We start from the raw sequence: 284,761 nt of genomic DNA, 5'->3' as shown, positions 1-284,761 counted from the left end.
GTAACTTGGGAAACTGACTATTAAGAAACGTCTTTGTGGCGCGAATTTGACATACCACAGTGTCTGTACAGCCCGAGATCACAGTAATGTGAAGAAATTAAAAATAGTATTATATATATATAATATATTGTAACGAGCGGTGGTCTCCGTTTCCTCTCAAACGAACAGACAGCAGACAGGTAGTGAAATCAACCAGATTTTCTTTATTTTGAACAAACTCTAAAGGTCCCTATCGGCTGAGACCCACCCCAATAAAATGAAAACTCTCTGTTTCTTGTATCTCCCTTTCAGTTTCTCTATCTCTCCACGCACACTGCCGCTTCCAGCTCTCTCTCTCTCTCAACCACACACTACTCTTCTCCCCCCCTTGACACACACCCCCGTCATGCACACCAACCAATCCTTGCGCTCTACCAGCCTGCATGCCCTCCTGACCTGGCATAGCGCAACCTAACCTAGGTCTGGCTAACTATACACAAGTCCTGCCCCACCCTGGCATGGGCTCGCCTCACAATACACAGAACACGAACTAGACGCACAACAAACACACATCCCTTCAATTTGGCCAGGTCACTACAATATATATATATATATATATATATATATATATATATATATATATATATATATACAGTGCCTTGCAAAAGTATTCAGACTCCTGACCAATTCTCTCATATTACTGAATACAAATGGTACATTGAAATTTTCTTCTGTTTGATATTTTATTTTAAAACACTGAAACTCAAAATCAATTATTGTAAGGTGACATTGGTTTTATGTTGGGAAATATTTTTAAGAAAAATAAAAAAAACTGAAATATCTTGCTTGCATAAGTATTCAACCCCCACACATTACTATTTGGTAGAGCCTCCTTTCGCTGCAATAACAGCTTTAAGTCTTTTGGGGTAAGTATGTACCAGCTATGCACACAGTGTCAAAGTGATTTTGGCCCATTCTTCTTGGTAGATTTGCTCCAGGTTGTTCAGGTTGGTTGGACGACGCTTGTGGACCGCAATTTTCAAATAGTGCCACTCCAATGTTGCTTTGGCCTTGTGCTTGGGATCATTGTCCTGCTGAAAGATGAATTTCCTCCCAAGCTTCAGTTTTTTAGCGGACTGAAGCAGGTTCTCTTGCAGTATTTCCCTGTATTTTGCTCCATCCATTCTTCGTTCAATTTTAACAAGATGCCCAGTCCCTGCTGATGAGAAGCATCCCCACAGCATGATGCTGCCACCACCATACTTCACTTTAGGGATGGTTTGTCTTGAGGCATGGGCAGTGCTACGTTTGCACCACACATAGCGCTTTGAGTTTTGGCCAAAAATCTCTATCTTGGTCTCATCTGACCACAAAACCAGCCAGCACGGTACTTGTTTAACGTTCGTCCACTTGTTTTGTGTGTTAGTGCGTTTTGTTAATCTATTTATTTTGGCCTCAAGTGCCGTGTCCTGTTTTTGTGTTCTCTTGTTTTGTTTATTAAATGCTGAGCACAACCAAGTGCTCAGCTTCACCAACCTCACTGTCTCTGTCTGTCTGTTTCTTCCGGGCCTGCACGTATTCACCACTTTGCCACATATGGTTGTCAGAAGCGGGATAACAGCGCCCCCCAGACTCAGGCCGGAAAGAAAAATGCATTTTTTTTGGAGGAAAAAAAAATGACAATGGCAGAAGGTGCCAGGAAACTACCGGGACTGGATCCTGGAAAATGCTTGGCTGGATGCCCAGTCTATGCCAGTAGCCATCCGGATCCTGTGGCTGATGGACAGGGAGCGATGGGAGGCCTATGAGAGGGAACACACCCCAAACACCTTGGAGGAAGGTTTGGAGTTGGTCCTCAGCTACCTGGAGGCAGCTATAACCACAACAGCAGCCCAGGTAGCAGGTCCACCAGCAGTGGAGTACCTGCTGTCCCCATCACCACCAGCAGAGGAAGAATGCTTGCTGTCCCCGTCTCCACCAGCAGAGGAAGAATGCCTGCTGGTTTTGCCTCCACAGCCCAAGCGGGAGGAGCCTGAGCGTCCACAGCCCAAGCGGGAGGAGCCTGAGTGTCCACAGTCCAAGTGGGAGGAGCCTGAGCGTCCACAGCCCAAGGGGGAGTAGCCATCGCTGCCGTCCCAAAAGCCAGAAGGGGAGGAGTTACAGGCTCAACCCCCTGAATTTTTCTGGGGGGGAGAAGGGCAGGATGCTGGTGTCCCCCAGCAGCCTCTATTTATGCTGCTGAAGGGAGCACGACGCACACCAGCCCAGCCGCCACAGCAGAGGGAGCCAGCACCGCCACAGCCTCCCTCTGAGTGGCCAGCATCAGCACCATCGCCACTGCCTCCACCACAGTCCCCTGCAAGAGCGGGAGAGCCACACCAGTCCCCTGCAAGAGAGGCAGAGCTGCACCAGTCCCCTGCAACAGTAGGAGACTACACGCTGCTCGCACCTCCATCGCCAGGAGACTACACACTGCTCCCACCTCCACCGCTTCCGCCACTAGGAACAGAGCAGCAGGAGCTGCCTCTGCCTCCGCCACCTCCACCAGCAGAGGGTGAATACCTGCTGGTTCCGACACCACCAGGAGCAGAGCAGCAGGAGCATTTGTGTGTTATATGTTGTATGTTGCGTGTGTTAATGTTGGTGTATAGAGATTGGTACACGGGATATAAACGGGTCTGTGTTTCACGTGTGATTTAAATTGTATAATTATATTTAAGCACGGGATTGCACTATCACTTCACGTGCATTTAAAATGTAATTTGTGAGCACGGGGTTGCACATAATGAATTCACGTGCTGGGATTCAAGTGAATAATTAATTAGTAATTGAATCCCAGCACAACAGTATATATAGAGACACGTAGCACTGAGCTAATAATCATTTTTACAATGTTACAAATAGGCGGACATTTACACATAAATATCAATTTGTCTCTAACATATATTTATATGTGTGCACATAATATATATATATATATATATATATATATATATATATATATATATATATATATATATATATATATATATATATATTATTTAAGATATATATGCATGGTAAAATACTCCATATCAGGGCACACGGACTGCCTATAAAATACTCAACCATGTGCAATGCCATGAAATAAACTAGCAAAGCTGGTTTAATTTTTAATTCTGTTTTTGATTACAACATTAGCTTTATACATGATACAAGAAATACTGTGGCCGGAGCCCCACCAAGGGGAGCTGCCGGCTTTGAAAAAGGGGGAGGAGATCCGGAGACCACCAACGCCAACAGCAGTTTCGCTGCCGGAGATCGTGGGGGAGGTCAGGAGACTTACTCCCACTGCAGCACTTGCGCTGCAGGAAGTACTGTGGCCAGAGCCCCACAAAAGGGAGCTGCCAGCTATGAAGAAGGGGGGAGGTCAGGAGACCACCCCCCCGGCTGAAGGAGTCAGACTGGGAGCTGTCAGCATTGCCAGTAGCAGCAGCCTGGCTACTGGCAACATTGCTGCCGGTGAACCCCTTGAAGTCCCTGTTCTTGGCCCAGGACTTTGAGAGAGACTTTTGGGATTTTAAGGGGGGAGGTGGCCGTTGAGGTCATGTGTGCTGCGCACAAAGGGGGGGGGGGTATATGTGGCAATATACTCCGCCCCTGTGTGTATTTTTGTCTTTTATGTTGTATGTTGCGTGTGTTAATGTTGGTGTATTGTAGTTGGTACACGGGATATAATTGGGTGTGTGCAGCACAAGTTATTTAAAATGTATAATTGCATTTAGGCACGGGGTTTGCACTTCACTTCACGTGCATTTAAAGTATTTAATATATGAGCACGGGGTTGCACATAATTAGTTTACGTGCTGGGATTCAAGTGAATAATTAATTAGTAATTGAATCCCGCACAACAATATATATAGATGCACGTTTTACTCACTCGGGGTTGTGTGTTCAGTGAGTGGAGAACGGGTGTGGAGAGGAGAGAATTTGAAAAACTAAAAACTAAGGAGAAAGTAAATTTAAGTTTCTTTTACTCACCGTGTTTGTTTGTCTGTCCGTCCACTGTTTGTTTAAGGTTTAGTCCGTTTTGTTTGTCTATTTATTTTGGCCTCAAGTGCCGTATCCTGTTTTCTGTTTAAAACCTTTTGTTTGTTTAATAAAACGTGCTGAGCACAGCCATTGCAGCTCAGGTTCAACTCCACTACTGTCTCTCTGTGTATTCTTTTCTGGTCTGACGTCATCACTGCAGCTAGCCTGTCACACCTTCCTACAGATGTCAGGACTGCCATATATATATATATATATATATATATATATATATATATATATATATATATATATATATATATATATATATATATAGTTAAGTATATATATATATATATATAGTTAAGTATATTTAAAAAATCCTGTCAAAAAGTGCACATCATGAAAAAATAACTGTTTGTGACATGTATCTTCAATTAAGGTGTGTAAATGTATGGTGTTGCACTTTCATTAAACATAAGTTATTTATATTCAAAATAATAACATTTTAATTACCTACTCCCTGTTTGTGTGACTGTCAGATGATACGTCCGTACTGCAGTTTGTGTTAAAATGTCTATAATTTATATTAATACTGTGATGAACACAATGACACACCTCTCTCTCTAATTGCCCGCTTAATTGCTTACACATGTACTAAATACGCACAGGAGATTCAGGGTTGCATTTAAGGCAGTCTGACTCTTCTGGGAGAGGATCGAGACTGAATGCTGCTGCGCTGTGAGCGAGAGCCTCAGAATTGTAACAAGCTGAACTAGAGCGAGAAGCTCATGAAATGAAACCAGAGTGAGAGGCTTATGAACTGAAACCAGAGCAAGAGGCTCAAATAAAGCTAAACTGCATGCATCTAGAGCAAGGGGCTCACTTATTCACAGACTGTGCCAAACCAAGAGTAAAGATTGCTGTAATACTTTGATGAACTTAACCGCAACCTGTGGACTGATTGATTGCTGTGCCGGTGTCTGAGAGAGAGAAGAAGAGTCATAAAAGCACGTTAGAGGGCAGGATTGGGGTACGCCTTTGGTTAAGGAAGACTTTGTGATTGAGACTTTGGGGGGAGCTCCCGGCCATCGAACCAAGGGAAGTTTTTAAATGCTTTCAACCTGTATTTAAATAGAATGTATTGCGGGTTTGGATTTTGTACTGTGAGGGTACCTTTTTAATTGCTTCATTAATTAACAACATAAGAACTTAAAGTTTACAAATGATAGGAGGCCATTCGGCCCATCTTGCTCGTTTGGTTGTTAGTAGCTAATTGCTCCCAGAATCTCATCAAGCAGCTTCTTGAAGGATCCCAGGGTGTCGGCTTAAACAACATTACTGGGGAGTTGGTTCCAGACCCTCACAATTCTCTGTGGAAAAAAAGTGCCTCCTATTTTCTGTTCTGAATGCCCCTTTATCTAATCTCCATTTATGACCCCTGGTCCTTGTTTCTTTTTTCAGGTCGAAAAAGCTCCCTGGGTCGACATTGTCAATACCTTTTAGAATTTTGAATAGTTGAATCAGATCGCCGCGTAGTCTTCATTGTTCAAGACTGAATAGATTCAATCTTTTTAGGCTGTCTGCATATGACATGCCTTTTAAACCCAGGATAATTCTGGTTGCTCTTCTTTGCACTCTTTCTAGAGCAGCAATATCCTTTTGTAGCGAGGTGGTCAGAACTGAACACAATATTCTAGGTGAGGTCTTACTAATTCATTGTAAAGTTTTAACATTACTTCCCTTTATTTAAATTCAACACTCCTCACAATATATCCGAGCATCTTGTTGGCCTTTTTTATAGCTTCCCCACATTGTCGAGATGAAGACATTTCTGAGTCAGCGTAAACTCCTAGGTCTTTTTAATATATTCCTTCTTTAATTTTTGTATCTCCCATATGATATTTATAATGCACATTTTTATTGCCTGAGTGCAGTACCTTACACTTTTCTTTATTAAATTTCATTTGCCATGTGTCTGCCCAGTTCTGAATGCTGTCTAGATCATTTTGAATGACCTTTGCTGCTGCAACAGTGTTTGCCACTCCTCCTATTTTTGTATTGTCTGCAAATTTAACAAGTTTGCTTACTATACCAGAATCTAAGTCATTAATGTAGATTAGGAATAGCAGAGGACCTAATACTGATCCCTGTGGTACACCACTGGTTACCTCGCTCCATTTTGAGGTTTCTTCTCTAATCAGTACTTTCTGTTTTCTACTTGTTAACCACTCCCTAATCCATGTGCATGCATTTCCTTGAATCCCTACTGTGTTCAGTTTGAGAATTAATTTTTTATGCAGGACTTTGTCAAAAGCTTTCTGGAAATCTAAGTAAACCATTTCATATGCTTTCCAGTTATCCGTTGTCGATGTTGCATCCTCAAAAAAAATCAAGCAAGTTAGATAGACTTGATCTCCCTTTCCTAAAACCACGCTGACTGTCTCCCAGGATACTGTTAACAAATAGGTAATTTTTCATTTTGGATCTTATTATAGTTTACATATAATATAAGTCAGGCTTATTGGTCTGTAGTTACCTGGTTCGGTTTTGTCTCCCTTTTTGTGGATCGGTATTATGTTTGCAATTCTCCAGTCTGTCGGTACAACCCCTGTGTCGAGAGACGGCATACGGAAAATGTCCATATTTGGTTATGAATATGAACACGCTGTGTTTAATTGCTTGTAGCTTTTAAACGTAAATCAGAAATTAAAACCCAATACACCTACAGAAACGCATTAAGTAGATATTTTCAGTAATGTGGTTTATTTTGTTGTGGGGTGATTTTTTTTTCCATATGAGCTACTCATCATAATTTTTCTTTGAAAAAAAAAATGTACAAATATTTAAAAAAATTGCAAATTTCAACTCCAAAAAAAAAACTTAGAGTATATGGTAGCTGCACTATTTCTCAGGGATTTCAAATCTGAAATCAGAATTTAATTATCTTCTATAGTTGGAGAGCTGGCTAAGGTTTTATAATACCACATATTTTACAAAAAGCAATGGCAAATATGAAATATTAATAAAACCATTTTAAAAACTGCCAATATCAACCTCTTTCCAAAGTCCATATAAAAAAAAAAACTTAGAGGATACTGTAGCTTCACAATTTCTCAAATCTGAAATCAGAATTGAAATATTTTGAACAGTTGCAGAGCTAGATATGGTTTTATAATGTATGAAATTTTAGAAAAAGAAAAAAAAATCAACCTGTGAACTGGCAAATGCCAAAAATTTATTGGAAACATTATTACACTGTTTTGAGATATTATTGTTATTGAAATATTTAACAATATTTAAGTATAAAAATGAAGAAACAACACACACAATTTTATTTATTTATATAAATAGATGCAAAAAATGGTACAATAAACTTAGACAATTAAGATTTTAGATGTTTATTTTCAAAACTACAATAAATAATAAATCAAGACTCAGTCAGGGCCCTCCTCCATCCATCTTCTGGCTTACACACACCTACACAAAACATTAAAATACAAATTAATAATAATAAACAATTCTCCATCTTTTTTTCACACACAGAAAAATTAAGCTGACAACAAAATAAAATATTAAAGTAAACTAATAAAATGCACGGCTGATTAATAATAACTACAACTAAATAATGACTCTCTGTTCTTTGCACAAACAAAATAAAATATTCATGGCTAAATAATACACCAATAAAGTAAATCATGATAAAATACATGGCCAAATAAAAATAACTAACATACAGCTAAATCATGCCTCTCTATCTTCTTTACACACATATACACAAACCAAAAAAAACACCCTAAAAAATACGAAATAATTACCAAAAGTTTAAATCTCTCTCTCTCTCTCTCTCTCTCTCTCTCTCTCTCTCTCTCTCTCTCTCTCTCTCTCTCTCTCTCTCTCTATATATATATATATATAGTACTGTGCAAAAGTTTTAGACAGTTGTGAAAAAATGCTGTAAAGTAAGAATGCTTTAAAAAATAGACATGTTAATAGTTTATATTTATCAATTAACAAAATGCAAAGTGAGTGAACAGAAGAAAAATCTACATCAAATCAATATTTGGTGTGACCACCCTTTGCCTTCAAAACAGCATCAATTCTTCTAGGTACACTTGCACACAGTTTTTGAAGGAACTCGGCAGGTAGGTTGGCCCAAACATCTTGGAGAACTAACCACAGTTCTTCTGTGGATTTAGGTAGCCTCAGTTGCTTCTCTCTCTTCATGTAATCCCAGACAGACTCGATGATGTTGAGATCAGTGCTCTGTGGGGGCCATACCATCACTTCCAGGACTCCTTGTTCTTCTTTACACTGAAGATAGTTCTTAATGACTTTCGCTGTATGTTTGGGGTCATTGTCATGCTGCAGAATAAATTTGGGGCCAATCAGATGCCTCCCTGATGGTATTGCATGATGGATAAGTATCTGCCTGTACTTCTCAGCATTGAGGAGACCATTAATTCTGACCAAATCCCCAACTCCATTTGCAGAAATGCAGCCCCAAACTTGCAAGGAACCTCCAACATGCTTCACTGTTGCTCATTCGTGTACCGCTCTCCAGCCCTTCATGTACTTTCAGTCACACCCCCTTGGTTAGCGAGTGCAGCCGTTTCTCTTCCAATCCGCAGTTGCCACATCGCTTTCCCATTGGGACGATGACTTAATGTACCACAGCTGTGCCCACTTTCTAGATGGCCGACTTCAACCTAACCTGGGAATGAATTGTCAGGCCATCTAGTCCAGGGCCCTCTGTTCCCTTTATACAACACCCTCACAGGTGGGGAGAGAGATTTATAAAAAAGAATCATTCTGCTTCTGTCACACGCTCGATTTAAGTGTGGCTCAATGCCTTCCGGCTGCATCCAAAATGTGACAGACACCATCGGCTGACGTATGCTGTGTTTCACGTATACTGGAAAGCCCTGCGCTGGTGGAGGTAAGCCTCTCATCTACATGAAGGTGTAAGCATGGGAGTGATCCACAACTGTCAGATAGTGATGACAGATGCATTCAACTCAGGGTGGGGAGCGGTCTGGGCAGGCAGAGGAGTCAGCGAATCATGGTCACTGGACATAAATGCGCTGGAACTGTGAAAAGTTCACCTGGCTCTTCAGCATTTCCTTCCTGTGCTCAGAAGAGACATGTCGTTGTCCACACGGACAACATGTAAGTAGTAGCACCAGGGTGGACTTCAGTCCCCGGGGTTACACCACATAGTCTTTCAGCTGTTAATCTGGGCACAGAAGTAATTATTATCCCTCCAGGCTATGGTGAATTGGGCGGCGGACCTCCTCTGCAGGGAGGGTCCTCACCCATCAGAATGGCAACTCCACCCTCAGGTGATGGAGAGCATTTGGGAACGCTTTGGGGAAGCACAAGTCGATCTCTTTGCTACGGCAGAGATGACTCATTGCCCCCTATGGTTCTCCCTCCATCATTAAGTTGACGCTCTAGCCACGAGTGGCCCAGGGCGCTCTTGTATGCATTCCCCCCCAATACCGCTACTCTCCGCCTTCCTTGAGAAGGTCCAGAGACAAGGCAACAGTTCCCCTGGTGGCCCCCAGATATCCCAGGAGAGTCTGTTTTTTGAAACTTTGCCAGCTGCTGTGTGGCCAGCCCTGGAAGATCCCGCTGAAAATGGATCTCCTCAGTCAGGCGAGAGGCACCTTCTGGCAACCAGCACTGGAAAGACTGCAACTGTGGGTCTGGCCCCTGAACGGGACCGTCTTAGGGTTCTCAGACTGAGGGCAGTCATCAGGGCACTGTAGAATGCTAGGGCTTCCTCCACAAGGGCGTTGTATAGCTATAACTGGAAATATAAAAGTGGTCTTGCCCCCATAAATTGCCCTATGGCATTATTGTACAATTTCAGCAAGATTTGCTAGAGGCGGGTAGAACCCCCTCTACGCTGAAAGTGTACCTAGCAGCCATATCTGCATGCCATGTCACCATTGACTCAGTATTCCTGGGCACTCATACTTTAGTGACCCTTTTTCTAAAGGGTGATCGTCGATTACGTCCTCCTAGGAAGGACGTCCTCCCCAAATAGAGTCTAGATGTGGTATTGGAGGCTCTCACCAGGCCCTGTTTGAGCCCATACTTTCCATAGTGTTGAAATATCTCTCTATGAAGACAGCCTAAATATTGGCCATCACCTCCGCAAAAGCAGGTTTGTGAGCTACAGGCGCTGTCAGTGCAGTGATGTCAGAGAACAAATGAATGAATGAAAAACACAAGGCAACTGTGGGGTGAAACTGAGACGGTACAGCACTCAGTGTTTATTAAACACAATAAATAAAGATTTTAAACAAAACAAAACACTTTCAAAACAAAAGGCACATTGGCCAAACAAACACTATAACAAACAAGTATCATGCTGGCTGTTCCAGCACGAATAGCACTTGTTTTCTCTTGCATTCTCATGCATTCTCACAAGGTATTTTACAAAATACAAAACAATAACACATATAGGCAGACTGCACCTCGCTCGTCTTATCAAACAATAATACATAATACCGGGCTTTTCACTGTCATATACAATACATTAAATCATAATAATACAATAAATCATAAAATAGCGCACAAATATACATAGGGGTGGGGGTCCCCATCACATTCCTGTATGTGTGTTTGGGATGACTGAAACAGGGTTTCATTATGTACGAACCCCGCTTTCCTACCTAAGGTGGTTACGGCTTTCCACTTGAACCAGTCAGTGGAAGAAGAGGCTTTCCATCCCCCTCCGTTTTCTTCAGAAGAAGATCGGATATTAAATTCCCTCGGTTCGGGCATTGACAGGTTATATTCTGACTAGCTCTTTGTCTGTCATGATGAAAGGACCCACGGACAAGTCCTCTCGAAGCAGCGACTGTTCCACTGTACTGTGGACACAGTTTCGACTGCATATACTAGTGCCGTCCTACCCCCGTCTAGGAGGGTAGCCGCACTCTCTACCAGAGGAGCTTCATTGATGGATATCTGTACTGCGGCTAGCTGGGCTACTCCACATACATTCACCAGGTTCTGCTGACTTAATGTGGTAGATCCCTCTATGCCTTCATTAGTCACAAGGGTCCTTGACGTTGCACGCTCACACCACCAACACTAGTAGGCGGTAGCGAGAGTCCCTCGTCTGCTGTCTCCACTCACGATCCCTCGCGAATGCTTTGGTATACTTTCCCAATAGTATGGATATTGGTCGTCTTCAAATTGAAAGGGAACAATAGGTTATGGATGTAACCCTGGTTCCCTGAAAGAGAAGATGAACACTAAACCTTGCATGGTCGCATCACTTGCATTCGCGGGTTTGATGCAAAAGAGAATGTGATCTCCGCATAGTGATTACTTAATATCTCGGGGGGCATGACCGAGGACATCACTCCACGGAGGGGCCTATCGGCAGCTTTAATATAAAATGCTCAGTGAATACCTGACCTGTGGCGAGCATATCTCAAAAGTATTGTTATTGTTCATCTTATCATTCACGGAACCAGGGTACATTTGTATCATATCGTTTTGTTTTTTTGTTTAAACTATTTATTGAATCTGTGCAGCAGAGCTCCATTTACTCACAGTACTGAAAATTGGGATGACTGGTATTTCCCAAAGTGTCACATCTTATTTACTAACTAATTAGAAGAATTACAAAAAAATTCTAATTAGCAAACAAACTGTAGGTGGCAACAGGTCTGAAGTTGCAAACAATATTAATTCTATTGACAACAGTTGAAGGATGTTTCTTACAGGTGGCTGCAGGGATAAAATATGAGAGAGAGTGATAAAAGAAAATATGCTTAAATAATTTAGTTTCAATTTAAAATAATATTTTATTATCTACCCGTCCTACAACAATGTGAATATTCCATCCCACAGTTTGTATGATAATTAGAATTTTTCGACCTGTACTTTTGCTTTTAATTAGTTAGTAAATAGGGTGTGACACTCTGAGAAATACCATGCGCAGTCATCTCAGTTTTCCTTCCGCAATTCTGGCGAAATTACTGACACTTAGTAAATGAGGCCCTTAGTCATTTACCAGCCCTTACTACAAACTGACTAAAAAACAAACATGACTTCAGTCAATTTAGTCACATAGGAAAGTAGGGCCCTATGGGTACACATAGGTCCCAGTTGATGAAACTTGGGACCTGTGCGTGTGCCCTGCCTTTTATCCCCTGTCCGTTTTGCAAAGATCTAATCTAAAAGCAGAGAATACCATCTTTATGTTTCCAGTAGGTTAGATCCGACTACTTCACTTGGTCGGCAATTCCATGTATTTCTAACTCTCTGCATAAAAATTGCTTCCTACCTTCTGTTCTAAACTCTACTCAGCTTCCATTCATACCTTCTTGTTCTTCTCTGTGCTGAATTTGAAGATATGTCTTGGGTTAACTTTATATCAGTACAGATTTAAAATTTAAATTTCAACAGGTTACATTAATTGACCCACGCAATTCACATAGCCTGGTGACTAATAGAATTCAGACATTTGCATAGATCACAAACACCTTGTATTTTGATCAGTGGTGTATCTTTTGAACCGAGCAGCTAGACACTAGAAATTGGTTTTGCAGCTTCAGCATTCCTGTACAGCTAACGAGAGCTGGGTGTTCTTGCTTCAAGGAAAAAAAAAATACAGAGGGATTGCACAAGAAAGAAAATAACCCCTCTGTCAATACCTTGCAAAATGTACATGAAAAACAGGCAGGGCACCAGAGAGGCACATGATACAAGAGAGATATGTTACAGAAAGCTTAGTGGTTCAGTTGTTAAAGAAAGGGGTTTGTTACAAGGAGGTTCCAGGTTCAATCCCAGCTGAGCGACTAGTTCACCCCAATAATCTCTGTAAGTTGCTTTGGATAAAAGCGTCTAATAAATGACAAATTAATAAAGGATTCTACACAATTTTATCATTTGCTGACTACATCAATGAAGAAAAAGCCATCTCAAGCTTTATTATTATTTAATCATTTAGCAGACACTTTTATCCAAAGCAACTTACAGTGACTTGGGTGTGAACTATGAATCGTCAATAACTGCTGCAGAGTCACTTACAGTATTACCACGGTTTTACGTCTTATCCAGAGGACGGAGCACAAGTTGGTAAAATGATTTGCTTAGGGTCACACACAGTGAGTAAATGGCTGGTTTGAACCTGGAACCTCCTGGTAACAAGCCATGTTCTTTAACCAATGGACCACAAAGCCTCCTTGAATGTAGAGCATGGCAGAGAGGTGATTGGTTTGCCAATTGGCTAATTAATCAGAGAATCAAGATAAGGCAGATGGACCTGTTAAAAGGGTTGCAATGTGATTGGCAGTAGGGGCAGGCTTGAGAGAAGGCTGTTCAAGCACCAAGCTGAGGGTTACAATGTACAGTACAAGCACTGACCAAGTGCTGTATCACAATCACAGACTTGAGAGGCATGTGAGTGTGGGAGTGTGTGTGTTAGGTGAAAGTGTTTCCATTTTGTATAAAGCAGGAGGTTTAGTGGCTTGTAGAAATATGAAAATAAGTTAATAAAACTGATAAAACCCCTTCGGCAAATGTTTTGTATGTATTGACTAGATCCATTATTTAACCATTAAACAAAGTGATGGTTCAGGTAGAGAACTCACTTTAACCTTAGGTCAAATCATGTAAACATCAAGCTTATTTTAGGTGAATTTTTAAGAAATATGAATTGCATATGATATTTAAAGAGTAAGTAGCAATGTTCCAAACAACATAGCATTACACGTCCCCACATGTAGCTACAACTGTTTAAATAACATACTGTCAGGAAGGTGAGTCATGTGGGGAAAAATAACAAGACCAAGCAAATATAAATTAAAAAAAACTGGCCGGCTTTATTTATGTAATCACCCCCACTACCAACAATGGTTTTTGCGGACAAATGACCGGCGGGTTGCAGTCCAGTAATCAAAATAAAACAAAACAAACAAATATTCCAATACAGACTCTGCATCCCCATAGCGCAGGCAAGGTTTCAATGTAGCAAAAAGTGCAGGTGCGGGTCGTGGTTGTGTGCAGGGGTAAGTGCTCTGGGTGTGTCTGCTAGCTCCCTGGTGTCAGATCAAAACAAACAGCAGTGTTCCAGCTGCATTAGCTTTCAGCATAAGGGGCCATACTCATAGGAAATGAAGCCAAACCAGTATAGGGGTGTGCAGAGCTACAGTGGGGGCAACTACACTCAAACTAAGCCATTTCTGTGCCATGCAATAATCCAACTATGCCAGCTCTGTAAAAAAAAGAGCAACTAAAATGTAATGTTTCCCAATTGTTGCCCTAGTTTAACAGCACAAGTTATTTTATTAGGAAATATCAATGCATGAACCACAAGTAAAGTAGAGGACAAGCAGAATGGAGTGCAGTGTTTTTAGTTATAAGATCAAACATGCTTTTCACATCTACAAAAGAGAGAATATATCACATTGATCCTTTTTTCCCAGGACTTCGTAAAAACAGAGGCATATTAGTTAACATCAGCTACACAAAATAGACACCGTTTTTCACAAGTCAGCATCACAGGTTGTAAAGTATTGAAGGGCAGCTAAGCAGAATAAAACAATCCAGAGTTGGTCAGATTGGTGAATTGGAGGACTCGGTCAACAAGCTCCAACTAAACAAAACAGAACCTAGCAAGTCCTCCAATGGAGTTCAGATACCGAGTATTGGGCACATATTTCATTGGCTAAATATCATAAATTAAGTACTCAAACAAGCATGTCAAATGAAAACAGGATGGTGTCTGTGTTATATATTTAATTTATTTACAAACAGAACAAACAAAAACAAAAGTCTAACTCCTCCCAGGAGCGATAACTGACTTTTATCTATTCTAACAGAACGGCTTGGACACCCCCCTTGGACTTTTCCACATTTGGAAGAAACATGGAAGAAACTAATTAGTTTGAAATATCACTATAATCCAATTATTTATTATCTTTTCTAAGGGGTACCAACAAATGTGTCTAGGCCATTTTAGAATATCTTTGTAGAATAAGCAATAATTCATCTCTTTTCACAGCTTCTTTGCTTTATTCTATGACATACCAAAGGCATGCAAGTATACATGATAAAATGGCTTTTAATTTCATCACTTCTCAGGAGGAATGAAGCATTATTTCAATGAGCTTTAAGGGTACCAACAAATTTGAGCACGTCTATATATATATATATATATATATATATATATACAGTGGCTCTCAAAAGTATTCACCGCCCTTGGACTTTTCCACATACTATTGTGTTAGAACATGGAATCAAAATGGATTTAATTAGGAGTTTTTGCCACTGATCAACACAAAAAAGTCCATAATGTCAAAGTGAAAAATAAAATCTACAAATTGTTCTAAATTAATTACAAATATAAAACAGAAAATAATTGATTTTGTAAGTATTCACCCCCTTTGCTATGACACACCTAAATAAGCTCTGGTGCAACCAATTGTCTTTAGATGTCACATAATTAGTTGAGTGGAGTCCACCTGTGTGCAATTAAGGTGTTTCACATGATTTCAGTATAAATACAAATGTCTATGGGAGGTCCCACAGTTGGTTAATACATTTCCTAACAAAAACTACATCATGAAGACGAAGAAACATTCAATGAAAATCTGGAATAAGTTTCTTCAAAAGCACCAATCCGGGGTAGGATATAAGAACATTTCCAAGGCATTGAATATCCCCAGGAGCACAGTAAAGTCCATTATTAAGAAATGGAGAGAATATATGGCATATGACTGTGAATCTGTCTAGAACAGGCCGTCCTCAAAAACTACTTTCCCGGCGAGAAGGGCACTAGTCAGGGAGGCCATCAAGAGGCCTATGGCAACTCTAATGGAGTTACAGTCTTCCACAGCTGAGCTGGGAGACACTGTGCATACGGCAACAATAGCCCGGGTGCTTCACAAAACTGGTCTTTATGGGAGAGTGGCAAAAAGAAAAAAAACTAACTTCAAATCTCAGCCAGAGATTGCCAGAAGGCATGTGGGAGACTCTGAGACCAAGTGGAAAAAGATTCTATGGTCTGATGAGACCAAAATAGAGCTTTTTAGCCTCAACGCTAAGCACTATGTTTGGCGCATGGTAGTTGCAGCATCATGCTATGGGGATGCTTCTCTGCATCAGGGCCTGGAAAGCTTGTGAAGATAGAGGGCAAAATGGATGCAGCAAAGTACAGAGAAATCCTGGAGGAAAACCTGCTGAAGTCTGCAAGAGACCTGTGATTTGGGAGAAGATTCATCTTCCAGCAGGACAATGACCACAAACATACAGCCAAAGCCACACTGGTGTGGCTTAAAAACAAAAAGGTCAATGTCCTGGAGTGGTCCAGTCAAAGCCCGGACCTCAATCCAATTGAGAATATGTGGAAAGAGTTGAAAATTGCTGTTCACTAAAGGTCCCCATCTAACTTGATGGAGCTTATGCAATTTTGCAAAAAAGAATGGGCAAAAATTGCAGTGTCCAGATGTGCAAAGCTGGTAGAGACTAATCCAAATAGACTCATGGCTGTATTTGCTGCCAAAGGTGCCTCTACCAAATATTGACTAAAGGGGGTGAATACTTATGCAATCAATTATTTTCTGTTTTGTATTTGAAATTAATTTAGAACAATTTGTACATTTTATTTTTCACTTTGATATTATGGACTTTTTTTGTGTTGATCAGTGGCAAAAACTCCTAATTAAATCCATTTTGATTCCATGTTGTAACACAATAAAATGTGTAAAAGTCCAAGGGTGGTGAATACTTTTGAGAGCCACTGTATATATTGACACAGGATTGGGAATAAATACATCTTTCTATGTATTAACCCTTTGCAGTCCATCTATTAAGTGTGCGTCAGGCGTGTCAGGTCCAATTTATTTACACACGCGCAGTTAATTTTAGACGTGCTGTTTAAAAGTATTTTTTTTCTCAGTCAAACGGGTTTAAAAGGCCCTGCATATCAACAAAGCACTCACTAGTCATCTCCAGCCCCGCCCCACCCTTTCGTTCGCTATCGCTTTCACAGATGCTAATAAATAAATAATAATAATAATGTTGTAACACAATAATATGTGGAAAAGTCAAAGGGGGGTGAATGTTTTCGAGAGCCACTGTATATATATATATATATATATATATATATATATATATATATATATATATATATATATATGTAGTAGGGTGTGGGAAGACACAAGATAGACACAAAGTTCAAATATGAAACGCTGGCACAGGCGCACAGATTTATTAGTTTGCTCTCAGTTGGCAGATGTTTTGTTACAGTTCGGGACACTCTACCAACGATGGTATTGTGCCCTGTCTTCATACAACACGCAGGTGTGTAATCTAAAAGAACAATAAAAAAAAGGCGAAAGGAAAAAGGAAAACAAAATGCTTTAAGGAAAAACTACAATATGAAGTGTACAGGTTTTTCTGTGGCTCGTTGCTCCCTCTAGCGGTGGGAGCCCCGAGGAGCAGCACTGCTCTTAACACTCTCGTATACTGTGGGACGGCTTAGTCCCGCTAAACTCGCTACCTAAAAAATAATTTCTATAAATAAACCCGTGTGCCTTGCTTGCACCCCGATTTTGTACGCCTCGTGCTGAAGTGCCACTCCGTCTCTCCAAGTCGCTGCTCCGGAGCCTCTGACTGTTCAGGGTTCGGCCGTGAAGTCATGCTCCACTATGTTTCCTGCATGAGCCAGAGAGGATACAAAACAGCGCCTTTTTATTAATTCATTCACCCCGTGTAGTCCCACCCCCAGCTGATGAAAGAACGTCAGCCGATTTCCTAACAGGTGAGTCCCGTCATAACACATTGCCTGACAGCGTGGGAATACATGGAGAATACATGCAGCCGTTTCTCTTCCAATCCGCAGTTGCCACATCGCTTTCCCATTGGGACGATGACTTAATGTACCACAGCTGTGCCCACTTTCTAGATGGCCGACTTCAACCTAACCTGGGAATGAATTGTCAGGCCATCTAGTCCAGGGCCCTCTGTTCCCTTTATACAACACCCTCACAGGTGGGGAGAGAGATTTATAAAAAAGAATCATTCTGCTTCTGTCACACGCTCGATTTAAGTGTGGCTCAATGCCTTCCGGCTGCATCCAAAATGTGACAGACACCATCGGCTGACGTATGCTGTGTTTCACGTATACTGGAAAGCCCTGCGCTGGTGGAGGTAAGCCTCTCATCTACATGAAGGTGTAAGCATGGGAGTGATCCACAACTGTCAGATAGTGATGACAGATGCATTCAACTCAGGGTGGGGAGCGGTCTGGGCAGGCAGAGGAGTCAGCGAATCATGGTCACTGGACATAAATGCGCTGGAACTGTGAAAAGTTCACCTGGCTCTTCAGCATTTCCTTCCTGTGCTCAGAAGAGACATGTCGTTGTCCACACGGACAACATGTAAGTAGTAGCACCAGGGTGGACTTCAGTCCCCGGGGTTACACCACATAGTCTTTCAGCTGTTAATCTGGGCACAGAAGTAATTATTATCCCTCCAGGCTATGGTGAATTGGGCGGCGGACCTCCTCTGCAGGGAGGGTCCTCACCCATCAGAATGGCAACTCCACCCTCAGGTGATGGAGAGCATTTGGGAACGCTTTGGGGAAGCACAAGTCGATCTCTTTGCTACGGCAGAGATGACTCATTGCCCCCTATGGTTCTCCCTCCATCATTAAGTTGACGCTCTAGCCACGAGTGGCCCAGGGCGCTCTTGTATGCATTCCCCCCCAATACCGCTACTCTCCGCCTTCCTTGAGAAGGTCCAGAGACAAGGCAACAGTTCCCCTGGTGGCCCCCAGATATCCCAGGAGAGTCTGTTTTTTGAAACTTTGCCAGCTGCTGTGTGGCCAGCCCTGGAAGATCCCGCTGAAAATGGATCTCCTCAGTCAGGCGAGAGGCACCTTCTGGCAACCAGCACTGGAAAGACTGCAACTGTGGGTCTGGCCCCTGAACGGGACCGTCTTAGGGTTCTCAGACTGAGGGCAGTCATCAGGGCACTGTAGAATGCTAGGGCTTCCTCCACAAGGGCGTTGTATAGCTATAACTGGAAATATAAAAGTGGTCTTGCCCCCATAAATTGCCCTATGGCATTATTGTACAATTTCAGCAAGATTTGCTAGAGGCGGGTAGAACCCCCTCTACGCTGAAAGTGTACCTAGCAGCCATATCTGCATGCCATGTCACCATTGACTCAGTATTCCTGGGCACTCATACTTTAGTGACCCTTTTTCTAAAGGGTGATCGTCGATTACGTCCTCCTAGGAAGGACGTCCTCCCCAAATAGAGTCTAGATGTGGTATTGGAGGCTCTCACCAGGCCCTGTTTGAGCCCATACTTTCCATAGTGTTGAAATATCTCTCTATGAAGACAGCCTAAATATTGGCCATCACCTCCGCAAAAGCAGGTTTGTGAGCTACAGGCGCTGTCAGTGCAGTGATGTCAGAGAACAAATGAATGAATGAAAAACACAAGGCAACTGTGGGGTGAAACTGAGACGGTACAGCACTCAGTGTTTATTAAACACAATAAATAAAGATTTTAAACAAAACAAAACACTTTCAAAACAAAAGGCACATTGGCCAAACAAACACTATAACAAACAAGTATCATGCTGGCTGTTCCAGCACGAATAGCACTTGTTTTCTCTTGCATTCTCATGCATTCTCACAAGGTATTTTACAAAATACAAAACAATAACACATATAGGCAGACTGCACCTCGCTCGTCTTATCAAACAATAATACATAATACCGGGCTTTTCACTGTCATATACAATACATTAAATCATAATAATACAATAAATCATAAAATAGCGCACAAATATACATAGGGGTGGGGGTCCCCATCACATTCCTGTATGTGTGTTTGGGATGACTGAAACAGGGTTTCATTATGTACGAACCCCGCTTTCCTACCTAAGGTGGTTACGGCTTTCCACTTGAACCAGTCAGTGGAAGAAGAGGCTTTCCATCCCCCTCCGTTTTCTTCAGAAGAAGATCGGATATTAAATTCCCTCGGTTCGGGCATTGACAGGTTATATTCTGACTAGCTCTTTGTCTGTCATGATGAAAGGACCCACGGACAAGTCCTCTCGAAGCAGCGACTGTTCCACTGTACTGTGGACACAGTTTCGACTGCATATACTAGTGCCGTCCTACCCCCGTCTAGGAGGGTAGCCGCACTCTCTACCAGAGGAGCTTCATTGATGGATATCTGTACTGCGGCTAGCTGGGCTACTCCACATACATTCACCAGGTTCTGCTGACTTAATGTGGTAGATCCCTCTATGCCTTCATTAGTCACAAGGGTCCTTGACGTTGCACGCTCACACCACCAACACTAGTAGGCGGTAGCGAGAGTCCCTCGTCTGCTGTCTCCACTCACGATCCCTCGCGAATGCTTTGGTATACTTTCCCAATAGTATGGATATTGGTCGTCTTCAAATTGAAAGGGAACAATAGGTTATGGATGTAACCCTGGTTCCCTGAAAGAGAAGATGAACACTAAACCTTGCATGGTCGCATCACTTGCATTCGCGGGTTTGATGCAAAAGAGAATGTGATCTCCGCATAGTGATTACTTAATATCTCGGGGGGCATGACCGAGGACATCACTCCACGGAGGGGCCTATCGGCAGCTTTAATATAAAATGCTCAGTGAATACCTGACCTGTGGCGAGCATATCTCAAAAGTATTGTTATTGTTCATCTTATCATTCACGGAACCAGGGTACATTTGTATCATATCGTTTTGTTTTTTTGTTTAAACTATTTATTGAATCTGTGCAGCAGAGCTCCATTTACTCACAGTACTGAAAATTGGGATGACTGGTATTTCCCAAAGTGTCACATCTTATTTACTAACTAATTAGAAGAATTACAAAAAAATTCTAATTAGCAAACAAACTGTAGGTGGCAACAGGTCTGAAGTTGCAAACAATATTAATTCTATTGACAACAGTTGAAGGATGTTTCTTACAGGTGGCTGCAGGGATAAAATATGAGAGAGAGTGATAAAAGAAAATATGCTTAAATAATTTAGTTTCAATTTAAAATAATATTTTATTATCTACCCGTCCTACAACAATGTGAATATTCCATCCCACAGTTTGTATGATAATTAGAATTTTTCGACCTGTACTTTTGCTTTTAATTAGTTAGTAAATAGGGTGTGACACTCTGAGAAATACCATGCGCAGTCATCTCAGTTTTCCTTCCGCAATTCTGGCGAAATTACTGACACTTAGTAAATGAGGCCCTTAGTCATTTACCAGCCCTTACTACAAACTGACTAAAAAACAAACATGACTTCAGTCAATTTAGTCACATAGGAAAGTAGGGCCCTATGGGTACACATAGGTCCCAGTTGATGAAACTTGGGACCTGTGCGTGTGCCCTGCCTTTTATCCCCTGTCCGTTTTGCAAAGATCTAATCTAAAAGCAGAGAATACCATCTTTATGTTTCCAGTAGGTTAGATCCGACTACTTCACTTGGTCGGCAATTCCATGTATTTCTAACTCTCTGCATAAAAATTGCTTCCTACCTTCTGTTCTAAACTCTACTCAGCTTCCATTCATACCTTCTTGTTCTTCTCTGTGCTGAATTTGAAGATATGTCTTGGGTTAACTTTATATCAGTACAGATTTAAAATTTAAATTTCAACAGGTTACATTAATTGACCCACGCAATTCACATAGCCTGGTGACTAATAGAATTCAGACATTTGCATAGATCACAAACACCTTGTATTTTGATCAGTGGTGTATCTTTTGAACCGAGCAGCTAGACACTAGAAATTGGTTTTGCAGCTTCAGCATTCCTGTACAGCTAACGAGAGCTGGGTGTTCTTGCTTCAAGGAAAAAAAAAATACAGAGGGATTGCACAAGAAAGAAAATAACCCCTCTGTCAATACCTTGCAAAATGTACATGAAAAACAGGCAGGGCACCAGAGAGGCACATGATACAAGAGAGATATGTTACAGAAAGCTTAGTGGTTCAGTTGTTAAAGAAAGGGGTTTGTTACAAGGAGGTTCCAGGTTCAATCCCAGCTGAGCGACTAGTTCACCCCAATAATCTCTGTAAGTTGCTTTGGATAAAAGCGTCTAATAAATGACAAATTAATAAAGGATTCTACACAATTTTATCATTTGCTGACTACATCAATGAAGAAAAAGCCATCTCAAGCTTTATTATTATTTAATCATTTAGCAGACACTTTTATCCAAAGCAACTTACAGTGACTTGGGTGTGAACTATGAATCGTCAATAACTGCTGCAGAGTCACTTACAGTATTACCACGGTTTTACGTCTTATCCAGAGGACGGAGCACAAGTTGGTAAAATGATTTGCTTAGGGTCACACACAGTGAGTAAATGGCTGGTTTGAACCTGGAACCTCCTGGTAACAAGCCATGTTCTTTAACCAATGGACCACAAAGCCTCCTTGAATGTAGAGCATGGCAGAGAGGTGATTGGTTTGCCAATTGGCTAATTAATCAGAGAATCAAGATAAGGCAGATGGACCTGTTAAAAGGGTTGCAATGTGATTGGCAGTAGGGGCAGGCTTGAGAGAAGGCTGTTCAAGCACCAAGCTGAGGGTTACAATGTACAGTACAAGCACTGACCAAGTGCTGTATCACAATCACAGACTTGAGAGGCATGTGAGTGTGGGAGTGTGTGTGTTAGGTGAAAGTGTTTCCATTTTGTATAAAGCAGGAGGTTTAGTGGCTTGTAGAAATATGAAAATAAGTTAATAAAACTGATAAAACCCCTTCGGCAAATGTTTTGTATGTATTGACTAGATCCATTATTTAACCATTAAACAAAGTGATGGTTCAGGTAGAGAACTCACTTTAACCTTAGGTCAAATCATGTAAACATCAAGCTTATTTTAGGTGAATTTTTAAGAAATATGAATTGCATATGATATTTAAAGAGTAAGTAGCAATGTTCCAAACAACATAGCATTACACGTCCCCACATGTAGCTACAACTGTTTAAATAACATACTGTCAGGAAGGTGAGTCATGTGGGGAAAAATAACAAGACCAAGCAAATATAAATTAAAAAAAACTGGCCGGCTTTATTTATGTAATCACCCCCACTACCAACAATGGTTTTTGCGGACAAATGACCGGCGGGTTGCAGTCCAGTAATCAAAATAAAACAAAACAAACAAATATTCCAATACAGACTCTGCATCCCCATAGCGCAGGCAAGGTTTCAATGTAGCAAAAAGTGCAGGTGCGGGTCGTGGTTGTGTGCAGGGGTAAGTGCTCTGGGTGTGTCTGCTAGCTCCCTGGTGTCAGATCAAAACAAACAGCAGTGTTCCAGCTGCATTAGCTTTCAGCATAAGGGGCCATACTCATAGGAAATGAAGCCAAACCAGTATAGGGGTGTGCAGAGCTACAGTGGGGGCAACTACACTCAAACTAAGCCATTTCTGTGCCATGCAATAATCCAACTATGCCAGCTCTGTAAAAAAAAGAGCAACTAAAATGTAATGTTTCCCAATTGTTGCCCTAGTTTAACAGCACAAGTTATTTTATTAGGAAATATCAATGCATGAACCACAAGTAAAGTAGAGGACAAGCAGAATGGAGTGCAGTGTTTTTAGTTATAAGATCAAACATGCTTTTCACATCTACAAAAGAGAGAATATATCACATTGATCCTTTTTTCCCAGGACTTCGTAAAAACAGAGGCATATTAGTTAACATCAGCTACACAAAATAGACACCGTTTTTCACAAGTCAGCATCACAGGTTGTAAAGTATTGAAGGGCAGCTAAGCAGAATAAAACAATCCAGAGTTGGTCAGATTGGTGAATTGGAGGACTCGGTCAACAAGCTCCAACTAAACAAAACAGAACCTAGCAAGTCCTCCAATGGAGTTCAGATACCGAGTATTGGGCACATATTTCATTGGCTAAATATCATAAATTAAGTACTCAAACAAGCATGTCAAATGAAAACAGGATGGTGTCTGTGTTATATATTTAATTTATTTACAAACAGAACAAACAAAAACAAAAGTCTAACTCCTCCCAGGAGCGATAACTGACTTTTATCTATTCTAACAGAACGGCTTGGACACCCCCCTTGGACTTTTCCACATTTGGAAGAAACATGGAAGAAACTAATTAGTTTGAAATATCACTATAATCCAATTATTTATTATCTTTTCTAAGGGGTACCAACAAATGTGTCTAGGCCATTTTAGAATATCTTTGTAGAATAAGCAATAATTCATCTCTTTTCACAGCTTCTTTGCTTTATTCTATGACATACCAAAGGCATGCAAGTATACATGATAAAATGGCTTTTAATTTCATCACTTCTCAGGAGGAATGAAGCATTATTTCAATGAGCTTTAAGGGTACCAACAAATTTGAGCACGTCTATATATATATATATATATATATATATATACAGTGGCTCTCAAAAGTATTCACCGCCCTTGGACTTTTCCACATACTATTGTGTTAGAACATGGAATCAAAATGGATTTAATTAGGAGTTTTTGCCACTGATCAACACAAAAAAGTCCATAATGTCAAAGTGAAAAATAAAATCTACAAATTGTTCTAAATTAATTACAAATATAAAACAGAAAATAATTGATTTTGTAAGTATTCACCCCCTTTGCTATGACACACCTAAATAAGCTCTGGTGCAACCAATTGTCTTTAGATGTCACATAATTAGTTGAGTGGAGTCCACCTGTGTGCAATTAAGGTGTTTCACATGATTTCAGTATAAATACAAATGTCTATGGGAGGTCCCACAGTTGGTTAATACATTTCCTAACAAAAACTACATCATGAAGACGAAGAAACATTCAAAGAAAATCTGGAATAAGTTTCTTCAAAAGCACCAATCCGGGGTAGGATATAAGAACATTTCCAAGGCATTGAATATCCCCAGGAGCACAGTAAAGTCCATTATTAAGAAATGGAGAGAATATATGGCATATGACTGTGAATCTGTCTAGAACAGGCCGTCCTCAAAAACTACTTTCCCGGCGAGAAGGGCACTAGTCAGGGAGGCCATCAAGAGGCCTATGGCAACTCTAATGGAGTTACAGTCTTCCACAGCTGAGCTGGGAGACACTGTGCATACGGCAACAATAGCCCGGGTGCTTCACAAAACTGGTCTTTATGGGAGAGTGGCAAAAAGAAAAAAAACTAACTTCAAATCTCAGCCAGAGATTGCCAGAAGGCATGTGGGAGACTCTGAGACCAAGTGGAAAAAGATTCTATGGTCTGATGAGACCAAAATAGAGCTTTTTAGCCTCAACGCTAAGCACTATGTTTGGCGCATGGTAGTTGCAGCATCATGCTATGGGGATGCTTCTCTGCATCAGGGCCTGGAAAGCTTGTGAAGATAGAGGGCAAAATGGATGCAGCAAAGTACAGAGAAATCCTGGAGGAAAACCTGCTGAAGTCTGCAAGAGACCTGTGATTTGGGAGAAGATTCATCTTCCAGCAGGACAATGACCACAAACATACAGCCAAAGCCACACTGGTGTGGCTTAAAAACAAAAAGGTCAATGTCCTGGAGTGGTCCAGTCAAAGCCCGGACCTCAATCCAATTGAGAATATGTGGAAAGAGTTGAAAATTGCTGTTCACTAAAGGTCCCCATCTAACTTGATGGAGCTTATGCAATTTTGCAAAAAAGAATGGGCAAAAATTGCAGTGTCCAGATGTGCAAAGCTGGTAGAGACTAATCCAAATAGACTCATGGCTGTATTTGCTGCCAAAGGTGCCTCTACCAAATATTGACTAAAGGGGGTGAATACTTATGCAATCAATTATTTTCTGTTTTGTATTTGAAATTAATTTAGAACAATTTGTACATTTTATTTTTCACTTTGATATTATGGACTTTTTTTGTGTTGATCAGTGGCAAAAACTCCTAATTAAATCCATTTTGATTCCATGTTGTAACACAATAAAATGTGTAAAAGTCCAAGGGTGGTGAATACTTTTGAGAGCCACTGTATATATTGACACAGGATTGGGAATAAATACATCTTTCTATGTATTAACCCTTTGCAGTCCATCTATTAAGTGTGCGTCAGGCGTGTCAGGTCCAATTTATTTTCACACGCGCAGTTAATTTTAGACGTGCTGTTTAAAAGTATTTTTTTTCTCAGTCAAACGGGTTTAAAAGGCCCTGCATATCAACAAAGCACTCACTAGTCATCTCCAGCCCCGCCCCACCCTTTCGTTCGCTATCGCTTTCACAGATGCTAATAAATAAATAATAATAATAATGTTGTAACACAATAATATGTGGAAAAGTCAAAGGGGGGTGAATGTTTTCGAGAGCCACTGTATATATATATATATATATATATATATATATATATATATATATATATATATATATATATGTAGTAGGGTGTGGGAAGACACAAGATAGACACAAAGTTCAAATATGAAACGCTGGCACAGGCGCACAGATTTATTAGTTTGCTCTCAGTTGGCAGATGTTTTGTTACAGTTCGGGACACTCTACCAACGATGGTATTGTGCCCTGTCTTCATACAACACGCAGGTGTGTAATCTAAAAGAACAATAAAAAAAAGGCGAAAGGAAAAAGGAAAACAAAATGCTTTAAGGAAAAACTACAATATGAAGTGTACAGGTTTTTCTGTGGCTCGTTGCTCCCTCTAGCGGTGGGAGCCCCGAGGAGCAGCACTGCTCTTAACACTCTCGTATACTGTGGGACGGCTTAGTCCCGCTAAACTCGCTACCTAAAATATAATTTCTATAAATAAACCCGTGTGCCTTGCTTGCACCCCGATTTTGTACGCCTCGTGCTGAAGTGCCACTCCGTCTCTCCAAGTCGCTGCTCCGGAGCCTCTGACTGTTCAGGGTTCGGCCGTGAAGTCATGCTCCACTATGTTTCCTGCATGAGCCAGAGAGGATACAAAACAGCGCCTTTTTATTAATTCATTCACCCCGTGTAGTCCCACCCCCAGCTGATGAAAGAACGTCAGCCGATTTCCTAACAGGTGAGTCCCGTCATAACACATTGCCTGACAGCGTGGGAATACATGGAGAATACAACCCCCCTCAGGCTCCCGCATGCAGCTGACGGTCAGTCCAAATCACTCCCCTCTCACAATATATATATATATATATATATATATATATATATATATATATATAGACCCAGGATTAGGAATAAACACATCTTTCTATGTATTAAATATTAGACACATCTTTCTATGTATTAAATATTAAACACATCTTTCTATGTATTCTTCATATACTTGTACTGTATTCACATGTTTTTTTTAGTATTTAATAAACCGAATGGGTACTAATACTACTCTGATTCGTTAAAACTTCAAATCGAATGATTCTGTGTGAATTTCTTGATTTATTAAAAGTCATCTGGATATGTTGCAAGCCCTGTGCAAGAACGCTCCACTTACAGGAGTCTGAAACATCTTTATGTCCTCCTAAACGTCTCCCCTGAGTTTAAGAGTGTGCTTAGAGTATATATATATATATATATATATATATATATATATATATATATATATATATATATATATATATATATATATGAAGAGTATGTGCAAACCCGACATTTGGCGCCCGACCATGGGGCTTGCAGATCAATGATCCATATGGATGGCTAATCAAGAAATTTACTTTTATTAAATTGACCAAAATTTATTTGTTTATTTAGCAGACACCTTTATCCGTGGTGACTTACAGAGACTAGGGTGTGTGAACTATGCATCAGCTGCAGAATCACTTACAATTACGTTAAGTTAAGTTAAGTGACTTGCTCAGGGTCACACAATGTGTCAGTGGCTGAAGTGGGATTTGACCCAGGGACCTCCTAGTTTAAATCCGGGAAAACCAAGATTATGCCACGCCTTCTGAGTGGTAATCTTAACTCATGCACAAACCTTCCCGGTAAACTAAAGTCTAGTAAAATAAAGTGGACATTGAAAAGGCTATTATAAATAGTATCGACAGGACCACTTATTGGCAGAAAAAAAGTGCTTACAGCAGAGGAGCTTATTAAGAAAAACCAGGAGAAATCAGGAGTTTCAGTATTCTACCTCTGAATCAGAAAAAAAAGAAAATGATCACAGAAAAAAAGAAAAGGGGGACATCTTAGAAAAGCTGTTAACTTTTTAAATCGGTACAAAGAAAGAAAGAAAAAGAATTTAAGTGAGCAAATGAGTAAGTCAGCTGAAGCAATTGCAAGTAGGGAATGTTCAGTCCACCCAGAGGGGCGGTAACCAGCAAGGAGAGGTGGAGCTCACAGGCTGCACCAACTCACAAGTATAATCTGAGGTGGGGTCCTAGAGAGCCCAGAGAGCAGACATGCACAGGGAGCAGATCTAAGATAACACAGAACAGAAGATACATCAGACCTCCAATTTAACCCATTAGCAGTAGTAGCATTTGAGATTGTAACAGAGGAGGTAAAATGTTACGTATAATATTTAAATTAATAAAATAATAATACAAAAACAAAAAATTAATAATGAAAATTAAATTAAATTAAAGACCAGGGTATGGATTTAAGTACAGCATTACGAAGAAAAAGTTAGAATATCTCATCACTTGAAAATGTGAAACAGCTCCAAGCAGTAATTGGGTTATTTAACTATGCAAGGAATACAGTACCAGGGTACTCAGTATTAACAGCTCAATTGTATCAGACTATTTCACAGGAAATATTTTCCTAGATAAAGGAAGATGAATTTAGGCTTAATACAGGAAGTGCATGCATTGCCACTCGAGTGAAAGGTAAACCTTTAGAGGCGTACTTCCATATAGCAGAACAAACTGCAGTTGTGTTAGTAAGAACAAAGGAGATGAAATGCCTATTAAGAATGTAGGTTTTAATTTCATAAGTATGGAAAAGCAGTTTTGTTATGAGGAGAGAATGTTCACTGCCTTAAATAAAGTAATCTTTTATCTGTTTAACCTAGCCCAGGACAACCCTATTGAAGTTTTCAGTGGTACCCCAACGACTAGCTACCCTAACAAAGTGATTACTGGTAAACATGACAGCGCTGAAACTAATGTGGCTCAATGCCTTTCAGCAGCATCCAAAATGTGACAAACACCATCAGCTGATTTATAATGTGTCTCACGTATGCTGGGGAAGCCCTGCGATGGTGGAGGCAAGCCTCTCATCTACGTGAAGGTGTAAACATGGGAGTGATCCACAACCATCAGATAGTGATGACAGACGCATCTAACTCGGGGTGGGGTGCGGTCTGGGCAGACAGAGGAGTCAGCGGGTCCTGGTCAGATCACTGGACATAAATGCGCTGGAACTGCCAGCGGTTCACCTCGCCTTTCAGCATTTCCTTCTTGTGCCCCAGAACAGACATGTCGTTGTCCACACGGACAACATGTCAGTAGTAGAATTGTGGCAATGTGCCCCGCCCCTGTGTGCAATTTTGTATTATGTGTTGTATGGTGCGTGCGTGTTTTAATGTTGGTGTATAGTCATTGGTACACGGGATATAAACGGGTCTGTGTTTCACGTGTATTTAAAAATGTAGATTTGTATTTAGGCACGAGGAGGGCACAAATCACTTCACGTGCTGGTTAAATGTAATATGTGAGCACGGGGTTGCACAGAATTAATTCACGTGCTGGGATTCAAGTGAATAATTAATTAGTAATTGAATCCCAGCACAACAGTATATATAGATGCACGTTTCATTCAGTCAGGATTGGGTGTTCGGTGAGAACGGGAGAGAGAAAGGAGTTAAAATAAGTAATAATAAGAATAATAAGTGTTTTGTACTCACCATGTTTGTTTGTCTCCGTGCACCATTTGTTAAGTGTTTAGTACGTTTTGTTTCTCTATTTATTTTGGCGCAAGTGCCGTGTCCTGTGTTTTGTTGTTTCAAACCTTTTATTTTCTGTTCTGTTTATTAAATGCTGAGCGAAAGCATTCGCTCAGCTTCACCAAACCACACATCTCTGTCTGTTTATTTCCTGCTTCTGGTCTGACGCCACCCACCTCGGCCGTCTTTGTGACAAGCATACATGAACCACCAAGGTGGACTTCAGTCCCCGGGGTTACACCTCATAGTCTTGCAGATGTTAATCTGGGCACAGAAGTACTTATTATCCCTTTAGGCTGTTCATCTCCCGAGAGTGGTGAATTGGGTGGCAGACCTCTGCAGGGAGGGTCCTCACCCATCAGAATGGCAACTCCACCCTCAGGTGATGGTGCGTATTTGGGAACGCTTCGGGGAAGCCCAAGTCAATCTCTTTGCTACGGCAGAGATGACTCATTGCCCCCTATGGTTCTCCCTCCACCATTACGTTGATGCTCTAGCCACGAGTGGCCCAGGGCACTCTTGTATGCATTCCCGCCAATACCGCTACTCTCCACCTTCCTTGAGAAGGTCCAGAGAGACAAGGCAACAGTTCCCCTGGTGGCCCCCAGATATCCCAGGAGAGTCTGTTTTTTGAGACTTTGCCAGCTGCTGTGTGGCCAGCCCTGGGAGATCACACTGCAAATGGATCTCCTCAGTCAGGAGAGAGTCACCTTCTGGCAACCAGCACTGGACAGACTGCAACTGTGGGTCTGCCCCTGAATGGGACCATCTTAGGGTTCTCTTACTTAGGGCAGTCGTCAGGGCACTGTAGAATGCTAGGGCTTCCTCCACAAGGGCGTTGTATAGCTATAACTGGAAATATAAAAGCGGTCTTGCCCCCATAAATTGCCCTATGGCATTATTGTACAGTTTCTGCAAGATTTGCTAGAGGCGGGTAGATCCCCTTCTACGCTGAAAGTGTACCTAGCAGCCATATCTGCATGCCATGTCCCCATTGACTCAGTATTCCCGGACGCTCATACTTTACTGACCCTTTTTCTAAAGGGTGATCGTCGATTACGTCCTCCTAGGAAGGACGTCCTCCCCAAATAGAGTCTAGATGTGGTATTGGAGGCTCTCACCAGGCCCTGTTTGAGCCCATACTTTCCATAGTGTTGAAATATCTCTCTATGAAGACAGCCTAAATATTGGCCATCACCTCCGCAAAAGCAGGTTTGTGAGCTACAGGCGCTGTCAGTGCAGTGATGTCAGAGAACAAATGAATGAATGAAAAACACAAGGCAACTGTGGGGTGAAACTGAGACGGTACAGCACTCAGTGTTTATTAAACACAATAAATAAAGATTTTAAACAAAACAAAACACTTTCAAAACAAAAGGCACATTGGCCAAACAAACACTATAACAAACAAGTATCATGCTGGCTGTTCCAGCACGAATAGCACTTGTTTTCTCTTGCATTCTCATGCATTCTCACAAGGTATTTTACAAAATACAAAACAATAACACATAATGGCAGACTGCACCTCGCTCGTCTTACCAAACAATAATACATAATACCGGGCTTTTCACTGTCATATACAATACATTAAATCATAATAATACAATAAATCATAAAATAGCGCACAAATATACATAGGGGTGGGGGTCCCCATCACATTCCTGTATGTGTGTTTGGGATGACTGAAACAGGGTTTCGTTATGTACGAACCCCGCTTTCCTACCTAAGGTGGTTACGGCTTTCCACTTGAACCAGTCAGTGGAGGTAGAGGCTTTCCATCCCCCTCCGTTTTCTTCAGAAGAAGATCGGATATTAAATTCCCTCGGTTCGGGCATTGACAGGTTATATTCTGACCAGCTCTTTGTCTGTCATGATGAAAGGACCCTCGGACAAGTCCTCTCGAAGCAGCGACTGTTCCACTGTATTGTGGACACAGTTTCGACTGCATATACTAGTGCCGTCCTACCCCCGCCTAGGAGGGTAGCCGCACTCTCTACCAGAGGAGCTTCATTGATGGATATCTGTACTGTGGCTAGCTGGGCTACTCCACATACATTCACCAGGTACTGCCGACTTAATGTGGTAGATCCCTCTATGCCTTCATTAGTCACAAGGGTCCTTGACGTTGCACGCTCACACCACCAACACTAGTAGGCGGTAGCGAGAGTCCCTCGTCTGCTGTCTCCACTCACGATCCCTCGCAACAGCTTTGGTATATTTTCCCAAAAGTATGGTTATTGGTAGTCTTCGAATTGAAAGGGAACGATAGGTTACAGATGTAACCCTGGTTCCCGCAAAGAGAAGATGAACACCAAACCTTGCATGGTCGCATCACTTGCATTCGGTGGTTTGATGCAAAGGAGAATGTGATCTCCGCATAGTGATTACTTAATATCTCGGTGGGCATGACCGAGGACATCACTCCACGGAGGGGCCTATCTGCAGCTTTAATATAAAATGCTCAGTGAATACCTGACCTGTTGCGAGCATATCCCAAAAGGATTGTTATTGGTAGTCTTCTCTTTTTGTTTTCTGTTTAAACTGTTTGTTTATTGAATATGTGCAGCAGAGCTCCATTTACTCACAGTACTGTATGTTTTTGCGGGATGAAAATTGGGTTGACTGGTATTTCTCAAAGTGTCACGCCTTATTTACTAACTAATTAGAATAATAACTAAAAATTCAAATTAGCAAACAAATTGTAGGTGGCAACAGGTCTGAAGTTGCACACAATATTTATTCTATTGACAACAGTTGAAGGAGGTTTCTTACAGGTGGCTGCAGGGATAAAATATGAGAGAGAGTGATAAAAGAAAATATGCTTAAATAATTTATTTTTAATTTAAAATAATATTTTATTATCTACGCGTCCTACAACTATGTACATATTCCATCCCACAGTTTGTATGCTAATTAGAATTTTTTCGACCGGTACTTTTACTTTTAATTAGTTAGTAAATAGGGTGTGACACTCTGAGAAATACCATGCGCAGTCATCTAAATTTTCCTCCCGCAATTCTGGCGAAATAACTGACGCTTAGTAAATGAGGCCCTTAGTCATTTACCAGTCCTAAATACAAACTGCCTAAAAAACAAACATGACTTTAGTCAATTTAGTCACATAGGAAAGTAGGAACCTATGGGTACACGTAGGTCCCAGTTGATGAAACTTGGGACCTGTGGGTGTGCACTGCCTTTTATCCCCTGTCCATTTTGCAAATTTCTAATCTAGAAGCACAGAATCTAGTCTTTTTTATGTTTCCAGTGTTTTTGATCCAACTATTTAACTTGGTCGACTATTCCATGTATATCTAACTCTTTGCATAAAAAAATGCTTCCTACATTCTGTTCTAAACTCTGCTCAGCTTCCATTCATACCTTCTTGTTCTTCTCCATGTGCTAAATTTGAAGATGTGTCTTGGGTTAACTATATCTATACCAATACAGATATAAAATTTAAATTTCAACAGGTTACTTTAATTGACCCACACAATTCACACAGCCTGGTGACCAATAGAATTCATACAACACCTTGTATTTTGTTTAATGGTGTATCTTTTGACCCGAGCAGCTAGACACTGGAAATTGGTTTTGCAGCTTCAGCATTCCTGTACCGCTAATGAGAGCTGGGTGTTCTTGCTTCAAGGAAAAAAAAACAGAGGGATTGCACAAGAAAATAACCTCTGTCATCACCTTGCAAAAAGTACATGAAAAACAGGCAAAGCACATTACAGAAAGCTTAGTGGTTCAGTTGTTAAAGAAAGGGGCTTGTTACCTGGAGGTTCCAGGTTCAATCCCAGCTGAGTGACTAGTTCACCCCAATAGTCTCTGTAAATTGCTTTGGATAAAGGCGTCTACTAAATGACAAATTAATAAAGGATTCTACACAATTTTATCATTGGCTGACTACATCAATGAAGGAAAAGCCATCTCAATGTTTTATTATTTAGTCATTTTGCAGACGCTTTTATCCAAAGCAACTTACAGTGACTTGGGTGTGAACTATGAATCGTCAACAACTGCTGCAGAATCACTTACAATAGGACCTCGGATTTACGTCTCATCCAGAGGACGGAGCACAAGTTGGTAAAGTGACTTGCATAGGGTCACACACAGTAAGTAAAAGGCTGGTTTGAACCTGGAACCTCCTGGTAAATAGCCGTTCTTTAACCAATGGACCACCAAGCCTCCTTGAATGTGGAGCGTGGCAGAGAGGTGATTGGTTTGCCAATTGGTTAATTAATCAGAGAATCAAGATAAGGCAGATGGACCTGTTAAAAGGGTTGCAGTGTGATTGGCAGTAGGGGCAGGCTTGAGAGAAGGCTGTTCAAGCACCAAGCTGAGGGTTACAATGTACAGTACAAGCACTGACCAAGTGCTGTATCACAATCACAGACTTGAGAGGCATGTGAGTGTGGGAATGTGTGTGTTAGGTGATAGTGTTTCCATTTTGTATAAAGCAGGAGGTTTAGTGGCTTGTAGAAATATGAAAATAAGTTAATAACAATGATAAAACACCTTTGGCAAATGTTTTGTATGTAATGACTAGATCCATTATTTAACCATTAAGCAAAGTGATGGTTCAGGTAGAGAACTCACTTTAACCTTAGGTCAAATCATGTAAACATCAAGCTTATTTTAGGTGATTTTTTAAGAAATATGAATTGCATATGATATTTAAAGAGTAAGTAGCAATGTTCCAAACAACATAGCATTACACGTCCCCACATGTAGCTACAACTGTTTAAATAACATACTGTCGGGAAGGTGAGTCATGTGGGGAAAAATAACAAGACCAAGCAAATATAAATTCAAAAACTGGCCGGCTTTATTTATGTAACCCACCCACACACACACACACTACCAACAATGGGATTTGGGGACAAATGACCGGCGGGTTGCAGTCCAGTAATCAAAATAAAACAAAACAAACAAATATTCCAATACAGACTCTGCATCCCCATAGCGCAGGCAAGGTTTCAGTGCAGCAAATAGTGCAGGTGCGGGTCGTGGTTGTGTGCAGGGGTAAGTGCTCTGGGTGTGTCTGCTAGCTCCCTGGCGACAGATCAAAACAAACAGCAGTGTTCCAGCTGCATTAGCTTTCAGCATAAGGGGCCGTACTCATAGGAAATGAAGCCAAACCAGTATAGGGGTGTGCAGAGCTACAGTGGGGGCAACTACACTCAAACTAAGCCATTTCTGTGCCATGCAGTAATCCAACTATGCCAGTTCTGTAAAAAAATAAAACTAAAATGTAATGTTTCCCAATTGTTGCCCTAGTTTAACAGCACAAGTTCTTTTATTAGGAAATAACAATGCATGAACCACAAGAAAAGTAGAGGACAAGCAGAATGGAGTGCAGTGTTTTTAGTTATAAGATCAAATATGCTTTTCACATCTACAAAAGAATATATCACATTGATCCTTTTTTTCCAGGACTTCGTAAAAACAGAGGCATATTAGTTAACATCAGCTACACAAAATAGACACTGTTTTTCACAAGTCAGCATCACAGGTTGTAAAGCACTGAAGGGCAGCTAAGCAGAATAAAGCAATCCAGAGTTAGTCAGATTGGTGAATTGGAGGACTCGGTCAACAAGCTCCAACTAAACAAAACAGAACCTAGCAAGTCCTCCAATGGAGTTCAGATACCGAGTATTGGGCACATATTTCATTGGCTAAATATCACAAATTAAGTACTCAAACAAGCATGTGGAATGAAAACAGGATGGTGTCTGTGTATTTATTTAATTTATTTACAAACAGAACAAACAAAAACAAAAGTCTAACTCCTCCCAGGAGCGATAACTGACTTTTATCAATTCTAACAGAACGGCTTGGACACCCCCCTTGGACTTTTCCACATTTTATTGTGTTACAACATGGAAGAAACTAATTAGTTTGAAATATCACTATAATCCAATTATTTATTATCTTTTCTAAGGGGTACCAACAAATGTGTCCAGGCCATTTTAGAATATCTTTGTAGAATAAGCAATAATTCATCTCTTTTCACAGCTTCTTTGCTTTATTCTATGACATACCAAAGGCATGCAAGTATACATGATAAAATAGCTTTTAATTTCATCACTTTTCAGGAGGAATGAAGCATTATTTCAATGAGCTGTAAGGGTACCCACAAATTTGAGCACGTCTGTATATATATATATGTATATATATATGTATATACAGTGGCTCTCAAAAGTATTCACCGCCCTTGGACTTTTCCACATATTATTGTGTTACAACATGGAATCAAAATGGATTTAATTAGGAGTTTTTGCCACTGATCAACACAAAAAAGTCAATAATGTCAAAGTGAAAAATAAAATCTACAAATTGTTCAAAATTAATTACAAATATAAAACAGAAAATAATTGATTGTGTAAGTATTCACCCCCTTTGCTATGACACACCTAAATAAGCTCTGGTGCAACCAATTGTCTTTAGAAGTCACATAATTAGTTGAGTGGAGTCCACCTGTGTGCAATTTAGGTGTTTCACATGATTTCAGTATAAATACAACTGTCTATGGGAGGTCCCACAGTTGGTTAACACATTTCCTAACAAAAACTACATGATGAAGATGAAGGAACATTCAAAGAAAATCTGGAATAAGTTTCTTCAAAAGCACCAATCAGGGGTAGGATATAAGAACATTTCCAAGGCATTGAATTTCCCCCGGAGCACAATAACGTCCATTATTAAGAAATGGAGAGAATACATGGCATATGACTGTGAATCTGTCTAGAACAGGTCGTCCTCAAAGACAAGTATCCCGGCGAGAAGGGCACTACTCAGGGAGGCCATCAAGAGGCCTATGGCAACTCTAATGGAGTTACAGTCTTCCACAGCTGAGCTGGGAGACACTGTGCATACGGCAACAATAGCCCGGGTGCTTCACAAAACTGGTCTTTATGGGAGAGTGGCAAAAAGAAAAAAAACTAACTTCAAATCTCGGCTAGAGTTTGCCAGAAGGCATGTGGGAGACTGAGACCAAGTGGAAGAGGATTATATGGTCTGATGAGACCAAAATAGAGCTTTTTAGCCTCAACGCTAAGCACTATGTTTGGCGTGTGGTGGTTGCAGCATCATGCTATGGGGATGCTTCTATGAGTAGGGCCTGGAAAGCTCGTGAAGATAGAGGGCAAAATGGATGCAGCAAAGTACAGAGAAATCCTGGAGGAAAACCTGCTGAAGTCTGCAAGAGACATGGGATTTGGGAGAAGATTCATCTTCCAGCAGGACAATGACCACAAACATACAGCCAAAGCCACACTGGAGTGGCTTAAAAAAAAGGTAAATGTCCTGGAGTGGCCCAATCAAAGCCCGGACCTCAATCCAATTGAGAATATGTGGAAAGAGTTGAAAATTGCTGTTCACCAAAGGTCCCCATCTAACTTGATGGAGCTTATACAATTTTGCAAAAAAGAATGGGCAAAAATTGCAGTGTCCAGATGTGGAAAGCTGGTAGAGACTTATCCAAATAGACTCAAGGGGGTGAATACTTATGCAATCAATTATTTTCTGTTTTGTATTTGAAATTAGTTTAGAAGAATTTGTAGATCTTATTTTTCACTTTGACATTATGGACTTTTTTGTGCTGATCAGTGGCAAAAACTCCTAATTAAATGCATTTTGATTCCATGTTATAACACAATAATATGTGGAAAAGTCCAAGGGTGGTGAATACTTTTGAGAGCCACTGTATATACATAAAAGTATTCACCGCCCTTGGACATGCTTCATTCCTCCTGAAAAGTGATGAAATTAAAAGCTATTTTATCATGTATACTTGCATGCCTTTGGTATGTCATAGAATAAAGCAAAGAAGCTGTGAAAAGAGATGAATTATTGCTTATTCTACAAAGATATTCTAAAATGGCCTCGACACATTTGTTGGTTCCCCTTAGAAAAGATAATAAATAATTGGATTATAGTGATATTTCAAACTAATTAGTTTCTTTAATTAGTATCACACATGTCTCCAATCTTGTAATCAGTCATTCAGCCTATTTAAATGGAGAAAAGTAGTCACTGTGCTGTTTGGTATCATTGTGTGCACCACACTGAACATGGACCAGAGAAAGCAAAGGAGAGAGTTGTCTGAGGAGATCAGAAAGAAAATAATAGACAAGCATGGTAATGGTAAAGTCTACAAGACCATCTCCAAGCAGCTTGATGTTCCTGTGACAACAGTTGCAAATATTATTAAGAAGTTTAAGGTCCATGGAACTGTAGCCAACCTCCCTGGGCACGGCCGCAAGAGGAAAATCGACCCCAGATTGAACAGAAGGATAGTGCGAATGGTAGAAAAAGAACCAAGGATAACTGCCAAAGAGATACAAGCTGAACTCCAAGGTGAAGGTATGTCAGTTTCTGATCGCACCATCCATCGCTTTTTGAGCGAAAGTGGGCTCCATGAAAGAAGACCCAGGAGGACTCCACTTTTGAAAGAAAAACATAAAAAAACAGACTGGAATTTGCTAAAATGCATATTGACAAGCCACAATCCTTCTGGGAGAATGTCCTTTGGACAGATGAGTCAAAACAGGAGTTTTTTGGCATGTCACATCAGCTCTATGTTCAAAGATGAAAAAATGAAGCTTTCAAAGAAAAGAACACCATACCTACAGTGAATCATGGAGGAGGCTCGGTTATGTTTTGGGGCTGCTTTGCTGCGCCTGGCACAGGGTGCCTTGAATCTGTGCAGGGCACAATGAAATCTCAAGACTATCAAGGCATTCTGGAGCGAAACGTACTGCCCAGTGTCAGAAAGCTCTGTCTCAGTCACAGGTCATGGGTCCACCAACAGGATAATGACCCAAAACACACAGCTAAAAGCACCCAAGAATGGATAAGAACAAAACATTGGACTATTCTGAAGTGGCCTTCTATGAGTCCTGATATGAATCCTATCGAACATCTATGGAAAGAGCTGAAACTTGCAGTCTGGAGAAGGCACCCATCAAACCTGAGACAGCTGGAGCAGTTTGCTCAGGAAGAGTGGGCCAAACTACCTGTTAACAGGTTCAGAAGTCTCATTGAGAGCTACAGAAAACATTTGAGTGCAATGATTGCCTCTAAAGGTTGTGCAACAAAATATTAGGTTAGCGGTCCCATCATTTTTGTCCATGCCATTTTCATTTGTTTTATTATTTACAATATTATGTTGGATAAAAAATCCAAAGCAAAGTCTGATTTCTATTAAATATGGAATAAACAATGGTGGATGCCAATTACTTTTTGTCAGTTTCAAGTTATTTCAGAGTAAATTGTGCATTCTTCGTTTTTTGTGGAGGGGTACCAACAAATTTGAGCACATCTGTACATTGACACAGCATTGGGAATAAACACATCTTTCTATGTATTAACCCTTTGCAGTCCATCTATTAAGTGTGCGTCAGGCGTGTCAGGTCCAATTTATTTTCACACGCGCAGTTAATTTTAGACGTGCTGTTTAAAAGTATTTTTTTCTCAGTCAAACGGGTTTAAAAGGCCCTGCATATCAACAAAGCACTCACTAGTCATCTGCAGCCCCGCCCCACCCTTTTGTTTGCTATCGCTTTCACAGCTGCTAATAAATAAATAATAATAATAATGTTGTAACACAATAATATGTGGAAAAGTCAAAGGGGGGTGAATACTTTTGAGAGCCACTGTATATATATGTGTGTGTATATATATATATATATATATATATATATATATATATATATATATATATATATATATATACAGTGCCTTGCGAAAGTATTCGGCCCCCTTGAACTTTGCGACCTTTTGCCACATTTCAGGCTTCAAACATAAAGATATGAAACTGTAATTTTTTGTGAAGAATCAACAACAAGTGGGACACAATCATGAAGTGGAACGAAATTTATTGGATATTTCAAACTTTTTTAACAAATAAAAAACTGAAAAATTGGGCGTGCAAAATTATTCAGCCCCCTTAAGTTAATACTTTGTAGCGCCACCTTTTGCTGCGATTACAGCTGTAAGTCGCTTGGGGTATGTCTCTATCAGTTTTGCACATCGAGAGACTGAAATTTTTGCCCATTCCTCCTTGCAAAACAGCTCGAGCTCAGTGAGGTTGGATGGAGAGCATTTGTGAACAGCAGTTTTCAGTTCTTTCCACAGATTCTCGATTGGATTCAGGTCTGGACTTTGACTTGGCCATTCTAACACCTGGATATGTTTATTTGTGAACCATTCCATTGTAGATTTTGCTTTATGTTTTGGATCATTGTCTTGTTGGAAGACAAATCTCCGTCCCAGTCTCAGGTCTTTTGCAGACTCCATCAGGTTTTCTTCCAGAATTGTCCTGTATTTGGCTCCATCCATCTTCCCATCAATTTTAACCATCTTCCCTGTCCCTGCTGAAGAAAAGCAGGCCCAAACGATGATGCTGCCACCACCATGTTTGACAGTGGGGATGGTGTGTTCAGGGTGATGAGCTGTGTTGCTTTTACGCCAAACATAACGTTTTGCATTGTTGCCAAAAATTTCGATTTTGGTTTCATCTGACCAGAGCACCTTCTTCCACATGTTTGGTGTGTCTCCCAGGTGGCTTGTGGCAAACTGTAAACGACACTTTTTATGGATATCTTTAAGAAATGGCTTTCTTCTTGCCACTCTTCCATAAAGGCCAGATTTGTGCAGTATACGACTGATTGTTGTCCTATGGACAGAGTCTCCCACCTCAGCTGTAGATCTCTGCAGTTCATCCAGAGTGATCATGGGCCTCTTGGCTGCATCTCTGATCAGTCTTCTCCTTTTATGAGCTGAAAGTTTAGAGGGACGGCCAGATCTTGGTAGATTTGCAGTGGTCTGATACTCCTTCCATTTCAATATTATCGCTTGCACAGTGCTCCTTAGGATGTTTAAAGCTTGGGAAATCTTTTTGTATCCAAATCCGGCTTTAAACTTCTCCACAACAGTATCTCGGACCTGCCTGGTGTGTTCCTTGTTCTTCATGATGCTCTCTGCGCTTTAAACGGACCTCTGAGACTATCACAGTGCAGGTGCATTTATACGGAGACTTGATTACACACAGGTGGATTCTATTTATCATCATTAGTCATTTAGGTCAACATTGTATCATTCAGAGATCATCACTGAACTTCTGGAGAGAGTTTGCTGCACTGAAAGTAAAGGGGCTGAATAATTTTGCACGCCCAATTTTTCAGTTTTTTATTTGTTAAAAAAGTTTGAAATATCCAATAAATTTCGTTCCACTTCATGATTGTGTCCCACTTGTTGTTGATTCTTCACAAAAAATTACAGTTTCATATCTTTATGTTTGAAGCCTGAAATGTGGCAAAAGGTCGCAAAGTTCAAGGGGGCCGAATACTTTCGCAAGGCACTGTATATATATATATATATATATATGTAGTAGGGTGTGGGAAGACACAAGATAGACACAAAGTTCAAATATGAAACGCTGGCACAGGTGCCAATATTAATTAGTTTGCGCTCAGTTGGCAGATGTTTTGTTACAGTTCGGGACACTCTACCAACGATGGTATTGTGCCCCGTCTTCATACAACACACAGGTGTGTAATCTAAAAGAACAATAAAAAAAGGCGAAAGGAAAAAGGAAAACAAAATGCTTTAAGGAAAAACTACAATATGAAGTGTACAGGTTTTTCTGTGGCTCGTTGCTCCCTCTAGCGGTGGGAGCCCCGAGGAACAGGCACTGCTCTGAACACTCTCGTATTCTGTGGGATGGCTTTGTCCCGCTAAACTCGCTACCTAAAATATAATTTCTATAAATAAACCCGTGTGCCTTGCTTGCACACCGAGTTTGTACGCCTCGTGCTGAAGTGCCACTCCGTCTCTCCGAGTCGCTTCTCCGGAGCCTCTGACTGTTCAGGGTTCGGCCGTGAAGTCATGCTCCACTATGTTTCCTGCATGAGCCAGAGAGGATACAAAACAGCGCATTGTTATTAATTTATTCAGCCCGTGTAGTCCCACCCCCCAGCCAATGACAGAATGTCAGCCGTTTTCCTCACAGGTGAGTCCCGTATATATATATATATATATATATAGACCCAGGATTGGGAATAAACACATCTTTCTATGTATTAAATACTAAACACATCTTTCTATGTATTCTTCATATACTTGTACTGTATTCACATGTTTTTTTGTATTTAATAAACCGAATGGGAACTAATACTACTCTGATTCGTTAAAACTTCAAATCAAATGATTCTGTGTGAATTTCTTGATTTATTAAAAGTCATCTGGATACGTTGCAAGCCCAGTGCAAGAACGCTCCACTTACAGGAGTGTGAAACATCTTTATGTCCCCCTAAACATCTCCCCTGAGTTTAAGATTGTGCTTAGAGTATATATATATATATATATGAAGAGTATGTGCAAACCCGACATTTGGCGCCCGACCATGGGGCTTGCAGATCAATGATCTATATGGATGGCTAATCAAGAAATTTACTTTTATTAAATCAACCAAAATTAATTTGTTTATTTAGCAGACACCTTTATCCGTGGTGACTTACAGAGACTAGGGTGTGTGAACTATGCATCAGCTGCAGAATCACTTACAATTATGTCTCACCCGAAAGACGGAGCACAAGGAGGTTAAGTGACTTGCTCAGGGTCACACAATGTGTCAGTGGCTGAGGTGGGATTTGACCCAGGGACCTCCTAGTTTAAATCCGGGAAAACCAAGATTATGCCACGCCTTCTGAGTGGTAATCTTAACTCATGCACAAACCTTCCCGGTAAACTAAAGTCTAGTAAAATAAAGTGGACATTGAAAAGGCTATTATAAATAGTATTGACAGGACCACTTATTGGCAGAAAAAAAGTGCTTACAGCAGAGGAGCTTATTAAGAAAAACCAGGAGAAATCAGGAGTTTCAGTATTCTACCTCTGAATCAGAAAAAAAGAAAATGATCACAGAAAAAAAGAAAAAGAGCGACATCTTAGAAAAGCTGTTAACTTTTTAACAGGTGAGGTGGGGTCCTAGAGAGCCCAGAGAGCAGACACGCACAGGGAGCAGACCTAAGATAACACAGAACAGAAGATACATCAGACCTCCAATTTAACCCATTAGCAGCAGTAGTATTTGAGATTATAACAGAGGAGGTAAAATATTATGTATAATATTTAAATTAATAAAATAATAATACAAAAATAAAATAAAAATCAATAATGAAAATTAAATTAAATTAAAGACCAGGGTTTGGATTTAAGTACAGCATTACGAAGAAAAAGTTAGCATATCTCATAACTTGAAAATGTGAAACAGCTCCAAGCAGTAATTGGGTTATTTAACTATGCAAGGAATACAGTACCAGGGTACTCAGTATTAACAGCTCAATTGTATCAGACTATTTCACAGGAAATATTTTCCTGGATAAAGGAAGATGAATTTAGGCTTAAACAGCTTAAGATGCTAATACGGAAGTGCAGGCATTGCCACTCGAGTGAAAGGTAAACCTTTAGAGGCGTACTTCCATATAGCAGAACAAACTGCAGTTGTGGTAGTAAGAATAAAGGAGATGAAATGCCTATTAAGAATGTAGGTTTTAATTTCATAAGTATGGAAAAGCAGTTTTGTTATGAGGAGAGAATGTTCACTGCCTTAAATAAAGTAATCTTGTATTTGTTCAACCTAGCCCAGGACAACCCTATTGAAGTTTTCAGTGATACCCCAACGACTAGCTACCCTAACAAAGTGATTACTGGTAAACATGACAGCGCTGCAACTAATGTGGCTCAATGCCTTCCGGCAGCATCTAAAATGTGACAAAATCCATCAGGTGATGTATGCTGTGTCTCACGTATGCTGGGGAAGCCCTGCGCTGGTGGAGGCAAGCCTCTCATCTACATGAAGGTGTAAACCTGGGAGTGATCCACAACCATCAGATAGTGATGACAGACGCATCTAACTCGGGGTGGGGTGCGGTCAGGGCAGACAGAGGAGTCAGCGGGTCCTGGTCAGATCACTGGACATAAATGCCCCAGAACAGACATGTTATTGTCCACACGGACAACAAGTCAGTAGTAGCATACGTGAACCACCAGGGTGAACTTCAGTCCCCGGGGTTACACCGCATAGTCTTGCAGCTGTTAATCTGGGCACAGAAGTACTTATTTTCCCTCCAGGCTTTTCATCTCCCGAGAGTGGTGAATTGGGTGGCGGACCTCCTCTGCAGGGAGGGTCCTCACCCATCAGAATGGCAACTCATTTGGGAACGTTTCGGGGAAGCCCAAGTCGATCTCTTTGTTACGACAGAGATGACTCATTGCCCCCTATGGTTCTCCCTCCACCATGGCATTGACGCTCTAGCCACAAGTGGCCCAGGGCGCTCTTGTATGCATTCCTGCCAATACCGCTACTCCCCGCCTTCCTTGAGAAGGTCCAGAGAGACAAGGCGACAGTTCCCCTGATGGCCCCCAGATATCCCAGGAGAATCTGGTTTTCGAACCTTTGCCAGCTGCTGTGTGGCCGGCCCTGGGAGATCCTGTTGCGCATGGATCTCCTCAGTTAGGAGAGAGGCACCGTCTGGCACCGAGAACAAGGCACACTGCAACTGTGGGTCTAGCCCCTGAACGGGACTGTCTTAGGGTTCTCAGACTGAGGGCAGTCGTCAGTGCACTGTAGAATGCTAGGGCTTCCTCCACAAGGGCGTTGTATGCCTATAAGTGGAAATATAATAGAGGTCTTGACCCCATAAATTGCCCTATGGCATTATTGTACAGTTTCTGCAAGATTTGCTAGAGGCGGGTAGATCCCCCTCTACGCTGAAAGTGTACCTAGCAGCCATATCTGCATGCCATGTCCCCATTGACTCAGTATTCCCGGGCGCTCATACTTTAGTGACCCGTTTTCAAAAGGGTGCTCGTCGATTATGTCCTCCAAGGAAGGACGTCCTCCCCAAATAGAGTCTAGATGTGGTATTGGAGGCTCACATTAGGCCCTGTTTGAGCCCATACTTTCCATAGTGTTGAAATATCTCTCTATGAAGACAGCATTTTTATTGGCCATCACATCTGCAAAAGCAGGTTTGTGAGCTACAAGCGCTGTCAGTGCAGCGATGTCAGACCACAAATGAATGAATGCACAAACACAAGGCAACTGTGGGGTGAAACTGAGACAGTACAGCACTCAGTGTTTATTAAACACAATAAATAAATATTTTAAATAAAACAAAACACTTTGGCCAAACAAAAAAGGCATAACAATCAAGTATCATGCTGGCTGTTCCAGCACGAATAGCACTTGTTTTCTCTTGCATTCTCATGCATTCTCACGAGGCATTTTACATAATATAAAACAATAACACATAACGGCAGATGGCACCTTGCTCGTTCTACCAAACAATAATACATAATACCGGGCTTTTCACAGTGTGGTCCAGTGGTTAAGAAAAGGGCTTGTAACCAGGAGGTCCCCGGTTCAAATCCCAGCTCAGCCACTGACTCTCTGTGTGACCCTGAGCAAGTCACTTAACCTCCTTGTGCTCCATCTTTCGGGTGAGACGTAATTGTAAGTGACTCTGCAGCTGATGCATAGTTAACACACCCTAGTCTCTGTAAGTAGCCTTGGATAAAGGCGTCTGCTAAATAAACAAATAATAATAATAATAATAATAATAATAATAGATCACAAACACCTTGTATTTTGATTAATGGTGTATATTTTGACGCGAGCAGCTAGACACTAGAAATTGGTTTTGCAGCTTCAGCATTCCTGTACAGCTAACGAGAGCTGGGTGTTCTTGCTTCAAGGAAAAAAAATACAGATGGATTGCACAAGAAAGAAAATAACCCCTCTCTCATCACCTTGCAAAAAGTACAAAAAACACAGGCAGGGCACCAGAGAGGCACATGATACAAGACAGATACGTTACAGAAAGCTTAGTGGTCCAGTTGTTAAAGAAAGGGGCTTGTTACCAGGTAGTTCCAGGTTCAATCCTAGCTGAGCGACTAGTTCACCCCAATAATCTCTGTAAGTTGCTTTGGAAATAGCGTCTAATAAATGACAAATTAATAAAGGATTCTACACAATTTTATCATTGGCTGACTACATCAATGAAGAAAAAGCCATCTCAAGCTTTATTATTATTTAATCATTTAGCAGACACTTTTATTCAAAGCAACTTACAGTGACTTGGGTGTGAACTATGAATCGTCAACAACTACTGCAGAGTCACTTACAATAGGACCTCGGATTTACGTCTCATCCAGAGGACGGAGCACAAGCTGGTAAAGTGACTTGCTTAGGGTCACACACAGTGAGTAAATGGCTGGTTTGAACCTGGAACCTCCTGGTAAGAGGCCATTTTCTTTAACCAATGGACCACTTAGCCTCCTTGAATGTAGAGCATGGCAGAGAGGTGATTGGTTTGCCAATTGGCTAATTAATCAGAGAATCAAGATAAGGCAGATGGACCTGTTAAAAGGGTTGCAGTGTGATTGGCAGTAGGGGCAGGCTTGAGAGAAGGCTGTTCAAGCACCAAGCTGAGGGTTACAATGTACAGTACAAGCACTGACCAAGTGCTGTATCACAATTACAGACTTGAGAGGCATGTTAGTGTGGGAGTGTGTGTGTTAGGTGAAAGTGTTTCCATTTTATATAAAGCAGGAGGTTTTGGCAAATGTTTTGTATGTAATGACTAGATCCATTATTTAACCATTAAGCAAAGTGATGGTTCAGGTAGAGAACTCACTTTAACCTTAGGTCAAATCATGTAAACATCAAGCTTATTTTAGGTGAATTTTTAAGAAATATGAATTGCATATGATATTTAAAGAGTAAGTAGCAATGTTCCAAACAACATAGCATTACACGTCCCCACATGTAGCTACAACTGTTTTAATAACATACTGTCGGGAAGGTGAGTCATGTGGGGAAAAATAACAAGACCAAGCAAATATAAATTCAAAAAACTGGCCGGCTTTATTTATGTAACCCCCCCCCCACACACACACACACACACACACACACTACCAACAATGGGATTTGGGGACAAATGACCGGCGGGTTGCAGTCCAGCAATCAAAATAAAACAAAACAAACAAATATTCCAAAACAGACTCTGCATCCCCATAGCGCAGGCAAGGTTTCAGTGCAGCAAGTAGTGCAGGTGCGGGTCGTGGTTGTGTGCAGGGGTAAGTGTTCTGGGTGTGTCTGCTAGCTCCCTGGTGTCAGATCAAAACAAACAGCAGTGTTCCAGCTGCATTAGCTTTCAGCATAAGGGGCCATACTCATAGGAAATGAAGCCAAACCAGTATAGGGGTGTGCAGAGCTACAGTGGGGGCAACTACACTCAAACTAAGCCATTTCTGTGCCATGCAGTAATCCAACTATGCCAGCTCTGTAAAAGAAAGAGCAAATAAAATGTAATGTTTCCCAATTGTTGCCCTAGTTTAACAGCACAAGTTATTTTATTAGGAAATAACAATGCATGAACCACAAGAAAAGTAGAGGACAAGCAGAATGGAGTGCAGTGTTTTTAGTTATAAGATCAAATATGCTTTTCACATCTACAAAAGAGAGAATATATCACATTGATCCTTTTTTCCCAGGACTTCGTAAAAACAGAGGCATATTAGTTAACATCAGCTACACAAAATAGACACCGTTTTTCACAAGTCAGCATCACAGGTTGTAAAGCACTGAAAGGCAGCTAAGCAGAATAAAACAATCCAGAGTTAGTCAGATTGGTGAATTGGAGGACTCGGTCAACAAGCTCCAACTAAACAAAACAGAACCTAGCAAGTCCTCCAATGGAGTTCAGATACCGAGTATTGGGCACATATTTCATTGGCTAAATATCATAAATTAAGTACTCAAACAAGCATGTCAAATGAAAACAGGATGGTGTCTGTGTATTTATTTAATTTATTTACAAACAGAACAAACAAAAACAAAAGTCTAACTCCTCCCAGGAGCGATAACTGACTTTTATCTATTCTAACAGAACGGCTTGGACACCCCCCTTGGACTTTTCCACATATTATTGTGTTACAAAATGGAATCAAAATGGATTTAATTAGGAGTTTTTGCCACTGATCAACACAAAAAAGTCCATAATGTCAAAGTGAAAAATAAAATCTACAAATTGTTCTAAATTAATTACAAATATAAAACAGAAAATAATTGATTTTGTAAGTATTCACCCCCTTTGCTATGACACACCTAAATAAGCTCTGGTGCAACCAATTGTCTTTAGAAGTCACATAATTAGTTGAGTGGAGTCCACCTGTGTGCAATTAAGGTGTTTCACATGATTTGAGGTTAAATACAACTGTCTATGGGAGGTCCCACAGTTGGTTAATACATTTCCTAACAAAAACTACATCATGAAGACGAAGAAACATTCAAAGAAAATCTGGAATAAGTTTCTTCAAAAGCACCAATCAGGGGTAGGATATAAGAACATTTCCAAGGCATTGAATATCCCCAGGAGCACAGTAAAGTCCATTATTAAGAAATGGAGAGAATATATGGCATATGACTGTGAATCTGTCTAGAACAGGCCATCCTCAAAACTAGTATCTCGGCGAGAAGGGCACTAGTCAGGGAGGCCATCAAGAGGCCTATGGCAACTCTAATGGAGTTACAGTCTTCCACAGCTGAGCTGGGAGACACTGTGCATACGGCAACAATAGCCCGGGTGCTTCACAAAACTGGTCTTTATGGGAGAGTGGCAAAAAGAAAAAAAACTAACTTCAAATCTCGGCTAGAGTTTGCCAGAAGGCATGTGGGAGACCAAGTGGAAGAAGATTCTATGGTCTGATGAGACCAAAATAGAGCTTTTTAGCCTCAACGCTAAGTGCTATGTTTGGCGCGTTGTGGTGGCAGCATCTTGCTATGGGGATGCTTCTCTGAGTAGGGCCTGGAAAGCTTGTGAAGATAGAGGGCAAAATAGATGCAGCAAAATACTGAGAAATCCTGGAGGAAAACATGCTGAAGTCTGCAAGAGACCTGGGACCTGGGAGAAGATTCATCTTCCAGCAGGACAATGACCCCGAACATGCAGCCAAAGCCACACTAGAGTGGCTTAAAAACAAAAAAGGTCAATGTCCTGGAGTGGCCCAGTCAAAGTCCGGACCTCAATCCAATTGAGAATATGTGGAAAGAGTTGAAAATTGCTGTTCACCAAAGGTCCCCATGCAACTTGATGGAGCTTGAGCAATTTTGCAAAAAAGAATGGCAAAAATTGCAGTGTCCAGATGTGAAAAGCTGGTAGAGACTTATCCAAATAGACTCATGGCTGTAATTGCTGCCAAAGGTGCCTCTACCAAATAGTGACTCAAGGGGGTGAGTACTTATGCAATCAATTATTTTCTGTTTTTTATTTGTAATTAATTTAAAACAATTTGTAGATTTTACTGCATTTACTGCATTTAATCATGTACTTCAGAATATTGTAATCTGCCAAGTGTTTAACCTGTAGTATTTTGTACTTAATCATATCCTGATGTAACTATCACTATTTAATCATATCCTGATGTAACTTTCACTATTATCTGCTGTATTATTGAATTGTGGTTTGTCACACTTGAAAAAATTATTGTATTTCTTGCTCTTATTGTATGAATTGTATTGTAACACTTCAATGTATTTGTATTTGCTTGCGATTGTAAGTCACCCTGGATAAGGGCGTCTGCTTAGAAATAAATAATAATAATAATAATAATAATAATAATAATAATAATAATAATAATAATAATAATAATAAAAGAGCCAATGGAAACGGAACGATCAAATAATACCTATAGCAGGTAAGACACGTTGGGTAGAAGTATTAGCTTCTGTAATTTACTTGTCTGTAGGAAGTGTAAAAGCTATGGGATGCTGAATAATGCGGATTTGAGAGAATACATTTTGCATACATAGATATAATGTAATTAAAATGTGTCAAAAAGGTCAAACTTCATAGATAAATAGCTTGAAAAGTTGTATCTGTGGGCATCATCAAACGTAGTGGCTCCCAAACGGGTCTGGAGGACCCCCTGTGTCTGCTGGTTTTTATGCCAACTGAGCTCTCAGTTACTTAACTAGACCCTTAATTGAACTGATTCTTTGCGTAATTATAACTTTTTCATTGTTTTCAGCTCTCAAAGCTTGAAAAGAATTGTGGGAAATGTGGGATCAGGCATAGAAGCAAAGGTATATTTCAAGGTCTTAAAACGACATTTCCCACAATTTTTTACAACGTCCCATCCCTGCCTATTGGCTGAGCGTCGCAGAGCAAGCAGGGGCGGAACATTCAAATTTCAAACTACACAGACAGACACGGAGCATTTAGCTTATTTGTTTTTAAGTTACTAACTGTCTCTGTTGAACCGAATACTGTTTTGTTTTTAGCAGTATTTTTATTTTCACCGGCAGACGCGCTCTCGGTGCAAGCACAGTGCTGACATATATTAAGCAAAGTTTCAAGTAAATATATAAAGAAAAAAGGTAGTGTATATTTTAGCACTAATACAACAAGACCATGTACGGAATTAAAATGAATGGACTATAGAATTGTCGTTTTTGTAATAATTTAATTGGTTTAAAAGCAAACAAGATTATCCATAAACTAAAGTTAAAGGAAAATAAATATAAAAAGAGAATTTCGACAAAAGCTGCCCGGAAGCACTGTCGCTGCTGATTGCTTGTTTCGACGCGCTTTGAAAGGGGAGTCTCGTCTTCCAGCAATGTGCGCCATCAAAAATAAAAATACAGTTTCTGAAGATGATTTCAGAAAGCTAAAACACCACACGAACACTTGTCATGTGACACTTTCTATATTTGCTTGCTAGCTTGCAATTGGCTGTTGGTCCGCGGCGGTGCGGCACTGAGCGCTGGTTTAACATATTACAGGTGTTATACACCAGCGCCAGTAGCAAGGGCGTAGGTTTGGTTTGAACATTGGTGGGGACACAATTTTTTAGGGGGGTGGAGTCGCGGTCGCTAGGGGGGTTCAGGGGCGTGACCCCCCGGGAAGACATTTTTTAGAAGACAGCTGTTAAATGGTCACTTCTGGTGGCTTAAAATGAATGAATCGAGGATAATCTGATTGACATGAAGTTGGCTGGTATACACTTAAAACACTATGATAAAGTGGCACTCCTGGAAGCTGGTTTGACATCCCTGCTATAGAATTACTAATAACCTGAATTATAACCTATCCCAGCCTTACTGTAAGCTACCATTACCCCTACCACTACAAGCATGAGCACATGCACGCTCACGTGCTCTGCCTACCTCTCCTGTGTCTGTGCTGCTGCTCGTACCTGGGTGCATTGCTTCATTCACCTGATAAAATAATAAATTGATGCATGCCATATAGAGAGAAAATATATGGCTATGCTAACTTTATTTGCTGAGTATTACTATACAGCATTAGCCTACTATCATATCACAATGTGCCTCAAACAATAATATATCTCAAAACTGAGTCTAACACTTTCACTGTTATAATCACTAAGCCATTACAGACCTCACCTGCGACCCTGTTGCTCCACCTGCCTCTGTACTGCTTTTACCAGGTTGCACTGCTTCACTCGCCTGATAAAATGATAAATTGATGCATGCTGTTTAGAGAGAAAGTATGACTGCTAACTTCATTAGTAAATTATTTTTACATTTGCTATGAGAATCAGTATCAATTGTGTTTATTACTTTAATAACATCTTCCTACTTACACTTTGACTTTTTGTAAAAAAAAAACTTCCTTATGTCCATCTTTATTTTTTTGGCTGCCATTATGCTTTAGTCACCTAAAGCCAAACTGAAGTGATTAGCTAACGTTAGTTGGTTGACGATATCAAAACATGCTCACGCACTCTCTCTCTCTCTCTCTCTCTCACACACACACACACACATAATGATTTAGCTGTGAAACAAGCTAGCTAGCCACCAAGGACGTGGGGTTAGCAGCTAGCAATGGGTCGCTAACGTAATAAACCTACTTACCTACCCATTAGGTAGGTAGGTAGGTTTATTCTCAAACTATGTTGCTGACGAGCTGACAATACCTTCAACCCCGGCACCTGGCTTTCATTCAGTCAGTGGCTCACACTCATTATCAGACTGACCGGCAAGCGGCAGCTTCAGATGAGCGTCTTTCCAGAGTCCAGCCTAAGCCAGCGGGTCTCAACCTTTTTTACTCACGCCCCACTGAAATTTATTTTTATATCTCCTCCCCCCGGTTAATTTGACTTTTTAATATATATTTTTTTATGACTACCTATATAATATAGAGCGTTTATTTAGCCGCCTGGATAGTCACACTGTCCATTCAATCAAATATATGTTCGTGTTCGCTTTTTACACACACGATACAAAAATATCAAGCAAGGAGTAAGTTAGTTACAAAGGGAGGAAGGAGGAGGATTGAAATAATGTGACAACGCATTAACCAACAAACACAAACTAAATATAGAATTTAACTGAGTACATTTGTTCTTATTTTTTTAAAATAAATGTGAAAAATGTGGCACAATATACACCGTTTAAGATTGACTAGAATGTTCCTTATTTTAAACCCAGAGAATCACCTTTAACTCCCGAGTCCTTGTTCACTTTCGTGCCTCAATAAAAACAGAACACTCTGCTTGGTCGCTGACGTCACCCGCGCACTTAGTCCGTGTTACAGTGATGCATTATGGAATTTGTAGTTTTCTTGTCTGCTGATTACACCCCAAAACCCCACCAAACACCTACAAATCCCAGGTTGAGAACACAGTGCCTAAGCCAATCAAATTAGCGTTTTTTTTTGTTTGTTTTTGTTTTTTGGAGGAGGGAGGAGCAACGAGGGGGATCTTGAGAGATTTAACCCTTTGTGGAGCGGATAAAATAACATGAGAAAAGACGTTTCAGATTTATCAAAATTATTGGTAGGGACAATTCAACGGTCCCTTGACATTGGTAGGGACATGTCCCTACCGTCCCTAGCTAAATCTACGCCGGTGGTCAGTAGGCACTGAGCGCTTTTCATCTCCAGCGACAGTGTGTCACTGACGCTGGCATGCGTATCGGGTGGCGGTTCCGTGTGCACGTGGGTAGTGGAAACAGAGAGCGGGCGCAATATGAGCAAAAACGTGAGCAAGACCGGTAAGAGTTATAAACATGAACATGTTCAATGATCAATGACTTTTTTCCCCCCTGTATCCTTAAATACAAAAATAAAATAACATTATTGTATAGATATAGGGCACCAAGGTATATCCGGATTTCTATAATGTAACAAGCTTTAAATCGCGGCCACTTCGATAGATCTATTTGGTGTAGCTTTTATAAAAGTGTTTGTTTAATTATCATTTTACCTTTTTAAAATGTAATCTAATGTTCAGCAACATTAGATTACAACATCAGAGGTCTTATTGAGGGTGTTTGATCTCTGTATGCTGTTGATTAACTAGCCTGATACTACATTCTATTGGTATATAGAAACAAGCCCATGTTTTTATACTTTTGTTATACATTTAAAGCCCTCCCGAAATATAAAACAAATAGCTAGAAAATGAATTCATGAAACCCATCAGTATAATCAGATCGGTGCTTGAAAATCTCCCGTTTTCAAGTGAGGACGAGAGATTAAGAATGTCGGAGCATCCTATATCTAACCAAAAGTGACAGATTGTAGTTACCCGAGTCTTCTATGAGCGGTATTGCATTCGAATAGAAACATCACCTTTCATCGTCTTTTTGCATCTCTGTTTAGCTTGTGTTTCAGATGCAGATTGCTTTCCTTCGGTCTGGCGGTATGTCTTCATCTTCAGGGTTCTCGTAGCGATGTGGATACACTTTGCTGTAGTTCGCTGGAACAATAAGAAGCAAAGGTAATTGCAATGACACGTTTAGTTTAGTGCGTTCAGTTACTATTCTCACTTGGTTTACGCGCTAGAAGAAGGGCTTTCATAGGGGGCGTAAACCCGCCGTCCAGCGCGTGCAAATGGGTCTATGTAGAACCTTTTGATTCCAAATGGAATCCATTCGATAGAACCTAAACGCGCTAGGATTCTAATGGAGGAATCTTTCTTAAATATCATGTTATTTTTGTTAACGAAAATACTTTATAGAAGCATATTTGACAGGGAAATGTTTTATAGCGTTTAGTTTATTTGTGATCTGACCAGAATTATTTATCCTCTCCTCACAGACGGCGTTTCAAGAGGAAAGATGAAGCAATGGAAATGCATTTAACTGAACAAGTCCTTTTCTTTATTTGAATACAGCCTTGCTTCTGTCATATTGAACTTCACTTCCATTCTCAAAGTATTACAAGAGTGCATTAAAGGCATTGAAGATGCACCAGAACATACATTCAATTGAGATCTAGACACTAGTGCTTAATATTTTGTATATGCAAGTAGACTTCATTATCTTCACAGTAAAGAGCTTGGTAATTAAGAATATGCAAATGTTTGCATCGTTCCCACTGTGTACAAGTAAAGAAAAAAAAAATACTAACTCAGACAGAAAAAAACACATCTTTGAAATGTATTGAACATCTAGAAAGAAAACAAAACCCTCGTGCCAAAACCCATTCCTGGTTTTACTATGAAAGACACCCCTGAGTGTGTAACCTGTACACTGTGGATCATGTTTGGAATCTAAATGTTTTTTTTTTTTTTTAATTTAATATTTTTGCGCACATTCAATAGTTACACATGTAATCAATGTGATGAGTTTTAAGTCTTACTCATTTTAAGAGAGAAATACATTTTGCAGTGATTACATTGGGTCTTCACCTGTAACATATACTCTATACAACCGATTAAAAAAAACATTATAATTCTTCCCAAGATTCTGACCAGAATCATTTTTGTATTTTCACACAGATGGGGTATGCCTGAGTTTGATGAAGTTGTAATGGAGGGCCTAATAGGATTTATATTGCTACAGAATTGTTTTGTCCAAGATAAGCATTTAATAATCAAAGCTGTTAAAATTACAACAGTTTTTTTTTATCCTTTTGCTATTTACATTATAGAACTGTAAGCAGTGTGATCCAAAGAGGTTAAATCAGACATCTGTGTGTGATGTCAAAACCTGTACACTGTAAAATATAGAATTTAAAGATAATTGAGTATTAAATTATTCTTCTTCCTCCTCCTCCTCTTCTTCTTCTTCTTCTTCTTCTTCTTCTTCTTCTTCTTCTTCTTCTTCTTCTTCTTCTTCTTCTTGTAAAACCAAGTCTAAGAATGTAACAAGACTTCTTAACCAACTGAATTGAAAACATACCTGCACACAAAACTACAAATTTAAAAGATTAAAAGATGCAACTACTAGCATGTGTTTAAAATCTGTTGCAAACGATTTAAGTTGAATTCTGAAACATTTTTTTTTCAATATATTAATAAGTTGAAATAAGTCTCAACATACAAATTACAACAGCAACACCTTTCAAAGAAAAGCTGCAGTAATGGAAACAACTCTGTGGTTGGTGTGCAAAGGGTGCATCATTGTTTAAATCCACATTGGTCTTCATCAAATACAATTCGAGACTATAACCACAGCCCATCTATCTATCAAAAAACAAAACGCAGCGCATTGACCACAACTGAGATGAGCCCTTGGATTTCATGTATGCGCTGCTGAAACACACAACACATGTTTGCACAGAGAGAGCAGCATGACTGCGCTGAGTGCATAAGAACAGGAAAGCCAGTCTTTCACACCCTGCCAGCGCTGGCCAGTGTGCACTCATCATCACCACAGTGCATCATTAAAGCAGGTCTTTATGAAAAACAACAGCTTTAATAGTGTGTGGTGTGTGGGGGTCTCTAGTGCGGTCTTATCAAATACCAATAAACGATACATTCCAGGTGTCAGGCTTTTAATTTGGGATTGAATAAAAATGTAAATTATCCATGCAGCTCTCCTGTAGTGGAATGGTAAATCCCTTAAAAACCCAACAAAAACAAATGACACAACCTGATTGGTGGATGCAAAAAAAACTGCTGTGAACCGTTTTTTTAATCACCTCCCCTAACATCTTCATTAATAATGCAAATGAATAAACAGGAGGGCAAAGGGGCGGGGCAAGTCTGTTTCCTAATTCCTATCACCTGGTCAATGAGTGACAGCTAACAAGGTGTGACATGTTTGCAAAAAATGCCAACTGTAATTGTATTGGCCCAAGTATTATTATTATTATTATTATTATTATTATTATTATTATTATTATTACAAAAGACAATTGCAAATAGCCGAAGCAATATCACAACTATATTTGGCCTATATTATATTATATATTGTTTGTGAGTTTTCCGCGCCCCCAGCTGGACAGTGTGAGCATTACATCCCTTCCTCCAGTCCCGGTGATGACTGAATGCAACCCAAACTAGGGGTTTCTTCAATCAGCACACGTGATGCTGCAGAGATCTGTCTGCAGGGAACGGATACAAACTCGGCCCTGAGCAAAAGCAGACGTCATGCTAAGATGACGTTTACAGTATCTGAAAATCAAACACGAAAGGATAAAGAGGCTGTGATATTACAGTTTATTAATATCTTGCATGCATTCAAAATGAGTCATTTCTTATTTTTATTATTAAGGCAGCAGTTGTCATAAAACAAACATCTTTAAAAAGACACCTAAATACATAAAAACCCATCAATTCATACAAGGTGACAACAAAATGCAGTACTATATAAAAGGAAATATAATCTATTTTTTAAAATATGCATTCTAGAAAGCAGAATACTGTTATTTGTATTATACATTCATTGTTTTTTAATAGTTTAATATTGTCAAGCCAGCTGACCACATCCCATAGCAGGATTTCTATGATCAATTGTAACTAATAATGTTTGACTGTAATTTTAGAGTGTATCAATACACTCTAACTGTGGTAACCGTCTCTACCACTAGCAGGCAGCAAAACTCTAATATAGCAGAGATTGAATGTATTTCCAGTACCAGTAGATGGCGCTCCTCCTTAGAGTAATTTAATTGTGTGCAAAAAAGTCCACGATTTTAGGAAACCAAACACTCGACTAACCTGGCTGTTGTAAACCTGGTTTATTTTCTTCAATAAAAGTTTTTAACATTTTGAATTCATTGGGCTGATGCAAAAGTTCATGTTTTGTAAAAATCTTTTTTTTTTTTTTAATCAAAGTACAAGTTAATGACACACATAGGTTTGAACTTCACTAGATTAGTTGCTGCTTCTAAATCCTGTAAAAAACATACTGGAGCACACAGAGAAACATACACTGTCTGGTCACTTTATTAGGGCCTGTCTGCTCGATTGGATTTAGCCTGGCCCTGAATTAGACGTTAAGTTGATCATGTGATCCCTGTAGGACTATAAAGCTGTGGGAGTCTACCAGCAATAGGGCTGCTATGATTACATTTAAAATTCATTTTTCAATCAATTCCATTCCTCATTATATACATCAAGATAAATACTGGATAATTTATTTAATAATTACATTTTTGTAACGCACATAGTTAATAACATTCTTTAAGTGTATCAATGAAACTGCACTCAACCCTCTGCCTTGCTATTTACAGTATTTCTGCCACACAAGCAGTGGGCGTGCTCTTCTCTTCCTGCTCGTGTTAACTAGCATCTGATTTGCTGGTCCCATCCTACCAGCGAAATAGTTTTGAAAATGCTTTGCAAGTACACGCCCCTCTCTGTATTCGATGTAAACAGAAAGCACACCGCTTGAATCCAGAGCAGGACGACAGGCTTGTATTCTTGCAAACAGCCTGTAAATAAATTGTGAACATTGAAGAAAACTGACTGTATATAGTTTGCGCATTTGGAAAGATTAATGGAAGGGGGTGCATGTTGATCACTAGGAGAGGAATGGAAGGGGGTGCATGTTGATCACTGGAAGAGGAATGGAAGGGGGTGCATGTTGATCACTGGAAGAGGAATGGAAGGGGGTGCATGTTGGTGATACATTAGCAGAAGCAGTGATGCTGGTCAGGCTGACTCCAGGAGGCATCAGAGTGCATCAGCAATGGCAAAGGGAAAGCAAGAGAAAGCTGGGGCTGCAGACAGTGACGGACGGAGGGGAGGGACAGAGAGAGAGAGTCTTGTCATGTGGGAAATATTAATGAGTGATTGCGTGAACATCCCCCAGACTCCTTCCGGAGCTTGTGGAATCTATGCCACGTCATGTGAAGGCAAACGGTATCTAACCTGAATTCAGGTGCAATTCTTAATAAAGTGGCCAGACAGTTTAATGTACAACCTAAACAAAATGTGATCGAGTGTAGGAGGAGATAACAGTCTGTGACAAAGACACACGCTATCTGTGCCCTGCAGTTACATCAATCGTTAGTTCCTGTTTTAAGGTCCAGCAGTCAGTTGCACAAACAATTTTGACTGATTTCACAGACTTTGATTAGCACTAATCGTGGACTACCTTATAGAAGTTAACATTGGATAGTTCAAGATTAGCGCTAATCAGGGTCTGTGAAACCAGCCGGTTAAGGTAAATTTCATCTAAGATTTCCACTTAAGTGCTTGTAGAGTTTAAGGGTGTTGGAGAAATAACTTCATACATTTAACTCAATAATCTACAGTTATGACCTAACGTTTTGAATCACCTCAAATTTTAGGATTGAGACATAATAAAAAAGTATATGAACGTCATTTAGATATTTTAGTTTACATCATGTAATCAAAGAAACTACAAAATGATATTGCAAAAGTCTACCATAAACCATAATAGTAGTACAGTATTTCTTATTAGATTTGGAAATGTCACATTTTTCAATTGTTGTCAGTTTTTCGTTAATTATATGGAAAACTACAAAGCAGAATGTAATTCAATATGTTAATGTAACATTATTCAGCAGGTTTCATTCAACTTTGTAAAGCAAAATTGGTTTATATATGTTAATGTAATATTATTCAGCAGGTTTCATGCGACTTTATAAAGCAAATAGGGTGATGCAAAACTTTTGGCCTGAGTTGTAGATATTTCTTGTTACTTAAACCTAATACTTAAATGTCTGGTTTCATAGACCCTCAATTACCACTGATAACTTAGACAAGGTAAGCTAATAAAACAGAATGTATATATTTTTTGTTTTGTTTATTTCACTTTTTTATTAGTCCATAAAGGCAAAGCAACAGAAGAAAATCTACCTTAAAAAAAAACTATTAATTAACCTAAAAAAATGGAAACCATAAAGTCAGTCAATCTGGACAAGTATCTACAGCATCATGTTCACTTTCTATCTATCCAGCCAGCTATTCCTTTTTAAAAAGACATTTTTAAGTTCAGTGATTTGAAGAGATGATTGAGCTTAGTTTAACTGCAACAGTATCTTTCAGGATCTCAAAAGTCTCTTTGGGTCAAAGTGGAAATGTAAAGAATCTGGTACAGTGTTTTTGTATACGACTGCAAATCAGAAATAATTGTCAGATTTTTTAAAATTCATGTTTCTAGCTTAAATAAAATCAGCATTCAGAACACCGCGGTTTACATTTGCAGACATCTTTATAAACCCTATACTGGAACTAGCTGGCATGGCTTATTTAGCACAGTGACACTGCAGAATCTAAACAATAAGGCTGAAAGCTGGTTGATTTAGGAGTACTGGTCCATTGATCCTGCAGCACTGGTTCTGGTCCATTGATCTTGCAGCACTGCTACTGGTCCATTGATCTTGCACTGCTGGTACTGGTCCATTGATCCTGCAGTACTGGTACTGGTCCATTGATCCTGCAGTACTGGTGCTGGTTCATTGATCCTGGCGTACTGGTCCATTGATCCTGGAGTACTGGTACTGGTCCATTGATCTTGCAGTACTGGTCCATTGAACTTGCAGCACTGGTACTGGGTCAATTGATCTTGCAGTACTGGTCCTGGTCCATTGATCTTGCAGCACTGGTGCTGGTCCATTGATCTTGCAGCACTGGCTCACAGTTTCCTCTGCTTTCTGCCGCTCTGATATTATAAAGACATGACAACATAATATACTGATGTGGTGAACACGTGGGGTTAAGTGTCATTAATCATCATATCTGCTTAAAATGCTCAAAGCTATTTAGATTCTGCCGCCGTGACGTTACCGGAGATGAACCACTGAAACCGGACCGCGGGCGAGGAGAGGCCCCGGACCAGGGCAGACTAATGTCAGCGTCCCCTCGAAATCGAGCGCGCTGGCGGAGACAGCAGGGACCAGTATAGACACGGAAGTGTTCTCTGTTGAACTGTCTGAAAATATATATGTATTTGAAAAAAATAAATAGAATGATTAGGTTTTATCAGTATTTACAAAAACATATTACTTATGTATGTTTTTACAGGACCCGCGATTTTAACAGTACCAAGGACAGCGCTAATGCAAAACTGTAGGGAGCGAAACTTTCATGCAAAATCTTTTAGCAGTTCCTCATATAATTCATTGTCTTGTGCTCATTGTGCGCATGTGCAGACGTGTCTTTTTCCAGTCACTGCGTGTGCTCTGCTGATTTTGTGAAAACCGGTTCAAGGCGATTCAGTATGAAAGCCCTTCTGCGTCAAAAAACGCGGTATGTACTACTCGTTTCAAATATTTAGTACACTTTCTCATTTTGACTTTAGTCTGTGTAGTAATTATATTTACTACGTGTATTAATTTGGCCAATCAGACCAAATTAAATGAGAACCAATGAATTTAAAGAAAATAGTACGTGTACTAAATTATCCAATTAAAAGGCACTTTACATCTGCCTTTCCTGCCCAATTCATGGTGGTATATGGACTTGACATTGCGTAAAGTCTAGTGAAAGATGGATAGACCCAGAACCTCCGAGGGGAGCATCAGCCGGTGGTTTCAGAGCCTTAGAAATCGCTTTAATTCAGTGGTAACCCCACTGGAACTAATATGTCATTTTAAGCAAGTGTTGACAGATCTGTCATTTAATCTAATATTAGCTATAGTAACTGAATATTTTTTTTTGTGTAATTAGAAAATAAAAAAACGATTGTGTACATTGTTAATACAAACTGAACCGTGTCACGGTCAACATGGTCTGTCTCAAGAAGTTACATATTAGTTACTTAGTAAATACATGTGTACTGAAGCATCATTACAATGTTATTATGCATAGTTACAATGTACTTCATGTGTAAATCTTTCATTGTCTAGAAATCATTGTCTACTTACATAGATTGTGCAAAAAGATTTACACATTAAGTACATTATAACTGCATAATAACATTGTAATTATGTATAAGTGTGCGTGTATTTACAAAGTATCTGCTATGCAAACACAGAGTAATCAGAGACACTTCATATAAAAGTGTTAGCGAACGTTCAGTGCTGCAGTATAAACTCACCTCCAGACACGATCACAACGGGACCCATTTGAGAACTGCATGTAACTGGTACTGCGTTCAGCACAGTAGTATCTCCCGCTATTGTTTCCTAGCGTGTCCCAGATTGTTAGCGTGATGGTTCCATTTGTCTCTATGGTGCGGGTAACCATGCATTGGGAGCCCGGGTCTCTGCATTGATCAGGGAACAACTCGCTCACTACAGCGTGCTCTCGGAACTAGCGAAGCCGATTGGCGATTGGCAGATTGGAGTTTCCAATCGAAGACACAGGGGACTGTAACGGGCTGTCCGACCCGAGCGATATCATAAGCGGGATTTGCACTGAGAAAAAGAAAAAGAAAAACTGCAATAAATAAATAAAAATAATAAACAGGCAGCATGAGTTTATAATAAAATGATTCATGTTGAGGATGCATCTCGTTTAAAAATGTGTATTGCGCCATGCGATTTAAAGAAGAATCCTACCAGCAATTGTAAGTTTTTAGCTGTGAAAACATCTACATGTATATAGTTATATAATACACTATGGTCTCGTAGTTTATGACGCCACATAAACCCTAGATGGAATTGTTTTCCTGCAACTCACTGAACCCCATCTATTATTCTCTCTCTCTCTCTCTCTCTCTCTCTCTCTCTCTCTCTCTCTCTCTCTCTCTCTCTCTCTCTCTCTCTCTCTCTCTCTCTCTCTATATATATATATATATATATATATATATATATAATATAACTATTGTTTTGAGACAGGAAATAACAAGAAAAAAAAATGCATGGGTGGTTTTTGCACCTTCGATCGATTGTCCATCTGAAACGACCACGTGTTGATGTTTATCTTGAGAGGAAAATAATAAACCACAAGCACTGAAACCCGAATTAACGGCTATGTGCGCGTCGATACCGTTACACCCCTCCCCCAACCCAACCCAACCCAACCCAACCCAACCCTCCCCCATTTATAATGCAATTAAAATAATAAAACAAATATCCAACAACCGAAAAGTAAAGAAGGAATATATCTGAAACGTTAAAGAGACTTTACGCACACATTTGGAAAAGGCACCGTACACCGTAGACCAAATGCAATAATAATAATAATAATAATAATAATAATAATAATAATAATAATAATAATAATAATAATCTGCAGACACTCATGTATTTCATTTTCAGTCTGAAACAGCTCATTTAAACAAAGCGTTCAGCAGTGAAAGGGGCGCGTTCATCACAGACTGCTGTAGTTCTGTTTTATTTAGAAATGCAATTAACTAATAGTCTGGGTCGTGTTTAATGGTCGCTTCAGCGCGTCGGTGTTGTCAAATGTGCTTCTCGTTTTATAACAATGACATCCCCTCCTGTTTTGAAGCACACAAATCTGGCACGAGATTCTAAAGGCTCGCTAAGTCGCTGCTGCAACCGGACAACTCGAGTCTTGTGTGGATCTTTACGCGTAAAGCGGAACAAATTATATTGAACTGTATGATTTTAAAGATACCTTAAGCGTTTTCAAAACAGCTTGAATATAATATATAAAGTTAACTGAATAGTGAATAAAAAATGCTTATATTTGCAAATTCTGCAATGCGCAATTTCTTTTGACAAAAAGATTTCTCGTATTCATTGCTCATTTTTGTCCCTCAAAATAACTGTTTTTTAATATTCATATTCTCAAAAAAAAAAACAAGTTGTGGACATTTCATACATTCATAAAAGCAAACAAACATACACGAATATATACAGACGTGCTAAAATTTGTTGGTACCCTTACAGCTCATTGAAATAATGCTTCATTCCTCCTGAAAAGTGATGAAATTAAAAGCTATTTTATCATGTATACTTGCATGCCTTTGGTATGTCATAGAATAAAGCAAAGAAGCTGTGAAAAGAGATGAATTATTGCTTATTCTACAAATATATTCTAAAATGGCCTGGACACATTTGTTGGTACCCCTTAGAAAAGATAATAAATAATTGGATTATAGTGATAGTTCAAACTAATTCATTTCTTTAATTAGTATCACACATGTCTCCAATCTTGTAATCAGTCATTCAGCCTATTTAAATGGAGAAAAGTAGTCTCTGTGCTGTTTGGTATCATTGTGTGCACCACACTGAACATGGACCAGAGAAAGCAAAGGAAAGAGTTGTATGAGGAGATCAGAAAGAAAATAATAGACAAGCATGGTAAAGGTAAAGGCTACAAGACCATCTCCAAGCAGCTTGATGTTCCTGTGACAACAGTTGCAAATATTATTAAGAAGTTTAATGTCCATGGAACTGTAGCCAACCTCCCTGGGCACGGTCGCAAGAGGAAAATCGACCCCAGATTGAACAGAAGGATAGTGCGAATGGTAGAAAAAGAACCAAGGATAACTGCCAAAGAGATACAAGCTGAACTCCAAGGTGAAGGTACGTCAGTTTCCGATCGCACCATCCGTCGCTTTTTGAGCGAAAGTGGGCTCCATGGAAGAAGACCCAGACTGGAATTTGCTCAAATGCATATTGACAAGCCACAATCCTTCTGGGAGAATGTCCTTTGGACAGATGAGTCAAAACTGGAGCTTTTTGGCAAGTCACATCAGCTCTATTTTCACAGACGAAAAAATGAAGCTTTCAAAGAAAAGAACACCATGCCTACAGTGAAACATGGAGGAGGCTCGGTTATGTTTTGGGGCTGCTTTGCTGCACCTGGCACAGGGTGCCTTGAATCTGTGCAGGGCACAATGAAATCTCAAGACTATCAAGGCATTCTGGAGCGAAACGTACTGCCCAGTGTCAGAAAGCTCTCTCTCAGTCGCAGGTCATGAGATAGCTGGAGCAGTTTGCTCAGGAAGAGTGGGCCAAACTACCTGTTAACAGGTGCAGAAGTCTCATTGAGAGCTACAGAAAACGTTTGATTGCAGTGATTGCCTCTAAAGGTTGTGCAACAGAATATTAGGTTAGGGGTCCCATCATTTTTGTCCATGCCATTTTCATTTGTTTTATTATTTACAATATTATGTTGAATAAAAAATCAAAAGCAAAGTCTGATTTCTATTAAATATGGAATAAACAATGGTGGATGCCAATTACTTTTGTCAGTTTCAAGTTATTTCAGAGAAAATTGTGCATTCTTCGTTTTTTGTGCTGGGGTACCAACAAATTTGAGCACGTCTGTATATATATATATATAGTTTGCGCGCTGCTTTAAGTTAATAGTTTAAACAATAGTCATTGTTTCAGGACGAGTTCTGCTAGATATGCAACTTGAGTTTCCCATTAAATTGCACGAAAGGTTTGTCTTTTTTTAGAAAAAAAAAGTTGGCTTATAATATCAGGGCATTCACGTTCAGAACAAACACAAAATAAAAACCTTCCCAAAAGCGCTGGAGCGAGGGGCGGCCAAAGCGGACCCGTTCACTCTGGGTCTGTGTTCCAAACCTTGTTCAAAATCGTTTAATTAATGAATCGATTAAATAAACGTCCATTCGTCCAGATCCTTGGAGTAGTTCATTATCTCATGTTACCTGTTAAACCTGTAGTCTGGGTGGTATGATGCATCTTCCACTTCTTAATGATGGTCTTCACTGTGCTGAGAGGGATACTCCGCGCCTTTGAAATTTTCTTGTACCCTTCTCTTGCTCTGTGCCTCTCTACCACTTTATCCCTGACTTGTTTCGAAAGCTCCTTGGTCTTCATGGTTGCTTTGTTGGATCACGATGCGAGTTGCAGCTTGAAAGTCTTTATATACCTGAGGGAAATTATCTACAAGTTAAACCACTTTGAGTACACTTTGAGTATTGAGTGCTGAAATTTATTATTTTTAAATATAAGTAAAAGTCAACTGTCAGAAGTGGGATTTGAACCCACGCCTCCATTCAGAGACCAGAACACACAATTCTTTAGAAAGACAGAGTCCTTGAGTCTGGCGCCTTAGACCACTCGGCCATTGTGACAAGCTGCGTTTGTTAATGTAGAAAACCGCATTATTTATTTCAGCACACACTAGGGGGTCGTATCAAGGCCCGATTGGGTTTATTACGCACATACCAACTGACGCTCCATGAATGATGTTAAGACAATTCTAAAAAAAAGAAACGGATTGAAGTCAACCCAAAAAAGTAAGATGATTTATTTCAATATCGTTATAGCTATAAACGATGCATGCTTTTTACAATAGCAATTGCTATTTGACAATGACCAATAAGTAATTTTGTTGCAATACTGTATACAATGTGAACAGAATCAGACTTTGTTCCGTTGTCTCGAAGAAACATCTTCAATTTGTATTTAAAAAGGAAGCCCAACGTGGGGCTCGAACCCACGACCCTGAGATTAAGAGTCTCATGCTCTACCGACTGAGCTAGCCGGGCTGACTTTTCGAGGTGTCTTTCACTGTAACCAACTGAGCTATTAATTTGTCATCTTATTTGAGAAAAAAGTGAATGACAGAACCAAAGATTCCAAATATAATCCACTGAACTGTAGTTTTCTTATCATAATGAAAACAGATAACACATGACCACAGTTCTGTATCAAAATTAAGTCGTAAGTATATGGTTTCAATTGTAGCTATTTACACACACTGCTCTGTTCTCTCCCAGGGTGTTATCTAACAAAACGACATATGCTGTGCTTCCATAATCAATTACATAGACTTTCCTGCCCCGTGTTGCTTTCTTCTTAGATGTGATCTCAGGTTCTGATGAGTTCTGCTCCCTCGATCACGTTCTGCAGCATCTCGCCTTGTTCATCAGTCCCGTATGCTTTGGCTGCTTAACAGGTTGGTCTCTGTGGCGCAATCGGTTAGCGCGTTCGGCTGTTAACCGAAAGGTTGGTGGTTCAAGCCCACCCAGGGACGATGTTTTTTGCATTTCTTAATCACATTAGAAAATGGCACTCCGGTACCCTGTTATTTCATCCAATTACGCTAATGAATAAATGTGCTCTGTTTTTTTAGTTCAAAATAATACAAAACCAATATCGTCTTGTTGTTTGCCGAAACCCGGGATCGAACCAGGGACCTTTAGATCTTCAGTCTAACGCGCTCCCAACTGAGCTATTTTGGCGTGACAAGACTGATCTTTCGAGATAGCATTCTTTTTGGCAATCCAGTAAACCTGTAATGAAAAACGTTCAACAGCTCGGCAACACCATAATAGAATCCGATGCCTTTACAAATGCTTTTCGAAACTGTTAAGTTTTCTCCCAAATGCGGTTCTCAACAAATGCTTTTTTTTTTTTTTTTTTTTTTGTATTCCTTCCAGAGTAAGTCCAAAAGGCAAACACTGGAACTGGTTGCCTGAAAGTGCCGCGCTTGAACTGCCTCAAGAAACGCTTAGCTCTAAAACGTGTACATAGAAAGTCTATTAACATCTTTAACACAATCATCTGTATTCCAATAGCGGTTAATCCACAGGGTGATCAATAAAGTGACTGCTGGCTTTGTTTAAATATTAACGAGATGTTTTCAGGATTCACGCGTATTCTGAACAAGCACAATAGAATATGGTAGTGAAAGGACAAGCAAATAGCAGGTTTATTGGTTCTGGTCTTGTATCATCACCCTGACTACTGTCCGTAAGAAAGTGTCATTAATAAAAACGTCATTATGCAAAGTTACCAATGCGCAAATACGCAGCATATTTAAACTTCTTCACAATCTTAAATCTTCCCAAATGAATTTAAAATACTTACTGAAAGGTTACACACATTTTCACTATCTCATGCAAGGAAGTGTTAATATGACTTTATTACCCAACTGTGTCAATGAAGACTGGTCAACAGTAATTTCGGATTCACTTTAGTTTATTGTGCTGTATCAAATGAAACATAAAAATGAATCGCAATACAATAAATATCTGTTTGCTCGCTATACAATCAATATGTTGTATATGCTAAATTGTATAAATAAATGTCCGGAAACAGTTAAATTCAAACACGTTAAAAAATGAAATAGTGCGGAATAAAAACAAAGGCGGCTTTGACCTCGACGTGATTTGAACACGCAACCTTCTGATCTGGAGTCAGACGCGCTACCGTTGCGCCACGAAGTCCAGCTGTAATGGCAGCTTGTTATGCAATGCTAGAGTGTACAGCAAGCATGCCAAACATGGTAATGCCGACGCTGATACTAGGAAAACACGGTGTATCACCAGGGTCTTGGGAAACAGCCGACTCAATACTTGTTCGTAGCCAGCAGGGCTATGAAGTTGTCGGAAGTGTGTTTGATTCTCAGCTTTTAAAGTAAAGAAAACATAAAACAATACGATTTGCTTTTAGAAATTTCATTATTTGAAACGTGGGCATAAACAGAGTTGTATTGGCTGGGAATCATATGCCTGTGTTTATTTATTTATTTTCCGCACGTATTAATTAGTATTGTGTGAATATTTTATTTAGATCGTTTTTTTTTCTTTTCATAATTTTCTGTTTGCTTTGCACTGTGTTTTTGCTGTGTTGATTATTATTTGTCTGTTTTGTTTGGTGCACGGGTGAAACGGAGTTCGTAATTAAAGTATTTTTTGTTTTGTTTATCAGAAGCACTGTGCACACGGACCTCAGGTCCCGCCCCAAACAATTGCAGGTACCTGTACACACCTGGAATTAGAAGGGCTTTGAGGTATAAAAAGGGTGAGGAACTAAGAGACTGGGAGCATGGAACTAGGAGATACCGGAATAGGAAAGAGAGAGAAGTAAACGAAAATAAAGAAGAAGAGATTAGACAGCGAGTGGTTGGGTTTTTTTTTGTGCACGGACAGTGTCAGTATCGTTTTGTTATTTTTTTCCGTAGACTCACTCTGGGAGGACTGCGGAATTTGGCGAATGAAGACATTTGAAAAGAGGTACTGACAAGAACCTTTGCGTTCGTGGTTTATGTCAGGATATCAGGATCTCTCCTGAGGACTTCAGCTGAAGCGCAGCACCCTATGGAGAGGGCTGCCCAAACATGCGTCTGGACAGGAGCCCTAAGAGGAGGTCTGGACCAGAGAGTGGATGGCGTATGGTTAAGTGAACAAATACACATTAAAATGCATCTAATGCTCAAAAATAAAACAATAATTCAAATAAACAAACTGTGCAAAAAAAGGAAAACCAATCCAATTAATATTCAAAAATCATAAGTGATAACACTGAATAAAATAATAATCAACACATTCGTCACCCGTGACATTACCACCACTGCGATCTTGAAAATGTTTGTATGCCACAGAATTTAAGATCTGAAACGGAATGTTTGGCATCTACAAAATGTCTTGCTAGTGGTGGATGAATATATTTTCTCCTAATTGAACTTTTATGTTCGCTCATTAATGCGCAATTGTAACTGTCTAGTAGTTTTACCATCATATTGCAAATGGCTAGGACAAGAAATCACATTAATGACATGAGCTGAAGCACAATCACTTGTAAGATACTGTACTCTTTTTTTTCGTTGTATGGCTTGTGCATTTTCTTAGTTTTAAATGTATTATCACAGGCGGTACACTTACGATTTGGAAAAAATCCAGTAGATTTGTCCAGTACACCTAGATCTCTCGAACTTCTAAACGAGTCAGCCCTTAATAAAGACCGTCCGTGTTCATTTCGGCGTTTATGACATTGTCTATACACAACAGCTCTTATGTAATCCTATTGGTATCGAATCGATCGCAATTAATGTGTTCCATGTTTCCAGTCAGTTTGATAGTTTTAATACTGTATTACATTCTGAATATGAATAGAGCTGAATTATTAATTGTTGATAATACTTAGAATACCAGATACATATTTAGCATTAAAAAGCAATACATGTGATTTATTTAAACAGTCGTTCATTATTTTGTGTATCAGCGGCCACACTGAGCTGAGCGCAGTGCGGTATACTGTAATGATGCTCCAGTCAGTCTGTCCGGACTGCACCTGAACCATCTTAAAAACACGAAGCCCCTAATAAGCTAATTTGTAAAAGTTAGTAAAGAATTGCGCTAATATAACGATGCTAAATTTGAACTCCTAGCTGGAGCAACGAGAGAGGGCGAGACGGCGGGGCAGAGAAGGAAGGGGAGACGCTGCTAGGCAACCGGCTCGTGAACATTCCGCTCAGCTAAGGAGAGACCGTTAGGATTTAAAAATGCAAACGTTCCGAGCGGCGTTAGGCGCTTCGTTAAATTAACACACCGTTGCTGGCATTTGAATATAACCATATTTTAAATACTAAAATAGGACTGTATTAAAAAATATACATGTTTTTCAAAGTAATATGTTATTTGGAATATTAAAACAATCAAATTAAATAACACATGTTTGGACACCAACATATTGTTCTTCCTCATAACGTGTTAGAAAATGTAAGCAGCAGTTGGAGAATGCCGAAGTCGATCATCCTAGCATGTTAAACGAGGGCATTTCTCCTGTAAGCTGCGTCTAGTAATAGATGGTTTATACTGTTCTCAATGGTCCACGTCCCAGCCTGAGACCACGATCCAGTGGTCGACGGAGATGTTTTTCAAAGTAATATGTTATTTGGAATTTTAAAACAATCAAGTTAAATAACATGTTTGGACACAAAATATTTTTCAGTGACGTTAACAAGTAGTCTGTTTACAACAAAAATGCAATCTTTGTTAGGAACACTATTTTAGTCCGATTTAAAATGGAAATTAAAATGGTATTGAGTGCTGAAATTTATTATTTTTAAAAATAAGTAAAAGTCAACTGTCTGAAGTGGGATTTGAACACACGCCTCCATTCAGAGACCCTGAGATTAAGAGTCTCATGCTCTACCGACTGAGCTAGCCGGGCTGACTTTTCGAGGTGTCTTTCACTGTAACCAACTGAGCTATTAATTTGTCATCTTATTTGAGAAAAAAGTGAATGACAGAACCAAAGATTCCAAATATAATCCACTGAACCTTAGTTTTCTTATCATAATGAAAACAGATTACACATGACCACAGTTCTGTATCAAAATTAAGTCGTAAGTATATGGTTTCCATTGTAGCTATTTACACACACTGCTCTGTTGTCTCCCAGGGTGTTATCTAACAAAACGACATATGCTGTGCTGCCATAATCGATTACATAGACTTTCCTGCCCCGTGTTGCTTTCTTCTTAGATGTGATCTCAGGTTCTGATGAGTTCTGCTCCCTCGATCACGTTCTGCAGCATCTCGCCTTGCTCATCACTCCCGTATGCTTTGGCTGCTTAACAGGTTGGTCTCTGTGGCGCAATCGGTTAGCGCGTTCGGCCGTTAACCGAAAGGTTGCTGGTTCAAGCCCACCCAGGGACGATGTTTTTTGCATTTCTTAATCACATTAGAAAATGGCACTCTGATACGATGTTATTTCATCCAATTACGCTGAAGAATAAATGTGCTCTGTTTTTTTAGTTCAAAATAATACAAAACCAATATCGTCTTGTTGTTTGCCGAAACCCGGGATCGAACCAGGGACCTTTAGATCTTCAGTCTAACGCTCTCCCAACTGAGCTATTTCGGCGTGACAAGACTGATGTTTCGAGATAGCATTCTTTTTGGCAATCCAGTAAACCTGTAATGAAAAACGTTCAACAGCTCGGCAACACCATAATAGAATCCGAAGCCTTTACAAATGCTTTTCGAAACTGTTAAGTTTTCTCCCAAATGCGGTTCTCAACAAATGCTTTTTTTTTTCTTTTTTTTTTTTTTTGTATTCCTTCCAGAGTAAGTCCAAAAGGCAAACACTGGAACTGGTTTAGATCTTCAGTCTAACGCTCTCCCAGCTGAGCAATTTCGGCTTGTCAATCCTCCTTTTTCGGGATAACATTCTTTTTTAGAATAGTTGTAATATAATTACGTACATTTCTAAACAATCCGTTAGTAACATCATATCAAAGCGCTATAATTTATTTCAGCTCTTATGAGACAAGTATCTTTGCGCATTATATCATCCTTGATTACGATATGTAATATTAATTAATTGCTTCAGTTAATATTAAAAAAAAAACTACTTTGCTAACAGAAGAAAAACAAGCTAGCAGAGGATGGTTTCGATCCATCGACCTCTGGGTTATGGGCCCAGCACGCTTCCGCTGCGCCACTCTGCTACAGTTGTCTCATGACTGAATTACCAAGCAGCAGAAAAAAAAAAACTGAACATCGTTTTAACCAGACACACGGCAGTGGCCGGGCCGAACCATGGAAACGTTGCAAATCAGCGATGATCCGTTTTCTTTTCTCCCAAATACGGTATGCAAAGTATGCAACTTTTCTGCCCACTTTGATCACAGGCAGTTTTATCCCCCAGTTTCGGCTGCCAATTCCAATATTCTGTCTCTCTAAAGCATCTTAAATCGTGGAAAGCGCTCTTTGTTTAAAATTACACTGAAGACTTATTTTGTTCGACCAGGCTTACAATTAGATATTTTGTTGTTTTTAAGTAGATTTTGTGAAGCGCATATCGGGCGCTATAGAAAATATATATGATTAATAGATAGATTGATTAATTGAATGTTAGCCTGCGTTCGGTCTGGCAGGTTTAATTCTTCAAAAGACAACGCCGAAGGGTCTGATAAATGACACTGTAATTATCTGAGATGATGCATGTAGACAATAATGTAAAAATTATTATTATTTATTTATTTCGTAGCTGACGCCCTTATCCAGGGGGACTTACAATTGTTACAAGATATCACATTATTTTTACATACAATTACCCATTTATAGAGTTGGGTTTTTACTGGAGCAATCTAGGTAAAGTACCTTGCTCAAGGGTACAGCAGCAGTGTCCCCACCGGGATTTGAACCCACGACCCTCCGGTCAAGAATCCAGAGCCCTAACCTCTACTCCACAAATGGTTGTTTTCGAATTTGTATTATTTAATTTCATTTTTCTTTTTAAATGTAGAGCTGTTTTATAGTTGTTAATGTATTATTATTAGGTTTGTGGTATTAATATTATTTATAATGTTCATTATTAACGTCGGTATTGTCGGTATTAAACACATCCAGATATGAGGTTCAGTCCAAACAGAGCGCCGAACTCAGCGAGGTCCAGCAGGGGACAGTAACTTCACACGGGGCCATTTCATCTACCATCACCTCAGAAACACAAACAAGCAAATCATTATTATTCTCCATTTTTAAAAGTCGCTCAGCGCTCTCCTGTAGCAGAGCGTTAAGTCATTTAAATTCAGCTCCGTGTGCTTTCTGAGCGGCTCACTTACTTAACGCGCCTGAATGCATCGCATTGAACACAGCGCTGAAAGAGCCAACATGGCGAACTCTGGCATCCAGTTTCATAACCGCCTCCGACAGGGAGGCCAGCCAATCAGGCTCACGTGCTGGGGATAGAGTGTTTCTACAGCCAATCAGACTCACATGCTGGGATAGAGTGTTTCTACAGCCAATAATACGCGATGACTCCAACCAGACCCGCCTTCTGCTAGTGACGCTTTCATTTCAGTACAGGAAATAGAGAGGTTTGTTTTGTTCATGTGTGGAGAGGTGGTTGCAGTCAGTGATGATTTTACAACACGCTGTCTCCTGCTGTTTAAAGTATTTAGGCTGGGATGAAATGTTTTCCAATAATTAGTGATTTTTGTGTTTGTTTATTACCTGCACGGAGTTCCGTGAAAAGGAAAGCATCCCTTTTCTGTGTTGAATTTCACACACAGAGCGGAGCGCGTCAGTCGCAGCTACAGACAAGTCGAGCTTTTCAATGAGATGATTTACTGAGAAACAAACGCGTTGAAGCTCCAGCAGAGCTCTGCGCGATTCTGAAAGACCAAAGTAAAGTTACTCCTTGCAAAGCATGTTGTTTGTGTTCTTTCTTTATCACACCAGAAGAAGTGATGAATATATTTGAATGGGAAGGCTACAGTAAAAAATAAATATTACTAAATACAAACCGCAGGCGGTGTTTCTGATTGAAAAGAGGATTCCCCTAGACCAGTGTGAAACTCAAACCAGTGAAGATGGACGCGTCAGTGTGTCCGTGTCGCTCAAGACGAGCTCGCCTCTACCATCGAGCACGCAGTGAAAGCGGCTCTACACACCGTCTTGTGTGCGATTACTAAAGCTGTCGGCAGCAAATTCACTGAATTCAGAGTGGAAATGGAACAAAAAGGAGAAAGAGAATGAAAGTCTGAAGCTGAGATTGGAAATATCAGAGAACGAGCTGAAAGCTGTGCGAGCGTGTATAAACGCTGCAGATGCAGACATTAAACAGCCTTTAATATTTCAAGGTAAGATTAATTTTATTGTGTGGTATTGCTTGGTCAATCCAGCACCTTAAACTACCTTCTGTTGGAAAGATCTTGGTTAGAATTTCTCTTCGGACACGTTTTAAAGTGTTTGATTATTATAAGCGTTGTTAATAACACAGTTCTGTCCTAATATTGGTTATAAGGAGTCTAATCAAGACATTGTATTATTTTATATATTTAAATAGGTAGTCTAGAAATTAATAAAGTACTAGATTGGTAAATCTTAGCCAGTCTAATTTAAGAGCCTTCAATGGTATCCTTCTGGTAAAGTGATGTCTTGTATAGAGTCCCACTGAGACAGTCACAGACCATATTGCAGAGGGTTAGAATAATGATTTGTGATTTAATATCAACATACAGGCAGCAGCACATCTGGTTTCAGTGTTTGATTGAACTGTTTGACTGCGAATCTATTTTTAGATAAATGGTTTCATTGTATTCCGCTCCAGTGCTGTTGAGTTTGTCTTTGGTACAGTCGCGGCTCATTCGCTGCTCGTTCTTTTGCTTTAGTCCTGTTTCCTTCTTGTTCCACACACACACATTTACACAATCTTTCCAGACCTCACTGTGTGAATAAAGGGGGCGGCAGCAGCACCCTGCCTGCACCAATCCGCTGTAAGATTTTGGACCCGAGTGGTTCCACAAATTCAATTAAGGGTTGAAGTTGGAGGAAGTAAATACAGCACAGTAAGGTGTCAACTGAATTGTATCATTTTATTGAGTCTCTAGATTGAGTCTCTAAATAAAGTACTTTGTTCAGCTGATGGTAAGCAGAATTAGGAAACGGTCGCTCATATTGCTTATAAACATTTACTAATACAGGTTATTATTTAAGAGCAGAGATGAGTTTGCACGGGATACATACAATAGGGAGAGCCACACCATTACAAATGTATTTTAATACTACAAGGGATGTTATTGGATTTATATCTACAGGTCACCTGACATTGCACAAGTAAGCTTCCAGTGTTGTTGCTAATGATTATTACACAGGTGGAGTTTGTACAAAAAACATATTGCTGCACTTTAAAAAGTTTGAGTTGTGTAAATCACGTGTTTAAATGAAACTGCTTTGAGAATAAGCAGGTTATCCTGCTGCAGTCGCTTGTCTGCTCATCTTGCATCCTGCGTTGACCATTTCCTTCAAAACCGTTCTCACAATACAGTATCAGGTAACAAAAAGACATTCCTCAGACACTTTGCTAAGACTACAAGTCTCCTGGCTTGGTTTCTAAGCATGTTTGCAGAAGAGAAATGGATGTTTGCATTAGAACAATGCAAAGGCAGAACTGTGGTCATGATGGTGATTGACAGGGAGGTAGAAGTGGATGCAGTGCTCCAGTGTGAGGCTACAGGAGGTGAGAAAGCCCAGCAGCACTGAGGCTTGTTTTGTACAGGACGTAGAATAAAAAGATGTTCATATGAAAATGCCTTTTCCTTCACTTTGTTCATATTAACACAAACACAGCGTTAACCGATAATTGCAATGTAGAATAACAGGAATGGTATCAATGCCATCAGGTACCTAAACCACCAAACTATTATACCGGCTCACCCCTATACGAAATAACTGAGGAACAGTAACTTTAAATCCCTGATCAAAGCAACTAACAAACCTAGCTGGTAAGTAAGAGATCTAATTGTATACAGTTTTGTTTCCCACAGATCCCAAAGAGAGCCACGCTATCCCTGAATCTGAAGCACAGGAAGGGCCAAAGATAGAAGCACGAGTGCTGTGCAAGTCTAATGCAGGTTACAGAGCTGGCATGTGTTAAAGATGAAGAGGTCCCTCAACAGGAATGTGTTCCTATTAAAGAGGAATTCATAGAGCAGGAATGTGTCCCCATCGCAGAGGAACTTCCTCATGAAAATCATGTCTGTACACTTGAGGAGAACAACAAGCTGGGATCCAACCTGTGTGATGACTCTCCATCTGAATGTGAACTGGGTTTTAGAGGTAATCCTACAAAACAAGCAGCATTGAGCTGCCTATTCATCCTGCAGAACCTGGTACTGAACACCAGCAGTGTGCTTGAGTTTCATATTTTAACCAAGGGGAGCTGCCCAATCACTATGTCAACAAGGACATCACTGTGCTCGCTTCTGAGGTACCTGCTAGATGTGCAGCCGCTGCCACGCCTCTTTAGAATGCTGTGAGATCAGCGGTGTCCAATCACGCTCCTGGAGGCCATTCCACTCCACATTGAACAGGTTCAGTTATATAAAGTGATACTCCTGTGTCTGGATGGACACCCCTGTGTTAGATCTTTGCCTTTCCTCATTCCTGGTAGGCTGTTTGCAGTTCTGCTCCCACAGCTTTACAGAGCTGCAGGGATCACATGTCCCATCACTGGGTGATGCCAAATCCAGTCGGGTTGCTCAGCGTCACCAGAAGAAACATTTCAGTAGAGAATTTCTGTGGAGAATGTATGCAGCAGGATCACCAACATGAGTCTTATTTTATTTCTTACACTTTATGCAAATACAATATTATTTTTTTTTAACGCTCATCTCATGGCAGCTATCCCGAGGACTGTAATGTTTGCTCGCAACGCCACATTTCACTTTTGTGTGATTCACAGTAAGCATTGCTGTGTTATTATTGTCACAGTACAGTAAATATGTGTGTGGAGGTGTTCTGTACAGCAGACCAGCTCAACAGATAATTTCTATATTAATTATTAATTATCAAAAAACAAATTAAATATTAGATACATTGCAGTACTATCAAAATGCAGGTACTAAATAGGATTTTTCATGATGCTCTGTTGGCTCGATTTAAAATATTCCATTTTAAACATTAAAAAAAAGCATGTTTTTCATTTTCCACTTGGCTGACATGTTGACATCATTTTTGCTGTGACTGAAACTTGCGGGACACTAACTGGTGAATGAATCCACCTCATCTCAAGCAACCAATCACTGAACTGCTCATTCACTTGTGTTCAGAACAGTGCATGTGGAAGAATGCTGTACAATAACCTTTGTCTCTCTTCTCTTTCTTTCTTTAGCTTCTAAAGTAGATGAAGGAGAACACGACTCCACTCTATCACCCCAGTGCAAAAACGCTTCTAGAGGCAAACCACAGTGCAAGAAACACAGAGAAACAACACCCCAAGAAGAAAATGTGAAGACATTGAGAACTCACTCAGTTACAATTCCTTCTTTACAAGACAGACACCCACTTACTGTGGAGAGTACAGAGACGGCACATTCTGTATGTTTTAACAATTCTGAAACCCAGGGCAACTTGAAGACCTTACCTCATACTATTAAAGGTGGGAAGAGTTCCTGTCAATTAGATGTTCCTAAAACTCACAACGGAAATCCCACAGGAGGGACTTTGTGTTCCTGGGCTGATTGTGGGAAGAGTTTCAATCATATATCACTGCTTAAAAGGCACCAGCGCATTCACACAGGAGAGAAACGTTATCACTGTGCTGTTTGTGGGAAGAGATTCAGTCAGTTAGGAAACCGCACAAGACACCATAACATTCACACATATGTGTAATCCTATCCCTGCACTTAGTGTGAAGAAGTTAAGTCAGTTGCAGGCTCTTACAGGACTTGAGAACATTCTCAGAAATGCAGACACTTGGGGACACCTAAACAACAGGAGTGCATTCGACTAAATACAGAAATATTAACTGAAAACAAAAGAATAAACTTGCTTGATAAATAGGGTCACCCCTAATCACAATCTGTTCAGATCAAAAACTCACCAAAATCTGTGTTCATCATGTTGTTGAGCATTCTGATTGTGTTACATCACATTAGTAATATATTAAATAGATTGTTATTATGAGTGCAAGTTTCTCTTTTTTTTCCTCCTGCATTGCTCAGCCTCTTGCAGTGTGTTGTGTGGAATCTTCCCTGATACCATGGTGAATCTGCGGTACCTCAAGACGCAGCACAGTATACCACAGTTATCATGCGGGCAGCTTGAAGTGGAAAATCAATACTGTTTCCAGCAGGGTGTGCCAGAGACCTTTTAGCACTTTAATGGGCTGCATACCATTGCTTCTTAACAAGGTGATTTCTGCTCCTGATGTGTTGAATACTCCCCTCTCTCTCTGGGGGACTCTATTAAACAAACAGGCACAAGGTATTTAGAAATCACAGCTTTATTACATCAGCTTAGATTCTCTCGTGTACCAGTTCTCTGTGCATGGAAACAACATTTTCATGAGCCATCTGTGAAAACAGCACAAGAACTTTACACATGGCTAATTTATATGGCAACCCCTACCTTTCCCCTTCATTTACATGACGTCTGATGAAAGCCAGGTTTTCTCAAGTAAAGTAAACTGAGCGAATGGGAACCCGAAAAAGCATTTTGCGCAAGATATTTTTATTAAGCAATTCCAGTGGTTTGCAGAAGTATTCACCCCCCTGCAAAGTTTTCACATTTTGTTGGCACCTGAGCGTACTCCACGACGCTTTCAAATTAGACTTTACATGTAGAATCTACACAAACTACTCCACATTGATAAAGTTAAAGGTCACAAAATTAGTGAAATAGTTTTAGCCTGTATGTACTCAAAGTGGTTTAACTTGTAGATAATTACATTCAGGCATATAAAGACTTTCAAGCTGCAACTCACATAGTGAACCAACAAAGCAACCATGAAGACCAAGGAGCTTTTGATACAAGTCAGGGATAAAGTGGTAGAGAGGCACAGAGAAGGGTACAAGAACATTTCAAAGGCTCTGATTATCCCTCTCAGCACAGTGAAGGCCATCATTAAGAAGTGGAAGATGCATCATACCACCCAGACACTACCCAGATCAGGTCGCCCTCCCAAACTGAGCAGCTGGACAAGCAGGAAACTGGTTCGGGATGTCACTGAAGCCACCAATGACCTTGAGAGATCTGCAAAGTTCTGTGTCTAAGGTGGGAGTCAGCATTCACACATCAACAATAAGCCAGTCCCTACACAAAGCTGGCCTGTATGGATGGGTGGCAAGAAAGAAGCCATTACTCAAAAAGCAATTGAACTACTGGTGACACATTTGCTTTTTATATTTCCATATTTCAGCACATGCATCAGTGATGTGATATCCATCAAAGTTCCTTTGAAATGCACAATCAGGTGTTCAGTGTGAGCAGTGGTCACGCTTTATTTGAAGTGCTGCTTGTTTAGTCTAGTAACTGTGAGCAACGAGCTCATTAAAACTATCAAACATTGTTCATTGTGTTCTTAATGGTTGGTTAATTAAAAGGTAACCTATTTATGTACTAATAATGTCATATTACTGGAATTGGGAGTGGTTTGTTTAAAGGAACTATTGAAGCTAGTACTGTATTAATGTTTAGCAGTGAGATCAGGTTTAGTTTTATTACCGTATACTCACTAGGAATTGACGCATGCGCTTATACTTGAGTATGTGCTGTTTTCTGTGCAGGTGCAGTTACTCCTTTGGTTTCATATAGAAGCTTATGCACCTGCATTTGAGTGTAATGCAAGGTGTGGAGGCTCACATGTTCATATATTGCATTACAAGTTAAACACCATATTTATTCTTTCTCTTTGAATTCCAAATGTTGTAAGACGGATAAGGGTGTCTGCTAAGAAATAAATAAATAATAATCTTTTTAGCTTGTAATAATATAATAATAATATCTTTATTTTTATATAGCACCTTTCATAGTGGACCACCATCTCACAGTGCTTTACAGAGGTAGGCTGTGAACTGTGCATTATATGCAGAGTCACTTACAATAGGGCATTGATTTAATAATATAAGAAAAGTTATGAACAAAATCAGGGAATTTAATGCATCAATACTTTTCTAGTAGCTGACTGATCCCTGGCTTTCATCTAGTTGGCTTTTAAAGACATCCTAATGACTCTGCAGCAGCACCATTCTAGTGACCCATTTCAAACACTCCCAACTCTGTGAGAAGTGTCTTCTCTAATCCTTCTTTGTTCCAGGCTAAATAGATTCAGTTCCCTTGTCTGTTGATTGTCTGTTAACTCCACTGCAAGGGATGTTGCCCAGTCGGAGGAGCACGTCAACCCGAGCCCTTTTTGACTCTGGGTGTAATAATAAATGTGTCAATTAGCAGACGCTGTTATCCAAAGCAACTACACAGACTAGGGAATGAACTATACACCAACAATTTCTGCTGCAGAGTCACTTCCAATAGGACCTCGGTTTTACATCTCATCCGATGGACGGAGAACAAGGAGGTTAAGTAACTTACTGTGAGAAGATGTGTCTCCTAACCTCTGTCCTAAGTCTGTCTCCACTCAGTTTATAACTGTGTACTCTAGTCCTGGTCTCTCTGCTGTGCTTAAAAGAGTGACTACAGTTAACTCCAACTTTTTAAAAGCTTTTTAGTCTCCTCTAGTCTTTTTTTTGGTCCAGACTGAATAGATTTAGTTCCCTCAACTGTTCTCTCAGCATATTTAGGGTTGGTTGAGTGTACAAGGAAAACAACTGACTCTGGAGAGGAGTTACCAATCAATGCCAGCACACTGGAGATCCAGAATTCAGAACACAGAACCAGGGAGGACATTCGGCCCATCAGTGCAGCAGCTGATTAATCTCAAACCTGTTAAGTCGGGTCTTAAAGGATCCCAGCCCTAACAACATGACTTGGTAACCCATTCCATCCCCTCACCACACTCTGTGAGAAGGTGTCTCCTACCCTCCATCCTATAGCTATCCACACTTAATTTCCAACAGTGCCCTCTGACCCTGGTGTCAGTGCTATGCTTGAGGTATTAGTTTGGGTGAACTTTGTCAACACCTTTCAAGTTTTTAAAGACTTCAGTCAAGTCCGCCTAATTGTTCTGTGTTCAAGCTAAACAAATTCATTACCCTCTTCACAGCTCGTTCCTTTAAGCCCCGGGATTAGTCTTCATCTTTATGATTGCATCCCTGTTGCTGGTAGAAATAAGTCTATCACAACACCAAGGTCTTTCTCTCACACCCACTGTGTATTTCAATCCTACTTTTTTCCTTCTAAAAAGAGACTTGGTAATACATTTGTAAAATGTTTCAATAAGAAACATGCACTCCACACTGTACAGCAGCTGACTGATTTGCTAATGAAAGAAGCAGCTCAACCACAACACCTGGTATAATGAACATGTTTGTGAGCCAGGTGTTTGCAGTACTGTACTGTAGATATGAAATTCCAGAGAATGCTTCATTTTGCATGACTGATAACTAATCATTCTATTGCCTTTAATACTGTATATGGGGCCACCTGTCTGCACCTGCTGATCCCAGCACTGATCCTGCTCTGTGTTAAGAGAACAATGGAGATCACTGACACTGTGTCAATAGATTTGGATCATAGGGTATAGAGGAAATAGTTTTCAAGTGAAGTATGGAAATTTGGAAGAGGAGGGCATCACACAGTATCACAGTGTAGAGAAAGAAAGGGTCCTTGATGAGGGTTTAGTGGTGAAGGAGTGCATTTGCCAGGGAGAGGGTATAAAACAGAGCAGGGTGCAGGGACCAGAGCAGCTGAAGAGTGGAAAAGCAGCATCAGCACCTTGTCAAGATGAAACCCTGGACTACAAGAGCCATTCTCCTCTCGGTCCTGACAGCATGTCTTCTGTCAGGGGCTGGTAAGACTGCCTTTCTCCTGAGTAACATGGGGAGGGAGGGAGGGATTGCATTGATTGCCTTCAGCCTAAAATAAATGGGGGAAGAAATGGCATTGACTGACTTTCATCAGAATAACAGAAGGGTAGGGAGATAGCAGACAGTCTTCCATGAGATAACATAGTGGAGAAGGCAGGCTTTTCCTCAATGCTGCATCATTGAATAATCAATTTATCATAAGAATATCATTCTTTGTTCTTAATTTGTAAATTGCCATTTAAAAGAATGATTCCACCCCCTCCATTTCCTCTGTGTGCAGATGCAAGGAGCCTCCTTGAGGACTCTGAAGAGCTGGGAGATGATGATTACCAGGCCAGCAAGAGAGAACTGGGTAAGATCCATTCTTCCAGAACTCAATCCCATAATAAACCATTGCAGGGTGTGAATAAAATACACTGAGATTTTAAAATGTTCATTCAGTTTGATTTACCTTTTTCACAAAATATACATATCCTTGAAACATATAGACCTGCTCTTTCATTTATTGTGCTAATATTCAAACCACTTTTTATACAGCAGATTTAATATAATAATTTATTTAAGAGATATTAAAAATGCAAACTGTTTACTGCAAGTTGATTTATTACAGTTCCTTGCCTTATATAGTATGTGGCACTTTAAAGTGGTTTATTTATATAATATTAATTAAACTATTCTACACTGTTGCAGTTATTAACAAAAGTGCAGAATTTTATGACCATAATTACATGTTTTCAATACAGATACAAAAATCTTAATACAATTTTAAAAAAATCCCAGTTTTCCTAATCGGTCCGTTTGCATTCTCCATTCCATGCTGTCATTCCTTTCATAGCACTGGATACAACACAGGACTGTTCTCATTAAAAATGTAACCACAGCCTGTGTTTACAGATCTCAGCAACACTTTGGAAGACTCAGAGGAGCAGGAAGGAGCACTGGAGAATAAGAGAGCGCTGGGTAAGGAAAGAAAGAAAGAAAGAAAGAAAGTAAGAAAGAAAGAAAGAAAGAAAGAGAAACAAACAGAAAGAAAGAAAAAGAATGAAACAAAGAAACAAAGAGAAACAAACAGAAAGAAAGAAAGAAAGAATGAAAGAAAGAGAAACAAACAGAAAGAAAGAAAGAAACAGAAAGAAAGAAAAAAAGAGAAACAAACAGAAAGAAAGAAAGAAAGAATGAAACAAAGAAAGAGAAACAAACAGAAAGAAAGAAAGAAAGAAAGAATGAAAGAAAGAGAAACAAACAGAAAAAAAGAAACAGAAAGAAAGAAAAAAAGAGAAACAAACAGAAAGAAAGAAACAGAAAGAAAGAGAAAGAAAGAAAGAAAGTTTCTTATTTGCAGGATTTAAGTTAAGCAATGACAAAAAAGCACAGTCTTGCACAGACCACACAATTTGTTTAGAAACCCAATCTGACTAATCATCGCTAATCATGCATAACATCAAGGGCTACTGTATATCCAGAAATCTCCTGGTTAAACCTCACAGCTCTGCATTGCAATGTAATGGGGAACTCTCTGCCTCCCTGTGTTGAGTGTCCTATGAAGCTGTGCACTGCAGTCGAGGGAATCCTTCATTGCTTCATGAAGCTCTCTTCTCCCTGTTCCAGAGGCAGATGATTCAGGCGACAGTGATGCTGAGCTGGACAGTGATGGACTCAAAGGAGAGCGGGAGTTGGGTGAGTCCTTTGAAAAGCACGTCTGGGTAGTGTGTGGGTACAACGTTAAACCTTCAAGAGGAACACATTGTGAATTACAGATGATAGACTTAAGGCCAAACCCCAGTGAATCTGAGCACATTTAGCTGCTGTTTCTCTACTGGCACTAACACAAAGTGCCCAGATCTGTTTCCTAATGTACGTCTAACTGTATAAACTTTCTGTTTTACCTGATAGGAGACAATATGATGGAGAAAAGAGCTGACAGTGAGTACAGATGGCCTGTAGCTTCTTCGGTTGAGTGTCTGTCTGTCTGTCTGTCTGTCTGTCTGTCTGTCTGTCTGTCACACTGATGCGGAAGAGGAAAACACAAAGCTTGAGGGATATACACTTTGAAAATATTTCACCTGTTTGCATTTAACATGTGAATTTAAATGTGTTGATGTAGCACCTTTAATAAGACGTATTGTATTAATCGATCACCTTAAATGTCAGTAAGAAGGATCGCCCAACTGAGATATAATAACTTGACTAAAAGGTTGTCCTGTTCCCTTACCTTTTTATCAATCAATATTTATTTTATATAGCGCCTTTCATAGTTCACCACAGTTGTTTTGTGCATAAGTCTGTGTGATTCTTTTCATATGTAATGCAGACTGAAATATCTTTCTGTTAGTAAGTGCCATCACCATCTAGTGCATAGCAGTCTTTCTATAAAGACACTTTGACTGATCCAGCCTACATTATGTACATATATCTAAGACAGGCAACTAGAACTGAAGAGCAGCTCCTGAACTCAGGTGAAAACATTGTAACACACACTCTAACAAAATGAAATCTGAAGCTCCTTACTGTTCAGCAATCTTCTTTAATGTACATTGAAATCCTAATCCAAATTTGGAGAGTTCCTCAACATGGTCTATGTTTAAATAGAAGGGATGCAACCTACTGTTTGTTTAATGATCTTCACGTGCTTTCTGTCTCCTGAAGTGGATTCTGAAGTGGTCCTGACACAGTCCATGGTAGTGAAGAAGGATGCCCTTTCCAAAAGATACTACAGAAGTAAGTGTGTGTCTCTCTGGAGCTGGCTCCTGGTTTGGGTGAACTGCATGGATTGTAGACTGAAGGTCAATTGATTGAAGACATTGAGAAACACTTCAGTATTACAACATATTCTACCATGGAGTGGTTTCATAGTTCTGGACAGACTGGAGGAAACACTTTGAAATGTGCCCCTTGGTGTCTTCATTAAGCCTGTAACAGCTATCAAAATCAACCTATATTCTCAGAGGAACAGAAAACATTCCAGTAAATGGAACTCAAACATGAATATAAAGTGAACTATTAAATCCAATAACCACTGTTTCTGTTTTTCTTTTTCTTTGGAACAGCTTACTGTTGTAAGTATTTTATTTTATTATGGTACATTAATATGTAGAAATGAATTGTATATATATTTTTAAATTGTATTTAATGGTGTATGTTTATTTCATTTCCAGATTATAGCATCTGTGCTCGTGGTAAGTGTGAATCTGATATTTTAATAAAAATGTGACTGTACACTACAATACAATACACATGTACTGTGCGCGTCACAAGAAATGAATACATGTTAACAATGGGGCCTCCTACAGATGATGTTGAGAATATGGAATGGGGTATTATTGTATAATAGTATGAATTAGCTGCTCTTAATAAGAAATGCCATCTTCATTTAATACATACTCACATAGTGAGGTGTTCTGTATCCTGTGGGAGGGGATATAAAGAAGGAGCCCTGTCTTTGGATTTTGCCAATAATAGAAATGTACAAATAGAGAGACACTCATTTGAAATATATAGCTCTCTAATACACTACTGAGGCCACTACATCCTTCACTCTTTAATCTCTACCCTCAGAAAAGGCTGCTCTGTCTATTCAATGACCTGACCATGGAAGTACTATGTTTAACTGCTCTTGTGAAGCACTTCCTCTGCAGGACTCCTGAAGGAACATAGTGCACCCTGTGAACTTACCATGACAACACCAGTGATTTACCGTTTAAAAAAATAAATAAATAGAAAAAAGCAAGAGTTACCAGGACATCAAGGGGAATACAATGGAGAGACTCGGAGCGTTAAGCCATTTCAACGATGAGGTCTTGTGAACCATTCCGTGCACCCGGATACTGGACTTTCGCTGGCTGTAGTAATTTTACTACAGAATACTACACCTTGCAGTAAAAAAAAGTTAACCATGCCCAGTGTTAAACATGGTGGAGGTTGTGTGATGGTCCGCAAGTTTCAAAGCCCGGTCCCAGAAGCAGACCCCAACCCGTGGCAAGTTCCTTCTTTCAATCAGCTGGTGTTTCACTAAACTCCACACTCTTTAGCCTCCCCGAGTCGGCCTGCAGCCCAAAAATAGCACGCCAGTATCAGATTGTAATTCCTATTTGAAAACATACCTATCATTACTTTTGCATTTAATGCAAATTATTAGCAAACAGCATTTATAAATTAAATAAAATACCTTTAAGTGCGTTGCTCCGGCTGGTTGGTTAATGGAGTCAAAATTGAGTTTTTTTTTTATTTATTTTTTTAGTAAATCGTAAAAACAAAATAGCATATACTTCATCTATTCAGGAATACAGTATTGCTTTAAGACAACTGGATAAAACAGCACCAGACACTACAGCACAATGCATACCAATAGGATTTATATGGAGACGAGCCTTCAGCTCCCACCGAGAAGAAGACAAAGAACACTTTGAGCAGAGTTCTTGCTTCAGAGTGAATCGTGGATTTCCTGAAGAAGCGGGTACAGAGACACTGGGTGGGGTACATAAATCTTGCCACCAAAATTCCCCAGATATTCCCCAGATATTTCCTGACAAGCTAAGTAAATATAACATCATCCTTTATGATATCTTGGAGGGGGCTATAAAAAGAGAAAGGATCAAAACTCACCATCTTTTCATGCACATCACTGCTCCCCGGAGAGATCTTAATAAATTCCAATTGCTCAATATATCGAGATCACTGGTTAAAAGGTAGGTAAGTTTTTAGTTTTGTTATATATATATATATATATATATATATATATATATATATATATATATATATATATATATGTATGTGCGTATATATATATATATATATATATATATATATATATATATATATATATATATATATATATATCCACGTGATTTCCACAACATGATGGTTTAATCATATTGATAAAGTAGTATACAGTTTAAACACATTAGAAGCTGTTCAAGGACGCACATTTTAATGACTAGTCAACCAGCTAAAAAACATTATTTGATTTTCCTGTCTATTTTTAACAAAGACAATGACGTTTGCAGACAGCGTTAGTGTTCTGGTCAGCGAGAAGTACTGAATAACTGTTTGCACTGTTCCGTGTTTGTTTTCAACTCATTGAAAGATGACATTCTACAATGATATTTATCCACTTTACCCTCAACAAAGGACGCCCTTCATCTTCAACCTCAGCCAGCTCATACTCATTCTGGTGTTTTTAGTCCTTGCTTGCAGTTTCCTTGTTATACTAACAGTCATTTCTAATGAGAAAATACTGTTTCCAGCTAAACCGACACATGCACCAAAATGTGAGTGTAACCTAGATTATTCTGCTCCAGTTTCGGACTGCAAATGCATGTAATGAACTTCTCTTCCAGTAGGCGTCACTTAAAACACAAGAATCCACTGTTATTTAATATTAATAACCCGCTTTCCAAACACTACACACTTAAACTAGGAGGCTGTGTGGTCCAGTGGTTAAAGAAAAGGGCTTGTATCCAGGAGGTCCCCGGTTCAAATCCCACCTCAGCCATTGACTCATTGTGTGACTCTGAGCAAGTCACTTAACCTCCTTGTGCTCTGTCTTTCGGGTGAGACGTAATTGTAAGTGACTCTGCAGCTGATGCATAGTTCACACACCCTAGTCTCTGTAAGTCGCCTTGGATAAAGGCGTCTGCTAAATAATAATAATAATAATAAACTAGATAATATATTCTATCTTTATGAAACTTTATTTTGTAATACATATCACGATGCTAACAAATATAAAACGCCTTTTTATCTTTTGTTTACCATTTATAAAATGTCGCGAACCACTCAGCCTGTTTTCTTCCTCGACCCTCAAAAGAGAGCGGAACGTTCATCAATGATCAAGAACAGCTACAGTGAAGCAGCATTCAAGACCCGCTTCACGCTCAGAAGAAAACACTGTAACTCCTCATCATGGTTAGCGAGACCAGACACTTTAGACACGCATTTCACAAGAATCAAACTATAGAAATGATCCCTGAAAGTATAGTCTTAACAAATATGTGGATAAAACAACTTCCCTACTCCCGGCATGATGGTGTCTGATTCGGTTTCCTTTCTAGTATCACACTTGTTCATAGTAATGTTAATAATTGCCAATGCGTTTCAAACACAAAACTCACGTTCTGACAAGGTTCCATAGTGTAGTGGTTATCACGTCTGCTTTACACGCAGAAGGCCCTGGGTTCGATCCCCAGTGGAACCTTTGCAGTTTGTTTTTACAATATGACTCCCTGGTCAAGACAAGGTAGTTCTGGGTTTGGCCGATCATTAGATTGCGGATGTAAGGTCTCTGGTCCCATCGTAGAAGCAAGATAGTTTATTCACAAAAAATACATACACATGTATTTATGTTTCTTTTGTTGGTAAATTAACCCAATACATTATTGCATTCTGTCACGTCATTAGATGAGCAAAGCCCCTTTGTGCCAGTGCGCATTCAGAGGAGACGCGCTGAGAAAATCCGTCTTCTGTGTCACTCAGTACTGCCAGCTTTTCCCTATTGGTGATATATTGGTCAGCACAGCTGCTTTCCAAGTAATTGACCCGAGACGATTCCCAGCCAGTATAACTGTGTTTATGCCCACGTTTCAAATAATGAACATTATAAAAGCAAATCGCATTGTTTTATGTTTTCTTTACTTTTAAAGCTGAGAATCAAACACACTTCCGACAACTTCATAGCCCTGCTGGCTACGAACAAATATTGAGTCGGCTGTTTCCCATGACCCTGGTGATACCGAGTGTTTTCCTAGTATCAGCGTCGGCATTACTGTGTGTTTGGCATGCTTGCTGTACAATCTAGCATTGAATAACAAACCTACACTATGCCAGGACTTCGTGGCGCAACGGTAGCGCGTCTGACTCCATATCAGAAGGTTGCGTGTTCAAATCACGTCGAGGTCAAAGCTTTCTTTATCTCTATTTCATTTTTTAACGTGTTTGCAAATACTAGTTTGGAAGAAATTTAAAGTACAGCAAGTAATAATTGATACCTTTAAGCTTAACAGACCTTTAAGAATTAACAACGAAGACATAAAAAGGGACACGACACCAGCAGTGTTCAAGCCCATCACCTTAACCACTTGGCCACGACTACTTGGTGCAACGTCCCAAGATCTATAAACACAGACCATATATATCACAGACCAAGAACAAATACACACACTTCGTTTTTAATAACATTTTAAATCGGACTAAAATAGCGTTCCTAGCACAGATTGTATTTTTGTTGTAAACAGACTACTTGGTGAAGTCACTGAAAAATATTTTGTGTCCAAACATGTTAGCGAAAGCTGGTCAGGTTTGGATGTAAGCTTAAAAAATGAACGCATTTCAAGGTCGTGTGCGCTTCAAGAACATCATGTTTCAAGTCCAAACCACTGTATTATTTTTTTCCCTCCTTCGATAGGTGCTGTTTTAAAACATAAATAATGTGTTTAATATAAATTGTGTGGATATCAAACTGCTTGCACACCCTGGTATGTTTCACAGGATTGGTAGATGTCCAGTTATTTAGCTTTTCTGTTTGAATAGTCGCTACACACCCTTGCTGCTGCAACATGGTAAAAACAGCTGAACTCTTTGAGCTGTATAGAGACTCTCGGTAGTTTCAAACAAGTTTTTCTAACTTGTGCGAGGCACTACCGTTCCTCTCAATTGCAACAAAATTACTAATTGGTCATTGTCATATAGCAATTGCTATTGTAAAATGTGTGCATTGTTTGTAACTATAACGATATTGAAATAAATAATCTTACTTTTTTGGGTTGGCTTCAATCCGTTTCTTTTTTACACTTGTCATTACATCATTCATGGAGCAACAGTTGGTATGTGCGTAATAAACCCATTCTGGCCTTGATACGAGAACCCTAGTGTGTGCTGAAATAAATAATGCGGTTTTCTGCTGTAACAAACGCAGCTTGTCAGGATGGCCGAGCGGTCTAAGGCGCCAGACTCAAGGACTCCGTCTTTCCAACGAAATGTGTGTTCTGGTCTCCAGATGGAGGCGTGGGTTCAAATCCCACTTCTGACAGTTCACTTTTACTTATTTTTAAAAGGAATAAATGTGTTCATTTTACTATAAAAGATTGTTTCAATGAAATCAACAGCTGACACCAAACTCTTGTCAGCACTCAATACCATTTTAATTTCCATTTTAAATCTGACTAAAATAGTGTTCCTAACACAGATTGCATTTTGTTGTAAACAGACTACTTGTTGAAGTCACTGAAAAATATTTTGTGTCCAAACATGTTATTTAACTTAAGATTGTTTTAATATTCCAAATAACATATTACTTTGAAAAACATCTCCGTCTACCACTGGATAGTGGTCTCAGGCTGGGACGTGGACCATTGAGAACAGTATAAACAATCTATTACTAGACGCAGCTTACATGAGAAATGCCCTCGTTTAACATGCTAGGATGATCGACTTCGGCATTCTCCAACTGCTGTTTACATTTTCTAACACGTTATGAGAACGAATACAAAGTTTGACACTTTCCTTGTAAGTGGGGGTAAGCACAAGTTATTTTCAGATGTAATGTCTTTATTTAAGCTCATCTAGTCCTGCGTAATGCAAATCACATTACTATATTTTTATATCAGTCAAGACCTATTTAAAGTGTTCTTAAATAGTTTTAACATTAGCTTTGATCAATTTGAAATTTGCTTATTGATTTAAGCAACTGAACAATTGTAGGCTTGATGGTTTCTTTTTTCTGCGTTTCTACCAGTATGAGATACGCACTCAAAATGTGTCCCCTTCCTTCAACAACCCCCGACTGAAGATTGGAGTGTCATCACTAGCAGCGAGCAGGTGCCAGAAAACAACACTCATTGTCAGGTTGGTGCTGAGGAGAACACACCCCCACTCCTCCTGGTGGATACCGAGACCAATCCCTTCAAAACATGTTTTCCATAAACGAGGTGTTCCATTAACAATACAAACTAACTTGAGACAGCCAAGTCGTTAAAGCAGACCTTAAGTGTGTCATGTGATACAAAAGCAAGTTTTGGCATTTTTGCATTGCCTGCCTCGTCCAACAAGCTCGAGGCACAGCACTCAGCGCTGCTGCATCGGGACACAGAGGTGGATTTTAAAGCGACTGAATCAACGAGCTGAGACTACTTTTTAAAGAAATTGAAAACATACCTCTAATATTTAGTTAATCAATTTATTTTTTGAATTCGCAAATGGCAGAGACTACATTGCCAATAAAAAATGACAATCTGAATTGCTCGTATCAAGCTGTGATGTAGCCTATGAGAATCGCTGACATAAATCAGGGGGTATTAGCTCAAATGGTAGAGCATTTGCTTAGCATGCGAGAACTAGCGGGATCGATGCCCGCATTCACCAAGTACTTTTTAATATATCTGCGTATTTAGTCCCAACGCATTATGGAGATACATACAGTGTGACAATTCTTTGTAACAGAGACGCCCACCCTACATGTGTATTTTAAACCAGTCTCCTAATTTGTAATATTCCCGACTGAAAAACTGCAGTGCGCCCTCCATCGTATGCCTTCCGAGAAGCACAAAGGGATATTTTTTTATATATTTTTTTAGCAATGGAAGAGTTTATGTTATTTGGGAATAAATATAAATGGCTTGAAGTTTGCTTGCATTGGTTTGAATACATGCAATTATTACACTTTCCTGCCCAGTGTTGCTTTCTTCTTAGATGTGGTCTCAGTTTCAGGTGAGAAGTTTGGTCTCTGTGGAGCAATCGGTTAGCGCGTTCAGCTGTTAACCGAAAGGTTGGTGGTTCAAGGCCACCCAGGGACGATGCTTTTTGCATATCTTAATCACATTAGAAAATGGCAACGTAATATGTTATTATTAACTACAATTACACTGAAGAAAAAAATGTGCTCTGTTTTTTAGTTCAAAATAATACAAAACAAAAAAAAATTCTTGCTGTTTGCCGAAACCTGGGATCAAACCAGGGACCTTTAGATTTTCAGTCTAACGCTATTTCGGCTTGACAAGACTCTTTTTTCGAGATAACATTCTTTTTTAGAACAGTTGTAATATAATTTAAGTACATTTCTAAACAATCCGCTACTAACTAACTCAAAGCGCTATAATTTATTTCAGCTCTTATGAAAGACAAGTATCCTTGCGCATTATATGATCCTTGATTGCGAAATGTAATATTAATTAATTGCCTTCAGTTAATATTTTAGAAAAACTACTTTGCTAACAGAAGAAAAACAAGCTAGCAGAGGATGGTTTCGATCCATCGACCTCTGGGTTATGGGCCCAGCACGCTTCCGCTGCGCCACTCTGCTACAGCTGCCTCATCACTGAATTACCAAGCAGCAGAAAAAACTGAACTCATCGTTTTAACCAGTCACACGGCAGTGGCCGGGCCAAACCATGGAAACGTCGCAAATCAGAGATGATCCGTTTTCTTTTCTCCCAAAAAAGGTATGCAAAGTATGCAACTTTGCTGCCCACTTTGATCACAGGCAGTTTTATCCCCCAGTTTCGGCTGCCAATTCCAATATTCTGTCTCTAAAGCATCTTAAATCGTGGAAAGCGCTCTTTGTTTAAAATTACACTGAAGACTTATTTTGTTCGACCAGGCTTACAATTAGATATTTTCTTGTTTTTAAGTAGAGTTTGTGAAGCGCATATGGGGCGCTATAGGATACCGAGACCAATCCCTTCAAAACGTGTTTCATTCTAGAAATGATCCTTGCAAATATAGTCTTAACTTTTATTTGCAGACCGTCGCCCCCAACTGGCAAGCTCTACTTCATATGAAACAATGACTGGGCAACAACGAGGTGTTACATTAACAATACAAACTAACTTGAGACAGCCAAGCCGTTAAAGCATACCTTAAGTTTGTCATGTGATACAAAAGCAAGTTTTGGCATTTTTGCACTGTCTGCCTCGTCAAACAAGCTCGAGCCACAGCACACAGCGCTGCTGCATCGGGACACAGATTGTGGATTTATAAGCGACTGAATAAACGAGCTGAGACTACTTTTTGAAGAAATTGAAAGCATACCTCTCGTTGAAATATTTGCTTTTTATTTTATTTATTTATTTTTTGAATTTGCAATTGGCAGACTAGTCAGACAATCTGAATTGCTCGTATCAAGCTGCGATGTAGCCTATGAGAATCACATGCTCAATTCAAGGGGAATTAGCTCAAATGGTAGAGCGCTCGCTTAGCATGCGAGAAGTAGCGGGATCGATGCCCGCATTCTCCAAATAGTTTTAATGTTTCTGCGTATTTAGTCCCAACGCATTATGGAGATAAATACAAAGTGTGCCAATTCTTTGTAACAGAGACGCCCGCCCTACATGTGTATTTTAAAGCACAGTCTCCTAATTTGTAATATTCCCCATACTGAAAAACTGCAGTGCGCCCTCCATCGTATGCCTTCCGAGAAGCACAAAGGGAGATTTTTAAATATTTTTTAGCAATTGAAGAGTTTGTGTTATTTGGGAATAAATATAAATGGCTTGAAGTTTGCTTGCATTGGTTTGTATACATGTAATTGAGATTAGACTTTCGTCCAGTGTTGCTTTCTTCTTAGATGTGGTCTCAGTTTTGGCTGAGCAGGATGGTCTCTGTGGCGCAATCGGTTAGCGCGTTCGGCTGTTAACCGAAAGGTTGGTGGTTCAAGCCCACCCAGGGACGATGCTTTTTGCATTTCTTAATCACATTAGAAAATGGCACTCTGATACGTTGTTATTTCTTCCAATTACACTGAAGAAAAAAATGTGCTCTGTTTTTTAGTTCAAAATAATACAAAACAAAAAAATTTTTGCTGTTTGCCGAAACCCGGGATCGAACCAGGAAGCTTTAGATCTTCAGTCTAACGCTCTCCCAGCTGAGCTATTTCAGCTTGACAAGGCTCATTTTTCGAGATAACATTCTTTTTTAGAACAGTTATAATATAATTGGGTACATTTCTAAACAATCCGCTAGTAACATATAATCTCAAAGCGCTATAATTTATTTCAGCTCTTATGATGGACAAGTATCCTTGCGCATTATATGATCGTTGATTGCGAAATGTAATATTAATTAATTGCCTTAAGTTAATATTTTAGAAAAACTACTTTGCTAACAGAAGAAAAACAAGCTAGCAGAGGATGGTTTCGATCCATCGACCTCTGGGTTATGGGCCCAGCACGCTTCCGCTGCGCCACTCTGCTACAACTGCCTCATCACTGAATTACCAAGCAGCAGAAAAAAACTGAACTCATCGTTTTAACCAGTCACACGGCAGTGGCCGGACCGAACCATGGAAACGTTGCAAATCAGAGATGATCCGTTTTCTTTTCTACCAAATACGGTATGCAAAGTATGCAACTTTTCTGCCCACTTTGATCACAGGCAGTTTTATCCCCCAGTTTCGGCTGCCAATTCCAATATTCAGTCTCTCTAAAGCATCTTAAATCGTGGAAAGCGCTCTTTGTTTAAAATTAGACAGAAGACTTATTTTGTTCGACCAGGCTTACAATTAGATATTTTCTTGTTTTTAAGTAGATTTTGTGAAGCGCATATCAGGCGCTATAGAAAATATATATTAATAATTGATTGATTGACTGATTGAATGTTAGTCTGCGTTCGGTCTGGCAGGTTTAATTTTTCAAAAGACAACGCCGAAGGGTCTGATAAATGACACTGTAATTATTTGAGATGATGCATGTAGACAATAATGTAAAAATGGTTGTTTTCGAATTTGTATCATTTAATTTCATTTTTCTTTTTAAATGTAGAGCTGTTTTATAGTTATTAATGTATTATTATTAGGCTTGTAGTATTAATATTATTCATAATGTTCATTATTAACGTCGGTATTGTCGGTATTAAACACATCCAGATATGAGGTTCAGTCCAAACAGAGCGCCGAACTCAGCGAGGTCCAGCAGGGGACAGTAACTTCACACGGGGCCATTTCATCAACCATCACCTCACAAACACAAACAAGCAAATCATTATTATTCTCCATTTTTAAAAGTCGCTCAGCGCTCTCCTGTAGCAGAGCGTTAAGTCATTTAAATTCAGCTCCGTGTGCTTTCTGAGCGGCTCACTTACTTAACGCGCCTGAATGCATCGCATTGAACACAGCGCTGAAAGAGCCAACATGGCGAACTCTGGCATCCAGTTTCATAACCGCCTCCGACAGGGAGGCCAGCCAATCAGGCTCACATGCTGGGGATAGAGTGTTTCTACAGCCAATCAGGCTCACATGCTGGGGATAGAGTGCTTCTACAGCCAATAATACGCGATGGTTCCAACCAGACCCGCCTTCTGCTGGTGACGCTTTCATGTCAGTTCAGGAAATAGAGAGGTTTGTTTTGTTCATGTGTGGAGAGGTGGCTGCAGTCAGTGATGATTTTACAACACGCTGTCTCCTGCTGTTTAAAGGATTTAGGCTGGGATGAAATGTTTTCTAATAATTAGTGATTTTTGTGTTTGTTTATCACCTGCACGGAGTTCCGTGAAAAGGAAAGCATCCCTTTTCTGTGTTGAATTTCACACACAGAGTGGAGCGCGTCAGTCGCAGCTACAGACAAGTCGAGCTTTTCAATGAGATGATTTACTGAGAAACAAACGCGTTGAAGCTCCAGCAGAGCTCTGCGCGATTCTGAAAGACCAAAGTAAAGTTACTCCTTGCAAAGCCTGTTGTTTGTGTTCTTTCTTTATCACACCAGAAGAAGTGATGAATATATTTGAATGGGAAGGCTACAGTAAAAAATAAATATTACTAAATACAAACCGCAGGCGGTGTTTCTGATTGAAAAGAGGATTCCGCTAGACCAGTGTGAAACTCAAACCAGTGAAGATGGACGCGTCAGTGTGTCCGTGTCGCTCTTTCAAGACGAGCTCGCCTCTACCATCGAGCACGCAGTGAAAGCGGCTCTACACACCGTCTTGTGCGCGATTACTAAAGCTGTCGTCAGCAAATTCACTGAATTCAGAGTGGAAATGTAACAAAAAGGAGAAAGAGAATGAAAGTCTGAAGCTGAGATTGGAAATATCAGAGAACGAGCTGAAAGCTGTGCGAGCGTGTATAAACGCTGCAGATGCAGACATTAAACAGCCTTTAATATTTCAAGGTAAGATTGATTTTATTGTGTGGTATTGCTTGGTCAATCCAGCACCTTAAACTACCTTCTGTTGGAAAGATCTTGGTTAGAATTTCTCTTCGGACACGTTTTAAAGTGTTTGATTATTATAAGCGTTGTTAATAACACAGTTCTGTCCTAATATTGGTTATAAGGAGTCTAATCAAGACATTGTATTATTTTATATATTTAAATAGGTAGTCTAGAAATTAATAAAGTACTAGATTGGTAAATCTTAGCCAGTCTAATTTAAGAGCCTTCAATGGTATCCTTCTGGTAAAGTGATGTCTTGTATAGAGTCCCACTGAGACAGTCACAGACCATATTGCAGAGGGTTAGAATAATGATTTGTGATTTAATATCAACATACAGGCAGCAGCACATGGGGTTTCAGTGTTTGATTGAACTGTTTGACTGCGAATCTATTTTTAGATAAATGGTTTCATTGTATTCCGCTCCAGTGCTGTTGAGTTTGTCTTTGGTACAGTCGCGGCTCATTCGCTGCTCGTTCTTGTGCTTTAGTCCTGTTTCCTTCTTGTTCCACACACACACATTTACACGATCTTTCCAGACCTCACTGTGTGAATAAAGGGGGCAGCAGCAGCACCCTGCCTGCACCAATCCGCTGTAAGATTTTGGACCCGAGTGGTTCCACAAGTTCAATTAAGGGTTGAAGTTGGAGGAAGTAAATACAACACAGTAAGGTGTCAACTGAATTGTATCATTTTATTGAGTCTCTAGATTGAGTCTCTAAATAAAGTACTTTGTTCAGCTGATGGTAAGCAGAATTAGGAAACGATCGCTCATATTGCTTATAAACATTTACTAATCCAGGTTATTATTTAAGAGCAGAGATGAGTTTGCACAGGATACATACAATAGGGAGAGCCACACCATTACAAATGTATTTTAATACTACAAGGGATGTTATTGGATTTATATCTACAGGTCTTGTGATGTTGCTCAAGTAAGCTTCCAATGTTCTGCCTAATGATTATTACACAGGTGGAGTTTGTACAAAAAACATATTGCGGCACTTGAAAAAGTTTGAGTTGTGTAAATCACCTGTTTAAATGAAACTGCTTTGAGAATAAGCAGGTTATCCTGCTGCAGTCACTTGTCTGCTCATTGTATTTGACACATTGAAACTTGTATTCTGCGTTGACCGTTTCCTTCAAAACCGTTCTCACAGTACAGTATCAGGTAACAAAAAGACATTCCTCAGACACTTTGCTAAGACTGCAAGTCTCCAGGCTTGGTTTCTAAGCATGTTTGCAATAGAGAAATGGATGTTTGCATTAGAACAATGCAAAGGCAGAACGGCAGTCATGATGGTGATTGACAGGGAGGTAGAAGTGGATGCAATGCTCCAGTGTGAGGCTACAGGAGGTGAGAAAGACCAGCAGCACTGAGTCTTGTACAGGACGTAGAATAAAAAGATGTTCATATGAAAATGCCTTTTCCTTCACTTTGTTCATAGGAACACAAACACAGCGTTAACCGATAATTGCAATGCAGAATAACAGGAATGGTATCAATGCCATCATGTACCTAAACCACCAAACTATTATACCGGCTCACCCCTATATGAAATAACTGAGGAACAGTAACTTTAAATCCCTGATCAAAGCAACTAACAAACCTAGCTGGTAAGTAAGAGATCTAATTGTATACAGTTTTGTTTCCCACAGATCCCAAAGAGAGCCACACTATCCCTGAATCGGAAGCACAGGAAGGGCCAAAGATAGAAGCAGGAGTGGTGTGCAAGTCTAATGCAGGTTACAGAGCTGGCATGTGTTAAAGATGAAGAGGTCCCTCAACAGGAATGTGTTCCTATTAAAGAGGAATTCATAGAGCAGGAATGTGTCCCCATCGCAGAGGAACTTCCTCATGAAAATCAAGCTGGGATCCAACCTGTGTGGTGACTCTCCATCTGAATGTGAACTGGGATTTAGAGGTAATCCTACAAAACAAGCAGCATTGAGCTGCCTGTTCATCCTGCAGAACCTGGTACTGAACACCAGCAGTGTGCTTGAGATTCATATTTTAACCAAGGGGAGCTGCCCAACCACTATGTCAACAAGGACATCACTGTGCTTGCTTCTGAGGCACCTGCTAGATGTGCTGCCGCTGCCACGTCTCTTGAGAATGCTGTGAGATCAGCGGTGTCCAATCACGCTCCTGGAGGCCATTCCACTGGGTAAGGAATGAAAGAATGAAAGAAAGAAAGAAAGAAAGAAAGAGCAAAAGAGAGAGAAAGAAAGAAAGAGAGAGAAAAAAAGAAAGAAAGAAAGAAAGAGCAAAAGAGAAAAAGAAAGAGAGAAAGAAAGAAAGAAAGAGAAAGAAAGAGAAAAAAAGAGAAAGAAAGAGAGAAAGAAAGAGCAAAAGAGAGAGAGAAAGAAAGAGAGAGAAAGAAAGAAAGAAAGAAAGAGAGAAAGAAAGAGAGAAAAAAAAGAAAGAAAGAGAGAAAGAAAGAAAGAAAGAAAGAAAGAGAAAGAAAGAAAGAAAGAGAAAGAAAGAGAGAAAGAAAGAAAGAGCAAAAGAGAGAGAAAGAAAGAAACAAACAAAGAAAGAAAGAGAGAAAGAAAGAGAGAAAGAAAGAAAGAGAGAAAAAAGAAAGAAAGAAAGAGAGAGAAAGAAAGAGCAAAAGAGAGAGAAAGAGAGAAAGAAACAAACAAAGAAAGAAAGAAAGAGAGAGAGAAAGAAAGAAAGAAAGAAAGAAAGAAAGAAAGAAAGAAAGAAAGAACAAAAGAGAAAGAAAGAAAGAGAGTGAAAGAAAAAAAGAGAAAGAAACAAACAAAGAAAGAAAGAGAGAAAGAGAGAAAAAAGAAAGAGAGAAAGAAAGAGAGAAAGAAAGAAAGAAAGAGAAAGAAACAAACAAAGAAAGAAAGATAGAAAGAAAGAAAGAAAGAAAGAAAGAAAGACAGAAAGAAAGAAAGAAAGAAAGAAAGTTTCTTATTTGCAGGATTTAAGTTAAGCAATGACAAAAAAGCACAGTCCTGCACAGACCACACAATTTGTTTAGAAACTCAACCTGACTAATCATCGCTAATCATGCATAACATCAAGGGCTACTGTATATCCAGAAATCTCCTGGTTAAACCTCACAGCTCTGCATTGCAATGTAATGGGGAACTCTCTGCCTCCCTGTGTTGAGTGTCCTATGAAGCTGTGCACTGCAGTCGAGGGAATCCTTCATTGCTTCATGAAGCTCTCTTCTCCCTGTTCCAGAGGCAGATGATTCAGGCGACAGTGATGCTGAGCTGGACAGTGATGGACTCAAAGGAGAGCGGGAGTTGGGTGAGTCCTTTGAAAAGCACGTCTGGGTAGTGTGTGGGTACAACGTTAAACCTTCAAGAGGAACACATTGTGAATTACAGATGATAGACTTAAGGCCAAACCCCAGTGAATCTGAGCACATTTAGCTGCTGTTTCTCTACTGGCACTAACACAAAGTGCCCAGATCTGTTTCCTAATGTACTTCTAACTGTATAAACCTATTTCTGTTTTACCTGATAGGAGACAATATGATGGAGAAAAGAGCTGACAGTGAGTACAGATGGCCTATAGCTTCTTCTGTTGAGTGTGTTTCTGCCTGTCTGTCTGCCCGTCTGTCTGTTACACTTAAGCAGAAGAGGAAAACACAAAGCTTGAGGGATATACACTTTGAAAATATTTCACCTGTTTGCATTTAACATGCGCATTTAAATGTGTTGATGCAGCACCTTTAATAAGACGTATTGTATTAATTGATCACCTTAAATGTCAGTAAGAAGGATCGCCCAACTGAGATATAATAACTTGACTAAAAGGTTGTCCTGTTCCCTTACCTTTTTATCAATCAATGTTTATTTTATATAGCGCCTTTCATAGTTGACCACAGTTGTTTTGTGCGATTGTTCTGTGTGATTCTTTTCATATGTAATGCAGACTGAAATATCTTTCTGTTAGTAAGTGCCATCACCATCTAGTGCATAGCAGTGAATTGAAAGCAGAAGGAAGCGTGATCCAGTCACTGGCTCTTCTATAAAGACACTTTGACTGATCCAGCCTACATTATGTACATATATCTAAGACAGGCAACTAGAACTGAAGAGCAGCTCCTGAACTCAGGTGAAAACATTGTAACACACACTCTAACAAAATAAAATCTGAAGCTCCTTACTGTTCAGCAATCTTCTTTAATGTACATTGAAATCCTAATCCAAATTTGGAGAGTTCCTCAACATGGTCTGTGTTTAAATAGAAGGGATGCAACCTACTGTTTGTTTAATGATCTTCACATGCTTTCTGTCTCCTGAAGTGGATTCTGAAGTGGTCCTGACACAGTCCATGGTAGTGAAGAAGGATGCCCTGTCCAAAAGATACTACAGAAGTAAGTGTGTGTCTCTCTGGAGCTGGCTCCTGGTTTGGGTGAACTGCATGGATTGTAGACTGAAGGTCAATTGATTGAAGACATTCCAGTAAATGGAACTCAAACATGAATATAAAGTGAACTATTAAATCCAATAACCACTGTTTCTGTTTTTCTTTTTCTTTGGAACAGCTTACTGTTGTAAGTATTTTATTTTATTATGGTACATTAATATGTAGAAATGAATTGTATATATATTTTTAAATTGTATTTAATGGTGTATGTTTATTTCATTTCCAGATTATAGCATCTGTGCTCGTGGTAAGTGTGAATCTGATATTTTAATAAAAATGTGACTGTACACTACAATACAATACACATGTACTGTGCGCGTCACAAGAAATGAATACATGTTAACAATGGGGCCTCCTACAGCTGATGTTGAGAATATGGAATGGGGTATTATTGTATAATAGTATGAATTAGCTGCTCTTAATATGAAATGCCATCTTTATTTAATACATACTCACATAGTGAGGTGTTCTGTATACTCTGGGAGGGGATATAAAGAAGGAGCCCTGTCTTTGGATTTTGCCAATAATAGAAATGTACAAATAGAGAGACACTCCTTTGAAATATATAGCTCTCTAATACGCTACTGAGGCCCCATTCTTGTATAAAGCAGCCACTGCAGTGACTTCAAATGGACTGAACTCAATATATCACTTGTATCTTTCACAGTAAGGTACAGATGCTACTATGGTAAGTAAATGGATTCTACTTTATTTTATGCAGCAATCAGTGGGTTTTATTTATTATTTTCAATCAGGGCATGAATTGTTTATCAGTGTAGCTTTGCTGAGAGGCTTCAGTGACACAGTGACTAGAGTGCAGAGCTGCAGTGTGGAAGGTAGTGGGTTTGAGCAGTATAGTGGTTAGTGCTGGGCTGTAGTATAGGAGTTAATGGGTTTGATAGCTCAGTGTTTAGAGAAAGTGGTGCCTTGCAGAGTGGAAGGCAATGTGCATGCTTGTGGATCTGAGTATTACTTTTTTATTCATTAGTCTTTTAGCAGTTGCTTTTCTCCAAAGTGCCTTCGAGACTAGGGGGTGTACTATGCATCAACAACTGCTGCTGCAGTCACTTACAATAGGACTCCAGTTTTACGTTTTGACTTGCTCAGGGTCACACACAGTGAGTGAGTGGCTGAGCCGGGATGTGAACCTCCTGGTATCAAGCCCTTTTCTTTAACCACTGGGCCACTGTCCCTGAGTAGCTCAGGGGGTTGAGTTCTGGGCTACAGTGTGGAAGGCAGTGGGTTTAAGAAGCTCTGTGTTAAAAATAGACTGTTCCTAATTATCTTTTCTTTTTTTGTGTAGCTCATCACTATCACTACTATTTCTACTACCATCATGGGTACCGCTGCGCTCGCTGTGAGTATGCCTTATTATTTCTGTATATATTGGTTGAGGGATATATTAGAACAATTTGAAATAGAACACCAAGTGTCATTCCATATCAGTTTAGAACATGAGGTCGACCAGGTCAAATATGGATGGAACTCCAAGAGAGACACAGAATTGTTGGAATAAGTTTTATAACAGATGCCATCCATCATAATCCTTCAACTGGAAATATCAAGATGAGTTTATGATTCATCTTTCTACTGCATTGTCTCCAACTATTGATCGATTGAGGTCATTCGTAACTTATTGGAAAGAGGAAAGTCTAACCTGTCTCCTGCAATCATGAAATGTATACTTAAACTTATTACATGTGTGTGATCTCATGCCGGAGTAACCAACTCCACAAATAATCCCAGGAGATCTGATGAATGGGATTGCTGCTGTTTTATGGTGTGTGTACAGTAGTTCTCTGTGGGAGGTCATTATGTCAGGGTTGGCTTTGAGTTGAGAAGAAGGGTCCACTGACCTCAATCTCCTGTGGAACTTTTGTCATTTCAGTGAAACAAAATATAAAAGCAGGGGACAAAACAGAGGAGCTTTGATCTAGGATTTCTCTGAATAAAACCTCAGAAGCATGTTTGGCATTTGAACTAGTATAGAGGGTTTCCGTGTTTTTTATTGATAGGATTGTATTGAGAGGTTGTGGTGGCTCCACAGTTTAGCAGTTGATTCCATACCCTTTGGGATTGTGAAATTGCGTGCTGAATTACACAAAGCTTTTTTTTTCAAATTTGTAATTCAAAGGAGTGCAATACAAAGAGTGTGGAGGATGCTATCTACACATGGGAGGGAGTTCAATTCTGCAGCTCAGTGTGACACTGATTGTCTATATTATTAGACAATGCTGACCATTACCACCCCACAATCTCATTACCTAGCTGTGCAATGCTCTGTAGGGTATGGATCAGAACAATAGCTTTTCTGCCCAGGTTGCTGATAATGTCTTCAATTGGTTTTAGACTGGCTTACCTACCGCTGCAGGCGATGCCAGCACTACTGAGCTGCAGCAGCGCCCAGTGATCACAGTGCTGGAGTTTACCTGACAGCAGACCTGCAAGCAAAGCTTAAACACACCAGCAACCTTCTTTTATAGCATCGCTGTAACCTTTTTGTTCTGGTACCTCTCCCCACACACAGCTACAGACCCATTCTTATTTCTATCAGGCCATTCACAGCTTGTTTAAAACAGCTGCTCCCTGTTGTGCATTTGGTCAATCTCTTCAAGGATATATAATAGAGACAACATTGTTTTTCTATTGGGTGATTCCCTGCCTCTCATGAAGCAGGTCTTTACATTGTATGGAAAGGTGTCCTTATTTAACATGTAGTCTCAGATTCTCAGTGAGATCACATGCTCACACATGTTTGAATAGAAATACAACTCCACATGGGCACATATACAAAGAGTTACTTGGAGAGCGTGCTTGATTGATTTGCCTCAGCTCATAATCACTGCACCGAGTCAGGTTTGACCAGTAGACTCCTTTCTTCTCCCAGCTCCTCACAGCCACCCTGTGATGTCACAAGTGACCCGTGACAGGCCTTGTTCACAGACTGACAAAAACATTGTGTTTATATAGAGATTTTCTTCATCTCTCAATTATTTTAAAATCTCTTTATTTGCATTCATGACAACAAATGCTCAAACTGTTGACCAGTATAAATGATGTCCTGCCAAAACAACACTATCTGCTGTTACATGAAACTGGGTAAAAGCCTGTCTCTTTCTGTAAAGCTTTTTAAGCAATAAAACTATTAGCATCAATGTCTCGTTTTGGACTGGTTTATTTCACATGACATGTATTCTTGTCAAACTGCCACCACTGAAATCATTCAAAAAGCACTCATTTATTGACAACAAAGAACTCTTTTCAGTGCAAGGGAGGATTCATGTATTTCCTCTTTCTTCTGCATTGCATATTTAGTAAAGGAGAAAGTGCCTGATTGTTTCTATAATGTCATCGGTTTAGCCGTTCAGAAGCACGCTGCTCTTTCCCAGGTAATTGTTACTTGCATATTGTGGGTAAACCAAGAGGCATGATGGGATGCTGGAGGCGTTATGGCAAACCCTGCTTTTACTTTACTGTGTGCTCCCTACATTAAACTGGTTATTGAACCTGGACCATCTCTCATCTTTCACTTCTACTAATGAATTACTCTCCAACTTTGGGGAAACAAATCACAAATGTGTGTATTGTATTATCATGATGTGCTAGAATTGACCTTGCTCTAAAGACTCACTGTGCTGTCTGTAATAACTTGTATTATAACAAGGTCAAGTTTATCGATTAATGTCAGTGAACATTTGGACAGCATTTAAATACTCCCCCTTCTCGAACATAAGAAAGTTTACAAACAAGAGGAGGCCATTCAGCCCATCTTGCTCGTTTGGTTGTTAGTAGCTTATTGATCCCAGAATCTCATCAAGCAGCTTCTTGAAGGATCCCAGGGTGTCAGCTTCAACAAAATTACTAGGGAGTTGGTTCCAGACCCTCACAATTCACTATGTAAAAAAGTGCCTCCTATTTTCTGTTCTGAATGCCCCTTTATCTAATATCCACGTGTGACCCCTGGTCCTTGTTTCTTTTTTGATGTTGAAAAAGTCCCTTGGGCCAACATTGTCAATACCTTCTAGGATTTTGAATGCTTGAATCAGATCACCGCGTAGTCTTCTTTGTTCAAGACTGAATAGATTCAATTCTTTAAGCCTGTCTGCATATGACATATTCTTTCTATAGCAGTGTGGCAATGTGCTCCGCCCCTGTGTGAATTTCTGTGTTGTATGTTGCGTGTGTTAATGTTGGTGTATAGAGATTGGTACACAGGATATAAACGGGTCTGTGTTTCACGTGGTATTTAAATTGTATAATTGTATTTAGGCACGGGATTGCACATCACTGTACGTGCATTTAAAGTAAGTAATATGCGCGCACGAGGTTGCACATAATTAATTCACATTCTGGGATTCAAGTGAATAATTAATTATTAATTGAATCCCAGCACAACAGTATAAATAGATGCACGTTTCATTCATTCGTGGTTGTGTGTTCAGGGCGAAAGAACAGAGAGAGAGAGTGAGGAGAACGAGAACGAGAACGTGAAAGTGAGCAATTGCTACGTGGTGCTGCAGGACCAGCACAGTACGTGTTTGTTTAGTGTTCGTTTTTGTTTGTCTCTTTGTTTTGGCTACCAGTGCCGTGTTTTGTGTTACAACCTTTTTATTTTCTGTCTGTTACTTATTAAATGCTGAGCGCGATCACGCGCTCAGCTTCACCAAAACCCCAAGTCTCTGTTGTTTATTTCCTGGCTCTGGTCTGACGCTACCCACTCCGGACGTCTTTGTGACAAGCAGCAATATCCTTTTTGTAGCGAGGTGACCAGAATTGAACACAAAATTCTAGATGAGGTCTTACTAATGCATTGTAAAGTTTTAACGTTATTTGATTTAAATTCAACACTTTCCACTATATATTTGAGCATCTTGTTGGCCTTTTTATAGCTCCCCACATTGTCTAGATGTAGACATTTCTGAGTCAACATAAACTCCTTGGTCTTTTTCATAGATTCCTTCTTCAATTTCAGTATCTCCCATATACAGTCACAGACCACACTGTAGTGTTTAGATGACTGGATGTGAGGAGCTTTCTGTTAACAATGGGAGAACTGGGCTGACTGGGGAGGTAACTGCTGCCTATTTCCATTGCCTTATTACTGTGTTATTACATTATGGACAGCAGTGGTGCTCTGGCTCCCTCTTGTATTCAGTGTGAATGATGGCAGTGTGTGCAGCTTGGCAGGGCACTGATGCCTGTTTCCAGGCTATACAAACACAGAGAGGGATTCAATCAAACACTAAGTTCACAGTTTAATAGAAGAGTGAATTAGTTCTATTTGTATATGTGTTCTAAGCGCTGCACTTGTTTAAATAAGTGTCATATTATGATATTTATAATGCACATTTTTATTACCTGCGTGCACTTTTCTCTATTAAATGTAATTTGCCATGTGTCTGCCCAGTTCTGAATGCTGTCTAGATCATTTTGAATGACCTTTGCTGCTGCAACAGTGTTTGCCACTCCTCTTATTTTTTGTGTTTGTAAATTTAACAAGTTTGCTTACTATACCAGAATCTAAATCATTAATGTAGATTAGGAGTAGCAGAGAACTCAATAATGATCCCTGTGGTACACCACTGGTTACCTCACTCCATTTTGAGGTTTCTCTTCTAATCAGTACTTTCTGTTTTCTACATGTTAAATACTCTCTAATCCATGTGCATGCATTTCCTTGAATCCCTACTGTGTTCAGTTTGAGAAATAATCTTTTATGCGGGACTTTGTCAAAAGCTTTCTGGAAATCTAAATAAACCATAAAATATGCTTTGCAATTATCCATTGTAGATGTTGCATTCTCAAAAAAAATCAAGCAGGTTAGTTAGACACGATCTCCCTTTCCTAAAACCATGCTGACTGTCTCCCAGGATATTGTTACCATATAGGTAATTTTCCATTTTGGATCTTATTATAGTTTCCATAGGTTTACATATAATTGAAGTCAGACTTATTGGTCTGTAGTTACCTGGTTTGGTTTTGTCTCCCTTTTTGTGGATTGGTATTACGTTTGATATTTTCCAGTCTGTCGGTACAACCCCTGTGTCAAGGGACTGTTGCATGATCTTGGTTAGCGGTCTGTAAATAACATCTTTCATTTCTATGAGTACTATTGGGAGGATCTCATCCGGCCCAGGGGATTTGTTTATTTTAAGAGCTCCTAGTCCCTTTAACACTTCTGCCTCTGTTATGCTAAAGTTATTTAAAACTGGATAGGAACAGGATGACATGTGAGGCATGTTGTCCGTATCCTACTTTGTAAAAACTTGTGAAAAGTAATCATTTAATATATTTGCTATTTTTTTTTTCATAGTCTATGATTAGACATTTAACCTCCTCTTTGAATGTTCTCTTGCTGTTAAAACATTTTGGAATTGGTTTTAGCCCCCTTAGCAATGTTCATTTATATCTATCTCTCTTGGCCTTTCTAACTTCCTTTTTGACTTGTGTTTGCAGTTCCAGATAGGAGGAGTGGCAAACACTGTTGCAGCAGCAAAGGTCATTCAAAATGATCTAGACAGCATTCAGAACTGGGCAGACACATGGCAAATGACATTGTGTTACAAAAGTGTAAGGTACTGCACACAGGCAATACATTTCTCCCGCCTTCCTTTCTATATTGGTTAATTGTGGGGTCTAGTTTTTTTTTTTTTAACATCACTGAGTCCCTTGTCCCTGTGCAACCACAATGTAGAAACATATAGAGAATGTATGGGAATGGTCAATAAACATCACTGCTGTTTCTCTTAAAGCGTGTTTATTTATTTATAATACTGGGCCCTGTCTTAATACTGTATTACATTCTGAATATGAATATAGCTGAATTATTAATTGTTGATAATACTTAAAATACCAGATACATATTTAGCATTAAAAAGCAATACATGTGATTTATTTAACATTCGTTCATTATTTTGTGTATCAGCCGGCACACAAAGCTGAGCGCAGTGCGGTATACTGTAATGATGCTCCAGTCAGTCTGCCCGGACTGCACCTGAACCATTTTAAAAACACGAAGCCACTAATAACCTAATTTGTAAAAGTTAGTAAAGAATTGAGCTAATATAACGAAGCTAAATTTGAACTCATAGCTGGAGCAACGAGAGAGGGCGAGAGGGCGGGGCAGAGAAGGAGGGGGAGACGCTGCTAGGCAACCGGCTCGCGAACATTCCACTCCGCTGAGCAGAGACCGTTAGAATTTAAAAATGCGAATGTTCCAAGCGGTGTTAGGCGCTTCGTTAAATTAACACACCGTTGCTGTCATTTTAATTTTGAAGAAAACGATAGGTTGCGGATGCAACCCCGGTTCCCTGAAAGAGAAAATAACCATCAACATGAGATATTGCCGTCAGGCAGCACCGGTAGGCTGAGCTTTTATAGCAAAGCTGCCGATAGGCCCCCACGCCAGCTGCAGTGTAAGCCCGCCCCCCTGGGAGCTTACTTAACTGCGCGCGCGGGGATGCACTTCCTCTTTTGCTCTTCAGGCCGTGAAGGCTACCGGAGCGACCTCGCAGCTTGATGGTTATTTTCTCTTTCAGGGAACCGGGGTTGCATCCGCAACCTATCGTTCCCTTTCAAGTCGAAAATAACCATCAACATGGGATACAGTGTACCCTAGCTGTCGCGAGGGAGGATTCTCGGAAGTAGGACAGACTTACGTCATAACGCAACTGCGTAGGCAGTACATCTAGGCATATGCGGAGCTGCGCCTCAGCGTCTATGCTCGTAATGACACCTGTCTTAAAGGTGGAACATTCAACACCATGCTATCAATCACTCTATACGTCCGCATCCTGAGGCGTCGTAGAGTGTAAAACAGATGCTCCAAACAGTGGAGCAGAGGAATCCAGTACATTTAACCTGTAAAACCTCATGAAAGTATGCGGCGTAGCCCAACTGTCTGCCGCGCAAATATCAGACACCGGCACCCCTCGAAAGAGGGCCCAGGATGTCGCCATACCCCTGGTAGAATGCGCCTTCAACTGCCCTGGTGGTGGAAGGCCTGCAGATTCATACGCTAATTTAATAGCATCCACTATCCAGTGGGAAAGGCGCTGTTTAGACAGCGGCTGACCCAAAGATCTAGAACCATGGCATATGAACAACTGTTCTGTCTGCCTCACAGTCTTTGTACGGTCAATATAACACCTCAATGCCCTCACGGGGCAGAGCATGTGTAACCGCTCTTCCTCTGGGGAAGAAAAAGGAGGAGGATGGAACGCCATCAACTCGACTGACTGGTTCATGTGGAACGGGGATATGACCTTTGGTAAAAAGGCCGGATTAGGGCGCATGGAGACCTTAGAACCGTCTCCTGCAAAACGAGTACAAGAAGGATGCACTGAAAGTGCATGTAACTCGCTCACGCGTTTTGCTGATACCACAGCCAGCAAAAATGCAGTCTTAATAGATATGAGCTTCATATCCACGCTGTGGAGAGGCTCAAACGGTGCCTTGGTAAGGGCTTCTAGCACCACATCAAGGCTCCACGACAGTAAACTGGTCGTTCTTGGAGGCCGCAAGCGTCTTGCGCCTTTCAGAAACTGAGATGCCAAAAAATGGCAACCAGGTGATAAACCGTCAATGCGTACATGACAAGCCGAAATGGCGGCTAAATACACTTTAAGTGTAGAAGGAGATTTCCCTTCATCCAGCAGTTTCTGCAGAAACTGCAATATTACTGCCATAGGACAGGAGACTGGGTCGTGGCTCTGAGCCAGACACCAACTCTGAAACAACTGCCACTTATACGCATACTGCGACCTAGTAGAGGGGGCTCTCGCACTCTGGATGGTCGATATAACTGCAGTCGAAAGCCCTAAGGCTGACAGGCGCTCCCGCTCAGGGGCCAAGCCCATAACTGCATGAGTTTGGGGTTCGGATGCCAAAGCTCTCCTTGAGCTTGGGACAACAGGTCCGCTCGCAGAGGGAGCTCCCTCGGGCGACCGTGCAGTAATTGCACTAGACTCGGGAACCATATTCTCCGAGGCCACCGAGGAGCGATCAGAATCACTGTCGCTCGCTCTACCCTGACCTTCTCCAAGAAGGCGGGGAGCATCGGAATCGGTGGAAAGGCATACAGGAGCCCTGGCGGCCATTCGTGAGCCAGTGCATCCACCCCCAGGGGGCTGTCGAGGTCCTTCACCGAGAACCATAGAGGACAGTGCGTGGTCTCTCGTGAAGCGAAGAGATCGACTTGCGCTGTGCCGAACCATTCCCAGATGCGCTCTACCACCCGAGGGTGAAGACGCCATTCGCCCGCAAGAGGACCTCCTCTGGACAGGAGGTCCGCTGCGTAATTGACTCTGCCCGGCAGATGAACTGCACGCAGAGAGGCTAAACGCGGTTGAGCCCAGAGCAACAGCCGCGTTACCATCCGGTGAAGACCGGGGGACCGCAATCCGCCCTGGCGATTGATATACGCCACTACTGTGGTGTTGTCTGACCGCACTAACACGTGCTTGTCTAGAAGCACTGGCAAGAAGTGCCGAAGGGCGAGGTCCACTGCTCTGAGTTCCAGAGCATTGATGTGGGCTGACCTCCAGGGTCCTGACCACACTCCACGGGTCCCTGTCCCGTTCCAGACTGCTCCCCAACCTTGGTTGGAAGCGTCGGTTGTGATAACTTCCCTTCGGAAGACGGGACCCAAGCGCACGCCCTGGCGGATGTTCGACTGAACTTTCCACCAGCGTAATGCTTCCCAGCAGGTTCGGGATACCCTCAACCTGCGGTGCTTGTCTCTCCGCGGGTGCAACGCGAAGGCATTGAACCAGGCCTGCAGAGGTCTCTGGTGTAGTAAGCCCAAAGGAAGGGCTTGCGAGGCGGCAGCCATCAACCCCAGCATGCGCTGACACAGCTCCATGCTGACTGTTTCTCTCAACCTGAATAGGGAGAGACACCGCTCTAATGAGGCAACTCTTAGTGTCGATAGGGTCGCTTCCATGGACACTGAGTCCAGATGCAGACCCAAAAACTCGGTCTGTTGGCTGGGCACGAGGCGGCTCTTGTCTGGATTGACCTTCAGACCTAGCCGCTGAAGATGGTCTGTAACCATCACTGTGTGCTGTGCCAGCTGCTCCTTTGACTGCGCGCAGACGAGCCAGTCGTCCAGATAGTTCAGCAGTCGGATGCCTTGAGCCCGCAAAGGAGCTAAAATGGCGTCCATACACTTCGAAAAGGTTCGAGGAGCTAGAGACAGGCCGAATGGCAGGACGCAAAACTCGTAGACCCTGCTCTGGAATGCGAATCTTAGATACTTCCTGTGACCCGGACAGATGGGAACGTGAAAGTACGCATCTGTCAGATCTATGGTGGTAAACCAGTCGCCCTGCCGGACAGACTGGACAATGTGCCTGTGCGTGAGCATCTTGAACGACAACACCCGTAGGTATTTGTTCAGTACCCGCAGGTCTAGAATAGGGCGGAGCCCGCCGTCCTTCTTTGGCACAAGGAAGTACTTGGAGTAGAACCCCTGGTCGGTCAGAGCAGGGTCTACTAGTTGAATGGCAAGCTTCCTGAGCAATGCCTGTATTTCCACATTCAGAGCTGAGGACTGAACCACGTCCTTCACCACAGTTACCACCACCCCCCTGAAGGGGGGGGGGGGGTTTAACCGGAACTGAAGGGTGTACCCAGTGAGTATAGTTTTGCGCACCCAGATATCACTGGTGCATTGTTGCCAAAACAGAAGCTGTGGAACAGTATAGGGTTGGGTTAATGGCTGCCTGGTTTTCTCAGGGCTGCTTAGGCTTCGCTCGCTCATGAGGGGCCTGGCCAGAGCCACGAGGGCGTGGTCTGCCGCCTCCTCTAGGTCGCCACCCTGTGCGCTGCGGTCGTCCCCTTGGGATTTGGCCACGCGCTGCTGTATCCGCCGGGGAGGTCTTAGTACCCCCTGGACGGGGCTGGTGTTGCGGTGGTGTTCTACGCCACTGATGTTCTTGTGGGCGTTTGACCTGGAAAGGCCTACGTGGCCATATCGTAGCCAACTGCTGTGATGCCTCTCTAGCCTTAGCTGAGCTTTGCAGAATCTCTTCCACCGCTGGGCCAAATGTGTGCCCCGGTGTAATTGGGGCATCCAACAATGGAGCTTTGTCATGCTCCTGGACTCTCGCCTGCGAGAGCCAGAGCTGTCGTCTGGCCACCACCAGAGACGCGATGCTCCTGCCCTGGGCCCGCACGTTAAGCTGGGCTAGCTTGACCAGCAGCTGGGCAACTAGCCCCAACTCCGCTCTCAGAGACACTGAAGGGTAGTCTGGGAGATCCTTTATTAGCGCAGCCTGATAAACTGAGAGGAGGCTGGCCAGATTGGACAGCCTAACTGCCTCTGTAGCCGCCGAATAGCCCCTCTTGAGGTGCACCTCAGTGATCCCGCACTGCTTGTTAGGGCAGGTGGGGTCTTTCACCAACCCAGAGAGTGTTGGTGACTTCACCAACGCTGCGAACGCAGCGCCAACTGGCGGAAATGACGCCAGACCCGCTTCACTCACACCTTGCATGGTAAAGGCAGCCGCCTTACGCGAGGTTGCCGGGGCGGAGGCTGGAGTCCCCCAAGTGGACTGCACCTCCTTAACAAAGTCTGGGAAGGCCGGAAGCATCCTAGACTGCTGGCCCTGTGCCAAAGGCGACTCAAAAAGAGAGCGCCTAGGTTCTTCAGTGGCAGGCCATTCTAAGCCCAGGTGGCGAGTCGCCCGCTCTACTAAGGACCATAAAGAGTCATCTACGCCTACCTCCATCTCAGACTCTGAGTGGTGGGACGTGAGCTCTGCCTCCACACTATCCTCTCCGTGGAGAGGCTCACCCTCTGATGCATCTCGAGAGATAGCATCCACGTCCCATGCGTCCTGTTGCGCAACTGGAACGGACAGGGGTTGTGGTAGGATGATCGGCTGGTTGACAGCCGGTCTGACTGGCTCCTCTGCGGCCCGAGCTGTGGCCAGGGACATGAGCAGCGATTGCTGCCCCATCATAAGGTCCATAAACTGAGACATCTTAATAGTAAGCTCAGTTACACCACCACGCCTGTCGCGACGAGGAGAACGGGAACATCCTCTCCTTCGGGGCGATCTAGAGCGGGATCTCGAGATCTGACGGGGGCGTTCGCCGCGAGGAGAAGGGCCTCGCCTTACAGAAAGGCTGTGGGAGCGGTCTCTCTTGCGCCTAACGTCAGGAGATCGTTGACCAGGGGTAACCTGGGAAGGCGAACTCCTGGAAAAAGGCAGCTTCGCTGGCGGGGAAGCCAAAGAAGGCTGCGGGGTGGAAAGGGTGTGTGACGACCCAGATGAAGGGGAGCGATCCCCGACTGCTCTCCTCGCCCTACGACGCAGAGTGCGCGTCTGAAAGCTTGCACATAACGTGCAAAAAGCTTTGTCTGCCAAAGCAGATGCCGCAAGCTCCGGCCCCAGACAGGACACACAGTCCTCATGCAGGTCATTAGCCGGTAACTTCGTCTGACAGGTGACACAGCGGTGAAATTACATGGTGCAGCACGTTGTATGCCGAAGCGTACCGTGCCAGTAATAGGAGCGCCGAGCGTTAAGCACTGAGCACCAAGAGAACAGCTTTAAGGTGCGTTGAGGCGCGTGCACCAAGCACTGAAAAGACAAACGTCAAGTGCGTGCACTGAGGCACCGAGCGTCGAGGTGCGTGCACCGAGGCACCGAGCACCGAGCGTCAAGGTGCGTGCACCGAGGCACCGAGCACCGAGCGTCGAGGTGCGTGCACCGAGGCACCGAGCACCGAGCGTCGAGGTGCGTTCACCGAGCACCGAGCGTCGAGGTGCGTGCACCGAGCACCGAGCGTCGAGGTGCGTGCACCGAGGCACCGAGCGTCGAGGTGCGTGCACCGAGCACCGAGCGTCGAGGTGCGTGCACCGAGGCACCGAGCACCGAGCGTCGAGGTGCGTGCACCGAGGCACCGAGCACCGAGCGTCGAGGTGCGTGCACCGAGGCACCGAGCACCGAGCGTCGAGGTGCGTGCACCGAGGCACCGAGCACCGAGCGTCGAGGTGCGTTCACCGAGCACCGAGCGTCGAGGTGCGTGCACCGAGCACCGAGCGTCGAGGTGCGTGCACCGAGCACCGAGCGTCGAGGTGCGTGCACCGAGCACCGAGCGTCGAGGTGCGTGCACCGAGGCACCGAGCACCGAGCATCGAGGTGCGTGCACTGAGGCACCGAGCGTCGAGGTGCGTGCACCGAGGCACCGAGCACCGAGCATCGAGGTGCGTGCACAGGTGCGTTGCGTGCACTGAGCCCAAGCACTAGGCGCCGAAGCGCTACACCAGGCGCCTAAGCGCTGACACCGAAAGCGCCGGAGCGCGTGTACTGCACCAGACGATCCACGTCAGCTGACCCGCAAAGCGGAGACGCTATGTGCTCTAGTACTGTGTCTGAGTCTCGAAAGACAAGGTGTTGTGCTGCTTATAAGGGCAACAGTTAATGCACTTGGTGGTCGTCTTCCTTATACTGTATGGGAAAAAAACTTTTTTTTTTTTTTTTTGTTTGTTTGGACGCTGCAGCAGACACTACGTATGGTGTAAAACAGTGGGGCTATACTCAATAGCAGCCACGTGGCGGTAGAACGCGCCGCGGTGGGGGGGGGAGACTGCAATGCAGGCTGCACGCACACACACACACACACACGGTCTAGCCTAAGCAAGACCGAGGCTGCAATAATGCGCGTGGCCTAAGGCCAACGCACACGCGTCCCAAACAATATACAATAAAAAATATATATAACAATATATATATATATATATACACAAAAACCCAAATAATAAATATAATATAATTATATATTATAATAATAACAATAAGAAAAGGAAGACGGGAGACCACGAAGACGCGATGCCGAAGCAAAGCGAAAGGAAAAATATATTAAAGAAATATATATAATCCTAAATAACACAATAACTGAAAAAAACTCAGAGAAGGGGTAATTAAACAGCTTCTCAAGCGTAAAGCTTATCGAGTACAATCAGTTAACAAGCTCTATTATCTATTACCTACCGTACCAAGGCTGAAGACAAAAGAGGAAGTGCATCCCCGCGCGCACAGTTAAGTAAGCTCCCAGGGGGGCGGGCTTACACTGCAGCTGGCGTGGGGGCCTATCGGCAGCTTTGCTATAAAAGCTCAGCCTACCGGTGCTGCCTGACGGCAATATCTCATGTTGATGGTTATTTTCGACTTGAAAGGGAACCATATTTTAAATATTCAACCAGCACTGTATTAAAAAAATCCTTTACTTCAGTTCCAGACCGTTTTCCAACAAATAAAAGGAGGTACATATTTATAATAAGTATATTTGTTATGATATTAAGACTAAAGAAATGTGCTACAGTTTGGTGTATAATTTATTTATTTATTAAATGTTGCAGTATTTCTTTTTTTAATACTGTATTGTTTTCACAAAATAACATCCATACATTATCAGTTCATCTGCTAGAGTAATCGAATCACAAATATTACTCGTCAGTAATTCATACATAGAAGTTCAAATGTAAGGCTGGATTAAAGTTTAACCAAATAAATAAGTAAATACATTAATAACGACATGAAGCAAAAATACGTTTTGGTAGCTCATAAGTAGTCCTATTTAAATTACAAAATGCGACCTGTTTTAGAAATTGATTTATATACTACCTGCCATTTAAATCTAAATTATATTTAAAATTGTTTGAGGGGCAGACTAGCATAGATGATTTCTAAAAGCCATTAATATGTTAAATTATAACACCATATTAGCACTCTGGGAAATATAGAAATTGATCATTTGTAAAGAATTAGCTGTAAGATTATTTAGATAAATAATCAGAATTATGGACACATGGATTTTTGATTAAAATATACCCACATGTATTTTTGTTTCATGTCGTAATTTATTTATTAATTTCATTGTAACCCCTTGCTGGTGCCATGGCTTGTCTCTGTATCAATTCAGTGATATTTGAGGTTTTGTTTAGTACACACTAGCAGGTGATTTGATAATCTTATTGATGTTATTTTGTGAAAACAATAACACGTTAATACTGTGCTACAAAAAATGACTCGAGGTGTTGTAACTTCTGCGGGTGATGTCATGGGTTGTCATGGCAGCGCCGATCATCACGGGAGAGGTTATCCGGGACAAACACTTCCTTCGCTGGGTCGGAGAAACGCTGTTCCGCTGGCTTCTGAGGTATCCAACCAGAATATCTAAATCAATACAGTGACAACAAAGTAATGTGACATATAAACCTAATGACTACATTAATGAAGCAGTAATACACGACAGTGTGTGTGTGTGTTATCACACACACAGCAGTGTGGAGTAGTGGTTAGGGCTCTGAACTCTTGATCGGAGGGTTGTGGGTTCAATCCCCAGTGGGGGACACTGCTGTTGTACCCTTGAGCAAGGTACTTTACCTAGATTGCTCCAGTAAAAACCCAACTGTATAAATGGGTAATTGTATGTAAAAATAATGTAACAATTGTAAGTCGCCCTGGATAAGGGCGTCTGCTAAGAAATAAATAATAATAATAATAATTATCAAGAGGTAATATCACCACGCCTTGGGTGCGTTGGGAGGCACTAGACGAAGTTGAGTTCTTCAACCGCCCAGGAAGTGGTGATATATCTCATGATAACACACAGACCCTGGAGTGTATTATTGCTCTTATTAAATGGGGCTATGAGTGTGGTGTTGTTGGTAAATAAAGAAGACTTTAAACCTTATTTTAATAATTTTTATTTGTGTTACCTTCCACTGAGAGAAGTAGTTCCACAGTATCTAAAAATGGTTTTATTAACAATTAAACATTTGATTTTAAACCGTTTTGTATAATATTTACTTTTTCAGGGCTTCGCTAATAGTTTCTTGTTTAGTCTTTGTAGATATTGAACTGGATAATTGTTTTAACGTGCATGTCTGGGTTTTGTCCAGTAGATGGCACTGCTGCTGCTGTTGTGATGTTTTGTTTAGCAGAATGCAGTTCACGTACCGTGTTACAAACGGGACGGCGCTGCACAGAGCGGTACAAACTGTGCAATTAAAATCTCCGGTAGTACCACAGACGGGCCGCCGATAGTCATCTCTGATTAACCCAACATGAATATAAATACGAACTCAGTCTGTTTCAAAGAGCACTCAGAGTGACGGCGCCGGAGAGTCTGATAGCAGGTTTAATAACACTATGTAACACAATTTTTGTTCCTGGGTAGTAAGTGTTATTTCCTAATTGCTTATGCCTCAAAAGTATAGAAAATGGCTATTATTCCCCACAAACTTTGCTTTTGTGACCAGGACAGTGATATTTTGAAATTTACCTATTTCCAATGAGAAAACGGGCGAATTTGTTTCTTTTCGTTCACATAAAGTCAGAAAAAAACAACATATGAATCCAAATTAACATGTATTTATACTAAAGTAATACAAAGATGACTACAAAAGATTTAGAAGTGAGTAGTTTCTCGAGATTTACGATTATACTGTAAATCACTTTCACGAATCAGCCCCCAAATGTAGTCTCCCATCAGGTTCTCGTTATACTGTCCTTCATCGACAGCTCATCCAGGAGCCTCAAAGCCGTGCTGCTCCATAATGGTAACAAGTACCCGTCTCTTCCCCTGGCTCACTCGGTGCACCTCAAAGAGGATTACAACAGCATCAAGACCTTGCTCGACGCCTTGAAGTATGATGAGTACGGCTTGGACCCCCGGAAGGTGCTGATGCCACCACTGCACATCAAATTAGGCCTTATGAAACAATTTGTCAGAGCTCTAGATAAGGAGTCGGCAGCCTTCAAGTACCTTCAAGACTTCTTCCCTAAGCTGTCTGAGGCAAAGGTCAAAGCCGGTGTCTTCGTCGGACCACAGATAAAGAAGATCCTGGAGTGCAATGAATTCCCCAAGAAGCTCACTAGTAAGGAGAAAGCGGCTTGGAACAGCTTTGTCACAGTGGTTTGGGGCTTCCTGGGCAATCACAAGGCCGAAAACTATGTGGAGCTGGTTGAGACTCTGGTGAAGAACTACGGCACAATGGGCTGTAGGATGTCCCTCAAAGTCCATATCCTTGATGCTCATCTTGATAAATTCAAGGAGAACATGGGAGCGTACTCGGAGGAGCAAGGCGAGCGCTTCCACCAGGATATACTGGACTTTGAATGCCGCTACCAAGGACAGTATAACGAGAACATGATGGGAGACTACATTTGGGGGCTGATTCGTGAAAGTGATTTACAGTATAATCGTAAATCTCGAAAAACTACTCACTTCTAAATCTTTTGTAGTCATTTTTGTATTACTTTAGTATAAATACATGTTAATTTGGATTCATATGTTGTTTTTTTCTGACTTTATGTGAACCAAAAGACACAAATTCACCCGTTTTCTCACTGGAAATAGGTACATTTCAAAATATCACTGTCCTGGTCACAAAAGCAAAGTTTGTGGGGAATAATAGCCATTTTCTATACTTTTGAGCCATAAGCAATTAGGAAATAACACTTACTACCCAGGAACCAAAAAATAAAAAAATAAAAATAAAAATAAAAAAAAATAATTGTTACACAGTGTAATATGAATGTGCCTGTGTCTGATCGAGTCTCGCATCAAACTCTCCGTCTTCTTTATAATATAAACACATTACACCCCCCGTACTACACACGGGGTTTCCAGTGTAGTGAATTCAGTTCCAATAACTCACACACTCAAACATGAAGAGAACAACATGTTGTTAAGAAGCACTTTTTTGTGATGCTAGAACAAGGTATATATAAGGAGTATTGATAATTTCACCCTAAACTTGCATATTGAAAGTAGCATGTCAAAGCAAGAAGGAATCTAATACGTAGATTATGCCTGTGTAATCACAACTCAGAGGCAGCCAGACCTATGGCATCACACATGGGACTACAGAAACTGGCAAGGGATTCTGGGAATTGTAGTTTGTTTGCAGTTTTACCGTTTTGTGGCTGAACGCTGGAGGCTGCATTAGCCACTGTATTCGATTTTTTTTTATCTAACGGGAGTAATACAAACTACACTAAGCAAAAATGTAAGAGATATATTAATGTTTTATATTTTGCATGTATATGTACAGAACTGTATAATAAAGTTTGTTTCTAGAATTCTGTTCTTTGCATGTGTGTGTTTTATAATATGCATACCTGTCAGCACTGAGCTTTCAAAGTAAGGGAGACTGCATGGGGCAGAACTCTGAAACAGGCCTTCACGGGCAGGGTTACCATATGACTTCATGCACACTAGAACACACTGGGATAGTTTAGGCTCTTCAACTCACACCCCAATACATTATGGGAAGTGTAGTCCTGCTGTGAACAGTGCCCAAGAGGTGTAGAATGTACCACAATGCATTGCAATTGGAAAAGCCTGAATTGTCCCAATAAACAAGGAGTCACATGGTAACCAGAATGCATGCCTGCCACAGGCTTCCCATGGGCCCTAAAGTATGACCAATACAGACAGGAAGGAACTGCACTGCTGGAAATAGTGATTTTAGAACCTGAAATGTTAGCAAAAATAATTGCTTTTGCAAAAACTTATGTAGGAGCTGAACTGGAATTTTGATTATTAAAAAAAGGAATTGTCACGGACAGCTGAGTTGGGTGGAGGTGTAAAAATAATCAAGTCCAGACAATGGTATGATATGACACAAGTTGTTTTCTTTTCCTTTATTAGTGTCTGCAAACAGTGGTAATCAGGACAACAAACAAAAGAAAATGTCCAAACAAAAGAGAAACGCTAACTGAAATGTGGAGAGACAAAACAAACAACAAAGTAAAATTATCCAGACTCTGGGTGGCTGTCCTTGCCTTTCTGGCCATTCTGGTGTCCAACCTCCTGGTTGGTTGTCTCTCTTTTGAATTAGTTTGTTTATGTCTGTCAAAAAAGTCACAGTGAGCATTTGTTTGGTTTTATCCCTCAGTACCTCTCCCACACTCCTTTGTGCTTTCAGATACCACCCTCGACTGCTACAACACAGCCCCATTTTATGTGCTGCGGAACGCCCCCTGATCAGTGGAACACCAATCAGCAATTTTAATCTCCTCCCAATTCTGGGACTTTGCAGGACATTCCGTGTTGTTGCCCTCAACAAAGATGGTGACCGTCCTTTTGGGACTTCCGCCCCAAAGGTAGAACTGCCATGTCACACCATCTCTGTTGGGGCCTTCTAGGCTGGCTCACAGCCCGCTGGCGGCTGGGAGGAAGGCTTACAGCACGGGATCGCTTTATCTCGTCACAGGAATGTATTCTTATTTTAGTTTATTTAGGCGTGTATAATTATTATGATTTATGGATTGGTATGTGCTCCTTTTCTATGCACTGCACCCTCAAGTGGTAGTTTTCTTTATAGCTAATGAATTACAGAATTCAGTGTGGAAAGTAAACAATAAAGAACACAGATGACACAGTGAGGAGGAGCAGCAGCAAATACAGTTCAACTGAAGACAATTAGTTTCTACTTTTGAAAGGAGTTCCTGGTATGGAACATATTGCTGTATTGGAAGGATTTTCCACTAGTTTTATTATTGGATGTAAGTTAATACAAGCTTACTGTATTCTGAAGATTGGGAAGTTTACACACCTGGAATTATTCTAGAAGTTAAGAGCTGGAAGTGATGTGAAGCACAGTGACTGTATGATGAGTCGTAATGTAGAGGATACCTAGCCTACAAAAACTAACAAGTGGGAAAATTATTTATGAAGCCACCACAATGTAAATTTAAAAGAGACAAGAGAATCTGTCAGGGAGAAGGGCCCAACATAAGGGAAAGTGGACAAGCCTGGCTTTGGTGGACAGCTTTTAACTTTACACCAGCTTTTGTTTTCAAATGAACCCCCCCTCCATTACTATTTCTACACACGAGGCTTCAAAATAATTAACAGTTAAACATATATTCTTAAATCAGTGATGCAGGGCTCTAGTTTGTTTCTTGTTGAAGCCTGGTTCATGACAATATATAAATTGTATACTGAAATAGAATTTCTATATGAAAATTGTTACCTAATACATATTTAATAAAAGGGACAAATGAGGGGGCAGGGGTTCTTCCTTAAATTTTATCATACTAAATAACTGAAAGTATAGTAATTGCCCTGTTACTGTTCAATATAAAAATAGTGTTACAGCTCAATGGAGGAGGAAAGTCTTTGCCCCCGGGTTCACACAGTGAATTAGTGAAGGGTCCTTGAGTAACACACCATATTGAGAATGGCCTGATCAGGGAAAATCAAAGCATTTGCTACAGCAAAGAGGAGGAAATCCCATTGACATGACCATTCTGACATATCAATGGTAGAATTAGTCAAGCACAAAAAAGAAGCTTTTACAAGTAAGATTTTTATTTATCAATACACTTTTTGGCAGTTTCCAGAAAGATACAACTCCAGCTACGAAGATAACCACTGAACACACACCCATTGCAGCTCCCAGAAGGGACCACACATTGAATTGGCCTGCAAGAGAACAAAGAAATAGTTAGAGGAATAAAAAGTGTTATATTTTACTTGAACTGCAATTGTGTTCACATCATGCATATTACCACTTCTAGGCATAAAGTGAAGGGACCCATCTCTCTTCAGCTCAATTGGGCCAGAAGACACAAACACCTTTAATGCACCACCATCCATCCCTTCAGCACTGCGACCTACAGGAGGAATTAGGAGGAGTCCATCAAATCAAACGGACAAAAAAGCATGCAAAATGTACCCCCCTTCTTAGGCAGAGCTCTTACCAAGCCTCTGTTTCCCTGGAATGCACCGTCTGCTACAGAGGCTGTCTGATGGCCGGTTTGAATCACATATCACAACACTGCAGTGGAAGTAAATCTGAAAGACAGCACACCTTGTCAAGCAAAACAAGCATCAATAGATCAGGCAGTACCATCATCCAATGAGGATTACTGAATTGAAAAACAAATATATTGCATCATAAGTGTTTCTTGCAAAAGTGTAGTTACATGTTTTCATTCCAACTCACTAAAGATTTGAGAACAGCAACTATTTGCTGCTTGCAAAGCAATCCAAACCATGCATTGTGGTACAAGATCCCCATCCTAACACTCCACTTTACCTGTCCTTTCAGTGCATCCCGACCGCTTGAAGGAAAACATTTTCACTTCAAACCTCTTCAGATGGGAAGGGAACAGCACTCTTGCATTGCTGGAGACTGGGTGAAAGATGGTCAAGTACTCATCTGCAGAGTTCTCACAACTAGAAAGAGAAAGTAGGTCAGGAGCACATCAGCCACAACTCCAATCCCTAGGTTTTGTAGCAGAAATATCATATTCCAGCATCTTACCTGTCCACAACAACATCCCACTTTGGAGAGCTATTCCGGTCAGCAGAATAGGTTGCCCAGCAGTTCTCCAAAAACAATTCAGCCTGTGGATCCCTGCTGTACAGGATCTCTACCTCAAAATACAAGGGTCTTCGCAAGTACTTCACAACAGGGTAATCCTGAGCGCCATAGAAGTCATTGTAGGTTGAATCTGCAGAGATGCAAGGGAGAATTTTATAGGTGGAAACACACTACTAGAGCATCTATATTATTTAAATTGCCAAGTCATACCCAATGCAAGCCGCATGATGACTGCAAGGTCCCCCAAGCCAGGCTGGACTACAGGTGCAGGATTATTCTGGTACAAGAACTGCACTACCTTGGTGTCATTGACCAGGTAGTGACAGGCAACTCTCAACCTGGAAAGAGAAGATGAGGTTAGGAGAGTTTCAGGCTCAACCACAAGGATACTCAATTTGATTGCAATCCTTACCGGTAAGATGTGAACAGCACTTCATTCTCATAAGTCAGGAGGTTGTTGTCAAACTGGAAGAGAAATCACAAAAGGCTCAGGTTGCAATGAACTTGTAGATTTAGTATGGAGCTGCATACCAAGTTGCAGACTAGCTAATATGGTACTCAGGATCATCCCCAGCTGTGTACTAACTTTGTACCAATTTCACAATTTAAAAATAAAAAGCAGTGATTATGAATATTACAGTTAGATTATGTTTGTTACAGTTAGTATGATACCACAAGTCTGTCTACAGAAACTGCTAGACTAATTTGGTATTGTTTTAGTAACCGCTAAGAGGGCAACAGCAGTTATTTTGGATTTGTTGCAAATACACATTTGAATACACAGCTGGCAACTCTTGAGCTGCAATTGGTATTAACTCGTGTACTAGTTTAGTCCCATCCTACATACTAACCACAGGATCTTCCCGAGTTAGTACGCTCCTTCCAGTTCACTGCCATTGACCCAAAAAGGTCTATAGGCAGCACATGCAATGCCATAACCAAGAGTCATGTGTCGCAGCACCTTTGTCAACTGGACAAGCAGTTCAATACAAAGGTGGCATCCTTCAGATGTCCACAATTCATGCAAGTGATTCAGCTGATGGAAACACCAGTCACCATGGCTCCCCAGATTGATCCATGGGTGTTGTGGCCAACTTGTCAATATGTTGAACCTCCTCAAAATATGGTTTTAAATGTGTCAATACTAACCCTTCTAGTTGTGCCACAGGAGTTGACATTGAAGTAGAAAACCGCATTGATAGCATCAGACTGAAGAGGCCGGCAACTCGGATCCCTTAGAGTTAGTTGACTTGGAGACAAGCTGGGGACAGATTCCACTTTCACAGCAAGAGCTGCCATAGTTCCATTGGTGAAGCAATCTGAAACACAGCATTTGGATCCAGGCTAAGGAAACAGATTATAGCTTCAATACCACTCCATGCAACCTTTGGCCAATCTCAAAAACAGCTAATTCTAAAGAATGCTTGGTCTGCAGGAGAGTTACCAATCATCTTTGTAGGGAAACTGCAGGACAGAGAAAAGTCAGCCACCACAACCATGGTCTCAATATCCTTCAAGGTCAAGTCAAGCCTGCTTCTGATGCCTGAAGAACTGATCACCTACAGAGACAATACATCAGGTCAGTAATGTGTTGAACCCAAGACAACTAAAAACACATTAAAGTTTCATCACTTACTTCATATGTGGCATCAACTGAATTGTATGGCAGTCATCCAGAAATTGGTAGCGTTGGCATTATACTTGTACAGGGCAAGCAGACTTCCACCAAGTTCTCTTGAGCCCACAAAAGGAACCCAGTTGCGACCCATGTTGCCATATGTTACCATGGTATAGAATGCAGCACCATCACAGTAGCCAGTTACTGTAGGTAGAACTGCAAGAGGAAGAGCAGTTGTCAGGGCAATGGACTGGATTGGTCAGAAAAGGGTAATTGTAGACCACAAACAGTCAGGCACTTACCAATGTCTTTGAGAATGGCTTCAACTACAGCAGGATGAGTAAAGGGTGTATTCTCTGGCACTATATTCAGCAAGTAGGTCAGGGGCAGAATGTAGGTTCTGGTGTCTGGAGGAGTTACCTGAAAGAAAAGCAATGGTTTGTAGGATTAAACCCAAAGTCAGACAGCAAGCAACACATCCACAAGAAGCAAGTGTTTTCAAAGGGCAATTGGATGGTTGAACAGGTGGGATGTTACCTTTTGCTTCACATTGGGGTCCTCAAATGGCACCTGGAGAGTGTAGGTCTTGGATCCATTGGGAAAGACATGCTCCTGGACATTATAACCTTTTAGGTTGGCTTCTGGCACAGTTAACGTCTCTGATCCAACTATAATTTTGACCAGCTCCACATCAGGCAGGAATGTCCCCAGGGTCACATTGAACACTCTGGCTTTAGGAACAGTGTCTGAAATTAAAGCATGCAATTAAAATGAAGGCTATGAAGTGGAGCATTGCAACAAATCCCTTTGATTTACTGCATGTGGACAAGTTCTACATACTGTTTGTGACAACTGGTGGCCGAGGCATGAAAGGAGTGGTTATTGGATGAAGTACTGTGTACTTGGTCTTCTCAGGCCCATCTTGCCAGGTATGCTCCAGCATTGGTTCAATAGAGTAAGAGATCACATAGGTGTTGTCCAATACATGGCTCTGAAAGCACAGAAGCATCTTAGGAGGAAAGCTTTAAAATGAGAAGGATTTAGAAGATGTTGAACTTCTACATACCTTGTAATATCCACCATCAGCTCCCACAGGAATTTTTACAGTGATTAGCTGGGGACCGACATCCAGTTTATAATCTCCATTATGAATCGTTGCAGGGTCAAGCTTGCGGCCATCAACTCCCATTTGAACATCAAGGGTAGTAATTTGTTGTGTCGGAACAAGAGGAGGTAGAACACGGGGAACATTCCATGTAATCATCTGTTCTGTGAAGGCTGTTCCATCTGACAGAAAGGAACACCATAGACTTGGTATAGAAAATTCACTTAAACGTAGAACAGTTCTTGAGCACCATTACCCTCCATAAGCTTACTCACCAGTAGGACATGTAACTGCAGTGTCCACCATCATGACCATCCATCTTTGCTTATAAAAGGTGGTTGACCTTAGCACAGCCATTGGTACAGTTTGGATCTGTTAGAGGGGAGGGGGAATTTTACCAAAACAAAAGCAAGACTTGTCTACCTTCGTAGTCTGGATATACTGTACTGGAGAACAATGAAGCCTAGACTACTTACCACCTGAGGCTGGCTTTCTGTGGAGTTGTATGCAGCTCTAACCAGAATTCAAGTTGGTGTAGTGTTTATGCCATAGCCATTTGTCATGGCCTGAGCAACAGTCATAGTTGTCTTTCTATTTGCTGGGAGATGGAACACAATTTTCCAGATGCTGTTGTCAGCAGCAGTTGCCTAGCAAAGAGAAAACCTCATTAGAATAGGGAGTTTGAACACAAAGCATCCCCAGTCTAAAGGATTGGTCACAGCAGATGGCTTGTTTAATAAAACATGAACTAAAACTGAAGGGTGAAATTAACAATGTATCACTGAAACCGTTATATGATCACCAAACATCTCTAATGGAACAGAGAACCCTCAAATACAACTGCGTACGAAAGAGCCTACGTGAAAGCATGTGGTCTGGATCGGATACAGGCAGAGTTTGTAGCCACTCATTTGTACTGGACCTTAATATATCAGTGTAACAAACTTTAGGACAATACTTGAAATTGCTCCTATACAGCAGACTTCAAAAAAGGTATATCAGGACACATTTATCATGAAGGGTTTATAACCCTGCACATATGAAGCCACTACCTCAGTGGTTGAAATACAAGGCTTGCACACAGACAAGAAAGTGTTAACTTCACCACAATCATGGTTTTACCAAAACAAATAACAGAATATATGTATACAAAGCCAATGCCTTAAATGTTACACAATTCCAATATGACCACCCTCTTGGGAGACAGGTTAAAGTTAATGGGGCCGTTAGATTTTGCTTCAACTAGATGAGACAGTAGAGTAGACCTCAATTAGGCAAGACCAAGGGGATGTGAATGAAGCAAATGCAAAGTCACATGATTCTACCTCAGGGTATGCAAGGGACCAATCAGGATCATCTTGAACAAAGTTTGGCTCAATAAGTGGCACACCTCTTCTCACAGAAACCTAAAGAATATTGAAATTAGTCATGAGTGAAGCACTTCTGTAATGACAATTAACATACCCACACAACCCAACAAGTTATACTGAAACAGCATTATCACATCCTGACAGCCCTTACCTCCATGTAGTTTCTTTCACACAGAATCTCCCTCTCCACCCATGGAGAATAGCGGCATGTCATGCTCTGAACATAGGAGGAAGCTGAAGTCATAGCACTGTTTGAGAAGACACTGATTTGTACGTCTCATTCTGGAAACAAAGGCTAAAGTTAGTCCCAGCATGTCACCATTAGAAACAGGTTTACAAGAAATAAAATGATGACTCACTGTGTTCTGAGCAAAGCAACTCAGCACAGAAGCAAGGACCTTGGCATTTCCCAAGAAGTCAACAGTTAAGCTATATCCACACTGAGCAGCCAGTCTTGGAGAGAGGGACACAAGCGCCCCCTTATTGTCTATAGAAAGAAATTCAGTTGGCCTTTTAAGAAACTGTACACATGATCAAACAATGTAGAGATATAACAAAGTGAACACCCCCACCACCCCGTCCCATCTACTTTTCGCAATTTTTTAAAAAACTATTTATATTTCTAGAATTATACACCCATTCGGAACAATAGGTTTAGAGTAAATAATTTCTAATTCTGCGCACTTGCAGTCAACAAATCTGACCAAGGTTGTAGCAGCACAGGTCTATTATTTAGTGTGATCAGCAACGCAAGAGTTTCATACCCTGTATTTGAAAAAAAAAAAAAAAAAACGAAGCCTGGTTGATGCCATACAGCGCGGGAGTGCTCTGTACTTAATTCAGGTTATTACATTACGAGTCAACAGGCTTTATACATCAAAAGCTTTCTATTCAAGAAAAATGATCACTCACCAATCACATTGATACGAAAATACTTTCCAACAAAAGACTTATCCAACATCATCATAACGATCCCTTGACATTCTGTCCTCACCGACCCTGCAGAAGACAACGATACGTAAACACACAACCGGCAAATAAACAGGAAGATAAAAGAACAGGTCTGCTGAAGTGACCGTTATCGTACCTAGAGGCGGGTTCTGCGTCCAAACTTCAGTGACTAACACTGCTAACAGCAATGTTATTCTGCATTGAAAAAAAAAAACACGCAAGTGAGAAACACACAATAAAATGAACGTTTCTAAAGTAGAGAAAAGATCAACAATTACCCAAATCTAAGACAACACGGCATCATTAAATCCAAGGCAGCCCCGACCGTGAACTTCTTTCACCGTTATAAAGAAACAATAATAAAAACACAACCGTCAGTAGCTGAGTTTGGTGTTCCTTAGAGCGCAATGTGTTTATAAAGAGGTTCAGGTGCTAATGGGAGCTGATTAGCTGCAATTGATGAGCGCACCTCTTTTATATTAGTCCTCTAATTTTCAATCAGTACGTTAATTAAAATAAATAATAATAATAATAATAATAATAATAATAATAATAATAATAATAATAATAATAATAATAACCCATTTAGAAGATTGTACTTTGAATTTAAGTTTGTAAGAAGTACGTGCGGAACAAACTGGACTGTCACCGACAAGGACTGTCTGATTAAAGGCTCAGCTATGGAGGCATGTAGTAAACAAACCCCAATGAATAATAAAAAGCAGGCCGCGCAAATGAAGAAACACATTTATATCATGCAGGAATCCAGGCAGGTGTGTTGCCTGCGCCAGTTTGAGGGGAGGAGAATGACAGCTCGAGTTCTGATGTTAACATCCACAAGTCAATTACCCATTTTTACAATTTCCCCAGACTGATAGGTAGGCTAAGCAGATATTAAAGTAGACAATTTATTTGAGGCCACTTGATTTAAGAAACAGTGCAAAGCATCTCTTTAGCATGTCAGATTTGCCATGACAGGGGCAGTCCCGGGGAAGAGAATGACCAAGTGGCAAATGGAAAGCACAGCGCTTAACCTGAAATACAACGCGCAGTATTGATTTAGAACAGACTAAACACAAATCGGAGGGCGTGCTGGAAATTTGAATTGTAATCAATTTATTTAAGATTTGAAGTTCCCATTTCAATTATTGAGCTTAATTACATTCATTCTTTTATGTATAATTAATTCAATTAGTGTGTTGAGCATATTCAATTTGGCATATTATCTTCGAATGTTGAGTTTTGTCTATTTGACAGCTGTTACTTCAATTCAAATGTTGAACTTTGTCGTTGATGTTTGACGCTCCGGCTTTTGCAGTTCACATTTTTGTTACATTCCACCTCTCATAGGTTTGAACACAAACGGGTTTATTTGTGAAATTGTCAGATTGTTTATTGTGTATCCAGAGATCTTCTGAACTAACTGGTTCAGTAGTCTGTTCCCGTGAATAGACAGCACATGCCTGAGGGGGTGTGTTCTGTACAGCTGTGCATTTGAGTAAAGTTTGTCGCGGAGTTTTAAACGTTCCCATAGCAACTGAGTCAACAAAACCAACATCATCACGCTTTGAGACGCAAGCTAAGGGCTAAGAAGTAAATGGTAAAAAGTGAAAGCAGTGTGAGTCAGTGGAATTTTTTGATTGTTTGATTTTATCAAATGTTCACGATAATCATGTATGTTCTGTAAATGCGGAATGCAATTAGTTGATATGTAAAAGCATGAATAAATGAATGGTGTCTATTCCTAACGCATCGGCAAAGTTCAGTATAGTGCCGCTTTTGTAGCAGCAAGCAGGCTTGTTTCGTCGTCTTGATATCACTATGTAACACAATTTTTGTTCCTGGGTAGTAGGTGTTATTTCCTAATTGCTTATGCCTCAAAAGTATAGAAAATGGCTACTATTCCCCACAAACTTTGCTTTTGTTACCAGGACAGTGATATTTTGAAATTTACCTTTTTCCAATGAGAAAACGGACGAATTTGTGTCTTTTGGTTCACATAAAGTCAGAATAAAACAACATATGAATCCAAATTAACATGTATTTATACTAAAGTAATACAAAAATGACTACAAAAGATTTAGAAGTGAGTAGTTTTTCGAGATTTAAGATTATACTGTAAATCACTTTCACGAATCAGCCCCCAAATGTAGTCTCCCATCATGTTCTCGTTATACTGTCCTTGGTAGCGGCGTTCAAAGTCCATTATATCCTGGTGGAAGCGCTCACCTTGCTCCTCCGAGTACGCTCCCATGTTCTCCTTGAATTTATCAAGATGAGCATCAAGGATATGGACTTTGAGGGACATCCTTCAGCCCATTGTGCCGTAGTTCTTCACCAGAGTCTCAACCAGCTCCACATAGTTTTCGGCCTTGTGATTGCCCAGGAAGCCCCGAACCACTGCGACAAAGCTGTTCCAAGCCGATTTCTCCTTACTAATGAGCTTCTTGGGGAATTCAATGCACTCCAGGATCTTCTTTATCTGTGGTACGACGAAGACACCGGCTTTGAACTTTGCCTCAGACAGCTTAGGGAAGAAGTCTTGAAGGTACCTGAAAGACCCTTCTCTTTACTTCTAAAGACGGCTGCTCTCTCTCTCCGGAGGAGTGGGTACGGGGAGCTCATGGCAGTGTGGCACCGGGGCGATGGATGAAGGAAGGTCCGGATACGTGATAGCAGGTGCATTCTTGCCAGTCCGACATTTGGAAGGGTCCATCATGCAGAAGTAGCAGTTGCTTGAGTGGTCAGTGGGTTCCCGCCAAATTCTTGGGATAGCGAACTTCATGGCTCTCTTTTCCCCTCTGTACCATCCTACAAAAATACATTTATTTCACCCATGACTAATGTGTAAGAGATTCTCGCAACATTTTTCATATATGATATATTTATTCAATAACATTGAAAATTGTAAAACATTTTAAAATTAAAAACTTTTACAATTTTAAAAATTTTAACAAATTTTATAACATAAAATTCCGAGCAATAATTGTCCATCTTACCTTCCAGAGTTTTTTTTGCAGTGCTCGCAGGTGAAATGAGGTGCCCAGGGTTTGTCTTGATCCCCGACAGGCATGCCAAAATATGCCTTGTAGGCCTCACACATCTTAGCAGATGCTTCCACGGAGTACTTTTTCACTCTTGTCTTGATAAATTTGCCGCAGACATAGCAAAATGCGTCTGCCGGATGCTTGCAGCCTCTTGATGCCATCTCAGAAAAATGCAGATATGTATCCACTTAGGCAGCTGGAACTAAACTGAACTGGTGGGCTTAAGGCCCCTGTATTTATACTACTATTTATATTACTGGAAAGTTCTAGAAAGTTCTAGAAGTTACTCCAAGTTTACTCAGCACTGAATCTATCTGGAATGTTCTGGAAAATAGGTAAATTTCAAAATATCACTGTCCTGGTCACAAAAGCAAAGTTTGTGGGGAATAATAGCCATTTTCTATACTTTTGAGGCATAAGCAATTAGAAAATAACACTTACTACCCAGGAACCAAAAAAAAAAAAAAAAAAAAAAAATTGTTACACGGTGATATCTGCCTCCGGTGGCTTCTTTGAGGATTGCGAACAAATTGTGACTGTAAAAAGATCAAGAATGTACCAATCTGGCGCGAAGAAGCGTAAAAAGAAAAAAACTGAGGAAGAAAAACAACATGAGAAAGGTATTGTATTATTTGATTTAGCTCCGTTTTTATTGCTGTAGCTTGCTTGCATGCTGGCTGTGCCCAGGCGCGTAGTCACAGTGTACACATTGAGGCAGCCGAGGCCCTCGGTAAAAATCGACTCAATTCTTAATTGTGAAGACCAAAATAATAATAAAAAATGTACCCACTTTCTTTTTTAAGAGTGTAAAATTGATATATATATATATATATATATATATATATATATATATATATATATATATATATATATATATATATATATATATATATAAAATGTTATTTTTTATTTCTTCACATTACTATAATCTCGGGCTGTGTATTTGCATCTATAGCGACCCGGCCTGTGCGCCAGGCAGCACCGGGACCTCTGCGACCGGTTTCTTCCGCCTGAAGTACTGTACTACTTCCTATCGTCGATTTATACAGACAAAAGAATATTAAAGTTGAGTGAGAAACTGTGTGCTAAACTCTTTCAAAGCAGGAGTCACAGTGTCAGCACCAGTCCCAGCAGTATCAGCACCAGTCTTACCGGTCAGCAGCAGTTACCAGTCCCAGCAGTGTAAGGCAACTTAAGTAGCAGTGAACCAAATGCAAGTCAATAAAGGTATGAACCCATCTACTTATTAATAGTGATGTTATATTCTTGTCCTTTTAAAATCACATATTTCTGACAGTGTCAATATGGTCATTGTAGGTTGCTGTGGTTTTGCTGGGAGACAATTAGTTTTGATCTTTGAAATAATATGGGTCATCAAATTTTAACATTAACATCATCATCCAAGAGACTTAATATTGCTTTGCAGTTTACACGAACAGTCTCCAGGCTTTGTAAGATGATAACTTTTACCTTTGTAACATGAACAGGATCTGCAAGAGGTTTGTTCAACTGTTTTTTTTTTTTGGGGGGGTTCAAACCAAATCCTGCTTAGGGCCCCCAAAAGGCGAGAAACAGTCCTGTCTATTACCAGTAAAACACACACACACACACACACACACACACACACACACACACACACACACACACACACACACACACACACACACACACAGACGCAGCAGTTGTACAGTGTTATACAAGGAAAATAACGATATATACTCATGAAACATTAAGTGTTGAGATGACGATATCACATTATTTTTACATTAGTAGCCTATTATTTATTTTACAGTTGTCACACACAGCCTACATAAAATAATAATAATAATAATAATAATAATACACATTTCAAGAATCACAAATGTATACAAATTCTGCCACCCTTTTATACAGTTGGGTTTTTACTGGAACAATCTAGGAGGTAAAGTACTTGCTAGCTGTCTGTCTGTCCATCCATCTAGTGCAGGAGTTGTTAACCCATGGTCCTAAAGAGAGCCTCAATCCTGCAGCGGCTCCCCTATAACTTTCCTGCCGTATCGGAGCGCCTGTCAGTCTGCAAGTGAACGGCGGTGTGAGCCGTGTCTTAGAGCGCATAACCTTCAAAGTAAAAAAAAAAATAAGATCCGTATTAATTTGGAATAGCATTAAAAATTGACGCAGACGTCTTCTTTTCATCCTTTCTTCATTCATCCCTTCCTCTTTTCTTTTGATATTTAGCGGAGAAATTGAACTTTTTATAGACCTCCTCGGAGTCTCCTCCCCCCTCCCTCGCTTCTGAGCTCCGTCAGCGGGCACAGTGCCGGGTTTTGTCCCCCGCCTTTAGCGCACAATGCCCCGGCTTGGCCCGTGTGGGTTTCCCGTCGCAGCCCCCAAGTGCTTCGTAGGCAGTGGCCCTCTATAATAGGCGCAGTCGAGCCGAAAGAGAGCACCAGACTCCAGCGGAGAGATAGCAGCAGCAGCGCCGCACACGAATACACCCGGCACAGAGTAGAAATGGGGACTCGGTCGAATTTACGAAGCGGTTCCCGTACTCGAAATGTCAAAGGTAAGTAAAAATAAATACTGAATCTTATAGCAGTATGGATTTACATTGACAATGACGTGTTTGATTTATTTATTTATTGTCATTTATTTTAAGTCTTTGTTAAGTTTAACACGCAGTGAGGAGCAACTAATAACATAAATGAGCAGATAGACTTCGTTTGTTTATTTTTTTTCATCTCTTTTCAAATATTCATTTATGTACTTTGAAATGTTATATATTTGATTATTCACATATATATTCAACACAATCTATATTATATTATTAAATATACGGGGTTAGTCTATGTATGTATTTCTTTGTATCGCTTGTTTTGAGTTTGCGAACATGGTCCTTTTAGTATTCCTTATTTTTAGTCGTTTTCCGTTTGATAGAAATGTCAGACATGCTCAATCAATATCAGGGTCTGCTGCTGTGTATTATAAAGAGATTTCCGACATGCTCAATCAATATCAGGGTCTGCTGCTGTGTATTATAAAGAGATTTCAGACATGCTCAATCAATATCAGTATCTGCTGCTGCGTATTATAAAGAGATTTCAGACATGCTCAATCAAGATCAGTATCTGCTGCTGTGTATTATAAAGAGATTTCAGACATGCTTAATCAATATCAGTATCTGCTGCTGTGTATTATAAAGAGATTTCAGATGTCTCAATCAATATCTGGAGCAGCAGTGTGGAGTAGTGGTCAGGGGGGCTCTGTACTCTTGACCGGAGGCTCTTGTGTGGGTTCAGTCCCAGGTGGGGACACACACACTGCTGCTGTACCCTTGAACAAGCAGGTACTTTACGTAGATTGCTCCATTAAAAAACCCAACTGTATAAATGGGTAATTGTATGTAAATAATAATATCACAATTGTAAGTCACCCTGGATACGGGTGTCTGCTAAGAAATAAAATATCAGAGTCTGCTAAACAGTAGAATGTATGCTTTGCCATAGGAGTCTCATTGAAAATGCTGTGTCATAGGATTCTCATTGAAACTGCTGTGCCATAGGAGTCTCATTGAAACTGCTGTGCCATAGGGAGTCTTATTGAAACTGCTGTGCCATAGGAGTCTCATTGAAACTGCTGTGAAATAGGGAGTCTCATTAAAACTGTTGTGCAATAGGGAGTCTTATTGAAACTGGCATAGTCTTTTTTTACTGAAGTTTATGCCATAGGGCTTCATCAGCAGGTTACAAGCTGACAAGCTAATTATTAAGTTGTATACCCTGTGTGTGTGTGTGTGTGGTCATGTTTCAGTGAGTGTGTGTGTGTTTCCCTGTGTGTATGTGTGTTCATGTCTCTCTGTGTGTCAGTGTGCGTATTTCTCTGTGCATGTGTCACTGTGTGCATGTTTCAGAATGTGCACCTGTGTCTCTGCGTGTCTATGATGTAAACCAATCATTCTGGTTTTCAAACAGCTTGCAGGGCAATAGTGAATCACTCAAATTGTGAATGAATGTGTAAATAAATAAATTAAACAAACTAATGAGAGAGTGGGAGGGAGAGGGAGGGAGGAAAAGGAAGTGAGAGAAAGAACAGCAAGAGGGAAAGCGAGAACGAGTGACTCGTTTGGAAGTGTAAAGGGATGAACTAATGAATGAATCAACAAATTACTCCCTGGAATTCTGGAGACTGAAAGATAGATAGAAGTTTATAACCGTTTGTCTGAGGGATGCTGTGACAGGAAATGTGGAGTAGTGGTTAGGGCTCTGGACTCTTGACCGGAGGGTTGTGGGTTCAATCCCCAGTGGGGGACACTGCTGTTGTACCCTTGGGCAGATACTTTACCTAGATTGCTCCAGTAAAAACCCAACTGTATAAATGGGTAATTGTATGTAAAAATAATGTGATATCTGTATAATGTGAAATATCGTATAATGTGATATCTTGTAAGATTTGTAAGTCGCCCTGGATAAGGGCGTCTGCCAAGAAATAAATAATAATAATAATAATAAAATGACTGAGGTTGAGACTCAGAGACAGTTTAAATGTTCAAAAATAAAGTTTTTAATAAACAAAAATACAAAATAAACCGGCACAAGGGCCAAACAAAAAGGTTTTAAACATAAAATAAACACAAAACAAAAAAAGCAAAACTTACAAAAATAAAGGTTTCCAGGCTGGGCTTTGCCTTCACTGGATTCAAAAACAAACAAACAGAAACCCAGCACACACAAAACACTCTTGTTTCTTCTCCTTCTAGAACACTCCCCCTAGCCAGGGCCTCTCCCCTAGCTTTTATCCCCTGTGGCTGGAGCCCAATTAATAAATAATTGCTGATTATTCAATTAGGGCTCCAGCCACATTCTCACATGTTTTCCTGGCACGGAGGAATTTAACCCCCTCCCTGCCAGTCCCAACCACGTTCTTAAAGACGGGGCAGTCCCCCGTCACAAATGCCTTTTCAAGCAGTCACCCCCTCAAATGTTAACATCAAAGCATATCAAAGTTTAATTTCTTTTTTTTTGGAATCGTCAATTATTTTTACCCCGTGATTTCTCCCCAATTTGGAATGCCCAATTGTTTTTAAGACAGCCCCTGTCTCACTGCTTCTACAACCCCCAATTTTGTTCATATATGTAGTCTTTTACAGAGTTTTTTAAACATACATATATAATTACAGGAAGGTAGGATGTTGGAGACAAATAGAAAATGTATGGGGGGGTCCATCTTTTAAGAGATACTATTTGACTGTCCCTTGAGTGCAGGTCTCTTAATACATGTTTGACTGTAACTTGAAATTGAGCTTGAAAATGATCTTCCTCTCTCTCCCCCACCTCTCTCTCTCTCCCTCTCATCAGGTCCTGTGGCTCTACTCCAACAACATCAGCTCCATCAAACCCGATTCCTTCAGCGACATGCGAGATCTGGAGGAGCTGGACCTGGGGGATAACCCCTCCCTGCGCACCCTCCATCCTGACTCCTTCCGGGGGCTGGACAAGCTGCAGAGCCTGCACATATACCGCTGCCAGCTGGGGACCCTGCCCGGAAACATCTTCAAAAAACTCTACAGCCTGCAGTTCCTTTACCTGCAGGACAACCTGCTGCAACACATCCAGGTGAGAGAGAGAGAGAGAGAGAGAGAGAGAGAGAGAGAGAGAGAGAGAGAGAGAGAGAGAGAGAGAGAGAGAGAGAGAGAGAGAGAGAGAGAGAGAGAGAGAGAGAGAGAGACCTCCTATCTAATACAGTGCGCCTCCAACCCTGCTCCTGGAGCCCCCCCCCCCCCATCCTATCTAATACAGTGCATCTCCAACCCTGCTCCTGGAGCCCCCCCCCCCCATCCCCCCCCATCCTATCTAATACAGTGTGTCTCCAACCCTGCTCCCAGAGAGCCCCCTCTATCCTATCTAATACAGTGTGTCTCAATCCTGCTCCTGGAGAGCCCCCTCTATCCTATCTAATAGAGTGTGTCTCAACCCTGCTCCTGGAGAGCCCCCTCTATCCTATCTAATACAGTGTGTCTCAATCCTGCTCCTGGAGAGCCCCCTCTATCCTATCTAATACAGTGTGTCTCAACCCTGCTCCTGGAGAGCCCCCCTCTATCCTATCTAATACAGTGTGTCTCAACCCTGCTCCTGGAGAGCCCCCTCTATCCTATCTAATACAGTCTGTCTCAACCCTGCTCCTGGGGGGGAAGGGGTGACAGGAGGCAGATACATACAGGAGAGCTATAACACAAATAATTTTAATTATATAATTTAACATACAACTTTTTGGTAGTACTGAATTTTCATGTGCCAAATATCAATCTCTGTCCCTCCCCTTCCCCCTCCCTCTCTCTCAGACCTGGTGAATCTCACTCACCTCTTCCTCCACGGCAACCAAATCCGAGTCCTGTCTGAAAATGTCTTCAGAGGGCTGGTCAACCTGGACAGGCTCCTCCTCCACGAGAACCGAGTGCGACAGGTCAACCGCAAAGCCTTCAGGGACCTGGGTCACCTCACCACCCTCTTCCTCTTCAACAACGCCCTAACAGACCTCCCTGCTTCGGCCCTCTCCGATCTCTCATCCCTGCAGTTCCTCAGACTCAACGGAAACCCCTGGAGCTGCTCCTGCCAGGCCCGCCCTCTCTGGGAATGGTTCCGTCAGGTCCGGATCTCCAGCTCCGAGCTCCTCTGCGCCGGTCCCGAGGAGAGGAAAGGTCTAGATTTGAGGTTCTTGAGAGAAATCGATTTCGCTCCCTGCCCCATGATGCCTTACTATCCGAGAGCCCGCGTCACTTACACCTTCAGCACCAGAACGAGATGGTGGTTCCCCAAATCGGGCAAGGCAAGCGGGGGGAATTCGGACAAATCTAAAGGCTTGGATGGAAAGAAAGGACAACAGCAAGACAACAGTTACATCAGTCCAGATAAAAGTCAAACCAAAAGTTACGAAGCTGAGTCCACATTGACGAAAGTTAAAGAGCAAGACTACTGGGAGAAATATGAAAACGAAGACTCCACTATTCGTTGTTACAAGTTGGATTGTTTGAAAGAAGCAAACGGGAAGTCCAGAGGCGTTTGTCCAGACGCGTCCCTCTTTCTCCTCTCTCTCTCCCTCACTCTCACCCTCTCCCTCTCTCTCACCCTTCACTTTCTTTTTCCTGAAACCATGTGAAGAGCATTTGTGAATTTCCCCTTAAAGTCTATATTGAAAAGATATTACGATTCAATTACTGCTCTGCAGTGTTGAGTTTCCTATAGACCAGCTCTGCTCTGAAACTGCTGTGCGATAATGAGTCTTATTAAAACTGCTGTGCGATAATGAGTCTTATTAAAACTGCTGTGCGATAATGAGTCTTATTGAAACTGCTGTGCAATAGGGAGTCTCATTGAAACTGCTGTGTGATAGGGAGTCTTATTGAAACTGCTGTGCAATAGGGAGTCTCATTGAAACTGCTGTGTGATAGGGAGTCTCATTGAAACTGCTGTGTGATAGGGAGTCTTATTGAAACTGCTGTGCAATAGGGAGTCTTATTGAAACTGCTGTGCAATAGGGAGTCTTATTGAAACTGCTGTGCGATAGGGAGTCTTATTGAAACTGCTGTGCGATAGGGAGTCTTATTGAAACTGCTGTGCGATAGGGAGTCTTATTGAAACTGCTGTGCGATAGGGAGTCTTATTGAAACTGCTGTGCGATAGGGAGTCTCATTGAAACTGCTGTGCAATAGGGAGTCTCATTAAAACAGCTGTGCAAAAGGGAGTCTTATTAAAACTGCTCTGTAATAGGGAGTCTTACTGAAACTGCTGTGCGATAGGGAGTATCATTGAAACTGCTGTGCGATAGGGAGTATCATTGAAACTGCTGTGCGATAGGGAGTCTTATTGAAACTGCTGTGCGATAGGGAGTCTTATTGAAACTGCTGTGCAATAGGGAGTCTTATTGAAACTGCTGTGCGATAATGAGTCTTATTAAAACTGCTGTGTGATAACGAGTCTTATTGAAACTGCTGTGCAATAGGGAGTCTTATTGAAACTGCTGTGCAATAGGGAGTCTTATTGAAACTGCTGTGCGATAGGGAGTCTTATTGAAAATGCTGTGCGATAGGGAGTCTTATTGAAACTGCTGTGCGATAGGGAGTCTTATTGAAACTGCTGTGCGATAGGGAGTCTCATTGAAACTGCTGTGCAATAGGGAGTCTCATTAAAACAGCTGTGCAAAAGGGAGTCTCATTGAAACTGCTGTGAAATAGGATGAGTCTCATTGAAACTGCTGTGTGATAGGGAGTCTTATTGAAACTGCTGTGCAATAGGGAGTCTCATTGAAACTGCTGTGAAATAGGATGAGTCTCATTGAAACTGCTGTGTGACAGGGGGTCTTATTGAAACTGCTGTGCAATAGGGAGTCTTATTGAAACTGCTGTGAAATAGGGAGTCTCATTGAAACTGCTGTGTGATAGGGAGTCTTATTGAAACTGCTGTGTGATAGGGAGTCTTATTGAAAATGCTGTGTAATAGGGAGTCTCATTGAAACTGCTGTGCGATAGGGAGTCTCATTGAAAGTGTTTGAGAGAGACCCAGGGAAAGCACTGTTTTAAAAGGAACTAATCTAAAAAGTTATATAAAAAAATGAAATGTTGTCTTTCCTATAGACTCGCTCTGTACAGCTCTGCAGTGTTGATCTGTCTTTCCTTTTAACCTGCTCTGTACAGCTCTGCAGTGTTGAGTTTCCTATAGACCTGCTCTGTGCAGCTCTGCAGTGTTGAGTTTCCTATAGACCTGCTCTGTGCAGCTCTGCAGTGTTGAGTTTCCTATAGACCTGCTCTGTGCAGCTCTGCAGTGTTGAGTTTCCTATAGACCTGCTCTGTGCAGCTCTGCAGTGTTGAGTTTCCTATAGACCTGCACTGTGCAGCTCTGCAGTGTTGAGTTTCCTATAGACCTGCTCTGTGCAGCTCTGCAGTGTTGAGTTTCCTATAGACCTGCTCTGTGCAGCTCTGCAGTGTCGAGTTTCCTATAGACCTGCTCTGTGCAGCTCTGCAGTGTTGAGTTTCCTATAGACCTACTCTGTGCAGCTCTGCCGTCTTGAGTTTCCTATAGACCTGCTCTGTGCAGCTCTGCAGTGTTGAGTTTCCTATAGACCTGCTCTGTGCAGCTCTGCAGTGTTGAGTTTCCTATAGACCTGCTCTGTGCAGCTCTGCCGTCTTGAGTTTCCTATAGACCTGCTCTGTGCAGCTCTGCAGTGTTGAGTTTCCTATAGACCTGCTCTGTGCAGCTCTGCAGTGTTGAGTTTCCTATAGACCTGCTCTGTGCAGCTCTGCCGTCTTGAGTTTCCTATAGACCTGCTCTGTGCAGCTCTGCAGTGTTGAGTTTCCTATAGAACTGCTCTGTGCAGCTATGCAGTGTTGAGTTTCCTACAGACCTGCTCTGTGCAGCTCTGTTCATAATGAATTACAAATTACACTTCTTTTAAAGTGTTTTGCCTTTTTTTTCCCAGTTTTATGTCTCTCTCTCTCTCTCTCTCTCTCTCTCTCTTTCTCTCTCTCTCTCTCTCTCTCTTTGATTTTCTTAATTGCTATGAAAATCACTACAAAATATTCTGCAACTGTTTTAAGATGTTTAAAGATTATATATATATATATACAAAATGTGTTTCAGATGTTACAATTTGAAACTTTTTTCTTTTTACTTTGAAATTGCATGTATTTTATTTAATTTCAGTGCAAAATGACTATTTTTTTTTTTTTGAAGGGACTGATCCATTTAGGTGCAGTCAAAGAGAGGGGTGAGGGAGTTTGGACTAGTAATAATACTGTATTAATAATAATAATAATAATAATAATAATAATAATAATGATAATAATATGCACAATAGCCTTAGACCAATCACCCCCTATACTAACTATAATGGACTGTTCCGTGTTACTTTGTACTTTTTTTTTTTTTTAAAGGTGTTGGATTGCCTGAATTTGTGTAATTTTAGGAATTTGTTTATAAAGTTGTGTATTGATTTTTTCATTTATGTATTTATTTGTTTATTTTGTTCATTCATTTTCATAAGTGTTAGATCTCAGGAATTTAAGATTTACAACATTTTTATGGATTTTAAAAACAGCACTGTACTGCACTGGGGATCTGAGAGCCAGCTAATTCAATACAGTCCAGTCTAATCTAACAGCACGGCACTGTACTGGGGATCTGAGAGCCAGCTAATTCAATACATTCCAGTCTAATCTAACAGCACTGTACTGTACTGGGGATCTGAGAGCCAGCTAATTCAATACAGTCCAGTCTAACCTGACAGCACAGTACTGTACTGGGGATCTGAGAGCCAGCTAATTCAATACAGTCCAGTCTAATCTAACAGCACTGTACTGTACTGGGGATCTGAGAGCCAGCTAATTCAATACAGTCCAGTCTAATCTAACAGCACGGTACTGTACTGGGGATCTGAGAGCCAGCTAATTCAATACAGTCCAGTCTAATCTAACAGCACTGTACTGTACTGGGGATCTGAGAGCCAGCTAATTCAGTAAAGTCCAGTCTTATCTAACAGCACTGTACTGGAGATCTGAGAGCCCGTTTATTCAATACAGTCCAGTCTAATCTAACAGCACTGTACTGTACTCATGATCTGAGAGCCAGCTAATTCAATACAGTCCAGTCTAATCTAACAGCACGGTACTGTACTGGGAATCTGAGAGCCAGCTAATTCAATACAGTCCAGTCTAATCTAACAGCACTGTACTGTACTGGGGATCTGAGAGCCAGCTAATTCAATACAGTCCAGTCGAATCTAACAGCACGGTACTGTACTGGGGATCTGAGAGCCAGCTAATTCAATACAGTCCAGTCTAATCTAACAGCACTGTACTGGGGATCTGAGAGCCAGCTAATTCAATACAGTCCAGTCTAATCTAACAGCACGGTACTGTACTGGGGATCTGAGAGCCAGCTAATTCAATACAGTCCAGTCGAATCTAACAGCACTGTGCTGTACTGGGGATCTGAGAGCCAGCTAATTCAATACAGTCCAGTCTAATTTAACAGCACTGTACTGTACTGGGGATCTGAGAGCCAGCTAATTCAATACAGTCCAGTCTAATCTAACAGCACTGTACTGTACTGGGGATCTGAGAGCCAGCTAATTCAATACAGTCCAGTCTAATCTAACAGCACTGTACTGTACTGGAGATATGAGAGCCAGCTAATTCAATACAGTCCAGTCTAATCTAACAGCACAGTACTGTACTGGGGATCTGGGAGACAGCTAATTCAATACAGTCCAGTCTAATCTAACAGCACTGTACTGTACTGGGGATCTGAGAGCCAGCTAATTCAATACAGTCCAGTCTAATCTAACAGCACGGTACTGTACTGGGGAACTGAGAGCCAGCTAATTCAATACAGTCCAGTCTAATCTAACAGCACTGTACTGTACTGGGGATCTGAGAGCCAGCTAATTCAATACAGTCCAGTCTAATCTAACAGCACTGTACTGTACTGGAGATATGAGAGCCAGCTAATTCAATACAGTCCAGTCTAATCTAACAGCACAGTACTGTACTGGGGATCTGGGAGACAGCTAATTCAATACAGTCCAGTCGAATCTAACAGCACTGTGCTGTACTGGGGATCTGAGAGCCAGCTAATTCAATACAGTCCAGTCTAATCTAACAGCACTGTACTGTACTGGGGATCTGAGAGCCAGCTAATTCAATACAGTCCAGTCTAATCTAACAGCACGGTACTGTACTGGGGAACTGAGAGCCAGCTAATTCAATACAGTCCAGTCTAATCTAACAGCACGGTACTGTACTGGGGATCTGAGAGCCAGCTAATTCAATACAGTCCAGTCTAATCTAACAGCACTGTACTGGGGATCTGAGAGCCAGCTATTTCAATACAGTCCAGTCTAATCTAACAGCACGGTACTGTACTGGGGAACTGAGTGCCAGCTAATTCAATACAGTCCAGTCTAATCTAACAGCACGGTACTGTACTGGGGATCTGAGAGCCAGCTAATTCAATACAGTCCAGTCTAATCTAACAGCACTGTACTGTACTGGGGATCTGAGAGCCAGCTAATTCAATACAGTCCAGTCTAATCTAACAGCACGGTACTGTACTGGGGAACTGAGAGCCAGCTAATTCAATACAGTCCAGTCTAATCTAACAGCACTGTACTGTACTGGGGATCTGAGAGCCAGCTAATTCAATACAGTCCAGTCGAATCTAACAGCACTGTGCTGTACTGGGGATCTGAGAGCCAGCTAATTCAATACAGTCCAGTCTTATCTAACAGCACTGTACTGGAGATCTGAGAGCCAGTTTATTCAATACAGTCCAGTCTAATCTAACAGCACTGTACTGTACTCATGATCTGAGAGCCAGCTAATTCAATACAGTCCAGTCTAATCGAACAGCACGGTACTGTACTGGGAATCTGAGAGCCAGCTAATTCAATACAGTCCAGTCTAATCTAACAGCACTGTACTGTACTGGGGATCTGAGAGCCAGCTAATTCAATACAGTCCAGTCTAATCTAACAGCACTGTACTGTACTGGGGATCTGAGAGCCAGCTAATTCAATACAGTCCAGTCTAATCTAACAGCACTGTACTGTACTGGGGATCTGAGAGCCAGCTAATTCAATACATTCCAGTCTAATCTAACAGCACTGTACTGTACTGGGGATCTGAGAGCCAGCTAATTCAATACAGTTCAGTCTAATCTAACAGCACGGTACTGTACTGGTGACCTGAGAGCCAGCTAATTCAATACAGTCCAGTCTAATCTAACAGCACTGTACTGTACTGGGGATCTGAGAGCCAGCTAATTCAATACAGTCCAGTCTAATCTAACAGCACTGTACTGGAGATATGAGAGCCAGCTAATGCAATACAGTCCAGTCTAATCTAACAGCACGGTACTGTACTGGAGATCTGAGTGCCAGCTAATTCAATACAGTTTAGTCTAATCTAACAGCACGGTACTGTACTGGTGATCTGAGAGCCAGCTAATTCAATACAGTCCAGTCTAATCTAACAGCACGGTACTGTACTGGGGATCTGAGAGCCAGCTAATTCAATACAGTCCAGGTTAATCTAACAGCACGGTACTGTACTGTACTGGACATTTTGGTAGGGGCTTTGTTCACATGCGACAATTGACAAGCTCTTACCAAGATGGCAGCCCAACAACAAACAGAAAAAAACGAGAAAATATTTTAACTTTTGTCATTCTTTTAACAAAAAAAAAAAACATTCCGTGTTGTATTGTGTTGTATTTTTGTAAAAAAAACAAACATGTTGAATAAATGCTTTATTTAAAAAAAAAAAAAAAAAAACTAAAAAAACATCTTTTGTGTTTCCTCTTTTCAAGCAAAATCCAATGGGACTTTATTTGATTTCATGCCAAACACACATACATCAAATATATTTCTGTCAATAAAAACATAATTCTTAAAAGTGATTAAATTAGTTTTATCTTTTCTTAATGAATGTCTTTTAAATTTGTAAAATTATAACCCATTAAAATAGAACAAATCGACAGAAATTAATGCATTTGTCGCTCGTTACCCTTTTTCATTTTTTATTATTATAAAGTCCAGCCACTGTAAAATATCAGAAATTATCGCGATCGCTAAAACCCAGCCCATCACAGATGCATCATGGGAACAAAGAACAGTCGTTTGAAATTGAATACGAATATATTCAATATTTGACCAAAAAAGAGGGGATATGGCAGGAAGACAAGTAAGAGAATAATCTTTTTTTATTGTATTTTCTTAATTAAACAGGAAATAGAAAACTTTTTTTTTTCTCAGCGTCTTTTCTGTGTTTTCAACGTGCTGTGTTGTCAGGATACCGTACACACTTAACTCGCTCAGTCAAAAATAGATTTTTTGAAGCTTAACTATTTAATTTATTTTTTTGTAATATTTTAAAAAAATCTCCCAATTTGGAATATCCAATTGTGTTTTTTATGGCGCTGCTGCAGCTTCCCGTATCGACTCGGGAGAACGAAGACTCATCATGCGCATCCTCTGAAACAAACGCCGTCAGCAACCCTCCTCTTGTCACACTGCAACAGCAAAGACAACCGCACCTGGCTGTAGCGGTGTTGGAGGAAACGCAGTTCCGCCCACAACTCGCAGGAGACCGGTCGCCACAGGAGTTGCTGGAGCTTGTTGAGACAATGATTACCAAGCTGACCTAAGCCCTCCCAACCCGGGTGGCACTCTGCCAACTGTGCGCCGCCCCCTCGGCGTTCCTGTCGGCGATGGCATAGTCTGGATTGGAACCAGCGATCTCCAGGCTATAAGGCACACCCTGCAATTCAGATGAAGCGCCTCAGCTGGATGCGCCACGCTCCCCCCAACAATTCAGCAATTCAGTAGGCTACGTTTGACCCGTTCAGTTAATCAGTGCAGTGTTTTTCACTAGTTTTCTGTTAGGTTATCATCTGTTTTCTTTCTCAGTATTAGCCGTGATTTCCTGGAAAATGTGACAGTGGCGACCTGCAAGTTTGGTCCATCCATAATTAAATACTCTACTGCAGTTACTGCTTGCTCTTAAATATAACTCTATTTAATGTATTGCAGCTGCTCTTATTTAAACTGCCTTTACATTGATTTCCGCATTCCATTTTGCACTCGTTATTCGTCCGATTTGATCTCCATTCTGCTTCCAAGCTGATGGCTGGGAAGCCTATTGTTTCTGTTAGGATTAAATAGCTACGTATTTTGAAATAAAGATGTATTCATTATTATGAACGTTAACAGAAAGTATATTGTATTTACTTTTCCCACGTGTGCTTGCCTTGTACAAATCTGACAGAGTTTCAACAAAGGCATTTGACTTGGGTTCATTAGTTAGCCTATACTGCCATCTACAGCATTACTGCGGGAGCCGTTTACTTCTTTTGGATATTTTCACAACTAACCGGGCGAGCATGTAGTCGTGGCCGAGTGGTTAAGGCGATGGACTAGAAATCCATTGGGGTTTCCCCGCGCAGGTTCGAATCCTGCCGACTACGTAAGCTTTGTTTTTAATTGATTGTATGTGTTCATTGTTAATACATGTTTAAAGCTCAGGAAGTCTGAAATATTACTGGTTGTACTTCATATCCCTTCAGTTCATTTTGTTAAAGATTGTTCATTTTGGCACCATTACAAATGCTGTGGTTTCTTTAAAAAGCCATGGCCCGTACGGGGATCAAACCCGCAACCTTGGCGTTATTAGCACCACGCTCTAACCAACTGAGCTAACCGGTCACACACTCAAAACTTGATACTAGAACCCGAGGAAAATAAGTCCTGCGGACATTATGATTGTTCTACCAAGATGTTCTCATGTTAAACTGAACAATAACACATTCAAAGTATTGGAAAGGCATAATTAGAGGCCTCGTCATAATGAGGCAGTTTAACAGTGTGAAGGATGTGGTGAGGTGCAGGCTTGCGGTGACTTTCTCTCATTTAACGACCTTGTGATTTGAATACTAACAAGAAAAACAAATCAAATTACCAAGCATTCGATGGACGTTTTAAGAAATAAATAAACAAACAGATTTGTCAGAAGTGGGATTCGAACCCACGCCTCCAGAGAGACTGCGACCTGAACGCAGCGCCTTAGACCGCTCGGCCATCCTGACTTACACCGACGACTTTGCACAACACTGCAGTACACTGCTGAACCTCCAATGTCTGACGCTACAGTAAATCACCTGGTGTGTGCGTGAACTTATTCTTTTTCTGTTTATATTAAGGAGGGCGACCTGTTTCGTCGCATTCTATATGGGATCACAAGGACACTCCTCTTACAGACAGAAAATATACGACAAACAGAGCGATCGCTTCACGGTTAGAAACAAATCAGAACAGTCTGTTAGCAAATTAACTTCATGAAAAAACCACACAGGACTTACATAAATGTTACAGATATGTTTCGTAGACACAAAAGTTGTAACATAATTGAGTACATTTGTAAACTATCCGCCAGTAACAGACATTATCTCACATTATCTCTAGTTTCAAACGCATTATCACAGGCGGCACAATTACGACATGGAAAAAATCCAGTATATTTGTCCAGTACACCGAGATCTCTCGAACGTTTCAATGAGTCAGCCCTTAATAAACACACTCCGTGTTCATTTCTGTGTATATGACATTGTCTATACACAATACCTGCCATGTAAGCCTATTGGTATCAAACCGATCACAATTAATGTGATCCGTGTTTTCAGTCAGATTGATAGTTTTAATCAATCGTCGAAAAAGCAGCAGTGCTTTGCAACTGTAGTTCGTCTTGCGTACCTTTAGGCAAGATACCCACTCAGAAAATGTCCGCTTCCTCCAGCCCCCTAAGGAACACTGGAGGGGTCATCAATAACAGGGAGCAGTTGGCCAAAAAACAACACTCACTGCCTCCTTCACGCTCAAAAGTGAACACTCTCACTCTTCCTCGTGGATAGCGAGTCCAAACACTTTAAAAACGCATTTCGCTAGCAAATCGCTATAGAAATGATCTCTGAAAGTATTGTTTTATGGGCAAGTGGCCGACCGTCTCCCTCCAACTCTGAGTGGCACCGGCAGCTGTGCCGCTGAGAAATTAACAGAGACTTTCATATAATGCAATTGCTGTTGCCCAGTGAGGTGTTACAACAACATTTCAAACTCATTCCAAACTGCAGGCGGTTAAAAGCTTAATTGGGTTCAAGTTTCTCGTATGATTTAAAAATTAGGAGCCAGTTGCCTCATTTGCATTGTCTGCCTTCCTCCTTTGCACTGTGAAGTCTATCAAATTTGTGCTTAAAATCTGAATACGATTCCCATTTGAATCGTGTATATTTGGTTTCCATTTTAGCAATATGCATACACACTGTTCTGTTGAGCTCCCAGGGTGTTATCTAATAAAACACCATAATCGGTTAGCACGATCGGCTGTTAATCGAAATTTTGGTGTTTCAAGCCCACGCAGAGATGATGCTTTTTGCATTTCTTTATCGCATTTGAAAATGGCACTATAATACGTTTTTATTTCCTAAAATTACACTAAAGAAAAAATGTGCTGTTTTTTTAATTCAAAAAATTAATTAAGAACAAATAACCCTAGTCGTGCTGTATACAAAAACCCGGTATCGAAGCAGGGACCGTTACAGTCTAACGCTCTCCCAACTGAGCTATTTCAGCTTGACGCGATGTTGCTATCGAGACAGCATTCTTTTCGTCAATCGCCTTTTTGTCAAGCCAGTAAACCTGCATGTAATGAGAAACGTTCAACAGTTCGGAAACACCACAATAGAATCCAATGCCTTTGCAAATGTGTTTCCAAACTGTTAGTTTTTCTCCCAAATGCGGTTTCTCAAAAAATGGTTTTGCCTACTTTTTATTATTATTATTACTTTTTCCAGAGTAAGACCAAAAGGCAAACATCCAGGAAATAGTTAAACACTGCTACAGCGCTTGAACTGTCTCAACAAACGTTTAGCTCTAAAACGTGTACATTAAAAGTCTATTAACATCTTTAACACAATAATCTGTGTTCCAATAGCGGTTAATCCACATGGTGATCAATAAAGTGAATGCTGGCTTTGTTCACATATTAGCAAGACATTTTCACGATTCACGCATATTCTGAACAAGCACACAGGAAAATAACTGCTTTATTGGCTCTGGTCTTGTATCGTCACCTTGATTACTGTCCGTAAGAAGAGGCATTAATCAGAAATCTAATTATGTAAGGTTCCCAATGCGCAAATACGCAGCATATTTAAACTTCTTCACAATCTTAAATCTTCCCACATGAATGTCAAATACGTACTGACAAGTACGGCCCTTTCCCAATGTAACACTGCTGTGTTTGAACACCAACGATGGCTTGGATATGACGTATTAAACCATGATACTATTGTTCCCACTTTCTTTATTACTACCAAATGTGCTTGTTGCGTCAGCCCTTGTGGCCTAATGGATAAGGCACTGGCTTTTTAGACATGGATTGTGGTTTCGAGTCCCATCTGGGGTGTGATTTTGTTATAGGAGGCTGTGTGGTCCAGTGGTTAAAGATAAAGGGCTTGTAACAGGAGGTCCCCCGGTACAAATCCCACCTCAGCCACTGACTCATTGTGTGACCCTGAGCAAGTCACTTAACCTCCTTGTGCTCCGTTTTTCAGGTGAGATGTAAATGTAAGTGACTCTACAGCTGATGCATAGTTCACACACCCTAGTCTCTGTAAGTCGCCACGGATAAAGGCGTCTGCTAAATAAATAATAATAAAATGAACATAATTATGGTAAGTTTTATTGGCATGTGATATTTTGTAGATCTTGTTATCTGCTTAGTCCACTCACGCTAGTCAGAACGTGCTCGAGTGCTCTGGCAGCAGCCATGAAGCAAGTCATTTTTTCAGTTGAAATAAATATCTACTTTGTTTTTGTGGATGGGGGTGTTTTGAAAAGATCAGTTAAATAGCTACGTATTTTGAAATAAAGATGTATTCATTATTATGAACGCTAACAGAAAGAATATTGTATTTACTTTTCCCACGTGTGCTTGCCTTGTACAAATCTGACAGTTTCAACAAAGGCATTTGACTTGGGTTCATTAGTTATCCTATACTGCCATCTACAGCATTACTGCGGGAGCCTTTTACTTCTTTTGGATATTTTCACAAGTAACCGGGCGAGCATGTAGTCGTGGCCGAGTGGTTAAGGCGATGGACTAGAAATCCATTGGGGTTTCCCCGCGCAGGTTCGAATCTTCATTATTCGTTCGTTATTAGCACCACGCTCTAACCAACTGAGCTAACCGGCCACACACTCAAAACTTGATACTAGAACCCGAGGAAAATAAGTCCTGCGGACATTATGATTGTTCTACCAAGATGTTCTCATGTTAAACTGAACAATAACACATTCAAAGTATTGGAAAGGCATAATTAGAGGCCTCGTCATAATGAGGCAGTTTAACAGTGTGAAGGATGTGGTGAGGTGCAGGCTTGCGGTGACTTTCTCTCATTTAACGACCTTGTGATTTGAATACTAACAAGAAAAACAAATCAAATTACCAAGCATTCGATGGACGTTTTAAGAAATAAATAAACAAAAAGATTTGTCAGAAGTGGGATTCGAACCCACGCCTCCAGAGAGACTGCGACCTGAACGCAGCGCCTTAGACCGCTCGGCCATCCTGACTTACACCGACGACTTTGCACAACACTGCAGTACACTGCTGAACCTCCAATGTCTGACGCTACAGTAAATCACCTGGTGTGTGCGTGAACTTATTCTTTTTCTGTTTATATTAAGGAGGGCGACCTGTTTCGTCGCATTCTATATGGGATCACAAGGACACTCCTCTTACAGACAGAAAATATACGACAAACAGAGCGATCGCTTCACGGTTAGAAACAAATCAGAACAGTCTGTTAGCAAATTAACTTCATGAAAAAACCACACAGGCATTACATAAATGTTACAGATATGTTTCGTAGACACAAAAGTTGTAACATAATTGAGTACATTTGTAAACTATCCGCCAGTAACAGACATTATCTCACATTATCTCTAGTTTCAAACGCATTATCACAGGCGGCACAATTACGACATGGAAAAAATCCAGTATATTTGTCCAGTACACCGAGATCTCTCGAACGTTTCAATGAGTCAGCCCTTAATAAACACACTCCGTGTTCATTTCTGTGTATATGACATTGTCTATACACAATACCTGCCATGTAAGCCTATTGGTATCAAACCGATCACAATTAATGTGATCCGTGTTTTCAGTCAGATTGATAGTTTTAATCAATCGTCGAAAAAGCAGCAGTGCTTTCAACTGTAGTTCGTCTTGCGTACCTTTAGGCAAGATACCCACTCAGAACGTGTCCGCTTCCTCCAGCCCCCTAAGGAACACTGGAGGGGTCATCAATAACAGGGAGCAGTTGGCCAAAAAACAACACTCACTGCCTCCTTCACGCTCAAAAGTGAACACTCTCACTCTTCCTCGTGGATAGCGAGTCCAAACACTTTAAAAACGCATTTCGCTAGCAAATCGCTATAGAAATGATCTCTGAAAGTATTGTTTTATGGGCAAGTGGCCGACCGTCTCCCTCCAACTCTTAGTGGCACCGGCAGCTGTGCCGCTGAGAAATTAACAGGGACTTTCATATAATGCAATTGCTGTTGCCCAGTGAGGTGTTACAACAACATTTCAAACTCATTCCAAACTGCAGGCGGTTAAAAGCTTAATTGGGTTCAAGTTTCTCGTATGATTTAAAAATTAGGAGCCAGTTGCCTCATTTGCATTGTCTGCCTTCCTCCTTTGCACTGTGAAGTCTATCAAATTTGTGCTTAAAATCTGAATACGATTCCCATTTGAATCGTGTATATTTGGTTTCCATTTTAGCAATATGCATACACACTGTTCTGTTGAGCTCCCAGGGTGTTATCTAATAAAACACCATAATCGGTTAGCACGATCGGCTGTTAATCGAAATTTTGGTGTTTCAAGCCCACGCAGAGATGATGCTTTTTGCATTTCTTTATCGCATTAGAAAATGGCACTATAATACGTTTTTATTTCCTCCAATTACACTAAAGAAAAAATGTGCTGTTTTTTTAATTCAAAAAATTAATTAAGAACAAATAACCCTAGTCGTGCTGTATACAAAAACCCGGTATCGAAGCAGGGACCGTTACAGTCTAACGCTCTCCCAACTGAGCTATTTCAGCTTGACGCGATGTTGCTATCGAGACAGCATTCTTTTCGTCAATCGCCTTTTTGTCAAGCCAGTAAACCTGCATGTAATGAGAAACGTTCAACAGTTCGGAAACACCACAATAGAATCCAATGCCTTTGCAAATGTGTTTCCAAACTGTTAGTTTTTCTCCCAAAAGCGGTTTCTCAAAAAATGATTTTGCCTACTTTTTATTATTATTATTACTTTTTCCAGAATAAGACCAAAAGGCAAACATCCAGGAAATAGTTAAACACTGCTACAGTGCTTGAACTGTCTCAACAAACGTTTAGCTCTAAAACGTGTACATTAAAAGTCTATTAACATCTTTAACACAATCATCTGTGTTCCAATAGCGGTTAATCCACATGGTGATCAATAAAGTGAATGCTGGCTTTGTTCACATATTAGCAAGACGTTTTCACGATTCACGCATATTCTGAACAAGCACACAGGAAAATAACTGCTTTATTGGCTCTGGTCTTGTATCGTCACCTTGATTACTGTCCGTAAGAAGTGGCATTAATCAGAAACCTAATTATGTAAGGTTCCCAATGCGCAAATACACAGCATATTTAAACTTCTTCACAATCTTAAATCTTCCCACATGAATGTCAAATACGTACTGACAAGTACGGCCCTTTCCCAATGTAACACTCTGCTGTGTTTGAACACCAACGATGGCTTGGATATGACGTATTAAACCATGATACTATTGTTCCCACTTTCTTTATTACTACCAAATGTGCTTTTTGCGTCAGCCCCTGTGTCCTAATGGATAAGGCACTGGCTTTTTAAGACATGGATTGTGGTTTCAAGTCCCATCTGGGGTGTGATTTTGTTATAGGAGGCTGTGTGGTCCAGTGGTTAAAGATAAAGGGCTTGTAACAGGAGGTCCCCCGGTACAAATCCCACCTCAGCCACTGACTCATTGTGTGACCCTGAGCAAGTCACTTAACCTCCTTGTGCTCCGTTTTTCAGGTGAGATGTAAATGTAAGTGACTCTACAGCTGATGCATAGTTCACACACCCTAGCCTCTGTAAGTCGCCACAGATAAAGGCGTCTGCTAAATAAATAATAATAAAATGAACATAATTATGGTAAGTTTTATTGGCATGTGATATTTTGTAGATCTTGTTATCTGCTTAGTCCACTCACGCTAGCCAGAACGTGCTCGAGTGCTCTGGCAGCAGCCATGAAGCAAGTCATTTTTTCAGTTGAAATAAATATCTACTTTGTTTTTGTGGATGGGGGTGTTTTGAAAAGATCAGTTAAATAGCTACGTATTTTGAAATAAAGATGTATTCATTATTATGAACGCTAACAGAAAGAATATTGTATTTACTTTTCCCACGTGTGCTTGCCTTGTACAAATCTGACAGTTTCAACAAAGGCATTTGACTTGGGTTCATTAGTTATCCTATACTGCCATCTACAGCATTACTGCGGGAGCCTTTTACTTCTTTTGGATATTTTCACAAGTAACCGGGCGAGCATGTAGTCGTGGCCGAGTGGTTAAGGCGATGGACTAGAAATCCATTGGGGTTTCCCCGCGCAGGTTCGAATCTTCATTATTCGTTCGTTATTAGCACCACGCTCTAACCAACTGAGCTAACCGGCCACACACTCAAAACTTGATACTAGAACCCGAGGAAAATAAGTCCTGCGGACATTATGATTGTTCTACCAAGATGTTCTCATGTTAAACTGAACAATAACACATTCAAAGTATTGGAAAGGCATAATTAGAGGCCTCGTCATAATGAGGCAGTTTAACAGTGTGAAGGATGTGGTGAGGTGCAGGCTTGCGGTGACTTTCTCTCATTTAACGACCTTGTGATTTGAATACTAACAAGAAAAACAAATCAAATTACCAAGCATTCGATGGACGTTTTAAGAAATAAATAAACAAAAAGATTTGTCAGAAGTGGGATTCGAACCCACGCCTCCAGAGAGACTGCGACCTGAACGCAGCGCCTTAGACCGCTCGGCCATCCTGACTTACACCGACGACTCTGCACAACACTGCAGTACACTGCTGAACCTCCAATGTCTGACGCTACAGTAAATCACCTGGTGTGTGCGTGAACTTATTCTTTTTCTGTTTATATTAAGGAGGGCGACCTGTTTCGTCGCATTCTATATGGGATCACAAGGACACTCCTCTTACAGACAGAAAATATACGGCAAACAGAGCGATCGCTTCACGGTTAGAAACAAATCAGAACAGTCTGTTAGCAAATTAACTTCATGAAAAAACCACACAGGCATTACATGATTGTTACAGATATGTTTCGTAGACACAAAAGTTGTAACATAATTGAGTACATTTGTAAACTATCCGCCAGTAACAGACATTATCTCACATTATCTCTAGTTTCAAACGCATTATCACAGGCGGCACAATTACGACATGGAAAAAATCCAGTATATTTGTCCAGTACACCGAGATCTCTCGAACGTTTCAATGAGTCAGCCCTTAATAAACACACTCCGTGTTCATTTCTGTGTATATGACATTGTCTATACACAATACCTGCCATGTAAGCCTATTGGTATCAAACCGATCACAATTAATGTGATCCGTGTTTTCAGTCAGATTGATAGTTTTAATCAATCGTCGAAAAAGCAGCAGTGCTTTCAACTGTAGTTCGTCTTGCGTACCTTTAGGCAAGATACCCACTCAGAACGTGTCCGCTTCCTCCAGCCCCCTAAGGAACACTGGAGGGGTCATCAATAACAGGGAGCAGTTGGCCAAAAAACAACACTCACTGCCTCCTTCACGCTCAAAAGTGAACACTCTCACTCTTCCTCGTGGATAGCGAGTCCAAACACTTTAAAAACGCATTTCGCTAGCAAATCGCTATAGAAATGATCTCTGAAAGTATTGTTTTATGGGCAAGTGGCCGACCGTCTCCCTCCAACTCTTAGTGGCACCGGCAGCTGTGCCGCTGAGAAATTAACAGGGACTTTCATATAATGCAATTGCTGTTGCCCAGTGAGGTGTTACAACAACATTTCAAACTCATTCCAAACTGCAGGCGGTTAAAAGCTTAATTGGGTTCAAGTTTCTCGTATGATTTAAAAATTAGGAGCCAGTTGCCTCATTTGCATTGTCTGCCTTCCTCCTTTGCACTGTGAAGTCTATCAAATTTGTGCTTAAAATCTGAATACGATTCCCATTTGAATCGTGTATATTTGGTTTCCATTTTAGCAATATGCATACACACTGTTCTGTTGAGCTCCCAGGGTGTTATCTAATAAAACACCATAATCGGTTAGCACGATCGGCTGTTAATCGAAATTTTGGTGTTTCAAGCCCACGCAGAGATGATGCTTTTTGCATTTCTTTATCGCATTAGAAAATGGCACTATAATACGTTTTTATTTCCTCCAATTACACTAAAGAAAAAATGTGCTGTTTTTTTAATTCAAAAAATTAATTAAGAACAAATAACCCTAGTCGTGCTGTATACAAAAAACCGGTATCGAAGCAGGGACCGTTACAGTCTAACGCTCTCCCAACTGAGCTATTTCAGCTTGACGCGATGTTGCTATCGAGACAGCATTCTTTTCGTCAATCGCCTTTTTGTCAAGCCAGTAAACCTGCATGTAATGAGAAATGTTCAACAGTTCGGAAACACCACAATAGAATCCAATGCCTTTGCAAATGTGTTTCCAAACTGTTAGTTTTTCTCCCAAAAGCGGTTTCTCAAAAAATGATTTTGCCTACTTTTTATTATTATTATTACTTTTTCCAGAGTAAGACCAAAAGGCAAACATCCAGGAAATAGTTAAACACTGCTACAGTGCTTGAACTGTCTCAACAAACGTTTAGCTCTAAAACGTGTACATTAAAAGTCTATTAACATCTTTAACACAATCATCTGTGTTCCAATAGCGGTTAATCCACATGGTGATCAATAAAGTGAATGCTGGCTTTGTTCACATATTAGCAAGACGTTTTCACGATTCACGCATATTCTGAACAAGCACACAGGAAAATAACTGCTTTATTGGCTCTGGTCTTGTATCGTCACCTTGATTACTGTCCGTAAGAAGTGGCATTAATCAGAAACCTAATTATGTAAGGTTCCCAATGCGCAAATACACAGCATATTTAAACTTCTTCACAATCTTAAATCTTCCCACATGAATGTCAAATACGTACTGACAAGTACGGCCCTTTCCCAATGTAACACTCTGCTGTGTTTGAACACCAACGATGGCTTGGATATGACGTATTAAACCATGATACTATTGTTCCCACTTTCTTTATTACTACCAAATGTGCTTTTTGCGTCAGCCCCTGTGTCCTAATGGATAAGGCACTGGCTTTTTAAGACATGGATTGTGGTTTCAAGTCCCATCTGGGGTGTGATTTTGTTATAGGAGGCTGTGTGGTCCAGTGGTTAAAGATAAAGGGCTTGTAACAGGAGGTCCCCCGGTACAAATCCCACCTCAGCCACTGACTCATTGTGTGACCCTGAGCAAGTCACTTAACCTCCTTGTGCTCCGTTTTTCAGGTGAGATGTAAATGTAAGTGACTCTACAGCTGATGCATAGTTCACACACCCTAGCCTCTGTAAGTCGCCACAGATAAAGGCGTCTGCTAAATAAATAATAATAAAATGAACATAATTATGGTAAGTTTTATTGGCATGTGATATTTTGTAGATCTTGTTATCTGCTTAGTCCACTCACGCTAGCCAGAACGTGCTCGAGTGCTCTGGCAGCAGCCATGAAGCAAGTCAGTTTTTCAGTTGAAATAAATATCTACTTTGTTTTTGTGGATGGGGGTGTTTTGAAAAGATCAGTTAAATAGCTACGTATTTTGAAATAAAGATGTATTCATTATTATGAACGCTAACAGAAAGAATATTGTATTTACTTTTCCCACGTGTGCTTGCCTTGTACAAATCTGACAGTTTCAACAAAGGCATTTGACTTGGGTTCATTAGTTATCCTATACTGCCATCTACAGCATTACTGCGGGAGCCTTTTACTTCTTTTGGATATTTTCACAACTAACCGGGCGAGCATGTAGTCGTGGCCGAGTGGTTAAGGCGATGGACTAGAAATCCATTGGGGTTTCCCCGCGCAGGTTCGAATCTTCATTATTCGTTCGTTATTAGCACCACGCTCTAACCAACTGAGCTAACCGGCCACACACTCAAAACTTGATACTAGAACCCGAGGAAAATAAGTCCTGCGGACATTATGATTGTTCTACCAAGATGTTCTCATGTTAAACTGAACAATAACACATTCAAAGTATTGGAAAGGCATAATTAGAGGCCTCGTCATAATGAGGCAGTTTAACAGTGTGAAGGATGTGGTGAGGTGCAGGCTTGCGGTGACTTTCTCTCATTTAACGACCTTGTGATTTGAATACTAACAAGAAAAACAAATCAAATTACCAAGCATTCGATGGACGTTTTAAGAAATAAATAAACAAAAAGATTTGTCAGAAGTGGGATTCGAACCCACGCCTCCAGAGAGACTGCGACCTGAAGGCAGCGCCTTAGACCGCTCGGCCATCCTGACTTACACCGACGACTTTGCAAAACACTGCAGTACACTGCTGAACCTCCAATGTCTGACGCTACAGTAAATCACCTGGTGTGTGCGTGAACTTATTCTTTTTCTGTTTATATTAAGGAGGGCGACCTGTTTCGTCGCATTCTATATGGGATCACAAGGACACTCCTCTTACAGACAGAAAATATACGGCAAACAGAGCGATCGCTTCACGGTTAGAAACAAATCAGAACAGTCTGTTAGCAAATTAACTTCATGAAAAAACCACACAGGCATTACATAAATGTTACAGATATGTTTCGTAGACACAAAAGTTGTAACATAATTGAGTACATTTGTAAACTATCCGCCAGTAACAGACATTATCTCACATTATCTCTAGTTTCAAACGCATTATCACAGGCGGCACAATTACGACATGGAAAAAATCCAGTATATTTGTCCAGTACACCGAGATCTCTCGAACGTTTCAATGAGTCAGCCCTTAATAAACACACTCCGTGTTCATTTCTGTGTATATGACATTGTCTATACACAATACCTGCCATGTAAGCCTATTGGTATCAAACCAATCACAATTAATGTGATCCGTGTTTTCAGTCAGATTGATAGTTTTAATCAATCGTCAAAAAAGCAGCAGTGCTTTCAACTGTAGTTCGTCTTGCGTACCTTTAGGCAAGATACCCACTCAGAACGTGTCCGCTTCCTCCAGCCCCCTAAGGAACACTGGAGGGGTCATCAATAACAGGGAGCAGTTGGCCAAAAAACAACACTCACTGCCTCCTTCACGCTCAAAAGTGAACACTCTCACTCTTCCTCGTGGATAGCGAGTCCAAACACTTTAAAAACGCATTTCGCTAGCAAATCGCTATAGAAATGATCTCTGAAAGTATTGTTTTATGGGCAAGTGGCCGACCGTCTCCCTCCAACTCTTAGTGGCACCGGCAGCTGTGCCGCTGAGAAATTAACAGGGACTTTCATATAATGCAATTGCTGTTGCCCAGTGAGGTGTTACAACAACATTTCAAACTCATTCCAAACTGCAGGCGGTTAAAAGCTTAATTGGGTTCAAGTTTCTCGTATGATTTAAAAATTAGGAGCCAGTTGCCTCATTTGCATTGTCTGCCTTCCTCCTTTGCACAGTGAAGTCTATCAAATTTGTGCTTAAAATCTGAATACGATTCCCATTTGAATCGTGTATATTTGGTTTCCATTTTAGCAATATGCATACACACTGTTCTGTTGAGCTCCCAGGGTGTTATCTAATAAAACACCATAATCGGTTAGCACGATCGGCTGTTAATCGAAATTTTGGTGTTTCAAGCCCACGCAGAGATGATGCTTTTTGCATTTCTTTATCGCATTAGAAAATGGCACTATAATACGTTTTTATTTCCTCCAATTACACTAAAGAAAAAATGTGCTGTTTTTTTAATTCAAAAAATTAATTAAGAACAAATAACCCTAGTCGTGCTGTATACAAAAACCCGGTATCGAAGCAGGGACCGTTACAGTCTAACGCTCTCCCAACTGAGCTATTTCAGCTTGACGCGATGTTGCTATCGAGACAGCATTCTTTTCGTCAATCGCCTTTTTGTCAAGCCAGTAAACCTGCATGTAATTAGAAACGTTCAACAGTTCGGAAACACCACAATAGAATCCAATGCCTTTGCAAATGTGTTTCCAAACTGTTAGTTTTTCTCCCAAAAGCGGTTTCTCAAAAAATGATTTTGCCTACTTTTTATTATTATTATTACTTTTTCCAGAGTAAGACCAAAAGGCAAACATCCAGGAAATAGTTAAACACTGCTACAGTGCTTGAACTGTCTCAACAAACGTTTAGCTCTAAAACGTGTACATTAAAAGTCTATTAACATCTTTAACACAATCATCTGTGTTCCAATAGCGGTTAATCCACATGGTGATCAATAAAGTGAATGCTGGCTTTGTTCACATATTAGCAAGACGTTTTCACGATTCACGCATATTCTGAACAAGCACACAGGAAAATAGCTGCTTTATTGGCTCTGGTCTTGTATCGTCACCTTGATTACTGTCCGTAAGAAGTGGCATTAATCAGAAACCTAATTATGTAAGGTTCCCAATGCGCAAATACACAGCATATTTAAACTTCTTCACAATCTTAAATCTTCCCACATGAATGTCAAATACGTACTGACAAGTACGGCCCTTTCCCAATGTAACACTCTGCTGTGTTTGAACACCAACGATGGCTTGGATATGACGTATTAAACCATGATACTATTGTTCCCACTTTCTTTATTACTACCAAATGTGCTTTTTGCGTCAGCCCCTGTGTCCTAATGGATAAGGCACTGGCTTTTTAAGACATGGATTGTGGTTTCAAGTCCCATCTGGGGTGTGATTTTGTTATAGGAGGCTGTGTGGTCCAGTGGTTAAAGATAAAGGGCTTGTAACAGGAGGTCCCCCGGTACAAATCCCACCTCAGCCACTGACTCATTGTGTGACCCTGAGCAAGTCACTTAACCTCCTTGTGCTCCGTTTTTCAGGTGAGATGTAAATGTAAGTGACTTTACAGCTGATGCATAGTTCACACACCCTAGCCTCTGTAAGTCGCCACAGATAAAGGCGTCTGCTAAATAAATAATAATAAAATGAACATAATTATGGTAAGTTTTATTGGCATGTGATATTTTGTAGATCTTGTTATCTGCTTAGTCCACTCACGCTAGCCAGAACGTGCTCGAGTGCTCTGGCAGCAGCCATGAAGCAAGTCAGTTTTTCAGTTGAAATAAATATCTACTTTGTTTTTGTGGATGGGGGTGTTTTGAAAAGATCAGTTAAATAGCTACGTATTTTGAAATAAAGATGTATTCATTATTATGAACGCTAACAGAAAGAATATTGTATTTACTTTTCCCACGTGTGCTTGCCTTGTACAAATCTGACAGAGTTTCAACAAAGGCATTTGACTTGGGTTCATTAGTTATCCTATACTGCCATCTACAGCATTACTGCGGGAGCCTTTTACTTCTTTTGGATATTTTCACAAGTAACCGGGCGAGCATGTAGTCGTGGCCGAGTGGTTAAGCGATGGACTAGAAATCCATTGGGGTTTCCCCGCGCAGGTTCGAATCCTGCCGACTACGTAAACTTTGTTTTTAATTGATTGTATGTGTTCATTGTTAATACATGTTTAAAGCTCAGGAAGTCTGAAATATTACTGGTTGTACTTCATATCGCTTCGGTTCTTTTTGTTAAAGAATGTTCATTTTGGCACCATTACAAATGCTGTGGTTTCTTTAAAGAAGAAAAGCCGTGGCCCGTACGGGGATCGAACCCGCGACCTTGGCGTTATTAGCACCACGCTCTAACCAACTGAGCTAACCGGCCACACACTCAAAACTTGATACTAGAACCCGAGGAAAATAAGTCCTGCGGACATTATGATTGTTCTACCAAGATGTTCTCATGTTAAACTGAACAATAACACTTTCAAAGTATTGGAAAGGCATAATTAGAGGCCTCGTCATAATGAGGCAGTTTAACAGTGTGAAGGATGTGGTGAGGTGCAGGCTTGCGGTGACTTTCTCTCATTTAACGACCTTGTGATTTGAATACTAACAAGAAAAACAAATCAAATTACCAAGCATTCGATGGACGTTTTAAGAAATAAATAAACAAAAAGATTTGTCAGAAGTGGGATTCGAACCCACGCCTCCAGAGAGACTGCGACCTGAACGCAGCGCCTTAGACCGCTCGGCCATCCTGACTTACACCGACGACTTTGCACAACACTGCAGTACACTGCTGAACCTCCAATGTCTGACGCTACAGTAAATCACCTGGTGTGTGCGTGAACTTATTCTTTTTCTGTTTATATTAAGGAGGGCGACCTGTTTCGTCGCATTCTATATGGGATCACAAGGACACTCCTCTTACAGACAGAAAATATACGGCAAACAGAGCGATTGCTTCACGGTTAGAAACAAATCAGAACAGTCTGTTAGCAAATTAACTTCATGAAAAAACCACACAGGACTTACATAAATGTTACAGATATGTTTCGTAGACACAAAAGTTGTAACATAATTGAGTACATTTGTAAACTATCCGCCAGTAACAGACATTATCTCACATTATCTCTAGTTTCAAACGCATTATCACAGGCGGCACAATTACGACATGGAAAAAATCCAGTATATTTGTCCAGTACACCGAGATCTCTCGAACGTTTCAATGAGTCAGCCCTTAATAAACACACTCCGTGTTCATTTCTGTGTATATGACATTGTCTATACACAATACCTGCCATGTAAGCCTATTGGTATCAAACCGATCACAATTAATGTGATCCGTGTTTTCAGTCAGATTGATAGTTTTAATCAATCGTCAAAAAAGCAGCAGTGCTTTCAACTGTAGTTCGTCTTGCGTACCTTTAGGCAAGATACCCACTCAGAACGTGTCCGCTTCCTCCAGCCCCCTAAGGAACACTGGAGGGGTCATCAATAACATGGAGCATTTGGCCAAAAAACAACACTCACTGCCTCCTTCACGCTCAAAAGTGAACACTCTCACTCTTCCTCGTGGATAGCTAGTCCAAACACTTTAAAAACGCATTTTGCTAGCAAATCGCTATAGAAATGATCCCTGAAAGTATTGTTTTATGGGCAAGTGGCCGACCGTCTCCCTCCAACTCTGAGTGGCACCGGTAGCTGTGCCGCTGACAAATTAACAGGAGCTTTCATATAATGCAATTGCTGTTGCCCAGTGAGGTGTTACAACAACATTTCAAACTCATTCCAGACTGCAGGCGGTTAAAAGCTAAATTGGGTTCAAGTTTATCGTATGATTTAAAATGTAGGAGCCAGTTGCCTCATTTGCATTATCTGCCTTCCTCCTTTGCACTGTGAAGTCTATCAAATTTGTGCTTAAAATCTGACTACGATTCCCAGTTGAATCGTGTATATTTGGTTTCCATTTTAGCTGTATGCATACACACTGCTCTGTCGAGCTCCCAGGGTGTTATCTAATAAAACACCATAATCGGTTAGCACGTTCGGCTGTTAATCGTAATTTTGGTGTTTCAAGCCCACGCAGAGATGATGCTTTTTGCATTTCTTTATCGCATTAGAAAATGGCACTATAATACGTTTTTATTTCCTCCAATTACACTAAAGAAAAAATGTGCTGTTTTTTTAATTCAAAAAATTAATTAAGAACAAATAACCCTAGTCGTGCTGTATACAAAAACCCGGTATCGAAGCAGGGACCGTTACAGTCTAACGCTCTCCCAACTGAGCTATTTCAGCTTGACGCGATGTTGCTATCGAGACAGCATTCTTTTCGTCAATCGCCTTTTTGTCAAGCCAGTAAACCTGCATGTAATGAGAAACGTTCAACAGTTCGGAAACACCACAATAGAATCCAATGCCTTTGCAAATGTGTTTCCAAACTGTTAGTTTTTCTCCCAAAAGCGGTTTCTCAAAAAATGATTTTGCCTACTTTTTATTATTATTATTACTTTTTCCAGAGTAAGACCAAAAGGCAAACATCCAGGAAATAGTTAAACACTGCTACAGTGCTTGAACTGTCTCAACAAACGTTTAGCTCTAAAACGTGTACATTAAAAGTCTATTAACATCTTTAACACAATCATCTGTGTTCCAATAGCGGTTAATCCACATGGTGATCAATAAAGTGAATGCTGGCTTTGTTCACATATTAGCAAGACGTTTTCACGATTCACGCATATTCTGAACAAGCACACAGGAAAATAACTGCTTTATTGGCTCTGGTCTTGTATCGTCACCTTGATTACTGTCCGTAAGAAGTGGCATTAATCAGAAACCTAATTATGTAAGGTTCCCAATGCGCAAATACACAGCATATTTAAACTTCTTCACAATCTTAAATCTTCCCACATGAATGTCAAATACGTACTGACAAGTACGGCCCTTTCCCAATGTAACACTCTGCTGTGTTTGAACACCAACGATGGCTTGGATATGACGTATTAAACCATGATACTATTGTTCCCACTTTCTTTATTACTACCAAATGTGCTTTTTGCGTCAGCCCCTGTGTCCTAATGGATAAGGCACTGGCTTTTTAAGACATGGATTGTGGTTTCAAGTCCCATCTGGGGTGTGATTTTGTTATAGGAGGCTGTGTGGTCCAGTGGTTAAAGATAAAGGGCTTGTAACAGGAGGTCCCCCGGTACAAATCCCACCTCAGCCACTGACTCATTGTGTGACCCTGAGCAAGTCACTTAACCTCCTTGTGCTCCGTTTTTCAGGTGAGATGTAAATGTAAGTGACTCTACAGCTGATGCATAGTTCACACACCCTAGCCTCTGTAAGTCGCCACAGATAAAGGCGTCTGCTAAATAAATAATAATAAAATGAACATAATTATGGTAAGTTTTATTGGCATGTGATATTTTGTAGATCTTGTTATCTGCTTAGTCCACTCACGCTAGCCAGAACGTGCTCGAGTGCTCTGGCAGCAGCCATGAAGCAAGTCAGTTTTTCAGTTGAAATAAATATCTACTTTGTTTTTGTGGATGGGGGTGTTTTGAAAAGATCAGTTAAATAGCTACGTATTTTGAAATAAAGATGTATTCATTATTATGAACGCTAACAGAAAGAATATTGTATTTACTTTTCCCACGTGTGCTTGCCTTGTACAAATCTGACAGTTTCAACAAAGGCATTTGACTTGGGTTCATTAGTTATCCTATACTGCCATCTACAGCATTACTGCGGGAGCCTTTTACTTCTTTTGGATATTTTCACAACTAACCGGGCGAGCATGTAGTCGTGGCCGAGTGGTTAAGGCGATGGACTAGAAATCCATTGGGGTTTCCCCGCGCAGGTTCGAATCTTCATTATTCGTTCGTTATTAGCACCACGCTCTAACCAACTGAGCTAACCGGCCACACACTCAAAACTTGATACTAGAACCCGAGGAAAATAAGTCCTGCGGACATTATGATTGTTCTACCAAGATGTTCTCATGTTAAACTGAACAATAACACATTCAAAGTATTGGAAAGGCATAATTAGAGGCCTCGTCATAATGAGGCAGTTTAACAGTGTGAAGGATGTGGTGAGGTGCAGGCTTGCGGTGACTTTCTCTCATTTAACGACCTTGTGATTTGAATACTAACAAGAAAAACAAATCAAATTACCAAGCATTCGATGGACGTTTTAAGAAATAAATAAACAAAAAGATTTGTCAGAAGTGTGATTCGAACCCACGCCTCCAGAGAGACTGCGACCTGAAGGCAGCGCCTTAGACCGCTCGGCCATCCTGACTTACACCGACGACTTTGCAAAACACTGCAGTACACTGCTGAACCTCCAATGTCTGACGCTACAGTAAATCACCTGGTGTGTGCGTGAACTTATTCTTTTTCTGTTTATATTAAGGAGGGCGACCTGTTTCGTCGCATTCTATATGGGATCACAAGGACACTCCTCTTACAGACAGAAAATATACGGCAAACAGAGCGATCGCTTCACGGTTAGAAACAAATCAGAACAGTCTGTTAGCAAATTAACTTCATGAAAAAACCACACAGGCATTACATAAATGTTACAGATATGTTTCGTAGACACAAAAGTTGTAACATAATTGAGTACATTTGTAAACTATCCGCCAGTAACAGACATTATCTCACATTATCTCTAGTTTCAAACGCATTATCACAGGCGGCACAATTACGACATGGAAAAAATCCAGTATATTTGTCCAGTACACCGAGATCTCTCGAACGTTTCAATGAGTCAGCCCTTAATAAACACACTCCGTGTTCATTTCTGTGTATATGACATTGTCTATACACAATACCTGCCATGTAAGCCTATTGGTATCAAACCGATCACAATTAATGTGATCCGTGTTTTCAGTCAGATTGATAGTTTTAATCAATCGTCAAAAAAGCAGCAGTGCTTTCAACTGTAGTTCGTCTTGCGTACCTTTAGGCAAGATACCCACTCAGAACGTGTCCGCTTCCTCCAGCCCCCTAAGGAACACTGGAGGGGTCATCAATAACAGGGAGCAGTTGGCCAAAAAACAACACTCACTGCCTCCTTCACGCTCAAAAGTGAACACTCTCACTCTTCCTCGTGGATAGCGAGTCCAAACACTTTAAAAACGCATTTCGCTAGCAAATCGCTATAGAAATGATCTCTGAAAGTATTGTTTTATGGGCAAGTGGCCGACCGTCTCCCTCCAACTCTTAGTGGCACCGGCAGCTGTGCCGCTGAGAAATTAACAGGGACTTTCATATAATGCAATTGCTGTTGCCCAGTGAGGTGTTACAACAACATTTCAAACTCATTCCAAACTGCAGGCGGTTAAAAGCTTAATTGGGTTCAAGTTTCTCGTATGATTTAAAAATTAGGAGCCAGTTGCCTCATTTGCATTGTCTGCCTTCCTCCTTTGCACTGTGAAGTCTATCAAATTTGTGCTTAAAATCTGAATACGATTCCCATTTGAATCGTGTATATTTGGTTTCCATTTTAGCAATATGCATACACACTGTTCTGTTGAGCTCCCAGGGTGTTATCTAATAAAACACCATAATCGGTTAGCACGATCGGCTGTTAATCGAAATTTTGGTGTTTCAAGCCCACGCAGAGATGATGCTTTTTGCATTTCTTTGCATTTTCTGAGTTTGCCACCACTAACCTTCGACCAGATATTGTCTTGTGGTCTGGATCAGCACGCCTTGTTCACCTGGTAGAGTTAACAGTGCCATGGGAGGATGCTGTAGATGAGGCATATGAGAGGAAGAAACTGCGGTATGCTCAACTAGCCACTGAAGCGGAACAGCGAGGATGGAGAGTTCGGGTTTACCCAGTGGAAGTGGGTTGTCGAGGATTTGTGGCACACTCTACAACCCGGTTTCTCAGAGACGTCGGATTCAGTGGCCAAGAGTTGCGTCGCACAGTGAAGAACTTATCTGAAGCAGCAGAAAGGAACAGCAACTGGCTGTGGTTGAGACGGAAAGATTCTGGCTGGGGACAGGTAAGTAAGCTGGGCTGAGTTGAGTGGGGGACGGAGGGGGGTGATGCTGGGACGCCAGAATCACCGTCGAGCCCTCTTGAGGTGTCGTGGGCTAGTCGACGAAACACTGAGGATGGAAGGTGCCCACTTGAAAACCCCAGAGATGTACCCTACTTAGCTCAATCCAGACGGTTGTCATGCTGATGCGCTGGGGAGGCCGCACTTTGGTTGATCCCCGGAGCCAGCATCGCAGCCGTTGTGTGTGCTGATGCGCCAGGGAGGCAAAATAAGCTGATCCCTGGAGCCAGCATTACACTTCAGCCATTAACACCAGACAGAAGGATATCTACATCATCATATGGAAGGAAACGTAAATGGATGGAGACACATATGGATCACATTAGTTTACTGTAAAGCTACGTCTTAGTTGGTGCTTATCTTGGCGAGAGCCGAGTTCAAATCAGCATGAAGTTTTAACATCTACTCTCGTGTAATGGAAATCATGAAGATCTGGATACGTCCAGTGACTGCTGTGAATAGTGCAGCTGGCAACAAGGGAAAGACCTTGTGACAGCCTGGAGAGACAGCTGACAGGAGGAAAGAGACCCCATTGGGGCTGGTAAGGGTTAGCTACCCTTGTCGGCAGTATCCAGCTCTGTGTTTACAGGATGCTGGAGACACCCGCCCAAGGCTTCTAAGAAATTAAAGAGAAAAATACCCCTAGAGTCTGCGAGAGCGGGGGCGGAAGATGACTCAACGTTGGACAACACGGTTAACGACTTAGGAACGGAAACGGATATGAGTATGGAGAGTACTTCACAAAAGACTAGTTCAAGATCTGCAGTTAACAAAGACATGGAACTCCAGGTTTGTGTCTGCGGCTGGAGCAAGGCGACAACGGTCAGGGGTTTGAAGATTCATCAAGGGAGAATGAAATGCTTGAGGGAGAAGGGACAAGGGCCTCGCATTGATCAGTACTTCTTACGAAGTCAGTCAAGTCAGTCGAATGAAATCCAGCGACAGGAAGCAAACCACAGTTCGCAGGATATCAGCACCCCTGTCATAGATGTGAGGAGGACTTGCATGGACTCAGTTAGTGATGAACCTAATGATCCTTGTGAACCCGGTCAGACAAACCAGCATAAGAGAGAAAAGAACCTCAACGGGCACAAGCCTGGAGTTAAATGGCCAAGAGCTTGTGAGAAAACTGCATGGGACACAGTAAACACAGATCTCTGCGTTGCATTGGAAAGATTAAGTGGAACAGTTGAAAAGAAGCTGGATAAATTTGGGGACATCATCTACGCATATGGAAGTGAGAGGTTTGGAGTTGAAAAAAGGAAGGAAAAAGTACAAACTATTCCTGGAAAGTCTAGACGGCAGCAAGAGATTGAACGCTTAGTTAGAGAAAGGAGACAGCTGAGGAACCAATGGAGAAGAGCAGAACAAAGTCAGAAGGAGGGACTCAATCTCTTACAAAGGGTCATAAAAGATAAGCTTGCAACATTGCGCAGAGCTGAGCGCCTACGGAAACGCTACAAAAAGAAGGAGCGTGCGAGAGCTAACTTTTATAAAGACCCATTCAAATTTGTAAAGAAGTTATTCACCAGTGAGAAGAATGGCACACTAAAAGCATCTAAGGTTGAGCTGGAGAGATATTTGGAGGAAACACATACAGATTCAAAAAGGCAGGAGCCTATGTCAATTCCGTCAGACATCCCACCTATCAATCCACCAGAATACCAAATGGAGGACTGTGCACCTAAGTGGAAAGAAATAGAGCAAGCTGTGAAAAAAGCAAGGGCTTCATCATCTCCAGGGCCTAATGGAGTTCCGTACAGAGTGTACAAGAGTGCTTCAGGAGTTCTACGAATTCTGTGGAAATTGATGAAAGTGGCATGGGAAAAACAGGTTGTACCAAGAGCATGGCGCCGAGCAGGTGGAGTCTTTATACCTAAAGAAAGAGATTCTACAAGCATCAGTCAGTTTCGTCCCATTTCCCTATTAAACGTAGAAGGCAAGATTTTCTTCAGCATTATTGCTCAGAGATTGTCAGCTTACCTATTAAAGAACTGCTTCATTGACACTTCAATACAAAAAGCGGGCATTCCAGGTTTCCCAGGTTGCTTAGAACACATCAATGTGATCTGGCAACAAATTCAATCAGCTAAAAAGGAGAGGAAGGAGCTCCATGTGACATTCCTGGATTTGGCTAATGCATATGGTTCAGTGCCACATGAACTACTTTGGGCAGCATTTGATTTTTTCAGTGTACCGATGACAATAACAAATTTAGTGAAAGCCTATTTTGGAGATTTGCAATTCAGTTTTTCAACTTCAGAATTCAGCACTACATGGCAATGCCTAGAGGTTGGAATAATGGCAGGATGCACCATTTCTCCACTGGCTTTTACCATGGCAATGGAAGTAATCATTAGGGCATCAAAATGGGTAGTAGGAGGAGAGCGCTTGGCTTCTGGAATGCGACTACCACCAATTCGAGCATACATGGATGACATGACAACCATGACTACAACAGTAGCCTGCACTAATCGATTATTGGGCAAATTAACCAATAACATTGAATGGGCACGAATGCAATTCAAGCCCACTAAATCAAGGAGCATCTCTATAATTAAAGGCAAAGTAGTAGATAAAACATTCTTCATTAATGGTGAGGCAATACCAACAGTGTCTGAGAAGCCAGTGAAGAGTCTTGGGAGATGGTACGACGGGGATCTAAAGGACACAGTTCGTGTGGGAGAAGTTAGACAACAAGCAGTGGAAGGGTTGAAGAGCATAGACAGCTGCGCTCTACCAGGTAAACTAAAACTCTGGTGCTTTCAGTTTGGTCTACTGCCGAGGTTGCTGTGGCCACTGACTGTGTACGAGGTTTCTTTGACAACAGTAGAGAAGCTGGAAGCTTTAATCAGTTCATACATCAGGAAATGGTTGGGAGTTCCACGCTGCCTCAGCAGAGTGGGACTTTATGGTAAAGGAATACTGCAGCTACCAGTCTCTGCTCTAACCGAGGAGTTTAAGTGCGCCAAGGTCAGACTGGAAATGACTTTAGTAGAGTCACGTGATAAATGCGTAAGGGAGGCAGCACCTGTGTTGAAAACTGGAAGAAAGTGGGCAGCAAAGAAAGCTGTGGAAGATGCAAAGGCTGCCCTTCGAATTGGTGATATCATGGGGCAAGTTCAGCATGGAAGAGGGGGTCTTGGTTTCAGTTCAACTCCTCCTACATGGCACAAGGCGGCCCCAGCTCAAAGGAGGAAGCTGGTAGTCAACGAGGTGCAAAAGCAGGAGGAGAGGATGAGGTGTATAAAGGCCATTTCCCAGGCCAAGCAGGGAGAATGGATGAGATGGGAGAGTGTGGAACAACGCAAGATTGGCTGGAAAGACCTATGGTCAATGGAACAGAGCAGGATCAGTTTCCTCATCAGGTCAACATATGATGTTCTCCCATCACCACAGAACCTAAACCTCTGGGTAGGAGAGGATCCCTCATGTCCTTTGTGTTCATCACCTGCAACATTAAGGCACATTTTGACAGGATGTAAGGTGGCTCTTAGCCAAGGACGGTTTACTTGGCGCCATGACCAGGTGCTGCGATGTTTGGCCTTAGCATTGGAAGACAAGCGTAACATGACCAATAAGTTGTCACCTGTTCCATCAAAACATTACACACAAAAGACAACATTCCTCCGCCCAGGAGAGCAACCACCAAGAAAAGGTGTTAAAACCAATTCTCGCCCAGGACAACTGGAAGCTGCTAGAGACTGGAAAATGCTAGCAGATGTTGGTCAACGGCTTATTTTTCCACCTGAGATTGCCACCACTAACCTTCGACCAGATATTGTCTTGTGGTCTGGATCAGCACGCCTTGTTCACCTGGTAGAGTTAACAGTGCCATGGGAGGATGCTGTAGATGAGGCATATGAGAGGAAGAAACTGCGGTATGCTCAACTAGCCACTGAAGCGGAACAGCGAGGATGGAGAGTTCGGGTTTACCCAGTGGAAGTGGGTTGTCGAGGATTTGTGGCACACTCTACAACCCGGTTTCTCAGAGACGTCGGATTCAGTGGCCAAGAGTTGCGTCGCACAGTGAAGAACTTATCTGAAGCAGCAGAAAGGAGCAGCAACTGGCTGTGGTTGAGACGGAAAGATTCTGGCTGGGGACAGGTAAGTAAGCTGGGCTGAGTTGAGTGGGGGACGGAGGGGGGTGATGCTGGGACGCCAGAATCACCGTCGAGCCCTCTTGAGGTGTCGTGGGCTAGTCGACGAAACACTGAGGATGGAAGGTGCCCACTTGAAAACCCCAGAGATGTACCCTACTTAGCTCAATCCAGACGGTTGTCATGCTGATGCGCTGGGGAGGCCGCACTTTGGTTGATCCCCGGAGCCAGCATCGCAGCCGTTGTGTGTGCTGATGCGCCAGGGAGGCAAAATAAGCTGATCCCTGGAGCCAGCATTACACTTCAGCCATTAACACCAGACAGAAGGATATCTACATCATCATATGGAAGGAAACGTAAATGGATGGAGACACATATGGATCACATTAGTTTACTGTAAAGCTACGTCTTAGTTGGTGCTTATCTTGGCGAGAGCCGAGTTCAAATCAGCATGAAGTTTTAACATCTACTCTCGTGTAATGGAAATCATTATCGCATTAGAAAATGGCACTATAATACGTTTTTATTTCCTCCAATTACACTAAAGAAAAAATGTGCTGTTTTTTTAATTCAAAAAATTAATTAAGAACAAATAACCCTAGTCGTGCTGTATACAAAAACCCGGTATCGAAGCAGGGACCGTTACAGTCTAACGCTCTCCCAACTGAGCTATTTCAGCTTGACGCGATGTTGCTATCGAGACAGCATTCTTTTCGTCAATCGCCTTTTTGTCAAGCCAGTAAACCTGCATGTAATTAGAAACGTTCAACAGTTCGGAAACACCACAATAGAATCCAATGCCTTTGCAAATGTGTTTCCAAACTGTTAGTTTTTCTCCCAAAAGCGGTTTCTCAAAAAATGATTTTGCCTACTTTTTATTATTATTATTACTTTTTCCAGAGTAAGACCAAAAGGCAAACATCCAGGAAATAGTTAAACACTGCTACAGTGCTTGAACTGTCTCAACAAACGTTTAGCTCTAAAACGTGTACATTAAAAGTCTATTAACATCTTTAACACAATCATCTGTGTTCCAATAGCGGTTAATCCACATGGTGATCAATAAAGTGAATGCTGGCTTTGTTCACATATTAGCAAGACGTTTTCACGATTCACGCATATTCTGAACAAGCACACAGGAAAATAGCTGCTTTATTGGCTCTGGTCTTGTATCGTCACCTTGATTACTGTCCGTAAGAAGTGGCATTAATCAGAAACCTAATTATGTAAGGTTCCCAATGCGCAAATACACAGCATATTTAAACTTCTTCACAATCTTAAATCTTCCCACATGAATGTCAAATACGTACTGACAAGTACGGCCCTTTCCCAATGTAACACTCTGCTGTGTTTGAACACCAACGATGGCTTGGATATGACGTATTAAACCATGATACTATTGTTCCCACTTTCTTTATTACTACCAAATGTGCTTTTTGCGTCAGCCCCTGTGTCCTAATGGATAAGGCACTGGCTTTTTAAGACATGGATTGTGGTTTCAAGTCCCATCTGGGGTGTGATTTTGTTATAGGAGGCTGTGTGGTCCAGTGGTTAAAGATAAAGGGCTTGTAACAGGAGGTCCCCCGGTACAAATCCCACCTCAGCCACTGACTCATTGTGTGACCCTGAGCAAGTCACTTAACCTCCTTGTGCTCCGTTTTTCAGGTGAGATGTAAATGTAAGTGACTCTACAGCTGATGCATAGTTCACACACCCTAGCCTCTGTAAGTCGCCACAGATAAAGGCGTCTGCTAAATAAATAATAATAAAATGAACATAATTATGGTAAGTTTTATTGGCATGTGATATTTTGTAGATCTTGTTATCTGCTTAGTCCACTCACGCTAGCCAGAACGTGCTCGAGTGCTCTGGCAGCAGCCATGAAGCAAGTCAGTTTTTCAGTTGAAATAAATATCTACTTTGTTTTTGTGGATGGGGGTGTTTTGAAAAGATCAGTTAAATAGCTACGTATTTTGAAATAAAGATGTATTCATTATTATGAACGCTAACAGAAAGAATATTGTATTTACTTTTCCCACGTGTGCTTGCCTTGTACAAATCTGACAGAGTTTCAACAAAGGCATTTGACTTGGGTTCATTAGTTATCCTATACTGCCATCTACAGCATTACTGCGGGAGCCTTTTACTTCTTTTGGATATTTTCACAAGTAACCGGGCGAGCATGTAGTCGTGGCCGAGTGGTTAAGGCGATGGACTAGAAATCCATTGGGGTTTCCCCGCGCAGGTTCGAATCCTGCCGACTACGTAAACTTTGTTTTTAATTGATTGTATGTGTTCATTGTTAATACATGTTTAAAGCTCAGGAAGTCTGAAATATTACTGGTTGTACTTCATATCGCTTCGGTTCTTTTTGTTAAAGAATGTTCATTTTGGCACCATTACAAATGCTGTGGTTTCTTTAAAGAAGAAAAGCCGTGGCCCGTACGGGGATCGAACCCGCGACCTTGGCGTTATTAGCACCACGCTCTAACCAACTGAGCTAACCGGCCACACACTCAAAACTTGATACTAGAACCCGAGGAAAATAAGTCCTGCGGACATTATGATTGTTCTACCAAGATGTTCTCATGTTAAACTGAACAATAACACTTTCAAAGTATTGGAAAGGCATAATTAGAGGCCTCGTCATAATGAGGCAGTTTAACAGTGTGAAGGATGTGGTGAGGTGCAGGCTTGCGGTGACTTTCTCTCATTTAACGACCTTGTGATTTGAATACTAACAAGAAAAACAAATCAAATTACCAAGCATTCGATGGACGTTTTAAGAAATAAATAAACAAAAAGATTTGTCAGAAGTGGGATTCGAACCCACTCCTCCAGAGAGACTGCGACCTGAACGCAGCGCCTTAGACCGCTCGGCCATCCTGACTTACACCGATGACTTTGCACAACACTGCAGTACACTGCTGAACCTCCAATGTCTGACGCTACAGTAAATCACCTGGTGTGTGCGTGAACTTATTCTTTTTCTGTTTATATTAAGGAGGGCGACCTGTTTCGTCGCATTCTATATGGGATCACAAGGACACTCCTCTTACAGACAGAAAATATACGGCAAACAGAGCGATTGCTTCACGGTTAGAAACAAATCAGAACAGTCTGTTAGCAAATTAACTTCATGAAAAAACCACACAGGACTTACATAAATGTTACAGATATGTTTCGTAGACACAAAAGTTGTAACATAATTGAGTACATTTGTAAACTATCCGCCAGTAACAGACATTATCTCACATTATCTCTAGTTTCAAACGCATTATCACAGGCGGCACAATTACGACATGGAAAAAATCCAGTATATTTGTCCAGTACACCGAGATCTCTCGAACGTTTCAATGAGTCAGCCCTTAATAAACACACTCCGTGTTCATTTCTGTGTATATGACATTGTCTATACACAATACCTGCCATGTAAGCCTATTGGTATCAAACCGATCACAATTAATGTGATCCGTGTTTTCAGTCAGATTGATAGTTTTAATCAATCGTCAAAAAAGCAGCAGTGCTTTCAACTGTAGTTCGTCTTGCGTACCTTTAGGCAAGATACCCACTCAGAACGTGTCCGCTTCCTCCAGCCCCCTAAGGAACACTGGAGGGGTCATCAATAACATGGAGCATTTGGCCAAAAAACAACACTCACTGCCTCCTTCACGCTCAAAAGTGAACACTCTCACTCTTCCTCGTGGATAGCTAGTCCAAACACTTTAAAAACGCATTTTGCTAGCAAATCGCTATAGAAATGATCCCTGAAAGTATTGTTTTATGGGCAAGTGGCCGACCGTCTCCCTCCAACTCTGAGTGGCACCGGTAGCTGTGCCGCTGACAAATTAACAGGAGCTTTCATATAATGCAATTGCTGTTGCCCAGTGAGGTGTTACAACAACATTTCAAACTCATTCCAGACTGCAGGCGGTTAAAAGCTAAATTGGGTTCAAGTTTCTCGTATGATTTAAAATGTAGGAGCCAGTTGCCTCATTTGCATTATCTGCCTTCCTCCTTTGCACTGTGAAGTCTATCAAATTTGTGCTTAAAATCTGACTACGATTCCCAGTTGAATCGTGTATATTTGGTTTCCATTTTAGCTGTATGCATACACACTGCTCTGTCGAGCTCCCAGGGTGTTATCTAATAAAACACCATAATCGGTTAGCACGTTCGGCTGTTAATCGTAATTTTGGTGTTTCAAGCCCACGCAGAGATGATGCTTTTTGCATTTCTTTATCGCATTAGAAAATGGCACTATAATACGTTTTTATTTCCTCCAATTACACTAAAGAAAAAATTTGCTGTTTTTTTAATTCAAAAAATTAATTAAGAACAAATAACCCTAGTCGTGCTGTATACAAAAACCCGGTATCGAAGCAGGGACCGTTACAGTCTAACGCTCTCCCAACTGAGCTATTTCAGCTTGACGCGATGTTGCTATCGAGACAGCATTCTTTTCGTCAATCGCCTTTTTGTCAAGCCAGTAAACCTGCATGTAATGAGAAACGTTCAACAGTTCGGAAACACCACAATAGAATCCAATGCCTTTGCAAATGTGTTTCCAAACTGTTAGTTTTTCTCCCAAAAGCGGTTTCTCAAAAAATGATTTTGCCTACTTTTTATTATTATTATTACTTTTTCCAGAGTAAGACCAAAAGGCAAACATCCAGGAAATAGTTAAACACTGCTACAGTGCTTGAACTGTCTCAACAAACGTTTAGCTCTAAAACGTGTACATTAAAAGTCTATTAACATCTTTAACACAATCATCTGTGTTCCAATAGCGGTTAATCCACATGGTGATCAATAAAGTGAATGCTGGCTTTGTTCACATATTAGCAAGACGTTTTCACGATTCACGCATATTCTGAACAAGCACACAGGAAAATAACTGCTTTATTGGCTCTGGTCTTGTATCGTCACCTTGATTACTGTCCGTAAGAAGTGGCATTAATCAGAAACCTAATTATGTAAGGTTCCCAATGCGCAAATACACAGCATATTTAAACTTCTTCACAATCTTAAATCTTCCCACATGAATGTCAAATACGTACTGACAAGTACGGCCCTTTCCCAATGTAACACTCTGCTGTGTTTGAACACCAACGATGGCTTGGATATGACGTATTAAACCATGATACTATTGTTCCCACTTTCTTTATTACTACCAAATGTGCTTTTTGCGTCAGCCCCTGTGTCCTAATGGATAAGGCACTGGCTTTTTAAGACATGGATTGTGGTTTCAAGTCCCATCTGGGGTGTGATTTTGTTATAGGAGGCTGTGTGGTCCAGTGGTTAAAGATAAAGGGCTTGTAACAGGAGGTCCCCCGGTACAAATCCCACCTCAGCCACTGACTCATTGTGTGACCCTGAGCAAGTCACTTAACCTCCTTGTGCTCCGTTTTTCAGGTGAGATGTAAATGTAAGTGACTCTACAGCTGATGCATAGTTCACACACCCTAGCCTCTGTAAGTCGCCACAGATAAAGGCGTCTGCTAAATAAATAATAATAAAATGAACATAATTATGGTAAGTTTTATTGGCATGTGATATTTTGTAGATCTTGTTATCTGCTTAGTCCACTCACGCTAGCCAGAACGTGCTCGAGTGCTCTGGCAGCAGCCATGAAGCAAGTCAGTTTTTCAGTTGAAATAAATATCTACTTTGTTTTTGTGGATGGGGGTGTTTTGAAAAGATCAGTTAAATAGCTACGTATTTTGAAATAAAGATGTATTCATTATTATGAACGCTAACAGAAAGAATATTGTATTTACTTTTCCCACGTGTGCTTGCCTTGTACAAATCTGACAGAGTTTCAACAAAGGCATTTGACTTGGGTTCATTAGTTATCCTATACTGCCATCTACAGCATTACTGCGGGAGCCTTTTACTTCTTTTGGATATTTTCACAAGTAACCGGGCGAGCATGTAGTCGTGGCCGAGTGGTTAAGGCGATGGACTAGAAATCCATTGGGGTTTCCCCGCGCAGGTTCGAATCTTCATTATTCGTTCGTTATTAGCACCACGCTCTAACCAACTGAGCTAACCGGCCACACACTCAAAACTTGATACTAGAACCCGAGGAAAATAAGTCCTGCGGACATTATGATTGTTCTACCAAGATGTTCTCATGTTAAACTGAACAATAACACATTCAAAGTATTGGAAAGGCATAATTAGAGGCCTCGTCATAATGAGGCAGTTTAACAGTGTGAAGGATGTGGTGAGGTGCAGGCTTGCTGTGACTTTCTCTCATTTAACGACCTTGTGATTTGAATACTAACAAGAAAAACAAATCAAATTACCAAGCATTCGATGGACGTTTTAAGAAATAAATAAACAAAAAAATTTGTCAGAAGTGGGATTCGAACACACGCCTCCAGAGAGACTGCGACCTGAACGCAGCGCCTTAGACCGCTCGGCCATCCTGACTTACACCGACGACTTTGCACAACACTGCAGTACACTGCTGAACCTCCAATGTCTGACGCTACAGTAAATCACCTGGTGTGTGCGTGAACTTATTCTTTTTCTGTTTATATTAAGGAGGGCGACCTGTTTCGTCGCATTCTATATGGGATCACAAGGACACTCCTCTTACAGACAGAAAATATACGGCAAACAGAGCGATCGCTTCACGGTTAGAAACAAATCAGAACAGTCTGTTAGCAAATTAACTTCATGAAAAAACCACACAGGCATTACATAAATGTTACAGATATGTTTCGTAGACACAAAAGTTGTAACATAATTGAGTACATTTGTAAACTATCCGCCAGTAACAGACATTATCTCACATTATCTCTAGTTTCAAACGCATTATCACAGGCGGCACAATTACGACATGGAAAAAATCCAGTATATTTGTCCAGTACACCGAGATCTCTCGAACGTTTCAATGAGTCAGCCCTTAATAAACACACTCCGTGTTCATTTCTGTGTATATGACATTGTCTATACACAATACCTGCCATGTAAGCCTATTGGTATCAAACCGATCACAATTAATGTGATCCGTGTTTTCAGTCAGATTGATAGTTTTAATTAATCGTCGAAAAAGCAGCAGTGCTTTCAACTGTAGTTCGTCTTGCGTACCTTTAGGCAAGATACCCACTCAGAACGTGTCCGCTTCCTCCAGCCCCCTAAGGAACACTGGAGGGGTCATCAATAACAGGGAGCAGTTGGCCAAAAAACAACACTCACTGCCTCCTTCACGCTCAAAAGTGAACACTCTCACTCTTCCTCGTGGATAGCGAGTCCAAACACTTTAAAAACGCATTTCGCTAGCAAATCGCTATAGAAATGATCTCTGAAAGTATTGTTTTATGGGCAAGTGGCCGACCGTCTCCCTCCAACTCTTAGTGGCACCGGCAGCTGTGCCGCTGAGAAATTAACAGGGACTTTCATATAATGCAATTGCTGTTGCCCAGTGAGGTGTTACAACAACATTTCAAACTCATTCCAAACTGCAGGCGGTTAAAAGCTTAATTGGGTTCAAGTTTCTCGTATGATTTAAAAATTAGGAGCCAGTTGCCTCATTTGCATTGTCTGCCTTCCTCCTTTGCACTGTGAAGTCTATCAAATTTGTGCTTAAAATCTGAATACGATTCCCATTTGAATCGTGTATATTTGGTTTCCATTTTAGCAATATGCATACACACTGTTCTGTTGAGCTCCCAGGGTGTTATCTAATAAAACACCATAATCGGTTAGCACGATCGGCTGTTAATCGAAATTTTGGTGTTTCAAGCCCACGCAGAGATGATGCTTTTTGCATTTCTTTATCGCATTAGAAAATGGCACTATAATACGTTTTTATTTCCTCCAATTACACTAAAGAAAAAATGTGCTGTTTTTTTAATTCAAAAAATTAATTAAGAACAAATAACGCTAGTCGTGCTGTATACAAAAACCCGGTATCGAAGCAGGGACCGTTACAGTCTAACGCTCTCCCAACTGAGCTATTTCAGCTTGACGCGATGTTGCTATCGAGACAGCATTTTTTCGTCAATCGCCTTTTTGTCAAGCCAGTAAACCTGCATGTAATGAGAAACGTTCAACAGTTCGGAAACACCACAATAGAATCCAATGCCTTTGCAAATGTGTTTCCAAACTCTTAGTTTTTCTCCCAAAAGCGGTTTCTCAAAAAATGATTTTGCCTACTTTTTATTATTATTATTACTTTTTCCAGAGTAAGACCAAAAGGCAAACATCCAGGAAATAGTTAAACACTGCTACAGTGCTTGAACTGTCTCAACAAACGTTTAGCTCTAAAACGTGTACATTAAAAGTCTATTAACATCTTTAACACAATCATCTGTGTTCCAATAGCGGTTAATCCACATGGTGATCAATAAAGTGAATGCTGGCTTTGTTCACATATTAGCAAGACGTTTTCACGATTCACGCATATTCTGAACAAGCACACAGGAAAATAGCTGCTTTATTGGCTCTGGTCTTGTATCGTCACCTTGATTACTGTCCGTAAGAAGTGGCATTAATCAGAAACCTAATTATGTAAGGTTCCCAATGCGCAAATACACAGCATATTTAAACTTCTTCACAATCTTAAATCTTCCCACATGAATGTCAAATACGTACTGACAAGTACGGCCCTTTCCCAATGTAACACTCTGCTGTGTTTGAACACCAACGATGGCTTGGATATGACGTATTAAACCATGATACTATTGTTCCCACTTTCTTTATTACTACCAAATGTGCTTTTTGCGTCAGCCCCTGTGTCCTAATGGATAAGGCACTGGCTTTTTAAGACATGGATTGTGGTTTCAAGTCCCATCTGGGGTGTGATTTTGTTATAGGAGGCTGTGTGGTCCAGTGGTTAAAGATAAAGGGCTTGTAACAGGAGGTCCCCCGGTACAAATCCCACCTCAGCCACTGACTCATTGTGTGACCCTGAGCAAGTCACTTAACCTCCTTGTGCTCCGTTTTTCAGGTGAGATGTAAATGTAAGTGACTCTACAGCTGATGCATAGTTCACACACCCTAGCCTCTGTAAGTCGCCACAGATAAAGGCGTCTGCTAAATAAATAATAATAAAATGAACATAATTATGGTAAGTTTTATTGGCATGTGATATTTTGTAGATCTTGTTATCTGCTTAGTCCACTCACGCTAGCCAGAACGTGCTCGAGTGCTCTGGCAGCAGCCATGAAGCAAGTCAGTTTTTCAGTTGAAATAAATATCTACTTTGTTTTTGTGGATGGGGGTGTTTTGAAAAGATCAGTTAAATAGCTACGTATTTTGAAATAAAGATGTATTCATTATTATGAACGCTAACAGAAAGAATATTGTATTTACTTTTCCCACGTGTGCTTGCCTTGTACAAATCTGACAGAGTTTCAACAAAGGCATTTGACTTGGGTTCATTAGTTATCCTATACTGCCATCTACAGCATTACTGCGGGAGCCTTTTACTTCTTTTGGATATTTTCACAAGTAACCGGGCGAGCATGTAGTCGTGGCCGAGTGGTTAAGGCGATGGACTAGAAATCCATTGGGGTTTCCCCGCGCAGGTTCGAATCTTCATTATTCGTTCGTTATTAGCACCACGCTCTAACCAACTGAGCTAACCGGCCACACACTCAAAACTTGATACTAGAACCCGAGGAAAATAAGTCCTGCGGACATTATGATTGTTCTACCAAGATGTTCTCATGTTAAACTGAACAATAACACATTCAAAGTATTGGAAAGGCATAATTAGAGGCCTCGTCATAATGAGGCAGTTTAACAGTGTGAAGGATGTGGTGAGGTGCAGGCTTGCGGTGACTTTCTCTCATTTAACGACCTTGTGATTTGAATACTAACAAGAAAAACAAATCAAATTACCAAGCATTCGATGGACGTTTTAAGAAATAAATAAACAAAAAAATTTGTCAGAAGTGGGATTCGAACACACGCCTCCAGAGAGACTGCGACCTGAACGCAGCGCCTTAGACCGCTCGGCCATCCTGACTTACACCGACGACTTTGCACAACACTGCAGTACACTGCTGAACCTCCAATGTCTGACGCTACAGTAAATCACCTGGTGTGTGCGTGAACTTATTCTTTTTCTGTTTATATTAAGGAGGGCGACCTGTTTCGTCGCATTCTATATGGGATCACAAGGACACTCCTCTTACAGACAGAAAATATACGGCAAACAGAGCGATCGCTTCACGGTTAGAAACAAATCAGAACAGTCTGTTAGCAAATTAACTTCATGAAAAAACCACACAGGCATTACATAAATGTTACAGATATGTTTCGTAGACACAAAAGTTGTAACATAATTGAGTACATTTGTAAACTATCCGCCAGTAACAGACATTATCTCACATTATCTCTAGTTTCAAACGCATTATCACAGGCGGCACAATTACGACATGGAAAAAATCCAGTATATTTGTCCAGTACACCGAGATCTCTCGAACGTTTCAATGAGTCAGCCCTTAATAAACACACTCCGTGTTCATTTCTGTGTATATGACATTGTCTATACACAATACCTGCCATGTAAGCCTATTGGTATCAAACCGATCACAATTAATGTGATCCGTGTTTTCAGTCAGATTGATAGTTTTAATTAATCGTCGAAAAAGCAGCAGTGCTTTCAACTGTAGTTCGTCTTGCGTACCTTTAGGCAAGATACCCACTCAGAACGTGTCCGCTTCCTCCAGCCCCCTAAGGAACACTGGAGGGGTCATCAATAACAGGGAGCAGTTGGCCAAAAAACAACACTCACTGCCTCCTTCACGCTCAAAAGTGAACACTCTCACTCATCCTCGTGGATAGCGAGTCCAAACACTTTAAAAACGCATTTCGCTAGCAAATCGCTATAGAAATGATCTCTGAAAGTATTGTTTTATGGGCAAGTGGCCGACCGTCTCCCTCCAACTCTTAGTGGCACCGGCAGCTGTGCCGCTGAGAAATTAACAGGGACTTTCATATAATGCAATTGCTGTTGCCCAGTGAGGTGTTACAACAACATTTCAAACTCATTCCAAACTGCAGGCGGTTAAAAGCTTAATTGGGTTCAAGTTTCTCGTATGATTTAAAAATTAGGAGCCAGTTGCCTCATTTGCATTGTCTGCCTTCCTCCTTTGCACTGTGAAGTCTATCAAATTTGTGCTTAAAATCTGAATACGATTCCCATTTGAATCGTGTATATTTGGTTTCCATTTTAGCAATATGCATACACACTGTTCTGTTGAGCTCCCAGGGTGTTATCTAATAAAACACCATAATCGGTTAGCACGATCGGCTGTTAATCGAAATTTTGGTGTTTCAAGCCCACGCAGAGATGATGCTTTTTGCATTTCTTTATCGCATTAGAAAATGGCACTATAATACGTTTTTATTTCCTCCAATTACACTAAAGAAAAAATTTGCTGTTTTTTTAATTCAAAAAATTAATTAAGAACAAATAACGCTAGTCGTGCTGTATACAAAAACCCGGTATCGAAGCAGGGACCGTTACAGTCTAACGCTCTCCCAACTGAGCTATTTCAGCTTGACGCGATGTTGCTATCGAGACAGCATTTTTTCGTCAATCGCCTTTTTGTCAAGCCAGTAAACCTGCATGTAATGAGAAACGTTCAACAGTTCGGAAACACCACAATAGAATCCAATGCCTTTGCAAATGTGTTTCCAAACTGTTAGTTTTTCTCCCAAAAGCGGTTTCTCAAAAAATGATTTTGCCTACTTTTTATTATTATTATTACTTTTTCCAGAGTAAGACCAAAAGGCAAACATCCAGGAAATAGTTAAACACTGCTACAGTGCTTGAACTGTCTCAACAAACGTTTAGCTCTAAAACGTGTACATTAAAAGTCTATTAACATCTTTAACACAATCATCTGTGTTCCAATAGCGGTTAATCCACATGGTGATCAATAAAGTGAATGCTGGCTTTGTTCACATATTAGCAAGACGTTTTCACGATTCACGCATATTCTGAACAAGCACACAGGAAAATAGCTGCTTTATTGGCTCTGGTCTTGTATCGTCACCTTGATTACTGTCCGTAAGAAGTGGCATTAATCAGAAACCTAATTATGTAAGGTTCCCAATGCGCAAATACACAGCATATTTAAACTTCTTCACAATCTTAAATCTTCCCACATGAATGTCAAATACGTACTGACAAGTACGGCCCTTTCCCAATGTAACACTCTGCTGTGTTTGAACACCAACGATGGCTTGGATATGACGTATTAAACCATGATACTATTGTTCCCACTTTCTTTATTACTACCAAATGTGCTTTTTGCGTCAGCCCCTGTGTCCTAATGGATAAGGCACTGGCTTTTTAAGACATGGATTGTGGTTTCAAGTCCCATCTGGGGTGTGATTTTGTTATAGGAGGCTGTGTGGTCCAGTGGTTAAAGATAAAGGGCTTGTGACAGGAGGTCCCCCGGTACAAATCCCACCTCAGCCACTGACTCATTGTGTGACCCTGAGCAAGTCACTTAACCTCCTTGTGCTCCGTTTTTCAGGTGAGATGTAAATGTAAGTGACTCTACAGCTGATGCATAGTTCACACACCCTAGCCTCTGTAAGTCGCCACAGATAAAGGCGTCTGCTAAATAAATAATAATAAAATGAACATAATTATGGTAAGTTTTATTGGCATGTGATATTTTGTAGATCTTGTTATCTGCTTAGTCCACTCACGCTAGCCAGAACGTGCTCGAGTGCTCTGGCAGCAGCCATGAAGCAAGTCAGTTTTTCAGTTGAAATAAATATCTACTTTGTTTTTGTGGATGGGGGTGTTTTGAAAAGATCAGTTAAATAGCTACGTATTTTGAAATAAAGATGTATTCATTATTATGAACGCTAACAGAAAGAATATTGTATTTACTTTTCCCACGTGTGCTTGCCTTGTACAAATCTGACAGAGTTTCAACAAAGGCATTTGACTTGGGTTCATTAGTTATCCTATACTGCCATCTACAGCATTACTGCGGGAGCCTTTTACTTCTTTTGGATATTTTCACAAGTAACCGGGCGAGCATGTAGTCGTGGCCGAGTGGTTAAGGCGATGGACTAGAAATCCATTGGGGTTTCCCCGCGCAGGTTCGAATCCTGCCGACTACGTAAACTTTGTTTTTAATTGATTGTATGTGTTCATTGTTAATACATGTTTAAAGCTCAGGAAGTCTGAAATATTACTGGTTGTACTTCATATCGCTTCGGTTCTTTTTGTTAAAGAATGTTCATTTTGGCACCATTACAAATGCTGTGGTTTCTTTAAAGAAGAAAAGCCGTGGCCCGTACGGGGATCGAACCCGCGACCTTGGCGTTATTAGCACCACGCTCTAACCAACTGAGCTAACCGTCCACACACTCAAAACGTGATACTAGAACCCGAGGAAAATAAGTCCTGCGGACATTATGATTGTTCTACCAAGATGTTCTCATGTTAAACTGAACAATAACACTTTCAAAGTATTGGAAAGGCATAATTAGAGGCCTCGTCATAATGAGGCAGTTTAACAGTGTGAAGGATGTGGTGAGGTGCAGGCTTGCGGTGACTTTCTCTCATTTAACGACCTTGTGATTTGAATACTAACAAGAAAAACAAATCAAATTACCAAGCATTCGATGGACGTTTTAAGAAATAAATAAACAAAAAGATTTGTCAGAAGTGGGATTCGAACCCACGCCTCCAGAGAGACTGCGACCTGAACGCAGCGCCTTAGACCGCTCGGCCATCCTGACTTACACCGACGACTTTGCACAACACTGCAGTACACTGCTGAACCTCCAATGTCTGACGCTACAGTAAATCACCTGGTGTGTGCGTGAACTTATTCTTTTTCTGTTTATATTAAGGAGGGCGACCTGTTTCGTCGCATTCTATATGGGATCACAAGGACACTCCTCTTACAGACAGAAAATATACGGCAAACAGAGCGATTGCTTCACGGTTAGAAACAAATCAGAACAGTCTGTTAGCAAATTAACTTCATGAAAAAACCACACAGGACTTACATAAATGTTACAGATATGTTTCGTAGACACAAAAGTTGTAACATAATTGAGTACATTTGTAAACTATCCGCCAGTAACAGACATTATCTCACATTATCTCTAGTTTCAAACGCATTATCACAGGCGGCACAATTACGACATGGAAAAAATCCAGTATATTTGTCCAGTACACCGAGATCTCTCGAACGTTTCAATGAGTCAGCCCTTAATAAACACACTCCGTGTTCATTTCTGTGTATATGACATTGTCTATACACAATACCTGCCATGTAAGCCTATTGGTATCAAACCGATCACAATTAATGTGATCCGTGTTTTCAGTCAGATTGATAGTTTTAATCAATCGTCGAAAAAGCAGCAGTGCTTTGCAACTGTAGTTCGTCTTGCGTACCTTTAGGCAAGATACCCACTCAGAACGTGTCCGCTTCCTCCAGCCCCCTAAGGAACACTGGAGGGGTCATCAATAACATGGAGCATTTGGCCAAAAAACAACACTCACTGCCTCCTTCACGCTCAAAAGTGAACACTCTCACTCTTCCTCGTGGATAGCTAGTCCAAACACTTTAAAAACGCATTTTGCTAGCAAATCGCTATAGAAATGATCCCTGAAAGTATTGTTTTATGGGCAAGTGGCCGACCGTCTCCCTCCAACTCTGAGTGGCACCGGTAGCTGTGCCGCTGACAAATTAACAGGAGCTTTCATATAATGCAATTGCTGTTGCCCAGTGAGGTGTTACAACAACATTTCAAACTCATTCCAGACTGCAGGCGGTTAAAAGCTAAATTGGGTTCAAGTTTCTCGTATGATTTAAAATGTAGGAGCCAGTTGCCTCATTTGCATTATCTGCCTTCCTCCTTTGCACTGTGAAGTCTATCAAATTTGTGCTTAAAATCTGACTACGATTCCCAGTTGAATCGTGTATATTTGGTTTCCATTTTAGCTGTATGCATACACACTGCTCTGTCGAGCTCCCAGGGTGTTATCTAATAAAACACCATAATCGGTTAGCACGTTCGGCTGTTAATCGTAATTTTGGTGTTTCAAGCCCACGCAGAGATGATGCTTTTTGCATTTCTTTATCGCATTAGAAAATGGCACTGTAATACGTTTTATTTCCTCCAATTACACTAAAGAAAAAATGTGCTGTTTTTTTAATTCAAAAAATGAATTAAGAAAAAATAACCCTAGTCGTGCTGTTTACAAAAACCCGGTATCGAAGCAGGGACCGTTACAGTCTAACGCTCTCCCAACTGAGCTATTTCAGCTTGACGCGCGTTTCCTATCGAGACAGCATTCTTTTCGTCAATCGCCTTTTTGTCAAGCCAGTAAACCTGCATGTAATGAGAAACGTTCAACAGTTCGGAAACACCACAATAGAATCCAATGCCTTTGCAAATGTGTTTCCAAACTCTTAGTTTTTCTCCCAAAAGCGGTTTCTCAAAAAATGATTTTGCCTACTTTTTATTATTATTATTACTTTTTCCAGAGTAAGACCAAAAGGCAAACATCCAGGAAATAGTTAAACACTGCTACAGTGCTTGAACTGTCTCAACAAACGTTTAGCTCTAAAACGTGTACATTAAAAGTCTATTAACATCTTTAACACAATCATCTGTGTTCCAATAGCGGTTAATCCACATGGTGATCAATAAAGTGAATGCTGGCTTTGTTCACATATTAGCAAGACGTTTTCACGATTCACGCATATTCTGAACAAGCACACAGGAAAATAACTGCTTTATTGGCTCTGGTCTTGTATCGTCACCTTGATTACTGTCCGTAAGAAGTGGCATTAATCAGAAACCTAATTATGTAAGGTTCCCAATGCGCAAATACACAGCAGATTTAAACTTCTTCACAATCTTAAATCTTCCCACATGAATGTCAAATACGTACTGACAAGTACGGCCCTTTCCCAATGTAACACTCTGCTGTGTTTGAACACCAACGATGGCTTGGATATGACGTATTAAACCATGATACTATTGTTCCCACTTTCTTTATTACTACCAAATGTGCTTTTTGCGTCAGCCCTTGTGGCCTAATGGCTAAGGCACTGGCTTTTTAAGACATGGATTGTGGTTTCGAGTCCCATCTGGGGTGTGATTTTGTTATAGGAGGCTGTGTGGTCCAGTGGTTAAAGATAAAGGGCTTGTAACAGGAGGTCCCCCGGTACAAATCCCACCTCAGCCACTGACTCATTGTGTGACCCTGAGCAAGTCACTTAACCTCCTTGTGCTCCGTTTTTCAGGTGAGATGTAAATGTAAGTGACTCTACAGCTGATGCATAGTTCACACACCCTAGTCTCTGTAAGTCGCCACGGATAAAGGCGACTGCTAAATAAATAATAATAAAATGAACATAATTATGGTAAGTTTTATTGGCATGTGATATTTTGTAGATCTTGTTATCTGCTTAGTCCACTCACGCTAGCCAGAACGTGCTCGAGTGCTCTGGCAGCAGCCATGAAGCAAGTCAGTTTTTCAGTTGAAATAAATATCTACTTTGTTTTTGTGGATGGGGGTGTTTTGAAAAGATCAGTTAAATAGCTACGTATTTTGAAATAAAGATGTATTCATTATTATGAACGCTAACAGAAAGAGTATTGTATTTACTTTTCCCACGTGTGCTTGCCTTGTACAAATCTGACAGAGTTTCAACAAAGGCATTTGACTTGGGTTCATTAGTTATCCTATACTGCCATCTACAGCATTACTGCGGGAGCCTTTTACATCTTTTGGATATTTTCACAACTAACCGGGCGAGCATGTAGTCATGGCCGAGTGGTTAAGGCGATGGACTAGAAATCTATTGGGGTTTCCCCGCGCAGGTTCGAATCCTGCCGGCTACGTAAGCTTTGTTTTTAATTGATTGTATGTGTTCATTGTTAATACATGTTTAAAGCTCAGGAAGTCTGAAATATTACTGGTTGTACTTCATATCGCTACGGTACATTTTGTTAAAGAATGTTCATTTTGGCACCATTACAAATGCTGTGGTTTCTTTAAAGAAGAAAAGCCGTGGCCTGTACGGGGATCGAACCCGCGACCTTGGCGTTATTAGCACCACGCTCTAACCAACTGAGCTAACCGGCCACACACTCAAAACTTGATACTAGAACCCGAGGAAAATAAGTCCTGCGGACATTATGATTGTTCTACCAAGATGTTCTCTCGTTAAACTGAACAATAACACATTCAAAGTATTGGAAAGGCATAATTAGAGGCCTCGTCATAATGAGGCAGTTTAACAGTGTGAAGGATGTGGTGAGGTGCAGGCTTGCGGTGACTTTCTCTCATTTAACGACCTTGTGATTTGAATACTAACAAGAAAAACAAATCAAATTACCAAGCATTCGATGGACGTTTTAAGAAATAAATAAACAAAAAGATTTGTCAGAAGTGGGATTCGAACCCACGCCTCCAGAGAGACTGCGACCTGAACGCAGCGCCTTAGACCGCTCGGCCATCCTGACTTACACCGACGACTTTGCACAACACTGCAGTACACTGCTGAACCTCCAATGTCTGACGCTACAGTAAATCACCTGGTGTGTGCGTGAACTTATTCTTTTTCTGTTTATATTAAGGAGGGCGACCTGTTTCGTCGCATTCTATATGGGATCACAAGGACACTCCTCTTACAGACAGAAAATATACGGCAAACAGAGCGATCGCTTCACGGTTAGAAACAAATCAGAACAGTCTGTTAGCAAATTAACTTCATGAAAAAACCACACAGGCATTACATAAATGTTACAGATATGTTTCGTAGACACAAAAGTTGTAACATAATTGAGACAATTTTTAAACTATCCGCCAGTAACAGACATTATCTCACATTATCTCTAGTTTCAAACGCATTATCACAGGCGGCACAATTACAACATGGAAAAAATCCAGTATATTTGTCCAGTACACCTAGATCTCTCGAACATTAAAATGAGTCAGCCCTTAAAAAAACACTGTCCGTGTTCATTTCTATGTATATGACATTGTCTATACACAATACCTGTCATGTAAGCCTATTGGTATCAAACCGATCACAATTAATGTGATATGTGTTTTCAGTCAGATTGATAGTTTTAATAAATCTTCGAAAAAGCAGCAGTGCTTTGCAACTGTAGGTCGTCTTGCGTACCTTTTGGTAAGATACCCACTAAGAACGTGTCCGCTTCCTCCAGCCCCCTAAGGAACACTGGAGCGGTCATCGATAACAGGGAGCAGTTGGCCAAAAAACAACACTCACTGCCTCCTTCACGCTCAAAAACGAACACTCTCACTCTTCCTCGTGGATAGCGAGTCCAAACAATTTATAAACGCATTTCGCTGGCAAATCACTATAGAAATGATCCCTGAAAGTATTGTTTTATGGGCAAGTGGCCGACCCTCTCCCTCCAACTCTGAGTGGCACCGGTAGCTGTGCCGCTGACAAATAAACAGGAGCTTTCATATAATGCAATTGCTGTTGCCCATTGAGGTGTTACAACAACATTTCAAACTCATTCCAAACTGCAGGCGGTTAAAAGCTTAATTGGGTTCAAGTTTCTCGTATGATTTAAAAAGTAGGAGCCAGTTGCCTCATTTGCATTGTCTGTCTTCCTCCTTTGCACTGTGAAGTCTATCAAATGTGTACTTAAAATCTGAATACGATTCCCATTTGAATCGTATATATTTGGTTTCCATTTTAGCTGTATGCATACACACTGCTCTGTCGAGCTCCCAGGGTGTTATCTAATAAAACACCATAATCGGTTAGCACGTTCGGCTGTTAATCGTAATTTTGGTGTTTCAAGCCCACGCAGAGATGATGCTTTTTGCATTTCTTTATCGCATTAGAAAATGGCACTGTAATACGTTTTATTTCCTCCAATTACACTAAAGAAAAAATGTGCTGTTTTTTTAATTCAAAAAATGAATTAAGAAAAAATAACCCTAGTCGTGCTGTTTACAAAAACCCGGTATCGAAGCAGGGACCGTTACAGTCTAACGCTCTCCCATCTGAGCTATTTCAGCTTGACGCGCGTTTCCTATCGAGACAGCATTCTTTTCGTCAATCGCCTTTTTGTCAAGCCAGTAAACCTGCATGTAATGAGAAATGTTCAACAGTTCGGAAACACCACAATAGAATCCAATGCCTTTGCAAATGTGTTTCCAAACTCTTAGTTTTTCTCCCAAATGCGGTTTCTCAAAAAATGGTTTTGCCTACTTTTTATTATTATTATTACTTTTTCCAGAGTAAGACCAAAAGGCAAACATCCAGGAAATAATTAAACACTGCTACAGTGCTTGAACTGTCTCAACAAATGTTTAGCTCTAAAACGTGTACATTAAAAGTCTATTAACATCTTTAACACAATCATCTGTGTTCCAATAGCGGTTAATCCACATGGTGATCAATAAAGTGAATGCTGGCTTTGTTCACATATTAGCAAGACGTTTTCACGATTCACGCATATTCTGAACAAGCACACAGGAAAATAACTGTTTTATTGGCTCTGGTCTTGTATCGTCACCTTGATTACTGTCCGTAAAAAGTGGCATTAATCAGAAACCTAATTATGTAAGGTTCCCAATGCGCAAATACGCAGCATATTTAAACTTCTTCACAATCTTAAATCTTCCCACATGAATGTCAAATACGTACTGACAAGTACGGCCCTTTCCCAATGTAACACTCTGCTGTGTTTGAACACCAATGATGGCTTGGATTTGATGTATTAAACCACGATACTATTGTTCCCACTTTCTTTAGTACTACCAAATGTGTGATGCGTGTCAGCCCTTGTGGCCTAATGGCTAAGGCACTGGCCTCCTAAGCCAGGAATTGTGGGTTCAAGTCAAATCTGAGGTGTGATTTTGTTATAGGAGGCTGCGTGGTCCAGTGGTTAAAGATAAAGGGCTTGTAACCAGGAGGTCCCCCTGTACAAATCCCACCTCAGCCACTGACTCATTGTGTGACCCTGAGCAAGTCACTTAACTTTCTTGTGCTCCGTTTTCGGGTGAGATGTAACTGTAAGTGACTCTGCAGCTGATGCATAGTTCACACACCCTAGTCTCTGTAAGTCGCCATGTATAATAAAAACGAACATAATTATGGTATGTTTTATTAGCATGAAATATTTTGTAGATCTTGTTATCTGCTAAGTCCGCTCACGCTAGCCAGAACGTGCTCGAGTGCTCTGGCAACAGCCATGAAGCAAGTCCATTTTTCAGTTCAAATGAATAACTACTTTGTTTTTGTGGATGGGGGTGTTTTTTGAAAAGATCAGTTAAATAGCTACGTATTTTGAAATAAAGATGTATTCATTATTATGAACGTTAACAAAAATTATATTGTATTTACATTTCCCACGTGTGCTTGCCTTCTACAAATCTGACAGTTTCAACAAAGGCATTTGACTTCGGTTCATTAGTTAGCCTATACTGCCATCTAGAGCATTACTACTGGTTTCGTTTACTTCTTTTAGATATTTTCACAAATACTCGTGCAAGCATGTAGTCGTGGCCGAGTGGTTAAGGCGATGGACTAGAAACAAGGAGGGGGAAAATGAATAAAGCCAGCCAATAGCCATATTTTAAAAGCATGGGGTATTAGACCAACATATAGCAGCGATTACACTTCTCTTTAAGAGTGCTAGGTGATTGGAAACAGCTCTTCCCAGCAAGGGTTCAACAACAAAAGCCAGATTGTTAATACACACAAGTTTTAACAGTATTAGGGAACGTTAGCTGCAGCATTACAGGTTTAACTATATTAGAGCAATTCAACAACAATACAAGTTTAGTTAATATAATTAGCAGCAACGTTCAGGTTTAGCAGCGGTGTAGCATAAGTAAACACAACCAAAAGGTGTGGGGACATTTACCTGCTGCTGGAACACTTTTAATCTAATAAAACAAAATTGATGAGACGGGATTTAACCACACGTCTCAGAGCTTTATTCAACAGACTAGCTCTCGAATTATCCAACAGTTTACTTTTGGAATATACTCACACGGCTGTAACACCGCAGACACAGAAACAGCGCGTCTCCAGAACACTCATCTACAGCAGCAGCACACCGAATCTCAGGTCCCACGCACCTGTCGGTACTTCCTCTCTCACCCCGCCTCAGAGAAAAACACTTTCTCCCATCAGCCCGGCTAGCTCAGTCGGTAGAGCATGAGACTCTTAATCTCAGGGTCGTGGGTTCGAGCCCCACGTTGGGCGTCCTTTTTAAATACAAGTTGTAGATATTTCTTCGAGGCAACGGAGCAATGTCTGATTCTGTTCACACTGTATAAAGTATTGCAACACAATTACTTATTGGTCATTGTCATATAACAATTGCTATTGTAAAATGCGTGCATCCTTTAAAGCTATACCGATATTGAAATAAAGAATCTTACTTTCGTGGGTTGGCTTCAATCTGTTTCTTTTTTTACACTTGTCATTACATCATTCATGGAGCAAGTTAGTATGTGCGTAATAAACCCAATCGGGCCTTGATACAATAGACAACACTAGTCTGTGCTGAAATGAAATAATGCGGTTTTCTACTATAGCAAACGCCGCTTGTCAGAATGGCCTAGTGGTCTAAGGCGCCAGACTCAAGGACGCTGTCTTTCCAAAGAATTGTGTGTTCTTGTCTCCGAATGGAGGCGTGGGTTCAAATCCCACTTCTGACAGTTCACTTTTACTTATTTTTTAAATGAATCAATTTGTTCATTTTACTATAAAGGATTGTTTCAAGGAAATCAACAGCTGATACCAAACTCTTGTCAGCACTCAATACCATTTTCATTTCCATTTTAAATCGGACTAAAATAGCGTTCCTAACACAGATTTCATTTTTGTTGTAAACTGGCTACTTGTCGAAGTCACTGAAAAATATTTTGTGTAGAAACATGTGTTATTTAACTAAAGATTGTTTTAATATTTCAAATAACATATTACTTTGAAAAACATCTCCGACTGCCACTGGATCGTGGTCTCAGGCTGGGATGCGGACCATTGAGAACACTATAAACGATCTATTAGTGGAAGTAGCTTACATGAGAAATGCCCTCGTTTAACATGCTAGGATGATCGACTTCGGTATTCTCCAACTGCTGTTTACATTTTCTAACACGTTATGAGGACGAATACAAAGGTTGACAGCTTCCTTGTAAGTGGGGGTAAGCACAAGTTATTTTCAGATGTAATGTCTATTTTAAACTCAATCTAGTCCTGCGTAGTGCAAAAGACATTGCTATATTTTTATATTAGTCAAGCCCTATTTAAAGTGTTCTTAAATTGTTTTGACATTAGCAATGATCAATTTAAATGTGGTTATTGATTTAAACAACTGAACAATTGTGGGCTTGATGGTTTCTTTTTTCTACGTTTCTACCGGAATGAGATACACACTCAAAATGTGTCCCCTTCCTTCAGCAACCCCCGACTGAAGATTGAAGTGGTCATTCCTTGCAGCGATTAGGTTCCCGATAACAACACTCATTGTCAGTTCGGTGCTGAAAAGAAAACACTGCCACTCCTCCTGGTGGATACCGAGACCAATCCCTTCAAAACATGTTTCATTCTAGAAATGATCCTTCCAAATATAGTCTTAACTTTTATAAGCAGACCTTCGCCCCCAACTGGCAAGCTCTACTTCATATGAAACAATGACTGGGCAACAACGAGGTGTTACATTAACAATACAAACTAACTCGAGACAGCCAAGCCGTTAAAGCATACCTTAAGTTTGTTGCGTGATACAAAAGCAAGTATTGGCATTTTTGCATTGTCTGCCTCGTCAAACAAGCTCAAGCCACAGCACACAACGCTGCTGCATTGGGACACAGATTGTGGATTTCTAAGCGACTGAATAAACGAGCTGAGACTACTTTTTAAAGAAATTGAAAACATACCTCTAGTCGAAATATTTGCTATTTAGTTAATTCAATTTTTTTTAAAATTTGCAAATCATAGACTACATTGCCAAAATAATAATAAACAAACAAATCTGATTTGCTCGTATCAAGCTGCGATGAAGCCTATGAGAATCGGTGGCACTATTAAAGGGGAATTAGCTCAAATGGTAGAGCGCTCGCTTTGCATGCGAGAAGTAGCGGGATCGATGCCCGCATTCTCCAAATAATTTTAAAGTATCTGCGTATTTTGTCCCAGCGCATTATGGAGATAAATACAAAGTGTGACAATTCTTTGTAACAGAGACGCCCACCCTGCATGTGTATTTTAATGCACAGTCTGCTAATTTGAAATAATCCCCGGACTGAAAAACTGCAGCGCGTGATATTTTGTAGGTCTTCTTATCTCCTATGTCCGCTAACGCTAGGCACAACGTGACCGAATGCTGTAGCAGCAGCCATGAAGCAAGTTAGTTTTTCAGTAGAAATAAGGCTTTTGTGTATGGGTGTTTTGAAAAGATCAGTTAAATAGCTACGTATTTTGAAAAAAGGATGTATTCATTATTATGAACGTTGGCAGAAAGGATATTGTATTATTATTTCCCACGTGTGCTTGACTTGTACAAATCTGATAGAGTTTCAACAAAGGCATTTGACTTGGGTTCATTATTTAGCCTATACTGACATCTACAGCATTACTGCGGGTGTCGTTTGCTTCTTTTGACAATAATACGGCTGTTTTCACGGAAAACCGTGAGAGCATGTAGCCGTGGCTGAGTGGTTAATGAACAAACAGAGCTTTCAGAAATGGAATTCGAACCCACGCTTCCAGGGTAACTGTGATCTGAACGCAGCGCCATAGCTCGCTCAACCATCCTGAATTAGACATGTCTTTTTACAACATTGCAGTACACTGGTGAACCTCCGATGTCTGACGCTGCAGTAAATCAACTCGTGTGTGTGTGTACTTATTCTTTTTCTGTATATATGAAGGAGGGCGACCTGATTTGTCGCATTCTATATGGGATTGTAGCAGCCACACCCAGTGACACCCAGTGAGAGTCCTAATACCGACACTACTAAAAATTAATTAAAAGGTTTGGAATAGGAATGACAACAGAATGACAAAGGCAGAATAACAATTCACAAAGCTTTATTACAATGATCCATGATTCACATAAATCAGTTCAAATAACTAACAATAAAATGTATTAAAGTTGTACTAAAAACAAGGAGGGGAAATGGAATAAAGCCAGCCAATAGCCACATTTTAAAAGCATGGGGTATTAGACCAACATATAGCAGCGATTACACTTTTCTTTAAGAGTGCTAGGTGATTGGAAACAGCTCTTCACAGCAAGGGTACAACAACAAAAGCCAGATTGTTAATACACACACGTTTTAACAGTATTAGGGAACGTTAGCTGCAACATTACAGGTTTAACTATAATAGAGCAATTCAACAACAATACAAGATTAGTTAAGATAATTAGCAGCAACGTTCAGGTTTAGCAGCGGTGTAGCATAAGTAAACAGAACGATAGGTTGCGGATGCAACCCCGGTTCCCTGAAAGAGAAAATAACCATCAAGGTATGGGACATTGCCGTCAGGCAGTAGGGATTGGCTGAGCTTTATGTCAAAGCTGCCGATAGGCCTCCGCGCAAGCTGCCGTGTAAGCCCGCCCCCTTGGGAGCTTACTATACGCAGCGCGCGGAGAGTCACTTCCTCTTTTGCCCTTCAGGCCGTGAAGGCCTCCAGAGCGACCTCGCGGCTTGATGGTTATTTTCTCTTTCAGGGAACCGGGGTTGCATCCGCAACCTATGGTTCCCTTTCAAGTCGAAAATAACCATCAAGGTATGGGAACAGTGTACCCAAGCCGTCGCGAGGGAGGATTCTCGGCAGTAGGACAGACTTACGTCATAACGCAACTGCGTAGGCAGTACATCTACACATATGCGGAGCTGCGCCTCAGCGTCTATGCTCGCAATGACACCTGTCCCAAGGTGGAATAGTCACACCATATTGTACCTACTCTAGACGTCCGCAACCTGAGGCGTCATAGAGTGCAACACAGATGCTCCAAATGACGGAGCAGAGGATTCCAGCACATTTAGCCTGTAAAACCTCATGAAAGTATGCGGCGTAGCCCAACTGGCTGCCGCGCAAATATCAGACACCGGCACCCCTCGAAAGAGGGCCCAGGATGTCGCCATACCCCTGGTAGAATGCGCCTTCAACTGCCCTGGTGGAGGAAGGCCTGCAGATTCATACGCTAATTTAATAGCATCCACTATCCAGTGGGAAAGGCGCTGTTTATACAGCGGCTGACCCAAAGATCTAGAACCATGGTATATGAACAACTGTTCTGTCTGCCTCACAGTCCTTGTGCGGTCAATATAACACCTCAATGCCCTCACAGGGCAGAGCATGTGTAACCGCTCTTCCTCTGGGGAAGAAAAAGGAGGAGGATGGAACGCCATCAACTCGACTGACTGGTTCATGTGGAACGGGGATATAACCTTTGGTAAAAAGGCCGGATTAGGGCGCATGGAGACCTTAGAACCGTCTCCTGCAAAACGAGTACAAGAAGGATGCACTGACAGTGCATGTAACTCGCTCACGCGTTTTGCTGATACCACAGCCAGCAAAAACGCAGTCTTAATAGATATGAGCTTCATATCCACGCTGTGGAGAGGCTCAAACGGCGCCTTGGCAAGGGCTTCCAGCACCACATCAAGGCTCCACGACGGTAAACTGGTCGTTCTTGGAGGCCGCAAGCGTCTTGCGCCTTTCAGAAACTGAGATGCCAAAAAATGGCAACCAGGTGATAACCCGTCAATGCGTACGTGGCAAGCCGAAATAGCGGCCAAATACACTTTAAGTGTAGAGGGAGACTTACCCTCGTCTAACAGCTTCTGCAGAAACTGTAATATCACTGCCATAGGGCAGGAGACCGGGTCATGGCCCTCAGCCAGACACCAACCCTGAAATAATTGCCACTTATACGTATATTGCGACCGAGTGGAGGGCGCCCTCGCACTTTGAATGGTCGATATAACCGCCGTCGAAAGCCCTAAGGCTGACAGGCGCTCCCGCTCAGGGGCCAAGCCCATAGCTGCATGAGCTTGGGGTTCGGATGCCATAGCCCTCCTTGGGCTTGGGACAACAGGTCCGCTCGCAGAGGGAGCTCCCTCGGGCGACCGTGCAACAACTGCACCAGACTCGTGAACCAAATCCTCCGAGGCCACCGAGGAGCGATCAGAATCACTGTCGCTTGCTCTACCCTGACCTTCTCCAAGAAGGCGGGGAGCATCGAAATCGGTGGAAATGCGTACAGGAGCCCTGGCGGCCATTCGTGAGCCAGTGCATCGACTCCTAGGGGGCTGTCGAGGTCCTTCACCGAGAACCATAGGGGGCAGTGCGTGGTCTCTCGCGAAGCGAAGAGATCGACTTGCGCTGTGCCGAACCAGTCCCAAATGCGCTCTACCACCCGAGGTTGAAGACGCCATTCGCCCGCAAGAGGACCTCCTCTGGACAGGAGATCCGCTGCGTAATTGACTCTGCCCGGCAGATGAACTGCACGCAGAGAGGCTAACCGCGGTTGAGCCCAGAGCAACAGCCGCATTACCATCCGGTGAAGACCTGGGGACCGCAATCCGCCCTGGCGATTGATATACGGTACTACTGTGGTGTTGTCTGACCGCACTAACACGTTCTTGTCTAGAAGCACTGGCAAGAAGTGCCGAAGGGCGAGGTCCACTGCTCTGAGTTCCAGAGCGTTGATGTGGGCTGACCTCCAGGGTCCTGACCACGCTCCACGGGTCCCTGTCCCGTTCCAGACTGCTCCCCAACCTTGGTTGGAAGCGTCGGTTGTGATAACTTCCCTTCGGAAGATGGGACCCAAGCGCACGCCCTGGCGGATGTTCGACTGAACTCTCCACCAGCGTAATGCTTCCCAGCAGGTTCGGGATACCCTCAGCCTGCGGTGCTTGTCTCTCCGCGGGTGCAACGCGAAGGCATTGAACCAGGCCTGCAGAGGTCTCTGGTGTAGTAAGCCCAAAGGAAGGGCTTGCAAGGCGGCAGCCATCAACCCCAGCATGCACTGACAGAGCTCCATGCTGACTGTTTCTCTCAACCTGAATAGGGAGAGACACCGCTCTAATGAGGCAACTCTTTGTGTCGATAGGGTCGCTTCCATGGACACTGAGTCCAGATGCAGACCCAAAAACTCGGTCTGTTGGCTGGGCATGAGGCGGCTCTTGTCTGGAATGACCTTCAGACCTAGCCGCTGAAGATGGTCTGTAACCATCACTGTGTGCTGTGCCAACTGCTCCTTTGACTGCGCGCAGACGAGCCAGTCGTCCAGATAGTTCAGCAGTCGAATGCCTTGAACCCGCAAGGGGGCTAAAATGGCGTCCATACACTTCGAAAAGGTTCGAGGAGCTAGAGACAGGCCGAATGGCAGGACGCAAAACTCGTAGACCCTGCTCTGGAATGCGAATCGTAGATACTCCCTGTGACCCGGACAGATGGGAACGTGAAAGTACGCATCTGTGAGGTCTACGGTGGTAAACCAGTCACCCTGCCGGACAGACTGGACAATGTGCCTGTGCGTAAGCATCTTGAACGACAACACCCGTAGGTATTTGTTCAGTACACGCAGGTCTAGAATAGGGCGGAGCCCGCCGTCCTTCTTTGGCACAAGGAAGTATTTGGAGTAGAACCCCTGGTCGGTCAGAGCAGGGTCTACTAGTTGAATGGCACGCTTCTTGAGCAATGCCTGTATTTCTGCATTTAGAGCTGAGGACTGAACCGAGTCCTTCACTGCAGTTACCACCACTCCCCTGAAGGGGGGGGGGTTTAACCGGAATTGAAGGGTGTACCCGGTGATTATAGTTTTGCGCACCCAGATGTCATTGGTGCATTGTTGCCAGAACAGGAGCTGTGGAACAGTGTAGGGGTGGGTTAACGGCTGCCGGGGTTTCTCAGGGCTGCTTAGGCTGCGCTCGCTCACGAGGGGCCTGACCAGAGCCACGAGGACGTGGTCTGCTACCTCCTCTGGGGCGCCACCCTCCGCGCTGCGGTCTCGCAAATGCGGGTTGGCTGCGTGCTGCAAACCCCGAGGGGGCGGTTTTACTGCCCTGTGGGTGCGCCTGCTGCTGCGGCGGCGCCCTGCGCCATTGGCGCTCCTGCGGCCGCCTTGGCTGGAAAGGCTTGCTTGGCCACATCTTAGCCAACTGCTGCGACGCCTCACGCGCCTTGACGGAGCGTTGCAGCATCTCCTCCACCGCTGGGCCAAACGTGTGCCCCGGGGATATAGGAGCATCTAACAACGGGGCCTTATCAGGCTCCTGTACCCTGGCCTGTGAGAGCCATAGCTGCCTCCTTGCTACTACTAGGGAAGCAATGCTCCTGCCCTGTGCTCGCGCATTTAGCTGAGCCAGCCTGACCAAAAGCTGTGCAACTGCACCCAGCTCGGTCCTGAGCCCGACGGGTGGGGACTCAGGCAGGTCGCGAATCAGCGCCGCCTGGTAGACTGTCAGGAGGCTGGCTACGTTGGACAGTCTAACTGCCTCTGTAGCCGCGGCATAACCCTTTTTTAGGTGGGCCTCCGTAATCCTACACTGCCTGTTAGGGCAGGAAGGGTCCTTAGCCAGCCCCGAAAGTGTCGGCGTCTTTACTAGCGCGGCGAACGTGGCGCCCACTGGCGGAAACCACGCCAGCCCAGCTTTGCTCGCCCCGTGCATGGTGAAGGCCGAAGCCTTGCGAGAAGTCGCAGGGGCGGAGGCCGGTGCTCCCCAGGTGGACTGCACCTCCTTAATAAAATCCGGGAATGCCGGGAGCATCCTGGACTGAAGGGGCGGAGCCGATGGCAATTCAAACAGAGAGCGACGTGTTGGCTCTGATGCGGGCCAGTCCACGCCTAGATGGCGGGCTGCCCTCTCCACCACTGACCAGATAGGGTCATTAGTATCCAGCACTTCAGGGTCGTCCTGCACAGAGTGCTGGGATGCCACCTCAGGCTCTGTGTCTTCAAAGAGCGGGTCTGCATCAGATGCGTCCCTTGAGACAGCATCGGCGTCCCACTCTACTTCCTGGGGAACTGGTGGAGGAACCATTGGCTGACTAGCGCTGGGTCCGGTAACCATCTCTGGGGCCCGAGGCGCCACGTTCGCTAGAGTCATGAGGAGGGATTGTTGTCCCATCATGAGCTCCATGAACTGCGACATCTTGGAGGTGAGCTCAGCCACCCCAGATGTGTCTTGATGCCGTCTACCCCTTCGAGGGGAGCGGGAGTGTCTTCTCCGGCGAGGCGATCGAGATCTGGATCGCGACTCTCGACGGGGGCGAGCCCCGCGAGAGGAGGGGCTGCGGGAACGTTCCCGAGCACGCCTAATTGGTGACCTTTGACCAGCTGTAAGCTGGGAAGATGGGCTCATAGGCTGAGACGTCGCCGGCAGCGACACGATAGACGATGGTGGGGCCGAGACGGTGTGGGACGAGCCCGAAGATGGGGAACAACCTCCCACCGCCTTCCTAGCTCTCTGGAGTAGGGTGCGTGTTTGAAACCCTGCACATAGCTGGCAGTATGCCCTGTCTGCCAGGGCAGATGCTGCATGGTCCGGCCCTAAACATGCGACACAGTCCTCATGAGGGTCGCTGGCAGGCAACTTGGCCTGACAGGTCACACAACGGTGGAACCCAGACATATTGACGTCAAAGACGAGAGCGAGGTGCGCGTCGTCGAGCACCGAAGCGCTGGGCACCAAGCGTCAAGCACCTGATGTGCGTGCGTCGAGCGTCGAGCGTCGAGGCGCCGAGCACCGAGCGTCGAGCGTCGAGCACCGAGCGTCGAGCACCGAGGTGCGTTGAGGGTGCGTGCACCGAGCGTCGAGCGCCGAGCGCCGAGCGTCGAGGCGCGTGCGTCGAGCGTCGAGGGTGCGTGCGTCGAGGCGCCAAGCGTCGAGCACCGAGCGTCGAGCACCGAAGCGTCGAGCGTCGAGCACCGAGCGTCGAGCACCGAGGTGCGTCGAGGGTGCGTGCACCGAGCGTCGAGAGTCGAGCACCGAGCGTCGAGCACCGACGTTGATGGGAACGTGCACCGAGCGTCGAGCACCGAGCGCCGAAGCGTCGAGCGTCGAGCACTGAGCCCCAAGTGCAGAGGCACTAAGCACCAAGCGCAGAAGCGCTGCACAAAGCGCCGAAGCGCTGCACCAAGCGCACAAGCGCTGACACCAAAAGCGCCGGAGCGCGAGCGCCGAAGCGCGAGTACCGAGCGTGGAACGCAAGCACAGACGCCTAAGCGTCAGCTGACCCGCCAAGCGGAGACGCAAAGTGCTGGTACAGTGTCTGGTGCTGTGCAATACCTACCTGAAGGGGCTGGGGATTTTGCACGTTGGTGGTTGTCTTCCTCTGTATAGTGAAGGGAAAACTTTTTTTTTTTTTTTTTTGTGGACGCTGCAAAGGGAAAGGGAGTGTAGTGCAATACCACGTGGCGGGAACGCGCCGCGGGGGGGGGGGGGGGGGGGTGGACACTGCAGAGCAGACTACCCGCACACACACACGGTATAGCCTAAGCTACCCGCACACACACACGGTATAGCCTAAGCTAGACCGAGGATGCAATTGCGCGTGGCCAAGGCCAACGCAACACGCGTCCGACACACAATGTAATATATAATAAATATATAATTACACAATAATACGATATATATAGAATATATATATATAAAAAACCCACACATTAAATAATAAAAGAACAGAGGAAAGACGGGGAGACCACGAAGAACGCAATGCCGAAGCAAAGCGAAAAGGAATATATAATGTAAACACAAAATATATCCTAAAATAATACAAATACACAATAATAACAATAATAACTGAAATAAACTCGGAGAAGGGGATAAACCAGCTTCTCAAGCCTAAGCTTAGTGAGTACAATCAGTTAAATTAGCTCTAAGTCCTACCGCTACTGATGCTGAAGGCAAAAGAGGAAGTGACTCTCCGCGCGCTGCGTATAGTAAGCTCCCAATCGGGCGGGCTTACACGGCAGCTTGCGCGGAGGCCTATCGGCAGCTTTGACATAAAGCTCAGCCAATCCCTACTGCCTGACGGCAATGTCCCATACCTTGATGGTTATTTTCGACTTGAAAGGGAACCAAAAGGTGTGGGGACATTTACCTGCTGCTGGAACACTTTTAATATAACAAAACAAAATTGATGAGACCGGGATTTAACCACACGTCTCAGAGCTTTATTCAACAGACTAGCTCTCGAATTATCCAACACTTTGCTTTTGGAATATACTCACACGGCTGTAACACCGCAGACACAGACAAAGCGCGTCTCCAGAACACTCATCTACAGCAGCAGCACACCGAATCTCAGGTCCCACGCACCTGTCGGTACTTCCGCTCTCACCCCGCGTCAAAGAAAGAAACTTTCGCCCGACAGCCCGGCTAGCTCAGTCGGTAGAGCATGAGACTCTTAATCTCAGGGTCGTGGGTTCGAGCCCCACGTTGGGCGTCCTTTTTAAATACAAATTGTAGATGTTTCTTCGAGGCAACGGAGCAATGTCTGATTCTGTTCACATTGTATAAAGTATTGCAACACAATTACTTATTGGTCATTGTAATATAGCAATTGCAATTGTAAAATGCGTGCATCCTTTAAAGCTATACCGATATTGAAATAAAGAATCTTACTTTTGTGGGTTGGCTTCAATCTGTTTCTTTTTTTACACTTGTCATTACATCATTCATGGAGCAAGTTAGTATGTGCGTAATAAACCCAATCGGGCCTTGATACAATAGACAACCCTAGTCCGTGCTGAAATGAAATAATGCGGTTTTCTACTAAAGCAAACACAGCTTGTCAGAATGGCCGAGTGGTCTAAGGCGCCAGACTCAAGGACGCTGTCTTTCCAAAGAATTGTGTGTTCTGGTCTCCGAATGGAGGCGTGGGTTCAAATCCCACTTCTGACAGTTCACTTTTACTTATTTTTTAAATGAATCAATTTGTTCATTTTACTATAAAAGATTGTTTCAATGAAATCAACAGCTGATACGAAACTCTTGTCAGCACTCAATACCATTTTAATTTCCATTTTAAATCGGACTAAAATAGCGTTCCTAACTCAGATTGCATTTTTGTTGTAAACAGACTACTTGTCGAAGTCACTGAAAAATATTTTGTGTAGAAACATGTGTTATTTAACTAAAGATTGTTTTAATATTTCAAATAACATATTACTTTGAAAAACATCTCCGACTGCCACTGGATCGTGGTCTCAGGCTGGGATGCGGACCATTGAGAACACTATAAACTATCTATTAGTGGAAGTAGCTTACATGAGAAATGCCCTCGTTTAACATGCTAGGATGATCGACTTCGGTATTCTCCAACTGCTGTTTACATTTTCTAACACGTTATGAGGACGAATACAAAGGTTGACAGCTTCCTTGTAAGTGGGGGTAAGCACAAGTTATTTTCAGATGTAATGTCTATTTTAAACTCAATCTAGTCCTGCGTAGTGCAAAAGACATTGCTATATTTTTATATTAGTCAAGCCCTATTTAAAGTGTTCTTAAATTGTTTTGACATTAGCAATGATCAATTTAAATGTGGTTATTGATTTAAACAACTGAACAATTGTGGGCTAGATGCTTTCTTTTTTCTACGTTTCTACCGGAATGAGATACACACTCAAAATGTGTCCCCTTCCTTCAGCAACCCCCGACTGAAGATTGAAGTGGTCATTCCTTGCAGCGAGTAGGTTCCCGATAACAACACTCATTGTCAGCTCGGTGCTGAGAAGAAAACACTGCCACTCCTCCTGGTGGATACCGAGACCAATCCCTTCAAAACGTGTTTCATTCTAGAAATGATCCTTGCAAATATAGTCTTAACTTTTATTAGCAGACCGTCGCCCCCAACTGGCAAGCTCTACTTCATATGAAACAATGACTGGGCAACAACGAGGTTTTACATTAACAATACAAACTAACTCGAGACAGCCAAGCCGTTAAAGCATACCTTAAGTTTGTCGCGTGATACAAAAGCAAGTATTGGCATTTTTGCATCGTCTGCCTCGTCAAACAAGCTCGAGCCACAGCACACAGCGCTGCTGCATCGGGACACAGATTGTGGATTTATAAGCGACTGAATAAACGAGCTGACACTACTTTTTAAAGAAATTGAAAACATACCTCTAGTCGAAATATTTGCTATTTAGTTAATTAAATTATTATTTTTTTAAATTTGCAATCACAGACTACATTGCCAAAATAAAAATTAAAAAACAACTGACAATCTGATTTGCTCGTATCAAGCTGCGATGAAGCCTATGAGAATCCCTGGCACCGTTAAAGGGGAATTAGCTCAAATGGTAGAGCGCTCGCTTAGCATGCGAGAAGTAGCGGGATCGATGCCCGCATTCTCCAAATAATTTTAAAGTATCTGCGTATTTTGTCCCGGCGCATTATGGAGATAAATACAAAGTGTGACAATTCTTTGTAACAGAGACGCCCACCATGCATGTGTATTTTAATGCACAGTCTGCTCATTTGTAATAATCCCCGGACTGAAAAACTGCAGCGCGTGATATTTTGTAGGTCTTCTTATCTCCTATGTCCGCTAACGCTAGGCACAACGTGCCCGAGTGCTGTAGCAGCAGCCATGAAGCAAGTTAGTTTTTCAGTAGAAATAAATCTTTTGTGTATGGGTGTTTTGAAAAGATCAGTTAAATAGCTACGTATTTTGAAATAAGGATGTATTCATTATTATGAACGTTGGCCGAAAGGATATTGTATTATTATTTCCCAAGTGTGCTTGACTTGTACAAATCTGATAGAGTTTCAACAAAGGCATTTGACTTGGGTTCATTATTTAGCCTATACTGCCATCTGCAGCATTACTGCGGGTGTCGTTTGCTTCTTTTGACAATAATACGGCTGTTTTCACGGAAAACCGTGCGAGCATGTAGCCGTGGCTGAGTTGTTAAGGCGATGGACTTAAAATCCATTGGGGTTTCCCCGCGCTGGTTCGAATCCTGCCGACTACGTAAGCTTTGTTTTTAATTGATTGTATGTGTTCTTTGTTAATGCATGTTTAAAGCTCAGGAAGTCTGAAATATTACTGGTTGTACTTCATATCGCTTCGGTTCATTTTGTTAAAGAATGTTCATTTTGGCACCATTACAAATGCTGTGGTTTCTTTAAATAAGAAAAGCCGTGGCCCGTACGGGGATCGAACCCGCGACCTTGACGTTATTAGCATCGCGCTCTAACCAACTGAGCTAACCGTCCACACACTCAAAACTTGATACTAGAACCCGAGGAAAATAAGTCCTGCGGACATTATGATTGTTCTACCAAGATGTTCTCATGTTAAACTGAACAATATCACATTCAAAGTATTGGAAAGGCATAATTAGAGGCCTCGTCATAATAAGGCAGTTTAACAGTGTGAAGGATGTGGTGAGGTGCAGGCTTGCGGTGACTTTCTCTCATTTAACGACCTTGCGATTTGAATACTAACAAGAAAAACAAATCAAATTACCAAGCATTCGGTGGACGTTTTAAGAAATAAATAAACAAACAGATTTGTCAGAAGTGGAATTCGAACCCACGCCTCCAGAGAGACTGCGACCTGAACGCAGCGCCTTAGACCGCTCGGCCATCCTGACTTACACCGACGACTTTGCACAACACTGCAGTACACTGCTGAACCTCCAATGTCTGACGCTACAGTAAATCACATGGTGTGTGCGTGAACTTATTCTTTATCTGTTTATATTAAGGAGGGCGACCTGTTTCGTTACATTCTATATGGGATCACAAGGACACTCCTCTTACAGACAGAAAATATACGGCAAACAGAGCGATCGCTTCACGGTTAGAAACAAATCAGAACAGTCTGTTAGCAAATTAACTTCATGAAAAAACCACACAGGCATTACATAAATGTTACAGATATGTTTCGTAGACACAAAAGTTGTAACATAATTGAGTACATTTGTAAACTATCCGCCTTTAACAGACATTATCTCACATTATCTCTAGTTTCAAACGCATTATCACACGCGGCACAATTACGACATGTAAAAAATCCAGTATATTTGTCCAGTACACCTAGATCTCTCGAACATTAAAATGAGTCAGCCATTAAAAAAACACTGTCCGTGTTCATTTCTGTGTATATGACATTGTCTATACACAATACCTGCCATGTAAGCCTATTGGTATCAAACCGATCACAATTAATGTGATCCGTGTTTTCAGTCAGATTGATAGTTTTAATCAATCATCGAAAAAGCAGCAGTGCTTTGCAACTGTAGTTCGTCTTGCGTACCTTTTGGTAAGATACCCACTCAGAACGTGTCCGCTTCCTCCAGCCCCCTAAGGAACACTGGAGCGGTCATCAATAACAGGGAGCAGTTGGCCAAAAAACAACACTCGCTGTCTCCTTCAGGCTCAAAAACGAACACTCTCACTCTTCCTCGTGGATAGCGAGTCCAAACACTTTATAAACGCATTTCGCTGGCAAATCACTATAGAAATGATCCCGGAAAGTATTGTTTTATGGGCAAGTGGCCGACCGTCTCCCTCCAACTCTGAGTGGCACCGGTAGCTGTGCCACTGACAAATAAACAGGAGCTTTCATATAATGCAATTGCTGTTGCCCAGTGAGGTGTTACAACAACATTTCAAACTCATTCCAAACTGCAGGCGGTTAAAAGCTTAATTGGGTTCAAGTTTCTCGTATGATTTAAAAAGTAGGAGCCAGTTGCCTCATTTGCATTGTCTGCCTTCCTCCTTTGCACTGTGAAGTCTATCAAATTTGTGCTTAAAATCTGAATACGATTCCCATTTGAATCGTGTATATTTGGTTTCCATTTTAGCAATATGCATACACACTGTTCTGTTGAGCTCCCAAGGTGTTATGTAATAAAACACCATAATCGGTTAGCACGTTCGGCTGTTAATCGAAATTTTGGTGTTTCAAGCCCACGCAGAGATGATGCTTTTTGCCTTTCTTTATCGCATTAGAAAATTGCACTATAATACGTTTTTATTTCCTCCAATTACACTAAAGAAAAAGTGTGCTTTTTTTAATTCAAAAAATTAATTAAGAACAAATAACCCTAGTCGTGCTGTTTACAAAAACCCGGTATCGAAGCAGGGACCGTTACAGTCTAACGCTCTCCCAACTGAGCTATTTCAGCTTGACGCGATGTTGCTATCGAGACAGCATTCTTTTCGTCAATCGCCTTTTTGTCAAGCCAGTAAACCTGCATGTAATGAGAAACGTTCAACAGTTCGGAAACACCACAATAGAATCCAATGCCTTTGCAAATGTGTTTCCAAACTGTTAGTTTTTCTCCCAAATGCGGTTTCTCAAAAAATGATTTTGCCTACTTTTTATTATTATTATTACTTTTTCCAGAGTAAGACCAAAAGGCAAACATCCAGGAAATAGTTAAACACTGCTACAGCGCTTGAACTGTCTCAACAAACGTTTAGCTCTAAAACGTGTACATTAAAAGTCTATTAACATCTTTAACACAATCATCTGTGTTCCAATATCGGTTAATCCACATGGTGATCAATAAAGTGAATGCTGGCTTTGTTCACATATTGGCAAGACGTTTTCACGATTCACGCATATTCTGAACAAGCACACTAGAATATGGAAGTATTCTGGAAGGAAGTAACTGTGGAATGTGCAATGAAACTTTGTCCATAGGAGAAAATGGAATTACCAAGATCCATCATAACTGTTTTTAGAGTCAGCCCCTGACATTTGAGAATGGTGATTGCATGAGCACCAATGACTGGGAACTGCTCTCGAACAATGTAGACTCTATCCATGATTTCAAACTTTGAGCATAAATGTTGAAAGGTATGGGTGACTCCATTGTTGAATGTGATGGTTATGGTTTTGAGCATACTTGTGTTTTCCAGATAGTAGGAAATTGATGAGACCAGTGACAATGTCAATGTTCTTGCGAATGTGCTTAATACAAATGCAAATGTGATACATTTACTACCAAACTAAATATTTGACAAGTGCTAAATGGACTTCAAATACTTTCCCATACAACAAATGTTAATTTATTAACATGAATTTGGCAGAGGCCTTTATCCAAGGTGACATACAAGGAAAGCAGTTTATATAATAACAACATAAACATAAACACAGTAATCACGTAGTTCATAATAATTAACAGGTATGTACCAATATAGGATGCAAATTACATAAAACAGTGTTTCCCAATCTTGGTCCTGAGGACCCAGTGTTTGTTGATTTGTGTTCCAACTGAGCTTTAAATTACGAATTCAACCCTCAATTGAATGAATAAAATGTCTAATCAGAGCATTTGAATTATTTGTAGTAATGGCTGGCTGCACAGGTCTCAATTAACACTAATCTAGGACTACCTAATGTTAACTCAGGTAAGGTAGTCCAAGATTAGTGCTGATCAGGGTTTGTGAAAGCAGCCAAAAGCGTTGGATATTTCAAGTTATTTCTAACATTGTATTAAGTCACTAATTGTTAGTTCTATTGGGGGATCAATTTAATAAATGAGAACTCAGTTGGAACACAAACAGCAGACACAGTGGCCCCGCAGGACCAGGTTTGTGAAAAACAGACATAAATGATGATGATATATATATACAGTGCCTTGCGAAAGTATTCGGCCCCCTTGAACTTTGCGACCTTTTGCCACATTTTAGGCTTCAAACATAAAGATATGAAACTCTAATTTTTTGTGAAGAATCAACAACAAGTGGGACACAATCATGAAGTGGAACGAAATTCATTGGATATTTCAAACTTTTTTAACAAATAAAAAACTGAAAAATTGGGCGTGCAAAATTATTCAGCCCCCTTAAGTTAATACTTTGTAGCGCCACCTTTTGCTGCGATTACAGCTGTAAGTCGCTTGGGGTATGTCTCTATCAGTTTTGCACATCGAGAGAATGAAATTTTTGCCCATTCCTCCTTGCAAAACAGCTCGAGCTCAGTGAGGTTGGATGGAGAGCATTTGTGAACAGCAGTTTTCAGTTCTTTCCACAGATTCTCGATTGGATTCAGGTCTGGACTTTGACTTGGCCATTCTAACACCTGGATATGTTTATTTGTGAACCATTCCATTGTAGATTTTGCTTTATGTTTTGGATCATTGTCTTGTTGGAAGACAAATCTCCGTCCCAGTCTCAGGTCTTTTGCAGACTCCATCAGGTTTTCTTCCAGAATGGTCCTGTATTTGGCTCCATCCATCTTCCCATCAATTTTAACCATCTTCCCTGTCCCTGCTGAAGAAAAGCAGGCCCAAACCATGATGCTGCCACCACCATGTTTGACAGTGGGGATGGTGTGTTCAGGGTGATGAGCTGTGTTGCTTTTACTCCAAACATAACGTTTTGCATTGTTGCCAAAAAGTTTGATTTTGGTTTCATCTGACCAGAGCACCTTCTTCCACATGTTTGGTGTGTCTCCCAGGTGGCTTGTGGCAAACTGTAAACGACACTTTTTATGGATATCTTTAAGAAATGGCTTTCCTCTTGCCACTCTTCCATAAAGGCCAGATTTGTGCAGTATACGACTGATTGTTGTCCTATGGACAGAGTCTCCCACCTCAGCTGTAGATCTCTGCCGTTCATCCAGAGTGATCATGGTCCTCTTGGCTGCATCTCTGATCAGTCTTCTCCTTGTATGAGCTGAAAGTTTAGAGGGACGGCCAGGTCTTGGTAGATTTGCAGTGGTCTGATACTCCTTCCATTTCAATATTATTGCTTGCACAGTGCTCCTTGGGATGTTTAAAGCTTGGGAAATCTTTTTGTATCCAAATCCGGCTTTAAACTTCTCCACAACAGTATCTCGGACCTGCCTGGTGTGTTCCTTGTTCTTCATGATGCTCTCTGCGCTTTAAACAGACCTCTGAGACTATCACAGTGCAGGTGCATTTATACGGAGACTTGATTACACACAGGTGGATTCTATTTATCATCATTAGTCATTTAGGTCAACATTGGATCATTCAGAGATCCTCACTGAACTTCTGGAGAGAGTTTGCTGCACTGAAAGTAAAGGGGCAGAATAATTTTGCACGCCCAATTTTTCAGTTTTTTATTTATTAAAAAAGTTTGAAATATCCAATAAATTTCGTTCCACTTCATGATTGTGTCCCACTTGTTGTTGATTCTTCACAAAAAATTACAGTTTCATATCTTTATGTTTGAAGCCTGAAATGTGGCAAAAGGTCGCAAAGTTCAAGGGGGCCGAATACTTTCGCAAGGCACTGTATATATATATATATATATATTTATATATGTGTGTATTGCACAATTATTATTTTTACTTGTTTTGTTTGTTATGTTTAATAAACATGAAGTTCTATAAAGTGTCCTTTAGTTTGCATCTTTCAGGTTGATCAACTTTACCAGCAATACTGAAGTCTCCCTACTTTATTATGAGCATTATTATTGAAAAGTGTTTAAAATTGAAATATTTTTGAAGCTTTCCCATGAATTGAAATTAAAATGCAAATTCTTATATTTTAGAATATACAAATACCAAGTCAAGTGCAAATAGTTCAACAGATTGCATTTAAGTTATTATTATTTATCTTTTAGCAGACACCCTTATCCAGGGCAACTTACAATAGTCACAATTATATCACATTATGTTTACATACAATTACCAATTTATCCAGGTTATCTATATTAGGTAAAATACCTTGCTCAAGGGTACAACAGCAGTGTCCCTCACCCGTGATTGAACCCACAACCTTCCGGTCAAGAGTCCAGGTATAATGAGGTAGAAACACTGCTGTTTTGGAATAGAGCACTTTTTTTACTATACACACATTCCATTTACATACAAACGTTTCACACGTCTGTGGTTTTACAGACGAGGATGAAGTTGGCTTCTCATTCGCTCAGCTTCTTATTCGCTGGCTTTTAGTGTATAAATGTATTTGTCTACCTTGAAGAAGTAGCCTTGAATTTAACTAGTTAAATCACATTGGGCCGCTGATTTCTCTGGCCGTACCTGACAAGGGGCAACCCCTCTGCAAGCCCCACTTATATTTAGCGCGGCCCAACGTGGTTTACTGGGGAAGCGGGCAAACATGCTACATATGCCAATCACTCAGCTTCTTATTTGCTCTTTATGTATCTACATTGAATAAGTAGCCTTGCATTTAACGGGTTAAATCACGTTGGGCCACCAATTTCTCTGCAGATACCCAGCGAGGGGCACCCCCTCTGCAAGCTACACCTGTATTTATCCTGGCTCAGCGTGGTTTACTAGGGCAGAACAGCGAGTACACTTCCCGCATATGCCAATCGCTCAGCTTCTTATTTGCTCTTTATGTATCTAAATACAAGTGTAGCTTGCAGAGGGGGTGCCCCTCACTGGGTACCTGCAGAGAAATTGGTGGCCCAATGTGATTTAACCCGTTAAATGCAAGGCTACTTATTCAATGTAGATACATAAAGAGCGAATAAGAAGCTGAGCGATTGGCATATGTAGCATGTTTGCCCGCTGTTCTTCCCCAGTAAACCACGTTGGGCCGCGCTAAATATAAGTGGGGCTTGCAGAGGGGTTGCCCCTTGTCAGGTACCGGCAGAGAAATCGGCAGCCCAAAGTGATTTAACCCTTTAAATGCAAGGTTACTTCTTCAACATAGACAAATACATTTATGCACTTAAAAGCTTGCAAATAATAAGCTGGCGAATAAGCCAACTTCAGCCTTGTGTTTTACGTGTAAATGTATGAAAAGAAGACAGACGTAGCCATAATACAGTCAAATGTAATGTCACTTCTGTTAATGTTACAATCTGCTAATTCACATCAAATTGAAATGTCCCGGCCTGAATATAATGCATGCTGTGACTGATGTTTTGTGTTTTTAAAATGTATTAATGATCAATGCATTGCTGAGTTTGTTGCACTCACATATCAGGTGGTGTCTGGAATGATCCAAATGCAATTAAAACAGCGGTGGAGGCATGAAATAAATATATTTATAACTTCTCTTATGCAATTATTTCAATAGTGATTAATACCCTTTGCGGTCCATTTCAATAAATTAAAAGTAAATCAGCTCATTTTTGCTGTTGAATCTAATATTTGTTAATAATACAAGTAAAACTTCAAAGAAAAGTTTGAAGTATTTGGTATTGTCAGGCAGTCTCCCATCCAAGTACCAATTATTATTATTTTTTTATTTTATTTTAGCAGGCACACTTATCCAGGCCAACTTACAATTGTGACATACAATTACCCATTTATACAGTCGGGTGTTTTACTGGACCAATCTAGATAAAGCAGCAATGTGTCCCCCACATGTGATTGAACTCACAAACGTCCAATCAAGAACAAAGTGCTTTAACCGCTACTCCATAGATGCTGCAAGCGACGGATTACTTGTGTCTCGTTGTATAAGGCCACGGAAAACTCACGATTTCATGTATTTGATTGCCTACCGTGAAAAATGTAAATATTGTTGATTTCTGCCTGAGGTATGAAATCAGATTCCGAAACATGTCAATTCCATCAAATTCTGTGGATGCAGCACAAGCAGTTTCTGCATATGGACAGGTTTTTACACAACAAAGACAAAGCACGAGTATTGCAACTGTAACAAGATGTACCATTATTATTATTTATTTTAGCACAGCAGCAGTGTCCCCCACCTGGTATTGAACACACGACCTCTGGTCAAGAGTCCAAAGCCTTAACCAGTACTCCACACTGCTGCCCATGCTGGCCTTTAAAAAATAACTAGTTTTCTGCTCATGGACCAGATCATTTGTGTGTGTCAGAGTGCGTGTGCGTGTGTGTGTGCGTGTGCGTGTGAGAGAGCATGCTTGCGTGCGCGCGCATATATAATTTAGTGTGTGTAAAGAAAAACGGTTTTGTCACTTGCATTAAATTCTGTTTTTAACATTTAGTTTTTCAAAGTCAGCATAGCGCTATACAACACAGTCCGTTTAATTACTGTATGAACATAGCATACAAGTTTTAAATGTTTACAAAACTCGACAATGTTGCCGAATTTGTCATTCAAACTTGTTTTGTTTTAATCAGTTTTGTCTGCTTGTTTGTTTGTTACATTTTAAAAGATTGTTTGTAAACGTTACTATGTAAATGTTGACTCAGTAGCTACCATTAAATGTTTCAAACTCGGTGACTTTCTTTGCTCTTTATTTATACACTTATAATATAAACGTATTCATTTCTACATTTATTTATTTTAAAATATTTATTTCTAAATGTATTTATTACTCAATGCATTTGTTTAAATCATTTATTTATTTCTACCAAATAAATTATTCCTTTATTTATTTTTAATTAAACGAGGAACTACAATTTATCAGAGATCAGAGATTTAGACAAGGAAGCTACATGCCACTCTTGTGTGAAATTCCATTATATGGTATCTACCAAACAAACAGGAAACTAGAAATTTTCAAACAGGAAATCGAAAATTTCTAGAATCGAGTAGCTCCTTTGTGTTTTCAGCGAAAGCTGGTCAGGCTTGGATGTAAGCTTAAAAAATGAATGCATTTCAACAACTGTGCAGTGGCGCAGCCGGCTAAAGTCGTGTGCTCACCAAACACGTCATGTTGCAAGTTCAATCCACTGTATTTTTTTCCCTCCTGCGATATGTGCTGTTTTAAAACATAAATAATGTGTTTAATATAAATGGTGTAGATATCAAACTGCCTGCACACCCTGGTTTGTTTTGACGCTGACCAACATGTGGAATCACATGATTGGTAGATGTCCAGTTATTTAGCTTTTCTGTTTGAATAGACGCTACACACCCTTAAAAAGTAGACGGAAGTGGAAGGAGAATAACAATTTTACCTTAGTTTGACGACTTATATCTCATTGTGTATAAGAGGTATGTACGTTTTTTTCACATTTGAGGTAAGAAAGTTTCAGACTTTTGATACTGGTACAGATGGTAATTTTAAGTGATTTAGTTTTGCCGCTGCAACATGATGAAAACAGCTAAACTCTGAGCTGTTTAGAGTTTCAAAGTTTTTCTAACTTGTACGAGGAACTACCGTTCCTCTCAATACTGCCTTTTGAACTGTTTGAAACGGGACTGTGTAAGATTGTACATTCTGACGTACTTTATTGAAGAACATACATTTTCTGCAAACATTTTTTTTTTATTCATTTTTTCTTACAACAGAACTGCTATTGATTTTCTTGTTTTTTTTATTTAAAACGAACTGTGCTACTGAACACTATTCTAAAACAGACCTTTCCAGTGAACTTTTTTTTTTTTTTTTGAAGACAGATTGTGGCACTGGATTGGACTGAGCTAAAGAGTGTTTTTTGTGTCGATTTTTTTCTAAAAAAGAGAAAAAGAGGTGTTAAAATGAAACAGTAAATGAAAGAAATACTGTGTTAATTGTACTAGAAAAACTGTTTACACTGCTATTGACTTTTTTGTGCAGTGAAAGTGCCGATTGAGTACCGATGTGTAGCTTGAAATGTTAAAGTCTTCAGTGTTCAAATTTAGACTTCCAGCTTTTCTCCCCAAGTGGAAATAATTTCTGTTGGTGAAAAAACAGTAACACAAAAACAAAGCAAAGTTTTAATTTGATTTCATGCTGCAATAAAGAGTTTTTTTTTTTTTTGTTTACAGCTGTTGAGTTGTGAAGCTAAGGTTTCTTTTAAACTGCTGTTTAGGGGATATCTTTAAACAAAAGGTTATTTCCTATTATCACTGACGTGATGGTTGTAACCAGGTCCCGTGATAGACAACCCCACGTTACACTATCAAAAACAATATCCATGTAGCCTAACTCCCCCCTCTCCAGCATCTGCTAAAGATCGCTCTGTACAGTACGTGTCTGTTGTTATTTTTACATTTGGTTTTATTTTGTTTAATAATTCACTGATGTTGAAAAAAGAATGTATTTAAAAGTAGGCTGTGGGTTTTGAAATTAAATGAAAACCCCTTGAACTAATTACCGGTGTGGTGATATTTTGCGGTACGCGTTAAAACGTGATACGCTGTGCATTGTGCTTGCCAGGGCTGGCAAATGATTTTAGCTCAGAAAACAAACAAGCGCCCATCTGAATGGGGTACAAAGTTATTTTTAATATCTTTTTTCACAATTCAGCAAATGTGTGTGATTTTAACTGATGAGCAACACATTGGGTTTTCTAAAATTGCAAATATTGTAGTGGTGTCAAGAAGGACGCAAGACAAGTGGCCATCTCCCGAATTTAATTAAGTGATTAATTTTGTTGATAATCGGGAGATGGTCACCTGCATAAGAGCCTGCAGCTCTCTACCCTCGGGGTGGGTGTATGAGGAGCGAGATTGGAGAGAGCGAGGAGAGAGAAAACAAGCTTTAAAATATACAGGAACAGTGACAGCGACTGCCCAGCCTGACCTGTATTTATATTTTGTGTTTGTGATTTGTTTTATTTAAAATATTTATTTGTGCTCTGTGAGCAAGTTTCTTTTTGTTTAAACCTTTTATTTATTTTTGTATTTGAATAAATGGCGCGCCGCATCATTTACTTTGATCTGCAGTACTGGTGTGTTTCCTTCCTGCTTCTGACCTGACGTCACAGCCCAGCCATTCTGTCACATCGCCCCAGAGTCAAACTAATCTTCTCGTAGCCGTTCCACTCTGTCGCTAATGTTAACCACCAGCAGACCACCACAGAAAAAAAGTTTAGAAACTTTGGGGAATGTTACAAATGTTTGCTTCATTGAAGGCACCTCTGCAGTGGAGTGGCCCTCCGGCGCCTTGATTGGCCTCCCCTGCTAGAGATTGAATGAGACAAATGAACAATATTATTATTATTATTATTATTATTATTATTATTATTATTATTATTTATTTCTTAGCAGACACCCTTATCCAGGGCGACTTACAATTGTTACAAGATATCACATTATTATTACATACAATTACCCATTATACAGTTGGGTTTTTACTGGAGCAATCTAGGTAAAGTACCTTGCTCAAGGTTACAGCAGCAGTTTGTACTACCCTCCGGTCAAGAGTTCAGAGCCCTAACCACTACTCCACACTGCTGCCCTATAATCCACTAGGTGTTGCATATGCTCCCATTGTTTGTACACTATGACAATTACCAATTTCTTCATGAGAAGCTAAATGAAAGATGTTACTGTTGCTTTTAGTAATGTGTGAATCCTCAATGCTATCACATGGTGGTGACATTGTGGAGCAGTGGCTGCCTGTTACTTCAACAGGTGAGAGCAGAAGTTCTTTTACTTTCCTGTCATACAGATTAGTGCTTTGAGCAGAGCTTTGTGAAGCACTCCCTATCAGCTTGTGCTTTTGTCATAACAAGGAAACTCACAGCAGGGATTTTTATAATCTGAAAGCTACACTGCCTTGGATAAGCAGTGGTTCAGGGATGAAAATGTGTATGATTTTAATGTTATTTGGTCTAATTCTTAATTAGTAACCAAATCCCCATTTCTGGTGCGTATCAGAATTCATGAATTCAATCCATAGTAAATAACTTGAATTGTTCTGCTTCTAAGATTCCTCTGGGTGTTTGTGCTGAACAATAAGCCAGTGCTGGAGCAATGATTTTAAAGGCATGCATAAAGGGGCAATGCTAATTGATTAATGGCAGATTGTTATAAATGCAAACATTTTTCTAAATAAAAAATATTAGAAGTTTTTTTTAAGCATGTGGATCTTTTCTTTCTCCATACACGTCCCTCATGTAAAATCATTTTTTAGTTCACGTTTAATGCACCTGGCAGTCTAGAAGTGTAATTAAAACATACATTGGGAAGTAAATAATCCTCTATAGGTTTTAGCTTTACCATGTGATAGTGTTTTTTTTTTCCTTTGAAGAGAGCAAGTCACTGAATGTAAAATGGAATTTCATTCACAAGTGATCCAGTTCCAGCAGCACAACCCATCAGCTCTGGGTACAATTCTAAAGCAGCTCCAGTATGTCTAAAAAATGATTTATTCCAAGTGGTTGTATTTGAATGTCTTAACAATGACCAAATATCTCATTAAAATACACTGCCTTCAAAGTTGAAGTTGTTCTGATGACATGCACAACCAAGGGCACTGCCTGAGTTCAACACAGCTGAAAATCCCAGAGAGAAATCCACACAGGCAGTAAAAAATAAAACATTAATAATAATAATAATAATAATAATAATAATAATAATAATAACACAACTTGGAAATTATGTGTTAATGATTAGAAACATTTATAATTAATTTGAATATAAGAACAACACTGATAAAATGAAAATGCTAACTAAACTTTAAAAGGGGAGCAGCATTCAGATCATGCAGTAGTAACATTCAGTGTCAGCAATGTATTTCCGGTGCTTAAAACTCCACTGCCATTAGTGCCAGAAACACGGTTCGGTGCTTTTACTGATTTTTCCCCTCTGATCCTTCTGAGAAGAGAGATTGTTGCTCTTTTTCAAGGATTCAACCAAACTTATCTGACCCATTTGTTCATTACTACCACTAAATAAACAGCATGATTCTATATGCTTAAAATGTGTGTTTCGCTTCAACACACTGATGAAGCTGATTTTTTGCAAACCAATGGTACGCACAGTGTGCATGTGGCTGCCGACCTCAATGGTCATGTGAGTAGTCCAGACCCAGTGAGAAACTATCAGCATCTATGGTTGCTGATAAAAAAATAGAATCTAGCACCATATGGCCAAATTTGCACGCTGGGGTGGATGGCTGTGTGCAAACAATCTTCCCAGGAACACAGTGTTTAAAGACACACATTGCAAACCAGTTCCCACACAGGACAGGAAAACCCTCCACAAGGTAATCCTGTCTGTCAGTGAATGGGATCACAGCTGCTTTAACTAATGATGAACAATCTGCTGTCCATTTGTTTCATTCAGATGGACTTGCTGAGCAAAGACATCTATACAGGATCAGCCCTGAGCTCCTCACACTGTCCCATTGAGTCGTGTATTTAGGATCAGCCCTGAGCTCCTCACACTGTCCCATTGATTTGTGTATTTAGGATCAGCCCTGAGCTCCTCACACTGTCCCATTGAGTCGTGTATTTAGGATCAGCCCTGAGCTCCTCACACTGTCCCATTGATTTGTGTATTTAGGATCAGCCCTGAGCTCCTCACACTGTCCCATTGATTCGTGTATTTAGGATCAGCCCTGAGCTCCTCACACTGTCCCATTGATTTGTGTATTTAGGATCAGCCCTGAGCTCCTCACACTGTCCCATTGATTCGTGTAATTAGGATCAGCCCTGAGCTCCTCACACTGTCCCATTGATTTGTGTATTTAGGATCAGCCCTGAGCTCCTCACACTGCCCCACTGATTCATGTATTTATTATATTGATACAGAATGCAGCTCTATTCCAGTTGCTACAGATACTTCAAACATGCACAATGGATTCTTCATATTTTAAAGCAGCACATTGTCCACATCTGGAATTGGAGATATAGCTTTCGAGAATTTAAACCAGTGGAACCACCCTCAAGTTTACTCAACCTCTCCATTTAAAAATGATAGAGAACACAACTTCACAAGGTGACTTATTTTATACACAGTTAACTCCCCCCCACCACACCTTTAGAAGTTGTCTCCAAAGATATGAAACAATCAAACAAACACATTGCTTTATTAATACAAGCTTTAATAACTAAGAACTGCATGAAAATAGGCTTAGCAGCTAAGTAGAAAATTCATTTGCATTGTACAATTGTTATTTTAGTGAGTTCATCTCTTTGGAAGAAAAATGCCTTTTACTGAGTTTACTAAAAAAAACACATACCACCTCACCTCAAGTTGTCCAATAAAGGACAGGTTATAAGTGTACATACAGGCTAAAAGTGAACATACAGGTCAGAAGTGTACGTACAGTACAGTGTTCATTTGTATCAACAGCATCAACACAATCCATAGTTTGTTATACATGTTGAAAATGCTTTTATACAGTATAAAAAGTAAAACACATCTAGTGCTCACTATATGACTTTTTTTGCAATAGGTGAGAAGAATGATTTCATGCATGCAAATATCAGGGCATTGAAAAGCAAGCACAGTATGTCTCAATCACGTGTACGTTTGTTCCACACTTCAACCTTCATTACTGACCTGCCGGCGGGAGACATTGTGGCTTTTATTTCAACAGCTTCCCCAGTAAACTCTATGAGCCCAGCTGTTGCTTGTTTTCTGATGAAACCCTTCCCCCCCTCGTTATACATTTGATTGTATAAGGCATGATCACAGGACGTTCCTACACTAATGGCCCCTATAGCGAACCAGTTTTCATACAAATTGTAATCATATGGTACAGAAAACATCATGGCAATGCATTCGACAGGATCATTGTTCTTGATGACATCGTAGGTTAAGACACCCACACTTCCACATGCTGTATCACTGGTTTTGCTGAAGGAACACACGGCTGTGTTTTTTTCTTTGATGGTTGGCTGAGGAGGATCTACGTTATATCCACTGAACATGTAAATCCTGATGAAAAAAAGAACAGCATTACAATGATCATACGAGGGAACTGTATCTAGCAAGCCAAGATCTGTACTGCTAGAGTACCTGTGTACCTGTCCCTGTTTACTGGGGAACCCTGAGCTCGTAACAAAGGTACATTCTGTAACAGTCATTTCTGAATGGGCAGGAAGAATGGGCCAAGCTGTTTACAGTAACTGCACACTTCTGTCCTCACTGTGCCAGCAAAGATACAAGCAATGATTGGATTTTGCTGGATGCCTATTAGTTACCTGATTTTTCTTTTTTTAACTTTAATTTGTTATAAATAGCACTTTTTAAAATGTTATTTAAGCAATGTATGCATAAAGCTGCTGGAATATTATGGGTACCATTGACTAAATATTAACTGTCTTGTTACTGTGAGTGACCTTGTATTAAATATGACTGATTCAATTAGATTGGACTAAAACTGTAACAACATTTCCAAGGTATGTTGCAGCAATGCCCACCCATAACATACAGTGCTGTGAAAAATTGTTTGATGTCTGATTTTCTGCATTTTTGCATATTTTTAACACTGAATGTTATTAGATCTTCAACCAAAACCGAATATTAGATAAAAGAGAGAAAGTTATGCAACACCCAATGCCCCCGTGTGAAAAAGTAATCACCCCCTTAGACTCAATAACTGGTTACACCACCTTTAGCAGCAATAACTGCAACCAAACGCTTCCTGTAGTTATTGATTCGTCTCTCACAGCGCCGTGGAGGAATTTTGGTCCACTCCTCCATGCAGAACTGCTTCAACTCAGTGACATTTGTGGGTTTTGAAGCATGAACTGCTCGTTTCAGGTCCTGCCACAACATCTCAATGGGGTTTAGGTCTGGACTTTAATAGGCCATTCCAAAACTTTAAATGTGTTGTTCTTCAACCATTCTGATGTAGACTTGCTTGTGTGTTTCATATCATTGTCTTGCTGCATTTATTTTTATTTCTTAGCAGACACCCTTATCCAGGGTGACTTACAATTGTTACAAGATATCACATTATTTTTACATACAATTACATAATTTTTTTACACATTATTTTTACTAACAATTACCCATTTATACAGTTGGGTTTTTACTGGAGCAATCTAGGTAAAGTACCTTGCTTAAGGGTACAGCAGCAGTGTTCCCCACCTGGGATTGAACCCACAACTCTCCAGTCAAGAGTCCAGAGCCCTAACCACTACTCCACACTGCTGCATGACCCAGCTGCGTTTCAGCTAAGCTCACAGATGGATGGCCTGACATTCTCCTGTAGAATTATCTGATACAGAGCAGAATTCATGGTTCCTTCAATGATGGCAAGGCGTCCAGGTCCTCATGCAGCAAAGCATCCCCAAACCATGACACTACCACCACCATGCTTGACCGTTGGTATGAGGTTCTTACTGTGGAATGCAGTGTTTGGTTTTCGCCAGACATAACGGGGCCCATGTAAGCCAAAAAGTTCCACTTTTGACTCATCTGTCCATAGAACATTGTTCCAGAACTCATCCAGGTGCTTTTTGGCAAACTTGAGACGAGCATTCATGTTCTTCTTAGTGAGCAACGGTTTCCGCCTTGCTACTCTGCCATGAATCCCATTTTTGCCCAGTGTCTTTCTGATGGTGGAGTCATGAACCTTGACCTCAGCCAAGGCGAGAGAGGCCTGCAGATCCCTGGATATTGTTCTAGGGTTCTTTATGACTTCCTGGACGATTTTACGCCTTGCTCTTGGAGAGATTTTGGCAGGACGGCCACTCCTGGGAAGATTCACTACTGTCCCAAACGTTTTCAATTTGGACAATATGGCTCTGACTGTGGTTTGGTGGAGCCCCAGAGCCTTAGAAATGGCTTTGTAACCCATTCCAGACTGATAGGCATCAACAACTTCACTCTGATGGTAAGGACCAAAGTTAGTCAGATTTATATTGGGCAGGGCTGGCCCAAATCAGGCCTGGTTGTTAACCAAAGTACTCAAACAGCTGACCCTTATTATCCCTTTAATTGGGTTGAGTTAACTAGGGGGGGCAATAACTTTTTCACACCTTAAGATTGCATGTTTGATTACCTTGCACACCAAACAAATGAAAAAAACACCAAACTTTGGTGTCATTCTTTCTCTCAGACTCCCTCTATATACGACTACAACCCACAAAAAATCTGACCAAATACAATGTGGAAAATGTGCAAAAATGCAGAAAATCAGACAGGGGCCAAATACTTTTTCACTGCACTGTAGGTACTGGTGGGCCATTCGATTACAGGTTTAACAGAGAACTGATTGATGAAGTGCTGTAGGATCTGGGGACAGATGCAATCCACAATTCTATTGGATAGATGGACAGAACGATTCAGGATTGGTTTGTAGATTCACAGTTTGCATATCATCCTATCAAATCAAGCAGGAGCCTGAGAGACTGAAGCAATGCAGAGCCCAATACAGCCATGTCTAAGAGAACACAGTCTTTGTGTTGCAGTACATGTATGTGTTTCAATATATAGCATATTTATTTTAAATAATGCAATAAAAATGAAAATGCAGATGGCTAATCTAGCAGGATTGAATTAAATCTTCTATATGGGCCTGATTGTGATGAAACTCAGTAAAACAAAATGCAAAGTGCTTTAATAGTCCTATAAAAATGGTACCTGTGTACAGAGCATGCTGGCAATAGGGAAAATTAATACAGGTGCGTAACTTTGTCTGCTCCCACATCATTATAAATTCAGTTATTTGCTAATCCAATACATCACTCAAAAAGCTGAAGTCGTTAGATTTCATCTACATCGATATTATTGTAGTTGACAGCTTTACAAAATGTGACTAACGACTAAATCAAAGGAGGTTATGATTTGGTTGTATAATGCACTAGTGAGCTTTCACTTAGAGGACTGTGTCCAGTACTGGTCACCACAGTACCTGAGGGACACTGTGGCCCTGGAGAGAGTCCAGTGAAGAGAAGCAGACTAATCCCATCATGTCTTAGAGGAATTAGAAGATGGGCAGAAGTCTATAAAATCTTAAAACGAGTTGACAAAGTTAACACTAACGAATACTCTGAAGCGCAGCTCATAATCCAGGTTCCCTGTACTGGTGGTCATGTTTTTGATGCTGAATCACTTGGATCCTTCAATACCCAATTCGACAAAGTCAACTAGCTACTAGGAACTGGACGCCTGTATATGTGCTGAATAGCTTCCTCTCACTCGTGCATGTTCTTAAGTTCCAACAGAGAGGAACCCTCAGTTTATCCAATTTGCTAACAGAACTTCTTAAGCAAAAGCTTACAGTGCAGATATAGTATAGGTTTAATGTTGTTTTTCTGGTTTGTTAGTGTTTGGTTTTGTATCATGTTTGTGTACTTCTGAGCTAGAATTGTTAATTTCTAAAGATTCCATGCATATATCCCACTGTGTATCAAATGAATGCATTATCAAGAATAGACCGATTTCATTTTCAAAGCAAGCAATGTTATTTATTCTGTGTAATTATAGGACAAATGAAACAATTTGGCTTCCCTGCAGAACAGCTTTTTTAAAATTCTGTATTATTATAAAAATAATTCTTCAGTGAAATTAAAAAAATAAAATGCCAAACAGCCTTCGGTGTCAACAAAAAGTAGGATAATGATCACTTACCTTGGGTTTGTTAGAGAGAAATCACAGTTGTTTTGAATTGAAATAGTAACATTTCTGTTTGTCTGTATATTTCTGGAGATTTGCTCTGCTGTTACTCCTAGAAACGAGGCTCCAGCTATAGCTGCTGACACTGCCATCTTCACGCTGTATCACTCGTGCTAAAATTCAAACAAATGCAAGTTTATTAGCTTATATATTATGATTTCCATTACATGAGAGTAGATGTTAAAACTTCATGCTGATTTGAACTCGGCTCTTGCCAAGATAAGCACCAACTAAGACGTAGCTTTACAGTAATCTAATGTGATTCATCTGTGTCTCCATCCATTTGCATTTCCTTCCATCTGATGATGTAGATCTCCTTCTGGCTGGTGTTGATGGCTGAAGTGTAATGCTGGCTCCAGGGATCAGCTTATTTTGCCTCAGAATCGGTGGCGGCAGTGGCAGGGGTGGACATTTTACATAGGATATCATGGGTTATCGTTTGCAAAATGTCCATCTCCGTCAACGTCACCACACTATTTTTCATAAAATAATTTTCAGAATAATTTTCCTAGTGCTATGAAAATTGCCTACTTCTGTGGTACTGTAGTACTTTTTTAGTATGGCTTTATAAACCTTTGTAATGCTTGTCCTACTACAGAAGGTACTGTTTCTGTCATTGTATTGTGTATAAAGTGTTGTTTAATACTTGGCACTTTTCATCTGAATTACTGCAAGAACCAAGCAGCAGCACAAACACGTGGCTGAAGGACATGAAGATGAAAACTCAGTTTTACAATGTATGTTTTATTCTGTAAGAAAATGTACTATTTTTCAGTTACTTTTGTAACTGTTGAACACCTACACCTACCAAATATTAAAACAGAAGCCCTTTTTATTAAATGATAAAATGTAACATGTACACTATATTATAACTCCTAGTATTCACTAGTTAGGGTGGACAGTTCGATTAACTTTCAATGTGTGCACTTGATTGCTTCGGCTGCCTCTGCACCACATTTTCACAGGTGTTTAATGCTTTACTCAAAGGTCTGCCCCTTCTGGGAATTCCTTATTTATTGTTTTGATTTCAATTACACAAGAGTAGATGTTAAAACTTCATGCTGATTTGAACTCAGCTCTCGCCAGGATAAGCACCAACTAAGTCGTAGCTTTGCAGTAAACTAACGTGATCCATAGGTCACATTAGTTCACATTAGGTATCTCCATCCATTTGCGCTTCCTTCCATATGATGATGAAGATATCCTTCTGTCAGGTGTTGATGGCTGAAGTGTAATGCTGGCTCCAGGGATCAGCTTATTTTGCCTCCTTAGCGCATCAGCACACACAACAGCTGCGATGCTGGCTCCGGGGATCAACCACAGTGCGGTCTCCCCAGTGCATCAGCATGACAACTGTCTGGATTGAGGAAAGTAGGGTACATCTCTGGGGTCTTCAAGTGGGCACCTTCCATCCTCTGTGTTTCGTCGACTAGCCCACGACACCTCAAGAGGGCTCGACGGCGATTCTGGTGTCCCAGCATCACCCCCTCCGTCACCCACTCAACTCAGCCCAGCTTACTTACCCATACATCAGCGTTTCTTTCTTTCTATTGTGCTTGAGATCCCCAGCCAGTATCTATCCGTCTCAACCACAGTCAGTTGCTGCTCCTCTCTGCTGCTTCAGATAAGTTCTTCAACTCTTGGCCACCAAATCCGACATCTCTGAGAAACCGGGTTGTAGAGTGTGCCACAAATCCTCGACAACCCACCTCCACTGGGTAAACCCAGATTTTCCATCCTTGCTGTTCCACTTCAGTGGCTAGTTGAGCGTACCGCAGTTTCTTCCTCTCATACGCCTCATCTACAGCATCCTCCCATTGCACTGTTAACTCTACCAGGTGAACAAGGTGTGCTGATCCAGACCACAAGACAATATCTGGTCGAAGGTTAGTGGTGGCAATCTCAGGTGGAGAAATAAGCCATTGACCAACATCTGCCAGCATTTTCCAGTCTCTAGTAGCTTCCAGTTGTCCTGGGCGAAGATTGGTTTTAACACCTTTTCTTGGTGGTTGCTCTCCTGGGCGGAGGAATGTTGTCTTTTGTGTGTAATGTTTTGATGGAACAGGTGGCAACTTATTGGTCATGTTACGCTTGTCTTCCAATGCTAAGGCCAAACATTGCAGCACATGGTCATGGCACCAAATAAACCATCCTTGGCTAAGAGCCACCTTACATCCTGTCAAAATGTGCCTTAATGTTGCAGGTGATGAACACAAAGGACATGAGGGATTCTCTCCTACCCAGAGGTTTAGATTCTGTGGTGATGGGAGAACATCTTATGTTGACTTGATGAGGAAATTGATCCTGCTCTGTTCCATTGACCATAGGTCTTGCCAGCCAATCTTGCGTTGTTCCACACTCTCCCATCTCATCCGTTCTCCCTGCTTGGCCTGGGAAATGGCCTTTATACACCTCATCCTCTCCTCCTGCTTTTGCACCTTGTTGACTACCATCTTCCTCCATTGAGCTGGGGCTGCCTTGTGCCATGTAGGAGGAGCTGAACTGAGACCAAGACCCCCTCTTCCATGCTGAACTTGCCCCATGATATCACCAATTTGAAGGGCAGCCTTTGCGTCCTCCACAGCTTTCTTTGCCACCCACTTTCTTCCAGTTTTCAGCACAGGTGCTGCCTCCCTTACACATTTGTCGCGTGACTCTACTAATGTCATTTCCAGTCTGACCTTGGTGCACTTAAACTCCTCGGTTAGAGCTGATGCTGGTAGCTGCAGTATTCCTTTACCATCTATATTAGTATAAAGGCAGCCGATTAATGGAACCATGTCACATTGAAAATTAAATGCCAATTGAAAATGCATATTATTGAACAGTGTGTAATAAATAAAGGAATGTTTTCAGCAGTTTTCAAGGTTTAATTGAATGTATGCATATAGCAGAAAATAAATTGTATTTATTGAAAAGGGACATGTTTATAAAATGCAAAGGAAATAGATAAAAACTGAAAATATAAAGTTAGAGTATTTAGATTGGCAAACATAAACAATTGCCTGTGGCTGAGAGTTATGTGCCAAACGTTTTTATACAAATACTTATTTTTTCTGTAATAATAATAATAATAAGAAGAAGAAGAAGAAGAAGAAGAAGAAGAAGAAGAGCATATTTTCCCCATGATGATGATGATATCAATTCGATTATAAATAAATAAATAAATAAATAAATAAATAAACAAACGTTTGGCAACGAGACAGAGGTTTGACTCTTTTTGTTTCTGTTGTAATCGCAGCCATTACCAATCACTTCATTTTTAATAAACTTTATGCTCGTACAGATGCGTGGTTTCCTGCAACTAAATAAATCATCACAGTGGCGCTCTTTCAATTAGTTGTCCGTAAAGGTCATTATTAGCAGCAGCAGAGCAAAAGCAATAGATGATTTGACTTTTTAACACAACTGCAAACTAAAAGGCAGGTACAATGAGCGATAGGCTAGATGGGATGCAGTAGTGAAATACTTATCACATTCTGACGTGTTTCCAAATTAGCGATTCATTTTAGAATACATTTCACCACACCAAAGCTTGTTTTGTTGCATTTTGGGATAATTCTGTATGATGAAATGCATCAAGTAGCCTATTCTATTTTGTGGTGGTATACCAACATCTGTACAAACAAACACATACATGCATATGTATTTCTCGTGTGTTGTTGACAATATAACTCCCCTACAAAGTAATCATTAAAAACCATAGCTGCACTAACGTTAGATTCAACGGCACAAACGAATGGGACAAGTTTGGTTGAATTCCGTTATTTTAAGGGGGCTCAGTGACGTCACTCGCCTTAAAATATATTGCTAATATCTCATTAACAATAATAGCAAAAACGTTTGTTTGAACGGCACAAACCGGCACAAACGTAGCACAAACGATACTGACATCACTACCCTAAAAATACAGTTAATATCTCAGAAAAAAATAATTGCAAAAACACACATAGGTTTGAACTTCACTAGATTAGTTGCTGCTTCTAAATCCTGTAAAAAACATACTGGAGCACACAGAGAAACATACACTGTCTGGTCACTTTATTAGGGCCTGTCTGCTCGATTGGATTTAGCCTGGCCCTGAATTAGACGTTAAGTTGATCATGTGATCCCTGTAGGACTATAAAGCTGTGGGAGTCTACCAGCAATAGGGCTGCTACGATTACATTTAAAATTCATTTTTCAATCAATTCCATTCCTCATTATATACATCAAGATAAATACTGGATAATTTATTTAATAATTACATTTTTGTAACGCACATAGTTAATAACATTCTTTAAGTGTATCAATGAAACTGCACTCAACCCTCTGCCTTGCTATTTACAGTATTTCTGCCACACAAGCAGTGGGCGTGCTCTTCTCTTCCTGCTCGTGTTAACTAGCATCTGATTTGCTGGTCCCATCCTACCAGCGAAATAGTTTTGAAAATGCTTTGCAAGTACACGCCCCTCTCTGTATTCGATGTAAACAGAAAGCACACCGCTTGAATCCAGAGCAGGACGACAGGCTTGTATTCCTGCAAACAGCCTGTAAATAAATTGTGAACATTGAAGAAAACTGACTGTATATAGTTTGCGCATCTGGAAAGATTAATGGAAGGGGGTGCATGTTGATCACTAGGAGAGGAATGGAAGGGGGTGCATGTTGATCACTGGAAGAGGAATGGAAGGGGGTGCATGTTGATCACTGGAAGAGGAATGGAAGGGGGTGCATGTTGGTGATACATTAGCAGAAGCAGTGATGCTGGTCAGGCTGACTCCAGGAGGCATCAGAGTGCATCAGCAATGGCAAAGGGAAAGCAAGAGAAAGCTGGGGCTGCAGACAGTGACGGACGGAGGGGAGGGACAGAGAGAGAGAGAGAGTCTTGTCATGTGGGAAATATTAATGAGTGATTGCGTGAACATCCCCCAGACTCCTTCCGGAGCTTGTGGAATCTATGCCACGTCATGTGAAGGCAAACGGTATCTAACCTGAATTCAGGTGCAATTCTTAATAAAGTGGCCAGACAGTTTAATGTACAACCTAAACAATATGTGATCGAGTGTAGGAGGAGATAACAGTCTGTGACAAAGACACACGCTATCTGTGCCCTGCAGTTACATCAATCGTTAGTTCCTGTTTTAAGGTCCAGCAGTCAGTTGCACAAACAATTTTGACTGATTTCACAGACTTTGATTAGCACTAATCGTGAACTACCTTATAGAAGTTAACATTGGATAGTTCAAGATTAGCGCTAATCAGGGTCTGTGAAACCAGCCGGTTAAGGTAAATTTCATCTAAGATTTCCACTTAAGTGCTTGTAGAGTTTATGGGTGTTGCAGAAATAACTTCATACATTTAACTCAATAATCTACAGTTATGACCTAACGTTTTGAATCACCTCAAATTTTAGGATTGAGACATAATAAATAAAGTATATGAACGTCATTTAGATATTTTAGTTTACATCATGTAATCAAAGAAACTACAAAATGATATTGCAAAAGTCTACCATAAACCATAATAGTAGTACAGTATTTCTTATTAGATTTGGAAATGTCACATTTTTCAATTGTTGTCAGTTTTTCGTTAATTATATGGAAAACTACACAGCAGAATGTAATTCAATATGTTAATGTAACATTATTCAGCAGGTTTCATTCAACTTTGTAAAGCAAAATTGTTTTATATATGTTAATGTAATATTATTCAGCAGGTTTCATGCGACTTTATAAAGCAAATAGGGTGATGCAAAACTTTTGGCCTGAGTTGTAGATATTTCTTGTTACTTAAACCTAATACTTAAATGTCTGGTTTCATAGACCCTCAATTACCACTGATAACTTAGACAAGGTAAGCTAATAAAACAGAATGTATATATTTTTGTTTTGTTTATTTCACTTTATTAGTCCATAAAGGCAAAGCAACAGAAGAAAATCTACCTTAAAAAAAACTATTAATTAACCTAAAAAAATGGAAACCATAAAGTCAGTCAATCTGGACAAGTATCTACAGCATCATGTTCACTTTCTATCTATCCAGCCAGCTATTCCTTTTTAAAAAGACATTTTTAAGTTCAGTGATTTAAAGAGATGATTGAGCTTAGTTTAACTGCAACAGTATCTTTCAGGATCTCAAAAGTCTCTTTGGGTCAAAGTGGAAATGTAAAGAATCTGGTACAGTGTTTTTGTATACGATTGCAAATCAGAAATAATTGTCAGATTTTTTCAAATTCATGTTTCTAGCTTAAATAAAATCAGCATTCAGAACACAGCGGTTTACATTTGCAGACATCTTTATAAACCCTATACTGGAACTAGCTGGCATGGCTTATTTAGCACAGTGACACTGCAGAATCTAAACAATAAGGCTTAAAGCTGGTTGATTTAGGAGTACTGGTCCATTGATCCTGCAGCACTGGTTCTGGTCCATTGATCTTGCAGCACTGCTACTGGTCCATTGATCTTGCACTGCTGGTACTGGTCCATTGATCCTGCAGTACTGGTACTGGTCCATTGATCCTGCAGTACTGGTGCTGGTTCATTGATCCTGGCGTACTGGTCCATTGATCCTGGAGTACTGGTACTGGTCCATTGATCTTGCAGTACTGGTCCATTGAACTTGCAGCACTGGTGCTGGTCCATTGATCTTGCAGCACTGGCTCACAGTTTCCTCTGCTTTCTGCCGCTCTGATATTATAAAGACAGGACAACATAATATACTGATGTGGTGAACACGTGGGGTTAAGTGTCATTAATCATCATATCTGCTTAAAATGCTCAAAGCTATTTAGATTCTGCCGCCGTGACGTTACCGGAGATGAACCACTGAAACCGGACCGCGGGCGAGGAGAGGCCCCGGACCAGGGCAGACTAATGTCAGCGTCCCCTCGAAATCGAGCGCGCTGGCGGAGACAGCAGGGACCAGTATAGACACGGAAGTGTTCTCTGTTGAACTGTCTGAAAATATATATGTATTTGAAAAAATAAATAGAATGATTAGGTTTTATCAGTATTTACAAAAACATATTACTTATGTATGTTTTTACAGGACCCGCGATTTTAACAGTACCAAGGACAGCGCTAATGCAAAACTGTAGGGAGCGAAACTTTCAGGCAAAATCTTTTAGCAGTTCCTCATAGAATTCATTGTCTTGTGCTCATTGTGCGAATGTGCAGACGTGTATTTTTCCAGTCACTGCTTGTGCTCTGCTGATTTTGTGAAAACCGGTTCACGGCGATTCAGTATGAAAGCCCTTCTGCGTCAAAAAACGCGGTATGTACTACTCGTTTCAAATATTTAGTACACTTTCTCATTTTGACTTTAGTCTGTGTAGTAATTATATTTACTACGCGTATTAATTTGGCCAATATAGACCAAATTAAATGAGAACCAATGAATTTAAAGAAAATAGTACGTGTAATAAATTATCCCATTAAAAGGCGCTTTACATCTGCCTTTCCTGCCCAATTCATGGTGGTATATGGACTTGACATTGCGTAAAGTCTAGTGAAAGATGGATAGACCCGGAACCTCCGAGGGGAGCATCAGCCGGTGGTTTCAGAGCCTTAGAAATCGCTTTAATTCAGTGGTAACCCCACTGGAACTAATATGTCATTTTAAGCAAGTGTTGACAGATCTGTCATTTAATCTAATATTAGCTATAGTAACTGAATATTTTTTTTGTGTAATTAGAAAATAAAAAAACGATTGTGTACATTGTTAATACAAACTGAACCGTGTCACGGTCAACATGGTCTGTCTCAAGAAGTTACATATTAGTTACTTAGTAAATACATGTGTACTGAAGCATCATTACAATGTTATTATGCATAGTTACAATGTACTTCATGTGTAAATCTTTGTGCATGATATAACCCTATCCCTAACTGAAACCTAACCATTTTCTGATATCATTGTCTACTTACATAGATTGTGCAAAAAGATTTACACATTAAGTACATTATAACTGCATAATAACATTGTAATTATGTATAAGTGTGCGTGTATTTACAAAGTATCTGCTATGCAAACACAGAGTAATCAGAGACACTTCATATAAAAGTGTTAGCGAACGTTCAGTGCTGCAGTATGAACTCACCTCCAGACACGATCACAACGGGACCTATTTGAGAATTGAATGTAACTGGTACTGCGTTCAGCACAGTAGTATCTCCCGCTATTGTTTCCTAGCGTGTCCCAGATTGTTAGCGTGATGGTTCCATTGGTCTCTATGGTGCGGGTAACCATGCATTGGGAGCCCGGGTCTCTGCATTGATCAGGGAACAACTCGCTCACTACAGCGTGCTCTCGGAACTAGCGAAGCCGATTGGCGATTGGCAGATTGGAGTTTCCAATCGAAGACACAGGGGACTGTAACGGGTTGTCCGACCCGAGCGATATCATAAGCGGGATTTGCACTGAGAAAAAGAAAAACTGCAATAAATAAATAAAAATAATAAACAGGCAGCATGAGTTTATAATAAAATGATTAATGTTGAGGATGCATCTCGTTTAAAAATGTGTATTGCGCCATGCGATTTAAAGAAGAATCCTACCAGCAATTGTAAGTTTTTAGCTGTGAAAACAATATTTGGAACTACATGTATATAGTTATATAATGCACTATGGTCTCGTAGTTTATGACAACACATAAACCCTAGATGGAATTGTTTTCCTGCAACTCACTGAACCCCATCTATTATTCTCTCTCTCTCTCTCTCTCTCTCTCTCTCTCTCTCTCTCTCTCTCTCTCTCTCTCTCTATATATATATATATATATATATATATATATATATATATATATAAACTATTGTTTTGAGACAGGAAATAACAAGAAAAAAAATGCATGGGTGGTTTTTGCACCTTCGATCGAGTGTCCATCTGAAACGACCACGTGTTGATGTTTATCTTCAGTGGAAAATAATAAACCACAAGCACTGAAACCCGAATTAACGGCTATTGTGCGCGTCGATACCTTTACACCCCCCCAACCCAACCCAACCCTCCCAACCCTCCCAACCCTCCCCCACTTATAATGCAATTAAAATAATAAAACAAATATCTAACAACCGAAAAGTAAAGAAGGAATATATCTGAAACGTTAAAGAGACTTTACGCACACATTTGGAAAAATCACCGTACACCGTATACCAAATACTATAATAATAATAATAATAATAATAATAATAATCTGCAGACACTCATGTATTTCATTTTCAGTCTGAAACAGCTCCTTTAAACAAAGCGTTCAGCAGTGAAAGGGGCGCGTTCATCACAGACTGCTCCGGTTCTGTTTTATTTCCAAATGCAATTAACTAATAGTCTGGGTCGTGTTTAATGGTGGCTTCAGCGCGTCGGTGTTGTCGAATTTGCTTCTCGTTTTATAACAATGACATCCCCTCCTGTTTTGAAGCACACAAATCCGGCAAGAGATTCTAAAGGCTCGCTAAGTCGCTGCTGCAACCGGACACCTCGAGTCTTGTGTGGATCTTTACGCGTAAAGCGGCACAAATTATATTGAACTGTTTGATTTTAAAGATACCATAAGCGTTTTCAAAACAGCTTGAATATAATATATAAAGTTAACTGAATAGTGAATAAAAATGCTTATATTTGCAAATTCTGCAATGCGCAATTTCTTTTGACAAAAAAGTTTCTCACATTCATTGCTCATATTTTTTGTCCCTCAAAATAACTTTTTTTATATTCATATTCTCAAAAAAAAAATAAACAAGTTGTGGACATTTCATACATTCATAAAAGCAAACAAACACACACGAATATATATATACGCACCCTGCTCTAGTGTTTCCATGTGGGCACGCGTGTATTTTTAACTTGTGGTTCTGTTGCGGTCAGCAAGTGTATTCAGTTATTCTGTCCGCGCATGTGTATCTAGATAGAGGCTGTGGAGCGGTTTAATGCACTCTGCTTTCACAGGGGTATTCAGTCTGACTCGTGGTCTCAGCAAAAACCCGCAACGAGCTCTCTCAGCGCGAGGTGATTTTCCACTAGACTGCAATCGACAGAAGGGTATTTCTGCACGAAGGCGGCTCCTTTCTTTCATCAGATATGAACATGGCACGTCAGCATATGCATGCTTCATATCTCGAGCGTGCGTGCATGCGAGGTTAGAATCGGTGCGTTTTTGCATGGGGGGGGAGGGGGGGTTTGCGCGCTGCTTTAAGTTAATAGTTTAAACAATAGTCATTGTTTCAGGACGAGTTCTGCTAGATATGCAACTTGAGTTTCCCATTAAATTGCACGAAAGGTTTGTCTTTTTTTAGAAAAAAAAAAGTTGGCTTATAATATCAGGGCATTCGCGTTCAGAGCAAACACAAAATAAAAACCTTCCCAAAAGCGCTGGAGCGAGGGGCGGCCAAAACTGACCCGTCCACTCGGGTTCTGTGTTCCAAACCCTGTTCTAAATCGTTTAATTAATGAATCGATTAAATAAACGTCCATTCGTCCAGATCCTTGGAGTAGTTCATTATCTCATGTTACCTGTTAAACCTGTAGTCTGGGTGGTATGATGCATCTTCCACTTCTTAATGATGGTCTTCACTGTGCTGAGAGGGATACTCCGCGCCTTTGAAATTTTCTTGTACCCTTCTCCTGCTCTGTGCCTCTCTACCACTTTATCCCTGACTTGTTTCGAAAGCTCCTTGGTCTTCATGGTTGCTTTGTTGGATCACAATGCGAGTTGCAGCTTGAAAGTCTTTATATACCTGAGGGAAATTATCTACAAGTTAAACCACTTTGAATACAGACAAGCTGAAACCATTTCACTCATTTTGTGACCTTTCAAACAAATCATTTGCACCTGAGCTGATTTAGGGCTGCAGTAGCAAAGGAGTTGAATACTTATGCAACTGAGATTAATCTGTTTTTATCTGTAAATCTTACTTATTTATAATTCTAAATGCATTGTTTTACTTTATCAATGTGGAGAAGTTTGTGTAGATTCTAAATGTAAAGTCTAATTTGAAAACTGTGCAGGTACACAAAAACGTTACTGTAGGTACACAAAAATCTAAATAATTGATTTTTAAAAAAGCTATTATTTCAGAACTTATGGACAACGATTCCTTCTTCAGCTGGATGGAAAAAAGCAGCAAGCAAGCTGCTGTTATAAACAAGTTGTCTTTCAAAAGAAAGGCTCTGGAAGATGATGACTACAGTGTGATTATTTGTGCTTAAATGTCTGACAACATGAGATGTGGCGCTGTTCATTCTTACACTTAGTATATGTCCCACGAAGCGATCATCTAAACGTAAAAAGTGACATGAATAGATGAGATAAAAGTGAGATAAAAAAGGTATGTCTGTAGACTGCAAGAATACACAGATGCACGTGTTTATGCTCGTGTTTAAAACACATCGATTTATTAGTATTTTGACTGCATTAAAGATACCGATTCACTTGTAGTCTTTTCAAACCCGCTTCTAAATCGAAAGAGCTGCACTGGTGCGCTCAGTGAGACACACAGCCCTTCTCTAAAGTAATACGAGTCTGTTTACAGACTTTCTTCAATGAAAAGTGTCACTAATTTGTTTGATCTTTTACAAAAAAAAACGGCTTGAAGTTGAATCTAAGTAGGAATACTGATTTGTGTTGTATGTATGTATTTAGACATAATTAACTGTAGACTGTATAGAAATGTGATCTTGTGGTAGTGAAGGACCTTGCAGCGGGATCTGTATACAATATCTGCACCTCCTGGCTTGTCTGTTGCAGCCCCTCTTCTTGCCCTGGTCACTGATACTGTCTGCAGTGCGGATCACACACACAACATCCTCGCCAGCCTTGCTGTGCACTTCCCACCATGCTGCTCCGGCTCATTCTGCTATTCTACACGCTGCAAGGTAAGCGTGGCTTTACTGTTTATATTCTAACATCGCACAACAAATGTCTGTTTCAGGTTTATATTCCACTTGAATTTTGTTTGTATTTATTTACCGATTTAGCATTCTCGGTTATCCTTAACAAAAAATAAGGCTAACCTAAATGCAGAATGTTATTAATCGCCTGTTATATTGCATATCAGCAACCTGATGCATTTTGAATTTTGCCCTAAATTAATAATAATAATAATTATTATTATTATTATTATTATTATTATTATTATTATTATTATTATTATTATTATTATTAGAGATATAAACAGTAGGCTCTTTGTTTTTCTTTTTTTCTTGTTTCAGTTGCAGATGCAGGACTGTTCCAATGCCCGCCCTTAGTCAGAGCCGAGGTCGGGAGCAGCGTAAACTTGACCTGCGATATCGAGGACACGAGTGGAAAGTGTTTCAGTGTCATGTGGTTCAAACTGCGGTCCAAGAGCATCCCGACCCTGGAAACTTATCAAAGTGTCAGACCCGGTAGCAGCTTGGTAGGCAACGAAATCGAGAAAACCTGTTCCCTGAACCTAAACAACACGCAGGTGAACGATTCCGGGACTTACTATTGCGTTTTAATCAAGAGCTCAGCTATATACGTGGGCAATGGATCCTCGTTAGTAGTAAGAAGTAAGAAAGAAGGCAAAGAAGGTATTGAATACGTTTGTATATATTTATATATTACAGTGTATTACGTCAAACGTTTGTTTGTTTTAGTGGGGCAAATGTTGCAAGCGGGTCAGAGGCTAACATGGGAGTAAATACAGTATCGTGTTCCTCCACTGTGTCCATGGTGGACATTGGGCAGGTTTTGAGCATGAAGACAACTTTAATGCAACTTCAGGTTTCCAAAACTTTTACAAAAAATAGTAAACGTCAGTATATAAAATGCGTAACAGTCTATTTTATCTGTGTGTAAAGTGGGCAGTTTCAAATATTGTTTTCTATAAATCTACAAACATTCAGAGCTAAGAAAACCCATCTGTTTCGATTTCCCGTCTGCTGTCTGCAAACAGTGAAGTTGACCAATTCACACTGCTTTGACGTTGTTTAACTCTTACTTGAATGCCGAAGAATGTTCACCTACAACTTTAAATCTGACATAAAAGAAGTTGCACAGACGACAGGTCTAGAGTCGATGTCTTATTTAGGTTCAAATTACAATTTTGATATACTGAACTGCAGACGGTTCTAAGAATGGACTCCATATGAAAATGCTAAATAGGACTATTCTGGTTTTATGATATAAATCGCGTCAATACAATGTACTGTAGGCATTTCTAATCAAATGCGCTAGGATAAACGGGCTAGTACAACGCTGCTAATCTTTAGTCTTCAAAATGTACTCAGTGGTTTACACCCCCCCCCCCCCCCATTATCCAACATGTTGATCTTAATGTTTTATATATTTACATCGCTCTTCTGGTTTCGAAAACAGAACGCTCCGATGATCGCTCTTATAATGAAATCCACAGTCCAGTCCAGAGTCAGATGACGAAGTCCAGTCCATTCATACTTAAATAACTACATAAAATAACATTATCGAATAGCCAGTTAACATGAGAATGATCTTTTAATGTCAACTCCCGAAGATGTAGGATTATTAACATCCAATCGTGAAGATGGAATCTGATCATCTTTCTTTCTCTGGTTTTAAGATCGGATTTGTGAATTACTTAGAATCTGCTGCCAATGCTTCTCCTTCAGCCCACATTCACAAACAGATCGAGGTTTTATTGATTCAGTGCTTGACCTCTGTATGCAGCTGATTAAGTCTGAACCGCACATGTTTGTATTGTGTTGTTTGTGCGATTGTCCTTTTTTATTGTTTCCAGGACCCCCTTGTAAATGAAGCCTCGGTCTCAATGGGTACATCTCCCGGTTAAATACATAAATACATAAATAAATATATAAATAAATAAATACACTGAAATTAGGTTATGTCTTGTTTAATACACTTTGAAATGTGGAGTGATGTTTTGTAAATAAAATCACCATCAAGTAAGAAATGAAGTTTTAGTATGTATAGACTTGTACTGTAGTGTGTGTGTGTGTGTGTGTTTATTTGCTACTTGTAATACTATATAAATATCATTAAAACGCAAGACCATTTCTGATTTGTTAGTAAGCGCTGTTATTAAACTAAAACAAGCGCCCGTTAAAATAAAGCGTGACCGAAGAACCTGAAAGAAGCTTGAAAATGATCAGAATTCTAAAGGCGTCACATCCAGTCAGGGGCGCAACCAGGATTTTCCTTGAGGGGGGGGCGGGGGTCTCATGTTACCTGCCAAGTTTCAGAAGTCCAGAAAATACACCACGCTCGCATATATCGCGCGCGTGGAGGGGGGTCCTCTATAAAACCGCAATACATCGGGGGCCACAATATAGCGAGACCCACAGAAGAAAAACAAATCACAAATACTACACAGTCAAACTCGGTATATCATGGGCCTGAGATATTATAAACAAGGCAGCAATACATCCAGAAACACATAGAAATAGGAGGCTAATAATACAGTACATCATTGTGTAAACTTAATATAAGCTTTTCAATTATGCAGTCTTGCTGGATGAGAACGCGCAATCACGGTTTACAGTAGGGTAAAAAGTAACAGATCGCATAAGAGTAACGTTACCTATTATCAGTGCTTAATTTGTGTCGGGGCGTGCCGGGCTTCCCGGAACCTCTGGGCGTGCATATTCCAGTCGCCTGAGCCCGCCCGTTGCGCCCCTGGTACCGGTGCGCGGTTCTCTTTTCACCTGTTTAACTGTGTTACAGGGAGCGGTGCGGGTCCACTCTTCCTCTATGGGTCGCTGGCGGCAGCTTCATTTCTTCTGATTACTCTGTTAATTACACTGGTAATATGCTATCGAAGACAGAATAAACCAGGTAACCTTTTCATCTGTATTATTAACAAGCTATTCGAAATAGAGCAAAACCACTAAGAATTTATAAGTAAATTAATATTTGGTTTCTTTTTTTTACCAAACAGATGCGTATTTTGCAAATGAACCGTAAGTATGTATTTAAATATCAGCCAACACAGAATAATGTATTTATTTATGTATCTATTTAGATATTGTAAACTTATACAATTATGAAATATAACCCATTTACCACGAAATAATGCAAAGTATTTTTTTTTCTTTATTTTTTTTTTAAACGGACTGAATCCTAATCGATTGATAGATGTATGTTTTTTAAATATTTATCACAGGTTCCATGAATATTGAAGCTAGAGTTCATATTGTTCACATTCACTTTTCTGATAGACCTTTCGGATAGTATTTATAATACGATACCATGTAGATTCTTGTTTTGAACCCACAGATCGATGTATTCCGAGATTCGCGTTACAGGGAGGGCGCCAGACAAACAAATAGCAGGTATTACAAACAAGCCACAGGCGATTCCTGGTTTACATTGACTTCTAATTAGGTTTGTTCAAAATCAAAATGATGTTTAAAATGATATTTTTTCACAGGGCAACGTGAAAACACCGGTTCTGGAGGAAGGCACGCCAGACCGAAGATAAGAGCAGCGGTACAGTATTATTATTATTATTATTATTATTATTATTATTATTATTATTATTATTATTATTATTTTTGCGCCATTTTATTGTTAGGTCTAAATACATATATACAACACACATGCATATATATATATATATATATATATATATATATATATATATATATATATATATATATATATATATATATATATATATATATATACACACAGTACTGTGCAAAAGTTTTAGGCAGGTGTGAAAAAATGCTGTAAAGTAAGAATGCTTTCAAAAATAGACATGTTAATAGTTTATATTTATCAATTAACAAAATGCAAAATGAGTGAACAATCTACATCAAATTAATATTTGGTGTGACCACCCTTTGCCTTTAAAACAGCATCAATTCTTCTAGGTAAACTTGCACACAGTTTTTGAAGGAACTCGGCAGGTAGGTTGGCCCAAACATCTTGGAGAACTAACCACAGTTCTTCTGTGGATTTAGGCAGCCTCAGTTGCTTCTCTCTCTTCATGTAATGCCAGACAGACTCGATGATGTTGAGATCAGGGCTCTGTGGGGGCCATACCATCACTTCCAGGACTCCTTGTTCTTCTTTACGCTGAAGATAGTTCTTAATGACTTTCGCTGTATGTTTGGGGTCATTGTCATGCTGCATAATAAATTTGGGGCCAATCAGATGCCTCCCTGATGGTATTGCATGATGGATAAGTATCTGCCTGTACTTCTCAGCATTGAGGAGACCATTAATTCTGACCAAATCCCCAACTCCATTTGCAGAAATGCAACCCCAAACTTGCAAGGAACCTTGTGGCAATGCGCCCCGCCCCTGTGTGCATTTGTGTGTTATGTGTTGTATGGTGCATGTGTTAATGTTGGTGTATAGTCATTGGTACACGGGATATAAACGGATCTGTGTTTCACGTGTATTTAAAAATGTAAAATTGTATTTAGGCACGGGATTGCACATCACTGCACGTGCATTTAAAGTAAGTAATATGTGCGGACGAGGTTGCACGTAATTAATTCACGTGCTGGGATTCAAGTGAATAATTAATTAGTAATTGAATCCCAGCACAACAGTATAAATAGATGCACGTTTCATTCACTCAGTGTTAGGTGTTCGTGAGTGGAGAACTGGAGAGAGAGGAGGAGAACTAAAAAGAAAGTAAAGAATAACAATTGCTACAGCGTGCTGGAAGTGCCAGCACGGTACTTGTTTAAACGTTTGTCCGCTTGTTTTGTGTGTTAGTTCGTTTTGTTTACCTGTTTATTTTGGCTCCAGTGCCGTGTCCTGTTTTGTGTTTAAAACCCTTTTATTTCATTTAATAAACGCTGAATGCCACCATTGCACTCAGCATTACTCATCACCACCGTCTGTCTGTGTGTTTCTTCCTGGTCTGACGTGTCACCACTCAGCCAGCCTTGTGACAAACCTCCACCATGCTTCACTGTTGCCTGCAGACACTCATTCATATACCGCTCTCCAGCCCTTCGGCAAACAAACTGCCTTCTGCTACAGTCAAATATTTCAAATTTTGACTCATCAGTCCAGAGCACCTGCTGCCATTTTTCTGCACCCCAGTTCTTGTGTTTTTGTGCATAGTTGAGTCGCTTGGCCTTGTTTCCACGTCAGTGGAATGGCTTTTTGGCCGCAAGTCTTCCATGAAGGCCACTTCTGACCAGACTTCTCCGGACAGTAGATGGGTGTACCAGGATCCCACTGTTTTCTGCCAATTCTGAGCTGATGGCACTGCTGGACATCTTTCGATTGCGAAGGGAAGTAAGCATGATGTGTCTTTCATCTGCTGCAGTAAGTTTCCTTGGCCGACAACTGCATCTACGGTCCTCAATGTTGCCCGTTTCTTTGTGCTTCTTCAAAAGAGCTTGGACAGCACATCTGGAAACCCCTTTCTTCCTTGAAATTTCTGCCTGGGAGAGACCTTGCTGATGGAGTATAACTACCTTGTGTCTTGTTGCTGTGCTCAGTCTTGCCATGGTGTATGACTTTTGACAGTAAACTGTCTTCAGCAACCTCACCTTGTTAGCTGAGTTTGGCTGTTCCTCATCCAGTTTTATTCCTCCTACACAGCTGTTTCAGGTAATGATTGTGTTTCAACCTACATATTGAATTGATGATCATTAGCACCTGTTTGGTATAATTGTTTCATCATACACCTGACTATATGCCTAAAAATCCCTGACTTTGTGCAAGTGTACATAGAAGAATTGATGCTGTTTTGAAGGCAAAGTGTGGTCACACCAAATAAGGATATGATTTAGATTTTTCTTCTGTTCACTCACTTTGCATTTAGTTAATTGATAAATATAATCTATTAACATGTCTATTTTTGAAAGCATTCTTACTTGACAGCATTTTTTCACACCTGCCTAAAACTTTTACACAGTACTGTATATATAGACACAGACCGTAACATACATACAATTACATCTTAACTAAAATATAATTTTTTTCCTATCAAATAACAATGAATTAATATAAATTCATGGTAATCTCACACATCTTATTTTGAACAGACCTATATATACTGTACAGCAACACGACGATGTTTTCCCCTCCTAGCAGGTCCGTGATGACGTGCAGTACGCCAGTCTGCAGTTCGAGGTGCGCGGGCGACAGAAATGAAGACTGGGACTGGACAGATTATTAGAAACACCTGTGCCATGTAGCACACACTTCTGTGTAACTGCACTGTCCCTCGTAGCACTGAATACTTTGATGTGCAAAAAGCAGCACTGCTTTGCATTATAGATGAATGTATTCAATACATATGTTTAATAGTATCAAAATAATTAAAAGTACCCAATGTAATCCCCCTTTAAAATAATTGAAATACCCAATACAATAAGCATCATATCCTCATAAATTTCCTTGTTAAAAACATTTTACAAATATTTACAATTATTTATTTTATAAAAGCCATAAATTTGCTGTATAGCGCAATTCTTAAAACTCTCAAAATGACTTTGTAGTTCATTAAACGCTTTTGAAAATAATTTGTATTGATAGGATTTACATCCAGTGTATGGGTTTCTAATGTTGCAGGAATCCAAGCACCTGGGAGTATACTCTGAGGTACTGCAAGTGTAATGCATAGTGTGTTCCCAGTAAAGCTGGAACAGCATCTAAAGCAGTTCTGCCTGAGAAAAGATTGAAAGAGTCACTGTATGACTTCTTGCAACGTGCTGTTTGCAATGCAGATACAAAGGCGAGGCGATTATTTTTCTTGGGTTTCGATGTCTCTCTCTCTCTCTCTCTCTCTCTCTCTCTCTCTCTGCTGAAGAAGGGCTTTTGCCTGAAACGTTTTGAAAATATTTTTTTTTAAATCTTTGAAACCTTTTGTGTACAATTAAAAAAAAAAAAAAAAAAAAAAAATGTGTATATATATATATATACACACACACACAGACGCGCGACAAACCATTTGTTATGCAAATCACTAAAATTATCCTATATTATAACAGAATTGTTTTAGCGCCCTCTAGCGGCTACTACATCCGAGGAGAGCGAGTTACAGAGGCTAAATATATAACTAAGAATATTATTAACATCAATACACTCCATGTATTTTCTTTTGGTTCCCACAGCCAAATACAAACTTAAGTATAGTGACCCACTCTGCAATAATATAAATATATAATGCATGGATGAGGACTATTTGCATCCCAAACCATACGGGATAATACCGCAGCAGTGACGTCAAAATGTCATATCCTTCTAGATGATTATACTTGACCTTTGACCCATGATTTCCATTACACGAGGGTAGATGTTAAAGATAAACACCAACTAAGATGTAGCTTTACAGTAAACTAATGTGATCCATATGTGTCTCCATCCATTTGGGCTTCCTTCCATATGATGATGTAGATATCCTTCTGCCTGGTGTTAATGGCTGAAGTGTAATGCTGGCTCCAGGGATCAGCTTATTTTGCCTCCCTGGCGCATCAGCACACACAACGGCTGCGATGCTGGCTCCGGGGGTCAACCACAGTGCGGCCTCCCCAGCGCATCAGCATGACAACTGTCTGGATTGAGCTAAGTAGGGTACATCTCTGGGGTCTTCAAGTGGGCACCTTCCATCCTCTGTGTTTCGTCAACTAGCCCACGACACCTCAAGAGGGCTCGACGGTGATTCTGGCGTCCCAGCATTACCCCCCTCCATCCCCCACTCAACTCAGCCCAGCTTACTTACCTGTACATCAGCGTTTCTTTCTTTCTATTGTGCTTGAGATCCCCAGCCACAATCTTTCCGTCTCAACCACAGCCAATTGCTGCTCCTCTCTGCTGCTTCAGATAAGTTATTCGCTGTTCGACGCAACTCTTGGCCACTGAATCCGACGTCTCTGAGAAACCGAGTTGTAGAATGTGCCACAAATACTCGACAACCCACTTCCACTGGGTAAACCCGGACTCTCCATCCTCGATGTTCCGCTTCAGTGGCTAGTTGAGCATACCACAGTTTCTTCCTCTCATACGCCTCATCTACAGCATCCTCCCATGGCACTGTTAACTCTACCAGGTGAACAAGACGTGCTGATCCAAACCACAAGACAATATCTGGTCGAAGGTTAGTGGTGGCAATCTCAGGTGGAAAAATAAGCCGTTGACCAACATCTGCCAGCATTTTCCAGTCTCTAGCAGCTTCCAGTTGTCCTGGGCGAGGATTGGTTTTAACACCTTTTCGTGGTGGTTGCTCTCTCTTTAGATCCCCATCGTACCATCTCCCAAGACTCTTCACTGGCTTCTCAGACACTGTTGGTATTGCCTCACCATTAATGAAGAATGTTTTATCTACATGTTTACCTTTAATTATAGAGATGTTCCTTGATTTAGTGGGCTTGAATTGCATTAGTGCCCATTCAATGTTATTGGTTAATTTGCCCAATAACCGATTAGTGCAGGCTACTGTTGTAGTCATGGTTGTCATGTCATCCATGTATGCTCAAATTGGTGGTAGTCGCATTCCAGAAGCCAAGCGCTCTCCTCCTACTACCCATTTTGATGCCCTAATGATTACTTCCATTGCCATGGTAAAAGCCAGTGGAGAAATGGTGCACCCTGCCATTATTCAAACCTCTAGGCATTGCCATGTAGTGCTGAATTCTGAAGTTGAAAAACAAAATTGCAAATCTCCAAAGTAGGCTTTCATTAAATTTGTTATTGTAATCGGTACACTGAAAAAATCAAATGCTGCCCAAAGAAGTTCATGTGGCACTGAACCATATGCATTAGCCAAATCCAGGAATGTCACAGGAATGTGTTCTAAGCATTCTGAGAAACCTGGAATGCCCGCTTTTTGTATTGAAGTGTCAATGAAGCAGTTCTTTAATAGGTAAGCTGACAATCTCTGAGCAATAATGCTGAAGAAAATCTTGCCTTCTACGTTTAATTACTCCTGTGCACCCCAAGACCACTTTATTATTATTATTATTATTATTTCTTTACTTAGCAGACGACTTTATTTCTGATTACACAGTTACATTTTTAAACTTTATTTCCCTTTCAAGTCGAAGACGACCACCAACATTAAGTATGGGATATTCCCTGCCCTTGAGGTAGGTAATACTGAGCTCTCTATATCAGAGCTGCCGAAGGCCCCTTCCTGTGATGACGCACTCTGTCCCACCTACCGAGGGTATAAAACTGTCACTCACCGGAAGATCTCTCTCTTTTTCCTTCTCAAGATGGTAAGTTAGGACCTCTGTGTCTAGAACTGAGCGTGTTGATAGGGAGAGTCCTCGAGTCCATTCTGGTCTGTTGTAGTTCCTAGCTTTTGTGCTGAAAGCTGGCTTGCCGCTTTCCTGGAATCAACGACTCTTGAAAAAGACAGAGTTTTTTGTCTTTCTGTCTTTCAGCGGCCCCCCCTGGGCTGGCCGCTCTCTCTTTGCTGTCTGTTGTATGTGAGCGGCTGTCTGTGCAGCCAACCGTGAGTTAGTTGTCTTTTCCTAAAGAGAGTTACACAAGTATCCTCCTCGGGGCTAGGCCTGCCGCATCCCCGCTGTCGAGTGACCCAGCCGCGCTCCCTTCCTCGGGGCTAGGTACTACCGTATCCCCGTACGAGTGGAGTCGCCGGCCGAACCTGACCGCTGCGGTGTGTCGGTTCATGTGCGTTCGGTGTGCTCTCTCTCTCTCTCTCTCTCTCTCTCTCTCTCTCTCTCTCTCTCTCTCTCTCTCTCTCTCTCTCTCTCTCTCTCTTCTCTCTCTCTCTCTTTTCTTCCTTCTTATAAACTGTAATTTTTGCTTGACAAAAACTTCACCACCGCGGCTTCGGCCTCTGTCCCCCCCTGGTACACGCTTTGCACTGACCAGGTGTGTGTGTTGACCACGTGGTCTGGGTACGCACTTTGCGTAGCGTCTTCTCTGGTGCTGCGGTACCGCGGCGCACGCATAGCCTGATTTCTCTTGGCACAGGCTGCGTATTATCCAACGCCAGCGTAGGAGCATAGTGCACACGGTAGTTGGTTCCCAGTACGCAGAACGATATTCACAGCGCACATAACGCGCAGGTGCTCATTGCTCCTTCCAAAAAGTTACGCACAGAGCGCAGGGTATGCAGTTTACGCTCCCGCTGCGCGAGGCGTCTAGAACGTTCGAGGCAAGCAGTGTTGTGCTCGATCTAAAGTGTAGTTACGCACAATGTGCACGATACGCAGTTCACGCAGTGTATGGTACCCATTGCACAAGGCATTTGGAACGCTTGAGGCAAGCAGTGCGGTGCACGTTGCGCTAGTTGCGTAAGTACTGCTCTACTACCGCATTGCTCGTGGTGCTGCACGGTAATACCAGTGCGCACTGAGCTCAGCTCAAGCGCTGTACGCAGTGTACATATTACACGGTGCAGGTGTAGTTGGTTGTGCACTAGTGCCCATACGCTGCATAGTACACGGTGCACTTGTGCCCACGGTACCCGGCGCAGGGTAAGCGGTGTTAATAGCCTTAGCTGTAGCCCTAGCGAAATTTACACTGTGTTAGTACCTGTGGGTCAAACGCAGTGAAAGCAGTGCTTAGTGCTATGCACAAGCCAGATGTCCTGTCTCAGGACTCTCTGCCTAGCATCTCAAATGCAGTACACAGTGCGCTTTTGACGCACGGGTTATTGCGTAAGCACTGCTCAACCTGGCACATAGCTCACCTTGCTGCACTGTACCTGTGAAAACAGGATATTCGCTGCACACGGGGCTCAGCATTATTATTTATTATTATTTGTTTATTTAGCAGATGCCTTTATCGAAGGCGACTTACAGAGACTAAGGTTTGTGAACTATGCATCAGCTGCAGAGTCACTTACAATTACGTCTCACCCAAAAGACGGAGCACAAGGAGGTTAAGTGACTTGCTCAGGGTCACACAATGAGTCAGTGGCAGAGGTGGGATTTGAACCGGGGACCTCCTGGTTACAAGCCCTTTTCTTTAACCTCTGGACCACACAGCCTCTATGTATGTGTGCATACATACAAGGTATGCATATGTGTGCATACCTTGCTGTAACGCTAGTGAGTGGACACACTACGTTAACACTTACCAGTGTTCAACGTAGTGCAAGCAGTGCCTCAGTGCTAATGCACAGAGTCAGCACCATATCGGGGTCCTTCCCTGTACGGCCTGCGACGCATCATACCCACAGGACGTATGGTGCTCGGTAGGCAGGTGCTTAGTACGTCAGGGCGCATAGCGCCTCCGGTGCTCGATGCACGAGGTGTCTCGTTGCCTTCTGCCTGTAGAAGGTGCTTCACTCCGCGGTAAGCTACGCGCTGCCCCAGTCGTGTGATTGCACGTAGTCCAGGCTAGACACCCCTGTCCAGTTACTACGCTGTGTTTACTCTTTTTTCTGCTTAATAGTCTACATCGCTTTGCGATTGCAGTCTGCTGAAAGCCTTACAGCGATCGCTGTTTTCTGCTTTCCTCTGCTATTAAGTCGCCCAGGATAAGGGCGTCTGCTAAGGAATAAAATAATAATAATGTTGCAGTTTAAAAGAAAAAAGAGACACGTGTTCCTCCACCGGCCCCCGGCTCTGCCGTGCCCCGCTGTGGAATTGACTCTGCTGGACTGCCTCAGCCCACCCTCTCGGTGCGCTTAAAATTTACCCGTTACCCATATTGCCTTGGGTAACTATTATTTTTTACCCGCGCAGCTTGCGTGGAGGGTGTGTATTTTCGTTTCTTAACTGCCTTGCAGTTTAGAAATTAAAATAAAATAAAATAAAATAAAAATACAGCGTTATTTCCACAGGGACCCAGCGCTGCTGGCCCCACTGTTGAGGGGCTTCTGCTGGCTTGTCTCTGCTAGGGCAGCAGTGTGGAGTAGTGGTTAGGGCTCTGGACTCTTGACCAGAGGGTTGTGGGTTCATTCCCCAGTGGGGGACACTGCTGTTGTACCCTTGAGCAAGGTACTTTACCTAGATTGCTCCAGTAAAAACCCAACTGTATAAATGGGTAATTGTATGTAAAAATAATGTGATATCTGTATAATGTGATATCTGTATAATAATGTATAATGTGATATCTTGTAACAATTGTAAGTCGCCCTGGATAAGGGCATCTGCTAAGAAATAAATAATAATAATAATAATGTCTCAGCCCGCCTACTCGGTGCGCTGTTTAAAAGCAGTCACACGCGCTGCCGTGGTGACTGCTATTTTACCCTCACAACCTTGCTGTTGTGTGTGTGTGTGTGATGTGTTTTTTCTTTACTGCCTTGCAGTTTAGAAAAATAAATAAATAAATAAATAAATAAAATGTAGTATGATATCAAACGGCAGCTCTGCTGTGTCCCACGGTTGAGTTGAATCCACCGGCTTGTTTCAGCCCACCTACTCGGCGCGCTTGGTCACCCGCCTGGCATGGTGAATGTGTTTCTCCCATAGCTGAATGGCTGGGTATAAGCCTGTATGTACCTGTTACTGCCTTTGCAGTTAAGAAATAACAGGTTGCAGCTCCTTGGGCCTGTGCTCCACCCTGGCATACGCTATGCTCTGCCACGTTATTATTATCCGCGTTGTGTGACTGCACGCAGTCCAGAACCAGGTTATCGCCGCTCTGCACCACGGTGCAGCACCGTGTGCTCCCCTGTACTGCTCTCCTGGTTGCCTACCACAGCCACTCGAGTCTGGGTATCCACCCCGGTGTATGCTTTGTGCTACCCCAGGTTGTGTTGGTTTCACGCAGTTAAGGCTGGGCGCCCCCATTCGGCGCCCTCGGTGTTTAGATGCTCCATACCTCAGTGCTTGGTGCCCCGATGCTTCGGTGCACCAGTACTGTATTCTACCTCACTCAGTGTCCTCGGTGCGTCTGCACCCTTGGTGCCTGAGTGCTTCAGTACACGGCTGAGCTGTACGCGATGCTGGGCCTGGCCAGGCAGCAGGCTCAAGCCCTTGCTGTGGCCCTAGCTCAGCCAATAGCGCCGGCACTGGAGCTGACCCCGCCTGAACCGGTGGTTGCCCCAGATGTTACGCGCTGACATCTTCCGTACTCGGCAGGCTGTCTGGCCGGGCGAAAGGTTTATCACACTGGACTGAAAGAACGCGGATTCCACGTTGCTATTCATCTAGTGCACAGGAAGTAACTCCGCTTCACCTTACAGGGGAGCGTCCTGAGTTTTCTGTGCTGTGGTTCAACCTCTCCTTAGCCCCCGCACGTTTCAAAGTGCATGGATGCCATCCTAGCTCCCTTGCGACTGCAAGTGATCAGGGTGATGAATTAGCTGAACGACTGGTTGATCTGCCCAGTCACAGGAAGGAGCAGTGGCCCACACAGTGCAAGTCTGCCTGTCGGACGACAGAGTGGCTGCCATTTGCAACTGTCTCGCCTTGTTCAGCAAGGGTTCACAGTATAATTGGTGTTGTGTTAAAAACTATTGGGTCTGATGGCCTCGGCTTCATCACCCACCCATCTAGGGTTACTCCACAAGCGCCCGATCCAAGTGTGGCTCAGTGCCTTAGGCTGCACCCCAAGTGCTACAGACACCGTCAGCTGACCATGTCTCGCCTAGGCTGGGAAGCCATACGCTGGTAGAAGCAAGCCTCTCTTCTGAGCGAAGGCGCAAGCATAGGAGAGATACTGTCAATTGGTGAAGACAGACACACCCAACTCTGTTGGGGGACCGGTCGGGCAGGTGGAGGAGTTCGTGGACCCTGGTCGGATCGCTGGACATAATGCGTGGGAACTGAGAGCAGCCCACGAGTGGTCCAAAGTGTTTTTTGTATGCTTTCCCACCTATACCGCTGCTCCCTTTTCTAGGAAAAGTCAGGTTAGAGAAAGCATCAGTTCTCCAGGTGGCCAAGAGAATGTGATTTTCGACCCTGTGCCAGCTGTTGCATAGCCAGCCCTGGGAGATTCCACTTCGTTGGATCTCCTCAGTCAGGTGGAAGGCTCTTTGGCATCCGGAGCCACGCAGGTTCCAAATATGGGTCTGGCCCCTGTAAGGGACTGCTGGCTAGCCCTAGGGCTATCGGACCCAGTTGTGGGTACCATGCAGAGCGCTAGGGTGAACTCCACTAGGTTTTTTGTATACCTATAAGTGGAAGTATTTTCAAGCTTGGTGTCTGGCTAGAAACCATGACCCCATCACTTGCCCTAGGCCAGTCATATTGCAGTTCCTGCAGGAACTGCTTGGTGCTGGACGGTCACCTTCCACCTTGCAGGTGTATTCAGTGGCTATCTCTGCTTGCCATGCACCCTTAGATTCTATGTCTCTGGGTGCGCATTTTTGGCTACCCATTTCCTTAAAGGCGCACGGTGATTACACCCTCCTAGGAGGACTGTTCTCCCCAAATGGAGCCTTAATATTGTGCTAGAGGCTCTCACGAAGGCCCGTTTGAGCTCTTAAACTCCATTGAGCTGAAGTGTCTGTCTATGAAGACAGCCTTCCTTTTAGTTATCACCTCCGTAAAGCGGATCATTGAGCTGCAGGTGCTGTCTGTTCACAGCTCCTGCATGCGCGTGTGGGAGGATGGAAGTGGAGTGTCGCTGCGCACCAACCCCGCTTTCCTCCCCAAGGTGATTACAGCTTTCCACATTAACCAGTCTGTGGAACTGGAGTCTTTTCATCCACCTCCGTTGCTTCAACGGAGGATGAGAGATTTAATTTTCTCTGCCCAGTGCGGGCATTGAGATGTTGCGTGCTAGGACAAGAGTGCTACATCAATCTGAACAGCTCTTTGTCTGTCACGGAACACTGACCCTAGGACAGCCCCTCTAAGCAGCGTCTGTCACACTGGATTGCAGACACGGTGTCGACTGAATATGAATATGTGCTGGGTTACCCCCACCTGGTAGAGTAGCTGCGCATTCGACTAGGTTGGCTACATCGTGGGCCCTTTTAAGGGCGCTTCGATTTCTGAGATTTGTGCTGTGGCTAGCTGGGCTATGCCGCATAATTTCACCAGATTCTACCGCGTTAATGTGGTAGATCCTGCTGTGCCATCTGTGAGCACAAGGGTCCTTGAGGGTGTACGTTCACACCGCTAACCTCTAGGTTAGACAGCACTTGTGCGTCCCTCATATGCTGCCGTTCCTTCTCCCTCGCGACGGCTCTGGTATACATTATCCCATACTTAATGTCGGTGGTCGTCTTCGACTTGAAAGGGAATGTTAGGTTACCTACCATAACCCTGGTTCCCTGAAAGAGAAGACGACCACCAACCATGAGGTCGCTCCGGTCGCCCTCACGGGTTCGGCGAAAAAGAGAGAGATCTTCCGGTGAGTGACGGTTTTATACCTTCGGTAGGCGGGACCGAGTGCGTCATCACAGGAAGGGGCCTTCGGCAGCTCTGATATAGAGAGCTCAGTATTACCTACCTCAAGGGCAGGGAATTTCCCATACTTAATGTTGGTGGTCGTCTTCTCTTTCAGGGAACCAGGGTTACGGTAGGTAACCTAACGATTTTATTTGTATGTCACGCGATTACATTTCGTTTCCCGCCAAAACTGTAAGAAAGAGGGAGGGGGTGGAGAGAAGCGGTGTGGAAGGAGATATGTTAGTGACAATGAAAGGGTGGGGAATATAGCGAGGTTCAGGAACTATGGGGTGTTTATATGTTTTACAGTGATGAATAGACTGTCCAATTTCCAGAAATTTATATTCTCAATCACGAACAACATCCAGCTCCCAACAGAGCAGCATTCAGCTGTAACATGGAACGGCGCTCTGTCTTAATGACTCTCCCTGCACTTCCTCTCCCGCACATTCAACACAGGAAATACATTTGCGCTTCAATGACATCACTATTGCTATTGTAACAAACTGTAGTTACACAAAATGTCCACTAGATGATAGCAGTTACTTAAAGTTATCCAAGTACAGAATCCCTACTAGATCTTAGATTGAAATACAATCAAATGATTCGAAGTAAGGCTCATTTTGTCTTTACTCTACCCACTTCAGTTACATTTTATTAATTGTTTAAAAAAAACTGTTTATGTGAACTTTATGGAGTGAGACAAAACATCTATGAATTATAGATTCTAGCATAGATGGGAAATATAACATGATACAATGATACATGCAGTGACATGAATGTATTATACACACACATAAATACACCGTTTCATGTAAATTACTGTTGGCTAAACAAATACATATTTAGGGTTACATAGGGACACCTCCCTTGGCTCTCCAGCAACTCTCAACAATATATTCTGCCAGAGTAAATAGGAGCTGTGGTATGTGAAAAAAATGATAGCTTTGATTGTAACCCTCTGAAGGCTGAGAGGGGTGCAAATGTACCCCAAAAATGTACCATGTGCACTTTGAAGCAGGATTGTTATTTTTTTCCGATCTAACAACTGTGATTCTTGAAATGTATTTTTCTTTAAGACTATAAGTCGCCCTGGGCAAGGGCGTCTGCTAATAAATAAATAATAATAATAATAACAAGGTCATCCTTGGTATCAAAATAAAGGTAAGCAATTCAAGTTTAACCACATGTACGGTATATTACAATACACGTTTGAATAACTGTACAGTAGCATAGCAACTGAATCTGACTGAATCAGTTACAATCATTCGATTCAATGGGACGTTATCAAGCAAAATCACCCCACAACCTACCAATTGGTAGAGCAGGTCCGGAAGCGCTTTAATGGACGTCGGGCATATTAGCCGCTATAGGGAGCAAACAAGCGTTGCTGAAATCATAGTAACAGTTAGTTTAATAACGTAGTTAGGGTTAGGGTTAGATATTAGGTTTAGGGGTAGAGATTATGTTTAGGGGTAGAGATTAGGTTAGTGGTAGACAATAGGTTTAGGGTCAGGGGTAGAGGTTAGTGGTTAGGAGGGTAGTAGGTACCTACTGGCCCATTCCTATGGGAAGATTTTGCCTGATAACGTCCCATTGAATAGATTGATTCTAATCGGATCGGATGGATAACTAGTTTTAGGTGGCTTGGTTTGTAGGTTAATTCGTGCCCCTGACTGCCACTCCATCTACGGAGGTATCCGGAGTCTTGATCAGGGTGGCATTTTACTCTGATTCACGAACTGACTCATAGTTGTGTAAATAGACATTAACATAATTCAATGTAATCATCATAGTTATATTTTTTTAACCCATAACTTCAAACACACTTATGGGTGTGGTTTCACAGACCCGTTTCACACTATGGGCTTCCATACCAAGGTTAACAACAGCTAGTCTCAAATGTACGCTAATCGGGGTCTGTGAAACCTTGGGTATATCATAGATATTAAAACTAGAAAAATACTGAATTAATATATTTACCACCGTGCATTTACGTTTACACACTTGCAAATTAAACACACCTCGTTTATCTCACTTTTTTATTAGGATTTTAGCAAAGCAGAATACTAAACCTAATAATAATAATAATAAAAACGCTTACAGAACGGATTCTTGCTTTCATAGAACGCAGTCTGTCTGTCAGTCTGGCTAATCTACAGTATAGATCCACTGCCTGTCTGTTCAACAATCTATAGGACTTTAAACACATGTTTCAAACATTGAAAGCTGTTTCTCAGATTAACTGTGATCCACAAACACCAGTTTTCAGGACCTCAAAAGTCTTCTTGTGTTTATGGGAATGTAAAGACACCGAGGCTTTTGTAAATTTGTGCATATCCGAATTGTGTGATTTAGGTGTAACCCTCTCGTGCATGGCGATCTCGTATGTGGACCGATACAAATAAAGCTCTTTTCAGCCTATTCTGACTCAATGCTTAATTTACTGACGCGCTGGCTACTCTTAAGTGTAGTCTCTCTCAGGTACGTATCTAGCTGTGGGCGTGGCCTGTGGCTCCACTCACTCATTACTTTCAATATAGCAAGTTTACGGTCACGCCTCTGTATGGCCATGTGAAGATGTTAATATTGAAACCTATTATGTTGTTTTAAGGACTTTTAATTATCACTTGAAACTTAAGTAGAGCTATCAAATTTAAACCCCAATAATTCTATTCTCTATGTATAATAGCCCAATAGCCTATATAATATTTGGAACCCCCTACATTCGTTCTGTAATTGGCCTTTGGCGCTATAAAAACTCCACATATGGCCCGTTCGTTGAAATTCGATAATGGCTGCAAGAAAGTCTTTATCTGAAGAAGAAGAAAAATATTCCAGTTTTTCTATGGAGGAGATTGAGGTTCTGCCTCAATCTCCGATCGCGGTCCTTAAAGAGTTAAACGTGCCCAAGCCCCTTGGTGCCAATCAGACACCACCATACGATGCACTTCGAGATCGGGAAACGTACCCCTGCATTACAATACCTCACTAATGTTTACGATGCTTAACTGTTCTTCTCCGTGCTTTCACTGTGCTATATTACCCTTTGCTATGCTTATGGTAAACCTTTACAGGGTACAAAAGACCCCATAGTGCAGCAGTGTGGAGTAGTGGTTAGGGCTCTGGACTCTTGATCGGAGGGTTGTGGGTTAAATCCCAGGTGGGGGACACTGCTGCTGTATCCTTCAGCAAGGTACTCTACCTAGATTGCTCCAGTAAAAACCCAACTGTATAAATGGGTAATTGTATGTACAAATAATGTGATATCTTGTAAAAATTGTAAGTCGCCCTGGATAAGGGCGTCTGCTAAGAAATAAAATAATAATAGTGTTCCAGGAGCTTACAAACTGCTAGAGCATGGAAGGCCATCCGGGTCAAAAAACGCGTAATTAAAGTACAGCTTTCAAATATTTAGTACACGTTCTCATTTGACTTTAATACGTGTTGTAATTCTAATTACGTGTACTAATTTGGCCAATCCGATCGCTGAAAATGAAATGACAACAAATTAATTGATTTTTTTTAATCAATTATTTATATTTTTGTGAACCTACATGACCTTTTTCTTTTTTTCTTTTTATTTTGCACCTTATGGTACACAGCAGTTTCCCTTTTTATTTTTTTACATTCTCTCTCTCTCTCTCTCTCTCTCTCTCTCTCTCTCTCTCTCTCTCTCTCTCTCTCTCTCTCTCTCTCTCTCTCTCTCTCTCTCTCTCTCTCTCTCTCTCTCTCTCTCTCTCTCTCTCTCTCTCTCTCTCTCTCTCTCTCTCTCTAGGCTAGTAAATAGAGAGAGAGAATGTATGCATGTTTGCAGTCACATGTGGTTTTCACGATCACATCGCCTTCTTGCCAAAATGGTGCTGCTACAGCCTTATATTTTTGCATATTGTCATTGCCCCTTTGCCGCTGTACTTTATGCATCCAGGGCAGGTCAAACATCGGAAAAAAATCGGGCAGTGTTTTCCCGCCTTAATTCTTGACTTTTTTAAAAGCGTATTTCATGTCTGAAATTTTAAAAAAAAAGTTATGCCGGAGGTGGTTGGCTATTCTTGTAATTACGCTGCATGCCTGTAAAATGACCAAACCTTACGTATGTACTACTGTAAAATTACCAGGCACTACGTAGATACTATAATACATGCGTAGTTAATTTACATTTATTTAGAACGCGTAACATTATATGTATTCTGATTGGTCCAAATCCATACCCGTACTAAGTATTTGAAACGCGGACTAATGGCCTTCCATACTAGAGTGTCGTCTGACCTGAGAGCGCGTTTACTGACACACTCTTAAAGTCAATTTGACCTGCTGCACATAACGTATTTCAATTTGACCTGCTGCAACAGTAATACAGTAACGTATTTCGAATTGTTTTCAACTGTTAGTAAAGAAGAAAACACAACAGCAGCACGGTTTAAATGTATTTTGAAAATCATTTACTTTGTAGTACAGATTTTTTTTTTTCCTAGTGGTACCGGGCAAAAATAAATGCCTTATTGCACTTCAGTTTACTAAATCCAAAATGAAACGCCATGGACTGTTTTTCTTTCTGCATATATAATCTATTTCACACACCCAGTACATGCAGCCGCTAGTTTCTCTTGTGTTTTGTGGCTTAACTGCTTTGGCCTGTACTCGCATGTATGTTTCTGCGTTTTTTTAAAGTGATATGGAAAATGTTGTCTGGTGTCCGGAAGTGTACAGCCAGTAAGCGCACAGCGACCTATAAGAATTGCGCTTCTAAATGCAACAACAGTATTTGTTGCATCAACTTCAAAAGGTCTCCCTTCACTAGACCAGTCAATGTATTAGCACTCACGATTCTAGGAACCGCTATAAACCAACATTTAAAGTGCAGAGCAGCTCGTTCTGCAACACAACACAACCCCCACAATGGTAGAGGAAAGATGCACATTTATATGTACTGATGTATTGTTTGTTTTGTTATTTGCTTAATAGTAACAACATGTTTAAACAGACTATGTAACTAACTTTTACACTGCAAATCAAAATACATGGGAATTGAATATGATCTAATGCAACCGATTTTAGACTCGTCTTCAGTGCTCATTCTAATTTAATGTGTGAGAATTTATTTTTGACCAACACAATGTTAGCAAAATAAAGATGCGATGCGTTTACACTGTAAACGTTTAAATCAGAAGTCATGCTACACGTTCACTTATTATAACTGAATTGCTGATAGTATTATTATTATTATTTATTTCTTAGCAGACGCCCTTATCCAAGGCGACTTACAATTGTTACAAGATATCACATTATTTTTTTTACATACAATTACACAAGGGCGTCTGCTAAGAAATTAATAATAATACAGAAGCAATGGGGTGTTCTAATACAGAAGCAATGGGGTGTTCTAATACAGAAGCAATGGGGTGTTCTAATACAGAAGCAATGGGGTGTTCTAACACAGAAGCAATGGGGTGTTCTAACACAGAAGCAATGGGGTGTTCTAAGACAGAAGCAATGGGGTGTTCTAATACAGAAGCAATAGGGTGTTCTAATACAAAAGCAATGGGGTGTACTAATACAAAAGCAGTGGGGTGTTCTAATTCTTATAGATTTGCACTCGACTCTATGATTGACCTTTCTGGTTAAAGGATGACTTGGGAGTTCTTAAAGAGCCATATGATATATTTGTGTTTTATGTAACTGTTTCACCATAAATAGCTGTAGACTATGTATAAAATTGTAATCTTGTGGTAGTGAAGGACCTTGCACCGGGAACTGTATACAATATCTGCACTTCCTGGCTTGTCTGTTGCAGCCCCTCTTCTTGCCCTGTTCACTGATACTGTCTGCAGTGCGGATAACACACACATCATCCTCGCCAGCCTTGCTGTGCACTTCCCACCATGCTGCTCCGGCTCATTCTGCTATTCTACACGCTGCAAGGTAAGCGTGGCTTTACTGTTTATATTCTAACATCGCACAACAAATCTGTGTTTCATTTTATATTACTCTTTTGTATATTATTATTACTTATAGTTTTTTTTTAGTTTCATTTAACCTACATGATTTATTTTTTTACGGCGCGGTACAATTTATACAGAATACGATTTCAATGTATTATTTAATCAAAAAGATTAAATACCTCTCTACAGTTTGAGGTATTATTATTATTATTATTATTATTATGATTATTATTATTATTATTATTATCATTATTATTATTATTATTATTACATTTAGATACTATGACAGATTTACACTTTTTTGTATTTATTCATTAAAAAAAATTAAATTACAAAGTTTTATGTCAAATTATTTTTTTTCCATTTACCAAGTAGATTCTTATTTTTTATTTTTTTGTTTGTTTCTGATATGATTATTTTTGTACGGCGCGGTAGAATTTATACAGAATACGATAGCAATGTATTATTTAATCAAAATATACAACTTTCTGCAGTTTGGATTATTATTATTATTATTATTATTATTATTATTATTATTATTATTATTATTATTATTACTAGTAGTAGTAGAAGTAGTAGTAGTAGTAGTAGTAGTAGTAGTAGTAGTAGTAGTAGTAGTAGTAGTATTGTTATTATTATTACATTCAGATACAAATACATATTAAATGATGACAGCTTTACAGTTTTGTATTCTTTAATAATAATAAAAAAAGAATGTACAAACTTTATATTTTTATGTCAGATTATTTTTCTTTCATTTACCGAGTACATTCTTAACATATTTTGGTTGGCCATGTTATTGCTGTTTGTAAAACAAAAATAAACTCCATTATTACGATTGGATTATTATTTTTTTTTTTTTTTTTACAGGTTTAGCATTAGGTTATCCTTAATAAAACGTATACAGATCATTTATAAATGCAGAAAGAATTGGACTTTATCAGTGAATGTTGTTAATCGCATTTGATATTGCATATAAGCATCCTGATACATTTTGAATTCCGCCCTAAAAAACATTATTATTATTATTATTATTATTATTATTATTATTATTATTATTATTATTAGAGATATAAACAGTAGGCTCTTCGTTTTTCTTTTGTTCTCGTTTCAGTTGCAGATGCAGGACTGTTCCAATACCCGCCGTTAGTCAGAGTCGAGGTCGGGAGCAGCGTAAACTTGACCTGCGATATCGAGGACCTGAGTGGAAAGTGCTTCAGTGTCATCTGGTTCAAACTGCGGTCCAAGAGCATCCCGACTCTGGAAACGTATCAAAGTGTCAGACCCGGTAGCAGCTTGGTAGGCAACGAAATCGAGAAAACATGTTCCCTGAACCTAAACAACGCGCAGGTGAACGATTCCGGGACTTACTATTGCGGTTTAATTAGCAGCTCAGCTATATACTTGGGCAATGGATCCACGTTAGTAGTACTAAGTAAGTAAAAAAGGTATTGCATAAGTATGAAGGTTTCTTAAATAATGTGTTATTTTGATGAAATGTTTTTGCTTTAAGGGCAGTGGGGCGATGTTGCAGCGGGTCGGAGGCTAACATGGAGAATAAATGTATCGTGTGTATCCACTGTGTCAATATTGAACATTGGGCTGGGTTTGAGATTGAAGTGAACTGTGCATCCTTCTTCAAGAACAGCATACATCTCTGTAAAATGATCTAATAAAGTCAAATTATGACCAACAGCGTGTAGGTTGCTTAAATCATTCCCTAAACTAATCCATGTTATAGATTTTTTTTTTCTGGGGGGGGGCATGGGGGGGGGGCATTTTGCTGACCTAATACTATATACAACAACACGTTATTATCCAGCATGTTGTTCTTAATGTTTTATATATTCACATCGCTCTAATTGTTTCCAATACAGAACGCTCCGATGACCGCGCTTATATTGAAATCATCACCCCTTCAGACGGCGAAGTCCAGTCCAGCGGCGCCGCTACTTTAGTGTGTCTGGTGTTCGGGGTATCCGAGCAGGCTCGTGTCTACTGGGTGATCGAACACGGACTGACCGACTCCGGGTCCAGAGATTCCAGTGAATCCACTCCTTACTTTATTAGGAATCAGATCACCATTCCGGGCGAGGTCTGGAGCAGCGGGGCCGTGTGCACGTGCGTAGTGGAAACAGAGAGCGGGCGCAATATGAGCAAAAGCGTGAGCAAGACCGGTAAGAGAACATTTTCAATGATCAATGGTTTTTTTCCCCCTGTATCCTTAAATACATAAATAAACTAACAATATCGTATAGATATAGGGCACCAAGTTATATCCGGATTTCTGTAATGTAACAAGGTTTAAATCGCGGCCACTTTGATAGATCTAATTGGTGTAGCTTTTATAAATGTGTTTGTTTAGTTATCAATTTACCTTTTTAAAATGTAATCTAATGTTCAGCAAACATCGCATTCGGAATTGTCAACGAGTCGAACAGCCCGTTATCATGAGAATTATCTTTTGTATATCATCTCCCGAACACGTGGAACTGTTTCCTTCATATCACGGAATCCGATCGTCTTTCTTTCTCTGGTTTTAAAATCGGATTTGGGGATTGTTAGAATCTCATTGCTTCTCCTTCAGTCCGCATTCACAAACAGAGGTCTTATTGAGGGTGTTTGATCTCTGTATGCTGTTGATTAACTAGCCTGATACTACATTCTATTGGTATATGGAAACAAGCCCATGTTTTTATACTTTTGTTATACATTTAAAGCCCTCCCGAAATATAAAACAAATAGCTGGAAAATGAATGAATGAAACCCATCAGTATAATCAGATCGGTGCTTGAAAATCACCCGTCTTCAAGTGAGGACGAGAGATTAAGAATGTCGGAGCATCCTATATCTAACCGAAAGCGACAGACTGTAGTTACCCGAGTCTTCTATGAGCGGTATTGCATTCGAATAGAAACATTACCTTTCATTTTGTGTATCTCTGCTTTGCTTGTGTTTCAGATGCAGATTGCTTTCCTTCGGTCTGGCGGTATGTCTTCATCTCCGGTGTTCTCGTTGCGATGTGGATACACTTTGCTGTAGTTCACTGGAACTATAACAAGCAAAGGTAATTGCAATGACACGTTTAGTTTAGTGTGTTCAGTTTGGGCCCTATTCTCACTTGGTTTACACGCTGGAAGAAGGGCTTTCAGAGGAGGCGTAAACCCGCCTTCCAGCGCGTGCAAATGGGTCTATGTAGAACCTTTTGATTCCAAATGGAATCCATTTGAGGAATCTTTCTTAAATATCATGTTATTTTTGTTAACGAAAATACTTTATACAAGCATATTTGACAGGGAAATGTTTAATAGCGTTTAGCTTATTTGTGATCTGACCAGAATTATTTATCCTCTCCTCACAGACGGCGTTTTCAAGAGGAAAGATGAAGCAATGGAAATGCATTTAACTAAACAAGTCATTTTCTTTATTTGAATACAGCCTTGCTTCTGTCATATTGAACTTCATTTCCATTCTCAAAGTATTACAAGAGTGCATTAAAGGCATTGATGGTGCACCAGACCATACATTCAATTGAGATCTTGACACTAGTGCTTAATGTTTTGTATATGCAAGTAGACTTCATTATCTTCACAGTAAAGAGCTTGGTAATTAAGAATCTGCAAATGTTTGCATCGTTCCCACTGTGTACAAGTAAAGAAAAAAATGAATAAAATACTTGAATTCAACACTTTGTTGTTGTTGCATGTTTTACTAACTCACACAGAAAAAAAAACACACATGTTTGAAATGTATTGCACATCTGGAAAGAAAACAAAACCCTCTTGCCAAAACCCATTCCTGGTTTTACTATGAAAGACACCCCTGAGTGTGTAACCTGTACACTGTGGATCATGATTGGAATCTAAATGTTTTTTTTTTTTAATTTAATATTTTTTGTGCACATTCAATAGTTACACATGTAATCAATGTGATGAGTTTTAAGTTTTACTCATGTTTAGAGAAATACACTTTACAGTGATTACATTGGGTCTTCACCTGTAACATATACTCTATACGACCGATTAAAAAAAAAAAAAAACATTATAATTCTTCCCAAGATTCTGACAAGAATCCTTTTTGTATTTTCACACAGATGGTGTATGCTTGAGTTTGATGAAGTTGTAATGGAGGGCCTAATATGATTTATATTGCTACAGAATTGTTTTGTCCAAGATAAGCATTTAATAATCAAAGCTGTTAAAATTACAACTTGTTTTTTATCCTTTTGCTATTTACAATATAGAACTGTAAGCAGTGTGATCCATAGTGGTTAAATCAGACATCTGTGTGTGATGTCAAAACCTGTACACTGTAAAATATAGAATTTATAGATAATTGAGTATTGAATTCTTCTTCTTCTTCTTCTTCTTCTTCTTCTTCTTCTTCTTCTTCTTCTTCTTGTAAAACCAAGTCTAAGTATGTAACAAGACTTCTTAACCAACTGAATTGAAAACATACCTGCACACAAAACTACAAATTTAAAAGATTAAAAGATGCAACTACTAGCATGTGTTTAAAATCTGTTGCAAACGATTTAAGTTGAATTCTGAAACATCTTTTTTCAATATGTTAATAAGTTGAAATATGTCTCAACATACAAATTACAACAGCAACACCTTTCAAAGAAAAGCTGCAGTAATGGAAACAACTCTGTGGTTGGTGTGCAAAGGGTGCTTTCATTGTTAAATCCACATTCATCTTCATCAAATACAATTAAAGACTATAACCACAGCCCATCTATCTATCAAAAAACAAAATGTAGCATTGACCACAACTGAGACGAGTCCTTGGTTGTCATGTATGCGCTGCTGAAACACACAGCACATGTTTGCACAGAGAGAGCAGCATGACTGCGCTGAGTGCATAAGAACAGGAAATCCAGTCTCACACCCTGCCAGTGCTGGCCAGTGTGCACTCATCATCATCACAGTGCATTATTAAAGCAGGTCTTTGTGAAAAGCAACAGCTTTAATAGTGCGTGGGGGTCTCTAGTTCGGTCTTATCAAATACCAATAAACAATACATTCCAGGTGTCAGGCTTTTCATTTGGGATTGAATTAAAATGTAAATTATCCATGCAGCTCTCCTGTAGTGGAATGGTAAATCCCTAAAAACCCAACAAGAACAAATGACACAACCTGATTGGTGGATGCAAAAAAACCTGCTTTGAACCGTTTTTTTAATCACCTCCCCTAAAATCATTGTTAATAATACAAATGAATAAACAGGAGGGCAAAGGGGCAGGGCAAGTCTGTTTCCTAATTCCCATCACCTGGTCAATGAGTGACAGCTAACAAGGTGTGACATGTTTGCAAAAAATGCCAACTGTAATTGTATTGGCCCAAGTATTATTATTATTATTATTATTATTATTATTATTACAAAAGACAATTGCAAATAGCCGAAGCAATATCACAACTATAGTTGGCCTATATTACATTATATATTGTTTGTGAGTTTTCCGCGCCCCCAGCTGGACAGTGTGAGCATTACATCCCTTCCTCCAGTCCCGGTGATGACTGGATGCAACCCAAACTAGTGGTTTCTTCAATCAGCACACGTGTTGCTGCAGAGATCTGTCTGCAGGGAACGGATACAAACTCGGCCCTGAGCAAAAGCAGACGTGATGCTAAGTTGACGTTTACAGTATCTGAAAATCAAACACGAAAGGATAAGAGACTGAAGTTGCCATGAAATATACATATTTTTAACATTATTCCTAAATACTTAAAAACTAATAAATTCATAGGTGACAACTAACAATCAGTATAATATAAAATGAAATGTATTTTTTATCTTTGTAAATATGCATTCTAGAAAGTAGAATGCTGTTATTTATATTGTGTATTCATTATTTTTGTATCGTTTAATACTGCCAAACCTCTGTAAAGAACGACTTGTCTATAGTGACCACATGATCACATCCTATAGCAGGATTTCCATGAAGACCAATTGTAACGCATGAGAATGTTTGACTGTCATTGCAGAGTGTATAAATTACAGCAACTGATCTAACTGTGTAGACCACTAGATGGCAGAAAAACCCTAATAATCCAGAAATGTTTTGTTTCCTTGCCAGTACTAATAGATGGAGTTTTCGAGTAATTAAATTTTGTGGAAAAAAAAAAACTGAAGTATAATTCGGGCCTCTGATCACACACACGCACACACAAACACACACACGCACACGCACACACACACGCACGCACACACCACAAACGCACAGACACACGCGCACACACACCTTGTCCTTCTGGCAAAGGGAGCGGGGGTCTGCGTAAGGTGCGGGGGGGGGGGGAGCGAGGGGATATAAAACGGTGCGTTGAAATGACCGGGAGATTTGGGAAGACAAGAGTGAGGGAGAGGGGTATGTTTGGAGAGATAGAGAGAGAGGGGGGAGAGAGAAAGGTTAAGAATATCGGAAAACAAGCACGAATACAACCGTTTCTATACCAAAGAACCCGAAAACGCTACAATGTTGGAATTACAATCCCACACTTTTATGATGCTAATGGAAGAGGAGAGCTGGATCCCACAGCTCCCTGAAAGCTATCCAGCATTGCACATGCGAGTGGAACTACAAATGAACATAATAGTAATTCAGAACACACCAATGAACTGGTTTTGCTTTCTCAATGAATATCGGGAGTGGCATTTGCTGTAGCAAATAGCAAAAATGACAGTTCCTTTGTACAAGGTCTCTGTTCTTTTTACCTCTTTAATTTTGAGCCATTCTATTTTAGGATGAGCTCAGAATGCTGCCTGCAATTCAGTACATTGAAGAGCAAACCAAATCTGATAAAGGAAGGAAGGAAGCCTGTTTCAGTTTTGCCTGTATATAAGGTAAAAAAAAAAAAATCTGACACAATATACTGGACATTGGATCATGTATAATGTTTTGCATAACAAAAGATTTATCATATGGAGAGAGAGCAAGCGTTTTTTTTCCGCAGAAATAAAGGCTGCTAGTTGTTTTTAGGGGAACTATAACCACAGTCTATTTTTATTTTGCTGAATTCTAATACATGAGAAAGCTATTTATGATTCATTTATTTTTTTAACAAAACATGTTTGAAAACATAATGTATTGCATTCAATTGAATGTATGAAACTGGATTATGTACTGTCTTGACTTCACATGATAATGCTATCTATTGAGTCAGTAAATTAAAAGCTCAGTTAAGCAGTTTTTCTTTCATGAAGCTAAGCACAATTATACATTACTGTACATATCTTTCAGAATGTATCTACAGAGGAGCTTGAGAAATACACACAAACCCAAGAAAAATAATCTCCTCGCCTTATTCTCTGCATTGCAAACAACATGTTTAAGAAGTCATTATAGTGAGGGACACTATTAAAATCTTTTCTCAGGCAGAACTGCTTCAGATGCTATTCCAGCTTTACTGGGAACACACCGTGCATTTCACTTGCAGTACCTCAGAGTGTACTCCCAAGTACCTGGATTCCTGCAACATTATATACTGACAGACCCATATACTTATTTGCAAAAGCATTTAATAAACTACACCCATAAAATGCAATTTTGAAAAATCTACAGCTTTTATAAAATAAATAAATAATTATATATATATATATATATATATATATATATATATATATATATATATATATATATATATATATATATATATATATATATATATACAGTGCCTTGCACAAGTATTCAGACCCCTGACCAATTCTCTCATATTACTGAATTACAAATGGTACATTGAAATTTTGTTCTGTTTGATATTTTATTTTAAAACACTGAAACTCAAAATCAATTATTGTAAGGTGACATTGGTTTTATGTTGGGAAATATTTTTAAGAAAAATAAAAAACTGAAATACCTTGCTTGCATAAGTATTCAACCCCCACACATTAATATTTGGTAGAGCCACCTTTCGCTGCAATAACAGCTTTAAGTCTTTTGGGGTGAGTATGTACCAGCTTTGCACACAGTGTCAGAGTGATTTTGGCCCATTCTTCTTGGCAGTTTTGCTCCAGGTTGTTCAGGTTGGTTGGACGATGCTTGTGGACCGCAATTTTCAAATAGTGCCACAGATTCTCAATGGGATTGAGATCAGGACTTTGACTGGGCCACTGTAGGACATTCACCTTTTTGTTCTTGAGCCACTCCAATGTTGCTTTGGTCTTGTGTTTGGGATAATTGTCCTGCTGAAAGGTGAATTTCCTCCCAAGCTTCAGTTTTGTAGCGGAGAGAATTGGTCAGGATTCTGAATACTTTTGCAAGGCTCTGTATATATATAACATATATTTATCAATGAAATGTATAAGGATAGAATTATTTTTATTGCATATTTCAATTATTTTTAAAGCAGGGGTTACATATATTACATTTAATTATTTGATATTGTTACAAATATTTATTGGATACATTCAAATATCATAATGCAAAGCGGTGCTACTATTTGCATATCAAAGTATTCAGCGCTACGAGGGAAAGTGCAGTTACACGGAAGTATGTGCTACATGGCACAGGTGTTTCTAATAATCTGTCCAGCTCCGGTCTTCATTTCGGTCGCCCACGCGCCTCGAACTGCAGACTGGCGTACTGCACGTCATCCTGCACCTGCCAGTCTTTTTGCTGTTCTGTCATATAGTATTGACATATGAAAGGAATACAGGTCTGTTCAAAAGAAGCCGCGTGAGATTATCATGAATTCATATTACTTCTTTGGAGTATTTTCGGGTCCTAGTCTCACTTGGTTTACACACTGATTACGCGCTGGAAGAAGGGCTTACAAGTAAACCAAGAGAGAAGGTGAAATTACATTTTAATATCTGTAAGTGTATCAATGTATGTATGTGTTTGTATACGTGTATATGTATTTAGACCTAATGAGAAAATGACGCAATAACAAAAAATAAAAAAATAAAATAATAATAATAATAATAATAATAATAATAATAATAATAATAATAATGTACCTCTGATCTTATCTTCGGTCTGGCGTGCCTTCCGCCAGAACCCGTGTTTTCACATTGCCCTTTGAAAAAAAATATGATTTTAAACATCATTTCTATTTTGAAAAAAAAGCTCATTAGCAGGGTATGTAAAACGTCGTATCACGTACCTGTGGTTTGTTTCTTAGTCCTCACAGGTGATTGTCTGACGTCCTCCCTGTAACGCAAATCTATGTTAAACACCAGAGTAAGCAAACAAACACCTCTCCATGATATTCATACAATCAGAATACATCCATCTGTGGGTTCAAAATGCGACTTCAATTATCGGTGCACGCACGCACGCACGCACGCACGCAACACACACACACACAGTCTCACACAGTCTCACACAGTCTCTCTCTCTCTCTCTCTCTCTCTCTCTCTCTCTCTCTCTCTCTCTCTCTCTCTCTCTCTCTCTCTCTCTCTCTCTCTCTCTCTCTCTCTCTCTCTCTCACACACACACACACAGTCTCTCTCTCTCTCTCACACACACACACACACACACTGTTTGTGCTCCGTTTCTGTGGAGGCTGTGGTATTATTTTGTAATAATATTATTTGGTGGGTGATATACCGAGCGCATGAACTGGACGACGGCACTGTTTACTTGCTGAGTATAGAATCCCTGCTTGCAATAAACTGTTGAATTCGAGAACCTCCAATATCTGTGTGAGCTGCTTCTTTTCCACGCAACCTTAGTTCTCAGCTCCCCCAGCTGGACACTGTGAGCATTACACTGCTTCTCAAGTCTCGGTGATACCTGAATGAAACACAAGCTAGGGGGTTTCTTCAATCAGCACACGTGTTGCTGCACAGATCCGTCTGCAGGGAACGGATTCAAACTCGGCCCTGAGCAAAAGCAGACGTCATGCTAAGATGACGTTTACAGTATCTGAAAATCAAACACGAAAGGATAAAGAGGCTCTGATATTACAGTTTATTAATATCTTGCATGCATTCAAAATGAGTCATTTCTTATTTTTTTATTATTAAGACAGCAGTTGTCATAAAACAAACATCTTTATAAAGACACCTAAATACATAAAACCCCATCAATTCATACAAGGTGACAACAAAATGCAGTACTATATAAAAGGAAATATAATCTCTTTTTTAAAATATGCATTCTAGAAAGCAGAATACTGTTATTTGTATTATACATTCATTGTTTTTTTAATAGTTTAATATGTTCAAGCTAGATGACCACATCCCATAGCAGGATTTCTATGAAGATCAATTGTAACTAATAATGTTTGACTGTAATTTTAGAGTGTATCAATACACTCTAACTGTGGTAACCGTCTCGACCACTAGCAGGCAGCAAAACTCTAATAAAGCAGAGATTGAATGTATTTCCAGTACCAGTAGATGGCGCTCCTCCTTAGAGTAATTTAATTGTGTGCAAAAATGTCCACGATTTTAGGAAACCAAACACTCGACTAACCTAGCTGTTGTAAACCTGGTTTATTTTCTTCAATGAAAGTTTTTAACATGTTGAATTCATTGGTCTGATGCAAAAGTTCGTGTTTTGTAATTTTTTTTTTTTTTTTTTATTTTTTTTTTTTTAGCAAAGTACAAGTTAATGACACACATAGGTTTGAACTTCACTAGATTAGTTGCTTCTTCTAAATCCTTTAAAAAACATACTGGAGCACACAGAGAAACATACACTGTCTGGTCACTTTATCAGGCCCTGTCTGCTCGATTGGATTTAGCTTGGCCCTGAATTAGACGTTAAGTTGATCATGTGATCCCTGTAGGACTATAAAGCTGTGGGAGCAGCATGACTGCAAGCAGTCTACCAGCAATAGGGCTGCTACGATTACATTTAAAATTCATTTTTCAATCAATTCCATTCCTCATTATATACATCAAGATAAATACTGGATAATTTATTTAATAATTACATTTTTGTAACGCACATAGTTAATAACATTCTTTAAGTTTATCAATGAAACTGCACTGAACCCCCTGCCTTGCTATTTACAGTATTTCTGCCACACAAGCAGTGGACGTGCTCTTCTCTTCCTGCTCGTGTTAACTAGCATCTGATTTGCTGGTCCCATCCTACCATTGAAATAGTTTTGAAAATGCTTTGCAAGTACACGCCCCTCTCTGTATTCGATGTAAACAGAAAGCACACCGCTTGAATCCAGAGCAGGACGACAGGCTTGTATTCCTGCAAACAGCCTGTAAATAAATTGTGAACATTGAAGAAAACTGACTGTATATAGTTTGCGCATCTGGAAAGATTAATGGAAGGGGGTGCATGTTGATCACTAGGAGAGGAATGGAAGGGGGTGCATGTTGATCACTGGAAGAGGAATGGAAGGGGGTGCATGTTGATCACTGGAAGAGGAATGGAAGGGGGTGCATGTTGATCACTGGAAGAGGAATGGAAGGGGGTGCATGTTGATCACTGGAAGAGGAATGGAAGGGGGTGCATGTTGGTGATACAGTAGCAGAAGCAGTGATGCTGGTCACGCTGACTCCAGGAGGCATCAGAGTGCATCAGCAATGGCAAAGGGAAAGCAAGAGAAAGCTGGGGCTGCAGACAGTGACGGACGGAGGGGAGGGACAGAGAGAGAGAGAGAGAGAGAGAGTCTTGTCATGTGGGAAATATTAATGAGTGATTGCGTGAACATCTCCCAGACTCCTTCCGGAGCTTGTGAATCTATGCCACGTCATGTGAAGGCAAACGGTATCTAACCTGAATTCAGGTGCAATTCTTAATAAAGTGACCAGACAGTTTAATGTACAACCTAAACAAAATGTGATCGAGTGTAGGAGGAGATAACAGTCTGTGACAAAGACACACGCTATCTGTGCCCTGCAGTTACATCAATCGTTAGTTCCTGTTTTAAGGTCCAGCAGTCAGTTGCACAAACAATTTTGACTGATTTCACAGACTTTGATTAGCACTAATCGTGGACTACCTTATAGAAGTTAACATTGGATAGTTCAAGATTAGCGCTAATCAGGTTCTGTGAAACCAGCCGGTTAAGGTAAATTTCCCCTAAGCTTTCCACTTAAGTGCTTGTAGAGTTTAAGGGTGTTGCAGAAATAACTTCATACATTTAACTCAATAATCTACAGTTATGACCTAACGTTTTGAATCACCTCGAATTTTAGGATTGAGACATAATAAAAAAAGTATATGAACGTCATTTAGATATTTTAGTTTACATCATGTAATCAAAGAAACTACAAAATGATATTGCAAAAGTCTACCGTAAACCATAATAGTAGTACAGTATTTCTTATTAGATTTGGAAATGTCACATTTTTCAATTGTTGTCAGTTTTTCGTTAAGTATATGGAAAACTACAAAACAGAATGTAATTCAATATGTTAATGTAACATTATTCAGCAGGTTTCATTCAACTTTGTAAAGCAAAATTGGTTAATTATATATGTTAATGTAATATTATTCAGCAGGTTTCATGCGACTTTATAAAGCAAATAGGGTGATGCAAAACTTTTGGCCTGAGTTGTAGATATTTCTTGTTACTTAAACCTAATACTTAAATGTCTGGTTTCATAGACCCCCAATTACCACTGATAACTTAGACAAGGTAAGCCAATAAAACAGAATGTATATATTTTTTGTTTTGTTTATTTCACTTTTTTATTAGTCCATAAAAGCAAAGCAACAGAAGAAAATCTACCTTAAAAAAAACTATTAATTAACCTAAAAAAATGGAAACCATAAAGTCAGTCAGTCTGGATCTACAACATCCTGTTCACTTTCTATATATCCAGCCAGCTATTCCTTTTTAAACAGACATTTTAAGTTCAGTGATTTGAAGAGCTGATTGAGCTTAGTTTAACTGCAACAGTATCTTTCAGGATCTCAAAAGTCTCTTTGGGTCAAAGTGGAAATGTAAAGAATCTGGTACAGTGTTTTTGTATACGATTGCAAATCAGAAATAATTGTCAGATTTTTTCAGATTCATGTTTCTAGCTTAAATAAAATCAGCATTCAGAACACTGGTTTACATTTGTAGACATCTTTATAAACCCTATACTGGAACTAGCTGGCATGGCTTGTTTAGCACAGTGACGCTGCAGAATCTACACAATAAGGCTGAAAGCTGGTTGATTTAGGAGTACTGGTACTGGTCCATTGATCCTGCAGCACTGGATCTGGTCCATTGATCTTGCAGCACTGGTTCTGGTCCATTGATCTTGCAGCACTGCTACTGGTCCATTGATCTTGCACTGCTGGTACTGGTCCATTGATCCTGCACTACTGGTACTGGTCCATTGATCTTGCAGTAGTGGTCCATTGATCCTGCAGTACTGGTGCTGGTCCATTGATCCTGGCGTACTGGTACTGGTCCATTGATCCTGGAGTACTGGTACTGGTCCATTGATCTTGCAGTACTGGTCCATTGAACTTGCAGCACTGGTACTGGGTCAATTGATCTTGCAGTACTGGTCCTGGTCCACTGATCTTGCAGCACTGGTGCTGGTCCATTGATCTTGCAGCACTGGCTCACAGTTTCCTCTGCTTTCTGCCGCTCTGATATTATAAAGACATGACAACATAATATACTGATGTGGTGAACACGTGGGGTTAAGTGTCATTAATCATCATATCTGCTTAAAATGCTCAAAGCTATTTAGATTCTGCCGCCGTGACGTTACCGGAGATGAACCACTGAAACCGGACCGCGGGCGAGGAGAGGCCCCGGACCAGGGCAGACTAATGTCAGCGTCCCCTCGAAATCGAGCGCGCTGGCGGAGACAGCAGGGACCAGTATAGACACGGAAGTGTTCTCTGTTGAACTGTCTGAAAATATATATGTATTTGAAAAAAATAAATAGAATGATTAGGTTTTATCAGTATTTACAAAAACATATTACTTATGTATGTTTTTACAGGACCCGCGATTTTAACAGTACCAAGGACAGCGCTAATGCAAAACTGTAGGGAGCGAAACTTTCAGGCAAAATCTTTTAGCAGTTCCTCATAGAATTCATTGTCTTGTGCTCATTGTGCGCATGTGCAGACGTGTATTTTTCCAGTCACTGCTTGTGCTCTGCTGATTTTGTGAAAACCGGTTCACGGCGATTCAGTATGAAAGCCCTTCTGCGTCAAAAAACGCGGTATGTACTACTCGTTTCAAATATTTAGTACACTTTCTCATTTTGACTTTAGTTTGTGTAGTAATTATATTTACTACGCGTATTAATTTGGCCAATCAGACCAAATTAAATGAGAACCAATGAATTTAAAGAAAATAGTACGTGTAATAAATTATCCAATTAAAAGGCGCTTTACATCTGCCTTTCCTGCCCAATTCATGGTGGTATATGGACTTGACATTGCGTAAAGTCTAGTGAAAGATGGATAGACCCGGAACCTCCGAGGGGAGCATCAGCCGGTGGTTTCAGAGCCTTAGAAATCGCTTTAATTCAGTGTAACCCCACTGGAACTAATATGTCATTTTAAGCAAGTGTTGACAGATCTGTCATTTAATCTAATATTAGCTATAATAACTGAATATTTTTTTGTGTAATTAGAAAATAAAAAAACGATTGTGTACATTGTTAATACAAACTGAACCGTGTCACGGTCAACATGGTCTGTCTCAAGAAGTTATATATTAGTTACTTAGTAAATACATGTGTACTGAAGCATCATTACAATGTTATTATGCATAGTTACAATGTACTTCATGTGTAAATCTTTGTGCATGATATAACCCTATCCCTAACTGAAACCTAACCATTTTCTGATATCATTGTCTACTTACATAGATTGTGCAAAAAGATTTACACATTAAGTACATTATAACTGCATAATAACATTGTAATTATGTATAAGTGTGCGTGTATTTACAAAGTATCTGCTATGCAAACACAGAGTAATCAGAGACACTTCATATAAAAGTGTTAGCGAACGTTCAGTGCTGCAGTATGAACTCACCTCCAGACACGATCACAACGGGACCCATTTGAGAATTGCATGTAACTGGTACTGCGTTCAGCACAGTAGTATCTCCCGCTATTGTTTCCTAGCGTGTCCCAGATTGTTAGCGTGATGGTTCCATTGGTCTCTATGGTGCGGGTAACCATGCATTGGGAGCCCGGGTCTCTGCATTGATCAGGGAACAACTCGCTCACTACAGCGTGCTCTCGGAACTAGCGAAGCCGATTGGCGATTGGCAGATTGGAGTTTCCAATCGAAGACACAGGGGACTGTAACGGGCTGTCCGACCCGAGCGATATCATAAGCGGGATTTGCACTGAGAAAAAGAAAAACTGCAATAAATAAATAAAAATAATAAACAGGCAGCATGAGTTTATAATAAAATGATTAATGTTGAGGATGCATCTCGTTTAAAAATGTGTATTGCGCCATGCGATTTAAAGAAGAATCCTACCAGCAATTGTAAGTTTTTAGCTGTGAAAACAATATTTGGAACTACATGTATATAGTTATATAATGCACTATGGTCTCGTAGTTTTCCTGCAACTCACTGAACCCCATCTATTATTCTCTCTCTCTCTCTCTCTCTCTCTCTCTCTCTCTCTCTCTCTCTCTCTCTCTCTCTATATATATATATATATATATATATAAACTATTGTTTTGAGACAGGAAATAACAAGAAAAAAAATGCATGGGTGGTTTTTGCACCTTCGATCGAGTGTCCATCTGAAACGACCACGTGTTGATGTTTATCTTCAGTGGAAAATAATAAACCACAAGCACTGAAACCCGAATTAACGGCTATTGTGCACGTCGATACCTTTACAACCCTCCCAACCCTCCCCCACTTATAATGCAATTAAAATAATAAAACAAATATCTAACAACCGAAAAGTAAAGAAGGAATATATCTGAAACGTTAAAGAGACTTTACGCACACATTTGGAAAAAGCACCGTACACCGTATACCAAATACTATAATAATAATAATAACAATAATAATCTGCAGACACTCATGTATTTCATTTTCAGTCTGAAACAGCTCCTTTAAACAAAGCGTTCAGCAGTGAAAGGGGCGCGTTCATCACAGACTGCTCCGGTTCTGTTTTATTTCCAAATGCAATTAACTAATAGTCTGGGTCGTGTTTAATGGTGGCTTCAGCGCGTCGGTGTTGTCGAATTTGCTTCTCGTTTTATAACAATGACATCCCCTCCTGTTTTGAAGCACACAAATCCGGCAAGAGATTCTAAAGGCTCGCTAAGTCGCTACTGTAACCGGACACCTCGAGTCTTGTGTGGATCTTTACACGTAAAGCGACACAAATTATATTGAACTGTTTGATTTTAAAGATACCATAAGCGTTTTCAAAACAGCTTGAATATAATATATAAAGTTAACTGAATAGTGAATAAAAAATGCTTATATTTGCAAATTCAGCAATGCGCAATTTCTTTTGACAAAAAAGTTTCTCGCATTCATTGCTCATATTTTTTGTCCCTCAAAATAACTTTTTTTATATTCATATTCTCAAAAAAAAATAAACAAGTTGTGGACATTTCATACATTCATAAAAGCAAACAAACACACGAATATATATATATATATATATATATATATATATATATATATATATATATATATATATATATATATATATACGCACCCTGCTCTAGTGTTTCCATGTGGGCACGCGTGTATTTTTAACTTGTGGTTCTGTTGCGGTCAGCAAGTGTATTCAGTTATTCTGTCCGCGCATGTGTATCTAGATAGAGGCTGTGGAGCGGTTTAATGCAGTCTGCTTTCACAGGGGTATTCAGTCTGACTCGTGGTCTCAGCAAAAACCCGCAACGAGCTCTCTCAGCGCGAGGTGATTTTCCACTAGACTGCAATCGACAGAAGGGTATTTCTGCACGAAGGCGGCTCCTTTCTTTCATCAGATATGAACATGGCACGTCAGCATATGCATGCTTCATATCTCGAGCGTGCGTGCATGCGAGGTTAGAATTGGTGCGTTTTTGCATGGGGGGGGAGGGGGGGGGGGGTTTGCGCGCTGCTTTAAGTTAATAGTTAAAACAATAGTCATTGTTTCAGGACGAGTTCTGCTAGATATGCAACTTGAGTTTCCCATTAAATTGCACGAAAGGTTTGTCTTTTTTTAGAAAAAAAAAGTTGGCTTATAATATCAGGGCATTCGCGTTCAGAGCAAACACAAAATAAAAACCTTCCCAAACGCGCTGGAGCGAGGGGCGGCCACAGCGGACCCGTTCACCCCGGGTCTTGGTTCCAAACCCTGTTCTAAATCGTTTAATTAATGAATCGATTAAATAAACGTCCATTCGTCCAGATCCTTGGAGTAGTTCTTTATCTCATGTTACCTGTTAAACCTGTAGTCTGGGTGGTATGATGCATCTTCCACTTCTTAATGATGGTCTTCACTGTGCTGAGAGGTATACTCCGCGCCTTTGAAATTTTCTTGTACCCTTCTCCTGCTCTGTGCCTCTCTACCACTTTATCCCTGACTTGTTTCGAAAGCTCCTTGGTCTTCATGGTTGCTTTGTTGGATCACTATGCGAGTTACTTGAAAGTCTTTATATACCTGAGGGAAATTATCTACAAGTTAAACCGCTTTTAATACAGACAAGCTGAAACCATTTCACTCATTTTGTGACCTTTCAAACAAATCATTTGCACCTGAGCTGATTTAGGGCTGCAGTAGCAAAGGAGTTGAATACTTATGCAACTGAGATTAATCTGTTTTTATCTGTAAATCTTACTTATTTATAATTCTAAATGCATTTTTTTACTTTATCAATGTGGAGTAGTTTGTGTAGATTCTAAATGTAAAGTCTAATTTGAAAACTGTGCAGGTACACAAAAACGTTACTGTAGGTACACCAAAATCTAAAGAATTGATTTTTAAAAAAGCTATTATTTCAGAACTTATGGACAACGAATCCTTCTTCAGCTGGATGGAAAAAAGCAGCAAGCAAGCTGCTGTTATAAACAAGTTGTCTTTCAAAAGAAAGGCTCCGGAAGATGATGACTACAGTGTGATTATTTGTGCTTAAATGTCTGACAACATGAGATGTGGCGCTGTTCATTCTTACACTTAGTATATGTCCCACGAAGCGATCATCTAAACGTAAAAAGTGCCATGAATAGATGAGATAAAAGTGAGATAAAAAGGTATGTCTGTAGACTGCAAGAATACACAGATGCACGTGTTTATGCTCGTGTTTAAAACACATCGATTTATTAGTATTTTGACTGCATTAAAGATACCGATTCACTTGTAGTCTTTTCGAACCCGCTTCTAAATCGAAAGAGCTGCACTGGTGCGCTCAGTGAGATACACAGCCCTTCTCTAAAGTAATACGAGTCTGTTTACAGACTTTCTTCAATGAAAAGTGTCACTAATTTGTTTGATCTTTTACAAAAAAAAAAACGGCTTGAAGTTGAATCAGGCGGAGTTTTAGAATAGAATTAATAAAGGTAAGCATTTTCTTTGAATATTAATATTGCTGTAGGAATACAGATTTGTGTTGTATGTATGTATTTAGACATAATTAACTGTAGACTGTATAGAAATGTGATCTTGTGGTAGTGAAGGACCTTGCAGCGGGATCTGTATACAATATCTGCACTTCCTGGCTTGACTGTTGCAGCCCCTCTTCTTGCCCTGTTCACTGATACTGTCTGCAGTGCGGATAACACACACAACATCCTCGCCAGCCTTGCTGTGAACTTCCACCATGCTGCTCCGGCTCATTCTGCTATTCTACACGCTCCAAGGTAAGCGTGGCTTTATTGTATATATTCTAACATCGCACAACAAATTTGTGTTTCAGGTTTATATTCCACTTGAATTTTGTTTGTATTTATTTACCGATTTAGCATTCTCGGTTATCCTTAACAAAAAATAAGGCTAACCTAAATACAGAATGTTATTAATCGCCTTTTATATTGCATATCAACAACCTGATACATTTTGAATTTTGCCCTAAATTAAATATTATTATTATTATTATTATTATTATTATTATTATTATTATTATTATTATTATTATTATTATTATTATTATTAGAGATATAAACAGTAGGCTCTTCGTTTTTCTTTATTTCTCGTTTCAGTTGCAGATGCAGGACTGTTCCAATGCCCGTCCTTAGTCAGAGTCGAGGTCGGGAGCAGCGTCAACTTGACCTGCGATATCGAGGACACGAGTGGAAAGTGTTTCATTGTCATCTGGTTCAAACTGCGGTCCAACAGCAGCACGACCCTGGAAACTTATCAAAGTGTCAGACCTGGTAGCAGCTTGGTAGGCAACGAAATCGAGAAAACCTGTTCCCTGAACCTAAACAACACGCAGGTGAACGATTCCGGGACTTACTATTGCGTTTTAATCAAGAGCTCAGCTATATACGTGGGCAATGGATCCTCGTTAGTAGTAAGAAGTAAGAAAGAAGGCAAAGAAGGTATTGAATACGTTTGTATATATTTATATATTACAGTGTATTACGTCAAACGTTTGTTTGTTTTAGTGGGGCAAATGTTGCAAGCGGCTCAGAGGCTAACATGGGAGTAAATACAGTATCGTGTTCCTCCACTGTGTCCATGGTGGACATTGGGCAGGTTTTGAGCATGAAGACAACTTTAATGCAACTTCAGGTTTCCAAAACTTTTACAAAAAATAGTAAACGTCAGTATATAAAATGCGTAACAGTCTATTTTATCTGTGTGTAAAGTGGGCAGTTTCAAATATTGTTTTCTGTAAATCTACAAACATTCAGAGCTAAGAAAACCCATCTGTTTCGATTTCCCGTCTGCTGTCTGCAAACAGTGAAGTTGACCAATTCACACTGCTTTGACGTTGTTTAACTCTTACTTGAATGCCGAAGAATGTTCACCTACAACTTTAAATCTGACATAAAAGAAGTTGCACAGACGACAGGTCTAGAGTCGATGTCTTATATAGGTTCAAATTACAATTTTGATATACTGAACTGCAGACGGTTCTAAGAATGGACTCCATATGAAAATGCTAAATAGGACTATTCTGGTTTGATGGTATAAATCGCGTCAATACAATGTACTGTAGGCATTTCTAATCAAATGCGCTAGGATAAACGGGCTGGTACAACGCTGCTAAACTTTAGTCTTCAAAATGTACTTAGTGGTTTACAGTGGTATATACCCCCCCCTCATTATCCAACATGTTGTTCTTAATGTTTTATATATTTACATCGCTCTTCTGGTTTCGAATACAGAACGCTCCGATGATCGCTCTTATAATGAAATCCACAGTCCAGTCCAGAGTCAGACGACGAAGTCCAGTCCATTCATACTTAAATAAATACATAAAATAACATTATCGAATAGCCAGTTAACATGAGAATGATCTTTTAATGTCAACTCCCGAAGATGTAGGATTATTAACATCCAATCGTGAAGATGGAATCTGATCATCTTTCTTTCTCTGGTTTTAAGATCGGATTTGTGAATTACTTAGACTCTGCTGCCAATGCTTCTCCTTCAGCCCACATTCACAAACAGATCGAGGTTTTATTGATTCAGTGCTTGACCTCTGTATGCAGCTGATTAAGTCTGAACCGCACATGTTTGTATTGTGTTGTTTGTGCGATTGTCCTTTTTTTATTGTTTCCAGGACCCCCTTGTAAATGAAGCCTCGGTCTCAATGGGTAAATCTCCCGGTTAAATACATAAATACATAAATAAATATATAAATAAATAAATACACTGAAATTAGGTTATGTCTTGTTTAATACACTTTGAAATGTGGAGTAATGTTTTGTAAATAAAATCACCATCAAGTAAGAAATGAAGTTTTAGTATGTATAGACTTGTACTGTAGTGTGTGTGTGTGTGTGTGTGTTTATTTGCTACTTGTAATACTATATAAATATAATTAAAACACAAGACCATTTCTGATTTGTTAGTAAGCGCTGTTATTAAACTAAAACAAGCGCCCGTTAAAATAAAGCGTGACCGAAGAACCTGAAAGAAGCTTGAAAATGATCAGAATTCTGAAGGCGTCGCATCCAGTCAGGGGCGCAACCAGGATTTTCCTTGAGGGGGGGGAGGGGTCTCATGTTACCTGCCAAGTTTCAGAGGTCCAGAAAATACGCCACACACTCGCATATATCGCGCGCGTGGAGGGGGGTCCTCTATAAAACCGCAATACATCGGGGGCCACAATATAGCGAGACCCACAGAAGAAAAACAAATCACAAATACTACACAATCAAACTCGGTATATCATGGGCCTGAGATATTATAAACAAGGCAGCAATACATCCAGAAACACATAGAAATAGGAGGCTAATAATACAGTACATCATGTGTAAACTTAATATAAGCTTTTCAATTATGCAGTCTTGCTGGATGAGAACGCGCAATCACGGTTTACAGTAGGGTAAAAAGTAACAGATCGCATAAGAGTAACGTTACCTATTATCAGTGCTTAATTTGTGCCGGGGCGTGCCGGGCTTCCCGGAACCTCTGGGCGTGCATATTCGAGTCGCCTGAGCCCTCCCGTTGCGCCCCTGGTACCGGTGCGCGGTTCTCTTTTCACCTGTTTAACTGTGTTACAGGGAGCGGTGCAGGGCCACTCTTCCTCTATGGGTCGCTGGCGGCAGCTTCATTTCTTCTGATTACTCTGTTAATTACACTGGTAATATGCTATCGAAGACAGAATAAACCAGGTAACCTTTTCATCTGTATTATTAACAAGCTATTCGAAATAGAGCAAAACCATGAATAATTTATAAGTAAATTAATATTTGGTTTCTTTTTTTTACCAAACAGATGCGTATTTGGCAAATGAACCGTAAGTATGTATTTAAATATCAGCCCACACCGAATAATGTATTTATTTAGTATCTATTTAGTTATTGTAAACTTATACAATTATGAAATATAACCCATTTACCACGAAATAATGCGAAGTATTTGGTTTGTCTTTTTTTTTTTTTTTTAAAAAACGGACTGAATCCTAATCGATTGGTTGATGTATGTTTTACGCATGTATGTGTTTTAACTATTTATCACAGGTTCCATGAATATTGAAGGCAGAGTTCATATTGTTCACATTCACTTTTCTGATAGACCTTTCGGATAGTATTTATAATATGATACCATGTTGATTCTTGTTTTGAACCCACAGATCGATGTATTCCGAGATTCGCGTTACAGGGAGGGCGCCAGACAAACAAATAGCAGGTATTACAAACAAGCCACTGGCGATTCCTGGTTTACATAGCCTTCTAATTAGGTTTGTTCAAAATCAAAATTATGTTTAAAATGATACTTTTTGACAGGGCAACGTGAAAACACCGGTTCTGGAGGAATGCATGCCAGACCAAAGATAAGAGCAGCGGTAAAGTATTATTATTATTATTGCGCCATTTTATTATTAGGTCTAAATACATATATACAACACGCATGCATATATATATATATATATATATATATATATATATATATATATATATATATATATATATATATATATATATATATATATATACAGTACTGTGCAAAAGTTTTAGGCAGGTGTGAAAAAATGCTGTAAAGTAAGAATGCTTTCAAAAATAGACATGTTAATAGTTTATATTTGTCAATTAACAAAATGCAAAGTTTTTAATTAAATCAATATTTGGTGTGACCACCCTTTGCCTTCAAAACAACATCAATTCTTCTAGGTAGACTTGCACACAGTTTTTGAAGGAACTCGGCAGGTAGGTTGGCCCAAACATCTTGGAGAACTAACCACAGTTCTTCTGTGGATTTAGGCAGCCTCAGTTGCTTCTCTCTCTTCATGTAATCCCAGTCAGACTCGATGATGTTGAGATCAGGGCTCTGTGGGGGCCATATCATCACTTCTAGGACTCCTTGTTCTTCTTTACGCTGAAGATAGTTCTTAATGACTTTCGCTGTATGTTTGGGGTCGTTGTCATGCTGCAGAATAAATTTGGGGCCAATCAGATGCCTCCCTGATGGTATTGCATGATGGATAAGTATCTGCCTGTACTCAGTATTGAGGAGACCATTAATTCTGACCAAATCCCCAACTCCATTTGCAGAAATGCAGCCCCAAACTTGCAAGGAACCTCCACCATGCTTCACTGTTGCCTGCAGACACTCATTCGTGTACCGCTCTCCAGCCCTTCGGCGAACAAACTGCCTTCTGCTACAGCCAAATATTTCAAATTTTGACTCATCAGTCCAGAGCACCTACTGCCATTTTTCTGCACCCCAGTTCCTGTGTTTTCGTGCATAGTTGAGTCGCTTGGCCTTGTTTCCACGTCGGAGGTATGGCTTTTTGGCCGCAAGTCTTCCATGAAGGCCACTTCTGAACAGACTTCTCCGGACAGTAGATAGGTGTACCAGGGTCCCACTGTTTTCTGCCAATTCTGAGCTGATGGCACTGCTGGACATCTTCCGATTGCGAAGGGAAGTAAGCATGATGTGTCTTTCATCTACTGCAGTAAGTTTCTTTGGCCGACCACTGCGTCTACAGTCCTCAACGTTGCCAGTTTCTTTGTGCTTTTTCAAAAGAGCTTGGACAGCACATCTGGAAACCCCTGTCTGCCTTGAAATTTCTGCCTGGGAGAGACCTTGCTGATGGAGTATAACTACTTTGTGTCTTGTTGCTGTGCTCAGTCTTGCCATGGTGTATGACTTTTGACAGTAAACTGTCTTCAGCAACCTCACCTTGTTAGCTGAGTTTGGCTGTTCCTCACCCAGTTTTATTCCTCCGACACAGCTGTTTCTGTTTCAGGTAATGATTGTGTTTCAACCTACATATTGAATTGATGATCATTAGCACCTGTTTGGTATAATTGTTTCATCATACACCTGACTATATGCCTAAAAAATCCTTGACTTTGTGCAAGTGTACATAGAAGAATTGATGCTGTTTTAAAGGCAAAGGGTGGTCACACCAAATAAGGATTTGATTTAGATTTTTCTTCTGTTCACTCACTTTGCATTTAGTTTATTGATAAATATAATCTATTAACATGTCTATTTTTGAAAGCATTCTTACTTTACAGCATTTTTTCACACCTGCCTAAAACTTTTGCACAGTACTGTATATATATATATATATATATATATATATATATATATATATATATATATACATACACATACATACATATATATAATATATATATATATATATATATATATATATATATATACACACACATATATACATATATATATATATATATATATATACATGACTACAATTACATCTTAACTAAAATATTATTTTTTTCCTATCAAATAACAATGAATTAATATAAATTCATGATAATCTCACACGGCTTCTTTTGAACAGACCTATATATATATATATATATATATATATATATATATATATATATATATATATATATATATATATATATATATATATACTGTAGAGCAACACAACGATGTTTTCCCCTCTAGCAGGTCCGGGATGACGTGCAGTACGCCAGTCTGCAGTTCGAGGCGCGTGGGCGACGGAAATGAAGACCACACTTCTGTTTAACTGCACTGTCCCTCGTAGCACTGAATACTTTGATGTGCAAATAGCAGCACCGCTTTGCATTATAGATGAATGTATTCAATACATATGTTTAATAATATCAAAATAATTAAAAGTACCCAATGTAATCCCCCTTTAAAATAATTGAAATACCCAATACAATAAGCATCATATTCTCATAAATTTCCTTGTTAAAACATTTTACAAATATTTACAATTATTTATTTTATAAAAGCCATAAATTTGCTGTATAGCACAATTCTTAAAACTCTCAAAATGACGTTTTATGATTGTAGTTCATTAAACGCTTTTGAAAAGAATTTGTATTTATAGGATTTACATCCAGTGTATGGGTCTCTAATGTTGCAGGAATCCAAGCACCTGGGAGTACACTCTGAGGTACTGCAAGTGAAATGCATGGTGTGTTCCCAGTAAAGCTGGAGCAGCATCTAAAGCAGTTCTGCCTGAGAAAAGATTGAAAGAGTCTCTATATGACTTCTTTCAACGTGCTGTTTGCAATGCAGATACAAAGGCGAGGCGATTCTTTTTCTTGGGTTTCCATGTATTTCTCTCTCTCTCTCTCTCTCTCTCTCTCTCTCTCTCTCTCTCTCTCTCTCTCTCTCTCTCTCTCTCTCTCTCTCTCTCTCTCTCTCTCTCTCTCTCTCTCTCTCTCTCTCTCTCTCTCTCTCTCTCTCTCACATATGCTTTAATTTTTAATCAGCTGAAGAAGAGCTTTTGCCTAAAACGTCTTGAAAATATATATTTTTTAAATCTTTGAAACCTTCTGTGTACAATAAAAAAAAAAATATTATATATATATATATATATATATATATATATATATATATACACACACACAGACGCGCGACAAACCATTTGTTATGCAAATCAATAACATTATCCAATATTATGTCGGAATTGTTTTAGCGCCCTCTAGCGGCTACTACATCATTCGTCCATTCAAGCTCTTGATCCGGACCTACTCTATCTGTTGGGAGGGCACGTAGGTACTACCGGCCCATTCCTGTGGGATGATTTGTGCTTGATATTGTCCCATTCAATTGATTGATCTCAATCAGATCGGGTGCAATATAACTTTTACTGTCCCTGGTTCATATTCGAAATGTCTCATTTATTTATTCAGTGGATCAGGCTATATTATCTATTCAGTGGATCATAATATATTATCAAACTCAGTGATGCTCTTTGAAGCAAGCTTCATGTTTTTTTTTTCCAATTTCATTTTCAAATGTAATTAGCCCATGGGTTCGGGTTGTCTTTCAGTTATTAAGATGAGGGAAACTTTCCTAGGAATTAATTGTGCCACAATGCTACATACTTAACAGTTTTTTTTCTAATAAAAACCATACCAAAACTGTAAATAAAACCTGAAAAACGAGAATTATAATGTTTTAATAGACGGAGAGCGAGTTACAGAGGCTAAATATATAACTAAGAATATTATTAACATCAATACACTCCATGTATTTTCTTTTGGTTCCCACAGCCAAATACAAACTTAAGTATAGTGACCCACTCTGCAATTATATAAATATATAATACATGGATGAGGACTATTTGCATCCCGAACCATACGGGATAATACCGCAGCAGTGACATCAAAATGTCATATCCTTCTAGATGATTATACTTGACCTTTGACCCATGATTTCCATTACACGAGAGTAGATGTTAAAACTTCATGCTGATTTGAACTTGGCTCCCGCCAAGATAAGCACCAACTAAGACGTAGCTTTACAGTAAACTAATGTGATCCATATGTGTCTCCATCCATTTGCGCTTCCTTCCATATGATGATGTAGATATCCTTCTGTCTGGTGTTAATGGCTGAAGTGTAATGCTGGCTCCGGGGATCAGCTTATTTTGTCTCCCTGGCGCATCAGCACACACAACGGCTGTGATGCTGGCTCTGGGGATCAACCACAGTGCGGCCTCCCCAGCGCATCAGCATGACAACCGTCTGGATTGAGCTAAGTAGGGTACATCTCTGGGGTCTTCAAGTGGGCACCTTCCATCCTCAGTGTTTCGTCGACTAGCCCACGACACCTCAAGAGGGCTCGACGGTGATTCTGGCGTCCCAGCATCACCCCCCTCCTTCCCCCACTCAACTCAGCCCAGTTTACTTACCTGTACATCAGCGTTTCTTTCTTTCTATTGTGCTTGAGATCCCCAGCCAGAATCTTTCCGTCTCAACCACAGCCAGTTGCTGCTCCTCTCTGCTGCTTCAGATAAGTTCTTCGCTGTGCGACGCAACTCTTGGCCACTGAATCCGACGTCTCTGAGAAACTGGGTTGTAGAGTGTGCCACAAATCCTCGACAACCCACTTCCACTGGGTAAACCCGGACTCTCCATCCTCGATGTTCTGCTTCAGTGGCTAGTTGAGCATACCGCAGTTTCTTCCTCTCATACGCCTCATCTACAGCATCCTCCCATGGCACTGTTAACTCTACCAGGTGAACAAGGCGTGCTGATCCAGACCACAAGACAATATCTGGTCGAAGGTTAGTGGTGGCAATCTCAGGTGGAAAAATAAGCGATTGACCAACATCTGCCAGCATTTTCCAGTCTCTAGCAGCTTCCAGTTGTCCTGGGCGATTTTTGGTTTTAACACCTTTTCTTGGCGGTTGCTTTCCTGGGCGGAGGAATGTTGTCTTTTGTTTGTAATGTTTTCATGGAACAGGTGGCAACTTATTGGTCATGTTACGCTTGTCTTCCAATGCTAAGGCCAAACATCGCAGCACCTGGTCATGGCGCCAAGTAAACCGTCCTTGGCTAAGAGCCACCTTACATCCTGTCAAAATGTGCCTTAATGTTGCAGGTGATGAACACAAAGGACATGAGGGATCCTCTCCTACCCAGAGGTTTAGGTTCTGTGGTGATGGGAGAACATCATATGTTGACCTGATGAGGAAACTGATCCTGCTCTGTTCCATTGACCATAGGTCTTGCCAGCCAATCTTGCGTTGTTCCACACTCTCCCATCTCATCCATTCTCCCTGCTTGGCCTGGGAAATGGCCTTTATACACCTCATCCTCTCCTCCTGCTTTTGCACCTCGTTGACTATCAGCTTCCTCCTTTGAGCTGGGGCTGCCTTGTGCCATGTAGGAGGAGCTGAACTGAGACCAAGACCCCCTCTTCCATGCTGAACTTGCCCCATGATATCACCAATTCGAAGGGCAGCCTTTGCATCTTCCACAGCTTTCTTTGCCGTCCACTTTCTTCCAGTTTTCAACACAGGTGCTGCCTCCCTTACGCATTTGTCGCATGACTCTACTAATGTCATTTCCAGTCTGACCTTGGCGCACTTAAACTCCTCAGTTAGAGCAGAGACTGGTAGCTGCAGTATTCCTTTACCATAAAGTCCCACTCTGCTGAGGCAGCGTGGAACTCCCAACCATTTCCTGATGTATGAACTGATTAAAGCCTCCAGGTTCTCTACTGTTGTCAAAGAAACCACGTACACAGTCAGTGGCCACAGCAACCTCGGCAGTAGACCAAACTGAAAGCACCAGAGTTTTAGTTTGCTGGTAGAGCGCTGCTGTCTATGCTCTTCAACCCTTCCACTTCTTGTTGTCTAACTTCTCCCACACGAACTGTGTCCTTTAGATCCCTGTCATACCATCTCCCAGGACTCTTCACTGGCTTCTCAGACACTGTTGGTATTGCCTCACCATTAATGAAGAACGTTTTATCTACTACTTTGCCTTTAATTATAGAGATGCTGCTTGATTTAGTGGGCTTGAATTGCATTCATGCCCATTCAATGTTATTGGTTAATTTGCCCAATAATCGATTAGTGCAGGCTACTTTTGTAGTCATGGTTGTCATGTCATCCATGTATGCTCGAATTGGTGGTAGTCGCATTCCAGAAGCCAAGCGCTCTCCTCCTACTACCCATTTTGATGCCCTAATGATTACTTCCATTGCCATGGTAAAAGCCAGTGGAGAAATGGTGCATCCTGCCATTATTCCAACCTCTAGGCATTGCCATGTAGTGCTGAATTATGAAGTTGAAAAACTAAATTGCAAATCTCCAAAGTAGGCTTTCACTAAATTTGTTATTGTCATCGGTACACTGAAAAAATCAAATGCTGCCCAAAGAAGTTCAACTATGCTACCCAGCTCCTGGTCCAGGCCCTGGTACTCTCCCGCCTAGACTACTGCAACTCCCTCCTGGCTGGCCTCCCTGCGTCCGCCACCCGTCCGCTCCAGCTCATCCAGAACTCTGCTGCCCGCATGGTGTTCTCTCTGCCTCGCTTCACCCACGTTACTCCACTACTCCGCTCACTCCACTGGCTCCCGATCACCGCTCGCATCCAAGTTCAAGACTCTTGTACTAGCCTACAGATGCCTTGACCAGACTGCACCCAGCTACCTCCAGACCCTCATCTCTCCCTACACCCCCACTCGACCTCTCCGCTCCGCCTGCACTAGAAGACTGGCTCTACCTCCGCTACGCTCCCCTGCCTCCCGAGCCCGCTCCTTCTCCACCCTTGCTCCGCAGTGGTGGAACGACCTTCCTACAGATGTCAGGACTGCCCAGTCCCTGACCACATTCTGGCGCCTCCTTAAGACTCACCTCTTCAAACAGCACCTGTAGAACTCCTCTGTTGTATCCTGGGACACTATCACCCTTCTTTTAAATATGCTTTATTTTGCTCTTATCTGCCCCCTATTTTACTACATTTAATCCTGTACTTCAGAATATTGTAATCTGCCAAGTGTTTAACCTGTAGTATTTTGTACTTAATCATATCCTGATGTAACTATCACTATTTAATCATATCCTGATGTAACTTTCACTATTATCTGCTGTATTATTGAATTGTGGTTTGTCACACTTGAAAAAAAAAATATTGTATTTCTTGCTCTTATTATATGACTTGTATTGTAACACTTGAATGTATTTGTATTTGCTTGCGATTGTAAGTCGCCCTGGATAAGGGCGTCTGCTAAGAAATAAATAATAATAATAATAATAATCCAATGCGACTTACAGAGACTAGGCTGTGTGAACTATGCATCAGCTGCAGAGTCACTTACAATTATGCCTCACCCGAAAGACGGAGCACAAGGAGGTTAAGTGACTTGCTCAGGGTCACACAATGAGTCAGTGGCTGAGGTGGGATTTTAAGCCCTTTTCTGTAACCACTGGACAACGCAGCCTCCTATGGTGATAAAACAGATACAATTACTGCTTAATAAGAGTTTCTAATCCATGTTTTCTGGATACACAGTTACATTTTTAAACAGTATTTCCCTTTCAAGTCGAAGACGACCACCAACATTAAGTATGGGATATTCCCTGCCCTTGAGGTAGGTAATACTGAGCTCTCTATATCAGAGCTGCCGAAGGCCCCTTCCTGTGATGACACACTCTGTCCCGCCTACCAAGGGTATAAAACTGTCACTCACCGGAAGATCTCCCTCTTTTTCCTTCTCAAGACGGTAAGGTAGGACCTCTGTGTCTAGAACTGAGCGTGTTGATAGGAAGAGTCCTCGAGTCCATTCGGGTCTGTTGTAGTTCCTAGCATTTGTGCTGAAAGCTGGCTTGCCGCTTTCCTGGAATCAACGACTCTTGAAAAAGTCCGAGTTTTTTGTCTTTCTGTCTTTCATCGGCCCCCCCTGGGCTGGCCGCTCTCTCTTTGCTGTCTGTTGTATGTGAGCGGCTGTCTGTGCAGCCAACCTTGAGTTAGTTGTCTTTTCCTATAGAGAGCTACACAAGTATCCTCCTCGGGGCTAGGCCTGCCTTATCCCCGCTGTCAAGTGACCCAGCCACACTCCCTTCCTCGGGGCTAGGTACTACCGTATCCCCGTACGAGCTGAGTCGCCGGCCGAACCTGACCGCTGCAGTGAGTCGGTTCATGTGCGTTCGGTGTACTCTCTCTCTCTCTCTTTTCTTCCTTCTTATAAACTGTAATTTTTGCTTGACAAAAACTTCACCACCGCGGCTTCGGCCTCTGTCCCCCCCTGGTACACGCTTTGCACTGACCAGGTGTGTGTGTTGACCACGCGGTCTGGGTACGCACTTTGCGTAGCGTCTTCTCTGGTGCTGCGGTACCGCGGCGCACGCATAGCCTGATTTCTCTTGGCACAGGCTGCGTATTATCCAACGCCAGCGTAGGAGCGTAACGCACACGGTACTTTGTTCCCAGTACGCAGAACGATATTCACAGCACACATAACGTGCAGGTGCTCGTTGCTCCTTCCAAAAAGTTACGCACAGAGCGCAGGGTACGCAGTTTACGCTCCCGCTGCGCGAGGCGTCTAGAACGTTCGAGGCAAGCAGTGTTGTGCTCGTTCTAAAGTGTAGTTACGCACAGTGCGCACGGTACGCAGTTCACGCAGTGTATGGTACCCATTGCGCAAGGCGTTTGGAACGCTTGAGGCAAGCAGTGCGGTGCACGTTGCGTTAGTTGCGTAAGTACTGCTCTACTACCGCATTGCTCGTGGTGCTGCACGGTAATACCAGTGCGCACTGAGCTCAGCTCAAGCGCTGTACACAGTGTACATATTACACGGTGCAGGTGTAGTTGGTTGTACACTAGTGCCCATATGCTGCATAGTACACGGTGCACTTGTGCCCACGGTACCTGGCGCAGGGTAAGCGGTGTTAATAGCCTTAGCTGTAGCCCTAGCGAAATTTACACTGTGTTAGTACCTGTGGGTCAAACGCAGTGAAAGCAGTGCTTAGTGCTATGCACAAGCACTACGCTGTGTTTACTCTTTTTTCT

General features: G+C 40.9%; 1 protein-coding gene, 7 long non-coding RNA genes and 52 other non-coding genes across 60 annotated transcripts; 19 read left to right on the top strand and 41 right to left on the bottom strand.

The window, feature by feature from the left end:
• Positions 1–64,934: 64,934 nt before the first annotated feature.
• Positions 64,935–65,045, bottom strand: trnal-caa (transfer RNA leucine (anticodon CAA)). Its single transcript has 2 exons — positions 65,008–65,045; positions 64,935–64,980 (listed from the first exon to the last, which is right to left on the bottom strand). It is a non-coding gene; the product is annotated as a tRNA-Leu (tRNA).
• A 344-nt stretch (positions 65,046–65,389) lies between these two features.
• Positions 65,390–65,462, bottom strand: trnak-cuu (transfer RNA lysine (anticodon CUU)). The gene has a single exon. It is a non-coding gene; the product is annotated as a tRNA-Lys (tRNA).
• Positions 65,463–65,876: 414 nt separating this feature from the next.
• Positions 65,877–65,950, top strand: trnan-guu (transfer RNA asparagine (anticodon GUU)). Its single transcript has one exon. It is a non-coding gene; the product is annotated as a tRNA-Asn (tRNA).
• Positions 65,951–67,073: 1,123 nt separating this feature from the next.
• trnaw-cca (transfer RNA tryptophan (anticodon CCA)) lies at positions 67,074–67,145 on the bottom strand. The gene has a single exon. It is a non-coding gene; the product is annotated as a tRNA-Trp (tRNA).
• A 3,351-nt stretch (positions 67,146–70,496) lies between these two features.
• On the bottom strand, positions 70,497–70,569 carry trnaf-gaa (transfer RNA phenylalanine (anticodon GAA)). The gene has a single exon. It is a non-coding gene; the product is annotated as a tRNA-Phe (tRNA).
• Positions 70,570–86,687: 16,118 nt separating this feature from the next.
• On the bottom strand, positions 86,688–86,898 carry LOC131703303 (small nucleolar RNA U3). Its single transcript, XR_009309768.1, has one exon. It is a non-coding gene; the product is annotated as a small nucleolar RNA U3 (small nucleolar RNA).
• Positions 86,899–87,037: 139 nt separating this feature from the next.
• On the top strand, positions 87,038–87,110 carry trnav-uac (transfer RNA valine (anticodon UAC)). Its single transcript has one exon. It is a non-coding gene; the product is annotated as a tRNA-Val (tRNA).
• Positions 87,111–87,739: 629 nt separating this feature from the next.
• On the top strand, positions 87,740–87,811 carry trnaw-cca (transfer RNA tryptophan (anticodon CCA)). The gene has a single exon. It is a non-coding gene; the product is annotated as a tRNA-Trp (tRNA).
• Positions 87,812–88,829: 1,018 nt separating this feature from the next.
• trnal-caa (transfer RNA leucine (anticodon CAA)) lies at positions 88,830–88,940 on the top strand. Its single transcript has 2 exons — positions 88,830–88,867; positions 88,895–88,940. It is a non-coding gene; the product is annotated as a tRNA-Leu (tRNA).
• Positions 88,941–89,654: 714 nt separating this feature from the next.
• Positions 89,655–89,858, bottom strand: LOC131703609 (small nucleolar RNA U3). Its single transcript, XR_009310043.1, has one exon. It is a non-coding gene; the product is annotated as a small nucleolar RNA U3 (small nucleolar RNA).
• Positions 89,859–92,501: 2,643 nt separating this feature from the next.
• On the top strand, positions 92,502–92,575 carry trnan-guu (transfer RNA asparagine (anticodon GUU)). Its single transcript has one exon. It is a non-coding gene; the product is annotated as a tRNA-Asn (tRNA).
• Positions 92,576–94,233: 1,658 nt separating this feature from the next.
• LOC131703278 (uncharacterized) lies at positions 94,234–99,591 on the top strand. Its single transcript, XR_009309754.1, has 5 exons — positions 94,234–95,007; positions 96,708–97,216; positions 98,248–98,316; positions 98,536–98,565; positions 99,320–99,591. It is a non-coding gene; the product is annotated as an uncharacterized LOC131703278 (long non-coding RNA).
• A 136-nt stretch (positions 99,592–99,727) lies between these two features.
• Positions 99,728–104,113, top strand: LOC131703277 (uncharacterized). The gene is made up of 2 exons (XR_009309753.1): positions 99,728–100,801; positions 101,794–104,113. It is a non-coding gene; the product is annotated as an uncharacterized LOC131703277 (long non-coding RNA).
• A 15,694-nt stretch (positions 104,114–119,807) lies between these two features.
• LOC131703276 (uncharacterized) lies at positions 119,808–120,882 on the bottom strand. Its single transcript, XR_009309752.1, has 5 exons — positions 120,740–120,882; positions 120,512–120,651; positions 120,174–120,267; positions 119,982–120,086; positions 119,808–119,895 (listed from the first exon to the last, which is right to left on the bottom strand). It is a non-coding gene; the product is annotated as an uncharacterized LOC131703276 (long non-coding RNA).
• A 1,069-nt stretch (positions 120,883–121,951) lies between these two features.
• LOC131703275 (uncharacterized) lies at positions 121,952–122,627 on the bottom strand. The gene is made up of 3 exons (XR_009309751.1): positions 122,436–122,627; positions 122,244–122,358; positions 121,952–122,118 (listed from the first exon to the last, which is right to left on the bottom strand). It is a non-coding gene; the product is annotated as an uncharacterized LOC131703275 (long non-coding RNA).
• A 636-nt stretch (positions 122,628–123,263) lies between these two features.
• Positions 123,264–126,239, bottom strand: LOC131703274 (uncharacterized). The gene is made up of 10 exons (XR_009309750.1): positions 126,122–126,239; positions 125,980–126,038; positions 125,805–125,891; positions 125,252–125,379; positions 125,044–125,174; positions 124,848–124,928; positions 123,999–124,169; positions 123,798–123,894; positions 123,484–123,704; positions 123,264–123,408 (listed from the first exon to the last, which is right to left on the bottom strand). It is a non-coding gene; the product is annotated as an uncharacterized LOC131703274 (long non-coding RNA).
• Positions 126,240–143,798: 17,559 nt separating this feature from the next.
• Positions 143,799–143,880, top strand: trnas-aga (transfer RNA serine (anticodon AGA)). The gene has a single exon. It is a non-coding gene; the product is annotated as a tRNA-Ser (tRNA).
• Positions 143,881–144,044: 164 nt separating this feature from the next.
• trnai-aau (transfer RNA isoleucine (anticodon AAU)) lies at positions 144,045–144,118 on the bottom strand. The gene has a single exon. It is a non-coding gene; the product is annotated as a tRNA-Ile (tRNA).
• Positions 144,119–144,416: 298 nt separating this feature from the next.
• trnal-cag (transfer RNA leucine (anticodon CAG)) lies at positions 144,417–144,498 on the bottom strand. The gene has a single exon. It is a non-coding gene; the product is annotated as a tRNA-Leu (tRNA).
• Positions 144,499–145,176: 678 nt separating this feature from the next.
• Positions 145,177–145,392, bottom strand: LOC117965271 (small nucleolar RNA U3). Its single transcript, XR_004661399.2, has one exon. It is a non-coding gene; the product is annotated as a small nucleolar RNA U3 (small nucleolar RNA).
• Positions 145,393–147,960: 2,568 nt separating this feature from the next.
• Positions 147,961–148,042, bottom strand: trnal-cag (transfer RNA leucine (anticodon CAG)). Its single transcript has one exon. It is a non-coding gene; the product is annotated as a tRNA-Leu (tRNA).
• A 677-nt stretch (positions 148,043–148,719) lies between these two features.
• On the bottom strand, positions 148,720–148,935 carry LOC131703389 (small nucleolar RNA U3). The gene has a single exon (XR_009309852.1). It is a non-coding gene; the product is annotated as a small nucleolar RNA U3 (small nucleolar RNA).
• A 2,571-nt stretch (positions 148,936–151,506) lies between these two features.
• Positions 151,507–151,588, bottom strand: trnal-cag (transfer RNA leucine (anticodon CAG)). The gene has a single exon. It is a non-coding gene; the product is annotated as a tRNA-Leu (tRNA).
• A 677-nt stretch (positions 151,589–152,265) lies between these two features.
• Positions 152,266–152,481, bottom strand: LOC131703388 (small nucleolar RNA U3). Its single transcript, XR_009309851.1, has one exon. It is a non-coding gene; the product is annotated as a small nucleolar RNA U3 (small nucleolar RNA).
• Positions 152,482–155,052: 2,571 nt separating this feature from the next.
• Positions 155,053–155,134, bottom strand: trnal-cag (transfer RNA leucine (anticodon CAG)). The gene has a single exon. It is a non-coding gene; the product is annotated as a tRNA-Leu (tRNA).
• A 677-nt stretch (positions 155,135–155,811) lies between these two features.
• LOC131703387 (small nucleolar RNA U3) lies at positions 155,812–156,027 on the bottom strand. Its single transcript, XR_009309850.1, has one exon. It is a non-coding gene; the product is annotated as a small nucleolar RNA U3 (small nucleolar RNA).
• Positions 156,028–158,178: 2,151 nt separating this feature from the next.
• trnas-aga (transfer RNA serine (anticodon AGA)) lies at positions 158,179–158,259 on the top strand. Its single transcript has one exon. It is a non-coding gene; the product is annotated as a tRNA-Ser (tRNA).
• A 170-nt stretch (positions 158,260–158,429) lies between these two features.
• Positions 158,430–158,503, bottom strand: trnai-aau (transfer RNA isoleucine (anticodon AAU)). Its single transcript has one exon. It is a non-coding gene; the product is annotated as a tRNA-Ile (tRNA).
• Positions 158,504–158,801: 298 nt separating this feature from the next.
• On the bottom strand, positions 158,802–158,883 carry trnal-cag (transfer RNA leucine (anticodon CAG)). Its single transcript has one exon. It is a non-coding gene; the product is annotated as a tRNA-Leu (tRNA).
• A 677-nt stretch (positions 158,884–159,560) lies between these two features.
• On the bottom strand, positions 159,561–159,776 carry LOC131703400 (small nucleolar RNA U3). Its single transcript, XR_009309861.1, has one exon. It is a non-coding gene; the product is annotated as a small nucleolar RNA U3 (small nucleolar RNA).
• A 3,330-nt stretch (positions 159,777–163,106) lies between these two features.
• Positions 163,107–163,322, bottom strand: LOC131703386 (small nucleolar RNA U3). Its single transcript, XR_009309849.1, has one exon. It is a non-coding gene; the product is annotated as a small nucleolar RNA U3 (small nucleolar RNA).
• A 7,165-nt stretch (positions 163,323–170,487) lies between these two features.
• Positions 170,488–170,569, top strand: trnas-aga (transfer RNA serine (anticodon AGA)). The gene has a single exon. It is a non-coding gene; the product is annotated as a tRNA-Ser (tRNA).
• Positions 170,570–170,739: 170 nt separating this feature from the next.
• trnai-aau (transfer RNA isoleucine (anticodon AAU)) lies at positions 170,740–170,813 on the bottom strand. The gene has a single exon. It is a non-coding gene; the product is annotated as a tRNA-Ile (tRNA).
• Positions 170,814–171,111: 298 nt separating this feature from the next.
• On the bottom strand, positions 171,112–171,193 carry trnal-cag (transfer RNA leucine (anticodon CAG)). Its single transcript has one exon. It is a non-coding gene; the product is annotated as a tRNA-Leu (tRNA).
• A 677-nt stretch (positions 171,194–171,870) lies between these two features.
• LOC131703399 (small nucleolar RNA U3) lies at positions 171,871–172,086 on the bottom strand. Its single transcript, XR_009309860.1, has one exon. It is a non-coding gene; the product is annotated as a small nucleolar RNA U3 (small nucleolar RNA).
• Positions 172,087–174,659: 2,573 nt separating this feature from the next.
• On the bottom strand, positions 174,660–174,741 carry trnal-cag (transfer RNA leucine (anticodon CAG)). The gene has a single exon. It is a non-coding gene; the product is annotated as a tRNA-Leu (tRNA).
• Positions 174,742–175,418: 677 nt separating this feature from the next.
• Positions 175,419–175,634, bottom strand: LOC131703385 (small nucleolar RNA U3). Its single transcript, XR_009309848.1, has one exon. It is a non-coding gene; the product is annotated as a small nucleolar RNA U3 (small nucleolar RNA).
• Positions 175,635–178,206: 2,572 nt separating this feature from the next.
• trnal-cag (transfer RNA leucine (anticodon CAG)) lies at positions 178,207–178,288 on the bottom strand. The gene has a single exon. It is a non-coding gene; the product is annotated as a tRNA-Leu (tRNA).
• Positions 178,289–178,965: 677 nt separating this feature from the next.
• On the bottom strand, positions 178,966–179,181 carry LOC131703371 (small nucleolar RNA U3). The gene has a single exon (XR_009309834.1). It is a non-coding gene; the product is annotated as a small nucleolar RNA U3 (small nucleolar RNA).
• A 2,150-nt stretch (positions 179,182–181,331) lies between these two features.
• trnas-aga (transfer RNA serine (anticodon AGA)) lies at positions 181,332–181,413 on the top strand. Its single transcript has one exon. It is a non-coding gene; the product is annotated as a tRNA-Ser (tRNA).
• A 170-nt stretch (positions 181,414–181,583) lies between these two features.
• trnai-aau (transfer RNA isoleucine (anticodon AAU)) lies at positions 181,584–181,657 on the bottom strand. Its single transcript has one exon. It is a non-coding gene; the product is annotated as a tRNA-Ile (tRNA).
• A 298-nt stretch (positions 181,658–181,955) lies between these two features.
• trnal-cag (transfer RNA leucine (anticodon CAG)) lies at positions 181,956–182,037 on the bottom strand. The gene has a single exon. It is a non-coding gene; the product is annotated as a tRNA-Leu (tRNA).
• Positions 182,038–182,715: 678 nt separating this feature from the next.
• Positions 182,716–182,931, bottom strand: LOC131703398 (small nucleolar RNA U3). The gene has a single exon (XR_009309859.1). It is a non-coding gene; the product is annotated as a small nucleolar RNA U3 (small nucleolar RNA).
• Positions 182,932–185,081: 2,150 nt separating this feature from the next.
• Positions 185,082–185,163, top strand: trnas-aga (transfer RNA serine (anticodon AGA)). The gene has a single exon. It is a non-coding gene; the product is annotated as a tRNA-Ser (tRNA).
• Positions 185,164–185,333: 170 nt separating this feature from the next.
• On the bottom strand, positions 185,334–185,407 carry trnai-aau (transfer RNA isoleucine (anticodon AAU)). Its single transcript has one exon. It is a non-coding gene; the product is annotated as a tRNA-Ile (tRNA).
• A 298-nt stretch (positions 185,408–185,705) lies between these two features.
• trnal-cag (transfer RNA leucine (anticodon CAG)) lies at positions 185,706–185,787 on the bottom strand. Its single transcript has one exon. It is a non-coding gene; the product is annotated as a tRNA-Leu (tRNA).
• Positions 185,788–186,466: 679 nt separating this feature from the next.
• Positions 186,467–186,682, bottom strand: LOC131703310 (small nucleolar RNA U3). The gene has a single exon (XR_009309775.1). It is a non-coding gene; the product is annotated as a small nucleolar RNA U3 (small nucleolar RNA).
• A 2,769-nt stretch (positions 186,683–189,451) lies between these two features.
• trnak-cuu (transfer RNA lysine (anticodon CUU)) lies at positions 189,452–189,524 on the top strand. Its single transcript has one exon. It is a non-coding gene; the product is annotated as a tRNA-Lys (tRNA).
• Positions 189,525–189,871: 347 nt separating this feature from the next.
• On the top strand, positions 189,872–189,982 carry trnal-caa (transfer RNA leucine (anticodon CAA)). The gene is made up of 2 exons: positions 189,872–189,909; positions 189,937–189,982. It is a non-coding gene; the product is annotated as a tRNA-Leu (tRNA).
• A 716-nt stretch (positions 189,983–190,698) lies between these two features.
• On the bottom strand, positions 190,699–190,904 carry LOC131703602 (small nucleolar RNA U3). The gene has a single exon (XR_009310041.1). It is a non-coding gene; the product is annotated as a small nucleolar RNA U3 (small nucleolar RNA).
• Positions 190,905–199,660: 8,756 nt separating this feature from the next.
• Positions 199,661–199,733, top strand: trnak-cuu (transfer RNA lysine (anticodon CUU)). Its single transcript has one exon. It is a non-coding gene; the product is annotated as a tRNA-Lys (tRNA).
• Positions 199,734–200,080: 347 nt separating this feature from the next.
• trnal-caa (transfer RNA leucine (anticodon CAA)) lies at positions 200,081–200,191 on the top strand. Its single transcript has 2 exons — positions 200,081–200,118; positions 200,146–200,191. It is a non-coding gene; the product is annotated as a tRNA-Leu (tRNA).
• A 716-nt stretch (positions 200,192–200,907) lies between these two features.
• Positions 200,908–201,113, bottom strand: LOC131703573 (small nucleolar RNA U3). The gene has a single exon (XR_009310013.1). It is a non-coding gene; the product is annotated as a small nucleolar RNA U3 (small nucleolar RNA).
• A 1,074-nt stretch (positions 201,114–202,187) lies between these two features.
• Positions 202,188–202,269, top strand: trnal-uaa (transfer RNA leucine (anticodon UAA)). Its single transcript has one exon. It is a non-coding gene; the product is annotated as a tRNA-Leu (tRNA).
• A 170-nt stretch (positions 202,270–202,439) lies between these two features.
• On the bottom strand, positions 202,440–202,513 carry trnai-aau (transfer RNA isoleucine (anticodon AAU)). The gene has a single exon. It is a non-coding gene; the product is annotated as a tRNA-Ile (tRNA).
• Positions 202,514–202,811: 298 nt separating this feature from the next.
• Positions 202,812–202,893, bottom strand: trnal-cag (transfer RNA leucine (anticodon CAG)). The gene has a single exon. It is a non-coding gene; the product is annotated as a tRNA-Leu (tRNA).
• A 679-nt stretch (positions 202,894–203,572) lies between these two features.
• Positions 203,573–203,788, bottom strand: LOC131703313 (small nucleolar RNA U3). The gene has a single exon (XR_009309777.1). It is a non-coding gene; the product is annotated as a small nucleolar RNA U3 (small nucleolar RNA).
• Positions 203,789–215,879: 12,091 nt separating this feature from the next.
• Positions 215,880–220,548, bottom strand: LOC131703273 (DELTA-stichotoxin-Hcr4a-like). The gene is made up of 2 exons (XM_059006382.1): positions 220,375–220,548; positions 215,880–216,729 (listed from the first exon to the last, which is right to left on the bottom strand). The coding sequence occupies exons 1-2, from the start codon at positions 220,509–220,511 to the stop codon at positions 216,306–216,308; spliced, it is 561 nt and encodes a 186-aa protein (XP_058862365.1). The 5' UTR covers positions 220,512–220,548; the 3' UTR covers positions 215,880–216,305.
• Positions 220,549–255,609: 35,061 nt separating this feature from the next.
• On the top strand, positions 255,610–257,071 carry LOC131703057 (uncharacterized). Its single transcript, XR_009309674.1, has 3 exons — positions 255,610–255,709; positions 256,494–256,599; positions 256,894–257,071. It is a non-coding gene; the product is annotated as an uncharacterized LOC131703057 (long non-coding RNA).
• Positions 257,072–275,054: 17,983 nt separating this feature from the next.
• LOC131703140 (uncharacterized) lies at positions 275,055–275,843 on the top strand. The gene is made up of 4 exons (XR_009309681.1): positions 275,055–275,167; positions 275,271–275,292; positions 275,629–275,684; positions 275,783–275,843. It is a non-coding gene; the product is annotated as an uncharacterized LOC131703140 (long non-coding RNA).
• The last annotated feature ends 8,918 nt before the right edge of the window (positions 275,844–284,761 follow it).

Source organism: Acipenser ruthenus, chromosome 32 (assembly GCF_902713425.1).
Source record: "Acipenser ruthenus chromosome 32, fAciRut3.2 maternal haplotype, whole genome shotgun sequence".
NCBI classification, from domain to species: Eukaryota; Metazoa; Chordata; class Actinopteri; order Acipenseriformes; family Acipenseridae; genus Acipenser; species Acipenser ruthenus.
The sequence above is the reverse complement of the archived record's forward strand: the minus strand, read 5'-3'. Positions and strand labels throughout refer to the sequence as shown.

Coding starts and splice junctions, on each gene's coding strand:
- LOC131703273 (XM_059006382.1), bottom strand. CDS start 220,511: ATGGCAGTGTCAGCAGCTATAGCTGGAGCCTCGTTTCTAGGAGTAACA. Junction 216,730..220,374: donor TTCTCTCTAACAAACCCAAG/GTAAGTGATCAT, acceptor TTTTTTCATCAG/GATTTACATGTTCAGTGGAT.